The sequence below is a fragment of the Rousettus aegyptiacus genome, unplaced genomic scaffold, assembly GCF_014176215.1.
Source record: "Rousettus aegyptiacus isolate mRouAeg1 unplaced genomic scaffold, mRouAeg1.p scaffold_m13_p_15, whole genome shotgun sequence".
NCBI classification, from domain to species: Eukaryota; Metazoa; Chordata; class Mammalia; order Chiroptera; family Pteropodidae; genus Rousettus; species Rousettus aegyptiacus.
In genome coordinates this window covers 57,042,443-57,330,800 of record NW_023416290.1, presented here as the reverse complement: position 1 = coordinate 57,330,800, position 288,358 = coordinate 57,042,443, and the positions used below count along the sequence as shown (strand labels likewise).

The window sequence follows — 288,358 nt, the reverse complement described above, 5'->3', positions numbered from 1 at the left end:
GAACTTGGACCTGGCGTCAACGGCAGTCTCCTTTACGTTATCGCAGAGCTCACCCATTCCTTCTTCGATTCGTTTATTCATGTGATCACTTATGCAATTAATTAACTTTTAATGCCAAGCCTTATACTGAGCACCTTTATATATTTTTCAATTAATCATTGCAAAAGCCTTTAACGTCCTTATTAATGCCTCCGCTTTTGCAGAAGAAAACCCAAAAGCGGAGGCCTGGCAAGTTGAGACCACTCGTTTAAGGACACAAAGCGAGTGTGTCATAGAGTTAGGACTTTAACCTTGGTCTTTCTGACCCAGAGCCGATGCTTCGTGAGCATTCCACAGCGTTTGGGGGACATGTTGTCCTGTTTACTTTGTTTTGGTGATGCTGTTGTGCCTTAGCAAAAACGGTTTTTAAGTAAGTGCTTAGGTACAGTGCTCATTTTTCCAATTAGATGACTCAGAGTCACACAGACGTCGCCTGCTGATCAGCCTGGCAGAGTCAAGGACCTCTATCCTGACTTCAGATTTTGACCTTGCTGATTTTTTTCTTGTGATGCACGTTCCAAAAGAAAAGGCACTGTCAAACTCATGTCGCTTAGACACGCACGAAAGTATCACTTTTCCTTTGAAGGACGACTTCGTGGTGGCCAGGAGAGCAGCCAGCCGGAAGTGGGGTTCCGGACCCTGCCCGGTGGGTTACTGCATGTCCCCGGGCCCTGCCCCCGCTGACACCACAGCGTGATTGCTGTGGATGTCTTGGCCACCTCCAGGACACAGTCAGGAAGGGGGCGGACTCCCAGAATGACAGCCCGATTCCTTGTATGGGTCATCTCTGCAGTTCTTCTGAAACTTGCTTTTTTCGCTCAGTGTCATGTAATGTGACTCCTCCTTGTTGCTAGGTGTAGGGGCGATTTACTCTGTCTCACTGCTGCGTGGCATTCCAGCGTGAAGGGTCGCCGCGATTAACGCACCCATTTCGTAGTCGCATGTTCTGCTATTTCTTCACTCATTGATCCATTGATTTATTTAATAAATATTGATTAAGTGCCCATTCCGTACCGAGCACTGTTCTGGGCACTTGGGAAACAGCAGTCCGCAAATGGAGGGATGTCCTCGCGGAGCTGACATTCCAGAGTGAAAGGCAAACACAATAAATGTGAACGTGCCCTACGTCAGATGTGGAGGACAGCGAGGCAGGGCCAGGCGCCTAGGGAGTCCCGGGGTCGGAGCACGTCGGTGTCTTACGCAACATAGTCGGAGAATCTTCATCAATAAGGCGACCACTGTGCATAAATCCAAATCCGGTGACGTCTGAAAAAAATGTGTTACCAACCAGAATGCAAAAGCCTCAAGCAGGCAGGGTTTCGGAATGTGCTGGGCGTGGTAAGAGAGCTGGGGTACCTGGGTCGGGGTGCCTGGGGGACGGAGTAGGGAGTAAGCTCAGAAACGCGACAGGGAAGCTAAGTCACGTAAGGACCTTCTGAGCCACAATAACGATCTTTGCTTTTTTAGCAAGCGGGATGGGAAGGAAGTCTTGGGGGAAACTTGATTGGAAGGAGGGCGTGATGAAAATTACGGTTTAACACAATCACTCTGGTGGCTGTGTTGAGTGTGGACGTTAAAAGAGCTAGGGGTGAGCCGAGGAGCCTGGTTGGGAGTGTATTGCGGATCAGGTCCAGGGGTGATGGTGACTTATATCAGTGTAGTGAGAAGTCATCCAACTATATAATACAGTAGTATACCGATGTATCAGTGGGCTTGATTTTTCTGACCTCCCTGTGTCCATGCTGACACTGACTTTTGACTTGACATGTCATTTATGTTGGCCAATAAGGTAGCAACAAATTGAAGTAAATGGGAGATTGAAAAGGTGCTTATGTGTTTCTGCCGTCTCGTTACCATATCAGCATGCCTAGACCAGCCTGCTGGAGCTGGAGGACACCTGAGTCATTCAAGCCACAGCCACCAACGCTAGCCCCCAGTTGCAGAAGATTTCCTAGTGAGCTCGGCGCTTTTACAAGTGCCCACTGCTGCGTTTAATCCTCTCCACAGCCCTCTGTAGCGACAGGCGTTAAACGCTGTATGTTGACGGGCAGAAGGGAAAGCCTCTCTCCACACCTGACACTTCCTTCAGGTGGAGGCAGGTCCGCCTGTGTCACCCCGCTGCCTTTCCATTCCAGCGTCCCCGTCACTGTTCCCCTGGGAACGTCTAGAGACATGTTCTTGGCACATATGCAAAGAGAACCTTGAGCCCGCCTTGCTCATCATGCACCTTCTCTCCTTCCTGGGAGCCGGCTGCCAACAGGTGTTCGGAGGCCTCTGGTGCTCTTGGCCGTGCACAAAGCTCGGCAGTAGAGGTTAAGAGAAGGCAGCCTGATCCAAGGGTCTGGTGACCGTGGAAACGAGCCTGGCTCGCCCCAGGCTCTGGGTGAGAAGCCCGGGTGTCTGGCCTGTGAGCTGAGTGCTGTGGCCCTCCCGCTCGCACTGATGAGCGGTGAGTGGGTTATTCCCACACTCCCTGCCCAGCCTGGATTTCTTTTCCTCATTCCGTAGCTGGTTTGGAACTGAGAGCAGAGAGGCAAGGCTTTGTTTGCTGCCCCAGCTCCGACACTAGGCATAAGGGTGGCTCAGTAACTTTTGGGTCACATCTCCTATCTTTCAGAGAGGTAGGTCCAAGGAGCCCTATCAAGTCACACACCTCATCAGTGACAGTTGGGATTGGAGCTCTGATCTGTCTTCTGTGCCCCCGGGACTTAATGAATCAAGCAGTGAGCAGACACATGTGGAGTTCTTGGCTTATTGGAGCCCCGTCAGAGCTCACCGCCACAGCACACATGTCTTAAGGGATTTTTGGGGTACAGAGCCCTACCCCCTAAACCTCAGGGGTTGCCAACAAGGCAGTGGCATTTCCGGTTTGGGCTCCAACAAGTCAGGTCTGAAACGTAGCTCCTCCAGCATCTCTAGCCGAGAGCCATAATAGCTCCGGGCATCGCTAGCCACGGGCGAATCTGCTATCAATAATTCACGTAGCCGGAGGAGCTGAGTGTCTGCTGTTTTGCAGAAGCATCGCTCGTGCTGCGGCTGCCAGCGCGTCGCCCCTCTGCAATCTTGCTGAGGCAACGGCTTCTTTGTTGGGTGGGAAGCAGACAATCTACAGCGTTTTCTGTCCTGCAAGAAATAAGTAAAAATAAACACCCTCCATGGTCGATGACATCAGATCACACTGTAACATTATCTGAAGGTCAGAAAGTGGAGCCAAGTGTCAGACCCTGGGAGGAGAGATTGCTTTTCCGCTGCGACGTTGTCTGTGGGCTCCCCTGACGCCTGACACGCCCCTGAACGCTTGGTCGCTGTAGAGAAGATCACGGCTGTTAAGAAATTCTTCTCTCAACACTGGTTTTTGCTCTTTTTTTCTTCTTCCCTTTTATAACAGAAGAGATGAGAAATAGGACCCATTTCTGTATGAAACTAATCTTTTGGGTATTGGTTAAAATAGTAGCTTTCACTGCTACTGAGAAGTAGATTCTGAAATGTTTGATTAATATATACTTTTATTGGAAGATTGAAGTGAGACAAAGATTAGGGTTGCGATAATAGTCTTTTCTAGAATAATTAAAATAAAATGACAGTGTGTATATGTTTTTTGACTGTAGATCATGTAATGACACTTAATTCCTTTTAACCTGTAATGACCCTGAATTCTATAACATAAAGTACTAAAATCATGGTTCGCAGTGCCTTACATCATCTCAAATTTTTATTTTATTTTCACCACTCTGGGCAAAAAAACAAAAGTCTATTCTTGAGCAAATCTTCAGAATACAGCATATAAGACTTTTTCTTAAAAATCTGACTTCATGTAGCGTTCTAGACTCCTCTTGCTGAATGCGCCCCTCTCTCCCCGCCCCCCATCCTCATACTCATCCCTATTTGACATCCCCAGAGCAGGGAATGTGTCTGCAGCCAGATGGCGTCTGAGCTCTCAGGTGTCTCTTCACACACCTGGACTGGAACACCTGGGCCCCTCAGGCTTCTCTCTCTCTCTCTCTCTCTCATCTCCTTGCATGGTGGTCAAGCTATTTGGCCTTTCCTAACCTAGCTTCCAAAGTCATTTCTGCCACATTCTGTTAGCCTCTTGATGGAAGATGTTTTAGAGAATGACAAGTTTTAAAGCTACCATATATGGTTACCTCCTTACTGAATACCTTCTATGTCCCAATGCTACATCTAACCCTTTAAGGATCTTTTCTAATCCTAGACATCTCATTGCAAAGGCTGCCTACCCATTTTATAGAGGGAAATTGTGGTGCAGGGCAGTTAGATGACTTCACAGAGCTAGGAATTTGTGATTCCAGGACTCAAAGCCAGACCCTTGCCCAGACTCTGGCCTGTACCCCTCCAGGCTCACCGTGCCTAGCACGCTGTGAGCTCTCCATGCCCATCTATCTGGTCAGTGAATGAATGGACATTGGATTTCAAGTCTTTTAACCATTCTGTACTGCCTAACATACTTTAAATACCACAACCTTCTCTCCTGGGCTCTAGACCCTGTTTTTATACTTCCAAATACTGACCTGGGTCATTTATTCACAAAAGTGCATCTCCGGCGTGGATCTGTGTTAGACCTATTCTAGTCCAGGTGCTTTTCCAGGTACTAAGGAAGAGCAGTGGGCAAGCCCACGTGGTCCTATCATCATAGTTTGTGGCTGTAAAAAGTAAGACAGAATTTAAAGAAACAGTGATATCATAAATTGATGAATTATAGTTGTGGTAAATACCACAAAGGGAAATCTTGGGGGTGTGAACTCAATAGAATGGGTCTCTCCAGATAATTACACTATTACCAGGAGTTTCATTATTACTCAGAAAGAGAACCTGTTCTCCCCGACTAGCCTAAGTGGGTCACCTGTCCTGATGACACTGGATTTCAGTAAGATGAGGTTGACCGGACCCCTTGGGCACAAAGGTCAGCAGTACCGCTGACAGGGGTCTGCCCTGTGGTCATGTCATTGTTAGACTGGGATTGTAGTGTGCCGGCTAGCCAGCGTAATGGGTCATTGGCTAAAGCTCAGCCTCTCAACCCCTATGCTAGTGACACATGGGCAGGGCACCCTTGTTGTAAAGACTGCCCTGCACGTTGGAGGGTGCTTAGTGACCTCCCGGGTCTCTACACACTCTGTGCCAGCAGGACCACTCTCCAATTGTGACAATCAAAAGTGTCCCCAGGCATTGCCAAGCATCTCCTAGAGGACTAAACTGTTCAGGGTTGAAAACTACAACGTTGGAGGCCAGCAGACACCAGTGTGACCCCAAGGACTTTGGAAACCTTGAGAAAAGACTTGAGAAATGCTTACAAGATACATGTCATCGTGGTGGGCACCGATGGGGCCCTGACGAGCCAGGGGCTCTGCGTGCGTCTGCTTGTTCATCGATTCGTTAGATTCCTGGGGCACGGAGGACAGGTCCGGGCTCCAGTCTGTCTCCGTAGTCACTGGCGAGTTCCCCATCTTAGCAGTGAGGTCACGAGGAAGTCACGACCTTACTGGGCTCAGGGCAGCATCTATAAAACACGCATCTGTGAGCAAATTGAGCTCCTCGCCGGGGTATTTTAAGAACCGTGATGATGTTTGCTGACATGTAGTAGCGCTTATAATCGAGGCCCTGTTTTAAATGGTTTTACACATTAACTAACTGAATCCCACAGAAATTTCATAAGATACATATGGTTGTTTATCTCCACGTTATAGATAGGAAATCGAGAGAGTTTAACCCAATGATCTACGGTTTAAAGATCCATGTAGAGGAGACACTGTTTTTAGCTGCAGCAGGCACCATTTCTAGCTTATTCCAAATGGCCACTGCCCGCCTCACAGATGAAACCACAAGACTCACAAGAGGATTTTGGGAGATAAAATTAAAATGACACGTTATTAGGGAAGCTAACACAAACAGAACATGTTCTCTGTTCGTGGCTTCATCGAAGTGTTGGAAATCCAAGATGACAAAGCGTGAGCCTTGCCCTCGAGTGTCTCTGAGTTCCCGTAGGTCACTCCACGAGAGCCTCGTGCTCTCTCGACGACACTGCAAACGCCAACACAACGCAGGTCCCCGAGCCAACTTGGGAGAAGGAGTCGGAGGACACACCTCATCGCCCAGTGGCACAATGACTGCCCAGTCCCGAGGAAGGATTGGAAGCAAAGCAGTCTGGAGGTGAGCGGATCAGGACAGAGGCCGTCCCAGCGCCCGAGCGGGAGGAGGGAGCCTCAGTCAGGCACTGACCATGGGAGAACCGCGCAGAGGTCCTGACAACCTGTGCGATGTGGAGAGTTAAATATTTTTGAGTTTGTTTCCTCATCGACAAAACAGTGGTACGAGTGCTAACTTACCCAGATGCTATAAAGATTAAACAGGGCCAAATCAGATAATGTGTGTAACATGGGACAATAATGAATTCCTCAATCAATTCAGATATGATGACAATGACCGCAGAAAAAGGAGCTCAGAGTAGCTCTGGAAAACTGGTCGCTTTTCCTCGCCCAGGGCTCTCCTCTCCTTACCTCATAGCCCTGAGGATAATGTTTTTGCAAACACTGACCTAATAAAGATGCGCGGAAACCTCCTTTCACACACCGAAATAATGTTTTTGCAAGGCAAAAACAAAACCCGAAAAGGCAAAGCAATTCGCTTTTATGTTTTGCAAGTTCCGCTGGGGTTTCCTTCCCAAATGAAGATATTCTATTTCTATCCCAGGAAATCAAGATATTGAAAATAAGAAAGTTTCCCTTAAGATTCACTATTCAGTACCTCAGCAGTTTTTCCTTTTTATTTTCTCATTTCCCCATATATCATCTGACTTATAGTCACTCTCCTGTGTTCTTTTGCCAAGAATATGTTGAATACATTTAAAGAGGGAGGGAAAAATAACCCCTCAAACCGAAGACTCCACACCTCATAAACATTGTTCCTTCAGTTCATTCATTCAGCATAATAACCATTGTGCACCTACTATGTGCAGGGCATGTCCTTGGCACTGAGCAAACGGTCTATGTGCGCACGGAGCTCCCGCTCGAGTGGGGAAGAGGCACGAGAAAACAAATAAAATGCCATTTCAGCAAATCCTTAAACTAGTCATAAAATAGACACGGTCCAAAGGTGGGGGCCAATGAGAAGATCAGAAAAGGCTTGTGTGCGGTGGTGGCATTTCAACTTAAAGCTAGTGACAGCAGAAAGTGGGCCACGGGAAGGAAAAGCAGAGGACCCCGGGAAGAGGCTGCTGCAGGAATCCAGACACCTGAGGACGAGGTCCGGGGCCAGTGTGGAGCCATGAGAGTGAGGAGGAGAGGGCGGAGCTGGGTGTGTTAGGGACAGAGAGGAGTCACCGCCTTAGCCAAAAGAAGGAAAGTGAGGAATGAGAGAAAGACAAGATCCGGGATGATGCAGGGAGTCCGAGCGACCAGGGCCCGAAGCCACCACTGACGGAGGCGGGGAGGCTGTGAAGCGTGGCTGGACAGGCTGCGCCCTTTTGCGTCCACACGGACACCAGCTGAGTTACGAGCATGGCGGTGGGGTTAAAATGCACCGGGCATGGGACTGGGAACTGGGAAAACAGAGTCAGAAGTCGGGGTCCTGTCTTCAAGTGCCTCTCCATCGACAGGAGGCAGTGAAGCTACTCCAGCAGTGGTGTCCACGGCAGAAGTCCAGGGACACCTGGTCGGGTGGAATTGTTACAGGAGCAGATGCTTAAAAGAGTCTCCAAATTCACTGGACGCCCTTGTGGCCAATACCATAGGGCTACCGTGGTAGGTGAATTAATCAAAAGAATCAGTTAAAGAGAGGGTCATAAAATGGGGCATATGCACTTTAGACATTTTATGTTAATTTAAAACATAAAAAGGCACCTTCATTACCAAGGTTCAGATGGACGGCCAAGGTCTTGATTTGAAGATGGGTCCCTGACTGATTACAGCTACTTCTGGTCCTTTTTTTTTTTGCATAAATCACACTCGCATGCATGGTCTTTGATTTCCAGTTTGAGTTTCTTGAAAATAAAAACGTGAGACACTCAGAAAGCAGTGTGAATACAGACGTCTGTATTCTTGAACTTCTTCTATCCCCAGTCTTGTACCGATTTAACCATCATTTTGGAAACGGCGTACGTCCATCAGATCTCCCCGAAGCATGTGCATTTGATTTCGCGGAACGGCTCTCCTCCTCTTTGCACTCACATTTCATCCCTCACACCGTAGAAATACAATACGTACAACTGACACAAACGTAAGTGATTCGCAGGAAGTGTAAATCCTCCCTTCAGAAGCACAAGCGTGCAGGGCACTGAGAGTAGCTTCCCAGTTTGGAGCCGTCCGAAGCACATTCTCTCCATCATCAGTGTATTTTATTAAGAAGCGCTAGGTGCTGCTTAACCAGCAAATAATTGAGTAGAGCTCATTTGGGAGGCTACTTGAGAAAGAAAGGAAACATTGAAAAGGCTCTATAAGCAGCCTCCCCTTCTACCTGTAGTTCTAACTATACTTGGCCGCAGCCAAAGGAATCAGTTTTGAACAAATATATCATTGGGAACACATCTGCTATAAATTACTTGATTTTTCCTCTTTTGTTTCAAGGTAATATTAATAGTCAACATTTCTTGAGTGCCCTGACATTTTAGGCACTGTTCCGACCACCTCAGAGAACCCCACAGGGTGGGTGTGATTATTATGCCCATTTGACGGATGGAACAGTGAAGGGAAGGCACAGAACGGAAAAGCCCCAAGTCCCTGGTGGCATCGAGAGTTATTTCCTGTCTCCTTTTCCGTTTTCTTTGCCTTCACAGGCATAGCACTCTAGAGCAGTAGCTGGCAATTTTTTTTCTGTAAAGGGCCAGGTAGTAAACATTTTCAAATTTATGAACTGTACGGTTCCATCATAACTACTCATTTTTGGTAGTGCATAAAGAAAAGAGTTTGCGGTGTTCCAATAAAACTTTATTTATAAATAGATAGTGGACCAAATTGAGCCCTCGTGCCATAGCATGCTGGCCCCTGCCCTAAATGAAGAGAATAATTGACCCTTTCTTAAGCAAACTGCTTAGTCCTTGGTTAGATCATTCCCTGTCCTCCCTTCTGAAGGTTTAGCTCTTACCATGTTGGTCTATTGTTTATTATTGTTTTGTTTTGTTTTGTTTTGCATTAGTTAAGGTAAACCGCGAAATTCTATGGCCGTCAAAGTAAAACCTTCTCTCTTACTTGTATAAAGTCCAAAACGGCTGTCCTAGCTGAGGGCAAATCTCCTTTGATGGTATTTTGAGGACCCAGGTTCTTTCCATCTTGTGGCTCTATGTGGATTCTGAGGCCATCCCAGGAGCAGAGCAGGCTCTGGGATTGCACCTGGGAAGGCGAGGGCCGTGGAGAGCAGTCACAGCTTCAAAAGGGAACACCATCCCACAGCTAACGGAAGAGCACGGGCCAGCTCGCGCCCCTGCGCAGGAGCAGAATGTTCCGGCTGCAGCATAGAGAACACGTGATACGTAGCAGGAGACTGAAGCGCACCGTGTGTGGGCACGGACAGTATTCAGACATCAGGGTATAGATGCTGCTTACCATAGTCAACGATGGATAAATACCAAAGAATTCCGAACTCCGGTCCCAGAGTCTCTGTGTTCGGGGCATTGACCCAGGAGGCCGTATGAGAAGCGGACACGAAAGGGGACAGGAAGGAAGCAGGAGGCGCTGTAAGAGGTCACCGCAAATGGAGTGCACGTTGCAGTTACCTAAATAAGAAGGAGAGCGGGCGTGGTGTGACGGAGGAGAGAGAGAGTTGGCCTGGGACTCGAGGCTTGGCTCTGACAGCGGCCATAACCTCGCGCAAACCACCTCTCATCTCGGGGATCCACTGTTTTCATTTTCCGTGGCAGAAAGGCAGGGTGTAGGCAGACAGAAGCATCTTCCTCCAGCACTAACATTCAGTGGCTTGATGACAATTAAAAATAAATGAGGGGCCATTTAAAATCTCTGCCATCCAGAGAAAGAGTCTAATAACAAATGCAAGAAGACACAGAGTGAGTGGCCTGGAGGCTGCAAACGAGAAACTTCACATTGTCAGCTCCTCCCGGCCTGTGAGAGATTCAACAGCCTCAGAGCAAGAATGAATGTCCCCTTTAAGACACCTGTGGGGACCTCCATTTCCGCTGATAATAACGTCCATTCATTTATTCAACTCGCTTGCACTATTTTCTTCCTGTCGTCCGGAATCCATCAACTTATTCTGCCCTCTCCCAAGAATTGCTGATAGCCATTGATCGATCGCCTTGTTTACAGAGGCTCACGGTGCCCCAGCTTTAAAGTAAAATTAAAATGGAAAAAAAAAAAAATCCTGAAACAACCCTGTAGCAATCGAGAAATTAATCGTTGCTTTTCAAAGCGTACTGGAGGCTGAGATTAAAAAACATCACCCTCCCCCTACGCCCATCCCCAAAGGATTACAACATGTGGGGGTAGGGGCCTCTGCTCCCCACCTGAAAGTGATTCTGGACCATCAGGTGAAAGCTAACCTTTTTCCCATGGCTGCTCACAGAAACACTCCCCACGGCTCTCAGCCTCGACACTGATGAGTACCTGTAGGCTGTGCTTACACAAAACAGAGCCCTTTGGAAGCCATTTTGATAAACGATACTTCCCCTTCAGCGGCGGCCGGGCAGGCACAAAGATGTTATTCCTAAGTGCATCTAAATTGCCCAGCATGATTAAGGCGTCGTTTAAGCTCTCAGAACGTTTTGTCTCGTTCTGAAACAGGAGGCGCTGAAAACATAGGCCTTGTCCAGACACGTAAATAAAAGTGTGAGCATTTTTCTTATCAAATTCCCCTCAAACTCTGGTCCATACTCAAACACCTATATCTGTGTCTCTGCGCATCACACGTCTGTCTCCTGAGTCGTATCAGCCGTGAGAAGAATCCTGAGAGTGGGTGACAGTCACAGAAGGGCCGGGATGGGGCCACCACTCAGATTTGCTGAGATTTTGGGTTTCACCACCTACTTCAGTGGCTTCCTGTCTGGAAAAAAAAAATGCGTATTAGTTTCTTGCAGCCAAAAGTGTCAGGAGCAACTTGCATAGTAAAATGGGGGTGGGGAGGAAAAGAGGCAAAATCAATATTTTCGAATGGCGGGATTTGTTCTAACAGAGAAGCAGAGTGGTGGCCAGGGGCTAGGGATGGCGGAGGGGTGTGGGCAGATGCTGGTCGGGGGTACAAATGTGTAGAGAGAAGACGACTGAGTTCCCGAGAGCTCATATTCAGCGTGGTGACCACAGTTAGCAGCAGTGTACTATATTATCGAAATGAGCTACGAGAGTAAATCAGAAATGATCTCACCACAGAAAAACTTGCAATTATGTGAGAGGGTAGATGTGCTAACTCACTCTACGGTGGCGTCATTTGACAATGTACTCACGTGTACACCTTCGACTTACACAGTTACATCTCGATAAAGGGAAGAGGGAGAAAAAATGAAGGGAGAGAAGGAAGGGAGGGAGGGAGGAATAGAGGGAGGGACGGAGGGATGGACAGGCCCAGGAGAGAGCGAGAGAGAGAGAGAGCGAGAGAGAGAGAGAGAGAGATGCATCTGGAAGTAGCCCAGCAGCCTGGATTTTACCCGAGGACTAGCAAACCCAGTACATGACATGTGATTAACATCAAGGAAAACCAGATCCGATCGGGTTCTCCTCCTTTCTGGTCTCCTCACTGCCTTTCTGAGCCTGACCACTGGCCTTCAGCCTCCATCACGATGCGTGTGCTCCTTCGACCCTATTCCATGGAGCTAATTTTCTAGCTTTAAAGTCATTTTCTCCTTTTAAACTACATTTCTCATTCATCCATTGTATTTCAGCCATGCTCTCTGCGGAGAGATGGCTTGCCCGGTCTGTCACTATCTGGAAGGTTCTGTCCCGGATGTAGATCTTTGAGATGAGGATTTCCAGCTAATCTCTTGTAACCCCATAAGCAAGACTCAAAGAATGTCTAAAAGGACATGGCAAACATTGGGCCGATGTGGGATAAACTCTAGAATCAAGGCACATGGCGGCAGGAGGTATTTGAAACCTATCCGGTTTAACCTTGCCAACTGCTGGTTTTCGGTCTTCCATGTCAAGCAGGACAAAAGCAGGAATGAAGCTGGAACTGTGGCCTCTGTCTCGATCAGGCTCTTCTATGATCAAAAGTCTCCCCTCGGGCCCCGGAATGAATCACAGAGAGCATGGACCGATGACCCAGTTCTGACGCCCATTGGATCTGGGACTCTAAGCAAAGTTATTTAAATGGTCTACATTGCAATGTCCTCATTCCCGAAATGGAGAAAAAGTGCGAATTTTTGAAGTCCCAGCACATAGCACCTTGTTCTTCAAATGCCCATCCAGTTCTTGCCATTGTGACATTAAAGGAGGATGTGCCCCCCAAAATGCACATTTTATGAATTAGAAAAGTTTAGAGTAATTAGAAGAATCTGCTGGAATCCAGTTACCTTGAATTAGAGTCTGACTAGAACTCAGGATATCTAATATTAATGTCAGTTTTAATATTAATAATTATAATAGCAGATATTGAGTGTTGCACATTAAAATTAATCATATAGTTTAATTAATTTTAAATAAGTAATTCATTAAGTGTGTATAAAATCAAAGTATAAAAAGTACAACAGTGAGAAATTCCTCTCCCTTATCTCCTCCTTCCCAATAAGTAACCCACCTTAATATAGCCTCTTAAGTATCTTTCTGAACATTCTCTATGTATAAAAAAGTAAATGAAAGTATATATTCTTATTTTTTCTTCAGTTTACATAAGATATGCTGCAAACTTATTTTCTTAAACTTATTATATTTTAGAGACATTTCCATGTGGACATTTTTCACGTTCTCTTTTATAGCAACTCAGAATTTCATTACATGAAAGTATCATAATTAGTTTAACAAGTGTTCTATTAATGGGCATTTATGTGGTTCCTCATCTCATGTTATTATGAACAATGCTGTAATGAATAATCATACACGTAAATCATCTTACATATGAGCAATTAACACTCTTAACAGAAATAGAATTTCTGGAACAGAAAGCATATAAATTTATCATTTTGATAGATATCGCCCTTCACGTGAGCATCTACATTTCTACAGGTGGTTCATGAAAGGGTCTGTTTCGCCACAGTTTTGCCAAAGACTACATCCACTACTTTTTTCATCTTTGACAATACAATAGGTAGAAAGAGTAACTCAGTATATTTTTAGCTTTTGTATGTCTTTTTAAGAATCTAAACTCTCTATTCATATTGTTTGCATATAATGAACCAATAAAATGAGGTTTTGCTGGTCAGATCTGGGTCACCAATGACATATTTGTAAATGTCGTCCTATAGTGAACATTTAGTTCACTATAGAACGTTTACTCTCATTTCTTTGTCAGAATTAAAATAAAACAAACCATAATCCCCTTGCCTTAAGGAAATAGCTCTAGCATAGGACAAAAGATCCCCTGAAATGAGAACCACTCGAAATTGAGATTCTCAGGAAGGCATATGGCGGAGTGAGCAGAGTGCAGGCTTTGAAACCAAGCAGCCTGGAGTTCAGCTGCTGGCTCTGCCTGTTGTTAAGTATAAGAGGAGACCATGTACTCACCCGAAATCTCAGTATCCCCGTCAGTGCTTCGGCCACAGCACCCCCTCACGAGGAGGTGCCTGGTGTGTGGGGTAACTAGCAGGCGCTCGGTAGAGTAGTTGTCTTGGTGATGACGGTGATGACCGTACACTCCAAAACCCTGCAGCCACATTTTCACAATCTAAAACTTTTGGTAAAATGTAACAGGACAATTTAACCTGACCTGAGCCCATATAGTGACAGTGCCTAACTGTCTCATAACCATTACTCAGCCGGCTTGTGATGGCCAAAGGTTGGGGTCAAGAATATCACTGTTTTATGGCAGAGTGCCACCCCAGACCACTTGCAATGTGTGTGATATATAGTATACCCATTCATTATTTTGCAAATTAAAAAAAAATATATGTTATCTGCCTCCGAGGAGTTCAGGTAAATGGATTTGAACCTGTAGTTTTGCAACCAGATGCAGCAGAAATTATGAATAAAATGGAGATTAGGAAGTTTAGAACTTTGTAGCACATACTTGGGCGGGGGCAGGGCAGTATGCTAGAGTGGCACAAATTTCCTATTTCTAAAACGAATGCGTCGATAGTCAATGGACGATTTCCCATATTACTGTGGTCCTGCTCTCGAAGGCCGACCTGAGAATGTCGAAATTTGATGGAGGTGGGATGCAGGCCTCAATAGAGAGGATTTTAACCCAAGGAGGTCAACCAGTGACTTGGGACACAAACAAGCTTCACACGTCTTTGTGGAAGTTAGTAATTTTATCAAAGTCTTTTGACATGATCAGTCCACCCATGTGGCCGTTCCTTCTGGTCATTCATGATGATCTTATCCATCCAAATATTGGAATGGATTTGACCTTCGAAGGTTAGGAATCTGGGACTCGAGAGAGGACTCAACCCCGGAGACTGACGTCAAACCTTATCAGTGTCCAAAGACTCAGCAGGCAAGTTCTCTCGTTTCCCAGATGCACCGATAACCTGATTTGCAACATGAAAGAATATGACGGCCACACGGCAGCACTCAGGGAAGGCAAGTTCATGAAAACGAGACTATGCGCCAGGTGGCTCAGAAAGCAGGGAGCCTTCACTTGAGTCTGAACAACCTGTATGTCCAGGAGCAGGATTCGTTCGGGAGGTGGGCGGGGTGGGGGGGGCGGAGCATAATATTCACTTGGACGATGGGTAAACTCAGCATATCAGTTGAGCTTAAAATTTTCAAAGCTTCGCTATCATTCTTAGTTCCCAAAGGAAGGTCACCTTAGGACAGAGTGCTGACGTGAGAAATAGAGCAGAGGCACTGGACTCCAATCACGCCTTGCCTGCCTCACTTGTCCCGAGCCATCTGCCCCCAGCCAACAAACAAAGCAGGTGCCTCTCCTTCCACTGCTCAAAGCCGTGGGGCCTGACTGCGGTTTGGTTTTGCTCCTGGCCAGACCTCAGAGCGTCATGCAGCTAATAGTCTGGAGTTTAAAGTTCATGAGCGAAGCATGAGGGAACAGGATTAAGAGCCAGTGACTTCCTAAAAACTAAAAATGCTGAAACTTCCTTATCTGTAACTCCACGGTGCACGAGAATCACAGAGATGTTACAGGCTGTGGAAGTCCCACGCAAATCACTGGGTGCCCAACGGGTGCTAGAGCTGATTCTTGAGCAGATCGAGACAATATGAGCTTTGAAGTCAGATGTCTTCGGGCTCACGTCTCGACCAGTTGATTGGATTCGGAAGCCCAGAGTCCCTTTTCCCATCCTGCAGCGTAGTGAGCATCTAGTACAGGGATTATCAAACTTAGCTGAACGTTACAATTATCTAAAGAACTTCCAGAAGCCTTGACGCTCATTCTGTCATCTAATCAGGTTTGTCAGAGTGTCTGGGGGTAGGACTCCAGCGTCAGCATTTTTTAAAGCTCCCTGTGATTTTAAATATGCGAGTTATATTGAGAACTTCTGAGTTAGTGTCGTGAATTTGTTAGTTGCTGTCTTCTCGAACTCCTCACATCCCTTCCTTCTAATCCCTCTCTCTGAGGTCAAGTCACTGGGCCTCTCGCAGCCTCACATCATCATTTGTTAAGTAGGAATCATACTAATCATGCCACCTACGTTACTGGTTCGCTGTGAAACCAACCTGAATGGTCACCGTAGACAATACGCAGCTACGCGGATGTTAAGCTGTTATTAAACCGTACTTGGTGACGTCCTTCGGTCATCTGAAAGCTTAGAACCGAGATGGTGATGCTTTGAAGCAAATGATCCCCATTACCAGAAATAAGCACACGAATAAACTACTGCTCTTCGGACAAAGAAGGCTCCTGCTACCTTCACGGCAAGCCGTAGAAGGTTCTGGATATAAGTATGAACCTACGAAGAGCTCAGCGCTCACAGACTTTCTAATGAATCGAACAGCAACTGGGTTCTGGTTCTTTCTCCCCTAAAATGATTTATTTTCCCTGCCTCCCAGCAATTTCTGTGCCCAAAGAAACAAGGACAAGGGGAGGATCCGGACGCGAGGATGGCAGGCCCCCGTGTTAGGAGAAGCTGCAGGAACGTCATGCTCGCCCTTCGTCCTCCCTCTTGCTGGCTAATTGATTTAATGGGACACCCCGATGGATGTATTTCAGCTCCACGGGGCCCTGTCCAGCTGATTTATGTCACGCGAGGAGGAACTTACACTTTGTTCTTCCTGGTTTCTCTTGTAATTGCTCCTGGAGGGAGGGAAGGCGTGTGGTTTTAAGAGCGAGCACTCATTCCTCGGCGCCGTGATAGCTCATGCTCAGGACGTTTCAGTCCTTCTGTTTCAATAAGATCCCCATTTCTTAGAGAGATGGCATCTGGAGGGCATGCGTGGAAAAATGTCAGCAGAGAGAAGCCATTCGTGTGCCTTCTTTATTCCCGGCCTTTAAACTCGGCCAGGGTATAAGCCCAGATGGTGGAGAAGTACAAACTACCTCCCCGTCTGGTCCTCATCTGAGGGGCCCGCCTGTGCCAGGCCAGGTAGCCCCCTCCCAGGTCCTTCACAAGGCTGCCATGAAGCCTCCTGGGTCAAGCTCAGGGCTGCTCAGTCCCAGCATTGCTGACGTTTGGGGTCAGATGAGGCTGCGTTGGAGGGAGCTGCTCTGGGCACTGCAAAATCCTCAAAAGCACCTCTCGCGTCACTCACCGGATGCCAGGAGCAGCCCCCCCCTCAAAGGTGTGACAGCCGAAAACATCTCCAGCCTTTGCCAAATGTTTCCTGAGGCCAGGTCACCTCTTGTCCCAGCTGGGAATCACTCGTCTAGTTCACCAGGGAGCAGGGAGTCACCTTTGTCCCTGACTCCCGCCTCTCCCGACTGTCGCACTACAAATGCCCCCTTCTTTCTCAGACAGTGTTCCATCCTAAATACACGTGACAAAGACTGGCTATCATGATGTGTTTGAACACGTTCAGTGAATTGTAACACACAACAAAGGGGCAATGACAATTATGGTGGCAAAAATAGACAACCGTTGCAATGCGTTAGTGTTTTTAGGAGATTCGAGCAGCAGAGACGTTTCCGTGAGCCGTATGCGGATGTTTCACACACTTGGATTCAAGCAGGTGGCTATTCCGAACCATCAGTTTCAAAGGTGCGTCAGTCTTGCTTATGACAGCGTCAGAGGGCTTATTTGGGATGTAGTCAACCTGCCAGCAGCAGCATCGTGTGTGTGTGTGTGTGTGTGTGTGTGTGTGTGTGTGTGTATGTGTGTGTGGTGAGGCTGCGCGCTCTGGGTTTGGAGGCGGGTCGGAGATGTCTGTCGTGGGCGGTGTATTTGTCATGCGGTTGTCACGTTTATATCAAGTGCACGCACTCTGCCCCGGTCGTGTGCCCGTGAGTCGTGATGGGTACACACTTGTGTAGGATGTGTGTGTGTGCTCGCCAGTCCTTTGTTTGGAGCCTTTAACACTCAGTGTCTTTGTTGAGTTTACTCGAATTGAACGAAAACGAAAGCTCCCCTCGTCCCACATCATTCCAGGGCTCTTTCATGAATTACCGCTCAGGTTACCCCAAAGCCATTCTCTGCTGGCCCGCGGCCCCCTGCAGGCCCGTCCCTCCTCCCTGAAAAGCCTCGGCCAGCTGACCACACACACCGAGCTCATGGGGACCGTGCTGACAGGAATCACGTCCCCTCATTTTGCTCCGTAAGGAGCTTCCAGGTGGATGCGGTCCGTTAATGAGAAAAAGTAGATGATTTCTTTTCCGGTTGAATGACTTGGCCTGGTTTCCCGGTTTGTCGATGGTGTGGTGTAGGACGGCGTCTGCGGAGAACAGTCCAGAAGCGCTCGCTCGCTCGCTCGCCCGCGCCGGCCTCTGGCCGCGGTCTCCACGGCCCGCGCGGAGACCCTGCCCCTGCGCTCCGCACGTTTCCGGGCTCTTCCTGAGCGGTGCGTCCGCGGGGGGGCCCGAGGGCTCAGTGACAATCAAGACTTGCCCCTCTGCCGAAGCGTTCATCGTTCATCGTAAATTAGAGAGAAACACACAGTAGAGGGCCGACTTCGATGCGAGCGGGGTGCGTAGGCGACTGCCTCATCGTTTCGGGACAGAGGAGCGCAGTCGGGCGTGGAGGTGGGTGACAGTCAGCTCCACCGACCAGACACGCTGGGGGTTCGGGGGCAGCGGTGAGAGTGCGCCCCTTCCCGCGAGGCGGCTGTAGAGGCGGCTCAGGCCGCAGAGGGGAGCAGCCCCGAGCGTCACGCTGCAGGGGGCGAACGGTTCCGCGTGGCTCTGCCCGCATCCCGCCGCCTAAGGCAGACGCTGTCCCCATCCGGCGGGCCGCCGGGGCCCGGTGTGTCCGAGGGAGGCGGAAATGCCCCGCCGTCGTCTGCTTCTGTGGCTAACCCAGTTCAGATCTACGCCCCAGCACCTTGTTGGCCTTAGCGCTGGGGACGTTGAGGCGTCTGGCAGCGTTGGTGTCGGAGGCAGTCTGGGAGCGCGGCCTGAGAGTTCCGCCATGGCGGGAAGGTCGCGGCCGACCTTGGGCAGCGCAAACGTCCCGTGTGAAAACGTGTAGCGCGTGAAACGCTTCTCCGTGTCTTAATAATGGAGAAACAGCAGACCCCTCTGATGGGACACAACACACAATCACCGTAGAGACTCGCGATATCGGCAAGTTCTTCTGCCTTATCGTCTCACGTTCGGAGGAGGGAAAAGAGACAACCCTAAGGACGGCCCCGCAGGCGAGGACCACGTCACCGCGAGCCGTGAACACGCGGGACAGGCCCGCTTCCTCAGCGGGGACCGCATCCCCGAGGTTCTCAGTGTCCCCCGGGGCCTCGTCCGCCTCGGGGTGGAGGCGAGAGGCCAGCCTCGGCCCAGCGTTTCTGTGGCGCCTGCAGAGCAGAGGGTCTCAGATCCTAATGTGATGCGACCCACCTGGAGGGCCCCACCCAGCATCTCTGGCTCCTCACGCTGGAGCAGGCGCAGAAAGTCTGCACTTCTGACAAGTTCCCCAGTGATGCCCACGCTGCTCGTTGTGGGACAAACCGGGAGACCTGTTGCCTCACGGATTCTTAATCCCTTTAAGCCCCTCGGAATGTGAATAATGACATCTCAAAGTGAGATAATAAGTGAGGGGCTCAAATCCACGGTGGCAGAGGGAGATTTGACTTGGGGTGGTGAGCGCACAACGCAAGATACAGACGATGTGTTATTCAGTTGTACACTTGAAACCTAGATAATTTTATTAACCAATGTCACCCCAGTAAATTTAAATTTAAAACATTTTTAAAGCCTTATATGTAAATAGGCATTTGACTGTGTGACTTGAGGTTACACAGGCTGAATTCAGACAAGTCACATGACCCGCCTGGCTGCCCTAGCTCCCTTTGATCTAAGAAAATGGGCCCCAACATTTCTAAAGAAATTTCTATTGCTTGATTCTATATTCCATTTGGCCTAAAATTCATGAGGTGTATTCTAATAGTGAAAGTCATTTGGGGCCCACATAATAATTAGAAAGGTGAATTTCATTTGGCATAAGACACATTCAATCTGGGTGTCACCGACATATTTTGAGAATTATGAAAAATCTATATTTAGCTAGGTGGTTATTTCCGTCGAGGTTTATCACATATAATTAACACTTTCATTGTTTAATATTTGCGCTTTTCAAAGAGTCGTATTTGAGATTAAACTAACAGTATTTTTTCAATTATAAATCTCTAGAATGTGATGTAGACAGAGCTAATATATCGAAGGACTGAGGATAAGTCCTTTTTTCCTAAAATAAGAGAAATAATATGCAGATCAGTGATGACTGTGGTCAGATGGCTCTCGCTGGTCATTAATCATTAACTTGTAGAAATAGACGAATGAAGCTTATTATAAAAAAGACGACTGAGACTTATCCACAGCACCTGTCGCCAGGTGCCAGGGTCGGATTGCTGTGCTTTTCAAGCCAACTCGTTCACCTGGGATTTGGGTCCCTACATTTGGGCATTATCTGTAAAAGTTTCCAGGTTTGCTCCATTTGACACAACGATCCACTTCATCAAATTTGTTGAAAAACACACACTCCAAATGTGCAAGTATAAAAATACTGTGACCGTTGTTCGTAAGGACAACAACTAGACGTGACCGAAACGTTCTGCAGTAGGGGACCGGGAAAATTATAGTTCATTTCCACAGTGGAGAACCGTGAGCGCTTAGGATGGATCAGTCCGCGTCCTATGGAACAATCCGCGAGGTAGGACGGGAGACAGAGGCTTCAGACAAGTGAGAACAGCGTCCTACAAACTGCGTTTAGAGTGGGGTGTGTGAAATACCTACGCCCACACCCACATCTACACCTGCAGCTATACCTCAGCCTACACCTGCATCTGTATCTATACCAAACCTGTACCTACGTCTCATTTCACAGCTACATCCCGCCCGCATATGCATCTATATCTAAATGTACGATGGTCTCTCCATCCACACCTGCGTCTGTCTCTCACCTGCACCTGCATCTGCGCCCACAGCTACACATACGTTTGTGCCACCCCCATCTGTGTCCATGCCTACACCTGCATCTGTCGATCGCCTACATCTGTACTTATATCCGCAATCGCATCTAAACCGTGTGTCTGTCTCTACCCGTGTTCGTCTCTCTCCCACGTCTGCATGTGCACCTGCACCTGCACGTGCATCTGCCTCTCACCTGCATCCACACGTGTCTCTTCTCGTATTCGATTTAAAATCTCTGGAAAGATACTCAAGAAATTGCTAACGGCGTTCGACTTGGGTAGGAAACAGGAGTCTAGGATAAGACAAGGTAAGAGAGAGTAGAGTAGTCCATTCACTGTTTTATGCTGTTTAAAGAGTTGGCCAAATGGGTGTCTTGATATTTTGTTCTGTACACAAACACAAGCTCTGAAAGAGAGAGAATGAGACAGTCGTGTCACCTAGCGTGAGTCTGATGGACCCACGAGTCCTCTGCTGCGTTTTCTGCAGTGTCTGTGTTTGTCTTCACAGTGAACCCTGGGTTGGTCTTGACATCACATTTCTTTACGGAGTCTTGGGTTCCTAAAGACCTCTGTTCGGATTTTGCCTCTGCCATTTAAGTGTCTAGCCCTAGGCTCTTCTGACTGACTCTTTTTAAATTCCGTTTCATTAATCTCATTGGGCCCAATATGTCAAAGATGAGGAAAGCAGGGTGAAGGAAGTTAAGTGACTTCCCGACGTCACCCCATTGGACACTGGCGGACCTGAGGTTCGAGTCACGTCCACCTGGATCCAAGCCCTGTAATCTTTCCTGTTCACCACGGAGCCAGCTTCGGTGTGCCCTTCGAGCCATCTTGAAACTTACAGCTCGTCGTGACCTTGGGAATGTAGGATTAGGGGCATTCAAATGCACATCTTGCTCGTGTTGTTCGTGTGGTTTTAATTATGAAATGTTTTTCCTTCCTCACTGCCCTGTCCCATAAGCCTCGTATCAGTCGCTCTATCTCTCACTCTTTCTGGATTGGCTCTTCCTTCCCCCATCTCATGTGTGCGTTGTCAGACTCAGGTGCATACCTATGCATGTTTCTGCAATCCGGCAAGCTTCTTAAGCACTTGGCATAAATAAATCACCACCATATAATTCATTATGAATAGCGTCAACCCAGGGTACAACTCTGCTGCAAAAGAGGAAGCACGTTTTACAACTTCGAAGAGGCGGAATTGTTTCTCTCTCTCTCTTTCTCTCTCTCTCTCTCTCTCTGTCTCTCTCGAAAGAAATGTTAAAGTGTTCCGCATATCTGTATACATCCGCGTCGTAATTCTTTATGTTCTTCGACCCCTCGTCGCCAAGATGCCTCCACTCCGCTCTGTCACAGAGGGTGATTGATCTCAGTTCTCACTCTCCAGAGAAATGAGAGAGGATGAACCGCATGGTGCACATAGACATCCTGGGTGAGGACAGCTTTGCGGCCGGCGGGCGGGTCAGGATGCTGCTTCTCTTTTATGATCTTCTCCTGAAAATTATGGGGGAAATGACCAGCTGTTTTAGAAAGCACAGGATGATCATAGTAACCCATTTTTGTTGGCGCTTCCTACTGGGCCCTGAACTAGCTGCTTTTTTATGTGTTTTTCTTTTGTTTTTTGTTTTTTTTTTTAAATCCACTTCAGTCCTCAGACTCACTCTATGAGATATAACTTTGCTTCTCATTTTCTGAGGAAACTGACCTTCAAATGCCAAAGTCGCGTCTTCATTACCACACACAATGAAATGGCACAGTTGATATTCTTACACCCAAATCGGCTGACTGCACAAATTTGATCAGTGTTTGTCTCTGTATAACCCATCGTGTGGGGCGAAGCTGAATAAAATGAAAAGCGAAAGTGCGGGTTCAGATAAGGTGGCTTAGGAAACACTCGTGTCTGCGCGTCTTGCCTGGATTTGTGCCGTTACGTCATTATCTTCATGAAAATGTTCTGAATCGGCATCCTCCCCTCCATCAGCTCTTTTGAGGGAAATCTGAAAAGCTGGACAGATTCTCTTACAATTGAGTTGTATTAATATGCCTAATTAACATTAAGCGGCGTTTACTCAGTAGTCAGTGTTTGACCCTGGGAAATCTCACTTCTCCTGTGCTAGAAAATTTCAGTACTTGTTGAGAGTTTGACGCCATTTATGCTGCTTGACTCTGCAAGACTCCCTGACGTGTGGTGATTCCGATGGCTACGCCTCCCCCAGGAGCCCACTTAGTCCACATCAACCTGGTCCCAAGTCCTTCTTCTCGTCACCACCAATATCACCATCCTCTCCATCATGAGGCTTGCTCGGACCTCCGGCTCTTAACAAGTTACAGAATCCTTCCTCCCATTTGATCCTCACATGCACCCTGAGGGTGGGATGGAGTATTTATTGTCCTTCACCTGGAGTACTAACGTGAGGATTAAGAGGGACAAGGTGGCCACCCAAAGTCACACAGAGAATGGAAGAAGAACTCGGATTCCGTCTCAGGCCTTGAGATCTTCTCTCGGCTCATTTCCCCAGATCCCTGCTGCTCTCGGTCGCCATGCTTGTCAACGAACCCCCACCAGATGGCATGACCCCCTCGGGAGTCGGCAATGGCAGTTCATTCCTGTGACGTAGTTCCCAGCTTCCTCCATGATCTTTGCTTTTATCCCTAAAAAGTTTTCCACAAAGACTCCTTCAATTGCTGAATAAACTGACTTCCTAACTTGCTATTAATTACTCACAAGGCTTCTGGCCTATTACAGAGAATCAACACAAGGCGGAGTTTCTCCGTTAATTTATTTCCTTCCTTCATTCTGTATTCTGGTTGATGGACCCTCTTGGCATTATAAATCCAGAGCAAGTAATTAACAACCACACTCTGAACCCAATTTGCTTCCTTTTTTCTTTCCTAACTACCTCTGCCTCCTTTGATCTGGTTCATTTTCTTAATTACCTTATGTGCGTGTCAGATTTGTTTCCTTGGGTCCATGTAAATTTGGAAGGTTCAGAATTTCGAGAGAGCGAGGCTGACTTGACAGCAAAGGGGTGAAAGAGGTCACGGCCACTACATAACATAACAGCAGCATAAACTCCGAGAAAGAGGAATTCATAATAACTATGATGGCCACCGCTTACCACACAACCGCCGTGTGCCCGGATCCTCGCTCCTCATCCTCACCATCACCCTGCGTGGAAGGTGCCAGTACGATGCCCACTTCCGAGACGGGCACTTAGGCTCAGAGAGAGTGAGTGGTCTGCCCAGGATTCCACAGCTAGGAAGTCACGCGAACCTGTCTTCCACCCTAGAGAGACGTTCGAACAGAGACGGCCCAGAAGCTGCGTGGACAACTGCGCAGAATCAAGTGTCCCTTGAGGTGGGCGGGACTCGGACGTCAGCACACGCGGTCCTGACTGCAGGAAGGGCGAATCAGCTGACAGGCAGACAGAGAAACAGACACGGAGGAGGTGGGCTCTTCCCCGAGCCCATCCATCCTGCTGGACCAGTCTCTTGGTGCTGACCTCATGCAGGTGTTGGGGGTACGAGGACCAGAATCTGGGACCAAGAGAAACATTACCAGCGAGTAGTAGGGAATTTGTCAAGACTTCGGACAACTAAACAGGTGCAGAGTGAAAATTTTAGATCTGGAAAAATGGGGAAACCCTAGAATCCCAGGCAAGAGGCAGGCAATGTGGCAGGGTTCTGGGAAAGGTGTCCCGGTTCCCTTGGGGCAAGTTGGCCACCAGACTCACAGAAACAGGGATGCTCAAGCCTCCGTGCCACCATCTCACAGAGGGGCACCGTAGGACAGGGGCTACGATGACGGCCTTGGGGTCAGACAGCTCTGAGCCTAGTATTGATTCTGCTGCTGATTTCCTGTAGTGTGTGCTTAAGTGACTTAATGTGCCTGAGTCTCAGTTTTCTTATCTGTAAACTTAGAAGGACGGAATCAATCTCATGACAGGAGGCGAGCTATGATGAAGTAAGTTCATGTGCTCAGAGAGTAGAACATGATACCCGCCATGTATCTGCCCTACGGTCAGCACCTAACAGGAAATAATAAGGTGGTGTCTGCTTTGATCAGAACTCATTCTAAGATTGGAGGTAGTCGAACTGGTACTTGGTGGGCGTTGCATTTAGTCACTCGTATAGGTGATCATCGTATGCCCGACGTGGAGCTCAGGCTGAGGCGTGGTGCTTCCTTGTCTGTCTCCTCCATCACTTACTGCAACCGGGCTTGTACAAGGAGCTCACAAAATCACACGTTACTTGATTCACTTGGTAACTTACTTTTCTGCCTCCATTTAAGTGATTAAAAATTATTTACGTTAGAACATGTCTTATAAAAAGGATGGATCAACTTACAAAATTACGTATACCTCAGACTGTCCTTAACATTGATCGTCCCCAACAACATTTGGTAGTCCAGGGTCTGGACTCCGAAAAATTTATCCGTTCCTGCGAGAGAGACGTCAACCCCTGAACGTGTGCAGGGAGGGTTCGAACACGGTGGTCCAGGCTTGACTCATTAACCCAGCCGGCTAGAGCTGGAGTGACCTTGGCATTGACCTAGCCCCACACAGAGGCCCACAGCAGGTCTCCCGGGCCACGGAAGCGTGAATGCTGGAGTCAGGACCTTGGATCCCTCCTCTGTTTCTTGCGCCAGTCCTCTGTGGGTAATGTTTGAAAAATGGTAATTGAAATAAAGAAAAGAGGACGACAGTGCTAGAATAGACAAGGACGAGATTGAGGAGCCACGTCCCTACCCCTTGCGTGAGGAGCTTGCTGGAGCAGAGGTGGCGATGGAGCCAGGGCCGCCCCCTTCTCGGGCATGGACTTCTCCGAGAGGCGTAAGGCTGCGTATTCTGGTGCATCTGAGGTGGGTTTAGGATGAGCCCAGATAAACCTTGAGTGCTTCCCCTAGGTCTGCTTAGCCAAATACATAACGAAATATAACTGGGGCCTTTTCCTCTCTCCTGCATCCATGTTCTTTTCAATCTCCGGAGCCATGAAGATTCAGAAGGTGAGCATCAGCCTTTCCGTTTCTCCTCCTTGCTGAGGGTTGCTTCTCCTTGTTCATGTGACCAATAACTTCCCACTGAAGCGGATGGAAAATACAGCAGTCACCACAGGCTGAGTGCAAGGCGACAGACCTCATTTGTAATGTGTTATCCAGTACGCGGTCAAATCTCAACTGATCAGAAGGCTTGCGCAGGAGATGGTATTGAGCTCAAATTGCTCCATAAAGTGATTATTGATTACGTCTCTAATGGCACTGCAGCACATTGACTATGAATCCAATTAGAAGTAATTATACACTTTAAACTCATGTGTCCAATGGAAAGGGATGGAATTTGCAGAGGACTTCAGGAATTTTTGCATGATAACAGAATCTACCTAAAGAGAGGGGAGGTACCAAGCTTTGTGGAGGGGAGACTTATGCCACAGAGCTGTGCTGGCAGGAGTTGCTGCTGGAGTTTGTCATTACGGATGTCAGAATCCAGGAAACCTCAGGATATGGCAGGTGGCCAAGTCCAGCAGACTGACAGATGCCAGTCATAGCAATCGTCATCACAATCTCCGTAATAGCTATTATTTTATGAGATACCTTCTAAGTTCCAGACATTGCACTAAGCATTTTACAAAGAGCATCTGATTTAATTCTCTTGACCAAGGGTCAGAGCCAGTCTGCCCCTGTTTTGTAAATAAACTGATTAGAACACAGCCAAGGCCTTTTGTTATCATATTGTATATGACGGCTTTCATCACTTAGTCAGAATTTGAGTTTGTCCCAGCTCATTGTATTTAGGAGACTAGACTGAGAGAGCTGGGCTACCTGGTGTGCCCCTGCCTCTTATCCACAACTGCCTGCCAGACCCCACTTGTACCTGCTCCAGGTCGGAATTCTCAGCATACTGTGTGACAAGTGCCTTGATGATTATATTCTGACTGTATGTATCAGCCACAGGAAGTTAAAAGGTAAACAGTGTTTATAAACAGGAAATAATGGACAAAACTCAATTGCCCAACTACAAGGGGGTGCTTAAGTAAAATAAGTTATGTCCATTTGATGAATTAGTAAGCAACCAATCAAATGCATCATGGCAGTCTGATATTTATGACTTAATGATAAGGGAAAAGAGCAAAATATAGAAATGCATTTTTATAATTCAGCAGAGAACAGTGATTCAACCGTGATCCGGATGCTCTATCACGAACCACATTTACAAAGAGAAACAGATGTTCTCCACCTTCGAGGAGCTTCCAGTCTAGAGAGAAAAAGACCACGGAACAAAAATCACCCAAACTATAATAATTGAATTTTTAAAAAAAAGTAGAAAAGTGCAAGGAGCTTGGCTGTGGTTTGATCAGAAGAATTCGATTTAGATTGGGGCGAGAAACAATTCTTTGACCTGTTGGATGCGTTGGAATCATCAAACAATGCAGGGGGTTGGGGGGGAGTGTTCTAGACAGAAGACAAAGCAAGATGGAAATCTAGCATCGAGAGCAAACCCAGGGGACCTTGGAGAACCTGGAAGGACTTCAGAGTGGCAGGAAGCTGGTAAGGAGGATGTTGGCAGAGATGCGGTCAGAGAGGCGAGGCGTGCCCGACCATGCAAAGTGGTGCTTGCCACGCCTGTGAAGAATTCAGGATAGTGCCCTGGAAGCAGTTCGTGAAGAGTTCACGCCGTGCTCAGTGTGGCTACATTTACCTGTTAAGACGATGGCTCGTATTACCTGGGAAGATTGCATTGTAGGGGAGCAAAATAATCCCCCGAACATCATGCATAATACATGCAAGATACGAACGTGAGAAAGCTAAACTACTTTGATTTGTTTTGAGTTGCGTGTGCTTTTCTATTTTATATATTTGCAATTGTCCTCTTGTTTTCTATGCAATTATTAAAAATAATAATGTTTATTGTTAAAATAATAATTCAAACAATTATCCCCTGCCCAACAAAATATAAACAGGGCATGCGTGAGGTGACCATCTGGATTAGATAAATACAACCTAGCGACCCTCCTGCTGAGTGAGGCTCCCACCTCGCCAGCCAAGCCCCTTCCTCTGCCCCCGTGTGCTCCCTCCAGGCCGTGGCCCTTGTCCTGGGCCACGATCTCCTCTAGATTGTACCCAATGAACAGTTTCGCCATTGATTACAGGCTGCAGCTCACCTGGAGCCATTAATCAATTTCACCAGCTGTTTACAGCTTTATTTACTACAGAGGAAGCAAGGTAATCCCTGTAAACTCAATAGACCTAAATTAACTGCATGTTCAGGAGCCGGCTTAGGAAGAATTACTGCTCCGTGACTCAGGGGACAGAGAAGACGAACGACCACAGGGACTTGTGACAGAGGCCCTGTCTTGCGCGTCGGTGTCCGGGAGGGTCGCGTCGCAAAGGGCACTTGCTGGATCCGGTCTCTGTTCACTCGGTCATTCTGCACAGAGCCCGGGTAAAGCTCTTTCTTGTTCCGAGTCGACAGGACCTGCTGTGAACCAGGCGGCCTCCTCGCTCTCTCTCCGTCCCTCCACGCCTCTGCCACGGCTTGCCTTCCACTCCCTCCGTTCCAGAGGACACGTTCTTCCTGAGCGACGACAATGTTCTCCTTCTTCTTTCTTTTATTAATGATCACGATCATCCGTAACGTGTTTATATTTGCTTAACGAAACTATATTCAGTCCAGATTTACTGGGCGACACCTGAATGAATGCCTGGGAAGAAAGTAATATTGATTCTCCAGGAATGGTGCTGGGTGCTTTTACACCATTGGGTTTTGTTTTGTTTTGTTTTGTTTAATCTCCAGGAACAACACTGTAAGATAAATACTCGTGCTCTTGCTTTAAAGATAAGGAGACCCAGAATCCAAGAGATGAAGTACTTTGCCTCACATAACAAAAATGGCCAGTGGGCGGCCTCGCTGGGCTCTGACCGAGTTCCCAGCGCGTGTGGATTCTAGGGCAGCATGATGTCACGGCGTTTGGCGGTCGGCGCTGCAGGGTCCACTCGCTCCTCCAGAAGTCAAACGCGAGCCCTCGCTGCCTGCAGGACGGCTCCGCGTCCCGCCTGCTACTTCTCCCCGAGATGTGTAGCTGCCTCGCCTACCGGCAGATTCCTGAAACCCTCCAAAGCCCGCCTTACCTGTGCAACGTCCTGAAAATTTCCCATATCTCCTCCACCCTTTCCTGTGCTAAGAAGAGTCAAGGATCCCTGTCCCGCCCTGCCCAGGCTTAAACGGCTGCACCTATCACTGTCCAAATACCTCCAGGTCACCAGCAGGCAGTGAGGAGCCCGGCCCAGAATTACGTTCAGTCACTTTGCTGAAGTGCACTCACTACATTAAAGCAGGAGAGATGACTGTCCCTCGGGTGCCCTGGGGAGACAGACCTTCCACACACACACACACACAGCAACAAGACACACACACAAGCAAAAGGCTCGCACGGGGGAAGAGGGTTTTGTAAGGACAAAATTATTATCCTTTCCCGAGACGAACACTCCGTCTCTTCCAAAGTGTCATGACATCAGCAAAACAGCAGCAGAGGGTAATTTATCCCAAGTCCCCACGGTCTTTCCCCTCCCTCCCTCTGTGCTGACTTCTGTTCCTGGCAAGCTGACAGGAGCAGATGGGTTGCATAGCGCCCTCGGCTTCCTCCGAAGTCTGAGTCGGTGCAAACTCCGCTCACGGTGTGATGATCACACACTCTGGCTGTTCTGACACTCCTCCCACCCGAACTAAAAATGCTCCTCCTCTGTGGAGTCATCACGGCCCGCCGCCAGCCTCCGAGGCCGCAGACTCCCCGTGCAGGTGGATGTGCTCGGGCCCTGCTGTGTGCACTGATTCGCAGGGGCCAGGTAGCCCAGGTTTCCCCGGGTGCCAAAGCCCTTCACCGATGCCATCGAAGTTGTCTAGAGCCCAGGTGCATGGGACCCCTGGGAATTGCTCTCCGGTCACAGTTTGTAAACAATGGAAAATTGCTCTGATCCAGGCTGGACAGCAGATAGGAGCTGTGTTGTCAGAAGGCGTTGTGACTGGTACTCGCAGCTCCTAACACATCCTCTACGTTTCGGTGTTTGGGGGCTTGTGCCGCCCCAGTGCCTCTTCACTGTTACGCAAACGTGAGCCTCATGATGAGCAGGAAGGGAGAGGGGGTATTGCTCACCAGTTGTCGTGAAGACTAAAGACCACGAAGGCAGCTAGACCAGGGTTCAGCTCGGAGCACTGCTGTTTTCTAAGCACTTGATTGGAGAAGCTATTTAACCTCTTCGAAACTGTTTTCCCTCATCTGCGAAATGGACACATGGCATCTTCCTCGCTGAGCTGTCTTGATGATTGATGAGTGAGGTAAGGAACTTGAAGCACTTAACAAAGTTCCTTGCATGAAACAAGACCTCAATAAACAGCGTGACTCGTGGGGCTGCTGGAAGGATTTAGGATTTGGCACGTGGAGAGTGCTCAGCAGCAGCTGCTTCCTCTCGCTGGTCCCATAGTGATGCCCGGTGCCGGGGAGAAGGGTGGCTTTTCCAATAAGCATCTTCTAGGCAATTCAGCAATAGGTGTCAGGAGCCAGAAAAATTCCTAACCTTCAGCTTCATAGTAACATTGGAAGAAATCCGTCCTAGGGAAATGGCCCCCAAAAGAATACATACTACATGATGGAGGTGTGACTTAGGAGTGCAAAAATTCTGGAAGGAAAAGAACATCCAACAGAGAGAGAACAGTGCATAAAAGCTGTTGAGCACCTATCCGGGAGAATGACAGGAAGGCGTTAGAAACCATCTTACAAAGACACATCAGCAACATGAAAAAAATCACCACATTACGTTCCCAAGGTCGGGGTAAAGTTGTCCGGAATGTGGTCGCAGGGGCGTGAAATCGTCTAGGCATTTGGACAAGCCAGGAAATGAACCCACAAGAGCGAAAATCATCATTTCGGGGTGACAAAATGGAGGGCGATCTGAGGTCTCTTTTCCGTTCTCTCTCTTCTGTTGTTACGCTGCGTTTACCATGGAGACGGAGGAACAGGGAAGAGTACCCTCTGTTACTTAGCGAAAGCGGTCTGGCCTGTCACTCTCCTGCAAGAAGCTGGGCCTTCAGTGCCAGGGAAGGACAACAGTGACCCCAGCCCTCGCAGGACTGATAACACCTTTCGGAGACTCCTCTACACGAGGCGCGGCGACCCCCTACCCACCAGGGTCCTCCCTGAGGGCTGTTTTCCTCCCTGGAGTAATTATTCTGAACCGTGTCTGATCCCTTCGCCCTGGGCCACGGACACCGGGCGGGCGTCGCGGTCCTCTGGCCACAGCCAGGGGCCGCAGGACGTGGCTCCGGGCTCCAGCTGCCCCCACCGTCCTCACGCGGCCACGCCCGTTGCCCGCACACTTCCCTCTGCCCAGGACTCGCTTCCTGAGGCCTCTTCCTCCAATTCTCAGGAGCAGACTCCCCTGGAGCGCTCTCCCCAACAGCTCGGCGTGCCCCCCGCACCCCGGCACAAACACACACCACGCATACGCGTGCGAGCACACATGGCAGTTACCGGGGCTGGGGAACGCTTTCAGAAACGAGAAGCTACTTTTTTTTTCTCTTTGGCATTTTCTTGCCATGATTTCCTGTCTGTTGAGCCAGAAGCTCCCATGTCTTTGAGGATGTTTAGGGTTATTAGCACAATCAGGAGGAAATTAGCGTGATCACAGGCTTCTGCGGTGGGCCCGACGCCTTCCAGCGAGAGCCACGTGGCACCACACGCAGCGGGGTGGTCCCCAGACTGGGTGAAACCGTCCAAGTGTGAGACAGTACGGGCTTTAAAGTGCTGCCGTAACAAATTGCCGTAAGTTGCGTGCCTTAAGCAACGGCCATTTATCATCTCACAGTTGTCTGGGCCAGAAGTCTAGAGACGGCGAGGCTCAGCATAGTCCTCTGCTCGGGGTCTCACAAGGTCAAGGTGTCGGCGGCGTTGCCTTCTTTCCTAGAGGCTCTGGTGATCAGTCTACCCTCAACCTCACTCAGGTCATTGGCTAAATTCGGTTCCTGGCGGTGGCAGGGCCGAGGTTCCCGTCTTCTGTGTGGTCCCTTCAGCAGCGCTGGGACACGTCCTCCTCACACTCTGAGTCATTCCGACTTCTGCTGCTCTTATTACTGCAGCCAAAGAACGTTCTCTGCTTTTAAGGGCTCATTTGATTAAATTGGGTTCATCCAGCTAACACAAGACAGTCAATCTCCTGATTGTAAGGTCCATAACCTTAATTTCATCAGTAAAGTCCCTTTTGAGATGTAATGTACCATAGTCATAGGATCTGGGGATTAGGGCATGGACATTTTGGGGGTGGGGAGGGGATATTTGCTCAAGTCACACAGATCCCAGGCAAGTTTCTGTGGATTTAGAAAGAGTGGGCCAGGAGTTGAGAGTTTAAGCGATACTAACTCTATGGTTGATTTATCACATTGTAGTTTAAAGATATTTTCATGTAAAGTCACATGTCCAGTAACTCTCCTGGGATAAGTGTGTCTCCCCAGCCAGGCCATGAGACCCTCCTTCATTCTGGTTACCTCGGTGGCGGTAAGAGCATCTGGCTTGTCACAGTTGTGCAATAGAAATGTGATAAACATATAAATGAATAAAAAATTAAAAAGATGAACATGTAAGTGGGATCGACCACTCTCCGTCATTTCAGACAATTACCAGATGTTAGAGAGAGAGGTGCCATCTAGTCCAGTCATTCTCCGGCTTGAAATCTCTTATGCACCCCTGAGAGAAACAGGACAGGAGGAGTCAAACTTCGACACTTGGGGTTTTCACTTGAGACGGCTGATGCACGTCCAAATGCAGAGACCGAATTATAGGAAGAACTCGGTTCTTAGTTATTCAGACACACGGCTGAGATGGCACTTTTAGCTTTTTGTAAATCTTCATCTAAACAAACACATGAAGTTATAATTCTCGCAGACTACTCAACGACTCCAAGGACATGTTCCTAAACCCCCCTAGACCCACGACCACAGTATGGGAAGCACTTGGCTAGTTCAGCTCCGTCCACTTACTGAGCAACAGACCCTAAGAGTGAGTGACTTCCACAGTGTCACGCAGTTATTTAATGGCAGAGCAAATTCCAGAAGGAAGGCATTGGGACTCCTAGCGTAATGTTCTCGTTTAACATGCTGAGGGACCAGTAAGTTTTGGTTAATGGAGTATTGTCTGTGGCATCAAGTTAACAACTTATTGGAAGAGTAAACCAATAAACGAAGCCTTGCTGTCACCGTCTCCGGTTGGCTGGCCCTGGTCCCTGATACAGAAGAGAGGGACCAAGTGCCATCGCCAGCCGGGTGGTGTGCAGTCCCCGCTGGAGGTCATTACAGGTTTCGGGGGCAGAGGCTGCCATTTCGGTTTGCCTGAGGCATGGTGATTTTTCTCTGTTTGTGAGGGAAAAAATGAAGAGTAAGCAAAATTAGAACATTCTTTTATATCCAATACACTTAGAATCATTATGTCGATCAATGGAGGCCGAACACACTTCAGTCTCTGCTTTTATTGCATTTTCAGGGTTTGAATGATGCATAATGACATGGAATTGGGCTCGGAAAAACAAAATCCAGGGCAGAGATTAATTGGGCAAATGTTTTGTTGTTTGATAGAAAAAGCAGATAATTTGATTCCCAAGTTTCAGCAAGAATAAGGCACAACAATGAGGAGGAAATGGGAAGTCCCAGCATGCTTTCCCCTCTGTATTTTTACACAGCCCGCAGCTAAAAGCAGTAGGCTGATTACCGAAGTCAGCATATATTTTTGCATTATGTGTAAGAGCACAATGCTGTTTGGACCACATGGCATTAAGTGGAAGGGGAAAGGGCCGGCACACTCATCTCTCTCTTTGGGTGTTGCAGATTTCAGATACTGTGTGTGGACTTCCTGTGTTGCCCCCTTTGCTGAAAGGCATCAGGCCGAGTCATGGTGGCAAAGACTGTTGGTTCGCAAACCGGCCCCATACGCAGTTCGGGGAGAGACGGCGGAAAGGCAGGCCGCTCCAGGTCGGCAGGCGGAAGGTGTCACGAGCAAGGGAACTTATTTGTCTTGGGTGCCACAAGACGAGTAGGTCTCTGTGCTGCCGCCAGAGGCTTCCAGGTTGGGAGAGAGGCCTCCGGGGTCAGCCGGTGGTGAGGGCCTCCCACGCTCTCCCCCCTTAGCGTCCCTGTCTCCCCATCTCCTGCTGCTGCTGCCCATCGGCTGAGTCTAGTCTGAAATAAAGCAGCGAGGTCCAAGCAGTCCTTTGGGGCCGGCTCCTCAGGGCACGAGACAGGATGGTGGGGCAGGGAGGACCCGAAGGAGAACAGCCAGCACACAACTCACAGTTATGTCCAAACCAACTTTCCCAATTTTCCAAAAAGTAACCCAGTCGATGAAGTCCCTCAAATCCTTCATAGCCCGATTAATATGGCCACAGCCTGCGAAGCCCTACAGTTTCTCAACGCACTCAAATAAATATGCCCTTAAAGGGCCATGGCTTTGTTTTCTCTAAATGTGTTTTGAAAAAAATGCGAACATAGCAGAACAAATGGGAAGAGGTCGTCGTCCCTTGTACGCATTCCGAATCTGCGCTTTGGGACGATATAATAAAATAAAATCATGTAAAAGGACATTCCCAATAATTAACCTAATTAAGTCCCTTGACCCTAAGGAAGTCTGATGGCCGTTGTGGCGTCAAGAGTTGAACAAACTGCTTGTGAGCCCTGCCTGTCACTTAGGGACACGTGACCTTGGGCAAGTCATTTCACTTCCTCTCCATCTTGACCCCTCACCCGCTTGTAGCAATAATCAGTCGCTCTTTTGTATTCTGTTATGAATTGCAAATAAGAAAATGGATATGAATGCGCTTTAGAAATTGCAAAGTGTGTATGAGGATTTATTGATCATCGAAGGACAATCGAACTTCTTGTAACTGAATGGCAGGTTCTGAGAAGTCTCGAATCTGTGTGCCACGTATGTTTCGGGAGGGTGGGGAAGGCCATTGCAAACGTTACCCTGCAATGTTGCTTTAAAAATTATAAGGCGTATGCGTCATTACCTCAGTTTAGTGAAAACAATATTACGTTGCACACTTTCCTTCCCATAGTGCTTCACTGTTTTCATTTGGCTCTGCGAACAAGTCTGAGAGGTAGGCGGGGCACATTGTATTTTTCCCCACTTGACGGATCAGAAAACCCAAGGGACAGGTTGTTACTAGAACCCGGAATGTAGTGCCAGCACCCGAGGTCCTGAGTAAATTCGCTATGCGACATCGTCTACGAAGACTGGCGCGGAAACCGATCTACTCTAGAAGACACTTTCATGTCTTCCAGGGCGCAGAACTGTCTCAGTCCCTAAATCTGTCGCCTCCCAGGCCTCTAAGTTTGACCAGACCCATGCCCGCCCGACTGGACATGAGACTTTTAATGAGATTATCCGTAGACACGTGAAGCAAAGCTCCCAGCACAAGCACACAGTGACCATCAATGCCGTTCGAGTCTGAACTCTTGTTCCACCTAGAGATTCTGGGGCTCTTTCCCAGACGCCTTAGACTGAGGCTCCTGGAACATGGTGTGCATTTTATTTTATACCTATTTCCAAAGGCGTCACTGGCTTTAGCTCTCCGGTTCGTTAGGGGGATGCATATGGCATTCTCTCCTTTGCATGGATAGTCTTTGTTTATTCATCATCTCGTTTAATTTACAAAAACCTGATGTGCGCGTTATCATTTCCATCTTAAACCTATGAAAAATAAGCCTTCGAGGTGCGAGGTGACGCCGCTCAGTCGCTTTGTCCCCGCTCTGCTCGCCGAGTGCCCGCACCGTGCCAGCGCCGGGCGGTTCGGGTGAGCGCGACCTGCCTTTGTGGAGCTCGCGTTTCGGAGGTTCATCTTCTTGCCCATTACACACTGGAAGGCGGTAGACCTAGGATTCACATTCGCTCCTCTCCGGCCCCTAATCCCGTGCTTCTGACCATCGTGCCTTATGGCCGATTCTTCTCGGGGACCACACAGCACAAGGAGATGTCCCTTCCTGTGGAGACCCCACACACATTCAGCCGGGAAAGAAAAAAAATCTCCAGACTAGACTTGCAAGTGACCGCATGCCGAAGAGCTGCAGAAATCAGAAATGGTCACTGTCCCGAACATTAATATTTTATATGTTCTGGAAAGACTAGTTAGATTTACTGACCTACTTCCGTAGCTTTTTCCTGACTTTGGGGTGAAGGGAGAGACTCCAAATTTGTACGTACGTTAGCTTTTATTATTCGTTTGTTTGTTGTTTGTTTGTTTGTTTGTGTCGGACAAATTCTCTTCCTCTCCTCAGTCACTGGGAGGCAGCATGATCCTGCTGAAAGGGCGTCATTCTCCGTCCCATCCCGGCCCTGGGGAGGAGGACGGCGCTGATGAAGCCGGTGATGAAGGCGACGACGGTGACGCTACCGTTTATGTCCTTAATCAAATGTGACTTCCTCAAAGAGCCCTTCTCTAGGTACATCGCTCTGCAGTTTCTCGCCCAGTTTATTTGTCGGCGGTGATTATGATGACTCGACATTACGCTGTGCATGTGGTGTTGGTGTTGTTGTTGGTGTTGTTGTTGTTGTTGTTGATGACCTGTCTTCTACTGGGATACGAGCTTCGTGGAATCAAGGACTTTGTCTGTCGGTTACATCTACAATAACCCCATCTCCTGTTAGGTCACCTTCTGAGGTCCAGGGGTCAGGATTTCAGCGTACCTTCTTGGGGAACACAGCCCCGCCCATAACAGATGGGGGAGGCAGTAAGTGAGTTGAAGCTACCGCCATGGCTGCGGGCTAATGAGGGGTACGCACGGAACACGTAGGGCAAGCTACCAGCATCTACGGCTTCCCACCTGCAATGCTAAAGTCAGGGTTCGCCTGGCATGAAATCGCCTGATGGGTAGCAGGAAAACCAAGGCCAGCCCTGGAAGAGTATGACCCGCCGTCAAGGTCTTGGCCAGAAGTGGACATGTTTCTCCCGAGAGCTCATTCATATTGGGATTCGCTGTCTGATAGACAGCCAGGCCAGCAGACTCAGAGGTGGAGACCCGCCGTTTCTAAGAGACTCGGTCATTTCGGGGAACTGAACCTCCAGGTGGGAGGCGGCCACATCTGGATCTGCATGACACGCTGGAGGGTCCCCGGCTTTAGAGAACGTCACTCAGACATCCCCCTAATTAATCACTGTGCGTGGAAAGCCGGTGACCCAAATGCCGGTGTCTGTATCTCTACTCCCACCCGCAATATCTACATTAGAAGAACTTTCAACCCTTAGAAATTCTCTTCCCAGGAGGGTCCCGTTGCAGAGCAGATGTTTGCAAATCATTTAGCCTGTCGGTGATGAATTAGCTTTTAATGGCATTCTCATGTACTTGTTATAAATCATTAAGTATCCAACAGACTGCCTCCAATCTTCACAGACGCGGCTTGCTGCTCCTCAGGAGCAAGACTCCATGGTGACGGGGTGAGGTCGCTGCACCCCGTTGGGAGTGGTCACCCCCTGCTGGCCGTCTCACTGTCCTTGAGCTCTGCGTGCACCCCTGTTCTCATCTGCTCCCCTCCTCCGCTCCTCCCACCTCTTCCTCTCCCTCTCGAAGCTCCTCGCCTCCCCATCCCCCTCCTCACACCCCCCTCCCCCCTTTCCCGACCTCCCTCGCTGCTCATCTCTCCCCTCCACGCTTTTCCCTACTTCTCTTTTTACCATCCCAGTCTTTGCTCAGCATTAAAAATAAAAGCTGCTTTCTCTCGATAAGCTAAGGGAGAGGTCCACATGCTGACACAGGATGATTCTTAACACCACTAATAAATTCATGGTCAGCTCTTCCTGGAAGTGCAGGAAATGAGAGCCGGGTGGGGCAGGGAGAGAGCGCCAGCAGACCTGGAAACGAGAAACAGAGCCGTGGCTGGGAGCGCACGCACAGGTGCGAACCGATCAGCCGCCTTCGCCGTGCGCCATGCTCGGTGGAGGGAGCCCGCCTGCTCTCTGGGGACATGTGACTAAGGCTTTGAACCGGAGACATGCCACATACGCACCATGTGACTCTGAGAATTTGGGAAATTTAGAGCCTAGGTAATGTAAATAAAAGATCTAAAAGATCGTCATGCAGAGCAGTTTTCTAAGAACTAATATTTCTCATTTTAGAATCGACTCGGGGGTTAGGAAAGAGAAGAACATTTGAGACAAGTCAAATTCGAATAATGTTAAGAAACAAAATAAAAGACGCTTACTGAGCGAGATCCTGGATTCAAGGCAGGTTCTATGTATTCAGCACCATCATGGGCTCCTAATTCCACAAAAGCTGAAAAATAGATGAAGCTCTACTCTGGCACGGTCAAGTTAACCTAGTTTTACTCCAAGGCCATTGCTCTTGGCAAACGCTCCCGCCCACTCCTTTGCTGAGGAGGCGAAGAATGGACACTCGAGCACTTCAGACGCTCGTTTCCCCCTGACGAAATGCGTCTGCTCGTCGGCCTGCCTCTCTCTGGCCCTCTTTGTTACCAGACCCTGTCGGAATCGCTTTCACCTGCACCCGCAAGGCCGGTCCCTGCGCTTTGCCTTACCACCTGCCACATCCATCCCTCTCCTAGCTGGATCTTCCCTCTCTTTCTCCCTAGTTACGACTTCTCTCCTCAGCTTTAAGAAGTGCTCGAGCCTCTTTTGTCTTAAAAGAAACAAGCCCCCTCTGTCCCCCCTCCCCCTACACACCGAGTTCTTCTCACTCTCTGAACATCAGCTTCCTCATACGGCAAGGAGGTGATCGTATATAATTCATGGAGTTATTGTGAGGATCAGTTAGATAATATATTTATAAAGCTTAGCACAGTATTTACCGAGCACAGAGCAGACGTCCCTTGGATGTTGCCTTTCTCCCCATGTGCCTGGGCCCGGTGGCTGTTCTCTAGGGCGTTAAAACTGAACTAGAGATCCATATGGCCATTCAGGTATGTATCAGCTTATTGCAGGATTGAACAATACGCCGTTAAAACCAGACTGAGAGGGACAGAGAGTAAATGCTACAGGAGTGTAAAGAAAAACACAGCTTAAGCATAGAGGGACCTTAGAATTGGACGTGACAGATACACAGATTAGCGTAGAAGTGACGCACACACAGAGCTCAAAGTAAATTAAATCTTGATTTGCTCCCCAGAAAACATGGCCACCTTTCCTGACCAGAGTAGAAAGTGTTTCCGTTCAGTCAATCTCCATTCATTCTAGGGGGGCAGTGGGGAGGTGGATAATGTATTGAAACTTCCTTGTGGATAAAAATAACTGACACTCGTTGATCATTTCTGAAACGGTGTCATAGGAATTAAATAAAAGCACACCAACCCTGTGAGGTAGGCAATTTGATCCTTTCCACTTCACAAATGAAAAATGAAGAAATTAAGAGCTAATTGTCTTGCCTAAGAGACACAGCTGAGAAACTCTAACGCTGGCACATGCTGAGATGCCAGACTTCGAGACCCTCTGAACCCGCTACCCAGACATTTTATATGATCCAGATTATTTAGATGAATATGTATGTACGTATATACGTTGTACATATACGCATACACATATGTTGTTTAGGACGAGGCCTGGCACACAGGATATTTCCAATTCTTCCTCCTTCAGACACACGGAAGAATTGCCCTGCCCCAAACCCCTAGTTGGGGGTGGTCACATGACTGGGTTCAGCCAATGAAATGCGAGTGGAATTAGCGTGCGGGTTCCGGATGAGAGCTTTTGTGGCTGGCACCTCCCGTGGCATTCTGGCTTTCCGTGTCCCACGAAGACCAGAACAATCCAGACGACGGCGGCTCCATTTGCCTGGGCACTAGGGAGGTGTCAGCATGACTCTGAATCTGGGGTAGACCAGAAGCACGAGTGAGAGATAGACCTTTGCTGTTGGAAGCGCTGGGATGTCGGGGCCATTTACTATTGCGCCGTGACTGAGCCTTTCTTGGCCAATGCTGCTGCTGCTGCTGCTGCTGCTGCTGCTGCTGCTGCTGCTGCTGCTGCTGTTATTGTTGTTGTTACTAATCTGTCCTCACTAGCATTTGTAAGGAGAAAGCAGAAATGCCCCGGGTGAGCCTGCGGAGAGCTGCACGCATGGAGGTTCATTAGACAGACCGTGAGGTGTGAGTCAAATTCCCTTTATCCATAATCCACTTGGAGACCCCCAGTGGCCTCAAGTCAATGCCCAGCGGAGAAAGGAGAAGGGGCGTAAGCAAGGCCAAGACCGTTTAATCACACTCATTACTTTTTGAAATAAAAGTCGAGTTTATAGCACTGTAAAAGGCAGTACTCCCTTGTCTCACTCCTTAGGAGACAGGCCCGAATGTCATTCTTGGTTTATTTCTCTGGGGAATTAACTGCTTGGATTCCTTCAAAGTTTAATTAAATTGTCACATAACACATAAAGTAGCAAATAAAACAGGCTTTTCCTATGTCCTGGTGTTAATTTTATGTCATCAAAATTGTTTAGCTTGTTAGCTGCCTGAATCCGGCCGCCCTGGTTACCAATCACAGGTCCAGGTCCCGTGTGAGCGCTTCGTCTCCATTCAAACGCCAGCTCTGGCTGCACTCTTGTTAAATTTTGCATTCCCTTGGGCTCACAACTACTAATTTTTTATAGGTTCTTGGTCATTTTGGTTTAATGCTGTGCAGGTTTTGATAACAAGAAGATTTTTCAGGTTTGACCCAGGAGAAAGTGTCAACAAGTTCAAGTGTTTCTGGAAGGAGACCTGACAAATTATCAGCTCTAATCTGCTTGCTGTGTAGAAGAAAACACTGAGGTTCAGAGCAGTTACCCTAGCTGTCACGGTGACAGGATCGATCAATGCAAAGATGGCATTATAGCCCAGGAAAGCGGATTCTAAGGGGGATGCTCCTTCGAACATGTAGACAGAAGACATTGCGAGGCTCTCGTCACCTCCTGGGCGGCTGTTGATGCCATGATCTCTCTGGTGGCTTTGCTGAGTGTAGGCTCGCCGTTGGTGGAACTCTTGTCTTCCACTCTCTCCCCTTCCTCAAAGCTCGGTCTTCATAAGGAGAACGTGAAGACCCCCACTTCACTCCTGCGGGGAGCGGAGCTGGATGAGCACTTCAGGTCATCTGGCGCCACCCGCCCCCTACTCCTTTGTGGGAAAGGGAATGACCCATCTGACCGATGTGCCTCAGAGGCATGACACACACTTGACCCCACGAGCCAAGGACAGAGCCACTGCCCCGAGAAGCCAATGCAGACCTGGACGTCGGCCCACACCCCCCTCTGCTCCACCGGAGGAGATGAACAAGAGCGTGGCCTGTATGCCGAGGGCTGGACGCCCGTCCTCTTGGTAGGCCGTGCTTTCTCCACGTGTGCTCTGTCTCTGTGAGTCAGGGGGCAGTGTGAGGAGGGCTCGCTTGGACTCGTGCTCAAGCTGCCTTCTTGAGTGTAGTCTTATCCAGCAGCCCCAGACACTGGGGAATAATGGGAACCGATCGGGGCCAATGATAAGTGTCCAGAAGGTTTTGTTAACAGTCCAGAGATTCAGTTCTGTGCTCTCCTGCATGAAGCCTTCGCAAAGGCCTCTGCTAAGGTGGAAAATCCGTCCTTTTCAGAAGATGTTTTCAGCAACTTCTGAAATGATGGTGCTGGAAAGTAATATCAGACACAGAGTCCTCCCTACGTGTCGGACACTCTGCTAAGTACCTTCCGCGCATGCACTAATTTAAAATTCACAACCAATCTGCGGGGTGAATACCGTTATTCGATCAGGTGTTGTTTCTTAATTAAAACCCTTGAGTCTATGTCAACAGATAATGGGGAATGTTGTTCATTATTAGAAAGACAGCCATCTGAGAGCTGTGAGGAGAAACAGAGCTGACGTGGCTGGCAGAAGAGCAGCTGCTCTGGACAGGGACACCTCAGAGACATGGCTGTGGCTGTGAGAGTCGCCTGCCAGAGGCGGGGGGCAGGATCCTGCTGGGAGCAGCCGTGCTCTGCTATGAAGTGTCCGCAGGAAAAGCCAAGTTCATAAAAGTCAATTTCATCAGCGTCCTGCTAACCAGACCCAGTTACTGTGCCCCCAAGACTCGCTCAGCCTCATCCAGTCCCTGGGCGACTTCTTCACTGGAGAACCGCGACACTCCCTCACGTGAACCACTATCACACCGCCTCGGGCTGAAGGCCACCTCGAAAGAAGATGCAGCGTCTGAGTCAGGCCCATCCTGGTTCACGACAGCTCTGGCTTCTGTCGGTTCCAGATTCGATGCAGTACTGAGCCAGGCGCTGGCCTCGTGCACGGCCACTGTGCCCGAAACTGGGCAGCGTGGCTTCTGCAACTTGACATGAGGCTGCTACTGATCTGGGGAACCTTCTTCTCTATATACTCAGTAAAAAGAACCAAAAATAGTTTGCATTTACATGCAAGGACAGCCGTTGACCACGCCTACCTCAGGGTTATAACCTTCCAGCCGTCTGTTGAAAACGTTCTATAAAGACCTTGATCACCTTAGCATCTCTCCGGCATCGGATTGGTTCACTGTTATTGGCATCATGCTAGTGAGGCTGGATGAATAGAAGGTGGCAGGGTCTGTAGGTGGCCTCGCAAGTTACATGCAAGCCAAAAGAAGAGAGATGACTCTCATAATGAGTCACGCTGGACTGCCACACTGACAAATTAGTAGGGGCCCCGTGTTCTGGAGTACATCACAGCTTCTTCATCTGATGGAAAGACAAGTTTCTTCTAATTTTTAACTTTTATCACTAAAAAAAAGAAGCAAAGCATTTGGTGTTTTTTAAAAATATGTTTTAAATTTTTATTTTAAGGGCAGCATATGTGACCCTCCTGTAGCTTGTTGGCACACTGATCGAGTGATTCAAAGGCTCCTGCTTTTAGTCGGGGGCCGGAGTGAGTGAGGACTCTGTAGCGGGTTCAGAAATCAGTGTAACCTTCTCTGTCACTTTACGATGTGGCAGACCCCGTGGTGCCGAGGTCTCCGCGGCAGGGAGCGACGGCGTGGAGAGTCTGACGAGCCCCGTCAGGAAAGTCGCAGGCAGACTCCCAGCCTTCTGGAGCGATGCCGTCACCCTCCTGCAGGGAAATGCTCTCCATCTGAAAATCCAGCTCCTGACGGCGAGGCTGGGCACGCGAGCGTGAAATGCCAGGTGCTCCTGCCACTCGACCTGCCTGTTATGGGCTGGGTTTTGCCACGTGTGTGAGGTCGTAAGAGTGGGCAGGTGGACCGTGATTCCTGGCATGGCGGGTGGTGTATATTTGGAACCAGGCTGGAGCAGATCTAGAGGGTAGGAGAAAGCCTCACGGGAGATGCCCAGACACTCACGCCCTTTTCCACCCCACAGCCACCTAACAGGGAGGGAGGAGGGTGTCCCTGTGATCAGCTGACAGACGAGGAAATAACTTAGCTCTATTACAGCCTCACCTGGCGGTGGCCTTGAACACCCGCAGAGGAGAAACAGACGGGTAGATAAATGACCATAGATCTGCCTTATTTCCAGGGAGGGGAGGACACCGAGGCTGGACGCGCACTGACTTCTGGTTAGTGGTTAACGGCTTGGGCAATGGATCAGGACTTTGACTAGAGGGTGAGGGAAAGGGAAATATGTAGGCGAACGAATCACCAGAACCGGCTGCTAAGTAGGGGGTCGTTATATTTCAAATTAACTCACGAAGCTCGTCTGCCACGGCAGAGGCCCTAAACAAGCAAACGGGATAACTCGTCCTGCGCACGGCAGCCGGCCTCTCCCCTCAGCCACCCCAATGCTCGTGCGACGGGCTCGTGACCATATTGCTTATGGTGGCGCAGATGGGGTTTATGCATAAACCAAACAATATGGGTTTCTCTATCTAGGACGATAGCCACCGACACTGTTGGCTGCCCAGCCTGCCGGCAGAGACCGGCGCAGAGCCTCTCTATGGCGTCATTCCTCGGGGACATAAGCGAGCCCCTAAATGGGAGGTTGGCTGCATCAGACACCTTCCTCCCTGGAGGGAGGGCGTCACCCTCACTGGAACTTACACAAACTCCAGCCCTTAGCTTTCCTTTCCTGGCTCTAGTGCCTCCTCCAGCATCACCATCCCAGAACTTACAAAATTTCTGCCCCATGTTCCCTCACACAACATTGTCCCAGTCCAAGGGAGCCCTTTACTATAGAGAGGCAATGACAGGCCCATAGCCATAAGCTTCCCTGCCTGTGTGTCCCATCGCCCAGAAGCCGGTGGAAAGAAGCGTCACTTAAAAACCCAAAGGCACAGCTAAGACACCCACCTGCAAACAACAGCCTGTGGAGTCTGAACCCTGACTTCCAAGATTTGGCATACACATTGATTTAGAGCTGGCAAACCACCGACTGCCTGCCAAATCTGACCCAATGCCTACCATGTAAATAAAGTTTTATTGAAATACAGCCACGCGCATTTGTTTACGTGTTGTCTGTGGCTGCTCTCACAGTACAATGGCGGACGTGCGTAGCCGCAGCACAGACGGGAGAGCCCACAGAGTCTGAAGCATTTCCTCCTGGGGCCCTATTCAGCAAAAATCAAAATCAGCTTTGAGATCAGACAGATCTAGTTTTAATTCTTGGTTCTGACATGTGCTCAGCCTGGCCGAGCCACTTACCTTCTCTGAACCTCGGTCTCTTTATCTGAACAATAGGAACAATCATATCTACTTAATAGAGCCATTTTTTAAAAAGACAGCAAGGCCAGTATACCACTTAGCGCACGATAGGTAGTTGGTAAATGTCAGCTTTCCCGCTTTGGGTCTTAACTTCTAGATAGTGGGAGAGCCATCGACATCCTAAAACCAGACGTCTCTGGCTTCTTCTTTTTGTTCAAGTTCTAGACAGAGAGGCCGTATATCAGAAGGGACTGGAGGTGACTGCCAGGGACCATCCATTTTCAGAATGGCATCCGCATGGCAAGGGACCGACACGTCTGGCACCCAGGTGGCTCGTTTTCTCCCAGATGCCTGTCACCTCTCAGGGAGCTTATGTCACTCTTCAGAACGGTCTTGCCCGGAGATGGCTTCCGTGCGTGGCTTCTCGCTCTGCTCTTCTTTCGGCAGAAGACAAATGAGAAAATATAACTCACACCCTTTTTACACACTGCAGAAGCAGCTTGGTGTTTAATTTGGCAATCCTGCCCAATGGACCTCCCTTGAATCTTAGGATTGAGTTCTGTGAATAAATTGCCACTTCCAACCTTCTATGTGGGCTATTCTTTCCCATTGAATCCAGGAATATATCTACATAAGTATGAATATTAACATGCAAATGCATGGAAATGAGGCCCAAACGGGGCTAAATATAGGGTTGTAAAAGAAAATTAACTTGTATATGTGAGCATATAAAAATGCTCCGTGTGAAAAAGGCATTTACTTATTGTTCTCTACATTCATGAAATCTACTCGGAAGGAAATTGCCTACAACAAGAGAGATTTTAATTAAATGTTGGGAAGAACTACTTGATTTTCTCAGAGCAAGTAGGTAAACAAAATCCAGAATGGGTCACTGAAGAAAAGGGTGACATCTCTGTCCAGGCCATTTTTCCAGAACACGGAAAATGTTTAGGCATCAGAAAGCCTGGGGGCGTGAAGGAAGAAGAGATGTCTTTGATTCTCAAGACATCAAGGAAGAGCGAGGTCCAAACACATGGGCATCTCAAGCCTTTCCAGCAAGAGAGAGTGAGAATTCTGTTGGCTAGAGAGGTCTTTTGACAATTCGACTCTGTACTGTCTTTTTATTTGGAAATAAAGCCCCTTGCAGACTCCTGCTTTTATCTCATTGGGCGGAACTAAATTACACAGTAAACCAAACAGTGGTAAAGAATAGGAGATTTCCACATAGCTTGAGGTCGGTGAACTAAGGGCCAGGGTGGGACTTCTTTTCCTCAGGAGGATCACCCAAATGCTGCTCCTCAGGCTGACACGGGAACGTGGGTCTCCTCCGTCCTCACGGCAGTGACCACAGCATCGGCTCCAGCCACGTGAGCCTGACCACAAAAAAGCGCCAGCAAATCAACGGCTTCCCCTCGAAGGCAGTTCTCGCTGCGAGGAGGGCCGTCTTTGAGGCTCCTGTTTTCATGTACAAATGGGAATGGAATGTTAGTCCCGACGTGTTTTTCAGAGCCAAATGCTATCAGCAGACCTCTCTTCAGCTCGATGGGAAAACAATGATTTGGAACGTGGCTCTTGGCCTAAATTTTTCACAGAGGTTTGACTCCATTATGCGATTCTCGGGCTCCCTCACCATCCAAATGCAGCCCAGCCCGGTCCGGCCACCAGCTGTCCTTTCCAAATGGATCCGAGCTGCATCTCGACACCGGGGCAGCTGAAGTGGAGTGAAGAGCCAGAATCTGGAGTCAGGACGGGTTTCAAGGCCGAGCTCTGCTACTCGCAGCCTCTCTGAACTACCGTCATTCTACATAGAGACGGGGACCCCTCAGGGCAGGGACCGTGCTGTGATCACCCCGAGCTTCACTCCACACCAAATGCCAAGCGCACTGTTGGGACTCAGTAAATTTGTTCGTTCGTTCATTCATTCATTCATTCATCCATTCACTCCCTTGTCAAGTCCTATCTAGGAGGTGGAGCTAGAGTAGTGAATAAAGCAGCTATATCCCAGGTCCGCAGGGCGTACAGTCAAGCTAACAGCGATACAGACATGGACATAAGCAGTTAACAGCGGAGTAAGTAGTCTCCGTGGGGGCGGGGACCCGGCAGGAGCACACAGGAGGGAGAGTGGTTAAAAGTCCAAGAAATCCTCATTTACGAGGGGTGTGTAAGATGGCTCTGAAGCCCGAGTCGAAATTGGCCAGGTGGAGAGGGAGAGGAGAAGAGCCTCCCAGGGGGACGGAACAAAGACTCGAGAGCAAAAGAGAACTCGATGCCTTTGAAGAAGTCAAAGTAACTCGACATGACTAGAGTATAAAGCACGCGTGCGTCTCGGGCTGGGAGCAAGGGACGAGGAGAACCGGCATTAGGAGTGAGCACGGTGTGAGAGAGAGACCTCGCTCCGCCTGCTTCGCGGTGCAGAAGGGATGGAGAGCCCGGGTCTGAAGGGCACGGTCAGCCGGAAACCCCGGCTCACTTCCAGGTGTAGATCAGACACGTGAGGACCCACAGTCCTCATCCGGAAAGGGAGAAAATGCTCGTGTGCGGAAACCATTCCCATCCCCATCACTTGCAACTCTCGGCAAGTCATTTAATTGCTCTGTGCCTCAGTTTCCCCCCAGGATTGGTAAGAAGATGAAATAAGCTAATAAATGTAAAACACGATCTACGGCATATAATAAGCACTGTTGTTATTCCTAACTCAAATATATGATCAATTCGTTCAATTCCACTTCTTGGAGAAGAGATTAAAGCCATATTTCCTTTAATATTCGAATGAGAAGAACGCCCACCCCCATGACTATGGATCGGGAGAACATGATCAGTCTTTCTCCTGGGGTTTTCTTCCCCCAAAGTTTCCGTGACTCTCCACACATTGTTTATAGGCTCCGGGGATGTCTGGGGCAGGAATCTTTCTCCAGCCACCCGTGCCCTGAGCTGTCATTGCTCCAGATCCCAGAAAGCATCCCAGTTTGTCCTAATCTCGGACACGACCTTTTCCCTTAACATCCCCGCCCCCTCTCAGTATGGCGTGGGGAATAACAGAGCGGACCCCATGCTAGAAGAATAAAAAATCAAAGAGTGCCGTGCCTTGCTCCTGAGCCGAGTCCTGGGCCTCCCAGACTGCTCACTCGACCTCAGGGTTTCATTTCAGTCCGGCAGACTTCCCGGTGGAGGGGGCATCCAACCCTCACCAAGCTGAGATCCTAGGCTGCTCGCTCTTCAGACTGGACAGGCATTCCTTGGCACACAGTAGGAAGCTCCCCGCCCGCATCCAGCACACTTCGGACGTGCTCAATTGTGTTAAAAAAGAAACATCGGCAGTTATTAAGGCGAACTTATTTTAGCTTTCTCTAATCAATACATCCAAACAAAACCCTTCTTTCTACCCTCGAACTGGCTCGCCTTCATGCCTTTCCTATGCTTCATCCTAGCGACAAGTGACGTGACTGTGTCACCATTCCCGAGAGCGGAAGCCTCAGAGCCCTGTGTGGCAGCCGTCAGCAGGATGCCGGGCTTCTCCCTGTGCCCGTGCCGCATCGATCCTGACCCCTCCAGCCACTGTCGTTGGGGAGGGCAGTCGGCCTCGAGGCTGAGGCACAGTGACCGACCCGTGTGTTCCGAGCACACCCCGCAGTTCCCGCCTCCCAGCGTCCGTCCACGGAGCCCCTCTGCCCAGGTTTCATGCACGCACACCCTTTCAACGGGTCGAACAGCATCTCCTCCGGGAGCTCTCCCTAACGCGCCCGGCCGGAATGAAAGATCTCCTCCTGTGGCATTGCTCACAGCGGGCTGCTGGGCGCTCTGGTTAGCTCTCGCTTTATCTTCGGTTCCGTTATATACGGCGAGCTGTTTACATGTGTCCTCTAGCGAAGCTATGGGCTTGTGCGGAGCAGAATCCGTGCTTCATTCATCTCCTTGGCTCCCACGGCCCCACGTATAATGCATTGCGTCTGGGAGGCGATCAATAAACAGCTGCTAAATTGAATTGTTCTCACAGTCAATCCTTGCTTAAAGACAAGCTGAGGTTCATCCTTAGACAGTGTGCACAGAGGAATATGCCGTGTAGTACACGATCTTGTCCGCGGCACGTCGTAATCTCAGACTTCCTGCGCATGTCTCCGTGACTTCCTTTAGTCTCCCCCCACCCCACCATGAATCAGCCCCTCTGCAGGCTCCACTAATTCATACTCTCGAAATGTGCACAGCCGAGATTCTCTTGGTTCCATGCGTGGATTCTCTTCCTTGCTCTGCCCGTAACTATTCCCCACTTCGATGTTCTCTTGTTTTTGCAAGCCTCGCAGAGTTAGTTCCATTTCTTGCCCATTTCTTTTCCTTCTTGCGGCAGCCTCCTCTTGCTGAGGCCTGGGTTCGCGTCCCCTCTTCCTGTTCATTTTACGGCACACCCCCTCCTTCTTCTTCTCATATTTTCTACAAAACAAACTCCCCCCCCCCCAAAAAAAATTCCTTGCCATCTCCTTTTTCCCTGGAAGTAATCAGAGGAAGCACCATAAGCCTCATCAACGCCGTCGCCAGGGAGGAGATGATCCCTAGAAACGGCTGTCCGATTTCCACGTGGTCCAGTGGGACCAGTCAGACCTCTTCGCCGCCCTCCCCAGGATCTTGTGGTCCATGCCTCTCAACTCAAATTTCCCAAGGATCCTTGCTGACGAGTCTTAACACACAGATTCTGTTCACGATCAGCTAGCCCCAAATCCACCCGCTCACGCGCGAGGGTTTCGCCTTGGTCTGTACCCTCTGTCTAGACTCGCAGCCTACTTTCTACAAAATAGCTGAGTCTGTCACGTGTTCCTACAACGCCACCCTCATGAGTCGACCTTTATAACATTTTCTGAAACGCACCCGCATCCCCATTCCCATTTCGAATGCCTCGCCTGGATAAACACAGCGGCACCCCGCCTCCTTCAAGCCCTAACTCCTCTCCAATCCATGCTCGACAGCGATGGTCTCCAAATTAATCTGATTGTATTTGATTGCACTCCAACAGTGAAAAATCGTTCGCCATGCTCTCTCATCCTCATTCTGTCAATCGATCTACCTATCCATCCATCATCTGCCTATCTATCTATCACCTATTTATCTATGATGCATCATTACCATCACTTAATATTTCAAGGCAAAATGCACACTTAGATGAGGTTCATCATTAATGATTATGGATCTAAATTCAGATTCTGCTTACTCTCATTTAACAAAGTCACTCACATGCCCTTCCTGTATGTCAGGCAGGGGGCTGCTGCGTGGGGGAGGGGCTGAACTGGACCTGGTTGCTGACTCAGAGCTGGCGGATTAGGAAGACACATTCACATCTCTCCTACCTGCATCTTCCTTGGTGGGTTTATCAATGGACTAGATGTAGATGAGGACAGAGTCAGTGATCTTGAAGAGAGGTCAACAGGAACTTCCCAAACTGAAATGTAAAGAGAAAACCAGAAAGGAATCAGAACAGAACAAAACGTACAAGAACTCCGGGACAATGTAAAATAATGTAGCATATATGTGATTAGAATAATATAAGGGAAACAAAGAACAGAGCAGAAGAAATATTTAAAGCAATGCGGACAAGAACTTTCAGGGAGAAGGAAAATTATATAGGTTAGAAACTCAGATCCATGTGAGGAAGGGAAGAGTGTTGGGGAAAATTAACCATGCTCCCTCAGAAAAAGAATTGCATCCTTTTGATTAGTTGACCTGTTTCTATTTGTATTCAAGTATTATTATTTTTAAATTTCAGCCATTAAAAATTTTTAGAAATTTTTCTCTCTTGTTCTGTAGTACCTGTATATACTATCTTTGATTTTGCCTCAACCTGCAAAGCCTAAAATGTTTACTTTCTGGCTGTTTATATCAAATATTGGCCGACTCTTTGCCTGGAGCAAAGCCTCCCACCTGGTAGGTGTGTGGCAAATATTTGTTGAATGAATGAATGTGCGAATGATTGAATGAATGGAGATCTCATAGCAGGAGTGATGAGGACCTTATTTAACATGCCACAGGAAGGTGGCAGTGACCGAATCCTGGGATCTGTGCCCTAGTCAGGAGCTATGGGCAGCTCGCGGCCTCCATCATCACAGAAAACCAGTGCGCACAGTAGGTGGTCTCATCAGCACAGATGGCACTGATTATGCTCTAGGTGTCCAAACTAGGTCGATAAACCCCAAGGATTCTGTGCCATTTCCTATCCTGATCAGAAAAGAAGGAGTCTTGAATGGGGGGGGGGGGAAGAAATCATTCAGAGGAAATTCAAGAAAGAGAAACATACAGCAGTTCGTTTCTGGTGATCATTGCTGCAAGTCTGCGGGGCGAGCCCAGGCCGACTCCCTATGCAGAAGGACCTCACCGGACCCCCAGGGTGCCGAGGACGCCCCCTGCAGCGCCCGGCCCAGCCCTGTGTCCCGTTGCAGATATGATGTTACATTAAAAAGACCTGCCCACGGAGCCATCTTCTCTGTCAGAATATGATCCTCGAGTCAGAGGTGACACTTTACCCAGGGCCACAGCGAGACGTCCCCTCAAAGACGCGAGCAGGTCAGTAAAGAGTGAGTGTGTGATCATTAGAGTTAAAAGACCATCTTTGCAGTGGAAGAGGAAGTAAGTCCAAAATGCCGCCCTGATTAAGCAAGCCCGTAATTTTTCACAGAAACGCCGTGCGATGTGTCACGGTTCAGTGCGTGCAAGCCCCTCGTCATTCGAATGTGTGACAACTGCCGCGGCCTTCCATCCGGCTCATTCTCTGCCACGGACCGCTCTCCGGGGCTCTGCCACGACTTTCAAAAGCCAGGCTTCCGGGCGCCAAGGGCAAGAGGAGGACTGTCACAAAGCAAAAGTACAAGCGGATGATTATATGGAACATATCGAACGGCACTGATTATTAAAAAAAGAAAAAATGCATTCATAGCACCACGTGAACATTTTTCATCCATCGAATTATCAACGTCATTTTCAGCCCATGCTCACAGCTATTGACATCGGGGAAACTGAGCTCGGTCCCGCCAGAGCCGCAGTGCCCACGGTGGCCGGTTAGACAGGGGCGGTCTCGGTCTTACACTCAGGGAAACGAGGCTCCAAGAAGACAAAGCCTCTGAATTGTCCCCACGCCATACCCCCCCGCCCCGCCCATCTCAAATCCTCTTCACCCCTTCAGGCAATTTGCAGGTATCATCTCTTTCAGGAACACTTGTAGGATACAGCCTCTTGGTCCAGGCTTGGCACGCTCCGTGATCTGTGTGCCCCCCATCTCTGGACTGGCATGGGATTTTAGGGGTGTCCCTCCCCTAGTCGGCTGCGGTCATCGTGGAAGTATCGACCGCTCTCGTTACCCTCAGTGTGCTTCCTCTCCCCCGCACCGTCTTCCGCTCCCCCGTCCCGTGGGCTGGGCCCGCTCGGTGGATGTGTGCTAAGTTAAACACGGAGCGATGGGGAGCCTGACTCAAACCTCTGCCTTTCTGACCTCAAAACCCAGGTTCTTTCTAATGCGTACCGCGGCGCTGCTGAGTGAATCGATGGGCTTGGGAGTGCACCCTGCGGCACAGGCCGGCCAGGGCTCCTGCCCCGCTGCCTGGCGGGTTTGGTACACTCTGTCTGAAAAGAGCTTGCTTTGCCCTTCTCGGGTAGACGAAAAGCCAGCGATGGACAACACATTCTCAAGGGAATGGGCGTCCTCCCGGAAGCCACCGGGGCTTTCATTGCCAGGCACCTAGAGGTTCTTAAGACAGGCCTAACTCAACGTGACAGGCGCCTCCCCCTCCCCTGTCCCGACGCCGAGCCCAGGCTCCCCCGATGAACGAACTCTGAAATGGGCGATTCTTGAATATTTTCTACCCTCCAGACAATAAGCTGTTTTGTTTACTTGCTCTGCCACATTTAACCTCAAACCTCCACCGCAAGCTGGACTTTAGAATTCCTATTCTCCAGCTGAGGAAAGTGTGGTTCAGAAAATTACGGAAATTGGCTCGAAGTCACCGAGAGAGTAAGAGGCAGGGTCGGAGTTTAAACCGGGTCTGTCTGGCTCCCGGCCACAGTGCTATCGGCTGGCTTGTCCCTGCCTTTCTCTTCATGCTTTGTGATTCATTTCTACGAAGCCACCCCTGCATCTGCAGTGCCGATGTGCCGTGCACCCCACTCCTGAGTCCGGTCACCCACCCGGTCGTGCCGCTGGATGACAGTGACCTCTGCCCCTCGAAGCAGCGGGCCCCGCCACCCCCTCACCCCCACTTCCAGCTTCTCTGGGCCTCTTTTTTCTCCGGATTCAGCACAATCAAATTTTCCCATTATATTAGCCAGCTATAGGTCACCACCTCTCTCAAATTGAAAATTATTATAGATAGGCGGCAGACAACTTTATTTTTCTTCCTCTGTGTGTATACCTTTCGGAAAATAGAGGTGGTTTATTTCTCCGTCTTATTTCCTTGGGCAGCTGAGGTGGACAAGGGGATCCTCAGCTCTGACACCTGCGTGTCCTTCCAGGCAGCTTGGTTTTCTGCAATGCCTTGTATTAGTTGAGTCGAAAACTCCGAATGGAAGAAAATACTTGCCAGGCAGCAGGCATTTCACAGGAAGAAGGGAAGGGGCTCCCAGGCAGACGGGATGTTTATAATAAATTTAATTCGGTCCGGTGCATCTTCATTGGACATCTACCCTGCAGGAAGAGGCGGCGAGGGAAGGCAGTGAATGTTTGCTGAGCACCTGCTGTGTGGCAGGCGGTGCTAGGTGCTTCGCGGTTCTACCGTGAGATACTTTCCTTGTTATTAAAATGAGGGATGTGATATCACTCCAACATGGGGAGCAGGTAGGGACTTATCCGAAGCTAAGTTCATAGCAGATCGCGCATACCAGTTAGAGAAATCGGAAATTCCTTCCTCGGTCATGGAAGGCAGCCAGCCACCGTTAGCGGGCCCTCCAATGACACCGAGGTCCCCAAAGCTCCAGAGAGTGTGGGAGGCTCATCGGCAGCCTCCGGCCAGCAGCAATGGGGTCCGGAGAGTGCGGGTCTCGGCTCACTGGCCGTCCGGATCTGCCCTGCCCTTTGTCTCTGTCCTGAGGGGCACTCGGGCTCGCCGTTTATAATCTGAGCCACCGTGCGCACCGCCCTCGGACCTGGCCACACTTGGCTGGATCCCAGCTCTGCTCCCTGACCTGCTCCATCTCTGGCCCGGGTTTTGACGAAACGTCTGTGGACACGTGGAACGTAATGGCCACATTTTACACTCTGCCCGTGCCTCTGGGTGTGTTCCACACCCCCGCACACACTCTGAAGAAACCCATAAAGCGGGCGTCTGTGCTGTCGTCAGCCAGGAGGAGGGCTGGGGGCCCTGCTTCGCCACCGGCAGTTCCCACCGGCCTCGTGTCCGTCCCTCTCGTCCATCCGGTTGCCCTACGCCGGGTGTTACGCTGGGCGTCGGCTGTGTGAGCCGAGGGGTAACGGTGGGGCCGTAACCGCCCACAGGCCTGAAAGGATTCAGTGAAGAGTGATTATGGGAATCTGGAAAGAAGAGTCTTATGGAAAAGGCCGCCTTGGTCTTCCTTCCAAAGATACAACCGAGACGAGACCCTAGGGCAAGAGATCCCACTGTCATTCCTTCCGTGTCTCACCGGGGGGCCACTGGCTGAACCCAAGAAGTGTCACTGGACCTATGCAAGTCGGCTTCCCGGGGCAGCGAGCCCATCGCAGAGCAGACCCGGAGGCCCGTAGATGTCTCGCATACTCGCCCTCACCCGAATCGCGAAAAGCGTGAGCGTCCAGTATGACACCAAGGAAGAAGATGACGTCCTTGGGAACCGACTCGGCATAGACGCAGTGGCAGGAGGCATTCGAAGATGCTGAGTCACTTGGAGTCGCCACGTTCACCTGTTTTGAGCAACTCCCCGGGAACAAGGCGTGTTTCGCGCATCTTCCCGTCACCGGCACCTGGCTCCAAACCTAGAACGTAGCACATGCTCAGTAAATCGTAGGTGAACAAGAGGGAAGACCCAGTGTGGCTTCGAGTGAGTCGTATGACTTTTCAGGTCTGATTTTAGGTTTTTTTGGAATGAGCGTTTAGACTGGATGGCCTCGGAGTTCCACGAGAACACTGGTCATCCTTGTGTTCATGACTCCAAGGCTGTTTTATTCATCCTTGTCAATGAGCTTTGAAAGTGCCCTTTGGTTTTACTCAGGCCCTGGATATGCTGGCTGGCCACAAAGACTTCAACAAGCACTGGAGCCTTTGGGCAAAGTTAAACAAGAGAGCCCAGATCCTGAACCGACTGCCCACCCTCCCGGCTCAGTTGCTCATTCATGCCTTTGTTAATTCATGGCTCCCATCTGCCCCTCTGTAGCCTCCGCCGCCAAATTTCCAGCTATTCAGAAAGCCACAGCTGCCTCTGCTGTGTGAGCACAGTGATTCCCCGAGGAGCCAAGCATATGACATGAGAAAGAGACTTTCGCATTCATCTCATCTGGTGCTTTATTGCTTCATAAAACATCTTCTGTGCGCACACCTACCATATAGGAAGGAACCAGCATCTACGAAGCACCTGCTCCATCTCTTCTTTTAATCCCTTTTGAGCCCATCGATCATAAGTGACCCGCTCTGTAAGGAGAAGGGATACGCTTGGTCTAGGTGAGGCTCTGAGCTGGAGGGTCACTGTCATGTCTCTCAGCAAATGAGTGGCAGGACAGGGGCAAGTCCAGCCTTCCTGATCCCAATCAGGTGTTGTTTCTAGAAGTGTTCGTCCAATGACTGATCACTACATTCGGGTTTTGCACATCGGCTGTACCGGCGAGTGAGCTGGGCGTGCCTGCTCGAACCAAAGACAGCTCAGAACCCTCTGCCCCTGCTGCTTGTGGCTAACGAAGTCCACTGCGCATGCCAGAAAGTCAGAATAATACTGCTATTATTTTATTTTATTTTAATTAATAGTTTTAATAATAGTCGGGATCATATTCTGGCAGAGTTACCACGTGCCCGGCCCTGCACTAACTTTACCTAAATCAACTCCCTTCCATCTTACAGTGCCCCTCTGCCATGGGGATCAATATTATCCCTGCTTTATCAATGAGGAAACTGAGTCACTGAGAAATTAAATCGCTTGGTTGACATCTGACAGGCAGGAAGTGGGGAAGCTGAGATCCGACACAGGCCAACTCCAGAGCCACCTGCTTTACTGCGGGGAGTGTAGGGGGAGCTGTGCTGGTAGTATTTTACAGGGGAGGAAACTAAGGCTTGAAGGATGGAAGTCACTTGCTGGTCAACAGCATACTGTTCCCATGGCGAACGACCTGCAGAGCGGGCTCTTCCCCAGGTCCAGCATCCCGAGAATGTAGGTCCGTCTGGGTACTTTGGGGATTAAATGAGGTAGTGGACATGGAAGCACATGGTCAAGAATTAGTTCCTCAGCTACTGTTGGTTTCTTTACCTTGTTTTATTCCCTCATTTAATAAGTCAAGTTCCTTTTAGTAAGTGGTAGAGCCAGGGCTCAAACATGGTTTTTCCAAATCAGTCCTGCTGCTACTCCGAGATAGATAGATGAGATAGATAGATAGATAGATGATAGATAGATAGATAGATAGATAGATAGATAGATAGATAATAGATAAATAGATAGATGATAGATGATAGATATAGAGATATAGATATACCTGTCTACTGTTAAGACTTGGATAACTGCCTTCAGCTTTATAGAATGAGCTCATTAGCTTCTATACAAGATGAAATCTGGGTGGGGGGGTACATAGGATTCTGGAAGGCTTGGTCATATTACTTTTAGGAGTAAAGAAAATGAAAGCAAAAGCAATAAGTAAAACTAGTGAGTAGAAGTTCTGATACCAAAGGGGTTTTGCCACAATATCAGAAGTAGGAAATGAAGAGTAGTCTGCTTGGGCCGCCATAATGAAATATCATGGAGCAGGTGGCTTGGACAACAGAAATTTATTTCCTCACAGGTGTGGAGGCTGGAAGTTTAAGGCGAGGGTGCCAGTATGGTAAGAGGTCTCTTCCTGGCTCGCAGAGGGCCACCTTCTTGCTCTGTCCTCACATGATAGGGAAAGAAAGAGAGAGAAAGCTCTGGGTGTCTCCTCTTACAAGGGCACTAATCCCATCATGGGGGACCCAGCTGCATGACCTCATCTAACCCTACTTATCTCCCAAAACCATCACATGGGGAGTTAGGGCTTCAATATACGAATATGCGGGAAGCCAGCAATCTTCCAGAAAGAGACTCTCCATAAGCCTGGGTTCCAGAGGAAGACCCTGTGTAACAGAGACACCGGTGACTTACAACGTAGGAGTATTTTGGTGCTCAAACGCCACTGAAGCTTTGTGGTCATTTGTTTCTGCAGCATACACGAGACCATCCTGGCTAAAACACCACCCTCCTCCCTAACATCTACCCCGGACGAGCTTAATCCATGAGTGGATGGAAAACTCACCCTCTCTCTGGACAGGCAGATTTGAAATGGGAGAGAAGAGATGGAGTTTCTTTTCCTAGACTCACTAATCAATTTAATTACTTCTGCTTCAGTCTTTGGTTGTTGATTTCTTATTTGCCCTACACACTTGGGGAGAAGAGTAAAATGCCCTTCTTACTATGAAAACCTACTTAGTGGCCAAGAGAAAAAGGTAACCTACTTCCACACCGGTCTAGGCGGCACAAGAATGACGCAAAACTGTTACATAGCCACGCGCACTGGAAGTCTAGTGTTCCGATGTGGAACTCGGAGTTTGGAGTGTTCTACACACACGCTGCTCTTAACATTGGCTCCTCATGCTCCATTTTGGTTCACTGCTTGGTTGACTCTACGCATACGGGTACTCGAAGAATGGCCCCCGCCTAATGCAGACGGTGTTCCTCACGTAACCCTCTACCCTTCCAGCCCCGGTCGGCTCCTGACATGATTCGGTCCTCAGTACATTGTTGTTTATTGCGCCTTTGCAGCTTGAGGCTTGCCGCAGTCCCAGCCTCTGCTCTTTGTACTTCTCTGTGACAAGTCCCAGGTCCTAGGGAATGCCGACCAGAGCCCTGGGGCCAGCGCAGAGGGCCAGCCACACTTTTTGGTGGCGTCACCACACATCTCAGCCTCCACGGACTTCTCATCTTGCTCCCTGCTGGCCGGGGACGCCCCAGCCCACTGCCGCAGCCTCTCTGCCTAATCCCGCCCCCAGGGAGGGCATGTGGCTCTTTCTCGGTGCTAGCTGCACTCCTCCTGAGGCACAGAGGAGGGCAAACGACACACTGCGCACAGACGACAGGAAACAACGTGGAGCACGGATGACATAGAGCCTAATCGTAGACATCAGCCTGTGTTTTTTAGACCTGGATTTAAAAAATAGACACGTCAGGAAGGATCGTACGTCGCGTTTGTCCCAGCCTTCCAGCTTCCCACGCTGAGAAAAATCAGGCTGACAGGGTCTGTGGGATCTGGTCATGATCACACAATCACGAGTCACGTCTCTCTCAACGTCGCCCTGCACGTCGACGATTAATTATGTCACCGTACATCTCAGAAGTATTCTTATCTTATAAAGATGTGCGTAAGTATTTAAATTCATCTCAACAGTCAGCAGTCTCAACATCCCAGTTAGTAAATATGCCCCCCCTGTCAGATCATCCAGGAAGCCGAGAGAAGCCTCCATAATCACGTCGACCAATTCCTTATAGTATCTCTTCCCCTCCGACCCCCCCCCATGGATTCTGTTGACCCATTTCTCCAGAGAACCCAGACTAAGACAGTACCTCAGTTAACACTGCATGTGTAGACTGATCCCTGAGTCAGTGAGGTCATCATTAACTGATACCTCCTCTCCTCCATCCCTATGACCCCTGCCAGACCCTACATGTTCATTTTCTGTCCCCCGGATTGTTGACGCTCTCCGTGCTTCCTTTCCCACCCTTTTCTAACCCATCTTCCTTATTATGATAAAAGTAATTTGTCTAGACCACCATCTACCTAGCCTTTTTCTTCTTTTGAAAGCCCATGAATAATAATAATACAGCTACGCTAGGTGAAGAGCATTATTCTAAATGTTTTACCTAATTCAACGCACTAAGCTCTCCCAACAACACAATGAAGCAGATGCTTGCGTTATTCCCATTTTGCAGATGAGGAAATCAAGGCAGAGAGTCGTTAAGTAACGTGTCCAACACCCCACGGCAGTGGAACGAGGAGACGAGCCCAGCTGGCCCAGTGCCTGAGGCCGTGTCTTAACCCCTACACCACCATCGGGCTCACTCCCTTTGTCATCAGAAAAACACCTGTGGGCCTCAGCACGCAGGCCCCCATGACGTCACCTCAGGGCTGCCTGAGGCGGTGACATTGCACAGCTCCAAGTCACCACTGCCATGAGTGCGCCTTGCCAGCCTCCTGAATTCTCGTGACTCAGTGTTGGAAACATACGTCTTTCACGCTCCATCCTCACGAAGTGACTTAAAATTCCCAGACATGTCATCCAGATTCCAGCCTCGCGTCCTTTGCACAGAGGCGCCTGTCTCCGTGTGGAACGCCCTCCCCCCAGGCCACGCGGAAACCTCCTCTTCTGGGTCCCCCCACATCTTACCTCCTTTGCACCTCCTCCTCTGAGACCGCCACACACCAGGCATGGCCTCTCTGTGCCCACAGAGGTTCGAGCTCTCTCCATCACGGGACCGCCGACTCGCCTAGAGGGGTCTAGTTCGCACTCTGCCTCTCTTCAGCCTGTAGCTGTGCATAGAATTTCATAGAACCTTAATATATCCTAACTGAATCGACTAAATAAGTAACTAAATAAATGACTTCCTAGGGTCTGGTGAAGCAAAGTGAGTGCGAGAGATTCCAGAAGACTAACGAGCACCGCAGGGGCCAGGCCGACCAGTCCGTGCGTTTAGACACAGGGCAGCGTCCTCAGAAGGACTCCCGCTGATGAGGTAAAGCCCATCATGTCACCATTAGCGCTGGACTCTTTGAGCTTAAAGTCACGAGCGAGTCAGCAGGTCCCCTGAACGAGGTCATGCTGACGCTATAACCGGCCACCTGCGTGTCACGAGGAAAACCAGTGGAGCATCTCCCCCCCAGCAGGTCTGCGGCAGGGCTGGAGGGCGGGGAGACGGGCCCCCTGCGTCGCTGCCCTGGGCTCCTCAGGTAAAAAGCTGAAGTAAACGGCCTCAGCCCAGCGCTCAGCAACATTCGCAAAGACCTCCCTTCTCAGAGACACAGCCCCTCTCTGCATCCCCAGGCTGCCTAAATCATGCCAGCTGAGTCTCACCGTTTTTGTAGTGTGCGTGTGTGTGTGTGTGTGTGCGCGCGCGCCCGCGTAAGGTTGAGAAGACGGTGGAAAGAGCACCGATTTGGAGTCAGAGACCCCAACGCGAGCCCTGGCTCTGTCATTTCCAAGCCGTGCGTGTGTCCATGGCCAGTTGCTTTGACTCTCACGTATCACATTCTTCCTCCACATCGGGTCTCTGCTCAGGAGTTTACGTCTGGTTCCCTCAACGCTGCGAAGGAAGTGGTGCCGTCGCTATTGGACACATGATGAGACAGGGGCCTAAGGCCACCAAGGGACATGGCCAAGGCCAGAAGGCCAGCAAGCAGACAGATGAAACCCCCAGCACAGGGCAGCTCACTCTAACTCTCTGCTCTCCCCGTGCGCCCGTGAGCCTCAGTTTGCTCATCGATAAAACGATGGAGTTGGAACCATTGCCTTTCCAGCTCTCTCATTTCAGGACCTGATAGTCACTCATGACTGGGGCAGGTTTGAAATTACTTCAGAGAGCTCACGTCTGCCAAATCGTAGTCAAAGTGGCCACCTGGCTTGAGATCCAGTAAAATGAGACTGCATCCACGGCTCACCCCAGCTTCATGATGGCGATGGCACAATTCCCGGGGTTCCTGGAGCGCATGGGGGGCCCGCCCTGTGTCGCCCCGTCCCTCATGCTCCGTGCAGTAGAATGCCAGCCTTTCAGAACACATCTGCGCGTTCCTGTCTGCTGCCATCAAGACCTCTGCTCACACGGTGACTCCATCACCATGATTTATTTTAATTGAAAAGTCTACCAGTCACCTTTTGCCAAAGCATCTGGCCACGTCCTATTTGATCTCCTACCAGAAAACGCATTAGCTCGCGATGGTGGAACAGGCCAGCGGAGGGGAGGGGTGAGTTGTGAAAGGCCACTTGGCCTCGGAATGACGTTTAAGAAGAGCCTCAAATTTAGATTCTAAATTTTTTTCCAAATGATTTTCCAAAAAATCATCACATGGATTTTTATAGCAGCCTGAAAAGCAGTTATTTGTAATAATAAGTACAACCTGACATTTATCCTGCTTTTTGTATTTTTCTCCTTTTTAGGATCGCCTTAGTCCCTGAGATGACGGGCAACTTTTCTGCCCCGTGTCTTCAAACAAGTCGCTTAACATTTCTTCGCCTTGGTTTCCTCGCCAGCAAAGTTGAGATGATGCGACCTACCTCTCGTAAATATGTGTTAGCGTGTTTCTCTTTGTTCTTTTTCTTCATTTGTTTCTTTCTTTCTATACTTACTCTTTGCAAACTTGTTCAATGTTTGGTGAAGGCCGAGTGAAAAAGCATCAGAAAAGGCACTTTCCATTTACAAATTAAAAAGAACCAGACGAAATTGAGAGATTTCTATTGTTATTAGGGAAAGTGAAGGGAAAATACACGAGGAAAAAAAAAATAGGATTAAAAGTAGGCGGAGAGGAGGCAAGAAGAAAGGGAAGGAGAGAGGAGAAACAGGAGAGAATTATCTGTGTGCAAGGCAAAACGCTTTTATTTTTTTTTTCCAGATGGTCTTCATCTGATTCTCAAAAGAAAAAAAAAAACCATGATAAATGATTTCTCATCCTGATTTTACAGATGAGAAAAATCAGACACAAAGAATTTGCAAAGTTCGTCTCAGGTAACCGCCCTTGAGCAAAGTGGTTGGGGTCTAAATGTAGCCTTTCCCACGTCAGGGCCCAGGCCGTTTTCTCCACAGGTCGTAATGGAAATCCCGCTGGAGCATCTGCCCTGGTTTGACAAAGAGTTGCGTCCAGAGTTGCCCAGGGCACCAGGGGCTTATTAAGCTCTTGTAGGTGGGACCTGGCCAAAATGGGAGGTGCCGGAAAGAAACGCACCACATCCGTAATATTGCTAGGAAGCAGGAAGTAATACTGGCATGGTCGTGGCCGTTCCTTGAAGACCCAAAGGAAGAGAATTCCTTTCTGATAGGCCTTGAACTTAGAACCAGTCTCACTTCCACCCGGTGCGGGAATGCTGCCTACAACCTCGCAGACGAATGGGTTTCTCTTCCCGGCTTGGTTACTCCAGCCAATGCGGTGCTCACTGCCCGCCCAGCCGCGTCCTCTCCAGGAGTCCCCTTTGCTACATGGAATTGTGTAGCCAGTTCATTGAGGGTTGCTTCGTCCTCTGATCCTAATCTCTTTTGGACAAGAGCGACCTTAAGATACAGGTTCATGTCTCTTCTGAAGACTCCTATTCTGAAAAACGATTCTCTTATGACAGTTCCTCCCTAGACATGGCCGTCGCATGGCTGTTAAGCTAATATGCATCATCCACTCTGCCGTGGATACACAGCAAGCACCTTTGATATCTTGCTTGTCAGAGGACCTGTCTGTCAGACTCTCCTCCCTGTCTTTCTCCTTATAATTTTGATTGGGTTTTATTTCGAGTAATGAGGTAATACATATTAATTGCAGGCACCTTAGAAAATAATACAGATAAACAGATCATTATTAACATCTCATTCTGAACCAGACACTGTGCGACATGCACTTTAACGCATATTATCTCATTGAAAAATCACTACAGCTTTGCAAGGTCATCTTTATTCCCATTTTAGAAAACAGACTTGACGGATTTAAGTCATTTTCTCAAGGCCACACGCACAAAAAGAGAATTCAAACATGAGTAACTGCAATAGCACCCCCCCCCAAAAAAAACAATAAAAACCACCGATAACCTGAAGGAATCATGCTAGCATATTTTAATATATCTTTTATGTATTTATTCTACCCATAGACATCATAGGTTTTTTTTAATCAGATCGGGAAATACTGTGTGTTCTGGACAATGGTAGACACAGGGTACCACTCAGAGGACATACTGCCAACTTATTTAAACTTCCATTTGTCGATGGACAGTTAGGTCATTCTCTACTTGTCTGCTAACATGAATAATGCTGTGAAAAGCATCCATATAAGTAGATATTTGTGCAATCTGCAATTTCTTTCTCAAAATATACCCTTAGGAGTAAAATTCTCCTTTAAACGTGCCTGGAGCTGACTGTGATACTCCCAAAGGGATATTACTGCACGAAAGATAACAACTGTGCCCAGGAAATGCTTTCTCTTTTTGTCCAAATAATTCTGTGAAAGCAGAAGCCTTAATTGACTCATTATACCCGGTTTCCCAGGGCCTAGAACACACGGCACGTACTAGTCACTCAGTAAGTTTTGTGGAATGATTGATTGAATGAATGAATGACATGAATGCGCCTTTATCGAGCCTCCTTCAGGGGGAGGTTCTCGTATTCCCTAAGGTTCCTCGGAAACAAATTACTGTATTTATGAAACAGATGCAGCTAGGTTTACCCTAAAGCTTGACCCAAGAATGCTTCGCGTCTCCCTGTTCTCTGGTTTCCTGCCCCAGAGGTGGCCCTAGAACATGTGGGGATCCACAGGCCTCAGAGTAGAAGACCCGGAACACACATGTGCCCCGGCAGGTCCTGCATCGGCTGTGTGAGGGCTTCTCTGTGCGCGTGTGCAAGCGCGTGCACGCCTGGTGTGCATGTGTGTACAAACTTGAGCAAAGAAGTTGGTTGACTTCCATGGATGGCAGCTCCTCATCCCCACAGCTGGGTAGATTTGATGATCTCTGGGTAACATTCTCTAACTAACTTTGAGTTAATAAGAGGGCGAGTGATGTGTCTTTGAAGGTAGAATTTGGATAAAAAGTAAGAAAGGATTCTGTTACGTCTCCACTCAAGGGTAAAGGCTCAGCCAGTCGCTAATCCGATTCCTTTTTCTGTAGCATTTCACGGTTTATATACGACTCGTGCACACAGAAGTCATACAGTAACCTCATAAAACATACGTTATTATTTTCATTTTACGGATTAGGAAAGTAGAGTCTAAAATTCATTTTCTTAACTGGCTCAAGGTGACATAGGTAGTAAGTGGCAGAAAAACCTGGCACGGTGCCCATCTGACACCCACCCTGTGTCCTCCCCACGACACCCTGCTGCCGACGCCACGGCCTTTCTCCGCACTCCGCTGTACCCGCCTGGTGACACTCTCCCCCACCCCCCAACCCCCCACCCCCCACCCCGTATTTCTCTGAGGTCTCCACTTGCATATGGATGTATTCAGATCCACCGATCAGAGATCGCAGGCCGCCTTTCCAAGTGGCTGGCTCTTGCCATCTACTGTTAGGGACCATGCCCATGGAGAGGAAACAGACAGGCTTGGTGCTGAGTCTGTCACTGCCATGAGAATAAGAAACAACTATTCACTGGGGCCTGGCTTGAAAGCATCACATCTCAGATGCACTGTAGCCCACCTATCAAACAGAAGCACTTTTTTATTACCAGGAGCCTGAGCTATTTTCAAACCAGTGACCTTAATGGAAAAAGATACAGCTAAGTAGCTCATTAGCAAGCCTGTGAAGCCAGCCAGCCTGCCCCAACTGGCTCGTTCAAATGCGGACTCCTTTAGGGGGATGCAGAGGTGGGTACCGTCTCTGGCGATGAATCTAAGTTGTCTCATCTCTCTTTCCCAGGGGAAGCCCTGCGCATTCCAAGTAGGAAGCAGAGGTCCCCTTGCCCAGCCTTGGAATGAACCGAAGACAGCAGCTGGGACCTTGGCTTTCGGAGACATGGTGCTACTTAAAAGCAAGGGACACGTCCCTGATCACCTGCAGATTAGAAATGGCCAGTGACATTGAAGTTCTCGGGAAGGACCAGTCCTGGGTATGGCTGACATGGTGATCTGTGAGCAGAGCCTGGACGTGGGTGCACAGCGAGGAACCGGCAGGGAGACGAACCGTGCCGCGACTATCGGGAAGAAGTGAGTCGACAGGTGAGAAAGCGCATTTGCGCAAATCGCGTTCCCCAGTAAAGGCCGATGGGAAATAGGTCCATTTCAGGACATTTGTTCATTCACTCACTTATTAATGTATGCACCAAATAGTTACTGAGACACTGTTCTGGGTAATCAAAGTCTGTCACTGAGCGAAGTCGACAAAGGTCCCTGTCCTCAGGCAGGTGTCCTGGTGGGAGAAGACAGACAACAGACAACGAATCTAAGAAGGAAACCCGTTACATAGCATGCTACCATAGAGACAAGAGCTAAACCCCAAGGATGGGCCCGAACGCTAAGACGGGAGAGAAGGCGATTGGTAAGTGTGGCTATGGAAGATGACAATTCAGGAGGAGACCGGATGGGCCAGGGCGAGGCGTCGCAGAGGTGACGTGGGGCAGACAGGGGGAGCCGGTTGGTTCTGATGCCGCCCGACGCATTGCCTGATTCGGTTCATGATCGTCTCTTGCCCACCTTCCGTGTGCCACTATGCCAGGCACACGCGCTTATAAGAGATACCGAACCTCAAAGGAACTCACAGCCCAGAGAAGTGGTTCTGAATATTTATGACATCATCTGGAGAAGAAATTAAAATTCCGAGCCCCAGGATTCACTCTTGAAGGGTCTGTTTCTATAGCACCGTTAAAGCCATTCCACGAGCAGTCGCCGGGTTTGGGAGATGCTGCCCAGACATCACGTTCCAGCTGCACCGTGAAAGGGCGCTCTCGACAGATGCATAGAGGGGAAGAATCCGGGCCTGTCTGGGAGGCTGCGGTGGCTTCAGCAGAAGCTGTGCAGTCGTTGTCAGGGGAGGGTAGGAAGCGAGACTAGTGAGCGAGGTTAAAGCCAAATTTGGAAAAAGAAAAAAAAAATCTCGAATGTCCCGCAAAAGAGCCTGAACTTCCTTCTGAAGGCAAAGCGGCCGCCCGTTATTTTGAAATATCTGTATTGCACATTTGCTGTGCGCTGATCATTGTGATAGGAACCGAGGCTTCAACAATGGCAAAGACAAAGGTGGTTCTGTCCTCTTGGAATTTGCAGTGTAGGGGAAAAGGAGCCAACAGGCAAGTGCTTTGGGGCGAGTGTCTAGCACCGTCCCAGCCGGAACAGAGACTCTAAGCTTGCCACGCCGGTGACAGATGGAAGTCTCCCCTTCATGCCACCGCCGACCCTCGCGTGGTCCTGAGTCCTGTCTTCTGTTTCTGGGGAATTGCAAATGTCCCAGGGACCAGATCAGGCTGGGGACCGAGTGGAGAATAGACGAGTCTCACTGGTGTCCGGACGTTCTGCAGGCAGCATGCGGTGGCTGGCGACGGGGTCTTCTGCCTTGGTTCCCTTGCTGCTCCGTCTGTCTGGTACTGGTGATGGAGCCTCTGTCCACGGCCAGGAGCAGGAATACTCTTCACAGTGATGGATTTGGGCATCTCGCTGCCTTATGTTAGAAACAGCGCCTTTAAATCTTAATAGTCAAGTACACCAAACAAATGCAATCACAAAATGCCAAGAAGTAAAACCCATATAAATAAATGATCATTTTCCTTCTCACTGCTTCTCTGGAAGCTCATTATATCTGAACTCGCTAAACAAGATTTCACAGACCATATTTGTCTAGCTTGTAATTAAAGCGCTAGTTTTCCCCGGTCTGAAGTCAAGTATGGGGAAAAAAACTTCGGCAAATGGTTCTCAGAATGGCATTCTTTCTAAATTGGTTGTGAAATTTACATTGCAGCCTACTCCCCGTTAATGGAGTATGTGTTTTAAATTTGTGTTATTCTAACTTAATTAGCTGTTTGCTACTCAAAGGAAAAAAAAAAAAAAGGCGGGGGACGAGGAGTAATCCGGAAAGCAGGGGACGGAACTTGCACAGCGTCCATGCTCGATGGCTGTTTAATGATCACTTTGGAACCTTCGCAGCCAGACAACTCCAGCGCCTTGGAGGCTACCAGTCCTGGCTGTCCTCCCCTGGAGAAGCTGCCCCCAGGACAGTCTCTTGGATGTCTTAAAGGGAAGCAGGTGGTAAGAGCAAGAACTTTGTCTCAAATGCCGTTAAATGGTGAAATGGAATAAGACAAAAACTGCACTTAAACGAAGGTCCATCTGAGAGCGACAGGGCATCTAAGCGAACACAGAAGCAAGAGGCACGTGTATTTCTCCCCCAGAAAAAGAGGGATGGAGACCGGCAGTTTAGGGCAAGGAAGCTTCTTGAATCTGTCACGACCGCAGACACTTCTGTCTTGCCGCTCTGTCATCGCCACCACGCAACACCGACCTCAGAGTCCAAAATGATTGCTCGAGCACCAGCCATCACAGCTGCCAGCAGGAAGGAAAAGGGAGCATTTCTTCCAAATCATGAACAATGCATCTGCTTACATGCCATCGTCCAGAACAGGGTCATTTGGGTACACTGGGCTGCATAGATTTGGCTACATTTAGCTGATGGAAGAGGTTTACAAAATGAATAATAATAATAATAATAATAATAATAAAAAGGAGTATAAATCAATTTCTGCCGGGGACAGGGATGGGGGTAGAATTTCTTCACCTAAGAGAGCTCTTATCCTGGGGACGAGAGGGAAACTGGCTTGAGCACTTCCAGGCACAGAAAGCCGCTGTGCTTCGTGTCATGGAGTCTTCTAACCTCATTTCTGGTCCCCTCGTGGACAGAGGAGACGCACGAACACTGTTTGCACATCGTGAGCGAGAGATCTGGCCCCTTCCCCCTCTACATTCTCCGGCGAGAGCGTCCCTTGTCCAATTAGAAAGAATTTAAATCATTTGATATTTCAGATGAAACTTTCATATGTCTACTCACTTGAATCTGATTAGGAGACATGCCTGGTACAGCGATTCCTGGGCTGTCATCTTGACAGGCTGTGGGCAGGCGAGAGAGGAAGGGGTTACCGTTCGCGGTGAGACGCCATGGCGTTTGCCAGGAGGGAAGAGCCGGGCGTGCCAGACATCCGGCTTCTGGGAAGCCACCCAAAGACTGGCCGCCCGCTCGTCCCTGCTGGTCAGGAAACAGCCCCACTTTTTACAGGCGTTCCTTCTTTTCATTCTGACAGATTCATCAGTAAATACATACTCGAGAGAGAGAGGGGGAAAAAGCAACAGCCAAATGTCGAGTTTCATCCCAGATTCATAAGGTGAAGAAGGGGTGAATCAAGGTCAAGTGTGGCTTTGTTCAAAGACAGAAACCCCAGGGCCGCAGGGGTGTGGGATCAGGATCAGAAGCGAGGGTGGCAGTGCTGGGCGGCTCTCCAGAGAATCCTAAACAGTTGTCCCTTCCATGAAAACCGGTCCCCGCTGTGGTCTGGGAAATCCTAAGGAAGCTTGACTTTGCAGAGGGTATTGACTGTGGTTAAAAGGCACCAACGAGAAACTCAAGCCCAGGCCTGTGTCCCTAAGATCATAGATTAACATTAAAAACTAATCGGATAATGATGCATCTATGTCTCACACCTTTGTCCAACCCGCAGAGGGTGCAGCCCCGGGAGGGGACCCTAAGGTAGACTGTGTATTTTGAGCGATGAGGGTGTCAATGAAGGTTCGGCAGCTGTAACAAAAGCACCGTCTGGTGAGGGATGCTGACCATGGGGGCGGCTGTGCACGCAGGGCTGGGGGCTGTGCGGGAAATCTCGGTACCTGTCTCTCACTCTCTCTGCGAACCGAAAACTCTAAAAAATCAAGTGTTAAAAAACAAAAGCAAAGCAACTAGTCTGGTTCGTAGAAAACCCGGGGCTCCTCCAGAAGTAATTAGGAAGCTCCGCCCACAGGGAAAAACAAAACAAAAAACAAAACGAAACAAAAAACCTGGTCGTTTTTTTAACAGCCTCATAAAAAGCAAGCTGCCAAGACAGATCATGGGATCTAATGCATGTAAGAATTAAAGCCTCAAGAACTGGCAGTAAGAGTAACAACAATGAGAAAAAAAAAAACTGAAAGAAAAAGAGTATTAAATAATTGCATTAAAGAGATAAAGGAGATTAAACTATAAATATAAAAATAAATCAAAAATACAGTGTGATAACAAGCAAATTTGAAAATGTCCAAAATTAGGCTTTCACTAATAAACAAATAGTGAAGTTTAAGTAGAACAAATTTGGCTGAAATTAAGTATGGTTGGTGTAACTCTTAGTAAACTGGGAGATCTGATGGAATCATCATGCATGTAGGGGAAATAGAAACAGAAAGTCGGTAGCAGAGAGACGTAAAGGTAGAGTAAAGGTAGAGATTAGGAATATCCAACATACGTCTAAGAGGAACTCAAGTAACAGAGAGAATGAGATGAGCTCACGTCTGAGGAAACTCAGACAGGAAACGTTTCAGCACTGAGAAAAGACGAGTCTCCGTCTTGGTGAATGACAAGTTCTCAGAGATAATACAAAGAAATTCTAGTGTCATCATGAAAAAAAAAAAAAAAAAACAGATTAATTCCAGGAACAGCAAATAGACCGTCAGTAGACTTTTCAGCAGCAGCAGCAGGTGCCGTGAAACAAAGCTCTGAAAAAAATAGCTGTCAACCCGGAATCCCAGAGCCAGATATACCGCCATTCAAAAGTGAGGGAAAACATAAAGCCATGTTTGGATCCACTTTCGTAGGCTCTTACTCAAAAACGCTGCCTTAAAAAAATGCATTTCACAATGAAAGAAATTGAGGGCAGAAAGCAAGCGTGAAGGGCAGTAAGTACAGGCCAACAAATACAATTCGTAAATCAGTGGGTTTAAAATATCGTTTTGTGTTCGGCTACCACACGTCCTTCCCCGCTTTAGTGGGATGTATTCCAAATGCATCATTTATTTTAGGAGAGTATATGAATCTTGGTTTGAATTTGTTGACCTAGTTTTTTTACTTTTTTGTTTCAGGCAGGTTTGAAAAGCCCAGTGTCCTTTGCCAGATAAAGTAAATTTAAATAAGTGTTCATTGTAAGACTAAGAATTATGAAGATGATCATTTAGATTCGTTTGAAAACAGGGTAGAAGTTAACAGAGTTGATTGTATTGTGAGGGAGAATAAAAGTATTGATTAACTTTAGACTTTGGAAAAATGACTAATTCAATTGAACAGAACCATGAAATAATTATGTTATATAAGAAAACAAAAATAGATTTAGATAAAACTCAATCTTTCTAGAAGAAGAAGATAGAAAAAGAAGGAAATAACAATAAAAAGTTAAATATAAAATGCAAAATAAGATGTATAAATAAGTCCAAATAGCAGCCTAATCACAATAAATATTGGATTCTCTGGTTTGATTTTTTAAAAATATGGTGTTTACACTATTCATACCTAAGACGGGATTTCTCATTTCAACAGGTATTTTTTTATCCATCCACAAGTCACTGTGATACACCAATAAATAGAACATGTGAAGGCCTTATCTCTGTGGAATTTATATTTTAGTAGGGTGAAGTAATAGTGAACAAACCAACAAATAACATAATATCAAATATAGATAAGTCTGTAATGGGTTGAATAATGTCCCCCAAAAGTCATGGCCTCGCAGAACCTCTGAATATAACTTAATTTGGAAATAGGGTCTTTGCAGATATAATTAGTTAGCTTAATGTGAAGTCATACTGAATTAGGATGGGTCCTAAAAATTCCAATGACTGGTGGCCTATTTATAGGGAGAGGAGCTCACAGAGACACCCAGGGTAGATGGCCATGTGCAAGTGGAGGCAGAAGCTAAGCGACATGTCAACAAGCCAAGGAACGCAGCGGAGGACGGAACAAGGAAGCAACAAGGAGGGATTCTTGCTGAGAACCTTCAGAGGGAGCCTGGCCGTGATGACACCTTGATTTCAGATTTCCAGTCTCCAGAACTGTGAGAGAACACAGTTTTCGTCGTTTTAAGCCACTGCAAAGAAGAGATTTAACTCAAGTCGCAAAGCTTATAAACCAGAAGTCGTTGTGAAAACTAGATGTAATAATGCATATAAAGTACTTAGGAAAATGACCAGCACATAGCATGCATTTAATAATATCGGATATTAATATTATGGCAAAGTGAGTGAAGTTTGGCAGTTTGTAAGGTGTATACGGTATATGTAGTCGTGTCGGTTTAATCAAGTCCCAAAATAATATCAAAGAAGGAAAATTATGGAAGGATAAGCAAGGAACTGCTAATGAGGAAGATACTAGAGGTTTGATGAGGAAAGAACGATTGAATTGTATATCCTCCTGATAGTTTGAATTGTTAGCTCATACAAGTGTATTTTTATTAATAAAAAAAGCTATCATCTTCTTTATCCACTATAGATTAAGATCAGACTATAGATTCAGGTTTTAGCTCTAATGCTCCCAGTAAAAAAAAAAAAAAAAAAAGATGACACCTGAATTATGATTCAGCCTGGGGGAGGTTGTGACCTGAGAGAGAGGTCACACGATGATTAATCTTAAATCATTCATCACCGGCTCCTGTCTGCTCCCTCCAGCCTCGCACTGTATCCAGACATTAGGCAGGCAGGAACCCTGTCTTCCCAGTTCTCAGGCTCAAAATGAATTGGCCCACAGACCCATTTGACCTAAAAAAATGATTACACTGAACTTCTCTTTGCAAGTGGTCATTAAGTCTGAGTCCTTTGCGTGTGAAGGTTCATTGAATTACTTGTTACTACGCTTCAAGTATGAACTACTTCATCGTCTCAGTGAACTTTTATTTACTTTTTGTGTTCCATATTTTTTCTATTTTTAAGAGCTTTTTGGAGGCGTGATTGATCTACCTAGAACTGCGCTATTAATGGGCACATTCGATGAGTTTGAACATATGCACACACCTGTAACACCATCATCAACAGAGTGACAGACAGAGTGCCTGGAGTGAAAAACACCATATTGCGCAACTCAAATTGAAGAGGTTAAAGCATGAATCTCATGTTATGTGTTCTTATCTCCCCCTGCCCCCCAAAAAAGGACACAAGGAAAGTCTAGAGAGCATTGAACATGTAAATAAACGTTTTTATTGAATAGGAGATACTAACACTTACTGAACATTTTCTAACCTGCAAGGTTAAATCCTATGATGCTCTCGATTTATTAATATGGCGTGGAAGTTTAGGGACATGCATGGTCACAGGGTAAGCAGAGGCAGCGGGACCCACACCCCGTCTGACTGGCTTCCAAGGCCCACATCTCGACCTTACACAATGCTGCCACGATAAATGACAGCTAGTCCCGTCTTTAGCTAGTGACCATTTTTAGAGTCATTGAATTCTCTCGTATCTGTACAAAATGTGGAGCTGGACCCAGGCTGCCTCTGGCCAGGTTTTCTCCCTGGATCGTCTCGTCTACGCGCTGAGTTCACGTAACGGAGGGTCTTTATCCTGAGCTGAGACCACAGCTTATGTGCCCGCCTCCTTCTGCTGTATCCCTGAAACTCGGAAATCTCGCCCCGAGTTTCCACCGCGGTCTGAAGGCGGGAGAGGTCCCTTCTTCTGTTCCCACGCAGCCGCCCTCACGCTTGGCTCCGGGCCCAAATTGTATCATATTTCCTTTCCATTGGAGTTTCGCTTTATTTCTTCCCCTCTGCTGTGAGAGTGATTCCCTCCCAGAGCTATGGAGCTTGGGTGCCATATAAATTAAAATTTAATATGTGTTATTATGATCACCATTATTATCATTACTGTTATTAATAATGTTCTTTTTGGCAGCGTGCGGAAGCCATTCCAGCAGTGACGTTTGGCTCCCAGGATAATGGAGCTTTTTATGTACAGGCTCGTCGACTTGATGCCTGCTGCTTTCGCTGCAGAGAGAACACTTTTCCCAACATCGGGGGGGCCCATGGGGCTGGGGAACCACGCATCCTGCCTGCATTTTCCAGCATGAACCAGAGCTCTTTGGGCGACTGAGATGGGAAGGTTCTGCCGTGGTCTCCGACGGAACAATGCACCTGTGCAAGTGTATTCACTCACGCGTTCATCGAACAGACATTTGCTGGTTCCTTGCGGAACGTCGATTTTGTTCTTTTAAAAATAAGACATGGGGGAAGCGCTGTTGTAAATGCCAGGGCTGATGCGATGAGCACAACCAGCTGTGCTTCCTGTCATCGCGGAGCTAAGGGTCTTGCAAAAATGGGCTCGGACAAGTTCTGTGAGAGTCAGACTCGAGAGAGTGACGGAGGGGGGCAGCTTGCACGTGCCCCTGAGCAAGCGATGATCCGGCTGGAAGCGGAAGGACGAATAGGAATTTACTGATCCCAGGAAGAGAAGAGCCTTCCAGAGAGACAGGCTCCAGGCGTGTGAACGCAGAGCGGTCCCTCCGATCGCGTTAGAGGAGGCCGCGCCGGCAGAGGCATCTGCCGCCGGCTGCCGCCCACGAACTGACAGCAAAGAGATGCCCGGGAAGCGTATGTGGACACCCGTTGATTCTCCTGCGCTCCCACTATACGCAGTGGGGAGGTGAGACATGGCAGGTAGCGTGTGAAGGTCCACAGGGGAGAGAACGTATGACCGGTCTCGGAGAGCGGGGGAGCCCGTCTGCAGCGGACGGCTATCGGCCAGTTCCCCGAAGCAGGCAGAATTTGACGTGAAGATGACAACGCAGCTCCCGGTTCAAGGCTGGGCCTGGCGGGGTCGGCCCGGGTGGCACCACGGGCACTCAGCTTACGCGTCAGGCGGAGCACGTGTCTAGAGGCTTCAGGGCGCGAAGCCAGGCGGAGCAGTCAGAGACCAGCTTTTGGGGAGAATGTGACCCAGAAAGAGGCACATCATCCGGCCAAGTCGTGGTCCGGAGAGAGGCTCCCCGTGGCCGGGCAGAGGGCCGGAGCCCAGGACACCTGGGGACGGGAGCACGCGATGGGCTCTGCTCTCCCAGGCGGCGCTGACGTGGGCACCTGCATCCCCGGGTTTTCAACCCGATGTTACTTTATCACTCGTCTTACTTTTATTTATTTTCTTGTTTTTACCAAACACAACACACTCGGCCCAGAACAACTTGCCTTTTCCAGCCCTGAGGGTACGCAGCAGCTACAGAGGGGGAGGTCCCCGAGGTCCGATATGCAAATCGCTACATTTTTCCTGAGCCTGAGGGTTCTCAGAACCACAGCTCCCAGAGGTTAAATATCCCCCAGAAAGTAGCAGAATGGAAAATTACTTTTTTCTTTCAGTGTTTAACCTAATTTATGGAGAATGGATTCTCTTAAACATTTTAAATATTTTCTGATTCAGACTCACTGCTAAGTTACTTTGGAAGGTAAGTTCAAGATGGTTCATTCCTATTTTCTGGGTAACTGGGCGTCCATACTGGCACCCTGATCTCAGACTTCCAGCCCAGGTCTCTGGCCCCTTCTTAGAAGGGTGCGATTTCACAGAATGAACATAAAGTCTCCATCTTGATTTCAGAGATTTAATGGCATTGGCGCCCAGACTGGGGAGAGACAGCTGAGTCGCTGTTTGCATGCAAATGCTTTCACCGGAAATGCATTTGCGGGCTCTGTGATTCCGGAGGAAGTGATGGAGGCCACACCGATACAGAGCCCCGGGTCTCACCACTAGATACCCACCCGTCCCTTCCTCATTCATTCAGTTACTCGCTCACGGAATACCTCCTGTGTTCCAGGCACTGTTGTAGGCACCGGGGATGCGACAGTGAACAAAACAGTTGAAAATCCCTGCCTCGAGGAGCTTACACTGTAGCGAGGGCAGAACGGTAAACAAGTAAGTATTATACGTAATGTGTCAGATACTGATACACGTTACAGAGAAATATAAAACAGGAAAGGAAGTCGGAGAGTGCCGGAGGGTAATTCAAACAGCGAGGGCAGGGGTGGCCTCACCGGGAACGCGAGACTTGAGCAAAGACCTGAGGTAGGGGACGGTGTTCCTGGCTGAGCTAGCTTGGTCTCATTCTGTTGACGGCACCTCGTTCTGCTAGGTAGCCTCCATCCAACCTTACAAGCAAGGTCATGCTTTTCACCTGGACAGGTAGTGTGATGGAGAGACGAACTCAGAGCCTTTCCGTGAATTTCGGTTCTGCCTTCCCAGCTGACTAGCCACGTGATCCTCCAGATGCAGAAAATGAAGGAGGTGACAATGAGCGTGTGAGCTCGGAGCGCAAGGCTCTATGCGTCTTCTGCCCTTTCTCGTGAGCTCACCCCACTCCCCCTCAGATGCGTCTTCCCGGGTCCTGAAATGTAGGCAGAGACCAAGGGCACACTGAGTGTTCATTCGAGTTACTTCCCATCCCCCTGTAATCCAAGTCTGTTCCTGTTTTGGAGAAGGATGGCTGTGTGAGAAAAAAATGGGCACCATGAGGGGAACAGAGGTCATCGGGAGGTGCCACGCTTAGAAATTTAAAGAAAAAGAACTTGTTTATTCCAAGAGCAGACAGCTGTGCTCGTGAGTGGCTGTAAGCTTTGCTTTTCTTCTGGGAGCCCATTAGTCTCAGATTTACTGTGGGGAGAAGATGCACTGGCCCCAAATCGGCAAAGATAAGAGGCTTCCTGGCGAGAAATGAACCAAAAAAAAAACAGGACGCAATGAAGAGGGCCAGAGAAAGAAAAGGAGAAAATGCTGTCCTAGCAGCAGTAAATAAATCATTTGCTAAAAAGGATATTTGGCTAAATTGCCTCCCAGTGTCTATTCCCACTGGGCACTTTTGATCAGAAAATGCAAAGCATCATGAAAAGAGTTTAGAGATGGGGACTTCTACCCGGAGAACCTGGAGGGGTCGCAAAGGAGCAGCTGTGCCAAAGTGCTGGGGGCTCTGGTCGCCTTTACGGCTTAACCAGCTGTGTGAACTTGGGCTGGAACTCAACCCAGGAGTCTCCGTTTTATCGTCTGTAAGGCAGAGACAGCGGCCTCTGAGAAGCGTTGCAGGGTTAGATCATGGGATGGTAGGTGCCCTAATAATGCAGGTTTTCTTCGCCCTGTCTTCTGATGACATGTGAAAATCACAAGGTTTTGTGTGTATGTATTTGTCTGGGTTTTTGTTTGTTTGTTAGTTTGTTTTCTGACAGCATAGTCCACAATATTTTCAAAAGGACTGCAACCCGGAAACTCAGGACTCGGAGCCTGGGTTTACGAGACCTGAGTCTGAATTCCCCCTTTGAACCTGTGTCCACCTCCTCGGGTTGCCTGCCTCTCTCTCTCTCTCTCTCTCTCTCTGAATCTGTTTCCTAATCCATAAACTGGGGCAAGAGCCAGCTAAAAAGGTTGCTGTGACTTTTAAAATGCAGACATAAATTTGTTTTATAAACCAGAAAGCCCTTTACCAAGAAGCAGGGTACATGTATTCTGCGTCGTTTGATGGGATGGTGAGTCAGGTACAGCCAGGAGAGGCGAGGCAGGTGAGTCTCCAGGAAACGGGGTTCATTATAGAAACAGGGGAAAGGCACATCACGCAGGGCGGCTCAGGGAGGTGCCAGCGAGCTCAGGAGTCAGAGGAGATAAGTGAGGGGAAGCCTAGCTCACGCCCTTATTGAAGATTTCTCATAAAAGGGAAACCGGGGGAGGGTGAATATTTTAGGACTGGCTAGTTCAGAATACTTTTGGAGGGCTATAATCTATGCAAGTGGTCCCTAGATTCCTGAAATGAGAAGGGATAATTAAGAGGGATATTGCCTCCTGGGGTGTGGGGCTCAGAGGGATTAGGGAGGCTCTGGGATGCTCGGTTTCCATATCAAAGGCTCCTGCCTGAGCCCTTTGCTCTCTCTAAGAATTGAGGAGGCCCTCTGAGGGATAGTCTCTCCCTAGCAGAAATGTTAATTTAAGATGCCAAAACATCATTAAATATAGAAATTAAAAAGTGTGTGCATGCATGTGTGTGTGTGTGTGTGTGTGTGTGTGTGTGTGTCCGGGCTGTGTATAGTTTAGAAAGGACACTGGGAACACTTGTGACAGCTCTGTGATCTAGGTAAGAACATGAGTGTGCCCACTTGATAGGTACAGGTCAAACACAGCTGATTACAAAGAAAAGACAAAAATTGCAGGCGATCCATGTCGTCTACCTGGATTGTGGTGATCAGCGTCAAGAAGCTAAATGTTACGGCTGAAAATGCTCGACGTGGTAGACCCGAAACAGAAGAAAAGGAGAGGATTAAGTCATCTGTACCTCCAAAAATCGTGGATTCCATGATCTTGCCCACCCACCCACTCTCCATCCCCAAGACCGAAGATTAAGCCCTTCGTCCCGAACGACATCCAACATCCGGGTCACTCTCCGTTTGGTCCCTAGAGCCTGGTCCACACCTGCGCCATGCGGTGCCTGCGGCAAATGCGGGCTGGATGCGTGAACCACAGGCTGAACGTGGAAGCGACCCCAGCAGTGTGCTGGCCCCCACCACCCGTCTGTCAAGGGTCAACTCGGGGGTCGCAGAGCAGGCACTAGAGGACACCGCACAATCCTCGCTGGGCTACTGGGGGTGCTGAAAGCTGGTGGCATCTGGGGGTTCAGACGAAGCGCACACAAAAATTCCTTCGTTCTGTTCAAACATGGACTTTCTGGCTCGGCTTCTTCCCTTTTCGGCACTTGGATGTTAGAAGGCGTGTTGTTTACCCGGCGGAGGGCACAGAGTGCTTAAAAAAGGCTCCGCGCGCTTCTACTCACCATTGTCTCCCCGCCCGAGACTCTTCCGTTCTTCTTCCTTTTCTCCTCCTGCTGCCTTACAGCCCCGCCCCCACCGCCATCGGCTGGGTCCTCTTCCTGTCCTCGCCTTGACTCTCACTCTCTCTGTCGAGTGGGAACAATTGTGATTTTGTCTGTTGAGGATATTAGGGTTTTACAAGGATGAAATTAATAAATTTGTATAGCGAGGTTATCACAGTGTTTGGCACATAGAAAGAGCTCAAGAGAAAAGGTCTGTCATTATTCCCGCCCTCTTTAACCCTTACAACAACCTTCACAGATGAAAAGTGACTCACCTGCGGCCCGTGCGTAAAGTCTGGATGTGGATTCAGGCCTTTTGGTTCCGTGGTCCACATCGGGCCACCTTCCCAAGCTGCGAGAGGCGACAGCTGGGACCCGGAATTGCGTGTGGCCCCTGGGGAGACAGAAAAGTTGCTGAGAGGAGCCGGCCCCACCACGAAAGATGCAGTGAGACAAGGGAAGCTTATTTAAGCCTCAGAGCAGCCCCACGAGCTCAGAGCCGCCATGATGCTACTGGGAAGCCCGAGGCGCAGAGAAGACTGTGAAAGTTGGTCCGAGTCCCAAAGATTTTAGGTGACAGAAAAGCAGGCCGGACATGTCCGTTGATTTCCATGTTGTCACATTTCATCCCAAGAAGCTAATTCACAAAGGTGAAAGAACTTAATTGCAGGGGAAGGGAGTCTAGATATTGCCTGGTTTGGCTTCCACAGACATGCCCCTTCTAGGCCACGGCTGAAGAAACCGGTACCCAGGAGGGGGAGTAATCCACTCAAGGCATTGCAAGGCACACCTGGGCACAGAAGCCACCCAGAGTGGTTGTCGTGGGGTGCTGCCCAAGCCGCTTTCAGGACGTGGTTCCCGCCTGTCCCGTGTGGGCTGCTGGGCCCCCACAGCCGAGTCCTTTCTCCTTTGGCCGATGAAGGGAGCAGGAAGGACGGCGACCCCATACAGATGTCCCCCGGGCCGCTGTTCCCCAGGCTCCCGGCCGCCCGTCCTCTACCCCTGCCTCTCCCCACCCACCACAACATATTTCTGGAGACAGAGCAAGTTGTCTCAACACTGCAATAATTAAAGAGCAATCACCGAGAAAAAGCAAACAAATTAAACCCAAATGCACGTGGGATGCGGCACATTAGGAGCTTGTGTCTAGGTGGCAGACGGGAATTTGTTTTTAAAGTTACAAGAACGTGTTTTCCAACTCTCTTCTCTCAGTACCCGGAGGCCAGGGAAGGCTGCTTGCGCCCTCTCAGGGGAAGCCCCTTGGGACTGACGCTGGCTGCAGACGTCACATGATTCCACCAGTTTAATCGTGCCATGTGGCCAGGAGATCAAGACAAGTGCAAAAATGTCGCTGTGGCCTCGAGAAGCCGGACTCAGCTCAAGTACGTGGAGAGGCCGTGTTCCCACGGGAGGAAACCCAGAATTCAGTCGCAAAAGCTCTGAGCCGGAGCCTGACTGTCCTCCCGTCAAGACCTGTTTTCGTTTGGGGTTGTTTTTTCTTTTCTTTTCCCTCTCTTTTTTTTTTTTTTTTTTTTTTTGCACTAAACCCTTTCCTATACCTGACACTCTTGATGCTTGCCTAGTGAGAAACTGACAAAAAAGGTTCTAAACCATGATTTATAAATTTCACAAATTACCCATCATGGCAGGAGTAACCAAATGGACAATTATTTGTTAATAATAAAAATTGTGTTTCCTGTGGATGCTCTTTTCGGTCCTCTAAATGTGTGTCCAACTACCTCGAAAACTTGAAAGTGACCAGTAAAGGACAGCTATTCCAAGAGAAACCCTCTTGTTTGTGAAACTCGATCCTCCTCCATGACTCAAATATACGCACACATACATTACACATGTAAATACACGTACGCACATGCTTATATTTATGATGGACAATTCTAACTTTAAGCCAGAGGCAGTTTAAATATTGTCCTCCTTGCTTGACAGGTTAGGAGACTGAGGCCTGACAAAATTAAATTTCTAGCAATTCTCACAGGGGGTTGGCTACAGGACCCTGGCAGACTTCCAAATTTCCTGACACACAACCCATTTTTTTCCCCCGACTAGACAGTGGTGCTTAGATAAATTTTGGGAGCAGCAATTCATTCACTCCCGTTTAAAAAAGAGGAGAAAAAGCAGCGGTGGAAACCCGTCTTCTGAAACAGGGGACCAGGAGACACGACCCCTTTTGTGGCTAGACGTGCCAGAGGTTGAAGAAGGAACTGTCCTCCGTAATTCACACGCAGAAGTGGTGAAAAATTATCTGTTATTATCCATAGCAAAGAAAGTGATTTATAGCTGACCACGAATGCTTAATCATTAGGCCCAGTGACGCTGCTCATATTAACACGGCCAAAATAAATCACCCGTAAATCTGCGGCCCACTTCGGCACGGCGTTGGGAGGATAAATCAGCGGCCCTGGCGTGGCAGAGTCTGTCTGTGAAGCGGAATTTTCATCACGGGTGACCTCGCTTGGTGCCCTCACCCCGACACCCAGGCCAGGATGAGACTGTACGTCTCCTCACCAGAAATTCAAGTTCCACGGCAGTCCCAAACACATTAGCGACCCCTAAAAGCCCTCAGGTGGTCTTTCTGTTCATTCGCCAGTGGATAAATTCGCCGCTATGCGACAAGTCCAGTAAAACTCCATTCATCGAGACTGCCCAGGAAATGGCAGTCTGAGTTAGTGACAATTGCTATTTTCATGTGCAAATCCCGCAAATGTGTCGCCATGCTTCCCAGGACATGGGGCAATTGGGTGCCGATTAGTGGGATCGCTGTGTATTCTTGAAAGCAAAAGGAAAAAAATATTTTTACCTAAACACGATTTTCCCATAGTTTCTTAGCTCTGTTTTAATAAAAAGATGAGGTTTTTGTTTTTAATTAGCATAGCAATTCTTTGCAACTGGCACTACAAATAGTTTAGAAATTTAAAAAAAAAAAACTTTAAATGTTTTTCTGCCTCATTTGCCTCTAATTCTTTAGCTATGTATTCTGCTGAACGGTCTTCTGTGTCTTGATAAACTTTAGACCAGTCTCTGGCCAAACGAGTTCTTCCTCCACGAGAACACGCGAATGAGTGGATCACATAACACGTATTTCTTCTGTCTGCCTTTCTTCGCCCAGTTCTCACTAACTCTCTCATCATTGGATCAAGTCCTGTGCGCCCGGCCATAGCTGCTTCCTCTGAAGATTTGTTAGAACATCCGTTGTCTGTCCGTCCCAAAAGGTCCCCTCCTTTTCACCATACTTGTTCTAACGCAGCGTACTGGCAATTGTTCGTTGCCTTTTCTTCCAACATTTCTTCATCCGGACGTGTCCCACGCTGGAAGGCGGCAGGGAGAGGCCTCCACTCCTCAGGTCTTCCGTGTGCCCTCTACCTTTGTACACGTGGGTGACAGCCTTTCTGCTCAGAGTACGACGAGAGCCTCAGGAGACCACCCGGTCCCTTTCCCCACGATTGTGCAGCGCTCAGTGAACCAGCACGCACCGAGCCCGGGCACGGGGCCGAGGCCAGTGCACCAGGACACTCACGCCACGAAGCCACCTCTGAGCCAGGTAGTTCCACCTCTCGGATAATCGAGCGTTATGATAATGACCCGATAACTGAAGATGTCACAGCCAATACATGACTGAGTTGGGACTGACACCCCAGTCTGTCTAAATCTAAACTCCAAGGTCTTTCTTCAAGGAGAAAGAGACTTAACTTATGAGTGACCACCAGAAACTCGATCCTTATTGGGAATTTTTTTTGGGGAATACGTCATATGATCCCTGCTGCTGAGGAAGTAAAGGATGGAGAACACGGGTGTCCACAGGCCGAGGGGCCGACTAGAGTTAAGGACTCATAACCTGAGGCAGTGGGAGGAGGAGCCGCTGGCTGGCCTGGCCGGGAGGGGACCCGCAACAATGGCGGCTCTGGAGTAAGTCTCTGAAATCAGCTTCCTGTATGGTTAACTTCTGCCAAAACGAATGGAGATTTTGCTGAATCGTCTATAATCGTGATCAGTTCCTCTAAGTAAGAAGGAATGAGGAGACAAAATGGTGTGCGATAAAGAAAGAAAACAGTTTTTGTTTTCAAAATACGTATTAACTACTTTCTAGACTTTCAAGGCTCTTTGCACCGTCTCAGGAAGACTTTGAGATAATAATACCTATTCTGCGTAATGTTGGGTGCATTAAGAGAAAGAACTCATAGACAGTGTCTCCCTCTCTATCTGGCAAGGAGTTTATACGTAGTACAGGTGAGCAAATGATTCCTTCCTTCTCATTTCTTTGCATCTAAAGGATCATGTAAGAGTCAACAGATCCAGATTCAAGTCTTAGGTCTGGCAGGGGTAGCAACATATTATTGTGGAAAGACCTTGGGTTCCTAACTAGCTCTGTCACTTGGGACATGATCCTTATGAGGGGAAAAAAAAAAAAGTGGGAATAATAATTCCTACCATAAGGGTTTGTGCATATGGAGAGCCTAGGGAAATGCCTGGCAGAAAATTTCCTATCCTTTCGACTTGAACAAATGATGTTAACTGTGTTCATTTTTAGGACCTCAATTTTCTTACACTTCTTTGTTCTACAAATTATGGAGCACCTTCTGTGTGACAATGCTGGGGATACAGCCACAAACGGACGGAAAAGGTTCACGGCCTCATGAAAGTCATTCTAGTGGGAGAAGCCGTAAGAAGTAAGTTCATCGTCGAAATAATGCAGGATGGCGAGTCGAGCTGGGAAGAGGGGAAAAGGGACGATGTGGAAGAGAGGCCTCCGGCGGGGGTTAGAGCCTTCCGCTCCCAACTCTCTGTGACTGGCACAGTGCTCTCCACTTGAACTCGGACCCAGGCTCCTGCTGCTGGGCGGGTGCTCTTCCTGTGCGCCCTGGACTCAGAGGACAGCTTTCTGACCTGGACAGGGAGGGGCAGCAAGCTGCAACGTAGAGAGCTCCGGCTTTGGCGGCAGAAACCCCAGGTCTCACGTCGCTCTATTTTCTCTGTGCTGTAGGATGTGACGCTCACAGTCGCCCTTCTGAACCTCAGTTCTCTTGTCTGCCTGGCAAATAAACCCCGGGTTTGTTTACATCGATTTTATTGTATGGTCACCATTTATCGTCCATCAGTTAGCTAGCCAGAGAAGCGCGTCTCAAAGTTTGTGTCTAAGAATCCCCCAGGAATCTTGATAAAATACGGGTTCTGACTCAGCAGGTCTAGGGTGGGGTCTGAGATTCTGACTCAGCAGGTCTAGGGTGGGGTCTGAGATTCTGTTTCCTATGAGCCTTTGGATGATGCTAACCTGCTGCTCCTTAGACCAAACCTGGACTAACAAGGAGCCAGACTCGTCTCCATGCGTATTACTTAAATGAAGGGATGGTGGCACAGAGCCAAGGGCGGGGGAGGTGAGGACCAATCTCTTCCCACCCTCCAATCCAGCTGAGGACACAACTCCCTCTGGTTGGGGCGGGGGCGGCGGGGGGACAGACCAGTGCGGAGCAAAGCTGGTGGGAAACGCAGCCGAGGAGGAGACGTTCCTGAGGGACCGTGAGCAGGGAGGCTGAGCCCGAGCACGCAGGCGGCTCGGTCTCCCCACACGTGGGCACCGTCCGTGTGGCACCCGGGCGTCGCGTGGGCCCTGAGGCTCCCCTCCGGCGAGTGCGTTGGTGATGGCGGTGGCGTCGTCGGGATGGCGCAGGCAGCAGTGATGACGGTGCTGGTGGCGGTGCTGGCGACGATGGCAGTGAGGAGGGTAGCGGTGGGGGCGGGTGGGGGCGGTAAGGATGGTATTTATTCATAGCAGCAGCTAGAGAGGGAAAGCCTCTGAGCCTCCTTAAGCTCCCCGCCCAGCCAGAACGTCATTAATCACACCTCGCATCCTTAAAATGGGGATAACGAGCCCTAACTCCCGGGTATGTTTCGCGCGTTCTGAGAGCTCAAGTCTGTTCCAGAGCGTGGAGGGGTAAAAGGCTGCACGCGCACCACGGACACTCTGCGCTCATCTATCTCACTCATATTTGCCTAGAAACCAGTCGCGCCTGCCCGCAAGTCTTCAGAGCGGACTCTCCGACACTTGATTCTTCCAGAGGACCGTTCGGGGCCCTCGACTCGCACGGCCCCGGCCCCGGCCCCGGCCATGGCCTCCCCTTGTGTGACCACGTCGCTCATGGTTCAGAGCCTGTCACTCTTCTGAGTGGACAAAACGTCCAGTGAACAAGAGGTGTGAGGAATTAATTAATTATCAATACTCTAGAGCGGCCTTTCCAGAATGAGAGGCAAAAAATAAATAAAAATAAAAGCGGGGGGAGGAATTTTAAAAAAGAAAACACACGAGCTTATTTCAAACGGAACTTTTTCCCTCAAAAGCCCCCTTGACCAGTCCCCGGAAGGCCGTGAATGCCTCGGGGCGGAGCCGTGAGGACAGCGCTGGCCGGAGGCAGCTCCCAGGGGAGCGGGGCAGCCGTGAGCCCCTAAGGCTCCTGAGCTGTTTCTTTAGAGGCCCCGGTTGACAAACAGGCCGTCATCCTCTGAAGCGACAGCTCCCGCCTCAGCGCCCCTGAGGTTAAAGTCCGAGGAGGCTAGGCCTGCGGTGACCTGCAGGCCGATCCGCGGGGGACCGTCTCCCCCTCCCCAGTTATCTCCTCATTTATCCATCTAGACCCCAATAGTCTTGCCACAGCCTCGGTCCAGGGTGCTGAGCCAAACCTTCCGTCGAACTCAGAACTTTATAACTGCAGCCCCGCCCCGGCACCCGCCCTGTGGCCTAAGCTTGCTCACAGGTCTCAGTGAGAATCGGCCCACGCGCGTGGAGTGTCCGCATTTTGGGAGGGGGCAGGACAAGGTTAAGAGCTGGCCCGGGATTCCCTTCTACGCCTCCTCGCCCCCCGACCTGTTCATTACTTAACTTCGAGCAAGCCTCTCGGCTTCTTTGAGCATCATTTTTATCCTCTGGAAGTGGCGATGAGGTTGTTATTAAGGATAGTGAAGTAATGGATGTAAATGGCTCAACAAGGATCGTAGCACAGAATGCTAACCAATGTGTATCGTCTCCTGCGACAGGTTTCCACTTTCTTACGATGATGGCATCCTCCTCATCTCATAGATCGAGAGCAGACACCCAAGGCGAAGGTATGTTTTGTCATTGTTCCTGTTGTTGACTAAACAATGTCCCCTCATTGTGTGCATCAGTCGGCGGTACAACGGTGAGCCTTTATCCTCAGGCCCGCGGGTCAGCGGGCTGGTTGGGAATGCTCTGCCGTAAATGTGTTCATTCTGACATCCAGACCGAGAGGGCGGGGCCCACGGCCAAGAGCGTGTTCTTGTCACGGGGAGACTGGAAGCACAGGAAGGGGGGGTGGAAACTGGCAATGCTTCGCGCCGTCTGCGCTCGGAGCTCGGACGCGGTCCACCCACCCACATCCCGGGGCCCAGGTGAGTCACGAGGCCACGTGGATGCAAGCGCGAGGTCCTCAGGCAAACGACACAGGAAGGGGAGAAGAATCAGAAACAGTAATGCAATCATCCTGCCACCCACTTCGCCAGAAATTCCTTTTAAAGATAATTTGGGGGAATAATGTAAAGACTGGCGGTAATTTTACCTAAAAGCCCCATTGTGTAGACAAGGAATTGAAGGCCCGGAGAAGGCGCCAACTCACCCAGGGGTGCACAGTTGGCCTCCGAAGGCATGAGGTTGTTGAAAATCGTTCTACGAGGACCCTAAATCCATCTGTTCTGTGATCTAACTCATACTACAAATTTGCCACTGAAGCCCTATCTCCCTCACTTTTTTAAACAGGGCAGGGGGATCAAATATGTGAACAAATTATTTGAAATCTTGATTTTTAAAAAAAGCGAGAAACTGTTCAAATCGTGTTTACCGGTTTACATCATCTGGATCATCTTAAACGTATATCTTAAATGTGGAGAAGACTATATTTAATCAGCACTTAAAAATGAAGTGAAGCATGGGGAAATGCTCGTGGGGACCTCTGCGGGGGGAATGGGGGCAGAGTGAGGACAGCGGTGACCAGCAGAGATGGAACAGGCATTTTCCACCACCGTGACGGTTTGCAGGCATTTAATTACGGCTCTATTCTGCTGATTGCAATTAGAGTCCTTGCTCTGTCGGGGGCAGATCATGTCCGAAGCCTAATCTAGGTTAAGTACACACTGTCTCTAACAAGGAGTCGGAAGGAAGACGAGAACTGCGGACCCCACACTCTAAAGGTCAGGCCGGGTGAGGCTGCTGCGGTGTGAGATCGTGGAGGAGAAGGCGCCTCATCCAGGCGGCATCCCGCTCCGAGCGGAGCTCCCCCACTGGACGGAGGAAGAAACCGAGACCCGGAAAGGCTCAGTGACCCGAATCCAGGTCACTTGTGCTCAGCATTCATTCCTTCGTTGAACAAATACACATATTGGGATTCCTTGGTGCCAAGCAGTTCGGTCGTCCCTGGGACAGAAGGAGAGATGAGCCAGAAGTTCCTGCACGCAAAGGGCCGACGGCCTAAGGGGATAAAGGACAGACGGGTTTCACATACATATTATAGGTTATATATTATATATTATACACATATGTACATGCATGTATATATTACATATACATATATGCACAGTATTATATGATATCTATCACATATAATGCATATTATTGTTAATATATATTAATGTTCTTTCCGCTAAGGCAGGTAGGTAGATAAATGGATGGATAGATGGATAGATGGATAGATAGATAAATGATAGACACAGATGGACAGATGGAGAGATGATAGATGATAGATTGATCGATAGATGATAGATCAGTCGATCAAGGCAGGAAGGCTCGCCCAGCCCAGCCACGCATGCGCGTGCGGGCCCGGGGTCCCGCGCCTGGGCAGACCCATGTACGCCGGCGGGTGCTCAGCGAAAGGCATGTTCATGGCAGCGGTGCTCATAGCACCCCGAAATGAAAAACCGCCCAAATGTCCGTGACCCAAACATACGCAAGTAAACCGTAGCACGTCCGTGGAACGCGATGCAACACCAGGAGCGAAGAGGGCGACGTGCGCGAACCCCGCAGGCCGCCGAAGGGAAGGAGCCGGGTGCGCAGACGGGGCGGAAACCGCCTCCACGGCGAGGAGGCGGGACCACGGCCCGGGGGGTGGAGACGGCAGGAAGCGACGGCAAGAAAGGACGATGGGGTGTGGCTCCCCGATCCCGCCGTGCTGGCGACGGGCGAGTTCAGGCGAAGACGTGTGAACCTGCGCACTCGAGACGTGAGCTCCCCTGTGCAGGTAGCGCACATTACACCGGAGTTTTTCTTTTGAATCCAGCAAACTCATCCGTCCGCTCATCCCTTCCCCGTTCTCTTGTTTCGCTTTCTCTGTCCCGGCGTAGCCCTGGGACAGGATGCTCTGTCCCACAGCACCCCGGGGTAGCCGCGCCAGGACACGCTTTATTCCCGTGGCAAGTCAGCAGGCTCGTAAACATGTATCACCGCACGTGCGTGTGTCTGTTCCTCTGGCTCCTTTACCGTTCACTCCTTCAGCATAAAGACCAACATGCCCTGGGTCTTAAGATTCTGCTCCAAAGAAAGCCCATCACTTTCTGATTAGCTGCAATCCAGAATGAATTTTTTCAATGAATGGAAATGAGGCAAGCTTTTATGGGCCTATTACCCGAGGGCATGCGGTGGTATTTTTGTTCTCCATATTTGACCTTAAAAATGTTTTGTAGTTTGTCAAGGATATAATTTTCACCCAGTCAGGCTGCAGGGGCAGCTAATTAAGTGGTGTTTAATGACATTTGTTCCTTAAAGGAGGCCTGATTAAATGTACCATGTAATTTTTTTACCAAATCAAGCAATTCACCCAATTTTCAAATGTGCTTAATAAGCCAGACCCGAGTCATTACGGCCTGCCAGCTATGTGACGGATGGAGCTGGAGCCGGCAGGGCTCTCGGATGCAGAGAATGCCCCCCTCCAGGCCGAGCCCCACCTGGAACATTCTTCTCAACTCCCGCTCACCTGTGTCCATCTGCCTCAGTCTGAAATCCTGCTTTCTCCGTGGATTTTTTCCAGGTGAGCCCACATCAGCTCTCTCCCTTCTCCAAACTCCTGTAACGCCTACCGATGCCTCTTGTCTTTGACTATGTGCCCGCACCCCAAATCCTTTGCTCCCCTTTCATCCAAGTGCCTCTAATGTTTCTGATGAAATTACAACTAATGTGAGTTCGGAAATTATATTTTAATACGCCTTCTAGGCCTCAGAGCGATACCCAGTGCTAAGGACACAGAGCAGCTCAAATCTGAAGAGAGCAGGGCAACTAATTTAGCAGGAGATGCGGGTGTCGAGATCCTGCCACTTAGTGGCTGTGTGGCCTTGGGCAGTTAATTATTAATTTTCATCTCTAAGCCTGAGGTCCTTCAGCTATAAAAGAAAAAAGTACATATAATGCGTATATGTATTCTTTGTGTGATTCTAGTGGAAATTAAATAAGAAAATACAGTGGCTCTCAGACTCTGGGGTCATTTTTGAAAATGAAAAATTCTGGGCCACGTCCCCCTTCCAGAAGTTCTGACTAGCTCCAGAAGGACGCCCAGGAATCTGCAGGTCAGTGAGCATCTCTTTTCCCTACATGCAACGCTGGTACAGGTGTCTCAAGGTATCAGCCTCTGAGAAACACTGAGATGCAAAGTAATCACATTTACTATTATTATTATGAAGCTAAATGATGCTGAAGTTTAAAGTGGCCCAAATAAGTAGCTCTTCAACTCCCCACCCAGTTTAAGAACAAATTAAGAGACAAATAAGCAGTCAAATGGATAGAAGTCACAATATCACCTTCGTTTTTTAACAAAGGCTGATAAGGGACAACGTGTCGTGATCTGTAGGCGGGTGGACTTCGGTGAGGACAAGATGAGTTAATTTATGAAAGAGTCTTAGAAATAGCTCCAGTTTTATAATTAATTTGTAATCGAAAGAATAGTCTCAATTCTCCTGGGCTGTAGATTATTTCTTAGAGTTTTCTCTATCCATTTAAAATATTTTTTTTATATTTATAATTTATATAATGCATACTGGTTTACAATAAAATAGTCTTTGATCTAGATGGATGTAACTCATATAAAAGAATAACAAATTAGGAATCAGGGGAACCAGACTTTCATCCCAATTCTGTCTCTAACCAACCATGTGAATTCAGAGCAAATAGCTTAACCTGCCTAGCTGCATTTTCTTTAACTTTAAAATAGAGATAATGATGACAACTTGACTCTTTTGGATTAGAGTAAAGATAGATAGCTTAGTCATTTTTTTTCAGTACTTAACCCAATTGAAAAATGTGTTTATTCCTTAGTCAACTAGAGTGCCAAGATCATTCCACAGAGAAAGAATAGACTTTTCAACAAATGATGCCGAAACAAGTGGGTACCGACATGCAAAGAATAAAGGTGGGTTCTCACCTCACAACATATATATGAAAATTAACTCGGAATGGATCAAGGGTTTAAATATAATGCCTAAAACTATAAAAATCTTAGAAGAAAACATAGGCGTAAATCTTCATAATGTTAGATTAGATTAGGCAACGGTCTCTTTGATAGGACGCCAAAATCACAAGAGACCGAAGGAAAATTAGATAAATTACGCTTTATCAAAAGCTAGAACTTCCGTATGTCAAAATGTTGGTTATCACTCCTTTTTTGTGGCAAGGACATTGAAGGTCTTTTTTCATGCCCCGGTTGTGCGGCCGACGTTCTTGTACCCACTCCAGAGTCTGCTGACAGACATGCCCGGGCTCCGTCGGCGGGCGCCGCCCCTTCCCCTGGCTTGGCGTGGGGCCCTCGTGGCGAGGCCCAGGTGCTCAGCACGCCCACTTCTCGCTGATCCCACCCCATCCCGCTCAGCACCAGTGGGACGGGTTCCGAATGGTTTGGGTCTGAGGAGCTCGGCTGTCACTGGTCTCCTTTGAGGGGAGCGAGATGCCTGCAGGGGGCATTAATTCTGTCTTATTGCTCCCAGGACCAGGTGTGGGCCTCCAGGATGGATGAAGAGGCGTCCCCAGAGTCCAGGTGTGTTCGCCTGATTCTGGGACTCCGAGTTAGGAAGGTTCCTGGCCCACAGATGCAGGTACGAGCCACTTTCTTTCGTCTCGGAGTTACACATAGGAGACATATTGGTCTCCAAATGCCTTCTCCTCAGAAGGTTCCAGTTGGTTCAAAGCTCAGGTTGCCAGCAGCGGTTATTCACCAGGCCTTTCGGCACCCCGGAAGCCGGCTCTAAAGGGCAGGTGAGAAGGGCTTTCGCTGAGGCGCGGCTCAGAAGAGGTAGTGAGGAAATGAAAGGGTTGATTGCAGGGGACAGGTAGAGGGGAAGGGGGCATTTGAACTGAGGACTTTCACTAGCTGCGAGGGGCGCGAAGGGAACTCCAGGGGCGGGCTGCACTGGGAATAGTCCCAGGAGGCAGAAGAGGCCAGTGTCCCAGTTCGGCAGTCAGGCAGAGGGGCGAATCCCTCCTCCTCCTGCCTGTCGTAATATCCAGCCCCTCGGTGGGCTAGATGTGCCCACCACCTCGGGGAGCGCAGCCCACATCACCGAGTCCACGGATGCAAATGCTAATCTCTCCCAGAAATGTCTTGAGGGACAAACCCAGAGATAATGGCTAGCCAGATACCTGACCCCAGAGCCAAGTCAAGTTGACATAGGAAATTAACCGTCACTCTCTCCCAGTGGCTGATAGACACATCTCTTCAATCTCTGCCTCAATTTCCCTCTCTGTGCTGTGTCCATGTGCCCAGTCTCTCCTTGCCTTCCCCTTCTACGGACATATGTTGTTGGATTTAGATGATCCAACAAGATGATCTCATATTGAGGTCCCTAACTTAATGACCTCCACAAAGACCCTTTTACCAAATAAGGTCAAAGTCACTGTTACTAGAGACTTAAACTTGGACATGTCTTTGGGGGGCCCACTACGGAACGCACTTCACGAGACTGGAAACGCTCATTCGCGTGGGTCTATTTCGCCACATCCTAAAGGCATCCGCTAAACGGCCAACTACGCGATCACTCCAAGATCAGAGTGAGCTGAGGCTGAAACAGGGAGGGTGCTGGGAACTAGGGAGCCCACCCAAGGGACGCAATGGGCTGCTATGGGCACCAGCGAACTGCAGACCAACTACAGAACGGTGCCCGGGAGGCCAGTCAAGACACTAACCTTCAGCCCAGTTCTTGCTCACTGACAATTCATCCAATCCTCATAGTCTCATCGCTGCTATTTCAGAGAGTTGATCCTCAGAATGAATCTGACGTAAGATGATGTACCAACCAAGCTGTTGGAAGGAAGTGTGTCCAGTCTTAGTGTTTGAGACCAGAGAGGAAAATGTCGCCTTGGTCGTGAGGTGCCTTCGTCTTTATTCAGCCATTGATGTGTTAAAGGATGATGGACAAGCAGCCTAGTCTGTGAGGCCTGAAGAGGCCAGGGTGCCTCGGCCAGGTGTCTCCCTCAGGTGACCACTGCACAGTGGGCTCATCAACCGCAGGACTGCCGACATTTGGCTCCACATCATTCTTCATTCTGGGAAGGTACCCTGTGAATTTTAGGGTGTTTAGCGGCATCCCAGGAAGCCAGCAGCAAGCCCCACCCCCCACCCCATAGTTATGAAAACCAAAAATATCTCACACATTGCCAAATCTCCCCTAGGAACAAAAGTGCCCCGGTCAAGAACTAGTACTGTAGGGTTATAGGGTGGGGGTGGCCTACTGCACAAGCAGAACAGCTCGGTGCTGACCGCAGAAAAGCCCACTGGAGCAGGGTCCTGGGGGCCCAGGCTGTGTCGGGCAGGGGCAGGGAGCAGAAGGGAGGTCACAGGGGTCCTAAGAAGAGTCTGGAAGGGCCTTAAGGACGGGGGGTGGGAGGGGCAGGCTATTTACCAACTCATTCAGAAACCTGTGATATTTTAACAAACGAGTGCCCTAATATGAAAACCCACCGTTTTAAGCCTCTTTGCCTATAAATCCAGCACCTTTTCCCGCAAGAATTCAGAGCGAGCACTGATTTGGCAGCCAAGATGCTCTCACAGATGCTCCAGGGGTTAGGCCGACACTGTGGACATCCTTAGCGACGGACGCAATCAAACAAAACAGATCCCTGCACCGTTTCAAATACCAGGTCCGGTGCTAAGCCCATCTCTCCCTTTCCTCCTCATGTCCCCAAGCCACTTGATTTAAATACCCGGCGTTTGCATTAACCAGCCGGAATGATTGACATCTCAAAGTCTCCTTCCCTTTGTCACCCGTTACTAAATATACATTCTCTTCAGCAAAGTTTTCAGATGGAGTGCTCCTGACAGACAACACAGATTTCAACATTTACACAGAAGTTGTCTGTCAAAAAAAAAAAAAAGAAAGAAAGAAAGAAAGAAAAAGAAAAGAAAAAAAAAATGTCCTATTTTAGGTTGTCTCTTTGCTGAAACGCAGGAGAGAGAAGGAAGGAGAAACCTCTCCCCGCACAGAACAGCGGTTGAAGCCAGGATGCGCAGCCTCGCTGGAGAGGTTGCTAAGCAACCGCCTGGGCGGCATGTCGCGGGCGGAGACGGAAGGTAAAAAGGCGCCCAGGCCTGGGCACAGCAGGACTTGCAGAGACCCGCTCAGGAGGGGCGCCCCCTCCCCTGACAGCGAGGACCACAGGAGGGGTGATGGGGGCGAGTTGCCACCTCTGTGGCCCCGAAGCCAGCGAGAGGCGGCCCCAGCCGAGGCGCGGCCAGCTTGGCACGCGGCCGCCACGCCTCGTGCGCTGGACCGAGCTCAGGCTTGGCCGGCGCGCGAAGCTCGGCGTCGCCGCCCGTGTCGCGGGATCGCGGCTGTAGCTGCGTTGCAGAGCGGCGGTGAGAACCGTGCCCGGTTGCCCAGCTGTCCGCATCTGCCACCTTTCAGCGCCTGCCTCAGTACACCAAAGCTGCCGTTCACGCTCCTGTTCCCAGTGCGACCGAGCGCTCCAAGCTCAGGGGCCACGTGCTCCTCGCCGAGCACTGTCTGGCGTCTAGGACGCTGCCCGCGATAAACAGGGCCTCGCTAAATAACTCCTTCCTTAGCCGATCCGAATCAAGGCCCCTCGGTGCCTTATGAGACTAGTCTCACTCCATTTCTGTTTCTTGCCTCCTCGCCAATCGCCCTCAAACCTTCAACCCACCCTCCTCCCTCCCCCCACTCGACCAGCTCCATCTAATCAGCACGCACGTCCCTGTTCCCCAAGGAACAACGTTAACTTCTGGTGAACTCCTACTCAACCTCTGAAACCCGAGTCGAGCATGGCCTCCTCCCTGAAGGCCCTGCGTGAATTTAATTAGCTATCTGCAGGTGGAGAGGGTGGGAGAGGGGGAGGGAGAGGGAGAAGGGGCTGGGGAGGGGAGACAAAGGGGAGAGAGGGAGGGGGAAGAAGAGGGGAGGGAGAGAGACGGGGGAGCCACTCTTGTGTGGCCTCTGCTCTTCCAAGTGTTGGATATAACCGTTATGTAGCTTACCGAAGGTCACGCAGAGAATAAATAGTGGGCACGTCTACAGTAAAGCCCAATGCTCTCTGATCCCAAATGCTCTGCGTATCGCTCTAAATCATAAATTGCCTATGATGGAGTGCAAATCATTTCTTCATTAATTCAAATATGTAGTAATTTCCTGAGCTCTCACTTTGGCCTGGTGGCTGTGTGTGTGTGTGGGAGGGGTGCTGAAATAGTGTATATTTGTTTTCTCATTCGGTTCAGTCATTTATGACCATGCCGGTCACTGAGCGTGACCCCTGCCCTCACGCTGCTCACGTAGACACTGTCGCACTGGGCTGGACCGGACTGGTTCTCTCCGCACGTGCCGTGGTTTTATAGTCATACCTGGACACTCAGCACCTTAATGGAACCTCCTCTTACCGCTGCTGGCTTGGGGTTTGGACCACAGAAGACGGTTCATATCTTCTTTTTTGTAGAAATAGAGCCCTTGTGTGTTTCCTTATTCTAATTTACCGCGACGTGATTCTAGAGGCGGAGAGGCAATGTGCCCCGTGGGTACTCACCCCCGCCTCGTCTCCTGAGTCTCCCGAGTCGGCTCGCATAACCCTGGAACAGCCCCTTGAGGCAGCGAGCATCATTTATGTCTCCGTACAGGAGAAACCGAGCTCAGAGGGAAGAGACAGCTAGCCAGTCACTGCATCTACATTATCGTAGATGCATCTCCATAAAGCCACCACCTAGCACGATGCCAATACCGGAGACGGCGCTTTTCGCCAAATTCCAGACCCTCCCACGGCGGCACGCCACTTCGAACGGGCCTCGGAAGACGGTTCGGGATTCCACAGACACAGAAAAGGAAGAAGGGCGTGGCCGTGACGGGAGCGGCGAGGACAAAGGCGTGCAGGTGCCCCGCGTTCGGGGAACATGGACTGTCTGGCCACAGCAGACAGCGGCTGTGGACTTACACAGCAAACGAAGCTGGAGAGCTCTGGGCCCGGCCGCAAACTGCCGCCCCGAGAGTCGTTGGCGCCTCGCGGTTGCGCTCCCGCTGCCGACGTCCATCCACCGGCGGCATTCCGGCCCTTCCTCTGTCAAAGCCAGACCTCGTTTCCGGGGGCGGGCCCAGGGCAGCGGACTGATTCTGCAGAGTTCAGGAGCAGACCCTCGTCTGCGCCGACGGCGGGCACGCGCTCGTGTTCACCGCAGGTGCTCCCCCATGACCCCTTGACACACAGACACTATCGTAGATGCATCTCCATAAAGCCACCACCTAGCACGATGCTTACCCCAAGACAGGCGCTCACACGTGCTCTGGCAATCAGTAAGACCCTGAACCAACCGAGTTAAGCTGACCTCTTTTCCATCTGAATAACAACTCAGAACATTTAGGGGAGGCGCGAGTTTATTACCTGCGTAAGTAATTAGCACTTGGTACTCCAGTACTTATTTAAATGCCCTCTGGAAAGGCCTACCGTGGGAGAGGACAAAGTTTTACCGAGCCCCACGTGATTCGAAGTGTGTGTCTGAACTCGCCTCCTCCGGGATGGACAGCCCCCTCCCGGCGAGGGGGGGGGGGGCTGGCCTGCCAGGTTTGGGAGCTGAAGGAGTCTGAGCCACGGCTGCTAATTGGGCTCTTGTTAATCATAGTCATTCTTCATGCTAGGGAGTAGGATGAGGAGGCAGGGAAAGCGAGGGTTTTATTTTTAACAACTGCACTTTCTGTGAGAAGTGTGGCCCCCGCTTCCAGCAGCAAATGGAATTCGTGCCAAGGAGACGGGGTTGAGTTATTAAGTGCAAATAATTAGGCCCTTGGTTCCTGGAGTCGGGAAGAGGGGCGCTCCGCGCGGCGCGGGGTGGAGAAAGCACCATTCGCTGCGAGTTTTTCATCGTCTAAAATGATAATTAGTGAGAGATAATATGCCTCAGTAGCCAATTTCGCCTCTGATTATTTGCTTGAATATGGTAATTGTGTGGTTTTGTTTTGCTCTCTCTTCAACATGCTTCCTATAGTCCCAGTGATGGTTTAGGGGGCTGGGGACTCATTATTACCTCTGAAAGTAACCATGGAAATGCATAATTAGATGTTACTCGGGGTGGGGCGACCCGGGGTGCTGGGAGTCTCTGGTGCAGCGATGTCAGCCACAGGGACTGTCTGATGGTCCTCGCTGATCTGGCCACAAACGCGGGAGCCCGCCTCGCGGGGCATGAAGGAGCCCGCGTCCAGGCCGTAGGTGACCCCTCATCTGCTCCTGGCTCTGCGCCTTCTGTAAATGGCTTCACTCCTCTGGAAACAGGGGGAGGGGCCCCAGGTGACTTCGAATGCAGTGCCAAGCACTGGCATTTGTGCTGTTTTGGACTTCATTACACGCGGCAGATCCCTGCCAAATTTCTCCTCTCCACTAGAATGGTTGAACACACCAAAAAAATAGGAGAAGGGGGAGTTCTGTTTCTGTTAAATTGTAAATATCTGTTCTGCGCGGCGTGGGTACACAAGAAGGCTGAGGCGCAGCCATAGCCTCGTGCCATCGAACACAAAATACCAGTGATCCCGAATGGCTCTGAGTCCAGACAAGGATGAGGCTGTGTCACCTGTTTGGATGTCTGGGAAGACGCGCTCGGTCTGGAAAGGTGGAAATTAGGAAGTCACCTAAAGGTATGGCAAGGGGAGAGGTGGAGGACACAGACCGCCAGGGAGGACTTCGGTGCCCGGCCAACGCGGAGACAAGGACTGTCAGGTTTAGTGAGTTACCAGGAGACGCCGCCCGCGAGGGAGAGACGAGGGCTTGGTTTCAGAGGGTCCGCCCTTCAAGGTCAAGCCCAGAGTCCGGAGCGGGGCACCGACTGGGCGCCCTGCAGCCTGAGCGTGGCCCACGCCCCGACGTCGTCTCCCGCTTACCAGGCCCCTCCCTTCTCGCCCCTGCATTCCGTTTTGGTCACATAGAACTTCTTGGAATTTTAAAATGTCCTACACTTTCATCTCCTCTAAGAATTTGTCTATGTTCTTCCTTCTGTCCAGAATGTCTCTGTCTTCCCTAGATACCTAGATAACTAAGAATCGCCCTTTAAAACCAAATTAAAACATCATTTCCTCTGGGCAGCCTCCTAGTTTGGGTCAAATGCATGTCCTCAGTACCTCCGTCATATCAGACATTTGTCCCAGCATTGCACTTAACCTAGCATACAGTAGGTGCTCAATAAGGCCTGACCGATTAATGAATTAATAAAGTTTTCTCCATGACTTCCGGGGGATTCTACCTGTTCATTATGTTTATTGAGTTGGCGGAGTTAAGTTGAGAAGAATTAAGTCGGGATGATGTGGTTAAACTGAATGGTGTTGAGTTAGAACTAGATGAATTGGAGACAAAGAGAGAGAGGAATGTCCCCAGCCAGTGATCTAGGGTACAAAACACACAGAGCCCTGGCTCCTCGCCTTACATGACATCTCCGTCTCAACAGTCCTGTGGGTAGAAGACAGAAAAGTTCCAGAACTTTCATGCAAGGAGCAGAGCTGCTGCCCTGTGGAGTCACAATAGGGCCTGGAAGTCTTGCTCCTGACAAGAGGGGAGGAAGCTCTGCCCCACACGTTGCTTCAGGGAAAAGGAGTCCGCACGCTCGGCCTGCCCCTGGCCTTGTCTCTGTCCTCGCACAGGGTTGGCGCTGGCAGAATGATGCCAGGGGCTGGTCAAGAAGAGCTGGGATGGGGCTGGGATGGGAACCCGGGGCGGGGACTCCACAGGACGGTTCTTCCCGGACCGGTAGGAGTGAGAAATAGTCGTGTGCCGAGAAACGTCTAATCGTGTTCCAAGGCCCGTGCTTTTAACTGGTCACCTCGACTGCAGGGTGAGAAAAATGGACCCGAGAGTCAGCCAGACTTGGGTTCATCAAAAGGTTGCCAACTTTTCACTACTTATATTTCCCACGACAGGAAAAGAAATTTCCATTCTGCTCTCTGAGAGGGAAAAGCATCGGAGAAACAGTTCCTTCTAGGGTGGGGTGAGGCGGTGGGATTTCTCTGGTGGGTAAGTTTGGAAGAAGGATTTTTGGCGTATGAGGAGTAGCCCATTCTGGCCTCGAGCCACCCGGCCCCTCCTCCAGGTGGCCTACAGGCATGCGGCCTCCCCTGTAGGGCTACTCGATGGCCCTAAGGTAGGGGATACATTCAGCCGTGGGGGTTCGGGGCCGGGGCGGGGGGCGTCTCAGGACATCCACAGTGGCCACAGCCGAACCCGCGGTCTCCAATCAGCATTATGCGTGACGAAGCTGGCATTCGGAGTGCCGTCTCTCTGCCTCCCATTTCTCACTCCCCGATGGCTTTCAACGCCCGAAGGCAGGAGGAAGTCACACGCTGACCCCCTCCTCCCCAGCAGCTCTGTTGCCTTGGCCACCCGCACAGCCACCCAGGGCTCTGTTCGCTTGTCTGTGAAATGGGGACAGCACTGCCCGTCACCAGAGTGTCCTGGGATATAAGTGAAACGGCGCCCGAAAACCACAGCATCAAGGAGAATGTTAGTGCCTGTCCATCTTCACCTGAGGAAAGAATCCTGGGCATCACGTCCCGCGACGTCCTGGCTCTGTTCTCCTGCTTACTTCCCTTCCACTCCCTGGCTTAGGGCCCTTATTCTAATAAAAGAACCGCATTTCACTCAGTCGTCAGATGGACATTCACGCTGCTCTAAGGACGTTCTGCAAGGACGTTCCGGGCGCACCCCAAAGGCAACATGGAATAGAACCCGTCTCCTCCTTCCAACCGAACCCCCAGCCCATGCTTTCTCTCAGCCACCTCTGCACGAATCGCAGTCGTCCAGGCCACGTGAGCCACGAGCAAAGCCCCCAGGTCACCCCTCCTCGCCACTCCTTCTCTGGGCCACTTTTTCAGCGGTGCCATCCAGGACCATCCAAGGCCCCGCCCTCCTCCCTCCGTCTGTCGCGCACCGCGCAAAACTCTCCCGGACCCGCGATCGGCTTCCTCGCGAGGATGGCCCATCGCCTGTCGCCTGCCTTGCCAGGTGGCGCGTCTCCCGAGGTGGGACCAGTGCCGTCCGCGTCTCCCTGTCTGCGGTTTTTCCCCGGCCGGACCGCAGGCGCGGAGAGGCGCCGTAATCGTGTTCGTCAAGTTGCAAATGGATGGACGCGACCCCTGTTCCCTGTCGTCTCCCATTCAGAAACAACCTTATTCTGGTAGTAGCGGTGAAGACTTGCCAGAAAAGTGACATTAGACGTGATTAATGTTATGAAGTGAAAAACAACGTTGACCTGCTCACGGGTCGGCCCTGCTGCCGTGTTCCAGCAGCCGGCTGCCAAGGTCCTTAGATAAAGACTCAGGTGTATCTGTCCAGGTTAAGGTCAGTATGATAATAGCCAGAATCTCCAAACTATTTGCAGCAATCCCTCGAAGAACAAATCACCTCTGATCCTAAAAAGCAGCGTTTGGAAGAACTAATTCTCTGTCTCCAGCTCAACCATGGCTGTGAGTGATGCTTCCAGATTATTCAGTGCTTTCTGTCTGGGGGGGGGGGGGGGGGAGGAAGTGCATTCCCCTACCTGATCAAACTGTAAAATGGCTCTCCTGTCCGACACTTGCCCCGTGTGCCCTTCTGCGCAGAATTTCCCACCTCCAGCCCACGGAGGTCTTGTCGAGTGGCGAGAGTAAGACAAAGAATGTTGGGATGATTTTAAGAAAGGAAAAGAATTCTCGGTGCTTCTTACCGTGAACAGCGATGATGTGGCATCGGCCTGGAAAACGGAAGCGGGTCGGCACGCCGGCATGCTCCCCCGGCACCGCGCGCACTCCAGGTGGGGATTCGCCCTTCATTTGCCCGCCACGGCCTCGTTAGAGGAAGTGCCTCCCTCTTGGCAAAAACAGCTTCTTCCCAAGGGGCGCAGCTTCATCGCCACTCATTTCTGTGACTCCTAAGGGCACTCTTGTTTCCCCAGGACCACTGGCAAGTCCAGGTGAGGAAGCAGCTTGTGGCAGACGCTGTGGGTGACCCTCATATCGGCTCAGAAGCCACCTCTGCCCTCTGCTCTTCCTGAACACCTGCGACTGCCTCCACACAGGGAACCTGGGAGACCCTGAACGTGGCTCTCATCTAATGCTGCCCCTCCTTTGATAGTATTTCCTGGAATCATCCTTTTTAAGCAAACCACAAGCACTCAAATTCTGGTCACAGGGTCAGCGTCTGGGAGAGCCGAACAAAGACAAGAGCATGACCTGATGTGACAAGAGTCTCACTTCAGAGCTCCTCCCCAAGACCCCCCTTCGGATGGGCAAGGTCTCAGTCACCCGAGCTCTGGGTCAGCAGCACTATCCCGCAGACTCCGTCCAGGCATGGGACGGGTTCTCTCGCCTTTAGGTGCAGAGTTTGCAGCTGGAGAAGGGGACAATCTATTAAAAATTAATGTATGGAAACGCCAAATCCAGGTGAGGCATTCATAGTAACCAAAAGCATCAGCATCTCCTGGGAGCGAGGAGAGGATGGGTCGGCGACACCCCAAACTCAGTGCCCCACAGGCATCTCATTCCACAATGTTTCAGGAGCATCTTCTACATGCCCAAGGGTAGTGTCGGCTACATCCTGTCACATACGACATTCTTTCCGCAGGACGGTTCCCACTACCATCTTTTTTTACTATATATTTTTTAAATGGAAAGAAAAAAAGCAACGCTTTGCACTCTTCCAATGAAGTGCAGGCAATAAACTCTCTCCCTTGGATCAGGCGTGAAGAGTAGAGCTTGCACTTGGCCTCCCAAAGGACCATATGGTACTTGCCTTGGGAACCCAATGCCGTTGGCATAGAAACAACACCTCTCTAAAGTTCTGAAATGCTTTCCAGGCAGTAACATGAAAATATCACCCAGCAGCCCATAAAGGTGATTCAGAGTCAACACATCATCCTTACGGTGCCGGGGAGGGGGTAGAGAACATCTAGAAGATTCTAGGACAAAGCAAAGGGTGGAATGAAGATGGTCCTCAAGATGGTCTCCATCTGCCTCTTTGGGTGCTCGACCATGGCACACTTTCTCCACCACAGGGCGCTATGTCCCCACAGCTCGGATTCTCTTGCTGCTCCCCACACTAATCTACTAACCCTCTATTTATTCCTCACATCTCAACCCTATTGTCACTCTTTCAAGGATATTTTCTTAGACCAAATGCTACCCCTTCTTTACAGGGGTCTCTAACGCTCACGCGTTTATCTCACACCATGTATTGTAGCTGGTCACTTGCATCTACTCAGCGTGTCTTTGAGTTTTTTGAAAGTACAATGTGTGTTTCCCCTCACCGTCGAACCCCCAGCATCTGGTCTGGGGTCTGACCCATAACTGGCTCGGCAGCAATCACCGCCTGATCAACGCAAATGCTGCTGTTTTCACACACACCGGGGCGGACCACCGAGCCAGACCAGATGCATTCCCAGCTCCGGTCCTCAACGTGTACTTCGTAGAACACCAGCTCCAGGCTTTCCTGAATCTGGATTAAATAAGTCCAGAAATGCAGATTTTCACCAAATTGATCGGGTTTCTTGACTTCCCGGAGCACTTAAAATCCTAATAATGTGTGTGGGACTGTGAGGACAGGAACACGCTAAGAAAAAGGCCCTGGCTCGTCTCCCCGGGCTCCACCGGCCTCACGCGCTGGCCCCGTGTGCAAGCCCACGCCTCGCTACTGCGCACCTCAAAGCAGCCAGCGCGGGGGGGGAGGGGCAGGGAACACGTGTGCATCAGCGCTGAAGGGAATGAACGGTGGAAGACAGACAGCGTGGGAACCGACGCCGTCCGCGCTTTGTAAGCCGAAAGCTTCACGACTTCGGAGACTGCTTTAAGAAGAATACAGAGAGATCTTAACTTCGTGAATTTTACAAAAAATATATGGTTACGTGACTACGTAAGCAGAGATCTGCTTTGAAATCACACCCAAGCTGCTTAACCATCTTCGCGTTCCCTGGCAAGTCATTCCCACAAAAGTGTTCTCAGTGTGCTCAGGCTTGAGAGCTTCTTGAGGTAAGGACCTGGTGTTTCTTCTGATCTCTGTATCCACTGATCTCTTCTGTAACCATCATTTTTATCTGAGTGATATTCCGGTACACTGTAGGCACTCAATGGCTGATTGATGATGAAGAGGGAGGGAGGGAGGGAGGGAGGGAGGAAGGAAGGAAGGAAGGAAGGAAGGAAGGAAGGAAGGAAGGAAGGAATAGGAAGGAAAAGGAAAGGGAAGGGAAGAGAGGAAAGAGGGAGGAAGGGAGGGTGGAAAGAAGGGAGAGAAGGAAGGAAAGAAGGGAGGGAAGGAGGGAAGGAGGGAGGGAGGGAGGGAGGGAGGGAGGGAAGGAGGAAGGGCAGGTGGGCCAACTTAGTTTATTCTTCAAGCACCAGAATCCTTAGAGTTTCTCATCACATGAAGCTCACTTGACTGAAGCATGGAAGATTTATGAAGAATCTCTCTTTAAATTAAGCAAAGCACTGCATAAAGGTCAGGAGTAAGTCCCATTCTTCAAAACGCCACAATGTGCAAGAGAGACTCCAGCCTCTCTTCTTGAATCTGTCAAACCCACTCTTCCCCCTTCACCTTCAGTGACTCTTTAACTTCTTCAGGTTCCCGCTGTGTATTGGAAGCTGGGGAAGGTCCACACTGGGGACTCATACCAGAGCCTGAAGCAGTTCTACCTTGAATGTCAGTCACACCTGTGGATAATCCAACCCACAGGAGGCCTAGCAGGGAAAGGCTCCAGAGTGAGCAGCTCATGCGCTCAAGTCACCAAGTTGGCTCACTAAAGACACATCCCTAAGCCCCTCTCTGGACCAATTAAATCACACCGCCTGGCAGTGGGGCCCAGGCACAAGCGTGTTTTAAGAGCTCCTCATGGGCATGTAATGTGAGACCGGGTTGGAGAACTGCTGGACTAGAGAAATGGATGCTGCTTCCGTGATGTGCCCTTAATTCATTCTGGGAGCCTGGGCAGGCTTACTGCATTGTCTGGACCACGGTTTTCTCATCTGTGACCTGCGCGGGCTAGACAATATCCTATTTAGAAAGAAAATGGTCGAAGTTCCAGACTTGGTAAGGATGTGTTCTTTTTATATAATGAGAACTTTGGGAGTTAGGACAAAGGCAAGACACTTTGAAGAGTACAAAATGAAAGATGTGGTCTCTACTCTCAAGTAGTCTACAAATAGGTTTTAAATCCATTGATTACCTACAAGGGAAAGGTACAGAGATACTTTGTTGGATGATTGGATGCATGGACGGATGGATGGATGGATGGATGGATGGATGGATGGATGGATGGATGGATGGAAGGATAGATGGGTAGATGGGTGGGTGGATCGATGAATGGTTTTAAAGGGCCAAGAAAGTAGAGTTCCCGAGGAAGCCCTGAGCAGTGGACTGAAATCCATCAGGAGATCATAAGGGAAGAAGCATGGAAGCCTAGGGAACAGAGCACTCCCAGGAGGAGGCAACACTCCTGAACGCCAGGAAGAAGTCCAGTAAGGGCCCATTGCAATTAGCAAGAGAGGCAGTCTCGGAGACCATGGCAGGTGCCCGTCAGCGGAGTGGTGAGGGCTGAAGTCTGCATATCCCAGGTTTCACAGTGAGTGACAGGTAAAGGAGAGAGAAGAAAGGTTGACACGAACCCATAAGGGGAAGAGACATAACTAGAGGAAGTGTGGGCTCAACTAAACGATCAAGTTTACAGATGCAGTGATTTAAATATATTAAGAGGCTGAGGGGAAGAAGCCGGAGGAGGAAGAATGTGAAAATACAAGAGCGGCCCTTAATCGACAGAATAAAAACCTTCCGAGTGGGGAGAACATAGCCCTCTTCCCTTTCATCTGGACGTTGGGTCATCTTTGCTGTGGAACTAATTGACGGTTTCCTTTAGTCCCCAGCCTCTTCAGACGAGAGAGGCATTCCAGAGAATCGGGTATTATCTCTGAGTCTTTCAGAGCCAGTGTTTGTAACTTTTACTCATACAGTAGTCTCCATTGTTTCACAGAATCTGAGAATTAAAAAGTGTAACCAGGGTCTCTAACGATTTCGTTTTACTAGTGAGAAAACTACGATCCTAGACTTTTCTTCTATGAACCAAGGTGATAACAAATATTATAATAAATTAACGATGGAGATGAAAACAATGCCTAAGGCTTCTGAATTCCCGTTTAAAACCGTTCATTCACTGTACTGAGCGCATAAAACTCAGACAAAATTCCTGTCCTTATGGCTAATACAAGATGATGCTCCCTAAGCCAAACTCTTCCTACATATTTGTTTTATGTCTCTTCAAAAAATAATAAATAAGTAAAAGAATACATTTCCTGGGTGCCTTCCATGAAGATTAAAGTCAACTTTTACCTCATGGCAACAAGTTCTTCCAGCCTCTGTTTCCTTATTAAGTATCACATAGTAAAACTCATAATACCGGACAGCGACAGAGCAAAAGAGGGCACCAAGGTTCCTGAACCTTTACTCTGGTGGTCACGTGCTGCCCAGTTCCAGCTGTGCGACCTTCCCTCTAACACGCAATAAGTCTTATAATTATATGAAGAGCCAAAGGATTGATGAATTTTAATTTCCCGGCATATAGTAGACATCCAGTAAATATTGGTGGGAGGTTAGTTTGAACATTTCAGACACAAATAAAGAATATTCAAGCAAAAACAAATAATCGAAAAGAATTTCGAGTTGATGTGGCCCAGCCTTACGGAGGCTCCGAACCCAGGAAGACCCAGACCCGTCCAGGCCACGTGACCTGTCAGCAGCCTCACTGGACCTCAAATCGGGATCCTTCTGTTCCTGGCCTAGAGGTTTTGGTTGATGCCACATTGGATTGTACTGTGAAGGCTGGTCTAAGGAACCTAGGCTTTTGTCCTACAGACAATGAACCTATCTTTTCAAGATGACATGTGATAAATCGCCCATCAAGATCTGACACCAAATGTATGTCATAGTTGGCAAGGACCAGGACTGGGAGGAGACGCCCTGCCCTCCAGATGAGAGCCTCCATTTATCTAGTGAGCTCTATTTCTAAATACAATAAACCATGAAGACTTTGACTTCCAGCAGACATTGTAAAACAATCACAGAGTCTACGAAATGCCAGCAGGTGCACAAATTCAGTTCCACGTCCCTGCCCCGGTCCTGGGGGGATCCAGAGTCCCCAGAAGCACTTGGTATGCATTGAGCTGATCAGAAAACATCAGTGAAAACATATTTCATCTGTGGACATCATTTTTCTTCAGTGCACAATGACTTTCACTCTTGACCAAAAAAAAAAAAAAAAAGTACCCAAAATTAAAAGAAAAAAATGAAAAGCAAAGTTTTCATACCAAAGCTTTATTGATTTTTTTTCATTTACAAAAAAAAAAACAAAAACCAACCAGGCCTGTCTATTAAAAATAAAATGTCTAAAATCCTGAACTTACGTTGCACCAAGAACCCAAACTTGTTGCTGGCTTCAAGGAGAGCGTCTCACTTAGAACAAAAGCAGAAGAGGGCCCAGCCAGACCCAGGTCTCTAAACTTTGCTGTCCTGCTCTCTCCCCGCACTCCACAAAGTTTGGAGTTGAAACATCGCATGGGAAACATCAAAGGGCTTCCTAGGAAGCGCCGTGCTGTGGGCGAGAGCGAGTCAGTCAACAGACACGCGAGCGCCGGTCACGTCGCAGGCGCTGCCCCGGCAGAGGCAGCGGGGGGACCAGCCGGGGCCAAGCACGATATTCACCACGCGCTTCAGATTGCAACCTACCCGAAGCCAAGAGTTTTGGTCACAAGCGACAGAATTCTAAGACCAACTAGCAAGTTGCAATACAGAGAATTTATTGACTCACGCGACGGGCAATTCCTGGGACAAAGCTGCCGTCGGGCACAGCCATATATAAGGGTCCGAGTAGTGACAGGAGTGCTCTGTCTTCCTGTCACTTACGTTCATCTCTAGTTCCCTTTATTTTCTTACTGTGGTCAAGCTATTTCCGCATGGCAGGCAAAACAGCCACCAGTCCCAGGCCTCCTTGCTTACAACCCCTGACTCGAAAGAAAAAGACAGCTCCTCATCTATCAGCGACATGGCAGAGCCCGGGGGAGGTCTCTAACTGGCTGAGAATCACGGGGCTCTTCTAATCGCCTGAAAGTGGGCATCGCCAAACTTGCCCGGAGGGGGGACAGGCATACCCCAGACCAGGAGACACTTACTGACAGGTCGTCGCTGTATTTCTCACACACGCGTGCATACAAGCCAACATTAGGACCTAATTCCAGCATCCTCAAAATTAAATAGTCTAAGTGATAAAACAGGGAGCATTTTATTACCTGAAATCAGTTAAATCACAATTATGTTTATTATTCTGCCATCGAAGACAATTCACATTTGCATCAAATAAGAAATCAAGTAAAATATGAACTCTTAAAGAAATATGAATAAACATCAAATAAATACTATTCGATAAAATATGAGCAGTCTCATGGAGAAGGCTCTCACCTCCACAGCGTTGCCAGTCATGATGCCTTGGCTACTGTGAGCTTAGACGTCATGAAGTTTGCGTGGTATTGAGGGATCATGATGTCATGATATTTGTGCCCGACCCCCAAAGCACTTTGCTACTGTAGCCTCAGAAGACTGTATATCTTTAATGCCAAACGAACCTTCCTCTCATTAGTCAACATCTACGCAATTATCTGAAGTTCTAATAGGTATTTGTATATGTTAAACCAACACTTCTGAAGGCACGTTTGTATCCCATGGGGCGTATGTCCTTAAGATTATAAATGTTAAAGGGTGCAATGGCTGAAAGCATACCAGAACAGTCTCTTAGATAGTAATAATCTGAACAGGTGGACGGAATAATCTGAAATAGTGAGAATCTGAATAGTAAAGAGGAAGCGTTCCGCTTTTCCTAAAACCATGGCATCTCTGTTTAGATATTCCTACAAGGAAGGTCTGAGGCGTGCATTTGGAAGCTGACCAGAGGGAGGAGATGAGGAACGGCGAGGCAGGAAGGAGGGGAAGCTCCAGATGCTGCATGGCTGAGGCAGCTACCGCTGTGGCCACAGGAGGGTCAAGCCCCAGGGGGACCCACGAGGGTCGGGCACAATGCCCTCTGATTTGTCCCAACTACAGGAAGCTTGCATTTACCCACCACCCCTGCTCCCCCAAGGCATTCACTTTCTCACATCCTCGGGCACCGTCACACAGGCCGAGGGGTGTTAGGGGGCTTCGGGGGAAGCCGAGGGGCAAAAGCGGGGAAGTGGCATGAGGCCCCACCGCAGGACGTGGGACCCGCAGGGCGGCTGGCACGGTGTACCCAGGCTGCGCCGGAATCGAAGCTGGGGAAGAAAATGCGACAAGGAGATTTTTTTTTTTAAGTCTTTGCATGTATATTTTCCCAAACCTTATCAAACACAAAATGTTTGTCTGAAACACCTGTCAACATCACACGCAATTGGGAAAATCCTGTTAGGCAATTACATGGAAGGGGTACGGCGAGGGATTGACGCCTGAAAAAACGGAGACAGGACCCCCGAAAACCTGCTCCCCAAAAGGCAACAGCCCCAGCAAAAAATAAAAATAAAAGAGGAATTTTCAGAATTCTGGAACTTAATGCCATTTCTTCCCATAATCCAAAAAGCGTTTATTCAAGAAAAAAGAGCTGAGTCTCGGTAAGATAGAAAAGAACGTGAGCATACCGATGACTCTCTCCATATAAAATCCTAGGAAATGCGAACTCACGCGCGGCAACTGGAAGCGGGTCCGTGGATGGTGAGGAGGTGAGGGAAGAATTACAAAGGGACATGAAGACACCCTGGGGGGTGACGGGTGTGTTCACCCAGTTGGTGACAGTTCTGTAAGTTTATGCAAATAATAGAACATATAAGCTGTTAATACGTGCAGCTTATTTTATGCCAATTATGCCTCAACGGAGGTGTGAAGAAGAGAGAGAGGAGAGAGAGAGAGAATGGATCCCCATGTTCCTGAAAGCCTTTGGAGTTCCAAGTGGCATTTATAATCTATTTCCCAACATCTGTGAAGCAAACCATAGACACACGTCATTGCAGAATGCCAGCGTGGTCATTCTCTCATAGATACCGTTTTCTTCATAAAGTCAGAGTTCAAAGGGCATCTCCTATACTGACATATGTGGCTGGGTTGGCTTGCTGCTACCTCCTGATAATTAAAGTCCAGGGGCGAAGAACCCAGGTCAGAATCCCCCTCCAGAGCCCTTACTAACCCCGACTTCTCTTGCCCTTGGCCGCCCTTGACACATCAGCTTCATCGGCATCATCAGAGAGCCGGGCTCTGCTGGCCGCCTCGCCCCTCCGGGGGGATTCTCTGAGCTCTGCAGCTCCCGTCCCCCCAGTCCTGTGACACTCTTGACTGCCACGCTCACCATCGTGGATGCCCGCCATGTGTCCTCCAGCCCAACCCCAATGCCACCTGTGAGGTCTCGGACTCCATCTCCACCTCGGCCCGGCTCCAGACTCACACTCGGCCCCCGGGAGCTTCAGTGATACTCCTCAATTTCTCTTGAAAAGTGAGAATTGCCTTTCTTCAGGTCCCAGAGGCGAGAAACGAGGAAGTACTGCCTATGGCCGTCCGCTGGCGGACCTGAATGAGACCTACGGTTTCGTGCGCACAGAGTGGCTCCATTCGGCACATGTGTCCCCAAACCTGCGGTGAGCCAGGCCCTCGGGCTAGCTCTGGCCGGGATGGAAGGGTGAACGGGAGGCTCCCTGCCCTCAGGGTTGTGTAAAGCTGGCTCTGGAAAAAATGTGTCGCTAACTAATGGGGGACTAAAGAAGAGCTTTGACGGTCAAGAGCAAGTCCAGAATGCATTCCAGACTTCCGGTTCGAAGCAGCCGCTTCTCCAAAGCCTGCGGGAATGACAGTCGAGGAACGTGGTAAATGTAAACCTGTGATGACAAGAGAGGTGAGGGAGAGGGCAGCCGAGGAGAGGGGGCGACGAGATTCCGGACGACGCAGGCGAACACGCGGGGTGGCAATCGTCGGAGCAGGCGAGTTTAAGCAGGCCCGCCGCCGTGGGAGGCCTCGCAGGAGGCAAGGTGCTGAAAGGTTGCGCACTGTAAAATCTAGACCCTCCTTCTTGAGACGAGCCAGTTTTGCCCAGTCCAAGGGCGAGTTACTGCTCTGAGGACTGGTCCCAGCCAAGCACGACACTCATGCTCTCTGGTTTCCCAGCCTCCCTGGGGGCAGGGTCTGACGTCTGAACCTGAAGCAGGGGTCTCCTGAGGCCGGTCCGAGAACCCCTTTGCCTGCTCATTAAAGGACAATGTACATAGCTGGTCCGATCTCGGGTACATTTCAGGCAGATGCTTAGTGTACGTATCTCACTGGCTCTCACGGCCCTCGGTACCATTGCCTGCCCCTCACAGATGAGGAAGCGAGGCTCAGAGAGGTGACGAAGCTTGCGGAGGGCCGGCCGGCCGGCCAGTGGAGGACCGACACCCGCTCTGCTGGACGTCCAGTGCTCGTCCTTTCCCTGCCCCGCAGGCTGTCTGCAGTACCCTGCGTCGGAGAGCTGCGGCAGGGGCATAGGTCCAGACCGGGCACCCAGACCTGCTCTCTCCATGACACTGAGCAGCAGAGGGGCGGGGCCTCCTGGGTCACTGGCTCACTGATCGGGAAACCAGCCCGCAGCAGTACCAACCTCCAGGTAATGGGGAGGAGCAGAAACTGAATGAATTTCCACCCGATCCCCTAAATCATCCTGTTCCCCTCTCAGAAGATGTAGCGATCAGAGACGCGAGGCAGAGAGGAGCAGCGGGCTCGGAAAGGTCAATGGCCCTGAAGAGCACGGATCTTCCTCCGTTAATGCCCTAACTGTTCTCATCACTCGGTTTTCACTCAGTCGTCACCCTTAATCTCTGCCTGTCTCCTCTCCCAGGTCACAGCTGGTTAATACTCCCCACTAAGGCATAATGAACCTTTTTATGTCACTGTAATATTTAGTCTCTCTAAGACGTGATTAGCTCCCTCCGTAGTGCAATGCGGGAGTGAGAGACGGTGGAGAGGGGAGGCCGTCAGGCGGGTGTCATTACCGCGCCGAGCTGGAAGGGAATTAAGCCAGGTGGCAAAGTTCAGTGGTGATGAACTACCCCGCCAGCCCGGGGCTGATTGTCTGTGAAACTCAGGTCAAAAAAAGGAGAGGGCCGGGGTATTAAGGACTTCGGAAAGTCAGGATTTTCTAATTTTGTGAAAGTCTGCTTCCCAGACGAATATATCTTTTTTAATGTTCTAATGTACTAAGACTCTTTAAGGAGTAACTTCAGTCTATGTTCTTCTAAATTGGAGTCCCCATCTCGAATGGCTCATTTGGCAAAAATAAGTCGACGTCAACGAGCAGGGAACCGTTCGTAAGATGACACTGAAAAATGTAAAGTTCGTTCTTATGTTTTTGTGCAAAAAGCATGAGGATACATTAATCCTTTGTTTTTCTCATTCTTTTTTCTCAGAATAACTTATGCCATCCCACGCTCGTGAAAAAACGCGCAATATCTTTTAAGCGCCCAACACACCATGAAAACAAGGGTTGATGAGGCCAAGCTGAACATCCGCCAGAGTTATTCGTGGCTTTTACTCAAATTTGAAACCTTTAATCCAGACCTGTCACTTCGGTTTCTACCTGGGAGTTCGCTCTTGATTTTTGTCTCCTATTTTTTAATTCTGTCAATGACTTCGAACTTGAGATACCCCAGGAAAAAGGATGAGGGCAACATCTGACCTCCGTGTGAATGACGAGGAGCGTAAATGCCACAGGAATGGGGATCACGGCCACCGAGGGAAGTCAGTAAAGCATGTTTACAATTATCAAAATATAAATATCAGCTTCTGCTTTCCGTCGATTTGCCGAAATAATAATATTAATAATAATCATAGAAAGGTAATCATTGAGCACATGGTGCTAGTTAGATTTCGCCTGCACCAAGAGCCAGCACGCTGTCCAAATCTGGCCAATTTCACTTCTTAAATTTTTTTTTTTAATCCATCCGCTCTCCGTCTCCCTTTCTACTAGCAGAGCTGGGCTCCCCATCCGCTCTCACCTGGACTGTTTCTGGAGGAATCTCTGCAGGGGTGTCTCTGTCCCCACACTGGCCTCTGGTTTTCTCGATGGTGGCACTGCCCAGGCTCTTCACCGTGACATTCAAACCCTCCATGAGCCCCCTCCCCCACACTTCCTCTACCAAGCTGGGAGCTTTCTTCTCAGCTGTGTGTGCTCAGGCCTGCAGCCTGAGGGGCTGAAGGCGTGGCGTTTTATCTGGGGACAGTCTGGCCTGCTGGAGACACAGAACTTTGGGTTTCCTGACGATGTGGTTGGTCTCTGAGAAGCTGGAGAAAGGAATACGTTCGAAAATATGCAGTGAACTCAACTAGACTGTAGTATTTCACCGATTATTTTCTTCCTTTGTATATCCTAATGTAATAACTTACACGTAGTGGCATGTGTGCGTATATACAATAGATTTATTGAATTCTATTTGTTGATTTTAAATCATGCTGTCTTATTGAATAATTTCCCTGTTTTTATTCATTTCGGTTAATTGCCTTGAATTTTCCAGGCATGTAATCAGATTGTATTTAAAGAGCGACGATTTCACCTCCTTTTTTCAAGTGTTTGTACATATAATTTCTTCATCTCACGAACAGATTTGATGTAATGATGAATGCCCTTGCCTTTTTTTTTTTTTTTTTTTTCTGAATTTAGTAGGAATGTTTTTCTAGGGCTTCCTCATTTATCCTGAAAATTCCTTTGGGACAAAAGAGATATCATTTACCAAGTTAAGCAAATATACAAATTCCTATATTATTAAGGTTTTTTTTTTAATGCTAAGAATGGATATTCGGTTTTGCCTAATGCCTCTTCATGATCTATGAAGATTACCATAAGTTAATTTTCCTTAGATACATAAATGAGATGAATTAAACATAGTGCTTATAACAAAGCATTCTTGATTAGTGGAATAAATGCCACAGAGTCTTGCTGAGCTTTTTTTAATGTGCCGTTGAAGTGTGTGTTAAAATTTTATTTAGGATTTACTATTATATTGTTCTGTCGTGGTTCACTGCGGTTAAGCTCAGGCATGTCCTGTGTGATGCCATCGGGAGAGGGTTCTGGAAGCTTGCTCCTGGCTTCCTCTGGCTTCTCCCCATGTGCCTTTCCTCTTTGCTGATTTCGTTTTGTATCATTTTGCCATAATGAATTACCATGAGTGAGTGCTCTGAGGGTCTGGCTAAAGGAAGATTGGGTTGGGGATGCGTTTACTGGGGATTTGCTGGGATATATATTTATGTGATTTGCTTTCACTGTCATTTATAGTTATGTTATTGCTAGTCACCCTGGTACAGGAGTGACTTCCAGAAGTCTCCACTCACCCTATGTGTCAACTTTCCTTGCACGGTAACCTGAAGACGTAGAGTTTGATCCTGATAAAAATTTGTCCTCTAGTCCCTGGCACTAGATGTGTGCGGCTCATGGAAGAGAAGGTTTGAGATGTAGACAGCCAGCAGCCCAATGGTGGACAATCCCTGCAATCGTCAGCTGTGTACAGTTATACGTTGGGTCTCCTTGACGCCCCGTCAAAATGATTCTCTCTTGTCAGCTATATGCTCAGAATCTCAGCAAGTACAATCATAAATGTACTATACATATTTTTCTTTTGTGATGAGAATGGTACAAAATAGAATTGCTTAGAATCCCTGTATTCATAGAGGAGGCGCCAGGGTCAGAACACTAAGCAGCGAGTGAGCCCATGTGAGGAGCCGTGTGTCCCACGCATCCCGACATGTTGCATCGCGTCTAGCGTGGCCAACACGTCTTGTTCTGAGGAGGCCTGCTGGTGAAGGAGTACACGAGCTTACCCGAGACCCCGCAAAACAGCCCGAAGAAACAAGTGACCAGCTCCTACACATTCACCAGTAAGTCGGTGAATACGGTATGCGGTTGCTGGGGTCGCACTATTAAGTGGCTCAATACAAAGTAGTGGCAGTTTTTTTTTTTTTTAATATTAGAGTCGCTCTTGTGTATGCCTTAATTTCAGCTGAGTTTTATGCAGTCTAAGAATTATTCATGAAAACAAAATTCAGATTTGGTGGGAAGTATCTTAGTAGAAGCCAAGAAAAAAATTAAACGCACCAAGACGAGCAGAATCTTTGAGATGCCAGCAACTCTCTTACTGTATCACAACGGGAATTAAAAACCTGATGGTCAAAGTCATAAAGAGTCAGTAAAGAGTCCTGGTAGCTGAAAGTATAAAAATAAAAGGACGATTAAAGAGATAACATAGAATTGGAAAATCAGGACATTCCCACAGAGAAACCGAAATCAGAAGAGTGATGAAAATAAAGGCAAAGTAAGACACAGTGGGTACAAGTTTAAAAATGCATGATGGTCACCAGTATCTCCACTTAGCTGAATTTGTCAACTTCAGTAAGTTCTATGATCTTTCATGCTGGCCTGTTACAGTGAGCAGGCTTTTCGTTCTTATCTGTCTAAGCGAAAACAACTCTATTCCCAATATCATGATCACAATAGTGTGAAGAACCATATTGCAAATACAAAGAATAAAACAGAACATAGAGTGAATATAAAAGATGCTTCTGAAACAAGTGTTTGTTTGTTTTTTTTACATTAATAACCAACTGTCAAGATCGTAGGTGTCCCTTGTGATGTCCTATATATACGTGTCCTATATGGCTTGGTGATTTTTGGTTGTAAACTGTGTTCCATTAAGAAATACATCAAATAAACCAGCCACTAGATAATCACCCCATGATTGAAAGTTCCACATTGCATGCGACAAACATTGATCTGTGATGGATGGTGTGTGCTACTATTTTAGCAGAAAATCCTATGAGAAACTTGTAACTTTTTTGCCGACTGACAACTATCTGACTTTAACACAGTGAAACAAGTTTTGGACTATCGTAGCCTGTCCTTGAATGTCATTCAGTCAATTGTATGTAAAAAAAATTGCTATTATGAAGAACAAAGGCCTTCAGATGCTTTTAAAAAAACATTTAAATATGGCACAATTATGCGCCGTGAGCATCTCGATCCTTTAGTCCTATTGAAAAGCTGCCTTCACAATGCTGAGGTTGTTGACAGCTTTGGTAGTCTGCTACATTAAATGTTTTCTTGCCGGGCTTGAATTGCGGATGTTATTTTATATTCACATGCCAACTTAGATTTTTCTTTGGGGATTCTAAGGGTGATAAAATGGTCTGGGCCATTATAAAGCTATTCAAGCCTTGTACATGGGCACAAAAATATTTAAAGGACTGACATACATTTTTGAAGACTCGCAGAGAAATCTGAGCACAAAGAAAACCAAAAAATGCATTCAAAATTTGATAAAGCTTCAATACATCATTTCAAATGTAATTTGAAAAGATGTTTTGGAATGTTTCAAATAAAATAATAAATTACAGGCTCCTGAATTGGATGTTTATGAAAAGCTCATTCTTTTATCAACTTTAAATTTATCATTAAGGAGATGAAAGGAAATTCAATTAAAAGTCACAGGAAACAAAAGGAAAATATGAGTGGGAAAAAGCAGTAGAAATTAATCTGACATTTAGAAGCAAATTACAGCAAAAATAATGTTTAGATCACATTAAATGTGGTAATTCATTAGAAGAACGACTCTCAGAAATAGCGCACAGGCTCCTGGATTATTTGATATTTTGATCAATAAATCTAAAGGAGTGAATCATTCATATATATTGGGAAGATATGCAAATTTCTGGCTGATTTGAAAACAAAATGCTGACATCAGTGGGGATATATAAAACTCAAAATATATCACTCAAAGAGGAAATCATTGACAAGCTGGTTATTGAATGTCAGTAACTCAAAAATGATTTAATATTTAGTTGTTATGTAAGAAAAGTTAAAATGCTCTGAAAACCTACAGCTCGTATAAGGTAGAAATTGGATACAGTTTCCCCCCAAATTGATAACAATCCTAAAAATTTATAGGACATGACCATCAGTGGGTTAGGATTCTGAATGAATTTTTCTAAATTATCAGTAAAACTGTTTTAATCTGCCATGCTAGAAGAAGGACTGCATAAGCTTTCTATTGTCTGATCAACAATTATTATAAAACCGTTGTTTCGTGAAGAGGCCAGAAAAGAGAATGGACTCAAAATCTTAGGGAATACATGTTGTAGATGTGTGTCCAGAAGTTAACTTAAAAATATTAGGTTTTACCCTAGACCTTATTATTTTGGATTTTGTTGGATTTTGTAGATATTCAGCCTATATAATTTAACTGTTTTTTTTTTTATTCTAAGTAAATATTTATTTTTAACCTAATTTTCTGTTCACAATCTTCTGTTCTTTTTTTTTTTTTTTAAGAGCAGTAATAACATCTTATCCATAAAAACAACAGTTCAAGAGCTGAGGAGAGCACTAATGAAGACATGAATTTGGGGTAAAAACAGTCGAGCCATTATTTAAACTTCATTACATGACAAAAGGCCTCTCCGGACCATTGGCCCACTATTCATGACCTAGGCCAGCTTTGTTATTCCCTGGGCGGATGAAACAGTTTACATCTCTGAAAGTCCCTCCATCCTTCTATAAAATGTGCATAATACATCTTAGATTCATTACACAGTGGTTTTGATGAGCTATGTTGGGGATAATGAAATCGTGAATTATTACCATGAGATTAAAATGAGAACATCTATTCTGGTGCTTCTTAACCCGAAGTGTCCAGGTAATATCCGAGAGCTATTTTATTTTCCCCATTTCAAAATGTACACTGAATACCATTCTTGATACATCCTCATAGGCCATTAGTTAATTGGTGCAGTGTGTTGTAGCATTTGTGTGACATGTCTACATTGTTGAGGTCACATTATTTAGAGAAGGAATTTTAGGTCATCCTTTAGGGTCATCTATGTCCTTTTTTAATCTAGATAAGCTATCAGAGCTGGACATGCTTTTTATAATAAGAAATTGACTGCAGAATAAATTACTGGTCTAATGAATGTCCTTTCCAACTTATATTAACGCCTCTGGGGACAAAAGATAATGTGTCCACAGCTGAGGAGGATACACAAAGAAGCTGTCATAACTAGCCTCCCCATGGGCTCCAATGAAACATGCCTTCCAGCACACACACTCTCACAGATTTAAGAATCTCTGCCCCTTAAATCTGAGCTGGTCCTGTGACTTTAACTAATAGAATGAGAGGAAGCGAGAGACTACATGACTTCCGAGGCCGGGTCAGAGAAACCGCGGTCTCTTGGATCCTTCTTCCTCAGGGAAATCAGATTCCATGTAAGCAGTTTGATGACTTTATCACCACCATAATGTGAGGAAGCCCCAGCCAGCCAAGAGAAGCGCCGTGAAAGGAAAGGCCCCATCAGCCCCCAGGAATTCCGTACACCCCAGAAAGGCTAGACATGCGTGAGAATGGCCTTGTGGATGTCTAGCCCAGATGAGTCTACAAATGACTCCACCTCTAGCTGCAATCCACTTCAGCCATATGAAAGATTGAGAAAGAACCATCAGTTAAGACCCTGTTTATCCATAGAACCATGAGAGATATTAATAAATTATCATTTTAAGTCACTAATTTTTGGGGTGGCTTGTCACTCAGTATTAGATGTCTGAAACAGAGCTGTGTTGGATATTATAATTAAGAGGTAGACTGCCATGATAACTACTTATCTTTTTGTCCCGGAGCAGGTCCCATTCTGAGGGTCCGAGTTCTAGGACTTCAGTATACCTTTTGGGGGGTGAGGGCACAATTCAACTCATAACAGTAGCTATTTAGAATTTGGGGGCAAGAGTATAATTCCCATCTCCTTAAGTGGAGATGAAGCTAGAAAGATAAGTGTCTGATCCCAAAAGGCATTACACACTATGCTATGGACATTAGATTTCGTGGCGAGAGAAACACAGTATGGTTTTAAGTAGAAACGTCATATGATCAGACCTGGCTTTAGAATGGACGATCATGCCAGCAGCAAAAAATGGGATAATTCAAGATAGGAAAGAGGGAAGACAGGGAAGAGGCTATTTCAAAAGTCAAGGTGAGCCTCACACAGTACATAAAAATTAATTTGGCATGGTTTATGAATCTGAACGTAAAAAGTGACCCAATGAAGTTTCTAGAAGGAAACATAGGAGATTATGTTCATGACCTTTGGGTAGGCAAAGATTTCTAAAACATGTCACAAGAAGTAGTAGCTATAAAGAAAAGATTGATAAACTGGACTTCATTAAAATGAAAAACTTCTATTCATCAGAAGATATCATTAAGAGAGTGATAAAAAGTCTTGGAGTAGAAAGATATTTGTCTCACGTATATCTGAAAGAATGTTCATATCCAGGATATATGAATAAGTCCAACAAATCAAAGACTAATGACTCAGTTTCTTAAATGGACCAAACATACATGTACACACACATACACACACACAAGCGCGCACACACACACGCATATATCTAATGGCAATGACAAGTATTGGCGAAGAAAGGGAATAACCAGAAGTCTCCTAGATTGCTGGTGGGAGTGTAAGTTGGTTCAACCACTTTAGAGAATTATTTGGCAAAATCAACTTAAGCTAAACAATGATTATTGTATGACCTGGAAATTCTACTCCTAGTTTTGTCCCTTAGAAAAATGAAAACTTATTTTTACCAAAAGGGATCATTCATTCATTTGGTATAGGCTTATTGAGCACCCACTGTGTGCCAAGAGCACCTACTGTGTTCACGTTACAGTGATGGGCAAACGTGCTCATGGACTCCTGAGAGAAACATGCATTTAACGAGTCAGTCCCCACGCAGAAAACTACAGCCTGAGGATAGTGCTGTCTTAGTTCAATTTCCCCAAAGTGGACCTGATTGAGGACTTGGGTGTACAGATCGTATGAGGGCAGTGACCCCAGGAAACGGAAAGAGAGTGAGGCAGGGAAGAAAACGAGAAAAGAGCCACGCGGGGCATATAAAGCGATGTAATTAAGCCATTTCGGCTTACGAAAGGTTTCCTAGGAATGTTCCGCAGTTATGAGGGGAAATGTGTACAGCGAGATGACAGTGATAGAGGTGAGATGGGGGGGGGTCCCCCTGAAAGTCAGGGCTCATCCAGTAGGCTTCCAGTGGTCCTCCACGGTCCAGGTTCATGTCCACAGGTTTTTATCCATAAATATGTGAGCGCGACAGATACAAATGGCTTCGCATTTTGCTGACCCTCAAGTCCAGAGTAAATCATTTTCTTGCTTAACGATGGTCACAAGAGAAGTAAACTATAGAGGGTGAAATATAAAAATATATTTTTATACCCTACTGGCAGGTTGAAACTGAGGTAGAATGAAAGAAAATGCAACTCCTGTGTATAAAAAGCCAAAACAAATTAAAGTAATAAATCTGGAATGATGACAGAAGGGAACTTAATAAGACTTTCCAACAAAGGTCCATTTCGAACAAAGACACACGCACACACACACGCACGCACACACACGCACGCACACACACACGCACACACATCCCACCACCACCATCAGTGCTGCCCCAGAGGGCAGCGCACGCCGATGAAAAGCCGAGTCAGAATTAGGGCAGTTAGAATGTTGCTTTTGATCTGCCTGATTGTCTTATCGTGTCCAAGTCGTGGAATAATCCATGAGCCGATTTTCTGACCTGCGAAATGTAGATGATAACGACTGCTGGGTGACTGTACCGGACTGGAACAGAAGTTTGAAACCCCACTGGAAAGGAATGAATGCTCCTACCACAGCAAATGTCTTCGTCGGCATCATCGCCATTTTCGTCGGGATTGAAATCTGATAGCAGTGACAATGATAACATCGTGATAATTAATGCTTATTAACCAACTTCTCTAAGGGCTATAAAACCCCTTTTATGAGTGAAGATAACGAGGTTCGAAAACACCGCGACTCGTCAGGGCCAGAGCCACCACAGGCGGCGGTACCAGTTAGCACCGCCGAGCTCTAAGGATGCCATTTACGGCTGTCATCATCACGGTCTGTGACACTTTCTCAGCAGAGGGCAGTGAGAACTCTTGAGGGCCAGGCAGAAATTTCTTATTCTCAAAAAGGTACAGTACAAGGGGGCGGTCAGGAGTTAACTTTAATTCTCTCTTGACTCCAAAATGTAGGTTCTTTGCATGGATTTGAAATTTAAAAAAGAAATTGTGATCTTTTTCCAAAAGAAATGATGTGGAATCTTGATGACATAAAACGAATCGAAGCCTTCCTTGTCCCTCCCCGTCCTTCCTCACTGCACCCACCACCCCCAGCTGTCCCCAGGTGGGGGACAAGCTGTGCAGGGATCGAGGAGACAGGTCAGGGTCCTCCCTGCTCGGCCCCCCACCACAAATAGGGCAATGACAGACGCCAGCAACAGCTATTCAGGAGGGGCCTGGAGGACAGCGACGCACGGAAAGCCAGCCCAAAGGGTCACCAGTTGGTAATGACGGAGGGACGTGGGGCAGGTTGTGCCCTGGGCAAGCATTCGAGGGCTGAAACCGGCCCACGCCCCACCCACCAAGCCACGTACCGTGGTGGCGGCATGTGTCTGCCCAACGGCAAGGACACCGTTTGCTAATTCAGGAAAAGACGTCCTAGAGGCAGCTGGGCACCCGAGGGCCAGGGAGGGGACGCAGGAACAGGAGACGAGAGAGGCGTCCCTCGTTCATTCGACAAGCACAGCCTGGCCGTTGAAGGCTGGGCTCTGTGTCCGACTGGGACCAGACCCAGGCCCCGCCACCTGCTCACTGCATGGCCTTGGCAGCCGCTGACCTCTGTGACTCTGGTTCCTTCTCTGCAAAGTGAGGGCGACGTCAGCTCCCACCATGGGGGCCACTGTGAGGATTCGTGAGTTCGCAGGGCACCACACATCATGTTCGCCCTAACCGGCCACCACCGTAACAGAAGTATGCTGGTCCCAGGCCCCGATGATGAGCAAGACAGACCCTGGGAGGCCGGCTCGTAAACAGAGCTGGGCCTCAGCCGGCCACTGACCTGTGATGACAGTCCAGGAAACCAGGCCAGCCAGGCGCCAGGGCCACAGGACACAGCAGCCCAGGTGGATTCCCAAGGAAAACGCGCGGACGGCGGGGGCCGGGTTCGACTCCTGCGCTCTGCGAATTTGGAGGCAGAGTTGTGTCTTCCCAGAGAGGACAGAATGTGATCGTTGCTCACCATGGTCTGACCCCCGGCCCAGGCTCGTCTGCCCGTCTCCCCGCACCGTGCCCCGGCCCAAGTCCCGGGCCCCAGGGAGGCCCTGCTGCCCCCCATTCCCACCCTGCACACCTGTTCCCCTCCTGACGGCTTGCCCACCCCCATCTCTGTGCGGTTTTGGAAACAGAAACCAGCTCCAACCTGGTCCCACCTCATTCCGGTGGGTGAGCTCCGGCCCCCATGGGAAAGGCAAGCCCCCATCCCTCAGGTGGGGTGAGGCAGGCCCACCCTCACTTCCCAGGAAAAGGAGGTGCAGGGCTCGAGGCTGGAAGGTCTGGTTCCTCCTCCGCCTTGTGGGCCACTCGCCTCAGGCAAAGCCCTTAACCTCACCGTCCTCAGTTCCTTCACCTGAGAAGCAGCCTGGGTAACAATGGCTGCATCCTCGTGGGGTTGTCAGGATGGATAAATGAGAAAATGGGCTTAAAAACATTGGAACAATGCCAGGTCTACAGTTAATGCTTCATAAACACTATTGCCATGGTTACACATGTGATATCAACAATGCACCACAAACACTCCCCAAACTATTTTTTTCTTTCCTTGTTGTTTCAATAGTTCTACAAACTAATTCTGGGCTCCACAGTACAGTGGCCGCTGACCCGCATGCGGGGTCAGGAACATCTGGGCCTGCCTTTACCGTCCGAGTCGCAGCAGGGAACAAACTCGTAAACGACACTGTCCTGCGGCCGCTGTCTGTCAGCTGCTGCCTAACGGAGCCGCATAACAAGCACCCCCAACGCTGGGCCTGGCGGGGCTTGGCTCCAGGCTGCGGATGAGGTCCCAGGCTGCTCCGCACGTCTGCCACCCTCTTGGACCAGCAGTGGCCCCGGTCACGCTCAAGTCAACAGACAAGCCCACCCGTGCCAGCATGTTTTAAGCCTCCACTCGGGGCCCATTCACCAGCACCCGTGGGTTAAAGAAAGGAACATGGCCAAGGTCAAAGTCAAGGTACAGAGATGAACGCTCACTGCAGCCACTTAGAGCTCGGTGGGGGTGCGGATGCAGAATGAGGGGGAGCAAGGAACCGGGACCAACCTCCCACAGGAATCCAGACTTTAATGCATCCTGGACAGCATGGAGGTGAGAAGCGGAGGAGTAAAGGCCCAGGGAAGATCAGACTGGGCACACCACGATCAGAGGCAGGGGGGCCGGAAGCAGAAAGACCTCCTACAATAGCCCTTTAAGAGTCCCGCAGCCTGACCCCTGGGAGTGACAGAGGGACGGAGAGCTGGGGTGACTCTGAGCGACAGCTCACACTCCCTAGTGCTGCGAGCCACCCCAGGTGTTTTCCGACAAATGAAAATAAGCCCCCGAGGTCACTTGGTAACTTCGGTGTGACAGGTCAAGAGGGTGGAACACTTTTCCTAAGGCTCCATTATGGGGGCTCAGAAGACCACCAGGACGAGTTTTCACGTTCCCCCAGCGTGGATTCCCCGCACTGCACATGCAAATTAGTAGCCGCCATTCAAGAAGGCTTAATTATCTGGATGCACGAAAAGCGTGTCCGTTACTGAAACCAAGAGGTCGATAGCTCCGATCGACGTGGGCCCGTCAAGGCGCGGAGCTCCCCGCAGACCGGGCCAGGCCGCGCGCACAGCCCCCGGCGCCCGCGTCCTCTGAGAAGAGACCAGACGACGCTCTGACAGCCACAGTGTGGTCACCGACCAGGCTGCAAGCACAGCCATCAGGAGGATACAGAATTAGGTTAAGACTTTTCATTTGAGATGGCTGGAAAGTTTTTACTATTTCTCTGCTTAGAAAACATAACTTATTTTCAAATCGAGCCAACCCTGAGGGGTTTTCACTCTATCCTCCCCCGCGGCCCAGTCAGACACCAAAGAGCCTCAGCCGGGAGGAGGAGGGCGGGCTCCGCTCCTGGTGGCATTGCTCTGCTGGGTGACAACTGGACCTGGAGGCGTATCTGACATCCCCCGTGGTGGTTCTAAAGTGACTCAGACGTGGGGCGGCCAAGCCTGTCCGCCTGCCATCTCCTCCACCTCAGAAAGCGGCACCTGGCTGTGAGTGTCATCGACAAGGACAACGGTGCCCGACACATGGCAGCAGCTCAACGCAGAACGGCTGAGCGAGCGAAGGAACGGGCGATGCCAGAGAGGCGTACGGTCTCTCTGCGGCAACTTTCTCGGCTGTGGAGAGACGCAACTAACATATTTATTACCTCTGGGAGTTGTCTAAGGCGTGGCCCGAAATATGTGAGAACTCAGCGCAGGTGTGAAAGCCTGGCACACCTTGGGCCTAGACATCTGCGGGCACTGGGGAGTGTGGGGCCGGGGGTTCCCAGGGCAAAGGAGGAGCAGGGAATTGAGAGCGCCAGCACCTCTAATGCAGGTGTAGAACCAGCCCAGGATCCCGTGGAGAAAGAAATGAGGTGCTCTCCGGAAAAACATCCCCAGAGAAGTACTAAGTTGCCAGGCTGAACATGGGCAGCTAGCGATGCCAAAAAATAAGTCACTGCAGCTGGTAGCGGGTCATGAATCACTTAATGGCGGGATTTGACATGGAGGCTGCGGTTCCGGCCACAACATCCTCAATCCAGGTAGTAGGAAAGAAAATGGTGAAGGACACAGGCACTTCTAGAAGCCTGACCAATAGCTTCCACCTATATCTCATTGGCTGAACTCAGTCACATGGCCAGGCCTGCTGTAGGCGGGGTGAGAAACAGAATCTCTATCAGGTCATTGTTCCTCCTCTAACAAAATGAGAGTTTGATCATTTTGCTGAGAGAGAACGGGAGAAAAAAAATATGGGTAGGTGACCAGCAGACTCTGCCACAGGTGGCTTCTGCCCCAGGTAGCTGTTGACATCATGCCTCTGGTGGGTCAATGATGACCAGGATCTGAGTGGTAGACCAGAAGGAAGAAAGGAGTCCACACGGGCCCTCAGCGCCTGATGGTAAGAGAGGCTGTGTGTCTGAGCTGATCTGGGCCACTGAGGACTCTGGGAGCGTCTGAGCTCAGGCTGATGGAGGAAGCGAGACTCAGTGTGTGGCAGCTACATAGTGCTTGCTGACCCATCTTATTAGAAATGGGATTCAAGGGCTGGGGGCCAAGAGACAACATATAGGCCAAGAGGAGAGGGGTCTGGGAGGTCTGGGTCCCAAACAAGAAAGCTGGGTTCGGGCGCAATGCTCTAGCCTCACAGCTGGGGGACTTGCATCTTGTCGGGAGCCAGGAACGACACCGGCCCTCTGCCCAGCACAGGGTGAAGGAAGCGAGAGCCCTGTGGGCACGAGGCCAGGGTATGAGAGCAGCATGGCTTTGTACCCCATCATTTTATACAAAATGGAGTTCTTTTCATTTAAAGAAAATGTAATCTTTATTTTTGTTTTCTCAATTCTATTTTATTTTAATTTTTTTTTTAGGTGTGGTAACCCTTGGTTGACCTCACGGACTGCTTACAATCCCTTATTTTTTTATTTTTCACACCTACAGCACCTGGTCTTCCTAAGTGGTCTCCCATCCAAGTACTAACCAGGCCCGGCCCTGATTAGCTTTCAGGGGGGCGTGGCCATGAACTGTTTTCTCAATTTTAAAATACACTACTTATAAGCACTGATAAGCAACACAGCTAACACTAAACGGTGGTATTTTTAAGAAACCCAAAAACCAGCAACCTGTATGGACGTCAGTAAGACGGTTCCCTTTTCGCCTTGACGGTCACTGTGTCCTGCTGGCTCTCCCTCCTCCATGCCTTAGGGCTCAGGCCCCTCCCACATCCCTGCTGCCTGGCTCAGTCTGGCCCTTGTCTCTTGGGCACTGGGCCACCCCGATTGCCTTCCAACTGCTATCCCCGTCTCCCTCTTCCTCACCCTCCAGGGCATCCTCACCAACTGCCAGGAGTGACGGCTCTAAAACTGTGCTCCTGGGGCCAGCAGTGTTGGCCTTACCTGGGAGCTGGTCAGAAACGTAGAACCTCAGACCCACCTGGACCTACAGAGTCACCACCTGAATTTTCACATAATCCTCGGGATTCCCATGTATAACAAGGTGTGAGCAGCACGGTTCTAACTCGTACCCCAACCACGCCATCAAAGGGTGGATCCCAACACGGTCACATGACCCTGAAGGACCCGGCATTCCTCTCAGCACTGTCACCCACCTCTCCAAACTCATCTCCCAACACTTGCCCTAGAACACTCCACTCCGCACATGGGAAGCTTCTTACCACCCCCCAGGGGCCGCTATTCACATCTCCACATCTGGCCCTTTCTTTCATTCACCTGTCGTTAATTCATTCCTCCACCAAGATACACTGATGCCCCAGGCTCCATACAGGGGATCCGGGGGACTGGTCCCCATGGAGCTTAGAGTCTCCATGGGAAGACACTTGGAAGGAGAACAGGCTTTAAAATGTTCCTTGACGATATTTGCAATGGTTAATTATACTTATGCAAACGTCTTTACGGGGTAGCTCCAAGGGATGAGGGCACACTTGGGGGGCCTCACCCAGAAGACACCTCTAGGGGTAGAAAGACAAGCCAGGCAGAGGAAGAGTGTGTATGCAGCCATGATGGAAGCAGTCCGGAGCTCTCGGAATGAATGAAGCAGAGAAGAGTGGCCCCAGAAAGCTCTCTAGATGGCCCTACGTGGCCTCAGAGGCCACGGTAAGGAATTGGCCGATGGAGATTGAGTGCATGTAACTGAGTCCCTACCCTCAGTTTGCCCATCTTTGGGATGACCGAGCTGAGTTTCCTAAAACGCCTCTCCCCAGGAAAATGTCGTTATTCCGTGTTACTCACAGAGGAGGCTCCAAGTTCCTCGGGAGTAATCCCAGGTTTTCCTACAGTGACTACAAAATAGCAGCCATTGCTACCTGTCACTTGGGTGAAAATATGGCCATATGTATGAAATTGATTTACTGCCAGAGAAAGGGGCATTAATCCAGCTGCAAACGCTCTCTGCTGGGACACGAGGTGGTAAATTTCAGCTACCCGGCAGCAGCTTGGATTCAGCGTGAAATATGGCGCTTATGTTGTATGTGTATGTGTTTTAATAAAGGAAACTCTTTTTCAGATTCTTAATTGACAATCACATTTTCCCATCTAAAAACTATAGCAGATGATGATATCATAAAAACGTGAAGTAAAGAAATGCCTTTTTCCTGCCCTTATTGATACTTCAAAATATGGGCCTCACTGAGGGAGACTTTTTGTCTGTAATCAGGACATTCCCATGTTTTTGAGCATCAAAAGGAAATTAAACCAACCAGAATAATTTATTGAACATCTATTAAATGCAAGGTGGCTTTCTAAGAACAGCGAATAATAATATTACTGTCACCATCATTCGTCGAACGCCTACCACGTCTTGGGAACTTTCTATAGCTCTCGCCCATAAATTCTGAATTAGCCCCGAAAGGCTTGCTGTTATTATCCCCGTGTTTCTGTTGAACAATATGCTAAGAGGGGGTAAGTGTCTTGCCTGTGGTTGTGCAGGTAGATAATGAGCCAAATGTAAACCTAACCCCATATGTTCTTCGCTGTATCACATAAATTAGACACAGATTGCAAAGACTGACACACGCCCTCGTGCTCTAAAGTGGGGCGCTCCTTCTCTCCCCTCTGTTGGACCTGCACCCCACGATCTCCTACTTCCATGGGTTCTATGGAAATTTTGATAAGGCCCCCGACCCTTAGCTGCTCCCTTGATCCACTGGACCTTATGGCAAATCCTTCCCCAGAACAGTCCATTTCAGATGGCATTTTCCTGGTCCTGTTTGACAAGAGAAGGGTTTTCCCTAGTTAGCAGCTGTTTTCAGCCCGGTCTTGTTCGTTTCATAAATACTTATTGAGCACCTGCTGCATACCAGACAACTCCCTGGGCACTGGGGAGGCAGCGATGCTCCCCTGATACTCTATGAGGGGGGAGGAGGTGAGCAAAGACGAGAGAGGCGTGTTCTTCAGCCACACTCCGCCAGGCGATGGCCACACACACGTACGTCCCTCGGGAGCCCGTCCCGGAGGAGCGCGGAGGTGGGCGTGGCCAGCAAACGCCGGGCCGGGCGCCGCTCCCTGCACCCAGCAGCTGCCTGTCTGCCCCGCCCTCCCCACCAGAAGGCCCGCCTCCCACGGAGAGAGGCGGGGCCACGCGCCCCACATTCCCAGAATGCCCCGTGGCCGCGGCGTCACGTGATCCTATTCCAGCCAATGAGAGTGGAGGGGACGCACGCTGGGGACCGCGAGAAACTGTCGCGCTGGTGAGCAGCAGTGATGCTCTGTCCTCGCCGGTTTTCAGTGCCTGTTGTGTTTTGCGAGGAGGTCAGCCGCCCTGTGACCACGGAGGAGACCTCGTGACACTAAGGAGACAGAGGAGAATGAAAGAAACAACCTGGGCCCTTGGTGGCATCATTAGGTTGTCTCCTTGCCTATGACAGGAAGAGTGGAGGCTGTGACTACATGGGGAGGGAGGGGGAGGGAAAGGGGACAGGGGAGGACCGAGAACAGCAGACTTCAAGGCACAAATGGAAAATAGCCAAGCAAGACCGTTTCTCCCGGCGGAGAGGCGGAGAGCGCACGGGTTGATCAGAGTGGAGACTGTGGCCGCAGCCCGCCCGGCACCACCTGCTCGCAGCCCTTCCTCCTGTCCTGAGCCTTTTTTATTTTTTAAGCGTCCTCAGTGGGCCCCAGCCCAGACTGGGCGGGACGCTGAGTGGGGTCTGAAAACAGATCCCAGGCCCTGGATCCTGCCGTCGCCGCAACCCAGCATGTTCCCCCAGCTGCTGCTAGGATTTAAAAAGAAAAAAACAAAAACAAAACAAATAAAAAACTCCACCCCAACGTGCTCTCCTTTAGCACCGAGCCGAGCCGACGAGGATTGACTCAAGCAATCCATCACGAAGGAAATGAGGACGCCAAAGGAGGGAATTGAAAATGAAGCTGAGACTGACAAGAAAGTAGATGAAGTATGAAAAGCAGCTCTCTTTTTTATGCATTTATACATGAGAACATCAAAAATACCACATCTGAGGGAGGCTGCATTTCCATTTGCAGAAGTAACTGGGACTAAAAGTCAGGACGAAGGAGGCAATGGCGCCGCTCCTGGGCCACGCCCAGGCCTGCGGTTTTCTCCTGGCTTTCCCACCTCCCCATCCTCCGGGGACAGCCAGAGGGCTGCTTCCAGAACACCGGCCTGACGTACCCCTTTCAGGCGGAGAGATGGCCATTAGCTTTCCATCATCCCAGGGACCATGGCTTTTTTTTTTTCCACAGAGTTCTGAGCTCTCTGTGGCCTGACCTTGGGGTCCTGCGCTCCACTGCCTGTTCCTGGCTCTGCTCCATCGGTACTGACCCGCTTGCTTCTACCCTCCTTCCTGCCTCTGTGCCTTTATTGATTTATTGTCCTTCCAACAAGCATTTATTGAGTACCTTCTGTATATCTACCTGGCACAGGAGCAGGTAATATACAAAGAATCATATACCTGCCAGGATTTGAAGTGGCGCTGAGCCCAGGAGGGAAGACGAGTACATAAAGAGATCATTAAAAAGTGACGTGTGCAGGATGATTCCATGTTTCAAAGGGGCGCCCTGTGTGGCGTCAGAGCCTAGAGGGGCAAGGAGGGTACCCAAGCTTGGGGACCACCAGCATGAGACCAAACTGGATAAAGACGAAAGCTGCATGGAGGGGCGGCCTGATGGGAGAAGTATAAGCCTGAGCAGAAATAGCAGGGTATCTATTGGGTGGTGGGTTGAAATGGACAGGGAAGATCTCACAGTCAAGTGGATTGATCAAAAAAGTGTACCGAGGAGGACGGGAGCCTGCTTTCTCACTGTTGGAGGAGGACTTAGGAATAAAGAAAGAGCAAGAGCTAAAATAAACTCCCTGGTGTTGGATCAGAATTGGGTGTATCGGAATAAACTTATGGTTTTCAATGCAGACAGATAGATGTAGAAAGAAATATAGATATGAATGTCTGACAAGTACTTGGTAGCAGCTACACTCCATTACTATTGAGCACACTCTCACCCAGCTCTTGGCTTCTAGATACCATTCTCGTCTCAAAGAAATCAGGCCTTCTTGAGAAATGCCTGTTTACATATTTTGAATGTAACCTCCCTACAAAATACTTATCACTTGAACGGGAAGTGACAGCAGTGGAGAAGTTCGACATGCCCTCTTACTTGGATGTTCTAAGTGCTGGGACAAGTCGAAACCACAAGCACAGTGTCGTTTCTGCCATGTGCCTGCCAAAGGCGCCTGGACTGGCCCTAACCTTGAGAAAACCTCAGCCTAAGGGGAGGGATATTTACAAGGGAGCGGGCTTGATGTTTTCAAAGGTGCCCAGGCCATCAAAGTCAGCGAAAGATTCATATTTGGGTCCCCCGCCTGCCCCCTGGATCCCCCGCCTGCCCCCTGGGGCTGCTGGCACACCGTGGCCTGTCCGTCCTTCTCAATGGCGTGCACAGAACCCACAACTGTGGTTCTGTTCATGTCCAGTCCACCACCCCGGAGCCACTGACATACAGAATTTAATATTACTGTGAGTCACCTTGTCTCCCCTGATACAAGGTTACCAGGGGAACAAGGGAAATTAAGGAGACCAGCAAGGAACAGAATTACTGGGCTGAAAGACTTGATAATTGCCAAATGATGGAAGTTTGTGGATAGTTGGAACTATGGAGACTGGCTAATTGATCTTGACGAGGGTTAAGAAACATCACTACTTGTAGCAATAATTGCAGAGTTTGCTAGCCCTAGGAGGGAAAATCAAGATTCTGCTCCCAAGAAAGTGATGTATGTAGTTATATGGATCTATACATCTCATGTCCCCACCCCAAGCAGTGGTAGGACAACAAGCAGATACAGTGCAAGCCTGGGGGACAGGTTTGCGAGATGTCATCATGACACTGACTGGCCGTGTAGCCTTGGGCAAGTTCTTATTTTGTCTGAGCTCGTTTTGTCTTCTATAAAGTGGGTTTAACAATACAAACATCATAGGGCAGTGGAAGAGTGAAATCATGTATAAATCGATTATCACAGCGAGAGCTCGCTGAGGGCTGGCAACCGCCACGGAGGCTGCATTTTGCATACCTATCTTCTTTATAAGAGTGATGAGGAACAAAACCAGAGGTAAATGAATCCAGAGAGAAAAGCAAAACCAACTTAACTCAGTAAAATGAGAAGAACCATGAAAGAAGTCTCACTTCCTCCAGGAAGCCTTCCTAGGCTTCTCAGGGATGATCGTTGATCCCTCCCCTTGAGGATTGCTCCCACCCAACCAGTCTGGGTCAGACCACCCTGGACCAGGCTGATACCCTAGCACACAAGGGGCTCATTCCAGCATCACTCAGCTCTTGGCTGACTGTCCCTGTCCCGCGACCCTGTCCTCGGGCTTCCTCTTTGGACTAGTAGCAGATTTGGCTTCTTCGGGTCAGGCCTGTGGCTCGCTCTCTCTGTCTCTGTGTGTGTCTCTGTCTCTCTGTCTTTATGTCTCTGTCTCTGTCTCTCAGAGAACTCACCTCTGTTCCCTAGCTCTCAGAATCCCCCAGTCTGGGTCCCCTGGGTTCAAAGGCAGAACAGCAGGATTTATAATATTCTACACCCAGCCCCCACGCCTGCCTGGAATCAGCCCACCACCCCAGATACACCTCCAGGGCCTCCTCAGCCCCTGCTCCGTCTTTAAACTCCTATGTGCAACTCGCTGGTCCTCCACTCCCCTGCCCGTGGCGAGCTGTTGCAGAGGTTGGAGCCCAGCCAGCCTCTGCTCTCTCGAGGCCCAGATGAGCCTCTATCTGAGGCTGTCGTGGTCCCCCTGGTCCCAGTGCCCACTCCTGCCTGTGCCTACATAGCAGCAACCAGCGATCTTCAAAAGCATAAAGCGAACATGGCACTGCTTACCGCATTCTCACCACCACCAAGAAAAAAAATGCTGACTCTTCCCCGTGGCTCACGAGGCCCGCTGGGATGACAAGGCGCTGCCTGCCGCCGTGACCTCTCTCTGCCCCTCTTCTCGCTATTCCAGAGCCACAGTGCCAGCCTTCCGTTCCCGACCCCCCAAACTTAGTCTCCCCTTAGGGCCCTCTGCGGGGGGCTGACTTCTCACTGTTCAAGGGGAAGTGCGACTCGCATTACACTTCGCTGTCAGCCACGCAGCCCCTGCCACACGCGCGGCCCTCCGTCCTCTCTGACATCCGGGCAGATGGAGGTGATGGTGGGGGTGACTCATGCAGTCTCCCACTGGCAGAACCCCGCAAGGGGACACGGATTCCACGCCACCCCCCAAGTCTCTCTGGCTGGCGCCTACACAAGGCGTGATCCGTTCCCCACTGGGTCTCCAAATTCACAAGGCCCGAGGCAGCACTTTTTATTCTGTTCTTAGCTCCCTGAGGTCCTAGTATAAGAACAGGTCCAAATAGGCGTTGAACAGGGAGGAGATACTGAAGGGCAGCTTTGCCAAGGCCCCGAGGCACTCACGGAGGCTCAGTCACGTCCACCAATTATACGGTCTTGACATCTTACTCTCAAAGCCGCATCCCCAGACGAGTGCCCGCTGTGGGAACGACGGGCAGAGTGGACATTCCAAGGACAGGGGAGGGGTGGGGACCCCTGCGTGCCCAGGTCCAGCTCACAGGTCAACCGGCCATCACATATTCTCGAAAACCTCCTCCAGCAATTAGTTTGAATCATATGAAAATGTCAATATTAGGCCATTCTAATTCGTAAGTCCAGCAATTCTACATGGCTCTACCAGAAATTATGGTGGGAAGCCACATGTCCCAACATGAGCAATAAACCAATGCTAGAAATTCTTTCTATTCGTTACCAACATCTTTGCCCACGGCTCAAACCAAAAATCCTCCCCTGCTCCTCTAGGATTTTTTCTCCGTTTGTGCACTTGTAATTTTTTTCAAATAAAAGCACATGCACCCATGGATACTTGATTTAACATTGACTCTGTCAGTTCTTAGTTCCTTATATCCTACATGTGGCAACTAACAGAAATGGAAATTGAAAAGTGAGTTTGGAAATTCAAATCAAAGCTCAGCCAGAGAAAATAAGTCCCTAAATGTACCCCGGCTGTTTCTGCTGAGGTACCTTTTTCCTGACATTTACTGACAACCAGCATTCGAGGGGCTTCTCCCTGCCTGCGCCCATCCCCCGCCCCCACCGTCCGTCCATTTAATGCTGCTGCCTCGAAACCATCGCTGACACAGCAGGTGGAAACTCCACGGCGGCCACAGTCACTTTCCCGCAGAGGCGCTGACTACGACGGTCTCAGGGGACAGCTTTTCGACCACAGCCCTCAGCATGCCTGCATGGGGAGCCAGGAGACAGACCCTCATGGGTGTTCTTGGAGGGACAATCAAGATGTGAGCAACAGACAGAACAGGATGAGAATGGGGAGGCGCGGGGCAGGGCGGCGACCCCGCTAATCCTTTGGAGGGTGCCCTATCGTCTTCCGGTGCAGGGCTACGCACCCTTCCCCATGGGCTCAAGTGTCTGCACCAAACTCCAAAACCCTCCGAGACACAGCGCGCTCAGAACGGAAGGTGTGGAGCTCGTGGGGAGCGTCACACATCGCATGACCTGATGACCTGTTCTAGGTGCTACCTTCCTGCAGGGCGGGACGGGCCATAACGGGAGACTTTAAAAAAAGGCCCCATAGGTCACACCTCTACCGCTGGTCTTTCTAGGCCTGCAGAGATTCAAGTTGGCTTTTCTTTCTTCTTCTTTTTTTAATGACGACTTTCTTTCTACTTGGCCAAGTAAAATATTCAGCATGTCTCTGATGACATCGATGCCACCAAGCAGAAGATGGCAAGGGAACTGACTCCCAAATTCTTGACTAGACACTGACTATGCCCCAGTCGCTCTCCACAGATCCCCCAAGAAGCTCTGAGTAGAAGTTTTAAAAGTCAAAGCTACTGTTATTTTTGTTTTAGCTAAACGTATTATGATTTATTCATATACTTTGCCCAAATACATTACATCCACAAGAGAAAATGATGGTGTAATAGCTAAATATATCAACACAGGTGAATCTCACCTGAAAAATTTTGAGTGAAAGAAGTAAGTTACCAAAAAACACATCCAGTATTACTACATTTATGTAAACTTTTTAACTTGGTAAAATTAAGAAACACATTGTTTGGGGATATACAAATAAGTTATAAAGACCATAAAGTAAAGCAAGGCGATGATACACATACACACGCATGCGTATGCAGGACGATGGCTACCTCTGGGCAGGTGGTATGCAAATGCCAACCAGGATGGCCAAGGACGGGGCGGCAGCCAGGGGGCTTCCGAGGCCACCACGGCTGGGCGCAGGCCACCTCAGGCTGAATCTTGCGTCTTGCATCTCATGAATGTGCAGTGATGAGAATTTTCCTTAGCTCCTCGTAGGTTCTCACCTCTAAACCATGAAGGTATCAACTACTGTAGGGACTTGCTAACTCATGTGTAGAACTCATGCTAAGTACCACTTGAAAAACAGTAAGATTCAATAAATGGCGCCCATTGCCTTGTTATTGGTGCTGCCAGGCAGGACTGGTCCCTGGCTTGTCTATTCCCATAGCTCTGTTGTAACAAGACAGTTCTTTATTCACTCACTCACTCACTCACTCACTCATTCATTTATTCATTTATTGCACACATATCTCTTGAGTTTTCATATACATTGGCTCCTATGCAGTGGTGTGCTAGTAATCCAACTTTTAAAAACACTAAATTTACAGCATTTGCCAACTTAACATGGTATAAATTGGCCAATTTTAAGCTATCAACCTTTGAAACACTCACTGGCAAAACTGACCTGCGAGGCCATTATTATTACTCTATTTTTAAAGTGAAGAAATGGAAAAGATGGAGAGACTCGTCCAAAGCCACGCAGCCCGGAAGCGTGGAAGTCGAGATGCAGACCGCGGGAGCCTGACGTTAGGGTCTGTGCTCTTAGCTGCTGCCCCGTAGCATCTCCTGCGAACATCGAAAACTGGGCTCCTTCCACGCACATACGCCTCCTGAGTGACAGACACCACACTGGGGCTCTGCAGCCAGCACGTCATTGAACCGGTGCGGCCTTCGGGCTGCAAACGGCCCCCTGCGCAGTGCTGCCGGGAGGGTCGCCCCTCGCCACCACCGCCGGGTCACCCCACCTCAGAGGCCCTGCCCCGGGCGCTTCTGAAAGGAGCCACATTGCTGGATCAACTCTCCAGCCTCGCCTGTTCTTTCTAACTGGAAAAATACTGCGTGACATCAAGTCCATGTTCCTTAAAACGCACGGGGCTTTTCTCGAAGGCGTGTGGACGGCGAGGGTCGGGGCCTGAGCCCGGGGGAACAGCGCTGCGGGTTCACAGCCTGGAAACGCGGCCACAGAGAGCGCGGGGCCTCGCCCACCTGCCCTGCGCGGAGCACACGGCGGGCCCCTCAGCGAGTGGCGCCTGGGGCAGCTCTGGTGGCGGAGGCCTGTCGCCCACCCTGTCCCCCTCAGCGCCTGGCAACCCAGGGGGGTGGGACCAGGGGCATCGGTGGGGCGAGGGACCAGGGTGTGGGTCTGGGCTCCCCCACTGTGGACCGCGGGGTCCTCACAGGTGGAAAGGCGATGGCCTGAGCCCCGCCCGGACCTGCCGCCGCACAGCGGCCCGGATGAGCCCGGTCCTGCTGCGGTGCCGAGATCGAGGAACTCAGGCCGGGCCTCGCGTGGGAGCTGCATTTGCCTCAAAAAAATAATGAGCTCCCTGTCGTCAGGAGTGTGGGAGCAAAGGCAGAGCGTTAGTCAGTGCTGTTTTGGGGAGAGGGCTGGGACAGGGGTGGTATTCTTACAGTGAAGGTTGGAGGGGGCGGTCACCCCCAAGGGTGAGGGGCTATGGTCAAGGGTGGGTGACAGTCCCTGCAGCCTCGTGTGTCCTTGTGGTGGCCGAGATGGCCGACTGGCCTCCCAGCTCCAGGGAGCTCCTCGGCCGCTCCTCACTGGGGGCCCTTCGCCCTCTTCTTTGCTTCCCGATGGTCCCCGCCGTCCCCCTGAGCTGTGGGCCGAGTCCCACGGGAGCAGGAGCCACTCCGGCCGCACCAGGAGGAGCCCCGCTCAGGGCGGCTCCCCTCACCGACTGCCCACCCCGGTCTCCTTGGCCCCCTGCCCCAAACGCACGGGCGGCGTCTGCTCGTGCCTCAGTGGCACACGGAGCTGCGCCTTTGGTCTCGGCCCATTCTGCCAGCTCCCCAGTGATCAGCACCCAGGGCCACAGAGGAAGAGCCTTTGCCAGGTCCCAAAAGGCCCTCTCCAGTCCTTCCTGCGCCCATAGAGGGGCTCGCCCACGGCCTCTCACCAACCGAGGCACAAACAAGCTCAGACAAACGCCGCCACCTGCTCTCGCTAAAAGCCACACACCTTCCCCCGGCGGCCGACAACCAGCTACGCTGATGCTCTCAAGAGCCACTGTTAATTATTTTAACGAAGGAAAAAAAAAAAAAAAAGCACAAACTTGGACATGTAAACCATTACTACTCACACCGTCTTCGGGGCTCGTGCTCCCCACAGCTGGTTGCGACAGGGATGAGAACGGTCAGACCAGGCCCCTCACGTCCGCCGCGCAGTGGACAACGCCGTCACCTTCCCCCGTCGTCCGTGAAGAATGGGCTGCAGAGCGAGGCTGGGGGGGGGAGGGGAGAGGGATGACGGTCCCCATGCAGCACGTGTGACTAAACGCGTCCCCTCCTGGCACCCGGGAGCTAAATTAACAGCTCGGAGGCAGAGCGACTTCAGCTCGAGTGCCCGCACATTTGCTTTTTTGCTGCTTGTAAATGATCTTTATTTTGTGTGGGTTTTTCGGGGGGGGGGGGTGGGGGGGGCTTTTATATGTGTTTTAATAGTGTCCGACTCCTCCAATCCCTTCCGAGGAGTAAACAATGTAAATGGCGGACGGACGACCCCGTAAATAAGTAAAGGAGACGCCACCGTCTCCCCCACAGCAGTTTCTCATCGCTTTGTGGGTGTCCGTCGCCCAAGGCAAAGGCTCGTTAGGTGGGCTCCGACCACTCACCTGCAGGTACGAAGCGCCTACTGTGTGCCGGTGCCGGCGGGGCCTTGGGGGACACATAAGGCGGGAAGGTCCCCTCCTGGGAAGGCGGCTGGTTCCTGTCCCTGGGAAGGTGACCGCTGCCGTCCATGACAAACTCTCCCCTGAAGTGTGTGCACCTGGGAGTTATCCTTCACAGTGCCTCCTGGTGGGCCTTTTCAGGTGGAAAGATTGGAGGCGGCTGGGGACCCAGGATGCCCGCGTCTGCTCCACGAACCTCCTCCCCCAGCCCAAGGCCGAGGGACAGCGGTGAAGGCAGATGCAACCAATCCGGGGCTCCGGCCGCCCACCCCAGGACACGAGCCTCAGGAGCCGGACTGGGTCGGGTAGAATCTGAAAAGCATCGTTCACAAGCGACGCGAGGCCCATGTGAGCACTTCGCTCTTCTTCCTGACTGGTTTTCAAGTGAGTGGGGGACGGTGAGGAGGTGGCTGAGGGCCCCAGCGCCAGGCAGGCAGGGAACGGTAGAGACTGGGGCTTAAAGCCCTGACTCCCTTGTAGGCAGAGAAAGGCCGCCCCACCCTGTCTTTGGCCTTGACCCTGGGGGAAGAGAGAGTCTTACCTTCTAATGCCTTCCAGGCAATCATGAATTCCCAAGTGCAAAGCTGAGCTCTGAGAGATCTTCAGACTCAAAGCAGGGCGCCCAATGATGGACTCCTCCAGAAAGCCGGGGGGCTTCTCTCTGTGGTCACTCTGGGGAAAGGAGACCCTGTGGTCACCAAGCCTTAGAGTCACTGGGCCTCCTACAGGAAGGGGGCCCCGAGTCTGGCCGGTCCAGTGGTGGCCCAACCCTGTTCCCCCAGCCGGGTTGGCCAGGGCTGAGCGAAGGAGGGCATGGCCTGAGCCAGCACGGCTCAGATTTCACCAGGTGTTCACACAGGTAAGCTTTCCTTTGGAGTAAAGGTTACAAAATGGCTGATCTGTGTGCAATCCGCCGTGAAAGGTAGGAATTTCTTTCCCAGCCAGAGAGAGTTTCCGGCACCTGCCTGGACTCCCAGCTGGTCAGGGAGCTGACGGAAGACCCCCGTCTTGGCCAGCTCTGAGATTCTTACTGCATTTAAACAGATAAGGACATCATCATAATAATAACAATAACAATAATAATAATAATAATAATAATAATAATAAATGGACCCAGGTCGGGTATCGTCCAATGATAAGCATGTTTCAATCGCTCTCTCGCTGGAACCTCACACCGACCGTGAATTAAGTGCTGTTTACATCCTGCTTTACATCCTGAGGACACAGAAGTGACTAACCTGCCCACTAGCGACCTGGACAGACCGGAGGGGAAGCTGGGGTTTGCACCAGGGCGGTCCAGTTCCTTGCCCCCTTCATCGTGAGGGGCGTCCTTGTTCTCGGTACCAGGGCAGCTCGAGCAGGTGGGCAGAGCACTGTTCTGGGACCCCTGGGGGCCGGTCAGACCCCAGCCCGCCCGCCTCTGCTCACCTCTGCGCTCACCTATTAGGGGCCTGACAATCCGCTTCCCCTGAATCGGCAACACTCAGTACTTAGGGAGGAGGCGGAGGGGCAGGCAGAGGCAGGGGTGGAGGGCGCTCCACGCTGCCCTGTGCTCCGGGGCTGGGGGCAAGCCTGGTGGGTGGGGCCGGCCTCGGAGCCCCCGAGTGGGCTGCCTGTCACAGAAGCACCTCCTGCTGCCCCATGGAGACCCGCGAAGCGGGGAGAGGCTCCTCTGGCCACAGGGAGCCAAGGGGGCTTTTGGGTGGAGCTTCCCAGGCACTGGGTGGCAGGCTCTGGGGCTTTCTGGACTGGCCACTGTGGGCAAAGTGTTCCTCTGCATTTCTGGGAACATGGGCTGGGCCCTGGGCACCAGGCTGAGCCAGGAGGGCTGGGGAACGGGATCAGGAGAGAACCTCGGCCTGATGGGCGTAAGTAGGTCCTCGCTTCTCTCTCCTTCTTAAACACCCTTTAGGTGACTTATCACACAGCCTAGGGCGTGAGGGACGGGGAAGGAATACGGTAGGACTATTGCTAGAGCCCCAGGCTGCCTCCAGGACACCACCTGATCCGCCTCCCACAGGGCAGCTAGCTCCTGCTAAAACGTGGGCCTCTTGATGCCACTTCCCCGCCTAAACCCCCGGCGCCCCCCGCTGCCCACAGTTCCAGCTGCTCGGCGAGGCAGAGGAGCACGCGCTCCTGGACTTCCCCACGGGGCCTTTCCCACCCCCCTCCTCCCGCTCTGCAGATCTGCTCGAATCCCCCGCCCCTGTCCGCTGCTCCCCATCATGCTCTGCTCCTGCTGCCCTTGGCCTGGATTTTCCTTCCTTCTTCCCGTGGCCAACGCTCCTCAAGCTGCAAGATGAAGCTCAGGTGTCGCCTCTTCCAGGAAGGCTCCCTGGTCTCACCTGCCTGCCTTCTGCCCCCGACACTCCTTCCTGCCCTTGCCCCCAGGCTGCGGGATGCTCCTGCGTGTTCTCCCTGAAGCATGTATCTTGTGGACACTTGAGCCTTGCAATTACCCTCAGTCTCTTTTTGCCTTGACTGCTGGGATGCTCACGGGCCCATTTTGAGACTCGCGGGACACATGGGCTGCCCGATCTCAGCTTCCTCTGGCTGCATTTCGAGTCCTCAGCCCCACTTTCTGCTCCCCACACTTCCTCCTCTTTTCCTTTTATCTTTCTGCGTATCATGCACTCGTGGCAAGAATCCGTCCCCGAACCCTTTTATGCGGAATAAGACAAAGCACGGAAATGAGTAAATAGAAATGATAAAAAATCTACCAACTTTTATGAATCCAATTACCTAATAGAAGCGATGTATTTCTCTGAGAGGCAGTAAGATGGAGTGTCTCCTTTCAGAGGACGTAAAACGTTGCTGGCATTTGAGAGAAGTGAAAAATAAATCGCTCTGGTTTCTTCTTACCTCCCACCTCCTGCTGAGTTTTCTCTTAAGTAACCTTAGAAATCTATCAGAAAATTGAAAGTTAGGTTGCGTCATTCACCGAAAGCCTCCCAGCCCATTAGCAGAACCAGAAAATTCAAGGCGGGTCGACCTCACCCCCAAAGCGGGCGTTCTCGATCACACTCGGGGGCCCGCTCGGTTGTCTTAGGTGGATTCATTTCCCACGCTGCCGGGACAAATTGCCGCACACTCAGCGGCTTAACGCATCACACATCTCTCGTCTGAAAGTTCTGTAGGATAGACGTTCAGTCCCAGTCGCACTGGGCCGAAGTCAAGGTGCCGGCAGAGCTACGAGGCTCTCTGAAGGGTCCAGGGCGGAGTCCCCTTCCTGCCTTCTCTGGGGGCTGCGTTCCCTGGCTCGCCGCCCCCTCCTCCCCCTCCAGGGCACCCCGCCGTCCGCCCTCACGCCTCCGCTCTCCGACGTCCACCCTATCGCTTCCTCCTCTACTAGGATTCTTGTGGCGACGGGGCGCCCCCCTGAACAGCACAGGATAACCCCCGACCCCGAGGCCCTCAACTTAGTCACACCTACAAAGCCTCTTTTGCCGTGTAGGGTCACGTGCTCACAGGTTCTGGGGATCAGGGCGTGGGAAGGCGACAATGTAGCAACGCACAAGACTGTTCTGGAAATTCCAAGACTAGGAAACAGGCCGCGTGGGCTCCCAGCAGGGGGACCGTGAACACACCCTGCTGGGGCCACGGCGAATTACAATCGTAGTGACAATACACGGGATAATAATACCGTCCGCAGGGGTCATGACCTCTAGGCTCCATGACAGCACGGAGAGGCACGGAAACCGGGGTTCCTCTCCGGCGGTGCCTTCCCGATTCACCTCGCGTGCGACAGGGCGCTCGGGCATAACACTCCCGCGTTCACTGGTTCACGGCTGAGAGGGAGAAATCACTTTGGGATCTGGACTGTGTCGAACCTTGACTTCCTGCAGTGAGCTGCAGCCGGGCATGGGTCTCGAGTGTGCACAACGGAGACCAGACTTTGTGTTTTTAGGTTTATATTGAAGCAGAAGAGATCTGAGGGGGCCGCCTTTATTAAGTAATACACAAACAATTAGTTTTTTTTTTTTAAATTAGGAGACAACATAAGACGGATTTTCTCTCTTTTCACGGATTTTCCAAATTAAAAAGCAAACCATTTCTAGAAAACATTACACGGAACACAAAATAGTGCAAAAAAAAAAATTAAGATGATTTTCAAATTCCCAAGTGAATTCCTTTACTGACTAGGCACGTTGGTGAGTTGAGTATTCTTAAGCGGTCCATACTTAGAGAAAAGTTCCTGAAAGAGAGGAAAACGAAATATATTTGTCCACACCGAGAAACTAATATTTAAGCTCCGTTGGGATGGCAGGATTTAAGGCAGAGGAAGTAGACAAGAAGACGTTTAACAGGAATGAGGATATTTATCAAAGGCAATGCACAAGAGAATGATAGAAATTCAGAACATAATCTCCGAGTTCGATGAGACGGATGAACGGTTCGGGCAGCGTGGCGGCCATCGGAACCGCACCCATTCTGACGCTGGCGGGTCCGGCTTCGGGGTGGCAGGCCTCATTGCGCGTGGAGCTGGCACGGGCCCCGCGTGCTCGCCCTCTAAGATTCCACTTTCACATCTATTTTTAAAAAATTTTTATTCGCGAGCACCGAACAATGTCGTTTGATGTGCTATTTACCATAAACCTGTTTTTTCAAAATCCGAGTGGCCGTCATAAAGGAAAAAAAAACCAAACCAACCAAAACGACACCCGATCGCGACGCAGCGGTGACCCAGCCGCGCGTGCTGGAGCCCAGCCGCCCGCGCACGCATCCCCGCGGCGCCTGGAGCCACGCGGCGCGTCCCCCGCCCATGGCCCGCGTCCCGGCCACCCGGCCTCGCTGGCGGCTCCCTGCCTCCCTCCCTCACGCCGCAGCGGCCGCTTCCGTGTCCCAGGCCCACGCCGCCGCCTCCTGCCCCCCCAGCCGCGCCGCCTGCCGCAGCCGACGCTCTTCTCCTCCTCGCGTCTAGATTCCGACTTCGCTCTCAAACCCCGGTCGGGTGTCCTCTCCTCGGTGACGCCCTCCCCTCCGGGCCCTTCCTCGTCGGGACTTGTGTCACTCACTGCACAGCCAGGCCCGTGAGCCTCAGTGGGCCCTGCGCGGAGCGTCCGTGTGCCGGGGCGAGCCAGACGCAAACCGTTATTTTAAAGGCAAATAAATACCTTGAACAGGGAAACACCTGCTAGAGGATCCGCTGACGAGGGTGTTTTGCTCAGTCGAGGGCTACTTCTCGGATGCACTGACGACCAAGTGCCTTGGGTGTGATGAACCCGTCCCCACCCTGGAGGAGCTTCCTGGGGACAGAGGCCCAGCTGCACCCGCTGGGTCTCGTTTCCTCAGGGGCAGAGCCCGCTCCCCTCCAGGACAGTCCTTAGCACAAAGCTGGCGCGGCGGGCCGGCCCTCAGACCACCGCTGCCGACGCTGAGAGGTTCCGGGTGAGAGGACCCGGCGCGCATCCGAGACGGGCCACGGGACTGCACCCGGCAGCCATCCCCGTGAGTCACCGCCGGGCGCCCAGGAGGTGTCTTCACTGGACCCGACACACCTGCGTTGCCTCGTGCATTTGTTCGGGGACCCGGCCTAAATGTCCCGGCCCCTGTGCTGTGTATTAAAGACATTTAAACCCGCTTTGAGTAGCTGAGCTCACTGCGTGGCCGTGAGGGCTCACAGTTGCAGGGTCACGAATGCACACAGCATTTAGGGTCCAAGCTCCCTTCAGAGAAGCATATTAAGATACACTATTACCTCTATGGGGGAAAACATAGTAAGATCTACTAAAAATGCATTGAGTCCGTAAATCTACTTTACGGATTTATTCCATACTTTACACAAACGTGTACAATGACAGAGGCGAAGTCCTGTGCTTTCTGGCACCGTCTTTAATGTGTGCAAAACACTGGAAGCTGACTACGTGCCTGTCAACGGTTGTTTAAATTATGGTTCATTCATATAAATATTATTCGGCCAATAAAAAGGTAGACTTATAGTGAAAATAAGCAATGAATTCTAAGATATATACTAAAGTGACACGAGGGAGTGGAAAACAGTGTACTGTTTATGTAAAAAGTAGTAATAATTAGAACAAAAAATAAATAGTAATGGTAATAATTAATAATGAGTCTGTGTTCTGCCGATGCACAAGGCTACCCTGGGAAAAACACACATAAAACCAATACAAACAGCTGCTCTTGGGCGTCTGGGGGCAGGCGTGGGAACTGAGACCCACTTTTCGTTATGTTCTTTTGGGAAGTTTGGCTTTTGTACCAAGCACGCGTATTACCTATCGAATAAAGGAGATATTTAGGTTTTCCAGCCTCACATTTGTTACTGAAAAAGCCAGTGGTTACGGAAGTTAAGCACCTTATTTTCGCTGAGAAACCAAACTAAGAGTGAACGGCGGTCAGTGCCAGTATGTTAGGAGCGACGGGCTCGTTTGCTCGCTTGTCCGCACACTCACGCACTCACGGTCACCTGCTACACCTGCACTCTGCTGGGAGCCGAACGGACAAGTCTTTCGGGAACCCGAAGTCTTGCGATTGATGAGAAAGACAAGTCCATCGACAAGGAGGGCACTCAGCCCCAAGATGCCACTGCGGCCCCGCTCACCACACGGGGGTGTCATTTATTTGTTCCCCTCCTTGTTTTCGGGGCGTTAAGTGGCACATGTGGAGATGTGAGTCAGGCGTGGGTCCTCTTCGGAGGGAAGACTGACTTTCTTTTGAGCCAATAAAGTCAGTGGAGCCCTACCCCGCTCTCCGAGCTCCCATCATTTACGCTCACCTCCGACTGCACACTCCCATCGCACTGGCTGGGCATATGACAGGGGACCTGCGTTCAGGATGTTTAAGACCTGGTGGCAGTTGGTGGGGCCGAGAGTAACCAGCCAATCATGGGACACCATGCTGCAGAGTTCACTGAGCGACCGGAGCAAGGACATGGAAGCAACCGAAGTGTCCTGCGATGGCTGACTGGATGAAGAAGGCGCGGCGCAGGAATACCGTGGAGCATCACGCGGCCGTAAGAAGGGACGAAATACTGGCGTGTGCGACAACGTGGACGGGGCTTGAGGCAATCGTGCTGAGTGGACTAAGTCGGGCAGGAGGAGGTGAGAACCGTATGACTTCACTCACGCGTGGGGCGTAGAACCGGAGGCAACAAGCAAACGTGACAAACAGAGCCTCACGGACACGGACCGTGCATCGGTGGCTGCCATAGGGTGGGGGGAGGGTGTGGTGGGCGGTAGATGGGGCAGAAGGGGGCAAATATTTGGTGACAGAGAACATCTAACTTTGGGTGGTGAACACGCAGTGTAATATACATGAGATATACTGCTGAACTGTACGGTGGGCACATACTTTTGTTAATCGATGTCGCCCCAATAATTTTTAAAATAAATAAATAAATTAAACAAATGTCTAACCAAGGTACCGTATACCCGAAACTAATACACAATAAATTAAAAAACAAACAAAAAGGAGAGCTCATATTAAATGTCACACTCCCTAACTGTGCGAGAAAACAAAAACAAAAACAAAAACAAAACCCGAAAGTAACGAATGAACAAGATAAACCCAAACTCACAGATACAGGCAGCAGTTTAGTGGCCACCGTGGGGAAAGACGGGACAGGGGCAGATGAGAGCAAAGGGGCCGAATCTGCGGTGACGGAAGACTTGGCTTCGGGTGGTGAACACAGTGCTATGGTCAGACGATGTATTATTGAACCGTACACGTGAAACTCATGTAATTTTATTAACCAATGTCATTGCAATAAATGTAATTTTAAAAACCCAAGAAACAAAAACAATGAACTTATTTTGGTCTATTAGAGTGAAGAGAACTATTTTTGTTTTTGTTTTTGTTTTTATAAAGGCAGTTTAAATGTTCCCGGCTAATTTGGGCAGTAATGGGAAAAGGAAAAGCTCGTACTTCTCACTCGTACTAAACACGTGTCTTCCGTGTCATGCCACTGTGCGGGGCGCGGGTACAAATGCTTTAAAACCATAAGGTCGGTGTCAGGGCCTATGTGGTGTCTCTGACGGCAAAGAGAAAACAAAACAAAAAACAAGACTATCTGAGAAGTGAGGCTGAATGGATGAAATCTTTCACTCGTAAGTACCTAGATTTTTAAAAAATTTATAAAATGATTTTATAAAACACGTTTTATAACATTTATAAAAGTAACGATTTATTTTGCAAATTTCAAAAAAAAAAAAGGATAGAAAAATCACCCACACAAGTCATACTTCCACAAGCCTAAGACAATTATTGTAAAAAATTTCCAGCATATCTGTGCAATTTCTAGCCTATGACTACATAGAGTATATAGTCATTTTTTAAAAAAATAAAATTGGGATGGTACACGGTAGGTTTGGTAAGCTGCTCTTTTATTTAACAATTTAGAAAACTTTTTCATGTTCTTGACTAGACTGTTAGATTCTTATTGAAGAAAGGCATCGAGTATTTAAAGGCTGTGATGACCTGAGCCTCCCATCTGCAGAGCTTAAGCAAAGCGTGTGGGGTCTGACTTGTTTACATTCAGGAAGCTTCTTTTCTGACAGGCGGCATTTAGTTTGCCATAATCACTAGCGCTGATAAGAGGAACCAGCGCAGGACGTTTTCCAGGCGACTGCGGATGCTTGTGACATGGTCTTCGTCCCCCGGGACACAGCGAAGCAGCCGGAACAGAGGTAGCTTACCTGTGCTCTTTCTGGGGGTGCTGTCGGCTCCTTCAACTTTCCGAGATGGCTGACGTCTCCTAATAAAAGAAAAGACCTTTTTACTCAAACCAAAGGAAATCCTCAATAAATAAAAATTAAACATTTTACATAACCTACGATTAAAAAAAAAAAACTTAAGCCAAATGATTAAAGAATAACTTTATTAAATATTTGTCAGTTTTAAGAAGCGCCCTTAATGACTAACCAAATAATGTATTACAAACAACTAGTTATGAGGTTTTACATTTGTTTAATAGGGAAGAATTGGCCCCAATTAAACTGACTAAACTAAGGCTTTTTTAGATGACTAAAACAAATTAAACTTTTTTAAAATGAGAATTTAGGTGCTCTTGAAAGCTCTCTAAAATGGATAATGAAACGCGCTAAGTTGTAATCTCCCTGGTTTTATTAGTTATATTAAGATAAATTAAGTGAGATTAAAATCTTATTTGATTTATTTACCTTTGGAAATGAAGACCGTTTAAGGCTTACAGATCCTCAGCCTTGGCGAATGCGACCTCAATTAGTCAAGTCAGAATGTCTTTAAAAGCTTTGTGCTCATTGCTTCCAGCAGGGAGCGAGGTGTTCATTAAGGTACCAAAATTCTCATAAAAAATCCAAAGTTGCACTAGTGAAGAAACGCTCAACAAGGTGAAAACTGATCACATCTTTTTTCAGAAAATCAGTAGTTATTTTAAAGCCAAGTTTTTGAACAAGATTTGGTTCTGCGTAGTTTTAATGTGCCACGAAGCAGCCTTGATACCATTTGGACTCTTTAAACAGCATTTAAATCTACGGTGAGTAAATCATGGTACATTTAATTTTAAACCATTTTTAAAATAAGCTGTACAATGTTTAGTGTGACCCTTTTATGACAGGCGTTGTTAAATGAATTCTTTCCCTGTTTACAGCTATTTATGAAGGCCTTTTTAAATAAGAGAAACATGAAATTGTTAGCTCACACACACAAGATTTCTTTCAAAAGTTTATTTAGTATCAAGCAAGAGGAAACTTTGCTTAACACTACAGAACATTTCAAGACTTGAGTTACAAAAGAATACCACATTATTTGCACTTGTAACTAGCTTCCCTTTTTACGCATATTGGCAAGAGAAAAAAAAAAAAAAAACTAGCATATGGCCGAAAGATAAAATAACTAAATTCTATGGAAACCTTTAAAATGAAAGGTGAGGCTTATGTTAAAGGATGGATTAACAAATTTAGTAAACCTATTTTTTTTCTTTTTTTGTTTAACACTAGTTAATCAAAGTTATTTTTTTTTTCCTGTCAATGACCTATTTTGTCATATACAGACTGGAGATAACAAAATTTTACATGTCTCTTCTTTTTTTTTTTTTTTTTTTCTGCCCAGGTTGATTTTCAACAAAGTAGTTTAAAGTTCCATCCATTCAGATTTTAAACATTTTGATTTATTTAAAAAGGGATTGTTCATAGAAAAAAATTACTTTGAACAGTATACAGGACTGGTGGAGATTGGCTATTCACAACAGCAGTCAGTACAGTCAGTATCGGCCATATGGCTGGTCTCTGTAGACGCCCTTCGCTGTCCTCGCAGAAGGTGCTTTGTGTCTTGAGTTGATCCACTCTTCCTGCCCTGAAATTGGCAAAGTGAATGACAGTTATATCGTCGCCCCGGACCCCACTGGTGCCGCGTCTCAGAATCTAACTTAGCCCTGAACCGACGGCAGACGTCGCCCTGAAGATACGCATAGCCCTGAGGTACCGAAAAAAATTTAAAAATTCGAAACATCACAAGGACACTGGGAGATGGGAGAGGGTCGTCTCACTGGCAAGGCCTGTCGGCCTGGGAAGGAAAACAATGTTTGTGTCTTGAAGGGCAACCCACTTCGTGAGGACTTTCCTTTAGGCCATTCACGCACCGGAAGCCCGCAAGCTCGAGGGGCACGTGGAACCGCCTTTCGCTAAACGTGAAGACATTTATGAAGGGGAAAGAGGAGGGGAGAAGGGTCGCCTAGATGTCTTCTAACCGTAAAAAAAAAAAAAAAAAAAAAAAAGCAAACAAACAAAAAAAACAAAACAACCAAAAACAGAACAAAACAAAAAACATAGAAAACACAGGTAAAAAGAAAGGAGAGCAAAACGGGAACAGGCAGATGGGGGGAGCCGCCCCGCGTGGCCCTTCCCAGGGCCTTTCCCAGAAGAATGAATGACTCGGCCACCTCAACGCGCTCTGCGAATACGACATAAACTTAATGAATGAAATAAACTTAACGCCACAGCGTCACCTCGCACTCACGACACCAAATCCCCGCCGGAGAACGGCATCGACAACCAGGGGCCTTCTGCCCTCGTTACCCAGGTTCGACCTGAGGACTTCCAAGTGACTGGAGGCCCTTGACAACGAGCAGGTTACGCCACTGCTGTGACATACCGCGGTCTGAAGGTCACGCGTCCCCAGAGACCAATTTACAGAAGCTGCAGAGGGAAAGTGCTCAAAATGGCCCCTTCTTGTGACACAAACATGCCGTCAACGCCATTCCCCCCAAGCTAACTTGCACCAATTTAAGTGCACAGCATTCAACAAAGCAACATGTTTCTCTCAAGTGTTCGCTTTGAATACCAACAAAAAAAAAAAAAAAGAAAAAGTCCAAGGTGCAGTCATCACGGCTTGGGGCAGGTAATATAATAATAAAGTACGCTTCAAAAGGAACGCTGGAAAATGGTTTGTTTGTTTGTTTTTTTTTCAGGTCTGTTCAGAAAAATGCCATGTCTCCGTTCACCAGAAGCCTGATTCCCTCGACTGTCCTTCCCAGGTTTCATCGGGAGTGCTTCGCGATTGACAGAAGCTTCCACCTGTCCCCTGATCTCCTCGTCCCACGGCAAAGGAGCGTCTTGCCATCATTATGCCGCTGCCATGGACTCTTTTAATTAAACCTGTCATCCTTCTGCAGGTGGAGACTTTGGACGCGAATCCCCCACCGCCTCCCTGTAAGCCCGAGGGCTTCGCGTCTCCCCCCTGCTCTGTGCTCACGTGACCTTTACACACTGACTCCCACCGTCATGTTTTTGGAGCACTTGAGACTGGTGATGGAGCGAAACATAAAGTCGGGGGCGAGAGAATCGCTCTGGAGCTGGGGTCTCAGATGCTTCATTTTCCTTTACTGTCAGGAAGCAAAGACTTCAGAAAGACCCGGGCCATCAAGTGGCCGCGGTTTGGCCAAACTGGTCTATGAAAGAGACGATCAGCATATAGCAATCCACCCAAACAGGAAATCTAAGTTCATTGTCTGAATTCCTGCAATTTTCTGCAAGTCTTTAGCCCTCTTTAAATATGAAACTTAAATCTTAAAGGAGCTTCTGAAAAAGGCCAGATAGGCACAGATGAGCTGCTGTCTTTACGACGCGCCCCCCGCTAAGAGACAGGTGTTCCTACGAGCACCTCGCCTGTCCGCTCGCGGCTCGCGCCGGCCACTCACTCACCGTAGGAATCATACGTCTCTTCGCTGAGGCCATGTCCGTAGTCATAGTAGTCAGCGCCACTGCATTGAATGAGACAAAGCACACAGAGGACAAAGGTGAGAACGCGGGACAAAATGACGTGGCTGCGACTTCGGATCACATTCACGGGAGCGCCCTAAGACAGAGGCGACTAGGAACCGCGAGAAACTCCCGCTGGGCTGACAACGCCGAGGGGCCTGGGGCTTCAGGGCGGGCAAAGGGCCCCTTCCCGGCCCCCCGGCTTTGATACGTGATACATGTGCTGACGCCTCGGCCTCAGCAACTGGCCGGTCGACACAGAGAAGGTGCCGAGTGTGCACGGGGGGTCACGACGACGGCCCCGGTCCCGGAAGAACGGAGTCTGCGGGGGACGATGACCGCGCCGTGCGCCAAGTTGGGGGGCGGGGCTGGTGTGCGGCGCCCTGGGGGTGCGGGAGGAGGAGCGGGCAAGGCCACGCTTCCCCGTGCCCGCTCCGACCAGAAAGCGCCTAACCGTGGCCGCTTCGCTTGACCGGACAGTGACGGCGAGCGCCGAGGGGAACGTCTCGTGTCCCCGGGCGGGGGGGGGGAGGGGGTGGCCTAACGGCCCGGCCGGGACCGAGGGCCGCACGTGCCTGCCCCCTGCGGCCAGCCCTGCACCCCGCGGTCGGAGCACGGCGTCAGGGGCTCGGTGCGCATGGCCAGGTGGAGGTTCCCACACTCCGCATCCTCCCCACGCCGGGCACCGGGGCCCGTCACCGCGGCTGGCTGCGTTGAATCAGGCATAAGGTTTTGAAGGAACAAATTTATGGGGAATCTAGATGACTGAACCAGGGAAAAAGTAAGCAATCAGTGTGCGACGCGATGCTGAGTATCCGAGGAAGACCGTCCACTCAGCCCCTCGGGCTCCCGTCCCTCCCTCTGCCTTATTTTGTAGGGAAATCTTGGTCACCGTTTTACAGGTCATCTTGGATTGTCATGGGAATACGCCCTATCATTGCTGCGGGCAGTCGAGTCAGAAGTTCCAGTCGAAAAGGGCAACGATCCAGCTCGGCGGCTTCGGGAGTCGCAAGGGGAACCGGGAGACCCGCGCGGTGAGGGCCCCCGGGAGCCAGCGCCTCAGCCCCCGACGCAGGAACTGGCCTACCCGCTTCACAGACAAGGACACTGCGCATCGGAAAGACTAGGACACCGCCTGAGACCTCGCGGAGAGTGGGGTGCGGGGACACAGTCGTGGGCTCGGCCCGCAGCCGGCTCTCCTCCCGCAGTTCCTTCTCGGGTGAATGACACCGGAGCAGTCACACGCCGATGGCCGAGCACAGAACGGCCGGCCCCCTGAGAGGTAAGCTGCACACCTGCCCCTGCGGTGGCCGGAAGCCTCTCCTCCCGAGCAGCCCCCGCTCCGGCTCCAGCCCGAAGGCCACCTCCCGGACGCCGTCTGCGGGGGCTGGGCCCGTCCCCGCAACTCGCTCGGGCCTCGGGTCCTCCCTGCCCTCCCGCTGGCCCAATTCTCTCTCAAGACATAATATACATTCATGGCGAGGAGCAAAGCAGAGGGACTGGCTGAAAAAGGAGCAGAGGAATTTTCATATTTAAAACGAAAAAAACGATCCAGCAAAAATGAACAATAACAAAAAAAAAAACAATTTGACTTTTGTAGCTTTAAATATGAGAACTGCTATTACAGCGGACTGTTTTTCTCATCTTGAGGACAGACACTTCGAAACAAGCCTTTAGGTGAAACATCAGGGCCAAATGTTGGTCACGACATCGGAGCCTAAGCCTGGGCGTCGCGGTGCGGGGCAGCCCTGGGGAGTGGTCCTGCCAGCGAGGCCAGCGTTTCATCCGCGAAGCCACCGGCCGGACCGGACCAGACGCTCAGACCCGGGCGGCGCTCGCGTCCCCGAAGCCCGACGCCCCGCATCTTCACGCTTTGTCGAAAATACATTGGCCAATGTGTTTTTCTTAGAAACTCAGCACTAAATTAGGTGAACCTCAGTCTCCTTTTCAAAGGTCCAAAAGTTATGCCGTGACGGCTGCTCAGACAAATTAAACCTGATGGTCCCGAGAACTGTATCTGCTGCACAGAGAACACGAGAAGAACTGCTTCGGACACGGAAAAGAATTTCCTTCACTGAGACGGGTCCTCACTGTTTAACTTAAAACCATCAATGGCAGGCACTGCCGCTGATCGGCAGGAGAGCCGAACGTCGCCTGCTGACCAGGCCGACTGCCCTTTATCAGGGGAGCTGAGCAGTAATGAGCATCGGCGGAGAGGGGGCGTTTGTCTGTGAAGCGCTCTAACACGCTCGGCACAGAAACGGCGGGGTGAAGAAGGTTCTCCCGGGGACAGAAAGATGAGAGGGAGCGTAATTTGGTCCAGCCGCGGTCTGGTGATAAGACAATCTTGGTTCTGACAAGTGAAAACTTTAAAGTGACATTTTCTATCATTTCACCCAGTTTCTGATGATTTGTTGCAAGACTGTCATCAAGCCGGGCGGCTGGTAGCAGCTGAGCCCCAAGCTCGTCCCCGTCAGGCCCGTCTGAACCGCTCTCCCGGCGTCCCCTGCCCGCACCTCGACTGCCTGCTAGGCGGAGACGTGTCCCGCTTTCCGAGGATGAGCTAAAACCCCAGCACACAGCAGGGGCTCAGCACGTATCTATTAAATACAGTAACTGGATAAATTACAAAAAAAAATTATTGGAAAACTATGTGCCAAGGCGACTGAGTCAAGACAAAGTGTTATTCATGCGTGAAGGTGAACATGAGGCTGTTCGTCCCCTCGCCCCCCCCCCCACTAAATTCTGCAGGTGCATGACAGGACTCGAAGACACTTAGTATTTTTTGAACGTTGGATACACTTAAAAAATAATTAAACAAGGTACTAAGCCCAAGTGTGGTCATGTACGCAGCAAACGCTCTGAAAAACGGATACAGAAATAAACCAAGTGTCATCTGTGCTCTCAAGAACCTAGCCAAGACGAACACGTTAATCGCAACGGAATGGGCAGTAAGGACGAGTACAGGGGTCCGAGGCGCCTTGGGGTCGCTCCTAACTTGGTTGGGAGGCGAGAGGGAGGCGAGGAGGGGGAGGCTGTTCAGTGGAGGTGACATGAGCAGCCGGGGTGGGGGACTGGCCGAGGAGGAAAGAGAATCCTCGCGCGACGGTCGGACTGAAACGCGGCTCGTGAGCTCCGCAGGGAGACACCTAGCGCGCCTAGCAGTCACCGGGCACGTCTAGCCCAGACAGACAGACAGACGGACATAAAGATGTGGTATGTGAGTGTATGTTTCTCATTTAAATTCATGATGACTTGATAAATTAGGTGTGATTCCTTCTCCTTTACAGACGAGAAAATGGACGCTCTGACAGGTTAGCTAACTACCCAAGGATGGACGTGAGCAAGTGAGGACCGAGGCTGGAAGTCAAGCCTGCCTGTCCGATGCCACCACGGCGGTGTTTCCTGCACATGAAGCTGCCTCCTCCTTACCTGCGACTCTGTCCTTTCAACCAGAGTCGTACAAGTCCGTTCGCGCTCGGCACGAGCTTCCTCCTTACCTGTCGTCATGTTCACATCCGTTTGGCCACTTGGTACGCCCTTCGGATGTGAACAATAACTCATGTTTTTCTTCGACTTCTGAGTTTTTCTTCTTCTTCGTAAAAGCTCTCTCTCCTCCCCTTAAATTCTCTTTGTTTTCCATTCTGGTAACCCCCTTAGGTTGCATTTGACGTCTGGGCTCTATCTTCCATGTCTCTACATTTTTCTCCCATACTTGATAGCTCTTCATCCTTTGGTGCTATTTAGCAAACTACATGGCCATTTACTGACTTTTTAATTCCCAGCTCCTCAGGCGGTTGGGGCTTTATGGCTTCACGGATGTGACATCTTCTTATCTGTATGAAAAATTACTTGTTTTACAATCACCTTCTAGTCTTTGAGCTGTTTTCTCTCCAGTTGTTAGTTTCACACTTTGTTGAGCCTGTTTCTTAAATCCTTAGTAAATCGTGGGTGTGTGTTCATTTTTGAGTTTGAGATCCTCAGTCTGCTGGTCCCCTTGTTTAAAATAGCTTTTTTTTTTCCCCTGGTGGTTGGGGAAAAGGGACAGACTATAACACTGGGCGGGGGACCAACTAATGGGTCTCTTATTCTTGTCCTCCTCCCCCCGCAGCAGGGTGGTGCTGTCTGAGGATGGCTCCACGTGACTACAGCTTTAACCTGGGAACAAATCCCGCTGAGCGCTACTGGGTTAGAGGCTGGAGCCGCCAGCTGTTCCAAAGGCGGCGCTCCGGGCAGTTATGAAGTGTCCCCCAAGCCTCTCCCCGCGTCTGCTTCACCGTCGGCACGGGGGCCGAGTCCACCCTAAGCCACCCCGTCTCCCCGGACAGCGCCCTCCTCCTGCATGGGCTTCTGTTCGACTTTGCTTTTTCATCGATCTGGTTTCATTTGCTTCCTCTTTCTCAGGAATCTTTTAAAACTTTTTGCTGTAACATCATGGGATTTTAAGAAGGGGCATGACTGAAGCAGATAGATGTTCTCAGCCCAGCCTCTTGATTCAATCTTCCTTTCTTTTTTTTAAAAAAAATCTTTTTAAGTTTACAATGTATAATCTTTTAATTTTCAAAACCCCTGTCTGAAGTAGATACATTGTTTGATTTTACAGGTAAGAAAAATGAGGCCAGGAGATGAGAATTACGTCTAATTCATACTTGTCTCTACAGAATTTATTCCTAGCATACAGTAGCATTCTAAAGACAAAGAAAAAAGAAAGACCGATATGAATGCTTTGTTCATGTCTCAATGAACCGTCTGTAATAACAAGGCTTAGTTGCAACGGCTGTGACAACTTTTTTGGGTGGGAGGTCTAGTGACTCCCTTTAGTTCATTTAATAATTTCTGTGCTGTTTGAATTTAAGATAAAAAGGACTGACATTTTTCCTGATTACTTTGGCCCATTCCTATAAGAAAAATCTTATCTGTAATCGTTATGATAAAAAAGAATATTTTAGCAAACGTTCAATACATTTTTATTATATGACAGGAAAAATTAAGGACTGAACCCCCATAACCCCGATAACAGCTCTATACTGGCTTTCTACCCAGGACCCTTTAATCCTTGCATAACCATTCAAACTTTTTTGTAGATAAAGCAGAATAAATGAAAAGTAATATTTAAAATTAAATGCTAGGAAGACTCTTGTTTTCCCATGATCACAGATAACTAAAAGATGAACTCCTTCACTGTAACTGGCTAAAAAAAATTCAGTCTGCTTTCAATAAGTCTTACATATCGAATAGTGAGTGCTCCCACGACATTTCATAACATTTAATTTCCCCGGGAAGATGCTGAATGGTAAGTTCCAGAATCCAACTGGACGAGCTGGGCGGCAGAAGCGTGAGACGCAGGGTCACACGCCGCGCTCTGCTGCCCTTCCGGCCCGCCTCTGACGCCCGTGCATCAGGGCTCCCACTGGGAGCCACTCCGCCAGCTGGGGGTGACTGTCATCTCTTCTGTGGGGAGAGGGCGGAAGCCTCGTTCATGTCCATCTTCTGTGTTCTGCTGAGTGGGCTCGGACCAAATACGTGGCTGTTAATCATCTCTTTATCCTCTTGGCCCGAGAATGCCACAGGTAAACAGGGCAGCTCGGCTGTGTGGGGCCCGGGCCCAGCCCTGAGCGGGCACCCAGAGCACCCACCACGGGGCGGGCACACGCACAGGACGGCCCTGCCCGCCAGGAGCCCGCAGCGCGAACTGCCATCTGTCTGACGTGAAGGCCACACCAGGTAGGTGCACGCTGCTTCAGGTGACTCGCCTCGTTCTCCTCTCCTGCTGGATCCCCCTGTAGCCCTCCCTCCCCCTGAGCATGAAGACACCTGCCTCTCCAAAGTGGCCCAGAGCCGTGGTTCCCAGCGTGGCCTGGGAGACCCCACCGGGCATCCACCAAGTCCGGCTGCTTTCACGGGAATAAGACGGCATTCGCCTCTCTCACTGCGCTGACATTTACACCCAACGTGGTGGGGAAAACGATTAGAGCCTTAGCCAGAATCCAGGCGGTGGCGCCCACCTGTCCTAGTGGGTGTTTTTTAATTATTCATTCATTCATTTATTTTTCAAGGTAGTTTCCGTTTAAAATGCCCTGCAGTTAGCATTCATATGATGGCTAGGTGGAGGGCCAGGGGAGGGAGGGAGCAATTGAGGGGACCGTTTTATGAACTAGACAGATATCTAACCAATGCACTGTGTTCTTGAAACGAATTTAAATACGTTTTTTAAAATGTCCTTGACGATGTAGTAAAAATTACTCACTTTAATGAATCTTAACTATGAAGTGCACACCTTTAAACGATCTCGTGCGATGAAGTGAGACTCGTGCTCACGACAGACACCCCCGGGGCAGGCGCCGGGCACAACCGTGGCCGCGGCGAGCCCGGCTGGCTGCCTCTGTCACAGAGCGCCATTTCCACTTGAAAAGATGAACAGCAGGCACACTCGATTGTTTAGACTTAGATAGCTGGCAGCTGTTTTCTTAAAAATGAATGAGATGTGCCTGTCACTCGAAGAAAGACAAGTGACAGTTCGTGACCGATGACCAATCCAAGCTTTCAGGTGCAAACCAGAATCCTGGCACACTGGTAGTTGCCACAATAAACTGACGGCGAGCCAGTACAGACTGCTCCGTTGCGGCTGGCGGTGATAATAATGAATTTGATGTTTTTAAATATTACATGATAAAATGTGTCACAGCATGGTGAAAATACGCCTCATTCGGCGAACCACTATTTTTCAAATGGCCCAGGTATGATGTTACAAAACCCATCAAGTGTCAGACAGTCCAAAGTATTTTAGCATAAAAGAGTATGAAAAAGTTTACTAATACGATTTCAAATCTCCACTGCAGCTGACCTTTAAGAAACTACGACCTTCCAAGTTCTGGTTTGGTATCAAAGAGGAATATTCACAATTACGTGAAAGGCTATAGAGATGTTTTTCCCTTTCTCAGTTACACATTTGTCATTCCAAGTACTTCAACCAGAACAACTTATAACATCAGACTGAATGCAGAAACAGATATGACTCCAGCTAGCTTCTGGGAAGCCAGACATTAAAGAGATCTGCAAGAAACATAAGGCCGTGCCACAATTCTTACGAAAAATTTTTCTGAAAATAGCAATTTTCTATAAAAACAATTTTTTTTATGTTAACATGCAATGGGTTGATTGCTGTTACATATTTCGTGATTAATAAATATTTTTAAACATATTTTCATTGTGAATACGGGAAGCATTAACATATATCGACAAGGCACGCTAATGGACTTTGTGGCCCTCACTCATTTTTTGAGGGTGGAAAAAGGAATCAGGAGACCAAGAACTTTATCGGCGGATCTCTAGTTTTCTGACGCAGAGATATCCAACTCTGCTTATTTTAACAGAAAACACCTCAGCCGTGCTACTGCTTCCCATCAGAAAGGTTGCTTCCGAGGCTGCAGATGGGTCTACACAGTTAAGAAAATAGGTTTTCGATTAGATTCCAAGAAACAAGAATCGAAAGAAGAGTTCTGTGTCCGAGAGACGCTCTCTAGTTCACTCTGCGCCTTTACTCTTCCCGACACACCTGAGTCGCTCGTGCGAAGCCTCAGAGGCTCAGCAATGCTCGCCGGAGCTGTGATGTCTGCGCGGCACTGGCCTCTCTTCACATGCCCCCACTTTCATTTTAAGCGGGTTTCTCATCGTATCATACTCAGTTTGGAAGAAAGCACAGAATTAATAGTTAAGAATGAGGCTTTGACATCAAACAAACATATTATCGGAATCTAGGCTCTCGCATCTACTCTGTGCAAGCTTAGGCAAAGTTAATGCAATTTTCTATAAAATAGCGTTTAAAATAAATCACGAGATTGCTGTGAAGTTAAAATAAGATAATGTGTTATGCACATACATTAAGCTCTTACTCAAAGACAGCTGTTATCAATGTTATTAAAGCAGGAGTTCTTTCTAAATAAGGAATATTTTCCCCAGAGTGCTTAATTTGATGCTATCCAGCCTAATTTTTGCTTAGCAAGAGTGAGGAACTCAACCTCTCGTGAAGCGAGTCTAACCTAGTTTCCTTCTATCTGCACAGTACTCTGCAGTTTCCCAATTTCATTTAACTTTTAGGAAGGTGAATGCTATTTTGCCCACTCACGTTATTAGTAAAACCCGAGGTTTCATACGCTTTGCTGTGGGCCTGCTCACAGTCACGTAACACATGACAGAGCTGGGTTCAAGAGGAGACCCGTCTCTTGACTCAAGCTTCAGTATTTGTACTGTGGCTGTTAATTTCAACATCAAATTAATTTCTCAGATGCGTTAACATCAGAAAGAAAGATTTCTTGTGAAGGAACACAAGGAAACGGATCCATTTTTTCGAACTTATTTTTCCGACACAAGATAATTTAAAAATTTTGTCAATTATCTCTATCATCACCAGATAGCCCAAGAGACTTTAATGAAAATTCTCTGCATAGAGCATAAAAACTATGTATTAGAGCGCGATGGGATGTGACTGGGGTTGCAGGTGAAGTCCACAGAGAAGGAAAAGGACCCCCAGGTGAGGAGGAGGCTGGGAAGCCCGCTGAGAAGTGATTCTGAAAAGATGAAATATGAACCTACACATTTCAAAAAACGCAAAAAGATTCTGGAACCAAGAACAAAATGAAGGTTGGGCTCAGCACCGATTTCTCTGTATCCCCTCCAGTGAAACCGGGTGCGACCACACTGCGTGCCGAGGCGTGCCGCCTTCTGCGCCGGGGACCTCGGCTCTTCCAGTGGCATCCGAAATGGTCTATCGACGTTTACGAGCAGCTCGCAGTGTTTCCTGAGGGCGTTTGTTCGTGGGGTGTGTTTGTGGGACCCCGAACTTGCTTTTGCAGCTGATCCTTCCATCTGCCATTCTGAGGACTCTTTGGGGGGAGATTTCTGAGAGATACATTTGGTAGCTGGATTTCAAAGCCACTATCTGTTACTCTTTCAGGAAATCTGATTGCGACGCGCAGTGTTCGCGCACGTGAAATATTATGCACGTGAGTACGGAAAGAACCTCGTCTGGCTTTTTGTGGGACTGTCAGCAACCACGTAAGGAGTGTTAGGCTGGCACACAGTTTTCAGCGTTTTTGGAAAATCTGGTAGCATACTACCTTGCATCGAATTGCGCAGTCTCGTTCTTCAAATACGCAGAGTTAAAATAAATTAAACTATACTACCCTTAGCAACTGCAAATAAATTCAAATTCAATCGCAAGAAATCTAGATAGCAATACGTTCTTTGTTTTAAAATTAGTGATGTGAAGTAAAATTCTACCTCTCCATATGTATTCAATAAATATTGAGCATTTTCTATACTTCGGGTACTGTAACAGGCACAGGAGACTATGACGGTGAAGAAATTTAAAGAAGACGACACACCGATTGGAGAATTACTTCACTATAAAATCGCAGTTGCGGTGGGAAATTGCTTGGTATTATGAGAGCAAATAATCATAGCACATTAACAAACCATTCTGGCTGCAGTGTGGGCAAGGGACAGGACGAGGTCACAGGTGGAGGGGACGAGGTCACAGGTGGAGGGGACGAGGTCACAAGTGGAGGTGGGGCGGGCAGCAGGTGGGCTCCTCCTAGTCCAGAAGCAAGATGACAGCGGGGACCAGCACGGTGGCAGCAGGTGTGGAGAGCACCCTGGTCTCCGAGGACCAAAAAGCCTGACGCGCCCCTGAGCCTGGCACTTGGTCCCCCCACTGTGGCTTCTGCTGATCTTTCTCCATTTCTCAGGCGTCCTTCACTTTTTTCTGATAGAATGAGTTTTCTATCAGGTGTCATTTCCCTGCAGCCTAAATCTTTTAGTATTTCTGGTAGTGTAGGTCTGCTGGATACGAGCCGTCAGCTTTTCATTTTTTGTTTTTGTTTTTTCTGAAACCTCTTTATTTCCATATTACTCTTTGAAGGATATTTTTAACATATAAAATCCTAGGCTGGCAGGTGTTTTCTTCATCCCTTTGCGGACACGGTTCCATGTTTCCGGCCCTTGCTGCTCCTGATCAGAGGTCAATCATCTTTCTTACTATTTTCCCTCTGTATGTAACATGTCTTTTTCCTTCGGTTGCCCTCAAGATTTTCCTTTTCTTTCTTCCTTTTTTTAAATTTTATTTTTAGCAATTTACATATGTTATAACCCGGCATGTTTTTATTTACAATTATCTTGCTTGGGGTTCTCTGAGACTTGCGGATCTGCGCGATGATGCTTTTCGTTATTTTTGGAAAATGGTCACCGTTATTCGTTCAAGCACTTCTGGCCCACATTTCCTCTCTTCTCATTCTGGGACTCTAATGGTAGGTTGTTTTTTACATTGTCTCGCCGATCCTCAGACGCAATGTTCCTTTTACTCCCTGTCTCCTTTTCTCTATCATTCGGTGCATGTTTGGGTCATTTCAATCCACTAATTAAGGCCGCTGAAATGACTATTCGTCTCTAATATTTTTTAGTTCTAGCATTTTCACTTGGCTCTTTTTTTTTAGTTTCCATCTGCTGAATTCCTATTTGTTCATTCGTGTTGTCTACCTTTTGTACAATATCCTTTAACCTAGGTACCAGATACATTTTTAAGACCCTGTTTGACAATCCTAATCTCTGTGCCTCTCTGTTCCTTTTGGCTGTCTATTCTCTTGGCTCTGGGTCACATTTTCTTATCTCGTAATTTTTTGTTGAATGCTAGATGTTTATGGAAAAGAACAGAGAGAATAAGATAAACAAGACATATATATGCACAAAACATATCTCTTCTTGTTTCAGGCTGTTAGTGACCGTATTAGTTTTCTATTTATGCTGTGACAATGTCTTACAAACTTTGCAATTTAAACAACGCAGATTTTTATGTCCTACTTTTGTGTAAGAGAAGTCTCGCTGGGTTAAAACTGAGGTACCGGCAGGTCCGTGTTCCTTTTCGGAGGCTTTGGGGGGAATCCGTTTCCTTGTCCTCTCCGGGTTCTGGGGGTGCCCGCATTCTTTGGCTATTGCTCTCCTCCCCCTATCGCCAAAGCCAGCAACGCTGCACCTTTCTGTGCCTTTCATCGCTACGCGGCCCTCTGACTGCCTCCCGTGTGGTTTTATTTTCCATCGCCCTTGTGATTACAATGGACCCAGCCAGATATTCTAGGATAATCTCCCCATATCAAGGTTCTTTACGGAACCGTATCTGCGAAGTCCCTTCTGCCACGTGAGGGAACGAACGTATCCGCAGGGTCTGCAGATTAGGACCTGGGTATTTTCGAGAGCCATTATTTTTCCTGCTAAAGAGACTTACCGGCCAGGACGTCGCTAGTGTGTGTAGGAAACAGCCTTCCCCTGTTACCTTCATAGTTTTATGTTTCATCCTACTGGGGTTGATTTTAGATAGGAAGGAGTTATTGCAACCTACTCTCGAAAAGCTAAAACATTCTCTTCCAAGATGTCCAAAAATATTTTCTTCCAAAGAGAAAAATCTTAACTTTTCTGCTAGAAAAATTTGAAATTATAAATTCAAATGGAAGGAAATTATAACTTTTAGGATGCTAGAATACACAAGACCACCATCAGAGGGCTTCCGCACAGACCACTGCTCGCACAGACATCGCGAGTCAGACTCCACCCCATCCTTCAAATCTCAAATCACCTTCTCGGTGAAGCTGAACATGGCTGCTGTATTTAATCACGACTGTCACTAGTTTAAGCTCTAGGAGTGCTGGTATCTTTATCCTTTTTGGTCATCAGTACTTTTCAAGCACCTTATTCAAGTTCCTGGCATACAGTAGACACTCAATACTTTTCTGAACGAATCGATGGGAGACATTAACAAAAATGCTGATAATTTACTTCTATGGGAAACAAACGTTTGCACAGCGACCGTCTGCCGCGAGGCACTGTGCAAAGTGCCCCATGCACAATCCTTACTGACCGACAAGAGCGGCTCTCAACCTTGGCTGCTCGCCCAAATTATCCGTAGCATTTAAACATTTTCAGATAGCTGGGCTACGCCGAGACCCAGATGCAAAGTAAGAAACAGGAGACAGACGTGGGCACCTACTTTTTTCCTTTTGAAGGCTGTGTACGCGACACTTCTGGGCGGCCAGAACCGAGGGCCACGGCCACCGTCACGTTAGACTTTCACTGGCACCTGACTTCTTGCCACGTTGCCAATACGGAAACTTTCACAGCAGATACGGACTTCTTAAACGTTATCGATTTAACTGAAAAATGCAGACAGATCACTTTTCTGATCCGTCCTGTACTACTAGGTATTGGAAGTATACGATGATGGGAAAAGGGGCCCCAAGCATTGAGGGGCTCTCTGTACGAAAAGGAGACAGATCCTCAATAGTCCGATAAGTCATACCGGAGAACAAGGACAGTGTTCTGAAACACAGAAGATTGGCTTAGTACTTAGTAGAACACGGGGGGAGGGGGAGGGGAGGGTCGAGGATCAGGGGAGCCTGTTGGGTGCGATAACCCGAGTCAAGTAACTGAAGTGCTGAGGCAAGCGACCGGGCATGGACTAAACTGAAGAGAAAAGCAAAGTCTCCAAGTTGCATCATTTTGGAAAAGTCTAAACAACCGCACGTCAATTTTTATAGAGATACGCCAAATAACCGCGATGCCTTTCTCAAAAGTATCACGTGAAGACAATAACTGAAGGGGCCATGAGGAATTTGACGAAATTACATTTGCTCATTTATGCTTTGAGAGCTATTCCGTGTGTAACTGAGCGAGTTATCAATGAACTGCTCTGGACAACTCAACATGAGCGTCTTGTGTGAGTGGCTGACCTGACATGAGGCTAGAGAGAAAAATCAAGGCCACACCAAGAGAGGCCTTGCGAACATGATGGCTCCTGACAGACACAACGTTCTGTATTAGTCCTTTTAACTCATTCTATTCAAAACTTATTTTTTAGCGCTAGCGGTATTGTTATACTTGGTAGGATTTCATACTGCCCAGGCTGAATACCGCGCCCCTCCAGAAACCCTTTTGTCTTTTAAAATTTGCTTTTCCTCCCTCTGTAGTCACGTCTTCCTTGGTCACAAACTGGAAATAACCCAAGGGGCCTTCGCCACCCCGGAGAAGCACTGGAATTGTATAACATGGTATGTAACCACAATTCTGAATCTAAGACACTTAGCCCCAGAGCTGTTAGAACAAGGAACTTTAGTGAATGCTAATGATAGAGTTTACAACGTGCCAGGCACTGTTCGAAGTGCTGCCGATGTCTTAACTTGTTTAATTTTATAACAGCCCTAATAGGTAGGTGGTTGCTGAGGCCGTCACCCCCATTTTACAGATGAGGACCCCAACATGCGGGTTAAATGACTCGACCACAGTTGCTGTCTCAGCAAATGGCAGAGTTGTGACCGGCTCCAGGCAGTGTGGCTCAATCGAGGGAGACGCCCTTCGCCCTCACTAACCAAGTCACGACTTGGCCCTGACCGAGCCACTGTTTTATCTGTGTTACTTTGGTCAGGTTGATACGCACTGTTTTGTTTTTTTGGGTTTTCTTTTTCCATATCCAAAATGTCTTATCTCTTTCTCCGAACTTGCCAGAAACTGCCTGTTCTTTTTATATTTACACTGTCAAACGCTCATTATATAATAAGTTGGGGCACTTATTGTACAAATATTGGGTCAGAAGTTACAAATACTTTTAAGGCTCTTGATGTACACTCGTAAACTACTTTTCAAAAGGAACATATTCCTTCACAATGACAGACATGAAAAAATACAGTCTACACCATGTCTGAGTTACCCAAGCATCTGAAACTGGGAGTCCCGTAAACGAAGTTTGACCGGATTCTGAGAAATTCACGCAAACTGACATGACTGTAAACCACCCCTCGCAAGCAACTTCCAGCTCTGACCACAAGTCCAGGCTTCCAAACATTTTACGATTTTATAAATGATCGAAATTCAAGGAGACCTTCGATAACTTTTTATGTCACGAATGGGGAATCAACATGGCACGCATCATTTTATTCGGATCATTCGCTTGTTGGGACTTTACTAAGAGCCTCCCTCGGAAAAGACTAGAAGAAGTTTCTGGAGGCCATACTCGGGTCCCAACGAGCGACGCCAAGAGGTCCTGGCAGAGGACCAAGTTGCTGGGCTTCGCATGCCGGCTCCGGCACGTCCTCTCCACGGACCTCAGGAAAGGTCCGCCATACCCGTGCCTCGATGTCTTCCTCATCCATAAAATGGGACAATAATAGTAACCTCCCTTTATGAGGCTGTAAAATGCTTAGAACAGCACGCGGCACCAAGGACCATGACCTTGGTACGTTTACTGAACTTCTATGTGTAACTTACACCTGCTATCTCGTACAAGCACAATCGCACAAGTATTACTATCATCGTTTTACGGATGAGAAAAGGATCAAAGAAGTTAAACTAAGTTGGCCAAAATCACACAGCCGAGAAAGCGATGGAGCTGGGATTCGAACCCAGGTCTGTGAGGTTTTACAGCCCAGGGTCTCGTCACTGAATCATGCCACCCGATTTTAAAAGTTGGGAATTATACAGACGTGGCATCGTTTTCTTTCATTAAAAAGAACGCAGGATGTGTTAAGAAAATTCTTCTATAAATAAAAAAATACATTTTAAGAATTTATGAACCATGAGGGGGGAAAAAAAATAAAAACCCCACGAGCGATTCATGGAGCGGAAGCTTTATCTAACAGACCTTGCCCAAGTCCATGTGAGGGTTTAAAATCGGGAGTTTGAGAGCCAACATCCCTACTTTTTGTTGGAAATCCCGTCACATAACGCGCGTTTGCGTAACGAGCCGCTTCCCCGGGTCTGCCCGCTCTGCACGGCATCTGTCACGGCTACGAGTGGCCGATCACGAGCCTCGCCGGCGTCTTCGCGGCGCCATTAAGCAGATGGCAGCGCTAAATCCAAATGATGTAGTACATCTCCCTGGAGGGCTTTGTTTCCACACAGGGCCATTATTCTACAACTCCTCCGCGATAAATCTCGTGTCTGCTCAAGAACATCAGAGAGTGTGAGCCGACGGTGGCAACTGGGTCGCCGCCCCCGGGGCGGCCTTTGCTTCGCCTGGCTCCCGCACACCTGAGCCGGTCACGCAGGAAGATGCCGCGCGCCCAGCGCACAAGCGCCGGCATTCTCTCCACGTGCGGGGACAGATAGATAGATAGATTGATGGATTTGTTTGTTTGTTTGTTTGTAATATTTGCTTTCGAGTTAAAGAGAAGCGGGTATGAGCCCCGGCTTACTTACCAGCCACGTGACTTTGGCCAAGCTCACAACTCTGAGCATCGGTTTCCTTTTCTGTAAAATTAAGGACTGCCAATCTCACGGAGGTTCTCGGCCATTAAGGGAAAGGACAGGCACGGCAGCACCTAACGCAGCAGCTAGTGCTCGGCCCAAGGACCCAGGAGGTATTTCATTCCTTCCAAGTGTAGTAACTCAATGAAACCTACTTTGTTTTTTCCTTTCTTTTTCATCAGTTTAATGCTAAGACATTTCCTGGTGATGATATAAAACTTATCAGCTAATTTTCGATGTAGTCGAGGGATCGAGTTTAGTGGAAGGGCTTTGTAGCTCGGGGTGAAGCCCAATCGCGGCTCTCGGATTCACGGGGTCGCACTTTAATTTCGGCCACGAAACGCAACGGCTGATTCGTTAGCCAGTGGGACAAACACTGAGCATGGCGCATGCCAAACGTCAGCCCTTCGTGGGCCATTTCCAAGACTCTGCCACCCAGGTCACCCCCTTCCTGTCAGTGACTTAATACTACTCTGCAACCTGACGTTATCAGTGACTTAATACTACTCTGCAACCCGACATTAACTGAAAATAAACGTATCGTAACTGAATTACAGCAACAATATTCACACGATCACAAGCTTGGTGTGCAAACTGCATTTTTACAGTAACTTTAAAATCTAAGCATCGCAACTGTGAAGCCTGCCCGCCCTGGCACCGCCTGCAATCACGCTGCGAAACGCCCGCGGCAGGCGTGCGGCTCTGAAAAACGCGGCGGCCACTGGAAGGAAGCGACCGACATCGACAGTGCCACTGAGCGCGGGTGTCCGGCCACTTGCTGACCCTGGCCATGTCTGTTTTCTCAAGAGGGAAAGGGGGATGATCCATCCTCTAAGGCTAGAGTCAAGATCGGAGGGGCCGTGCGTGTGTGTGTGTGCGTGTGTGTGTGTGGACGGGTGTGCGCGTACGCCCCCACATGCGCCCACGCGCGGCGGCAGGGGCTCGAGGTCGGACGCCGATCCCCATCGGCGATGCTTTTGCCAGCCTCGCCGCAGCCCTGGGCCGTTCCTTCCTTTCCCCTTCGAGCCTGCAGCTTCTCCGTGGTGCTACAGTCCCCACTTCTTTAATTTTTAACTGTGAGGTCCTTGACAGAGAGCACATTTACAGGTTCGCGGGATACTTTGGGTTGGTATCTCTGTTTTTTGCTCCATGCTTACATAACGCCGCGTGAGAAGCGCGTGCTTGCCAGCGGCTTCGTTTGTGCTAAGCGGTGCCCTCAGTAGCTGTGCGGCGAGTAGCTAAAAACTAGGTAAACGTCTACTTGACAAAAAATTTACAGGCATGGTTAATAAACTCTGAATCCAGCCCAAACTTTTACTGCTTCTTAAAGTCCCAAACAGCCACTGCCAACACAACACAGTAGCAGTATCTGAAAGACAGTTTTACTGGTGTTTAAGTGGTTACGTCTTAAACAACAGGTGATCGTTTCCAAAGTGAACATTCCAAATGATTCTCAGACCTCGAGAAGACATTGTGGGATATGAAATGCCAAAGCTGCCAATAGGGAGACTGTCACACTGGAGGGACAGGCCCCGCGGCAATATTAATTTTTGTCTCGTTTTCCTTGGAACTGGCATTCGAAGACACACCGAGAGACCGCGTAGCCTCTGACAGCTTCCGTTACTCTGCCTAGCGAGACAAAGGGGCTTAGGAGTTTTGTCACAAAAAAAACAAACCAATGATTTTATATGTTTTAAAAAAATTCCCTAGCTGGATAATGGTTTTTAAAGTCAGACAAAAGCAGAGGCTCAAGTGCTTTTTCGGGGGTGTATTCTTGAGAAAGTGGCTAAAATCACCATCTTCGACTTCCGCACGTGAAAACCGTAGAGTGTGGAGTCATTACGAAAATTCGAGCTAATACATGTAAAAGACACAGATAGCGGGACACTAGACTTAACGGATTCCGCCCAATTGGCAGCTGTTCTTTCCAATTCCTTTTTCAGTCGTTTTAAGTGTTTTCATGAAAATCATAGTGATTTTGGAGAACGGAATGAAAGGTGCGCTTAGAAGTACAGTCAAACCACAGAGTGATACAGGAAATTAGCATGTCGATACCAAACCCGCCCAGAAACTCGGTATTTCTACCCTGTGGTCATCCCCTTACGCTCGGAGGGGTGAGGGTTACAGCACATTCTGAAATCCTTTTTGTTCTCCTTTCTATTTCTATATGATGGCTATGGGAATCAAACATTTCTTCGGGGAAGTTAAAACTATTCAGAAACACAGACCAAATATCATATTTTAAATAAAAATTATATCTACGGTGCAAGCACGACAATTTGATATACAGATGCATTGTGAAGTAACTGTTACGGTCAAGCTCATTTGCATATCTTCCCACAGAGTTAGGTTTTCGCGTGATGAGAGCACCTGAAATCTACTCTCTTGGCAAATTTCTAGAATCCAACACAGGATTATATTAACCACACTCATCACACTGTAAATTGGGATCATTACGACGATCATGAAGAAGACAGCAAACAAAAATTCATTCCATTTAGTTCAGAATGAAATGAATATGTTTACAGAGGATTTCCAGAAGTCACAACTGATTTCTGTGGAGGCTCGAGTCACGCCAGGGAGGGGCAGGTCCGTCAGGATAGGGGCCATTTATCACTTGCTCTTTCTTATTCGTGAGAGCTAGTCAGGAGCTGCATGTCCTTAGGAACTAATCGATAACTGTTTGAGCCAATGTGTAGTAAGTTCAAGTCCAATACTGTAAAGAACAGGCCACGCTTCTCTGCACGGCGACTGTGTTTACAGCCTGTTACTCGTTAAACGTGTGACGTTAGACACACAATGCTGTTTCACACTACAATGTCGGCACCGTCGAGGTCACTACAGGGGTCACTGGGGGTGTCTGTCGCTGAACCTTACCAAGCTCTCCCTGCTCTGCGGGCCCTCTCGTCTGGACTCCAATTTCCACACGAGACATTTGAAAATCGAGGGGAAACGATTCGAATTTTGTAAAACCTCCTGAGAGGAACTGTTGTCTCTGCAACTATACTTTCATGAAATGCTTACGGTGTCTGAAATTTAATAGCCAACCCTGAAAGGAACCCTTCCGCGGGGCAGAGGGGGCTCACCCAGTGGCCGGCCGTCCCACCCCGCTGGCTCGTGCTTTCAAGGGGGCTCTGCAATTCCCAGTTTATGGCAGATGTCTATACTGAGCAGGCCTGTGGGGAGAACCCGTCCGCAAGGCGCCCCCGCTCCCTGTGACCACCCCGTGAGAGGCGCGGAGTGACTCGGAGCCGCAGGGCGAGGGGGGACCCGGGCTGTGACCCCCTCACAGGAGTCCTTTCACTTCGTTCTCTCTCAGAGAGGACCTCGGGGACCGCACGCCCCGCTCCGCCTGGTTCACCCCCGCCGCCGGCTTCCCTGTTTCTTGCCACCTTCAGGTCGGGCCGGTGTCGGCCAGCCCAGGACGTGCCAACGCGCCCCCAGGGAGGAACACGATGCACGAAGCTCTCACTAAAAAGCCCAGCTGGGAGTCAAACTCTGAAGACTACTTATGGGTTACGTTTCATAAGAAAAAACAAATCGGTATGAGCAAAAAAGAAAATACATTTTTATATCACTGTGAACCTCAGCATTAAACGAATCAGAGTACCTATCCGTTCAAGGCTTGCCTGGCTCTGTCTGAGTTAAGCAGCGAGTTTACGCCTCATCGTAGCCCATACTGTTTACGTATGTCTATCTTTGTCCTCCGCTTAGCATTTTAAACATAAAGCAAGAGGTTCCCAGGCTTCTAGGAAAACATTCTGAACAGAATAGACACTGATTTCACATATCAATAAACATGGAGGTGTGTTATCGGAAGAGGTAACTATACGCCTCTGTTTTGCCTGTGATAACACTTATTTCTGGGTAAACGCTTATTTAGAAAATGAATGGGAACGAACTCCTTCTTCGCAAACGGGACTGCGATGTGGCTAGAACACAGGAGGCCTGACTGCTGGCGAAGAGCAGAAACGGTTCCCAGACGCCAAGGAGCAAAACTTTTGGCGCGTCTGCCCCCGGGCGCCGACTACGCAGGGCGCTTCACACCCCTGCCGTGGCGCTGGGCCTCGGGACCGCGTAACCAGGGACCGGGCAGACGTCGTCCCCCTCGGGACCTACCGGACACTCAGAGTGCTGGAGGACATACGATGTCCGTTTTTTATGCCCTCAGCTTCATTGCTTAGACGCGACGGTGCGTTTGGGAGGAGTCGCGCGTGCTCGCTGGTGGGACGGCGTTTCTCCAATGAAAGCAAACACGCCGCAGCGCAGGCCACGGCCAGTCACCCTCCCCCGCTGACCGTCGCCGCCCTCGCCCCGGAGCGCGCGGGCAGGGGAGGGCGCACGTGCCCGCCGCGGGGCTGGTCACGAGACGGGCCCTTACCTCTGGGCTGGGGCGCCGTAGCTGTTATCGTAGGAGTCGTAACTCTGCTCATCATAAGCAGTGCTGTAGCCATCGTCGTAGTCCTGGAATACAACAGAAGTACGGACACGTTCAGAGAAGTTTCTCGGAAGGAGCATTCGGCGTTGAGTGAATCTTTATTACGTCGGCTGGCATTTAACGGTAAATCTAATTACGGTGTGAAGGAAAATATAAGAGTGACATCGGCACAAACGACGGAGTAAGAACCTCCAAAGGCGAAAGGCAAAGAGAAACGAGCAAAAACTGTCGGAATTAACATTTTTTCATCGTTGGAAATCTAACCAAAGGCTTGCCGAGATCTAAGGAGCATTTTTCCAATGGCGGAATCTTGGCATGAACAGTGAGCTTGGCGATGTTCCCATCTGTCCCAGCCCCCCCCCCTCACTCCCCGCTCTGTAGGAACCATGAAAGCCGATCACCACGATCGCCACGGAAACCAGCAGGCTAGAGGCCCCTGGAGGGGGCAGCACAGGGCGGAGCTTTATCAGAACCCCATTCCCAGAGGGATGCCTTCATTGACCTGACTTGGAGCTCAACCTGCGTAAGACCCCTTTTCCCTACGGGTATTCGAAGAAACAATCAAAGGCAATTATTTAAGATTTCTGCTGCCTGAGGTGGTGGAGAAAAACCATGGCGACCAACAGGCTTGCAAGAAAAAGTGGGGGCGTGAGCTGGCCGCGTGGGCTTTGAACATCTCTGACAGATCCTTGGAACTCTAAAGGACTGTGTGCTCACACAGTGCCAAGTACGTGCCCAGGAGACCTATCGCGGCCCTGAGCCCTCTCCTCGTGCTGACCTTGAGTTCCAGGATAAGAGGGAAGGTCAAGGCTAAGGTAGATTTAGTTGTGAGCTGACGTGCTCCAGCGGGCGCCCACGGGCTCTGGGCGAAGACAAGGGGCTAGGTTTCCAGGCATTCGATAAAACCCCTGTCCAGCCGTTAGCTGATCACTAATGGGGCAAAGCTCAGACACTTCGCTTTAGTTTGAAAAGTCGCTAAGTCAAAATGAAAACAAAACGAAATCCCGGGGAAGGAGAAGAATTTGATTTTCACAGTTGACGCATTAAATGTCCAGTTTTAAACAAACAAAAAAAATTATGTGACATGCAAAGAAACATGAAGGTGTGATCGCTACATCAGGAAAAGAGTAACCAAGAGCAGCGGTCTCCGAGGACGCTGCGGCACTGGACGTTGGGGCAAAACGTTTAAATCGGTGTGTCTAAAGAACTCCCGAAAAGTATGAGAACAATGCCTCACCCAACAGAGAATATTAATAAAGATATAGACGATAACTCTCAAAAAATCCAAAGAAATTCTAGAATTGCGAAATAGGACAACTCGATTCTAAAATTCACCTGTGAGTCTGAATAGCAGATACAACTAGACAGAAAAAAGAATCAGTGGCTGTGGAAATAAATCACTTGAGCTTATCCAGTATGAGGAAGACGGGGGAAAAGAGAATGCAGAAAATTAACAGGGTCTCAGAGTCCTGTGGGCCACCAGCAAACACGGAAATAGGATGAGATGACCAGGCGGGGAGAGAAAGGGGCAGCCAGCTTATCTGGAGGACTAATGGCTAAAAACTTCCAAATTTGATGAAAAACATCAATCTACACAACCAAGAAGTTCCACAAATTCCAAGTGGGATAAACTCAAAGAGACTCGTACCTATATACATCGTCTTCAAAACAGAGAAAAATCAGCGAGAGAGAAGCCACTTATCCGACGGCGGCCGTGCCTGTGGAGCCCGTGTCCCCTGCTCCGCCACCCCACCTCCCCCTCATACGCGCCCCTTCCCTCCACTCTCACTGTGACTGCGTTGGAGCCGTTCAGAAGGTCCCCGCCGGACGAGCACGAGGCCGTGGCTCATGCCCCCGGGGCTCCCTTGGCGAAGTCTCCCTCCGGAGCTGCCTGCTAAGCAAGCCTCTCACAGGCCTGCCCGCGGCGAGTCGCCTGGAGACCGAGGCCTCGTGCTGCGACTCCTCCGACGTCGCCTTCCGGGCCTTTCACCAGCGGACCTCCGGCTCGTTCACCAGCCCCAACCTCGCCCTTCCACGATGACTGAAACCCTGCAGCCACGGTCCTCTGCCTCCTTCCCGCCCCCCCGGTCGGCCAGGTCCCAAGGGTTAGGGCCAGGCCTTGCTCTCTCGGACACCCAATGCCTGGCGCACGGGAGGCATGTGGCAGCGTCTGCTGAACGGATGAACGGATGGATGCATGAAGGAAAGAACTAATCAAAGAACAAGTGCCAGGAAACAGGGCAATAGCTTCTTCAAGATGAATAGCCCACATCAGTGGCTACTGTCGAATAAAACGCAACATTAAAATATTGTAAATTTTGATGATGAGACTTCACCTGAATTCTTCTGTCCAGCGTTCCCTGTCCATCTTACGTTCCCTGCCCTCAGCCAGAAATGTATTTCCCTTTAAGAGTCTGTGTTCTGTTTCTGAAAGTCAGAGCAACGTCATTAAAAAACAGTGAACACACACGGGTGAGAAATAAGTGTACGTTAACACACGTTCTTGCCTCAATAAAAAGGGCTTGCCTATGCGTCGAGCTACACCTCCGAGTTTTCATCTTTGCCAAAGAAGATGTCTAAACAGAGCCTGGCTGCCGGGGAGACCTGGACCTGCAGCGGACGCCAGAGCTTCGTTTCGGCGCGAGAAACTGTTCTAACGCAGGTGGAGTCTGCATTTCCCATTCCCGACCTGCAAACTCCAGCCGACACGGGGCCAAACGCTAGAGAAATCTTGCTTTGAAAAGAAGAGATTTTCTGGGATAAAGGAAACAGCATGACCTAGTTAATGCTATTTCTGTCACAAGTAAAATCAAGCATAACATTTAAGCTGGGGAAAACCATTTCAAACAGACAGAAGAATTTACAAAAGACAGTGATTTTAAAAACGCTTCAGGTTTGAGTCCTTTGGGGGAAAAAAAAAAAACAATTACTCCACGTAAGGCCTCACTTTAATTAGGGTGCTATCTGGTCATTTCAGACTGTAACAAGTTTTCATATACAATACAGCGTTAAAAGCTTATTTTGAGTTTATGAAAGAAAGATTAGCTAAAAACGAGGTTTCGAGAAATTCATTTTTGCTGGGGTTCGGAGTAACAATAACCTTGTCGAGTGTCACCAATGACCACAAACAGATCTCATGACCAAGCTGCTTCATAATTAACGACAAAATCACAGGCTTCCCAATAATTCCAAATAAGAATCTTTCTCATAATCACTTAAAGACCATCATTACTTCGACCAGCAAATGACACCCCCAGGCGTTCGCTGGCGGCTGTGAGGCGCGCACCTGGGTCTGCGGTCTGACGCCTGCATTCAGCCCCCGGCACGGCCTCGTGGGAGCTGCGTGGCGTTGCGGACATTGCCTGACCCCCCTGAACCTCGATTCTAGAAGCTGCCAGTGGACATCACAATCCACACCCTGGCTGCTTTTCCCAGGGCTTGTGGGAGGAGTGAGCTAGAGGTATATTTATGAAAGCTGCCTGCCTGGCACAGCTCTCGCCCATAAATAAAATGAGAGGCGGTTTCGTTTTATTTAAACATCTACCCCTTTAACACCCTCGTGCTCGTAGGCCAGAGAAACATCGGCACGGTCCGGGGCCGGGTATTTGTCTTTTGCAGAATGTGATAAATTCCTCAAATTGTCTAAACGGCGATGTCTGCATTTCCAGGGCTTGTGAAAACCAGGATGAACCACTGTGGTTTTCAGATAAAGAAACGGCTGACCACGGTTTAGCTACGATTCTGTCCACACTCAGACACAGCTTTCTAAAACGCAGCTCTGTCAATTATTCATAGAACGCGTCCTCTTCTCGCGGTTTGTTTCTGAGATGGAATTAGATTTGTTTGGATCTGACAAGGTGTTCAAAATATTGTAAAGGGAAAGAAAACAGCAAAGACATTAGCCCAGAAGCCCCACAACCAAGGGGCGGAAGGACTGCAGAACAGAGGATTAAAGGAAATGGAATTCGCCCAGAAACCCCACAAAGACGGAGAACGGGGACTAACTCAGCTCTTCCGAAGCCCACGTCGCGTACGTCATGCTAAACATGTTATGTCGGGTTTTCCATTTCCCCGGGGCACAGGCGCAGCTGAACGCCTACTACGTGCCAGGCAGCGTTCTAAGCGCTGGCGACATAGTACTGAGGAAGCGAAGCCGGACATCTCTGTCCTCACGGGGCCGACATGCCGGCGAGGGGGCAGGAGGACACGAGCAACATGACACGGCCGGGGCAAGGGGGCGGCTCGAGGTCTCGGGGCGGCCGGGGTCACGTCCGGCTCCCCCCCCCCTCCTCCTCCGCCCGCGTCCGACCTATCGGCACCACTTCGGTCCTTTCTCATGTCTTTCGGGGCTGGAATGTCCACGTTTTCCGTATTTTCCAGCGCTTCGCGGGAACGTCCGTCTCGTCCGTTACTTCCTCGGTCACGACGAGCTGGCTTGTGCTGAAGCTGGCGTCGCTGTCTGCATCCACAGTGGTTCGTGTCTGCTGCTTGCTTCGTTTCCTCGCACGGGGCCCGCTGGCGCGCCTGCCCCTTTTGATCAGGCACTTGCAATTCTAGATGTAAAGGTACAGAAACGATTTGAGGCCCAAGCTTTCACCTTTCTCCAGGGAGAATTTCTATTTGCTTGTGATCTTTTTTTTTTTTTAATTATTTTTTTTAATCAAACACAAAATAAGCCATAGAAAGGTATAAACCCTAAGTGCACAACTCGGCAAATTTTCGCCAGCTAAGCAGGGCTCTGTCACCGGAACCCCGATCAGGCAATGGGACATCATCCACGACCCCCGCGGCTCGCCCCGCGCAGTCCTCAGCTCCCACATCCTGCCAGAGGGACCCACGAGCCCGGATTCGGCATCGTGAGTAGAGCGCCCATCCTCCTGAGCCTTCCAGAAACGGGGTCACAGTAGCGACGACTTCATGCTGGTTCCTTTCACTCGTCGTGACGCTGCGATCCGTCCACCTTGCCGTACGTAGCAACGGCTGGTCCCTGGTCACTGCTTCAAAACGCTGGCCCACGTGACCACGCTCCGACGCATCTGCCCGGGGCCCGTGCCTCCTCCCGGCCGTGGTGTGCACTCCCGCCGCGGTCTTCCCGTGCAGCCGTGCGTGTGCCCCGCCGGGTGTCCCCAGCAGCGGGGTCCCTGGACGCAGAAGAGGCCGGTGTCCGGCTTTAAGGGACAGCAGCAGACATTTTCTCTAAAGCAGTTGTACCAATGGACCTTCCCATGGCAGCAGGTGAGCCTTCCTATCGAAACCCCTTTTAGATAACGTTTGAAATTAGATGTGTAACTTTAATCATTCTGGTGGGTGTGAATAGCACTGGACATGATGCTTTTCGTGCACGAATATCTGAAATACAGATACTTATTAAGAAGAGTCTGCTCTGAACACGGTAAACCGAAGAATTCAGACTTCTAAGCCAACTATGAAAATACTTACCTATCACTTTTCAGGTGTCGGGCACCATTTTTAAAACATTCTCCACATGGTCATCTCTCTAAACTCCATAACGACCCCACGTGATAAGCACTAATACTTCTGTTTCGGTTCCGGATTAGGAACTGAAGCAAAGAGCAGTTAAGCAACTCGCCTAAGGTCACACAGCCATTAAAGGCGCAGCACAGATGTGAAACCAGTCGGTCTGGCTCCCGACTTTGCCTGGCACCATTGTGACAGGTCGCTTGTCCCTATAAAACTGCGGGTCAGGCCCCGTGATGCCGTAAGCAGATGGCCAGCGGGCCTTCCACCTGTATCAAGTGAGGATGACAAGTGTGTTCTTTCCTAGACTCTGACCACCTTGAAGGCAAGGACTGAGTTCTACGAATGCTGATTAAACGCTCGAGGAAAAGGAAAAAACTGAGATGGCGGGTTCTTGCAGGAAATTCAAGGTGAGAGGAGTAACCCGGCGATTCTGCGGGTCCCCGGCCCTCACCCCCCCGCCCCTGCCTCAGGCTCACCCACCTGAGGAAGACGCAACGTGCCCCACACTGGCTCCAACTCAGCCGCTACTGCTCGGCTGCCTTGCAATGGCGAGTCTCCCTAGCAAGGCAAAGTCTGCTTTCTGGGCCTTAGCGACACGACTTCAGACCTCCACTCCCTTAACAAGCCACCTTTTTGGGGGTTATTTTGTTTAAAGAAAGGAGAAGGGGTCAAATATATGAAGATGGACGATGATATGACTTGGGGTAGTGAGCGCACAATGCAATATAGAGATTATAGATTATTGAATTGTACACTTGGAACCTATCTCATTTTATTAACCAATGCTACCAAAAAATTAATTAAAAAAATAAAACTTAAAATAACCTTCCATATTCATAAATTTAAAATCTAAAATTATTTCAAGTTTTACATTTCTAAAATAGGTCAATCTTTCAGGCATTTAGAAAACAGATCAACTTGTGAAGCTCCTGACAGAAATTTCAAGTAAATTGCATATGACTCTTATTCTTGCTTCTGGATGTAAAAAAAATTACAGAACCTTCATCTTTTTATCTAAAATAAAAAGGTGTCCCTAGGCTTTTCAAGTCACATTTAAAATGCGTTTTCACAAATAACCTTTTTCACAATCTGTACTCTGTTTTAATTTAATTTCTCACTATGGAAAACAGGATAATTGAAGCAGTTTAGAGATTAGTTAACTGTCAAAAATCGATGCTGGTAGTTGCTGCAGTGGGACTTTCTGCCGTCGGTACAACCCTCATCTGCACGAAAGCCCCAAACCAGTCAGATAATTAAAACTTCACCAGAGGGCCACTCAACACACCCACACTCAGACTAGGACCCCCTAGACACAATGCACCTAATAACACACACGGCCTGGGGACTTGGGGGGCGGGGAGAATGGAGCACCCAGAGAAAACCCACCTGGACGTGGGGAGAATGTGCAAATTTTGCACAGTGGTCCCAGCCAGAGGCATTTTTTTCCCTCATAAACATTATAATAAAATGACCTTGAACAAAAAGATGTTATTTGAGGACCTGCTATCACTGAAAAAGCTTTCGTATTCTGATGAATCTGGATGACTTCATCTAGAAAGCCCTAACATACTTATGTAGAAAGGTGATTAAGCCATCAGCTCAGGCTCAAAAGCTCAGGATGATTATACAGCATTAAGATACCAAGGGACATTAGTGAATAGTAAACACTTCTATGGATAGATGGCTGATGTAGTCATAAGCAAACGAATTAGAAAATAATGTGACTAGAATTTCTAAGGCAATTTTAGTTTACATATCTTGAATAGTAACTCTGCATTTTAAAAACCTCATGTTTTAAAACATTTTTCAAAACTTGTTTTATTTTATTTTATATTTTTTTAGGCGAGGCAATCTTGATTGACCTCACAGATTGCAAGGACCTTGTCAGCTTACAATCTCTTATTTTTTATTTTTTACACCTACAGCACCTGGTCTTCCTAGGTGGTCTCCCATCCAAGTACCAACCAGGCCCAACCCTGCTTAGCTTCTGAGATCAGATGGGATCGGGCTTGTTCAGGGTGGCGTGGCCATAGACTTGTCTTAGACTTCGAAAGATTCACACTCACTCATTTTAGCTTGTTTCCTCGCATTAAAATGTTTATTTATTCTGTGACTTTCCTTTTAATATCAAGGTTTGTACTTGATCAAAAATACAGTTTCTTATTAGAAGAATGATACCAGAGTGATAGTGGAAACTGAGCGTATTTCGGAAAACACTCATGACAGAATTTTCACGTTGGGACAGACATCGAGGCAGCACGTGATCACCCACCAGCCTGCTCGGGAAAGACCATCACCTCTAGCCTGCTAACTTAGAAACTAAGGCCCCAAAAGGGTACATAATTTACACAGAAAGGACTAGATGGCGACATTGACAAGAAGTGGAATTAGGAGCCAAATACGACCCCTCTCAGAAAATGGTCATCTTACTAAATTGCACACTTTATAGCTCACTAAATGGCCCATGATATGTGTGCCGAAAGTGGCTTGAGATACTCAGTATTGCTTCACTGAGTGTGTTTGACCGTGCACGTGACACAGGGAAGGACAGAATGGGCTAGGCTTTCCTCCACGTGTTAATTTAGTATTTCCAAAATGCCAGGCCCTGTGTTAGGCTCTGGGGAAACAAGGATTAAACATAAACAGATAAGATGACAAAGACCCAGTTCCCGCCCTAAAGGAATCCACAGGCTGCTGGGGACAAAGGCGAGTCCACAGACACAGGCAGGGGCCAAGAGCCGCGAAGACGCCGGCGGCCACGCGTGTTCCGGATCGGGACGGCGTCACGATTCGAGAGTACAACAGTCCGAAGAGCTGTCAGGGGCAGGAGGAGGAGGACGAGGCCTGGGGAGAAGCAACGGCGCACGCAGGGGCACTCGGGGCCCGCGCCCTGGTTCGCCCCAGGCCCCGTGATGGGGTGCGAGGGGGTCCCGCGGGGACACAGAGGGATCCGAGGCTGAGCTGTCAGTCAGACAGGACGGTCGCCAAGGCCTTTCAAGGCCACCTGGAAGAATCTCGGCTTCATCCCGGAGAGCCCAAGGGCCTTCTAGAAGTCCACGCTAAGTTCTCGTGTTCCGGGGCTCGGGGTCGGTGGGGGAGGAAGAGCGTCATCAGACACCGATACCGGAAAGTCCACCGGAGCCGCCCTGAAGGGCACGTCATCTAAGGGCAGGAACCGGGGCTGGGGGACACGAAAAGCGGGAGGGGGGAGGCGGGCAACCAAGTGGCCACGGCAACCGTCCGTCTGCCTGTCTGTCCGTCCGTCCGTCCACGCGCCATCTCGACAACCGGCATACATGGAATGGCTACTGTATGGTACGTGGAAGGGGTAAAAGAGCAGACGCAGACTGCAAGCTAGCGAGGGAGGCCAGACACGAAAACCGACACGCACGCACGCGCACACACGTGCACACACGCGCACACGCGCACACAGCTGCAGACTGCCACGTGCAGGTGCCATGAGCACGGGGGCTCGCGCGAGGAGGCTGGCCAGGCTTTCTCCTTAGGAGGACGAGCCTCACGACGGACGCGGTGACGATGTCGTCCACCTGGAGACGCAACTGTCACCTGTGGAGAAGGCGGAAGACGGGGTCGCAGGGGATGAAGACGGCGAGCCGGCGGGACCCCGGGAGCCGGGCTACGTGGTGGCGCCAGGCACCGCGACCGGGGCTCTGGGGAGGGCGAGGCCCCCCGTGTCGGCCTGTCCCTCGGCCCTCGCGGGGCCCACGTGGGAGAGACGAGAGGGCTCAGACAGAGACTTCTACTAGCTCTGAACATGTAGATTTCAGGCGAAGTGACGAAAATGGACAAGACTTTGGTGAATAAAACTGCCTTGCAGAGGGTCTGGGGACCATGCACCTACCTATTCAGAATGTGTGGGTGTTCCGTACGAGAGTGGAAAGCAATTTATCAAATGCAGTTTCACTTCTGAAATTCATATGCAAATTGGGCTCTGGCAGGAAGCATCAAACTTATCTTTTTGTGCAATTACACCAACATTCTGAATTGTTAAAAGTGCTCTCACTGACTGTATTCCGGGGAGCACTAATTAATTTGTCAGTTATTTAATTATTTGTTCATAAAGTAATGAATCAATGTCATTTTGGAGAGAGGTACTTCTTGTTCTCAAAAAAGAGATGAGAAGTCACTGTAATTATGTCTAATTTTACTAAGTTAAAAACAGAGCAGAAGGTCCCAATTTATACTCAAATGGTTGAAAACACATCACTATCTGTTTTCTTCTTTTTTGGAAAAATGCTAATTATGCGGAATTGCTTTGTTTGCTTAGAGCAGTTCTTAAAAGACAAGTATTCACAGAAAGAAGGCCTTGGTCTCACCAATGGCTAGCCCATTCTACTCAAATGGCTACCGTGTGTGCCCGATGTACTTTATAGTAATAATCTTCTCAGAATCAAAAGGATTCATTTGCTAACAGATGTTCTTCTCAATGACACACACTCAGGGAATATTTTGTGACAGTGACTCTGATGAAGAACAGTTGGTTCAGATGACATTACAAATGATCAAATACCTTCACTACCCACCTTGAGAAAAATCAGACAAATTTCAAGAGACGCATTTTGACAAGGAAATACCTTCCAATTATCAGGCTTTCTCACTTGGGCTAATAAAGCACATTCTTAGAACGGGTATACTATAACTATTTACTAAAAATAATTTGAAGATATACCACTTATTTTTTATTGGGTCTAAAACTATATTGGGATACTTCCATTTTTATACACACAATCTGAAGAACCTTGAGTACTTTAAGGACTGAAATACATACTTTCTCAAAAAAAGCAGTTATGGCAGGATTTGAAAGAATAAGATTCATCCCATTTTTTTGTTTTGTTTAAATAAGCAACAGATACGATTTCATCTTTTACTCTGGAAATAATGGCCTCGGTTACTAAATGTTAAGGGAAAGCTAAAAGGAAAAGTAAATTGGATTGGATATCTATAACCAAACAACTTCTACAGAAATACATCCTTTATCACTACGAGCGTATTTCGGGATCTTTAAAAATTACATTTCTGAGTTCCAAAGGAATGATGAGCCTTTTTAAAATGCCGAGATGCTCTGAAATCCTTAAATAGTAAAAACGCCATTTAAATTTTTTGCCAGTAAATGAAATAATAGTGGCGCTCTGTTTATTACAGTGTCGCAATCTTCACCTCATCTCATTCTCCCTAACGGTCCTCCATTTCCACTTGCCCGCTTACGGCGGCTGGAAAGCCGAGAGCTGCGGGGTGCCGAGGGCCGCAGGGGCCGTTAGCGGCACGCGCTGTCGCGGTCTCACGCGCTTCTGCTGAGGGCGAGAGCTGCCGCGTTTCCTCCAAAGACGAGGCGATTCCATCGTCCTGGCCGGCAGAGCCCTGCGCTCTCCTTGTTTTCGTTTTAATAAAACACTGGTTCGCGAAAGAACGCGGGCCTTGAAATGTGACTCTCCCTTCTGCTGCCTCTTGACACTGACTTTCGTGGCCCTCTGTCCTCATTTATGCAACGGGATCGCGATGCCTCGCGGAGCGGCCGTTGAGGACGTGACGTAACGGGCGGGACGGAGCCCCGGGGAGAGGCCGCGTCCTTCCCCAACTGTATGGCAAGATGGTGAAACCGCATTATGAGGTCCGTTACATGGAACTCACTGGGCTCCCAGTATGCGCTCTGTGCCGAGCACCGAGGGATAAACGCTGTCTTTCCTATCTTTCCAGAAGCACGGTCTAGACAAGGGAGACACCTGTGATGTCTCTGTAGGTCGGCCCTGACCGCCTAAGCCCAGAAGGACATACGGAAGAGAGCCGGAGGAAGACAGACAGACGAGCACTCCAGGCAGAGAAAGGTCTGGAAGCCTGAGAGGGCACAGCATGATCGGAGAATCATGAAAGGTTCACTACGTCCACGAGGAAGACTTTGATCTTCCCAGCGGCCGCAGATGAAGCTGAGAGGCCGTCCGCGGCCCAGGGGAGATTTCTGGAACCGTCCAGAGACGGTGCAAAGAGGGGCCGAGCGCCTAGCGCGAGACCTGACTGAGGTCAAACACGAAAAGCGGCCGGTTCTCGCCTTTCGGCCGAACACGGCTTCCCTGTCCGCGACGGCAGCTCTCCTTCCCATACTTCAATCACTACCACGGAACATCCATCCACTGCTGACGCTCTTCCTGTGCGGGAAGCTGAAGAGTTACGGGAGGAATCCCAGGCGATCTGCATTCCTGTTAAAGAGTTCCTCTCCCCCTCCACCCGCCCCCGCCCCCGCCCAGTGTTCAGGGTTCTCCTTCCCTTCTCTTACGTTAAGTCGGTCTACGAACCATGTCGACGAACTATACTGAATGGTGAAATGAAAAGCTGATTTGCATTAATTTGAAAAACCGTGCACTTTTGTTTTCCTCACTAAAAAGATTTTCCACTAAGAATCCATATTCAGCAGCAGAGCTTAAGTGGAAACACTTCAGGGCAAAAACAGCTTGGTACATGCAGGCAATTATTTTTTAAATGATTGGATTACTAAGAGGCGACCTGGAGAGGACTATGAAAGAATGTTACATTAAGATCCTATAAGACCTTGACAAAACGTCTCCTTGATCTCAGTCTTGAACCTCCCACCATCCGAACTCATCTTCCACATCTTCGATTTAAGCCATTCAGTGGAAGAGATTATTTCTTTTCTGTTTTCCACAGCTCTGGCACCAAGTGCTTACAAGTGATACACGCTGCTGCACTCGGACCCGAAGGCCGGTGGCCGAGGCCACTCGCTGCCACACCCCACCGTACATCTGGACCGCGTCGATCACAGCACCGGAGCTGACGCCCGACCCCTTCACTTACGTAATCTCCGTAGGCCTCCTGCGACGGGGGTGGCGGTGGAGGCCTGTACCCCGCTGGGGGGACCCCTCTTGCTCTGGGGGTGAGAAGGCCTCTTGCCCGACTCGCTGGCCCTCTCGTGGAAAGGACTCCCCTGGAGGTCGGCGTCCCGCGTGGCACCCCAACGCCAACTGGCCGGGCCGTGGCTCCTCCCCTTCCCCTGCGAGCAAGGGCGGAGGTCAGATTAGCAATGTCTGTCATGTGCTCTAACGTTCCGTCGTTCACATGCATTCACACCTCGGAAAAACCAATGTTCCATACTTCCGTAAAAAGAAATAAGGGAACCATGTGCAAAGTAAAAACGAAAGCAAGAGAAGAAACAGGTGTCCACCAGAAAGAAGTCAAGTCATCGAGGCAACACGTCCAGCTGCCGTAAACACGGTTACATCCAAGAAGCTCCGAGACCAGTTCCTGGCTAGGACGCGGGGCCGGAAGCTATGGTGTCGTGTCGGGTCCCACCCAACTTTCGCCCCGACATTACGAGGCGGGCCTTATTCAGCTTGTCCATGAACAAGGCACCTGAGGCCCAGACGGATCTGAAAACTGTCTGGGAACACGGCGAAGCCGCCCAGCAAAGCCAGGGACCAGTATGTAAGCGGTCACTCCAAGAGGGGTTAAAATGTACTTTACCAAACAAATCTACTATGCAGTCATCTAAAATACCACCTTTAAGTTAGACAAAGAAAATATTTTCCATTCGTGTATTTCTAACGTAAAATATGAGACTTGAAGGCAGGGGGAAGGGAGGCGGCAGCTGTAAGAACGGCTGAACTCAGGCAAACACTGGAGGAAACGTGCCAGGGCTCTGGAGAAACCCCAGTGCACAGAGGACCCCCGAGCCCCCGCCCGCGGACGCCGCGCTCCACACCAGGAGGGCTACAGCCCGCGACGCGCTGCCCACGCATGGACGGTCTCCCTCTTCTCGACGTGAGTCGGGACACACGGTGACAAACTCGACTTCCAAAACAACAGAGAGAATTAACGAAGCGAAAGCTGATTCTCTGAAAATATCCATAGCACCGATAAGCCTCTGGGCAGGCTAAACAAGAAACAAAAAATCAGATGGAAATGGGGTCATCACTACCGAGGTCGGGGACATGAAGGGTGATGGAGAGAGAGAAAGAACAACTCCGGCCCACAAACTTGTGAACTTAGACGAACCGACCTAATCCTCGGAAACAAACGACCGGATCTCACATGAGGAGAGTTACGTTATCCAAAAAAAGACTTGTCTATTAAAGAAATGAAATTAGTAATTTATACTCCTCCAAAAAAGAAAGCTCCTGGCCCAGATGGCTTCACAGGTGAATCTTGTCAAACACCAAAGGAAGAAATTATATCAGATCCCTACAACCTTGTCTAGAAAGTGAAACCAGGGGACACTTCCTGACTCACTTTGCGAGGCTGACCACTGGAAGAGCCTCCTCAAAATTACTTCTACGACACTAGTCCAGGCTGGGACTGGCCTGGGCCAGCCAGGGAGGACAGTTTGGCCTTGAGCCCTGATGGGACCTGTCTTAGGAGTTTCCTCTCAACATTTTTTTTTTTTTTCTGAGACTCCATCTGGGAGCCACAACTGGCCTAGGGTTGAGGGGGACAGGGCGGCCTGTGGAGGGTGGCATGGGGCTGGCGTGGCCGCTCTCTGGCCTCCCTAGGAGGAGATGTATTATTATTATTCTAGGCCATAAAATTCGGTACAGTAAACGTGGTTGTCCAGACCAAGGACACTGGTGTCAGATCTGAATTCGAATCCTGACTGTACCCACCAGCTTAACTTCTGCCTTCCTGTTGTTCCAAGTGATCAAGAGTCTGAACATTCCGGCCAGTTTCCTCAGCTGTGGCTTGGGGTGTAGAACTCGTTTCTCCCTGTCGTTGCGAGGGGAAGACGACACAGGACATACAGAGTGTTTCGCTCTCCCTATTCAATGCAGATCAACGATTTACACAAGCTTCGATCTGCCTGAACTCTACCGACAGACACTGTAATTTCTACAGCGTCGTTCATCTTTTTATCCCCAGTATAATATATCTAGAAATTTTTCGATGGGATTAGAGGAAAAAACGTAGCTTCCACTTGCGGCGCATCTAACTCCTGTGTGATATTTCAGTTCGTGTGTGGATAGTCAAACTAACTTAGGCTCCTTCTTCCTTCTCTAATACCCCAGGACTATATGGGGCCACAAAACATTCAGCATGTCTTTTGAATATACAAACTTCCGTCTTCCACCAAATTGAGAAATGTTAAGTCTATACATTCAGGGAGCTCACAGTTCTTTCCATGGTCACCCACACTGTTAGACTGTGTGCCCGCTGGGTGCATGGAATCTCACTAAGTTCTCTGCTACAGATTTCCAGACAAGTCATTGGTACACGCGGCTCCAGGTGCCCATCTATCGAAGATGCTTTGAAGATCCACGTTTAAGTGTGTGAAATTCCGCGGGAATGGTGGTAAGCAGCGGGGCGGGCGTGGCTTTGAATGCGACTCTGGCGAGAGGAGGGCGTGACGGGGAGTGGCATGCTACCCTAGAAGTCCCGTGGCACCGCGAAGCATTCGCTCGACGCTACGAACGGGGCTCGGGAGAGAGCTGAGCGGAGGGGCTGATAACCCGGGGCTGCGGGCCGCAGAAGGACCCGGTAGCTGAGCTTGATCACGACAACCAACGGGGGTTGATTTCCTTATTTTCACCCTGCGAAACGGATTCAGGTTGATAGAATCAGGGTGGAACCCCGCTCAGAATCAGGGTGTGGAAGAGCAGAAAGACGTGACTGAGCCTCGCAACCGGATGGATGAGTGCGGCCGTAACGGTTCTTTCTGTTTGCATTTTCTCGGCAGGGTGACCACGGTTTCTGGTTTTGACACTCAGACATAAAAAATAATCTAGAAAAGGTTTTGTAGCGGACAGCTAAATTTGTGGAACAAGGGCTTTAAAGGACTGAATTCAATACATTAATGAGGAACTAATCACTTAGTTGATAAATGAGAGGTTTTAAGATGTAGGGGGAAAAGCACGTGCCTTGGGTCCCCACACAGCCACGCTCAACTCGAACTCTGTCACGCGGCTGCTTGGCCTGGGCTTCCCCATCTGTGAAACGGGGCTGATGGCAAGCGCCACTTGCAGGGTACCTGTGCGAGGTTCCCTCACGGGACGCAGAGTGCCAGGCCTGGAGCGGGCGCTCGTCGGCAGGCACTCTCCCGCAGACCTCGCCCGGGCCGCCGTCCTGACGCCGCCCTGTGGCTGCTGACCGAAGGTCGAGGGTAGAGCGGGCAGGAGAGGTGACTCACGTCCCTCTTCGCCTCAGTGCTTGGCAGCGCCACGTTTATGTGCAATGTCTACGTGTCCGGTGACGCGGTCCGGCAGAGGAAGGGTAAACGTGAACCACGCTGTTTGGCTCTCATCTCTCAATTTTACACGAGGCGAAAGAAGAGGGTGAAGAGACGTGCTCGGTGGCAGTGGCCCTGAGGGCTCCGGCGAGCCGGCTCCGGGGTCACGCGCGGGGGGACCTGGGCCTGGGGAGGGGCGGGCAGGCGGGTGCCCGCGGGGCGGAGCATCGGGGCCCCTGCCGGCCACCAGTGGCGTCACAGTGAGAAAAGCTGTCTCGGGCTCGGGGTGAGGCCCACGCCTGAGGAACGACAACTAGAGGGGTCACTTACCTCCCCTAGAGAATCCGTAACGCGTCTGACAACGTTTCTTTGTGTCTGTGAGCGTTTTTCAGAGAGTAAAGCTTAATCGTCCTGAGTTCTTCTTTTTGTCGTTTTTGTTTTGTTTTGTTTTGTTTTTGCCAAGGCTAGATGGAAGGGAAAGGCGAAGGCGGCCTGTAGTTATAATTCCTCAGGGGCGCGGACGGAGACTGCGACTCCTCCGTGGATGGCCCCGGCAGCCCCGACTCTGAGCGCCCGTCGGGATCACGAGAGGCGGGTCCGGGGGCGGCAACACCCCGCCGTGTTCGGGCGCACCCTCACCTCCCTCCCGGGGCCTGGTTTGGGGGCGCGTCTGAGTCACGAGGCGGGGGCACTGAGATGCTGAGTCTCCCGCACGCGCTCAGGCGGCTGGCCGGCTGCTGGGGGCTTCGATCCAGACGGCACAGACCTGCTATGACAGCTCTCGGCCACCTTCTTTTTCCTGTGATCCATCCAATCTTCAATGTAATTTTATAAAAATACTGTTTTTTTAAACAGAGCAACTGTGGACTATGCATGAGACAGATCGGAGGCAATGTGTTCTTCTCTCTAACAACTTACGAAGTGGTGATTAGTAGAACTGCTGGCAAGGTAACCGTGTGAGAAAGCACGACCTCTTCTAAAGCGCGGGAAACATACTGACCTTTTTTTCCATCCAGACAGAGAGCTTATCCCTCGCTTTGAACCCTGTCCTTGACTTCCAGCTCTAGCTGATGGCATGTTTTCATCTTTTCATTTGAAAACAATAGCACAAATCTTTACCCCCTATCGGCCCTATTTCTGCCTTGGGGACAATGAGGCACGTGACTTCTCCCCCTCTGAAGCCACACATTTTTCTCTTCCTGTCTCCGGGTCATCACCTCCAGTACGGGGTCCGAGAGCACCTGCACAGGGAGGAACGAGATGCCAAGGGCTGAGGGAGAAACTCAGGGCGGCCTCGTGGCAGGGAAAAAAAAAAGGCAGAGAAACTCGTTTCCAAGGCAAGTCCGCCAATGCCCTGGCCGGGACGTGGGGCGGGCGTGCCGAGTACGGACGTCCAGGCTTCCGTGACGACACGTGGTGTAGACTCAGAACCGGAAGGGGGAGGGGAGGGGAGGGCAGGGGAGGGCAGGGTGACCGCCCCGACCGACCACGTGGTTGCCTGTCCTGAGAAGGCGCATCCCGGAGGGAACCAAACAATTCAAGTAACGTCCTCCTAAGGTGTTTTCAATGGAAAGTTTGTCTCATGGAAGAAATATATTAACGTTTTTCCTATCTATGCCCTTTCCTCAAAAAAAAAGGATCTTTAAATGAAATACCTATGGCCCAGATACTAACTCGCTCTTCGGTTTTCCTGATAACATTTCTCATAGCCTCCAACGCTAGGAGGAAAACTATATCGTTTCAGTCATTAAAACAACCTTCGGCGTCTACGCCCTCGTCCGGGATCCATCTTAAGGGGAACAGGCCCCACGTGAAAGTCGAGGTGGATGAGGGAATGAGGGGGACAGTGTCCCATGCGGTCCCGCGGTTTGCGACGTCGCGCAGCGCCCCCCAGGCAAAGCGGCTGTGCCTGCTCTTTGTTGGTCACAGCAAAGGCCGAAACACCAGGGGCACGAAGGCGTGACACCCTTGATCGCAGTGCGGCACGGGCTGACGTGGGACCAGAGACGGTCACCTCCGCTGGCAGTTCGTGAAGCGTCCAGAGGACGCTGCTGATGATGGGGGTCCCACGAAAGTCTCCACGGTGCCACGGCGATGCCGTGAGTTTGCGGCCGCCCCAGCACGGTGACGCGTAGCTCGGGAAGTGCAGCCATGAGCGCTGATAACACCGGGGGCGGCAGTCCAAGGAGAGCAGGGTGAGAGGGGCAGGCGGATGTCTGAAGGGGCCGCAGCTAAAAACGTCCCCGGTTCGAAGGAAGCTAATAAAGGCCTCGAGTGACGAGGCCAGCCCAACGTCCTAGGTTAAAACGAAGCCACCACATCCAACACCCAAGACTGAGTGAGGAACGCGTCTTTACAGATTAGAAAGGCAGAGGACGTTTGCTTTGTTCGCTTTTTCTTGCTGCGGTGTCTGGCATCAAGTTCAGGGAGATGAGACCACCTGCGACGTGGGAGAAAGGGCCAGAGCGAAGGCCGGCGGGCGAGCAGCCCAGAGGGTTCACACGGTCTAGCCTGGACCAGGGCAGCAGGCGACGTGGGGCCGAAGACCCGCAGAGAAAACCAGGAAACAAGCCAAAAGTGCGTTGCCTGGAGCGACCGAGTCTCCATCCGCGCTGCTTCCCTGATCTCCCCACCCCCCACCCCCCACCCCCCACCCCCCACCCCACCCCCCACCTCACCCCCGCATGTGCTGGAGCCTGTGGGAGGGGTCGGGGGCCATGGATCCCCGGCGATGCCGCCTGGACAGGCTGGGAGGACAGGAACGCCCTCATCTCCTCAACCCTAACACAGTCCCAGGTTCCCTCCTTTGAAACCGCCATGAAAAGGTTTTATTAAAGCAGTTACGACTTCCCACCGCAGGGCTGCGTTTTAGACCCTTCGCATCTCTTGGCAGAAAGGTATTCTGAAGTGGTGCGTGGAGAATGTTCGTGAGGATTCCGGGAGTAACCGGTTCCACGGTGAAGTTCCAAGGTGGTGACCCCCTTGTGACCATTCCCACACGGCTAAGTCAGCCGTGGGACAGACAACAACCACATTGACAGAAAACACAGTGAGTGGTCAACGCCCGACCGGGACGAGCCGAAGGGATTCGCTGTCTTCAGGGACTGACTCGGCAACTCTTGACCGAGTGGGCACCACACGCCGGGTACTAGGGACCCTGGGGACCTGTCCATGACCTCCGCGGGTCGAAGTGATAATGAGGAGACACCGAGGAAAATGTGAACAAACAACAGAGGTAGATCTAGTTTGATAAATGCTATTGGTACCGAAGACAGGGTGTCGTGGACCGGGTCTGGGCCGGGAGACGGATGCTTTAAACAAGACCACGATCGCAAGTCCCCACGTGCGTTGAGAATGCAGTGCCGAGGGGGGTGGCGGCGAGGCGGCCGGGAGACCACGCCTTCCGGGGCGAGGGACTCGGGAAGGGAAGGAGCTGGACTCGTTCAGGGTCACAAAGGCTCCAGGCCAGTCCGGCTGGGGTGCCCGAGATGGCAAGGCAGAAGGCCGGATGGGGGTAGCCAGGCGACGGGCCTGCGTGTCCGGGAGTATAGGTTTTCTCCTGCCCTCAGAGGATGCACGGAAGGATTTCGAGCACGGAGGAAAGAACACCTAACTCAATTTTAAAAGAGGATTAAGATTGTAAATGAAAACGGGGGGAGTGGTGGGCATTAGATTAGAAAGGACGGGAGGAAGGACGGAAGACAGACACTGAGCCGCCCGCCCGCCCGCCCGCGGAGCGCGCGCGCGCGCGGGGACCGCGGCCACGGCGCCCGAGGACGATGACGCGCCCACCTGGTGACGGCCGGGGCGGGCGCCCCTCGCGCGCGCAGGGCGGTCTTCCCGCGGGCCACCGGCGCGTCCGCGTTCTCCGAGCCGCCGTTCAAGTACGTCAACTCCTGGAGCTGCGCCTGCCGGATCTCGTCGTTGTAGTCCTGCGGGGCAGACGGCAGAGTGGGTGACGGAGCTCGGGCAGGGAACGACACAGAGGCGGCCAGGACGAGAGGCACGCGATGTTTAATCGATCAAAAAAAAATTTAAAAAAGGTGAGGGAAATAGTCGAAGTCGTAAAACGAGATCTGCGTTTGTTCCAACGAAAATGTATCGCTGTATTGTCATAAAAGGGGGGAGGAAAAAACAGACCGTTTTTCCCCAAGACTAAAATTTTCTACAGCCAGCCCTAACTCCCTCCCCCAGGTGTGATTTCCAAGTCAAACATTCATACTAAAATTAAAATGCCACGTAACAGGTATGTGGGCATCGCTATTCCCAGCCAGTTCAGCCAGTCGTCATCGAGCATCTACGATGTGCCACATGACAGGAGACCGGGAGGAGCGGGCACGGTCCCTCCGGCCACGGGACTTAGAGCCAGGGGAGGAGGAAGACACACGCGGATTCACTGAAATCAGGACCCGGGACACATGGTTTCTGGGCATCTCCATCGGTCACCGCACGAGAGCAGCGCTCGGCGCCCAAACGGAATACCTCGTCCCGTCCTTGAAAACGTGCTCCTCTTTGCCTTCTTTTACTGTCCCAAGGTCCGACTGAGAAACTTCAGGCGTTACCCTCTGACTCCTCCCCTGTCCTTGATTTCCCCAGCGCCACTCAATCATCAGCAAGAAGTGTGTGTAATAAATAAAAGTGTGATCTGTTTCACATAAAAGGAGGACATAGGTCTAAATATTCAAAAAGGAATGTCACCTGACTCAGCTGTGGGGAGTAAGAGGCCGGGTCTCCACAGGAAGCATCATGCGAGCACAGGTGAGAACTCGCTGGCCAGAGGAGGGCTGGCAGAGTGTTCCAGACAGAGACCAAGAGAACGATAACACATCCAGGGAACAGGAAGTAGTGCTACCTGGTTGGATTTTAAAAGCGACTGGGGGCTTAAAAGTGGAGGGGAAACCCGAGGCCAAATCATGCAAAGCCTTAAGTCGTTTTAAGTATTACCTGCAATGTCTAAAACTGAAGGTACTTACAAAAGCATTTCATCGCTTTAAAGGGGTGAGTTGTGTATTTAGGGCTGTGTTTTGGAAAGATCATCCCAGCATTAATGTACCTGGATAACAAAGACTGACAAAACGCTACACCCTGAAACACAAAAGCTTCTCAGTACACCCAGAACGTCCTCCAGGCCAGACCGGGTGCTGAGCCACAGCACAAGCCTCGCAATCAAAGTCCATTCTCTGACCATAATGGAATAAATTAGAAATCCATTAAAGAAGGAAATCCGGGAAGTTCACACATATGCAGAAATGAAAGAACATAATCAAAATAACCATTGGGTCACAATGGAAATCCACAAGGAAAATAAGAAAATATCCTGAGATAAACGAACATGAAAACACAACACACCGATATTTCTAGGATGCATGTAAGGCAGTGCTTAGAAAAAAATATATAGCTTTAAATGCCTGTATCTAAAAAAATGAAGGATTTCAAATAAATAACCTAAACTTTCACCTTCAGAAAAGAAAATATAAAGCCAAAGGAAAAAAAAAATACAAATTAAACCAGAAATAAGTTAAATAGAGAACAGAAAATAGAGAAAAATCAATAAAACCAAAAATTTAGATCAACAAAACTGACAAAGCTTATAGTTTTTGCACCATCATAAAGTCAAAAAATTCTAAGTTGAAACATCGTAAGCCAGGGACCATCTGTACTAAAAACCAGTGCACTGTATACTTGATACAGGGAAATTTTTATGGTGTGTAATTTATAGCTCAATAGAGGTATTAAAGGACAAAAATTACGCTGGAGGCAGAAATACAGACGAAAGCTCTGAATTCCACTATGTGCTTAAGACGGTGTAGAGTAGGAAGAGGCAGGAAAGATGAAGAAATGTAGGTGTGGAGCTATTTCTAATGCTTAGTTTCAGTAGAAATGGCAACACACTGGAAAAAGGGGGTAGACGAGCAAAGCCCAGACTGCCGGTTGGCTTCTGAAAGATAAGGATCGGTAACAGAGGGTAGAGTGACGCAATCAGTTTGCCCGTCGCACAAAACAACTTGAAACATCCTATAACCATCACTCGTAGGGGTTGGAGGTTTAGAAGTTAAAGATATGAGCCACGAAGTGTCACTTGGGCCCTGTGCATTGCAGAGAGGGGCCTGTGATCAAGGCTGGCCCTGGGCAGGCTCTCGGGAGAAAACCCCTGAGCCCGGGGGGTCCCGCCTGCTGTGCGAGGCTCTGTATGCCTGAGCTCCACGGCACGCTGTACCGTTCGGCCAGGTGAGTCTATGCTAGCATTGTGATCGGGGGGACCATTTGTTTCGGCTTGCCAAGTGGGGTGGTGGTGCTGGGCACCGGTGGCTGAGGTCAGGTGCACGGGCGCCGTATGCCCGTGTGACCGATCCCCTGAAAAGACCCTCACCACTGAGGCCCAGGTGAGCTGTCACACGCAGATGCCGGGAGAGCCAAACGTGTCCTCGTGCGACTCCCCGGGAAGGGGCACCGGGAAGCCTGGGCCCGCCCGGTTCCTCCCGGATTTCGCTCACGCTCCTTTTCTCTTTGCTGATTCTGATTTGTGCCCTTCTGTCGAGATAAACCATAATTGTAGAGTGCAACAGGTTTTCTGAGTCCCGCGAGTCCTTCTAGAGAATTCCTGAGCCTGACGGTGGTTGCTGGGAACGCCCGGGCAAGACTTCACTTGCAGACAAAGGCCAGCAGTAAGCAGGGCCGGCCGGGGCACAGAGCAGGCTCAGGACAGACGGAGCTGTGAACATCGGCATGACGTGGCGGGCATGAGGCCGGCCACAAGGCGTGCCAGGCCTGCGAGGGGCGAGCAGGTGACCGCATCCCGAAAGCCACGGGGAGTCAGTGTGGCATTCGCGTTCGGCCGAGCTGCCAAGTGGTAACCCCATGGGACGTGCTCCCAAGAAGGGCGCTCCTGACTTCAAGAACAGCAGTTTTGTTAAAAGCGGGGTGCATCTGGGCTCCATTTCTGTGGGATCGACAGTGAATGTGAGTAAATCACAGACACAGAAAAGGCAGGCAGCGACTTCTGGTCACAGGGCTCCCGAGAGGAAGCGGGAAGGACCGGCTGGAGGGAGAGACGGGCGGCAGAAGACACAGAAGGACATCTGAGTGTGAATAAAGGACTTAGAAGAGGGGACTTTCTGAATTTAGAAAAAAATAAAATCTCTGTAGTAAATCCATTTTTAAAATACACTCTCTTCTTTTCAAAAGTGAATGCGAAAACTGATTTGAAGCTTGTAGAAGAAGACATTGTAAATAAGAAAAAATATGACTACCAATCAAAAACAAAGCAGGAGGAAGGGAATTAGGGCACTGTGATTAGCAGGGAAGGCTAAGGATTAGGGGTCCAGGTTGTACTGTAAACATGGCCTCTTTCTCTGATTTATTTAGGGCATTGCGACCTCAGAAGAGTCATCTGGATCTATCGTTATTTCAACCTATCTAAAATAAACTTAGAAATATGTTCTCTACCATTTTACCTGAAACGTGTGAAGATTAATAAATTATTTGTAAAGCACACTCTAAATAAAACGTGCTACATAAATGCTAAATATTTGCCCTGCTGGCAAGTGTCAGGAGGCGTGACACGGGACTGTGTGTGGATAAAAACAGATTTGTGCAAGAAGAACTTCACTGGGGCCCTTTTCAGAAATAAGCGGGGGCGCTAAGAAGTTTGCCGGACAACGATGAATTCGTGAAGTGACTTTGGCGTCACAAAAATGTTTAGGACTTGGAGCCCCACGACTTGGACAAGGGACTGTGCTCTTCGACATGCTTAGCCACGTGACCTCAGCAGTATTATTTCACCTTTTTAAAAACTGTCACCTCACATATGGAGAAGGAATAATGCCAAGGACTTCACAGGCGCACTGTGAGGTCGTCTTGCAATGACGTACATGAAGCCCCTTAGCAAAGTGCCACGCAGACAACAATCGAGGATTAAAATAAAGGAAGAACTCAAAGGTACAAATTAATGATCGTGAAAAACTGCACTAACAGGAATGAGAAACTTTTTGATTTCTTCCAAAGCATGTCCCATCCGGGCATACGCTTCCGCTGGAGGAGCGAAAACTTCGATGAGAACGTGGAGGTCATCGTTCAGGTGGAAGTACTTGGCTTCTCCACTTTTCCTCAACTCTTCTTCCTGCACAAAGAAAAGCCATGGTTAAGAGGGTGTCATTGTACAAAGAAAAAGAAAAAGGAAATAAACGCTACCCAGAGCCCGTCTACAACCACGCCACCCTGAACCAGCCCGATCCCATCTGATCTCAGAAGCTGAGCAGGGTCAGGCTTGGTTAGTACTTGGATGGGAGACCACCTAGAAGACCAGCTGCTGTAGGCATAAAAACAAAACAAAACAAAACAACAAAACAAAACAAACAAACAAAAAACAAAACAAAACACAACACTAGCCAGAGCCATTTGGCACACGGTTGTTGCAGGAGAGTCACTCAACAGAAAGTACCACCTCGTTAAGTCTCCAGCCTGGCAGTCTGGCCACCCGGCCTCTGCCCCTCGCCCTGGCCCCCCTGCCTTCCGGGGTCCCCCTCATTCAACGCCCTTGGGCACTGCACCAACCTCCTTCGTGATTCTCCAGCTGCCCAAGCAACCGCGCTCACCTCTGCACTGGTCACCTGTGTGGCTGTGATGCCATTATGAAATATTTACCACTGTCTATACCAGGCAGCTAAGGGGCTTTATTTACTACTTGGTGATTTCCCTCGCTGAAGGTGATCGCCATGGAGCGGAAACCATGCCTGTCTCGCTTGGTGCTGCTCTCTGTCTAGAAAAATGCGTGGCATGTAGCAGATGCCCACCGCATATCTACTGAATGAATGCCTAAACAGTATTTATTCATTCACTTTTAAGTCCATTTGCTTATTCATACATGATTCGAAAAGCATTTCTCGAGGCCAGGCACTATATTCTATGTGAGGATGAAACAGTGAATAAGATAAATGAGAGATTTTGTTATGCAATTTTACATAATTATGATTAACATTTTTTACACTTTTTTGTTGCTGTTTATACAATGAAACTCAGGGGGAAACTGGGAGATTTGAAAAAAAAAAAAAACGGATAATTAAGGGACTACTGATTTTGCTCCATTATCTTTTCGTAGCTAGCCTCCATCAGGATGGCGATCACAGAATCTGGGTTTCGGAATAGTCTTTGTTTCCAACATTAAAATCAGACAGACAGATTCAGATCAGTAGGAATGTACATCTAAAACGATGTCCAGTAGGTAGAACACCTTGCCAGAATCCCCCCAAAAACCTATCCCAAGAGAGAGAGAGAGGAGGACCCAGGAACTCCCGGTGACATTATTGTTTAATTCCGCCATTAGCTGGGAGGCCAAAAAGGCACACACACCCTCGACTTCACTCTTTAGCTGTGACTTCTATGACGTAACTAATCCGAATTCTTACAAAGAGATATCAGAATGAAAAGGACACAGGATTCAGAGTCAGACACACCTGAATCTTCGCTAGGCTGGTCACAGGTGAGTGTAGGCAGGTTATATGTAATCAGACGTCTAATTTGCAAAATCACTTTGGTGTTCATTAATGTAGGGTCATTGAAAAGACAAAAGGTCCAGCTTTACATAGAAGCCAAGCAAAATAGAGTGTTTATACTGCTAGGTATGTTGCCTTACACTTGGTAGGCACTCGATAAATGCTGGTTTCCTTCACATTTGTGGAAAGTTAGAAATTGAAAGAAAACAAGAAAACTCTGAAGAAAGAACAGATATAAGCTACCATAATATCCTATATATAGCTGCTCTGAAATTTTTCGTGAGTATAGGAAGTACTACCCTTTTACACCAACAATAGACTATTTATTGTTCTAATTAGAACATTTTCAATCATTCGGTCTGATACTCTGCCTTTTGGAGCTGAAGCTTTAGACACTGCATTCTGTGCACAGTAGTTCGTCTCTGAAAGCATGAGCTGCTAAAATAACCACTCCTTACTCTTTTTCTGATACATACCAAAATACTAATTTTAATGAGATTATAACTGTCGATTCACAGTCAAGCCATTTCATTTCTGCCACAGACTTAAGACGGTACGGGGGCTGGGGAGGTTCTCTTAGCATAATCACAGCCCACTGAGTGAGCAGTTCTTGCCAGACTGTTTCATGGTTAATGAGAGGAGGCAATGTGGTGTCTGGGGAGGAACCCAGACTCCGATGTTCTTGCATCCAAATCCTGAATCCAATCTACACTGTGCCACTCCGAGCGGGTTACTTGCTCCTCATTCTGAAGGGGTGATTTTAAATGGTGATAAGAGTGCAGTATCTACTGCTCATAGGGCTGTTGTAGTAATAAAGCAGTTATTATAACAGTAATTAAGAGTGATTAGTAATAAAGGAATTGTGATAATAAAGGAGTTTTGTGTCTAAAGACAAGAAGTTTTTAGAATATGTCTAGCACATAATAAGCACTCAATAAATGATGAACAGTGACTATTATTACGATAATGATAATTATTATTACCCAACTCTAATATTAATTAGTCTATTAGTCTATAACACAGATGGCATGGGCAGAACACCCTACATGCCATGTGTCGCAGAGGGCTCGAAAGACCACAGCGTCACAGCGATCGTTACGCTACGTAACCAGCTAGCACATGTCAGTAATTTGTACCATAATTTCATCAATGTAGCAAACACGAGAAGAAAATGAATTATGTCCCCATTAGAATTTAAATAGTGAACACTTTGAAAATCTAAAAGAATGAGATTTTAATACGAAGTAACGGAATCTCTCTAGAAATAAACATGTTATTAAACAAAGAATGTCTGTCGACTAAATGAAACTAGCGAAGAGGATCCCGGGAACTCAGTATCCAAGAGCTCAGGCAGCGAGGATCTGATCCCGCTATGGCAGATGGGACACCAGCGAGAGGAGGGCTCAGGGAGTCAAAGATGGAAGGACGCCGGGTCCTCGCCCAGGGGCAGCGGGCTCAGTGGACCGTAAGCCCCCGGGGAATGCTTTGCGCCCGTTTCCGGCTGTCCTGATGGGCTATAAATGATCCATCGGTTGCAGAATCCCATATCGATTCTCTGTCTGATGAGGTCAGGGACACAGAAAAGAGAGGTCAGGGAGTGGGTGGGTGGGGAGCGGGCTGGGGAGGAGGCCCAGGTGTGTAAGAGTGAGCGCCGCGGGCAACGCAGAGCAGGCATCCAGTGACCAGCTAGCCGAGGGGACCGATTACGGCAGACACCAAAGCACCTCGACATACCCAGCCTCGGCAACAAAGGGCCCGTGGTGACGGGGAGAGGGGCTGTGCGTGGCCTCACAACGGACGGCCCTCGAAACGGACGACTGGCTGTCCCCACAGCCGTGTGTTGCCACGCTGGCAGTGGAGAACTGCCTCCGGCCCTCGAAACAACGACATGATCCAGAAGGACCACTGAGCCCCGACAGCGAGCCGATAATAATCAGTTCCTTTTCTTCATTCGGACAATGAGTCTTGGGCATTTAATCCAGATAAAGACTTGGGTCCCCCACTCCCCTCTTCCTGTAACGCTATGTGTGGGCGCTGCCTGGTCACCGCCACTAAATGCCACGAGACCCCGCTTCTGGCCAAGGAACCCCATCAACGACAAGCAAAGTGGCTCCACGTCGGCGGGTTTCCCTGGTCACGTCAGGGACCCATTTGCGATGGCCTCATGGAGACTTAACTGAGATACTGGTGAGGGTCAGGGCGCTCGCTCATAAGACACATGATTACTGACCAACTGACCGATACGGGGTTTCATTTCCTCCTCCCCCCAGAACAGACGAGACAGGGGGCCACTCAACGTCCTTAGGGACAGAAACACTTAGGGAGTAGTTAACCTAACCCGGCTGAGAATCAGACTCATTTCACGTACCTACTGAAAGTTTAGCTTAACGCGCCACCCTAAACAGGTGGGGGCCTGGGAATATGTATTTCTAAACAACATCCCACATGAGTCTGACACAGAGCCACGTTTTAAGCAAATAATACAATGAGCCTCCCTGATTAACCCAGATAATACGCTCGGGTTCTCTGAATCTCAGTTTTCTTACAGGTAAAATTTTAAGTGTGTACACACACACGTGTGTATGTTTATTCTCCATCGTTTTTCCAGGGGTAACATGGATTAACGCAAGGACACTTCTCACACAGCGCCTGAGTCACAGTGGCTGTTTGAGAAACGAAAGATAGCTCTTTTATTATGAAAGCTATTATTTACATGAACTTCTTGTGAGGAGGCCGGATTTTACCTAAATAACTTTCTCGTCTGACACACTCATTGCTCAACATTTCACGGTCAGTGACCACTGAATGTAGATTTGGTTCCTAGTGATATAAATCTTTTAACAGTGAAAGAACAGCAAAGTGATAACAGAGAACAACTAAGTGATAGCACACTAGGAAACATGGAAATTTCGTTCGGAATTGGTCTATTTAAGAAAGTGACCAATAAAAATAAGTCAGTAATTTTTGCTTATTAAAAAAGGAAGCAGTTAATGTGAACACATCCAAGTAGAATAACTATGTGTGAGCCATTATTAAAACGTTTAAAATCAGTTTTAACGTGATAAAATACATGGGATGTTGAATGAAGGGCGAAAAGGGCAAACAAAATATATACTTTATAAATTCAACTACGTGAAACACAGGCCTAGAGAAAGACCCCGAAGAACTATTCTAGAATGGTAACGGTGAAGGTGAGATTGACCGCAGGCAACCTTCATCTCTCTTCATGAGAATTTCAACGTCAATGAAATCTGCAAGGTACCGAGCTGCTTCTAGAATCAAAACCAGAGGTACTGTTTTATTTTATAAATGATGATAACAATTACAGATGCAGGTTTAAGATACTACATATTCTGACGCATTGGCCAGAATGACTCAATTTGCTAAGCGGCATCATCAATGCATCTCCTTATATAATATATTTTCACATAATCCCACCTGAGACTCTAGTCAGCTTTCACGTAACGTGTACTGGTACGACAGGCGATCTATGATCTATACAACGACCAAAAACGCAGCCACTGTCTATGACGAACATTACCTTTGCCTTGTCCCTCATGGACCCCTTCCCAAGGATGGACATTTTTGTCAAGGTTTCTTCTTGTAAACGCTTCAGAGAATTGCCACGTGGACCCAAAAGCTTCCCCACGAAGTTGAACTGGGAAAAACAAACAAACCGAATTTGTAACATTCGCATCTGAAAGTAATTTCTTGATCTTCAATGTTAGGAAACACTGGATTAATCGATATACATCACTGATAAATGACAAATATTTAATGAATCCTATTGTTTCCCCAAACCACATAAAACAGGGCTAAAAATCGTGAAATTAAAAGAAGACTCAATATATTTCTCTGTACCGGTCACTTTGGGGACGGCTGTCCAGCCCTGGGCAGCGACTGAGCCGCAAGCTAAGCGGGCACACACACTCTCCAGCAAGGCCCCCCGCGTCCCAGGGACCAGCCTCGGGGTGGACCAGCCTCGGGCCTCATTGTCCCACGTGCCGCCTCTACCCACTGCCCTCACTTCCCCACACCCCGCTGGCCTCGGTCGCCGCTCCCCAAAAGAGCCCCTGGCTGTCCGCCTGCCGAGACACCGCGCAATCGCAAGCTCAGCGCCTCCGGCCCATGACTAGAGCTACTCGCTGTCCCTGCTCTCGCAATAACCCCTTCGAATAAGGTCTCGCTCACTTAAGTCGCAATTTGTTCTTTATTTGATAACTGTATTTGCAAGACAGAGAGCAAGAACTTGATACCTTTTAATTTTCATTTTTGTTAATCATTTCGTCTGTGCAGAGATTTGCACAGAAGGTGAAGGTGTTATTTGTAAGATCATTAATTATCACTCCCGTGCCAATTATTATATTACAAATATTACAACTGTAAATAGAAAACTTTCAAATGATTATGAAGACAGTAAACCCGCACAAAATAAGAACATTTGAGTTTCACTGCATAATGTATAAGATCTGATAATTATGTCCTTTGTTGGTAAAGCCAAGTGCCTTTCTGAACTAGCTGTAATTGATCTAAACTATATTTGTGTCATGACACTGTTCCTTGGGGAACAATTACAGTTAAGCTGTCATTTCATAAACAACTAAGCATCCAGAACATGTCACTGTCTCCATTAAAAAGCTTCTCTTAATTGGATGCTCACCAAAGAGTTGATTAGTCTCACAAAGAGCTGTCTTACTAACCTCTGACTCACACCGAAACTGAACTTGTACCCTCTGCCACCACGTGATTCTTTCGGAGCGCCTCAGACCAGCCAACGGCACCGCCGTCCACGCTGGGACTCGGTGCTTGGGCAGAGAGGGCATCTAATAAATGTTCGATGCATTAGTTACGTCTTAACGGTTTTGCCCCCTGAGCTCTCTTAGACCTGTCTATTTTTCCATAGCCCCAGCACAACTAGCCAAGTCCGAGCTGCCCTCATCGCTCACCTCGCCCACCGCACCTGCCTTCCGCTGGCAGCGACCCTCCTGCTCACCATGACAAACGTGCTCGGAGGGGCACGGTCTCCTCCTCGACTACCACACCACTGTTTAATGTCCTTTTCATATTAGCTATTTTTCTTGAAATGCCCTTTACAATTTCATAGACAAAATCGAATCCTAGGATAAACCTCACACCTGCTAAACGTAATTCCCTTTGGCCCGTTATGGCTCCTCCTGGTTCTCATCGCCCCCACCCCCCGCCACAAACCCTAAAACCGCCGCCTGCAGCCGGCGGCCGCATGGTTGCGACACGGTCACACAGCCCCGCCCGACTTGGCCATTAGAAACTCGGGGGCTGTGTAATTAAGCTCGGATACGGCCAAGTCATCTATGGTGCATCGCAAACTAACTCCAAACTTCAGCTGAACAATAACCATTTATTTGCTCACAATTCAGCGACCTGAACACACACTGCGTGTCCCTGAAGCTGGTGGTGGCTGCCAGCCGGGGACCCAAGTTCTTGCTGGTTTCACCGATCGCCCTGCACCTGGATGCTGGGCTTCCACGTGCCCTGGTGGCCTCAGGGTGGCAGGGGTTTCGCACGGCTTCCGAGATCAGAAAAGCAGAAACCGTCACTCCTCCTCGAAGCTTGGGCCCGGCATCTTGCCAGCTCGGCTGCCTGGGTCCGTGAGCTGTGGGGTCAGGACGGACTGGGGCAGAGGGGAGGGCGCCCTACAGGGCGGGGGCGGACCAGCAGGTGGTCCCGGGGAGAGCACACTATGACACGCCTCCTCCAGGCACAACCGACAAGCGGCTGTTCCTCAAACGTCAAGTTTTAATAGCCTCAAACATCGCGGTCGTTTCTAGTCCTGGCTACCTGCCTACTGTAGCTTCTTTCCCCTCAGGGGGTGTCAGTAGGATTGGTTAGGGATCTGAGCGTAGAGACGCTGGCTCATCCAGCCGTGCATCCCAGCAACAGCCGAAAACGGCACCTAGCTTCTAACAGGTAGGCAATGTTCCATGCGCTGAAAAGTGAGGGATGAATGCCGACCAAAATTAACGACCAAAACACAGCACTCAGCATCCAAGATGATAATTAAGACAAAGCCTAGGACACACCACACGGGCACAGAAGAGAGCAGATCTCCGATCTCTAGGTCCTAACTGGCCGACAGCATCTTCTAACTGAGCGCCTCATAAAATCTAAATGTTTGTTAAAAAGGCTTACAAAGACATCTGAGGAAGACTGTCAAATGATGGGGTTCTGTATTAGATAAACAATGAAAATTTATTGCTGCAGAGATGGGGCTGGAAAGGGATGTGAGAAACAAGAGAGATGATAAAAGAACTTTTTAAAACACATCCGGATACGGTCTAAATCACACAGCTTAAATTCAGAGCTAAGACACTGAGAAAGGAAGGGGGCCGAGCGCAGCAGGGCCCCGAGGGCCTCCCACGGTGACATCAAACGTCACCATCCCCTGAGGGTTATGACCACCGCAGTTCCAGGACCTTAAATTAGCGAGCAAGAAATCATCCCCACACGCCGGCCCTCGCTCACGCCATGTGTACACACACACACACACACACACACAAATGTGTGCATATGCGTGCGTACATTTGTTTTAAAATCCTGTACCTGTCCAATCGTTGGTTAATATTTCAGCATTTACTTGGGGGGAAGAAATTCACCATTAACACCACCAGGTGTAGAGGAACAGTTCTCGTCACATCCGACCGGTCACGGTCACCTCTGACTTGTTAGGAGGCTGAGCCTGTGCTGGGCAGAGGACACAGGGCGGCTCCGTCATGTTCTTGCTTGGTCGACTGTACCTTTAGCAGAGTTTCAGTTCACAGCTTCTTTAGCAGAAATCTTTGCCCATTTAAAGAAAGGGAAGTTTGAAAGCAGGTAACGTAATCTGTGAATCCATGAATCCACAAGCAGGCATGTCCCACAGCTCCGAGCCTCAATATACTGAGAACAAAAGGGTCGTTAAAACCTGCAGCTGGCCCTCCCCTTTCCTCCAGGGCACCCTCCCCACGTGCCACATCCGGGCAGCCCTTGATGAGGCATGCGACAGCGCTGACGTTAATCCACGCACTAAAAATTAGTGACGTTTACTTTTTTGAACAGGAACAATGGCCGTGGGGCCAGATTGCTGGGATCCGAATGCCTGTGACTTAGTAACTACAAAACCCTCAAGCTACTTGACTTCTCGGTTCTTCGGGTTTTCAAATGCGTGAGCAGGAGATAACAGGCCCCCTCCTCAAGTCGCACAGGTTAAATGTGGTAATATACACACGGCGTTCAGAACGGTGCCCGACACAGAGAAGAGCACACGCCCCATGGGTACATTCAAACAGAAGTTCTAGTGTGTTTTCCTGGCCTCCGAATGCGCGGTAGTGCAAACACTCCTCTTTGGAGAGTGACCCCCCAGCATTTGCTTTCGAGACTAGAAATTAACTGTCAAGGAACACTTTATAATCTCCATACTCGTCCGATTCCCAAGGACCAGAATGCAGAGGTCTGTCAGACCCTTCTTTACTGAAAGGAGAGACCAGATCAAACTTTTATTAGCTATATGGACGAGGCTCCAATAATTTCACCACTAACAGTGATTAGTTAAACGAATCCACATTTTAGTTGTCATTCAGAATACTGATGGCATCCGAATTAAACCAATGTCATAAGTGCCAAACTCCAAACAGTGTTAAGGCTGACACCAAACTTCCTCAGAAAGAAAAAACTTGTTTCCTGGTTAATGACCGAATCAATCTTTGAGTTACAGACAATACCCTTCCCGATTCTGACAATCGCCTCTAAAAATAACAATCACTTTTACAAGGGAAGCTGAACGTCCCAGGAATAAAAGTCATTCCAAAAAAAATCATTTAAATCAATCGTTCTTAAATTTTAAAAGCACTTAACGAAAAACACGAGATCTTCTATAATGCAGAAGACCTTCTCCTCTATATTCTAATGTTTGTTTATCTCTGTCATAAACCCTTCAGAGCTTCTGACAGGCTGTCTAAAATTCGAATGCCCAGATGTGGCACGAGCGACTCTCCAGACGCATTCTCGTCACTCGATAAACGCTACAATCCACCATTCCCCTTAAGTATATCACCCCCCACCCCAACCTCTGCTTGTTTGAGTCCTGAACTTGTTCTTAAGGACCAGATGTAACTCCACACTTGATTCTTTCCTCAGAAATAACCCCCCTCACACCCTGAGCACCACACGGAGCCCTTCCACGTCTTGTGTTAATCTAATCATCAGTCACTCTGTATGATTTCGTGAAATCCACTGTTTCTCCTGCTGGATTATAAACCCCTCAAGAGTACTTAAGACCCAGATTTTATTCATCATTTTCCTACATAAAGGCTTCTCGATAAATACTTGTGGAACTGAAGTTTATTTTACTCCGAATCAAATGGCACTACTCAACATAGTTTTTATTGATTTTCTTTATTGATTTTCATAGTTTTATAGAAATTATTGCGACATATTAAAACTACAGATAAAAGACCATCATTTAAATTTATTAAGTCGCCAGCCACAAATCACTAAGTGTCGTTAGCAGTGGCGGGATTATCTGGTGTTGCTCCATTGATTGTAATTTAATGTAATACCTACTTCTAAATGGGAAACAGACCAATTTATTGAGATATTAGCAACTCAAAAAATCAATGAGGTGTACGGTTACTTCTCTAGGAGACGATACGGACAAAATAAATATACGCAGGCATGCGGAATTAATAAACAATCTAAAATGATCTATCTTATGTACTTTCTATCTATTTGCTCAAGGTTGACTTATATTCTGGAGGAGCGGGGTGGGCCGGATGGCCAAACGAACAACGCAGGCAACATGGCCCATGAATCGTTATTCCAGAAAATCCTGGGCAGCAACGGTCTGGCTGCAGGTGCGGAGAACGGGGTGGAGGGCCTGAAACGGAGGGCGGGAACGCGATCCGGATGAGAGGCTCCTACAGTGGACTGGAGCGGGTGAGGAAGGACAGTCGCCTACGTGAAGGGGTGGCCGTGGAGAGAGGGACGGAGATACGGAGATGGATAACGGCGTAGGAACAGGAGGAATGAGACGTGTGAGTCATGGTGCGTGCAGACGAGAGGGGAGGAGGCGGAGGAGGGAGAGGCCAACGGACGCCCTGGCTTCAGGCGTGGGCACGCGGGCGCTCGCGCGGTCATTCACTGGCATTAGGGACCCGGGAACAGGCCCGGTCGGCCAAGAACAGGAGGGAGGCGGCGCTCACTCAGGGACATGCCAGAGCCGGGACGTCTGCGGGGCGGCCGAGTGCAGGAGCCTGGCAGGCGGGGCGGGCGTGAGTCCCCGACTTCCTTCCCCTCTGTAAATGCGCTTCGCAGCATCGCCGTACGTCACGTGGCCCTCGTTCGGCGTAATTATGTGTCGGTTACTCGATTAGATAAAAGTTCGGAGTCTGGTCCACGGTATGAATTTCTGCCATTTTATTCCACCAGGCCCAGAGTCCTAGAAGAGCGGGAGGACGTTTCCTACACCCGGTACCAGTGTGGGCACGCGGTGTTCAGCTGATCCGCCTGGGGGATCCTCAGGGGGCCCAGAGCCAAAGTGATCCGTCCGGTAAACTGCGTGACCCCCAGGCCGGCAGGACGCTGCAAGGCGCTAAAGCCGCTGGGACCTTTCGGCTCGGCAGCGCCAGAGAGCAAGCAGGGACGTGGTGGACGGTCCCTGCGGAACATTCATCGCAGACTTTAACCTCCGAAATGTACTGCGTTGTGACCACAGTGCATACAGAGAAGCTTTCCTAGTCTTTTGAAAGTAGTGAGGCCGTGGGGAGCCTAAATATAACCAAATTCTGTAACTACTCATTTGGGTAAGTAAAATAGTAGTAGTCATAATGACACCCCGCCAAAACAACACGTGTAATTCTTTCAGGAACCCCTCAATAAACGTCTGGCTGCTTTAAGAACCCATTTAACAAATCGAAGTTCACGTGCTCCTTTGCGGGTCGACGAAGATGTTTTTAAGAGAATAGGGGAGCAGTCACAGCCTAGGATCTGAAATCCCGTCACGGTATTTTCGAATGCTGTCGTATTTGCAAACGCCAAGCAAAACACCTTTCACGACACAGGGACTGGGTGTCACAGGATCCCTGAGAAGCCCTCAGCACAGAATCAGAGCGGCTTCAGAAGATGTGACCCCCTCACCCCCACGAAGGGAGAGGATGGACAGGGGAGGGGACCGCGCACTGACAGAAAAGGGCCTCAGTGGCCGATACGCTGTCCAGAGGATCCGCTGCCCTGAGTGGCCTTCGCACTTCATCACGGGGTCTCGTGATTAAGGGAATCGCGGAAGGACATCCCCAGGGACTTAGGATAAACAAATGTGTCGTTCAGTGATGATTCTTAGCATCGGGCTCCCCTGACATCAACAAGCTTCAAAATCCTTACTAGCCATCCATATTAATCCTGGCAAGGGCACTTAGTTTTAAAAAAGCTAATGGACATCATCACTTTATATCTAAGGTAAACTATCAACTGAACACACAAATACAAATTATTTTCACAGAAATCCTCCGGGGAAAAAATATTACATGCCTCTGAGATTCAATTAGGAATCCCAGATAAGGCACCTTACAACACACTAATATGACTGTCAAATATTTACTAAAGAAATTTTTAAATCCATGATTTCTATGAAGGAGGGTTCCACCTAGCAGTAAAGTCATGGGTTTTGAACGCTCTGCAACACACTACAAAGGAAAAATGCAAGCCAGCCTAAGACTTCTGTGAGGCATCAAATACATAAAATTTAAAATCTGTACATAACAGGAAAACCTTTACTATAAGAAACCATGTTGTTTAATATAAAATTACTAAAATAGTATGTACACATTAGAATGCTTAGACTAAATAAATGAATCTAATTTAAACCTGTAGAATTTAACAACACAATAAGTCTTAAAAAACATAACCACAGAACAAAGGTATCTCAAAAATTAACCACTTCAGGCACCTTTTTTGTCCAAAATGGAAGTCTTTTTTATCCTAATTATAAAAGTTACAGCAAATTATTAAAACATTAAAAGTACAGAAACATGTAAAATAGAAAAAAGCACATACTCCTACCCTCCCCAAAATAACTGCTGTTAAGATTCTAGTTTTTGTTTTGTTTTGTTTTGTTTTGTTTTGCTTCCCAAATGATTGTCTAACCAGGATCCTATCTATTCTGCACCTTGCTTTTTCTGGTTTTATTTAAGAATATAATAGGGACATTTACCAAAGCAGTAGAGCATGTACGTGCAATGACACAGACCAACTTTATTTACTTTCATATTACGACTCACTTTTTAAGGATGCCTAAGTATGCTTTCACTCTGGCACGAGTTTGCACGTGGCATTCCCTCTCCTGAAATAGTTCCCCATTGTCAAACACACAGAGAAGCCAACCACATCCTCCAAAACAGCTCAAACACTTCCTACTCCGACTTCATGGCCCTCATGGCCAACCCTATCCCACGCCCTCGTTAACACTTCATTTACAAACCCTCATAAAAACCTGCACATCTTGAAATGAACCGGTCTGGCCAAACAGAATGGCTTGTGAAGTCTCAGAGGCCCTCCGCCCTCGTCCTGTGCCCCTCTGCCACGGTCACCTCGATCTCGCCCTGTCTTACTTCTGACCTCAGGGAGGCCTTCTCTGAGAGTCAACATTTTCCTTCTCTTGTCTTCTAAAGCACCTTAACATTGAACTTCTCACACTGTAATCTAAAGATTGACCTCATCATCTGCAGGCCCCACAAAACCGAGAGCTTCTTAGGAGAAAACCACTTGTGTTAATCACTTCTCTCTTCCCAGCCCAACGCCTGCCTCAGAGAAGATCCACGATAAATGAGAGGCATACGAACGGATGTGTGGATTCAGTGATGGGTGAACCAGCAAACGCTAGGGTAAATATGCGGTCTAAACCACAAGGTCCTCAGAGACAGGGCACCTTGTTCCAATGTTGAGTGGCATTTATATTAACTCTCTTTTATCTACTCACTGCTCAGGACCAAGGAATACTATGGAGAACAATTTTTACAGCTTAAAATCATTTTTAATAAAATCCTAAAACAGTGTTTACTTTGAGTTTCACACTTTACAAGCTCAGACATAGGACTCGAGAGAAGGAATATGCGTTAAGTTTGAATATTAAGAAGTACGTTCAGTGGTGTGCCATTGACAAAGTGTTGAAGATAGTTCATTAAAGGAAGAGCAATCATTCAATTAATGGACATCACTCTATTGGATGGAGGTTCACAAACAGCCTTTCTCTCTCGCCCCAGAAGCTAAAAGTGTCCGTCAGCATCGGCTCCACGCCGAGCTGTCCTCTGCCCACTGCCATTCCAGAGGGCCAGGTGCTGCCAGCCTCTTCCGGCTCAGCCTATTAACTGACGCCGGCTGACCTGCAAGCCTTTTCTTAGAACTGATGGACATACTGTATCAGCCTTTTATATGAGGCTGGCTTGAAACGTGCAGGCTCAATTATTCTAAGTAGAAATATCCTTTTTCAGCATTCTGAAAGCAATAGATTTCTAAGGAGCTTACTTCAGACACTATAAGTACTTGAAATGGACTCTGTTCTCTGTTAGACACAAATTATAATCTGTCTTCCTCTACTCTCATTAAAGTTGACATTGAAAAACAATATTTGAGATTTTATTTCATATACTTTATTCATATACTTACTTATGCACAACAGGCTATTAATTATAGATTAATCGTCTACTAGATTATGAACTATATGAAGACGGTGTCTGTTTGTCTTCCTCTATTGTATATTGAGCATAAAGAGTATATTGAGCCTAGTAATCAATGCATAAAGGTTTCCATAAGCCATGCTTTGTTTAGTCATGAGTCTACGAAATGCTCAAATGTAGTTTTTTTTTTCCTATTTACTAAAAATGTATATCCTACTACTGCAAGTATGGCTGAGTAAGCTCCTAACAGGCTGACCATCTACAGATGGCAACTATGAACTCTTAAACTCTGAACAAAATATAAAAACCAATTATCTGGAGCCTGTGGAGAATGATCAAAAGGCAAGGAGATTCTGGAAGGGAATCAAGACTTGGAAGAAGGGAATGGCCTGGGAGAAGTTATTGATTTTAGAGTTTTTAGCCTGAGTAGCAGTTTGAGGCAGCCATAGTGCTGAAATGTGAGGAAGGGTAGACTAGAAAATATAAGAGTTGAAAAGCCCCCAAATTTTGTAGATAAATTCTGCCAAAATCTCTGGCTGACCTCCAAATCACATCTGCCAAAAAATAAATGCAAAAGTCAAACTAAGAACTGAATCGAGACCTGCACTCCAACCCCACAGACCAGGTCTGTGGTCTGGATGCATTCCTCAGAGAAACAGAATGGAGTCCAGAGCCTGCACAATATAATACTCGCAATGTCCAGCATACGACCTGAAATTACCCTACACATGAAAAACTGGAACGATGTGATTCGTTATCAAGATAAAGGATTATCGAGTCAGGTCAAATCTAAGGTATCTAAGATTTTAGAATCAGATAGAAACTTAAAGCATCTATTTTAGCTTTGCTCAATGACATAAAATAATACCTGTGAGTAATAAAAAAAAAAAAATAGAAAAATACCAGCGGGGAAAAAATATTTTTTCACATACATATATTTATAAATAAATCAAATATTAATTCTGCAACAGATCATTACAATACCTGATATAAAATTTTATCTGATGGGCTTAACAGAAAATAAAGATAACATAAGAAAGAACCCATAAGTTTAAGAGACAGCAGTAGAAACTATCCAATCTGAAGAATAAGAGGGAAAACAAAACTAACCACTAATAACAAAAGTGATCAGAGCCACCGAAGCCTTTTTGGGAAAATTAAAAGGCTGAACATATGTGTAACCGAAGTTTCAAAAGATGGGGAGAGAAAATGTCAAAAAAAACCCAAAAGTATTTGAGGAAGGAATGGCTGACACATGATGACAAACCCCTTGTGTAAAACACACAAAAAAATTTTTCACAAAAGATGAAATAGAAAATCTGATTAGTGATATATCAATTAAACACACTAAACTCATCACCAAACTCTAAGCCCAGACAGCTTCACTGGTGAATTCTAACAAATACTGAGGAAGAAACGGCACCAAACTGACATGCATTCTTTGAAAAATAAAACAGGAAAGAAACGCTGGCCATTCACTGTATAAAACTAGCATGTAACACCACACCAAAAATCTGACAAAGATATTACATTAAAAAAATTACAGGTCAGTATCACTCTTCAACACAGATGCATCCAAATCCAAAAATATATTAAAAGGCTAATGCGTCATTACCAAGAAGGGCTTTAATGCAGGAATGCAAAGTTGGCTTAATTTAGACAAATCGATCAACAAAACTCACAATTACATTAACAGTTTCAGGGAGTAACATCCTGTGTTTACTTTGACAGATGCAGAAACAGCCTTTAATTAAAATCCACCACTTGAGTCAGGATCAAATCTGCAAAACTGAAACAGAAGGGAACTTCCTCCACCTCACGAAAAGCATCTCCAAAGAAACCGCCGGCCCTCACCTGTCTTAAAGGAAAACAAGGAATGCTCTTTGCATCAGCTGGTAGTCAAGGGTTGCACGAGAGACTAACCAATACAATAATCCACGCTAAAGAAATAAAAAGCATGCAAATTGGAAAGGAAGGAGTAAACTGTTTATGCAGATGATATGATTATGTACACAGCACATCCTAAAGAAATATAAATCAACTTGCTAGAACTAACAATTAAATTTAGCAAGGTTAAATTTAGCAAGAATACTAGATCACTGTACCAAATTTTTTATTAAAAGAAAAGTCAGAAAACATTTAAATTATTCATTTTATGACAGTGTCAAAAATAACACATTTAGGAATAAGGTTAACAAAAGACAAAAGTTCAAAAAGCTTTACCCTGAAATGTTTGAAATACTGCTGATAGAAATTCAACAATCTAAATTGAAAATATATACCATGTTCAAGGAAGGGAAGATTCAATATGGTTAAGATGTCAAATCTCCCTAAATTGATCAAAATAGTCTATGCAACTGCAATCATAATCCCTGCAGAATGTTTTAAGAAAATTAATAATTCTTAAATTTATATGGAACTGCACAGGACCTATATCCAAAAAAATATTCTGAGAAAGACCAAGTTGAAGGGGCCACATGAACTAACTTCGTCTTATTATAAAAAGCTACAGCAATGAAGGCAGTATGGTACCGGAATAAAGATCCGTAAGTAGATCAATGAAATGATACAGGAAGTGCAGAAACAGACCCTCACTTGCAGAGTCATCTGCTTTTCATCAAAGGTGCCAGCACGACCAGTGGGAAGAAAATACCTTTCGAACAATGGTACTGGAAGAACAATATTTTCATACGGAGAAAAATGAGTTTTGACATTCACGCCATACACAAAAATTAATTTGAAATGCATCACAGACCTAAAAGTAAAAAGCTACAAATGATAAAAGCATTTAGAGGAAGCACAGACTACCTGTGTGTTTTAAAGAGGACTCTAACATTTCCTTGAAGGTGGCAAAGATTTTCATTGGTAAAGGTAATAATCATCTTTAAAAAACCCTGATACACTAGACTTCATCAAAATTAAAAACTTCTGATTCTTACAGACTCTATTTAAAAAACAGTAGGCAAGCCACGGACCAAGCTAAATAAATATTCACAAAACATTTACCTAACAAAAGTTTTGTGTACAGGAGACATTAAAATAAAAGCTTTTACAATTCAATGATAAGAAGACACACAGCCCATTTACAAATACGCAAAAATCTAAAAAGACACTCGAGGACAGATGATAAATGAATGGCCAATAAGTACATGAAAAAGTACACAAAATCATTAATCATTAGGAAAATGCAAATCAACACCGCAAGGAAACACCAACGAATTAGCAGGAAGGCTAAAAGTAAGAGGACGGACAACAAAAATGCTAACTGAGACGTGGAGCGGCCTCGACTTGCATGTACGAAAATGTTCACGGCATTTTAATGTATAAGAACCCAAAACTGAAACCTGTGCAGGCAAATGGATAAACTGGGGTATATTCAGGGAATGGACAATTGAAAGAAATGAACTGTTGATATATACAAAAGAATGTATGAATCATGGACATGGACACTCAAAAGAAAAAAAAAAGAAAGAAAGAAAAACAAGATAAAAGAGTCTCAATTCAGACCAAATCTAAGATGACCAAGATGTTAGAATTACATACAAACTCTAAAGCAGCTTTTGTAATTGTGTTCGATGACACAAAACAACACACGTAATAAATGAAAAATAAAACTTCTTCCAGAATAGGCAATTAGAATAAATACCATGTTGAAAGATTATGTGCTAAACCGTGTGCTAAGCATTTACCGTAGATAATCTTATTCGATTTTTCATGCAGCCTCATCTTACAAGAGGAAAGAACGGACTGTCCAAAGTCACTTCGCTAGTTTGACTCATTGCACAACTAAAGTCAGACAGAAAAGACCAAGCCCCTAGATATGTTTTAATTAACTTTAAAAATCTGTGTTTGGGGATGTGGGGGGAGGGGCTGTGCGAAGGAAAAGCATCTCAAGAACACATCGAAGGAAATATACAATCACTCGTCTGCCGGACCTGCAAGGCCCGCCTCGTGGTCTTACCTTAGGGAACTGTTTTACGGGAATTAACACTTTCTGTCCCAGCTTCATGTTCTTGTTAATCACCACATCAATGTACTTTTCTTCATCCTTTCCTTCTCCTTTTTGAAACTTTTCTATTTCTGTGGAGGAAAAAAAGATAACCGTGACGTGCAGGGCTTGGAACTCCGGAGGCCGCGAGCTGTCGTTAGCACTACCGCGGCACGACACCACACACAGAAATGCGGACTAGATGGCCACCGTTTGTTCAAAGTGATGGTGTAGTTCCCATTTTATCAATAATTCTTCCCCAGTACAGTGGGGAAAAAATGCATATTCCGTGGTCCTACAAAGTCGAATCTCAACGGCCTGTGCTGATGGAGGGAAATGGACTAACTAACAAATGCAGATGTAAAGAAGTAAGTTCCGCGGGGCCTTCTGGAACCCTGGAGAAAGGCTGAGGGACCGACGAGCAGAGGAAGGCCAGCTGGGACTCAGGCCCGCGCGGCTCTCCGGGGCGCGTCCCACCAGGGACCGATCCCAGAGGGCCCTCCGGCAGCCGACCGCCCCGGCGGGTCGTCCGTCCTCCCCGGCGGGTCGTCCGTCCTCACGGGTGACGCGGCCCGCCCCAGGCGCGCGTCTTCGCCAACGCTCTTCTCTCCGCCCGAGGTGTTCTTTGGATGATTTCGGTTCCCCACATCCATCCCCAAGACCCGAGCGCGTTAAATGCCACACGCCGCGTGCGGCTGTTCCTCTCCCGGGCAGGGTGGCCGGGCGGCGGGCGTGGCAGAGTCCGCCACTCCCAGCCCGACGCTCAGCGAGCATTCGATGCACAGCCCTTCCAGAACCTTCTGCAGTGCACAGTGTTCATGTCCCCAGCCCGATTCGTACACTGCAATCTTGACCCCCAATGTGATGGCATCGGGCGGACAGGGCTTGAGGGAGGTGAGCAGATCATGAAGCTGGAGTCCCCATGAACGAGATGACTGTCCTTATAAACGAGCCGCCGGAGAGCATCTTCGCCTGCCCTGCCGCGTGGGGACCCGGGGGGAAGACCGACCGCACCTGCGAACCAGGAAGTGCCCTCGCCTGCCACCGCATTCGCCGGGGTGTCGATCTTGGACTTCCCGGCCCCAGAACCGCGAGAAATGCCCCTCTGTCATTTATAGGCCAGGGTCCCCGACCGCCAGGTCCGCGGCCTGGTAGGAACTGGGCTGCACAGCAGGAGGTGAGCGGCGAGCGGCTCCCCAGCGCCAGCACCACCGCCTCAGCTCCGCCTCAGATCATCGGGCACTGGATTCTCACGAGAGCGCCGGTCCCTGGTGCCAAACAGGTCGCTATAATAAGCCACCCGGTTTGTAGTATTGTATTACAGCAGCCCAAGTGGACTGTTCTCTCAGCAGAACATAAATCTCCCGTAGGGTAACATCTGTTTCTTCATTCGACAGACACCTCCAAAGCACCTACTATGTGCAAATTCCAGCTCTTGGAAAATACCGGCGTACCGTTTCCTCACATCACTGCCTACAGCACCCGCTGTACAAGAAAGAGGTACTTCAGCAGATGCTTGAAGGACTGACTGCTGAACGACCGCATTCACGGACTGACCCCTCCAGACTGCAACCCGGACACCTGAGTCCTCAGGAGACGCGTGAACGAAGGAAATGGAGTCGCTATGGTCAAGCTGGTGAATCACCAAAGCCAGCGCAACTGAGGCACGAGGAACGATTCCGTCCCTGGTTTCAATCACGGCCTTGGTGCCCTCCAGCTATAAAATTCCAAACTGGTCAAATCTTTTCTTTCTTTCTTTTTTTTTTTTTTTTTTTTTTTTTTTTTTTTTTTTTTTAGGTGAAGCAACCCTTGGTTAACCTCACAGATTGCAAGGACCTTGTCAGCTTTCAATTCCTTATTTTTTAAAATTTTGTACAGCTATAGCACCCAGTCTTCCTAGTCTGGTCTCCCATCCAAGTACTAACCAGGCTAGACCCCGCTTAGCTTCCGAGATCAGACAGGATCGGGCACATTCAGGGTGGCGGGGCCGTAGACGAAACTTTTATTTCTTTAGGCACTGTTCAACTGACAATTCTGTATTTTCTACTTGAAAGAGGCTTATAAGTAGTTTGATGTCTCCATGAATTCCAACCAAATACAACGCAAAAAAACAAAAATAAAAAGTGGGGGTTGGAGGAACACCGTGCAAGACGATCTGTAACGTCTTCCCGCAGCCTTCTAGAGCTGGTGCGGTCTCCGTGGGAGTTTCCTGTTCCACAGCCCCTGCCCCCACCACCTGAGCTCTCCGAGGGGAGAGAAGTCACCTGACACCACCAAGGTGGACATGATCTTTCGGCTGATTGCAGCCAACGAAAGCCAGCCTTAGGGAAAACCAATCGGGTTTTCAAGGTCGAACAGAGGGACTCCGGCTCAGTAAGCCCCAGGTTACACTTGTTAGCAGCCGAATGCACCAACGCCATCCCCCAGCTCGGGACTAATGAGTAAACGCAGGATTCGGTTTGCGATAACGTAGGGGATTAAAAGGCTGTGTTTCCAAACCGCGGACACCAATTTTCTGTTAACCCAGAAATCTAGTGTCAGTTATAATGTCTTTTTTGGCTTTTGTTTTGCCTTTTCATTTTTTTTTTTTTTGTCTTGGCCCAGAACAGAGCTTCCTAAGTAATGGCCACTCACATTTTTAGCCTACCAAATATATTAAAATCCACTAACCCTCTTTGGACTTAAATGAGTTAAATTCCCAATGTAAAAAATTCTAATGTGCTAAAATTCTCTCACAGAATCCAGGACATCCAGATTGATATTTTTCCTTTGTCCCAGATGCTCCATTTCCACAAAATTTACCCACGTGGATAGACACGAAGTATTACGGACAAAGTTATCCATTTACAGTAGTGTCTTTAATAGCAAAACCCCAGAAACGCCTGAGCGTCCACCAAGAGGGGCCTGGTTTCCCGGGCTCGGGCAGCCCGCAGAGGAGAGGACAGGACACACAGCTACCTTGTGAGGTCGAGAAACCGTCTGTGTTCTGACAGGAAGTCATCCCCGGCACACACACGACGTACAACGATACACGAACATGTGTTCCTGTTCACTTGCACGGGCACAGGGGGCGTCTCCCTGGTTAGACAGAGGAACCGTGTCACAGCGGTTATCCCACTGCCACGGGGTGCGTGGGGTGGACGTGAACAGGAAGAGAGGGCTCTCGCTGTCTCTCTCCATTGTTTTAAGTTTTTGAAACAGGTGACTATTTTACTCATTTAAATTTATACGAAATGCAATTTTTAAACAGTTGTTTTTAGATTTTTTTAAAACAAACTGAAACAGAACAAAATGAAAAATTGTAGAGATGGCTGTGCTTAGATTTCGCACCTTGGCTGGAAATCCAAGCTGCACTCTCTCTCTCATCATTCATTGTAAGTTCTTCATTAAAGTATTCTTTCACCGAAACTGTGACTGGGAATTTACCTGGACTGCTTACTACCTCACTTGAAGCAAAAGACGTGTTCCTAAAAATTCCAGGTAAAATCGTTTATTTTGAGAATGCGGTACCTTAAACGCAGTGGGGTGTCTTAGGTTGGGGGAGACCGGCATCTGTGCAAAACACGGGCTGAGCTGTGACAGGCGCTAGGTGAGGGGGGTCCGTGGCATATAAATGGGCGAGTTTCACATAACGTCCACAGAGCCGCAGGAAGCTTTGGAATTTGGGAAATGATCCAAAAAGCTAACAGATGTGTGCTGAATTCTTAAAGCATAAGGAATGACGTTTGCCAGGCGAAGGACTGAGGGAGTCTTCAGCGGAGTACGGCGAGCCCGTGTGACACCCCGCGCGTTGGTTAGACTGCTCGGCTGCTGTTGGGGTTTATCTCAGGGCCTGTGCGTGAAGGCGTGGCGAGCCTAGAACAGCAGCAGGGAAGAACGGCGTATCGCCCCGGGGTCAGTGAGGGAGGGAGGTGGTCCCACCTCCAGACGGGAGGATGGAGGCGGCGCAGGAATGAGAGAGAGGCTGCAGGGCCAGGACGGGCGTGTGGAGTCACAGGGGGAAGCCGCCGAGCGGGACGGAGCCAAAGACAACCACGCTCTGACCTCGTCTCCCCGCTGCTGACCTCCTGCAGGTGACCTCCACTGGGGAAGCACTGACGGCCGGAAGCCAGAGGGTGGGAGTGTCTGCCGGTGGGGTCCCCGTGCCACCCCCATCAGCCTCCTGGGGACGCAGCAGAGTGGAGAGCGGCCGGGAAGAGGAGCTGGTCCGACAGGAGGCAGCTCTCCAGCCCCATGCCTCTGGCACGCCGCAGGGTCCTAGACAACGTTTCTGACGCCTTCTTGACGTCTGAGAATTTCCCTCTGAGCTTATCACACAGCAAAATGCTGAAAAGCAATGGGCACTGTGTTAGAGACTGCTCATTATTGCTTTGTTGACAATGGTTCACCAAGCAGAGGGATGTGTGTTTGATTTACTTAGAGTCTCTCTTTATTCTCATAAATGTACGGTGGTGCGCCCCCGTTTTGCAGGAGGAGATCCTGACGACCGAACAGCAGAAGCTGGCCAGTGGTTAGACAGTTCCTAAGTGGCAGGGGCAGGATTCACACTCGGGTATGTGTAACATCAAAGCCCGTCCTGTTAGCTGTTTAAAGCTATTTGATAAAAACGTGTGGAAGGGTTAGAAAAGTAGAACTAAATAATGCACATTGGCCGGCACGACCCGGTGCCGGCGTGGACGGGGACTGGTAAATGACGCCCCCTTTCCCCAGCCCCTGAACTCTTCGCAAACTCATCAACGGACAGGGCTCGGCTTGGATCTAACGAAACGAGAAGACCTCATCAGAATGACAGTACCTGCATGCTCAATATTCAGAAATCTATTCCAAAATAATACAACGGCCCACTCGGAGGATTTAAATTGATCTTAAAAGAGATACGAATAGTGTTCACAGCCATTGCAAATTCTATTTGACAGATTACTGAAATGGTACTGTGGCTGCTGGTCTGAAAAGAAATTTTTTTTAACCTCCAACATGACAAATGTTTTCACTAAGGAATTATTTTATTTAAGCAATCCAAATCTAACTGAACACCTATTAGATCCAAATCCGAGCCAAACACACTGAAACCTGCCCAGACTAGATTGATTCATACAGCTCACCATCTTGCAAATAATATTCCATAAACAGAAATAAATAGCTGGGCAGGGCAGGGATGCATATCACTGTCTAATAAGCACGAATAAGCTCATCATAAATGCATATAAATATACCATCCAGGGAGCAGGGAACAACAGCCGAGACTCTAAACATTAAGAATGTTTGGAAATGAACTACTTTTATAAAGGCAGAACAAATATCTGTGCACAAAACACCCTTCAATTTACATACAAAACATAAGAAAAAGAGGCCAGGAGTTCTAGCAGTCCTGAGCAGCCCAATCTCGTGGTCATTCGAAATAACTCAGGATTATTCTTTCTAACTCAAGGCATTTGTCCAATGAAGATCTGGTAAACCCAAAGGCTAAAGAGAGAGAACAGTGCTCCAGGTTCAAGTTCAGAAGGACTCAAGTCAAGATGAGAGTAACAACTAAAGACTGAAAAAAACAAAACCTAATTTTTAGTCGTACCTGCCCAAGGGTTAACCACGCTTCTCACTTTTGATTGCAAACATCATTAAGCATACAGGAGAAGACCGGCTTTCTTAAACAATTATCAGGCTCCAGAGGTCACCAATTAGGACCCTGCAAGGATCTGAATTAAAAAAGTTTTATGATTAGGTAAAGTAATGATCCAAGACAGAGATTAGTTTTGTTCGGACGGCACTCATTACGAAACCCATTTCCTTTGTGTGAAGATTCGATGTCTTTCCCATTTACCCTGCTGGCATCGTTACACGTCGAGATAGAAATATGATTGTGCTAACGATGTTCTACAACAGCCATACAGCACGGGCCTTTTGCTCTACTGACACTACCCACGAATATTTTCCACCAGTTAGATATACAGTAGTACAGACTCGACAGGTATGACCGACCATTCGAAATGAATTCGAAGCAGGATATAATCAAGCTATGGCTATACAATACATAGCACGGGGTGAGAGTAATCAAAGGAAGATAATCTTGAAGCCATTAAGTCGTATTTTTCATATGATGATTATGTACAGGGTCACTTTTGTAAAAAGAATCTAAAAATAAATAGCATGAGCAAGGACCACGACTGGATCCCAAAGAACACGCCTACTCTGATGCTGTTTCAAAGCAGTAGCAACGAAACCGTAAGAGATGCCAGAATAAGAAACATGGCTAAAAAATGTGCAGTTTAAGGTTAGTACAAAACATACACAAAGCCTAAAACTCCCATGTTTTCCTCATAACTCAATGTTCTTCTAAGCTACCTGAAAACTGCCAAATAGGCATAAAAAAAAAAAAAAACTTTTTAAAAACAAAATATAATTACAAGAGAAACATGTTTTTTCACTTAAGATTTAATCATCATGATAGAAAACAATCTGCATACACTTCAATAGTCATAGCCTTGGAGGACAAGAAATATCTCAACCTGAATACATACGATTATTGAAAATGAGGACAACTTCCCAGGTCTATTTAAAGCCAGGGAGAGTCATCTGAGCAGGTCCTGCTCGGGTCCCCTTTCACACACTCCTTCTCCTCAAGAGTCAGGTGCTCTCTCTTCACAGCAGACATTCCCACTGGGGCTCTTCTTACAGACATTTGTCACGTTGGGCATAGATCTTCACATTCTAGATCAAGACGTACATTAAAACCATCGAGGGATCTTATATAAAAAAAGGACCCACACTAAGGCTGGTCAATAGCATTTGTTTGCTTTCACTTGTTCCTTCAACCATAAAGGATGCAGTTAATCGATTATGCACTCCAGTGGATTCCACTTGTCAGATCCACTGATGGCTGGCTGATCTACTTACTCTAAGGCTGAGAACGCAGATTACCTGTTGCTTCAGGGAGCCGCGCCACCTGGGCAAGGGAGACAGACTCAAAGCATCAGCACGGAGCCTCGCTTTGACTAGCACCAACAGTGAGTGCCTTCGGTTGACATCCGTGTGTCTCCCAGTCTCTTGTCCTAAACACGGGAGGTGGGATCATTTGTTGGTCAATACTACAGACGAGGAACCTGCTGAGACTGGAAGGGTGACCTGGAACCTGGAGAAGGGCCCCCTTGGACCAGTTTCCAGAACGCTCCAATTTTTATAGCAACAACGGTTGTTGGCCCACCAAAGGGCCTCAACACAGACAGACACAGAGTCCAGCTTAAGTATCGTTATTTCATGGGAGGGTGGAAGTGGGGGAAGATGATTAGGGAAAAAAAAAAAAAAGTTATCTAAAAAGGTTCTGTAAGGGAAAAAATATGGAAAGAAGTTAAAAGGCACAGTCTAAAAAAACCAGCTGAGGTAACTGAAAATTCGTATCCTAATGGATGAATGTTAAGGAGGGAATAAAACTTCTATGCAAATATTTTTGTATGTCACGTGAAAGAGGGATTCGATTTTGTCAGGGGAGATTTCAGGTCCGTCCCGCAGAGCGCTGTCCAGCACACACGGGACCCGCCGGGCAGCAGCAGCACAGAGAGGCCCTGCGTGCAGAAAGCCACGCTGCTCTTGGCCACATTCCCGGTCCCCAGCTCTGCACTATGAATGCAACGGTGACACCTGAGGGACTTTCAGGAATACCGGGGTTTGAGTTCACCGAACTGGAGGTCGCCTCCCTCCACTTCCACCGACAGACCATCCGTGCCGGTCACGAAGCGATGGCCCCCCAGCCCCACGCACACCCCTCCGGCCCCCTCTAAAAGCTGGGCAGGGGTTCTGCAAGCCGTCGCTCTCCTCCGCCAGTGGCTCCCTAACGGGCCCGCAGCGGGGCGCACGGGGGGCTGAGGCGGCTTGCTCCTCCCCGCTCTGCTCCCGGGTCCCCGCTCTGTTCCCCCAGCATGCCGCCGGGGATTCCACATTCCAGCGGTGACAGTGATTTCTCCGCAGGACCCCCGGCCCCCTGAGCTCCCGCTTCTCTCGTAGCCAGAAAACGAGGGGTTGTGGCAGGGCCACCGTCGGCAAGCTGGGACAGCGCCCAGCGGGGGGTCGGAGGCTCCCAGCCCCTCCCGTCCTAACTCAGCCCGGGCTACCGGGGGACTCGGGTTTCTTACTCGCCCTTCCGAAACCCAGGTTCATAACCTGTGAAATGGGCGCAGGAGAGAGCCGGGCGCGCCCTGCGGCCGTGTCCCGCGGCTTCCGTTCTGACTGATGACTCAGCGTCTGTCCGCTGCGACCGGCGCCAAGGCAAAACCACTTTAACAAACGAGCCCCAGAAAGGCTGTACAGGAATAAAAAACTCAACCGAGAAAGCCTGGCCGCGGGGCGTGACGTACGGCGCGGGGAACACACGTTGCGGAAAGGGTGGCGCCGCGTGGGCCTGGCCTTCTCGGGAGGACTTCGCAAGCCGCATAAATGTTGAATCGCCACGCCGCACGCGCGGAGCGAATGCAATACTGCATGTCGGCGGGAATCGAAAAATAAAAAGTTATTTGTTCTCTTTTTTAAAGAGTGGCTTTTGAGACTCTCCACAGGCCCTAGGAACTTCCTACACCAGAAGATTGAGGCGATATTAAAAGGTTCAATAATTCATGAAAAGTGTGCAAGACACTGGTACAAATGCCAATGAAAAGACCCACATGTTCTGTGTTCGATCTCAGGCCAGAGGCTGAAGGCAGAAAAGAGTGAGAATTGCTACCCAATTACTGCCAGGAGCACCCCAAAATGTCTTCCTGTGACCACAAAGTCATTTTACTCTGAGACTAAGAATAAGATGTTACAGAAAATTCTGTTACACACACACAAAAAATTCCCTACACTACAACTTTTCTAAAAGATGGGAAGCAAAGGATTGATGAGCTACATTTTTTGACGACTGGTAAAACAGATAAAAATCTTACTGAAGGATGGGTAAAAATGTATGATTCCCCATTCATTTCCCCCTAACCCTTCCAGCTCAAAGCTGTTGGATTTATTCCTCTTTCCTTCAGATGCATTCAGATCTCGTAAACATTCTTCGTATCTTTTAAGTTTCTTGCTCAATAGCTACATTCGATTTTTCTGGAAATAACTTTTACAATTCGTAGAATGATATGTTCAAAGAAAAAAAAAAAAACTCTGCTGGAAGCAAGTACCATGTCGAGCTTGATGCTTTACGTGGCCCTTTGAAAGTCTTAACGGCATCACACATTTCTAGGCTCACGTATGTTCCAAGCCTTACATTCTAAGAAAGAAAACGTTACAAAATAAAGGAAAACGGGCTCGGAATTCACCCAGTACTGTTTTTGTGTTTGTGTGTTTTGTAAATTAAGTGTCTGTCAGGCCATAAACCATACGGGGTGCAGTTTAGCGAGAGGAGGAGCCGGGAGTTGGCATTTATTGAGTGCCTACTGAATAAGCCCACGGACACATCCTGGGCACGTTTAAATATGCTCCGTCTCAATTATGGTTTGCGGGAGGGAGGCAAACACAAGAGGGTCCTTTCTTGCCTTTCAAGCTAAGAAGCGTAACAGGACCCGAACCCACATCTGATTAAAGGCCCATGTTTTTGGCTACGGCAACCATATTCCATTCTTCGGTGAGAATCCTTCATCCAAGTGTGATATACTTAAAATCAGCGTCCCTTAGTTCCTGGTTAATCATTTACTCATCTTTCAAAAGTAGTCACTCCATGCCACTCTGTAGTATTGACCATAATTGTGTACATCTGGCTTAATCATGGCTCAGTTTTAACACCCAGAATGGTGCCTCGCGTGTGACAAAAAAGTCTTAAGCGATCCTAAGACTGGAGTTCCCTGCTGGGTTTTGCCATGAACTTGAGAAGTGACCTTGACCAGCTCCAAGTCTTCCGGTTGGTGTGTTCCATTTCTTCCAGGAACTGTCTCCTGAGCTCTCTACTTCTTCCCACCCCTGCTGCGGCCTACAAGTTAGGCACTAACTTGTCCTCCCAGAAGAGGCTGGGGTGACTTCCGCTTCCTTTCCCGACGATTCCTCTTCAGACCGGCCTTTCTTCCTGCCCCCGTCAAAACCTACGTCTAGAATCTTCCATCGACCCATGACTCCCTCAGTCCTTCTGACAAATTCAGGTTTCGCTGGTGACTCAGGGTCCCTTCCTATTCTCTGGGAACAAGGGGCTGTGAGTGACATAGTGTGCGGTGGTCTCACCCACACTGTAAGTGTTTCACCATTACTTTCTTTTCATCTAATCTTTTATCAAAATAGAAAAAAAAAAAGAAGATTATAACCAATCTACTACCAGATCCTCAACAATAAACTTTTCTCCTGCTGGCCACTGTATCACTTTTGACTGAACTGTTCTCTCTTCTTCAAGTCCTTTGTCCGTGTTTTTAGGGCTAAGTCTGACCTGCCTTAGCAGCTGCAGTAATTTTCTTCAGTTAAGTAAAGAATCATTAAATATGAAAGCATGATTTTCTGTTAAAAAAAAAAAAAATCCTGACGGTAATTGTAGGCATTTCATAGTAGTTTAAACCACAGAACTAACAAAGGTAAACTTTATTTTAAATGTTAACGAATATTCCCTGTTTCATCTTAACTTTGTGGCAGTGTAAGGCGGGGCAGGACCTCTGGCATGGGGACAGACTAGATAGAGGGAAACTCCTTAAAAATATTTTTCTCTGCCATAATATGAAGTCTCCTTGATAAAATAAAAACGCAGAGTCGATCTCTTCCCCTGGATAAAAACTCAGGAAGAGAAAGTAAGAGAAATGAGTTTAAGACACTTGGAAGTGTTTCCAGAGTAAATCTTCATAATTTCTTAAAATGCAATGAAAGTAAAAACTAACATGTGTAGATACAGGGCCATAACAAAAATATGACCTGTGCCTATATAATGTGTCTAAGATTTCATATCTTCGAAAAGAGGAAATTATAATGAAGACAAAGTTACAGATAACGGTTGCAATTTCCATTTCATATAAAGAGAAGCATACTAGAGCATTTCGGGTTTTGACAGCATTGAGGTGGCTCAGTAGAATGAATGATTTAAAAATAGGAAGAAGTAGATTTAAATTCCATTTCTTTTTAAAAAAAATTAATTAATTAGTTAACTGTAATTAGTTTCAAGCATACAGTGCATGGGTTAGACATTTATATAGTTTATAAAACAAGGCCTTCCCGCGAGATATCGCCCTTGATTGTCAGAGCGAGGGAGAACAGTCAGAGAGCTAGGCGACTTGATCTGAGGCACAGCGGATAATCGGCACGTCACCGGGGTTTTAAGCCGGGATTGGCTGGGCAGGGTCGCCCGACGGCTTCCACTCAGGAAGCGTTTACGAAGCGTCGCCACGCAGAGGAACGGTCCGCACGCCGAGCGCGCGGGAGCGTCCAGGCCCGTCCCCCTCCCGCTGAGCTGTCCCGGGGTGCGGCACGCGGGCGCTGCCCACGCTTCGGGCAGCAGCGGACGCCCCGCTCCCTGTGGGGTCGCCCGTGACCAGCAGCGGCCCAGCCTCAGGCTCGCCACCCCTGACTTCCTCTAACCTCTAGATGCCGGATCAAAATAGTAGGACAGGTAAGGCACAATTTTTTTAAGTGTTTTTCCTAATAAGCCCCCAACTTCCTCCCTGCCAGGCTGCAGGAGCTGTTCGCAATAAGAATATTTTCACAGTTCAACAACTGAACAACACATGATCCTTCCTACAAGCCATTATGCATACATAATAAAGCGGATTACTCAATAATTTGGCAACAATAAAAAAATCTAAAAATTCACTTCCCCTTAGTTCTGTTTTTTTAGATCAAAATGGCAATAACCTCTCCTTAGCGAAAGCATCATCAGTATTGGCAATCAAACATACGTAACTATGTAATAAATACGCAACTTTACACGAAATTATATTTTCATAAAAACACATTTATAAATGACATATAAATATATGTGTGACAAGTTCCAATGATGTTAAAACAATCCTCTAAGCCCAGCACTAAGAATTATAAGGATTCTCCCAGTCACTCGCGGGGCGATGTCCAGTTTCCGTCGATCAGTACAGCTCCCCAGACGGAGTCCCGGGAAGACGATGCCTCTGTCTCGTTCCCTCTCCTTCCCTCGCGTGAATTCCTCACCCTTCCAGAACCGCCGTGGCCCGTCGGGGTTCGCCGACTCGGTGGTATGTGCTGTTCCCTTTCTCTCTACTCCCGTTCGATCGCGTTTAAGCTCCAAGCCCAGTCCCAGCTGCACCATTCCCGCGAGGTCGGTGTTCTGCGCATTCCTGTGAGTTCCGCCCTGCCGGCATGTGGCCGCACGTGACAGTGACAAGGCAGATGACGCTTTGTTTTCCTTGTGTCTTTCTCACATCTATGTGCATCTCGAAAGCAGAGTGTCATCTCGATCGCCCTCCCCTGCCCTCCCCTCCCCAGCTCTGCCACGGTCTCTAGTATAACAGGTAGTTAATGAATTCACTCATTCTACAAACATTTGACACCCGCTATCTGCTAGGAAATCAACACCGAGCAGGAGACACGACACACATGTCCCCTTGAACCTTAAATGTTAACGTTAAACGTATTAACCACACCAACAGATGGTGTCAAATGATAAACAAACTGAGACATTGCACGTAAATATTGAAGTGATTTTAAGCGCTGAGAAAAATTAAAGAGGAAGAATAAAGGAAGAAAACTTTTTACGTAGGTCTAAAGGTTCAAGGTAAAAATATCAGAAGAGAAAAAATCATATATCCAAACAGATTAGCTTAAGCTGCCCTCTTCTAGAAAAAGAGAGGAAATAAAAAAAGTCTAATTGCGTTCCTTTCACCAGAGATGCTTTTGAAAACAAGACTTGTGTGCAGTATGATTCATGTTTGATCAGATCTGATAATAGTATTTCTGCAAATCAATTTCTGTCACAATTGAGCACCCCAATTCATAATAAATACACACCATATAAGAATGGGTTTTGCTACATAGGTAAACATCGTCATTATTATCCAAATTGTGTTCACACACTGAAAACATCTGGGAGACAAAACCCAAGACAAACGCATCTAAACGTGCACAGATTACAAAAAAATAACTATTAACACTCCTTCCTAGTGGTGCTCAGAAAGTCATTCAATTCCATGAGCGAGACCTGGGTTTAAATGTGTTTCTGACACTTAACTGCCACCACCCTATGCAAGTTACTTAACCTCTTTTAGAAAGCAGAGATAACATCCACCCCACCTGCTGGCAAGCCTCTAATTTCTGGGAGAAGTCTAAACCGCCTCCCATTCCCCCTCCACCCACAAACAGGAGCTCATACACAGGGGGAAATGGACTTCCTGTAGACAAAAGGAGGCCACCACCCGTTAAATATCCATTCACCCCAAAAGCCCACTGAGCATTTTCTACATACCAAGCACTGCTTTGACTGCTGGGTGCCCGGAGACAGTAATACAAAGACCCTGCCCTCGCCGAGCTTACTTCTGCCGAAGGGACGATGATTTTAGAGAGAAAAAACAAAGGGTCATAAATGACACCGGAGAGGTACGTGGGTCCGCCACCCGCTGTCGCACTGACCTCTGCTTTGCGTTGCTCCTCAGACCGCGAAGTCAGCATGCTGACTGGCCCGGGATGACCTCGGGACTGTACCGCCACCCTCGGAAAGCTAAGTGCAAAGCAAAATGGGGTGCAAGGGCCACTCTTCCCCGGAACGCTGCTCTCCCCTCTCTGGGCCCAGGGTCCAGGCCTACCTGGCTGCTCAGCACAGGTCGAGAACAAGGACACCAGGTAGGATCCAGGAGCCAAGGCCTTTGGTGGTAATAACAGGACCCGCGCCTAGTGTATCTTTGCAAGCCATACATTTTGAGGGCGTAGGCAAAGAAAAAAATTTTAGAAACCAGGGATGCCAATCAATCCCGAGTACCTCAGAGTGCTAGTAAGAATCTCGAAAGAAGTAACAAGTGAGAATCTTCAGTAAAAACACTGAAAGTGATGTGCAAATGGCATGACGACATCATCACCAACATGTAAAGCATCACCTCACCGCCACGACCACCAGCATCATCATCACCACCACCAGCATCATCACCATCACCATCATCACCATCATCATCACCACCATCATCATCATCACCAGCACCAGCATCACCACCATCATCACCACCACGACCACCAGCATCATCATCACCAGCATCACCAGCATCATCACCATCATCATCACCATCACCACCACCAGCATCATCATCATCATCATCACCAGCACCAGCATCACCACCATCACCATCATCATCATTATCATCACCACCATCATCATCACCAGCATCATCACCATCATCATCACCATCACCACCACCACCACCACCACCAGCATCATCATCATCATCATCACCAGCACCAGCATCACCACCATCATCACCACCACGACCACCAGCATCATCACCATCATCATCATCATCATCACCATCACCATCATCACCATCATCATCATCACCAGCACCACCACCAGCATCATCATCTTCATCATCACCATCATCATCATCACCAGCACCACCACCAGCATCACCATGTTCACCATCATTATCTTCACTGTCATTTAGTTATATTTACGCTTGATTATATCAATGAAGAATCACTGATATTCTAGAAATTAACTTCACCAAAAAAATATGAAGCTGCCATTGGAAACCTTACAAAAAAACTTAATTTCCTGCAGTAAGCAAAGCAAGAGCTTAGATGAGAACGTGGCTCTGACCACTAAGCAAGTAACCCGACAGAAAGGAAATCCTTATCATCTCCATGCAAACTAGCCATCGCATTATCTGATGGGACGCCAGGTGCCCCATCCCCCTCGGTCACACCACAGTCCTCCCTAAGCCTCTGCTCTCCTGGCTAAAACGCCCCCGTGCACCCCGCAGACGGCTGGCGAACTCTCCCTGCCCTTCGAGGTCCAGGCGAAAAGCGCCGCCCCTGTGGCCTCCCGTCCCCTCCCGGCTCATCGTCTTCTCGCCAGCGGCCTCGGCGCTTTCGGTGTCCGGGCATCAGACGTCTTTCGTCGAAGGCGTACGGCACGCCGGTCCCTGCGGCCGGTGCCGGGGACCCGGCAGCGAGCGGACGGCATGCTGCCCACGTGGCCGTGCATCCCAGTGGGGGGAGACGGGTGATGAACGGGTCATTCGCCAGACGGCCAAGGAGCCCTGGAAGAAAGCTGACCTGGACCTGGGAGGGTGCGTTTGTGCCCAGCATTTACCACGCTGTCCACCTCCTAGACTTCAGTTCCTCACGTCAGGGACTGTTTCTTATTCGTCTTCACTACCTGCCCCCCCACACCCCCCGGCAATTAGCACAGCACCTGACAAATCCAAATAGTAAAACAGTAGTAGTAGTAGTAGTAGTAATAGTAATCATCATCTTCATCATCATCTTAGCAGCTTAACATTAATCAAACGACTCCCTACCAGGTAATAAATGCTTTACCTACGTTAGCATATTTAATCTTTGCGACAATCTTTTGAGACAGTGCTTTTACTGTGTTGGACATTTTACCTCGACTGAGGAAATGTAGGTAGGGAGGGTGTGAAGGACTGGCCCCAGGGCACGGGCTGGCGTGGAGGTGTGGCCGGAGGGGTTTGAGGTGTGGCGGGAGGGGGTTTAAATCCAAGCATCTGACTCCGGAAGCCTCAGCCTCGATCACTATCCAAATGCTGGACATTCACAGCCTTCTTACATCGCAAGAGACCGGAACGGGCGTTTGTGCGTGACAGTCTGTGTGAAAACCTCCTGTGTGGTCTAGGAGCCGAGTCCCGACAGCCCCGGACAGGCCGGGAGGACGAGCGGATCTGGGCTGGACCCCGTCACACCCAGGTCTCCTGGGCCTGGGCGGGGGAGGGAAACTCAGGTCTGGGGGGACAGCAGGGGCATGTCGGGGATCCGGGCAGGCGGCGGAGCCAGGCGCCTGAACAGGCCGCCTTCGTGGCGAGGGGCACTGATGGAGAAAAAGCCCAGCCACGCCAAGTCAGAGAACCAAGCTGATGCTTACACTTCATACTATTTAGCTCCGACGACTAATTAGCTTCCAAAAGTCCACAGTACAGAAAATGTCCCTCCGCCCGCCCCCCACAGCCACCATGATGACCAGGTCTCAGCCGCAGCCTGACAGCAATGCCAAGGCCGTGCAGGCGACTGTGAACCACGGCATGTGCGCGGCGGCCGCGCACCAGGGGCGGAGGCTCCGGGCATCCACGGCCTCCCGTACCACGCTGCAGCCCGGCAGGGCTCCACGGCCACGCCAGGCGCCACGCACAGGTCCCGTGTCCTGGGATGACAGACAGCTCCTGGGCGGGGCCGCCGTGCCCTGTGCGCTGGGCTTCACCACGGCGCTTACCACTTGCACCGTGAATGTCTTTCAATTTGGCGCCTCCCACCGAGCTGAAAACTTCCAGCGGGAACAGAGAACTGGCCGGCTCGGTGTCCCAGCACTCGGCCAGCCTGCGGACGGGATCCTTGCTGGATGGACTGAACATCCCCCAGCCTGCAGGGAAGGCTGGAGAAACACGCACACTCCCGGGCTTTGCCCATGGCCTTTCCCCCGAAGTCCGGACAGCGATTTCCACAAAGGATCTCGAAGTCTGAAGGCTGCCCAGCAGATTTCGCTATTCCTGTGCCATGCCACTGACGCCCCAAGCCTGAAAACGGGGGCTCTCTGCTCTGCATCCTTCATCGGAAGTGATCTGGTTCTCTAACGAAGGCCAGTGAGCCACGAATCCACAGACGGCTTTCTAAGTAAAAGCCCCAGTAAGCACCTCAGGTGCGCGAACTTTGTGCCTGGTCCTCTGCGCTGGGCTCCGGGGGAAGAAGCGAAGTGGCCCGTTCGCCTCAAGAACCTTGGAGCGAGAGGCAACTAACCTTCCGAGAGCCTGCCACCTCCAAGCACCGCAGAGTCTCTCGCAAGCACCGCACAGACCAAGAAACCGAAGCGCGTACCACCCAGGTAAAGGGCCGGAAGAAAGTGCGAGACAGAACAGAATCCACTACTAGGTTACGTGGCTTTCTTTTCTTGTCCCTTGGTATTCGGAGTCATGGCGGACCATGTAAATACAGGGCAGGGGATGGGGGAGGGGGTCCCCGTTTGCTCGGAATCGAGGGCACACCAAGCGATGGGCAGGTCCCTAAAAAGGAGAGAAATTCCTTCCTCCACGAGCCTCCGGGAGTCAGAGACAGACGGGCGGACATGGAAATGCCATTTCCTTTCGACGGCACTGTTCACTCTTAACAAAACGAAAGCCGTAAAACTCAGTCACCGAACCGGAACCTCGCGCGGCCCCGCAGGGCGCGGGCGGGGGAAGGCGGCCGCGGGCCGGCCTCCTCGTCACCGCAGCAAGCCGCCGCACGCGCCCTGGACGCCCTGCCAAGACGCGCGTGGAAGCCGCTGTTCCGGCTCCTAGAGAGAGGGCCGAGCGACGTTCGGAGCTGTTCTCACCGCCAGACGGCCTGCCCACAGCAGAAAAACCGCTCCTCGACGGCGAGTTCACAGCTGAGGGCAGATTTTTGGAATTTAAGAAGAAGAAGAAAAAAAAAGGCAAGCGGTAATTAGAAGTCTGAGCTGCTTCAGAGTCGTGAGATGCCGCGGGTCTTTGTCTCCTGCCGGCAGCTGTGATCGCTCTGGAGCCTGGCCCGTCTCAGTGCCCATGACCTTGATCGCAGTCAGTGATCCCGCCAACAGGTGGGCCTTCCTAATGACGTTCGCCCTCCGACAACGGGCTCACTCCCCCCACAAAAACCCGCTTCTCACTGCTGGGAGGAAGTCCTATTTTTGAATAAACCAGAGCAAGAAATCACATTGAGAAGACTGTGAAAAAACAAACCTATTCTGAGACAATAAAAGGAGTATAATTTTGAGATTTTTCACCCAATCGATTGGAGCTGGAGTTCTGCCTTTCAGCGAAGACCACGCTAACTGGAGTCAAGCGGGGCATGTGATGCTTCTGCCTTGAGACAAAAAAAAAAAAAAAAAGGTAACCATTTTATCAGGACACGAAAAACAGTCTCAGGAGTTTCACGAAATTCTTTCTCTCTCGGTATTGCTTTGTACATTGTGCAAATGTTTTTAAAAGACTCATCTTGCAAACAAGGACCTCGACAGATCGACAAGCCACAAGAAATCAATATTTGAAAGCTCCACAGAAGAGAAATGCATGGTCTGCAACAGAAACAGCTAACAGTGATCATTAATTCACTCGGCCACATAACTGTGATTGTGTCCTACCGTGGGCGGCATGGGTAAGCAGAGGTCAGGCCTGGTCCCTGCTCTCCAGCGGCTCAGAGCTAGGAAGGGGCAGGCAGAGGAAAGGGGCTCCCAATGGCCAAATCTGGGGCAATTCAAGCATCGATTTACATGATGACAGTAAAGGATGACAAGCATTCGAATTAAAGAAGAATCTCTGAACTTATACAGGTAGATAATGATGGAAGGAAGGAGGGAGGAAGAAGGAAGAAAAATGACCATGATTCTGCTTAGCAGAATGTCAACCATTGAATTAGATGGAATGACCGAGTTAGAAAATTACCATTTTACAACATCGCAGTAATAATGAATCCAGGTAAGAAACATTAACGGGGACTAAAATTTGTGCAGGAGAGAGTAATGAGGTACAGAGTATTTACCTAGTTGCACAATACCTCCCTCTCCCCCAAAAAAGAGCTCATTAATTACAAAAGGAAAATGGTAACTTTACAGTGAAAAGAACCATCACTCCCCTTAACTAAGTAATCAAACTTCACGACACCAGAAACGGGGTAAAGTGACGCTGAGGCCATGCGCCTCCTGACAGCGTCACCTCGGTGGACTTCTTGCCAAGAGGGCAAAACACGAGTCTGTCTGAGGGAAACCTCGGGCGGCCCAAAGTGAGAGGCGGTCCATGAAAGCCGGGCCCGCATGCCATTCGAACAGGCACGTCAGGAAAGGCCAAGGAAGACGGGCACTCCTCCGTTCTAAGAGACTAAAGGTACTGACGGCCAAGTGCAAGGTGTGGTCTTGAACTGGATCCTGCAGAAGACAAGACTGGGAACAACAGGTAAGATTAGCATGTGGACTGTGGATTAGGTAACAGCTAGAAAACCACCAGTAATTCTCTGATTTGACCATGGTTATCTGTGACTACAGTTATCTAAGAGAAGACCCTTATTCTTAGAGAACACTGGCCAAGGCACTTAAGTATTTCCAGAGTGAGGAGAGAGAGAGACACACCTCACTTCCAAAGGAGTCACAAAAATACCTGCATACACAGAGAGAAAGGTAAAGCAAATACGAGAAAATGGTAACAATTGGTGAATCCAGACAAATTAATACGCGGGGGCTTTTAGTACTGTTCTTTTAGCTCTTCTATAAGTTTAAAGATTTTCCAAATAAGCATTTTAATGCCAGAAAGAAGAAATAAAAGTCTTAAAATGAGAGGGGGCAGGAAAGGGGACAACAGATAAAGAACTACACTATACCACGACAAGCAGGAAGATGCAGTTGATATGGAGCTATACAGCAGATGGGAATTAATAATCTGGAGGAGTCAGAAGTCAGAGATCCTGCCGACGTCCCTTCCCTGCCTGCAAGGATTTCTGCATCCGGCGAATTCCTCTTTGGGGGGAAAAAAAAAAACTCAAGAAAGCCCGTCCTGGCCCTGAGAGAAGCCAGGTCATTCTCTGAGCCCCAGCCCTGAACACAACGTTTACATTGCTCCCTCCACATGTTTATCTCCCTCACTGGACTGCAAATTCCTTGCTAAAAAATGACGATGATGATGATAATGATGATGATGGTGATGATGATGATGATGATGATGATGATGGTGGTGGTGGTGGTGGTGGTGATGGTGGTGGTGATGATGGTGATGGTGGTGGTGGTCATGATGGTCATAATTATGATGGTGACGGTGGTGATGGTGATGATGGTGATGATGATGATGGTGATGATGGTGATGGTGATGGTGATGGTAATGATGGTCATGATGGTCATGATTATGATGGTGACAGTGGTGATGATGGTGGCAGTGATGCTCATGATGATGGTGGCGTTGATGATGATGGTGATGGTCGTGATGGCCATGATGGTCATGATGGTCATGATGGTCATAATTATGATGGTGATGGTGGTGATGGTGATGATGGTGATGGTGATGGTCATGATGGTCATGATGGTCATGATTATGATGGTGACGGTGGTGATGGTGATGATGGTGATGGTGATGATGGTGATGGTGATGATGGTGGTGGTGGTGATGGTGGTCATGATGGTCATGATTATGATGGTGACGGTGGTGATGGTGATGATGATGATGATGATGATGGTGATGGTGATGGTCATGATGGTCATGATGGTCGTGATTATGATGGTGATGATGTCGGTGATGACGACGGGGACGATGATGATCAGGAAGGCGGTGGCATCTATTTACTGTGCACTTATTACATGCCAGGCACCTCACGAAATAACTCTTCGCACGTATCTCATTTAAATTCCACAAAAACTCCAAAAGGGCTTTCTTTTTGTTTTTAACATTTCGTGGACATGGAAACTGAGGCTGAGAGGGACTCAACATCTCCAAGGTCGAAACACGAAGAAGTGGCGGAGCTGGGATGGGAACTCAGGCTCATCCGACATGAAACTGTGCCTCTAACGGCTTTCTCTTTCACCACCAGCCAAGCTAATTTCCGTATCGTTTTTAGATCACTGTGGCTTGCACGTGTTAGGTAAACGAAAGGTGAGAGGAATTTTTGAAGTATTTTGCTGTTTCTATTCACTGAGGATACCCAAACCTCAAACAAGAGACGGAGGAGGCACAAGGTGACAGAAAAGGCCAGCCCTAAAAAAAATTACCAGCTGATAATACACTGCACTGGTAGATAACCAAGAGCTGGTGTGTAAAATTTAGATGTAAAAGATAACACGAGAAAGAGAAACATAAATGTGTAATGATCTCATATTAGATACAACAAACATATTCTATATGTTAGAAATGTATACTAAAACTAAACAAATATAAATCACTGTCCTTTCACCGTGACGACAGCCTAGGGGGCAGGCATTACGGCCATGTACAGACAGACGAGGGGCAGGCTCAGAGAACTATCTGGCCCAGAACACACAGTCCGATTTAGCAGTGCAGATCCTCAACAAATATTAATTCGATAAATTAATAACATGAGAGAAACCTCAATATAAATTTCTAGAGTCCTGTCAACTCAATTTAGTATTCGTTCCTGCTAAAATTACCAAAACTGGAATCATGGCTCTGTCCAAAATTTTCCCCATGTTGTGTACCTGGTCCTGATCAAGTCCCTTGACCTACTCCAGGCAGGAGACAACATTAGGCAGGGGAAAGCAGGAATTTCCACACCGGCTTTGGTTACTATTGTTTGCTTCCTTACGTAAATCAAAGAATCTGACTTACACACACCAACGCAAATAACTGCCAGGACTACAATTTTCCCCAACAAAATAAACAGATCGCAACAGCCAGTGTATAAACCAGAGTGCCCTAACGCTTTCCTTGAAAAAAGTTTTTCAATTCAATGCTTTCGGAATATTTTTTCTGTAGGGCACAGTAAGCCCTATACTGTAAGTTAGCTGCATGACCCTGAACAAGGTATATATCCCTCTAAACTCCATCTCTACCTGTACAATGAGAACTGCAAACCCCTTCACAGGGCAGTCACCGGGATTAAAGGATGCAGTGTGTGAAGAAGAGGAAGAAGCTAGCAACAGTGCCTGGCACACCTCGGACACGCAAGAAATGGTGGCTGCAAGACAAAAACGAGTCACGATTTTCTGCACATACTCATTAGAGGGAATGCCTCGAAAAATGTCAGAAACATGAAGATTACTATCAGTACGTGAAAATCAAAAGCAATGCAAGCTTGCTGACCGATCGAGACCAACATGGGTTCAGGAGTAGCTACCAGCTACAAGCGTGGACAAAGGGGGTGACCTAGCTGCGTGGGGCGCCATCTAGTGGAGGAAGAGCAGAGTGCAAACGGCGCAAACAGGAAAATCGATGAATAAAGAAAAACTATGGGAAGAAACACTGCCCCGTCTCCTCTCCGTTGTAAATCCTCCACGAGAGCGTGAACCAAGTGACCCCCACGTGTAAGGTTCACACCAAAAGAGAGATCAAAAGGGTCCCTTCGCAAACTCACGCTCTGTGCCACGTCGAGAGAGGGTGTCAACAATATGCCGGGACCATGCGTTCACGTCCTTAAAATAACGGCAGGAGCTGACTGGTGAAAAATTATGGAAATGTAAAAAATTATGGAAATGTACAGCTTACCCGTGCAGAGTGAGCGATCTCGTGCTCGTGCGGAGAGGCTGCTGAACGTCCAGACGTATTTTCAGACGTGCAGCCATAAAACTGTTTATGGAAGCTTGGTTTGTTAATTGAAGCTTCAGGTGGTGCATCTTGAATAGCATAATAAAAATCCATCAGAGCCGCTGCTAATTCTGTACGTGATATTAATAAGTGCGGCTTCCCAAAGAATGAGTTTCTCCTTCAGTACTTTCAGGACTGGAGAACCAACATCATTCTAATAACATAAAATTACCCTGAGAAATGAAACTCGATGATTTATGTATTATTATTATACACTTTATGTCTGGAAAGCGACACAAATACACACACACATCTGTCTCAGGACATTCTGTAAAAAGAGCAGGAAGTGTTTATTAAGCACCTAATGTTTACATAAATATGGTGTGTCAGGCTCTGTACTTACATGTCTGAAACAACCCTACAATGGAAGTATAAGGCCCCCAATTTTACAGGAGAAACTGAGGCTCCGACAAATGAACCTGTACAGGGTTACAGCCTCCTCTAATCGCATGGCCCTTTCTGGCACCAGCTCGTGTGAATGCCATCCGCCAGTCTTTCCATGCTGCCAGCAGTCACCAGGTCCCTACCCCATCCTGTCACACCCCGGTCTACACCCCTCCGTGTGGCATGCGGTCTGACCTGCTCACGGGTCACCTGTCTCATACCAGGCAATGACTTTTAAGAGCTTCCTACTGAGAACGTCTCACGGAAGTCAAATGCGCAAACCCAGCCACGGGGAAGGCTTCTGACGCTACCTGCTGCTCCCAGGGGAAGTGCGCGGCGTCCTGGGGTTGGGCGCATGAGAACCTGAACCCCGGTTTGCCTCTCACCAGCTGTCTGGCTACGCAAGTTAGACCTCCCTGCCCTTCGTTTTCTCGTCTATAAAATAAGGTAAAATGATTATTCTTTTAAGACTATTAGAAGAATTAAATGAAATAATGAACCTGAACCATGTAACCCAGAAAAAGGTCTTGATAAACGGTAACTACCGTTATCAGCAATTGCTCGACACATCTGTGGGAACTGGTTTTTGTATGTTCTTAGCACTCTTTTTTTCTTTTCTGAGCCTAGTTTTAGAAATTAAGAATTACTAAACACACCATAAACTGACTACAAATTCCTGATATCATACTACCAGCCGATCGTTTATGATCACTAGAGCATTAAATACGAAGAGCTCTGAACCTCTAAGACACTCCTTCAAGAGAGACAGACTTTTATCAGCAATGTGACTTCTTTCCATGCGACAAGTTCTCCAGTTTTCTCCTCGACCACTGAAATATCCGTATTTAAAAATCCTGACCGTGACTGCTTCCTCGGGACTGAAAAGTATCGCTGGAAAGCACAGGAAAAAGTGAGCTTGCCTTTCTAGAAAAAAAAATGCATTTCCCGTAACCTCTTTGAAAAGTGCACGCCACCAACCCAAATTCCTAACCGGCTTCTGCGCTAATGGAACTTGTACCCAAAACCAAACAGCGATGTCGCGCTCTGTCCTGTTAGCTCTTAGCTCTTTGCTTAGCGTAGACTTGGTTTAAAACTTCCGCCTGACCACTTACGGCCGCGCGCCCTGACTGGGCGAGCGACTTCACCCTCCTGAGCCTCAGATGTCACTTGGGAGAACGGAAAAGCAGGCGGGCAGGGCTCGCAAGCCCCGAAGCTGCCAGATCAGGCTGCGGGATTGGAGGGAATGCGGAGGAAGCCCTGGCGCAGAAGAGGCCCGGAACTCGGCAGCTTCTAACATAATCATCAGCCCCCACTGCTAGGGAGCGCTCTACTTTTATTTTTCCGGTTTCAAAAAAAAAAAAAAGTAAACCATTCTATCTTCACACAGTAGGAACCATGACAACAAGCAAAGGGGTCTTGGGGTCGCCTGGTTGCTGCTGGCATCTGGCCTGCAGTCACGGCTGCCCCTCCGGCTGCGGGGGGTCTCAGGGCACCTGAGATAGGTGAACACCTCTGTCAGGTAAGACGGCTCATCTGGCCCGTCACAAGGGCCTCCGAGCGTCAGGCGTCAGGCTGTGATCTGTCATGAGAGATCTCATTAGGAGTTTAGGGTAGGAGAGCTCATTGTATTAGAGTACACTGGCTTAAATAAGTTCCTCAAGGGAAAAAAAAAAAAAAAAAAAACGAAATAAGCATGTGATTTGAAGCAGATCTGACACCATGCCACTGTCCCCCAGAGAAGGACCCCTCCCGCCGGGGACGTCCCCTGCCCGGGCGAGGCCGCCTCTCGCTGAGCACCTGAGCACGAGTTCCTTTGTATTTACAGAGCAGTTAGAGACTCTAATACCGTAGGAGGCGAAGCTCTCTCTTGACTGAACTCCAAATACACCGATTCTGCCTTGGCGATAATGAAAACATGACGCTGAGAGGAAGGCTGGCGCTGAGGACGGGCCCTGGGAAGGGCCCTGCGCCAACGATCACGTGGGGTGCCGAAGACGCGGACACGTGGGAGACAAGGCCCTGCCCCCCCCCCACTCCCCCACCCCAGGAAACGCACTCTCTCCCAGGGACGGGAGGCCCAGGGGGCACGGGGTGATGAGCGTCGCCCCTTCGAAGCGAGACAGAGAGTGGGCACGCCGACCCCCCAGAGGGAGGCGAGCAGTCAGAGGAGACGTGTGAAGGACTGAGCATAACACCGAACGCGAGGTCACTTCTCTTTCGACTCCGGCACAGCTGGAGAGAGAGCCCACGGCACGTGGGGGCCCGGGTTTCGTCCTCGTCCCGTCATTAAGCAGCTGCCCTATCAGACTTTGACCCTTTATAGCTACAGGGGTCGGGGCGGTTTGATGGAAGAACAGTGGGCTTGAACCTTCGCCGAGATGTTTTATGCGTATGTCGCCTTGGGTGAGTCACTTCAGCTGTTGGCATCTCGGTTCCTACAACTGAGAAACTGGGCTAATAACCTCTATGTTTCTGGGTTGTCTCCAGTACCACTGACGTCAGGGACAATCCCAGCACAGAGAAGTGACTCAGAAACGTCCCTAGGCCGGAAGGAGTTAAATCTAAACCATCAAATCGTTAACTATTTCAAAAGGATAGTGAAAGGGTAATAAGACGTCCCATAGGAAAGAAAACCTCATCTATAAAGTGAAAACTCACTCACACTCACACTCACACTCACACTCACGGAGGAATGCCAGACTTTCGCCAGGGCAGGGACCACGCTGTCCCCTCTCTACCTGATGACCCAGCGCCAGCTCACGGTGGGGTCTCCGTGAACTCGCTGCCAGCGTCCGGACCCCGGAACGCTCACTCCCAAACGCCGGGTCGCTCTGAATCCCGCTCGGAAAGCGTGAGTCATCACGCCCACTCTCCCCAAACAAAAACGGGTAACTCTGAGACCCACAATTAAAAACTACGCGGCCGCGTCTCCTCTAGACGTGAAGGGGCCTCACTGAAACGCAGTTCTGCCGTCTTTCCGCTCATGTCCGACAACATTCGAGCACATCAAAAGTACTTTCCTAAAGGGGTCGCCGGAAGTAAAAGCAGAAGCCAGGGGGTTCTGCTGAGCGGAGACGCACGCGGGGCAGGCGAGGGCCCTCACTTTATACCTTTTTATCCCACATACATCCTGAGTGATGCTACGAGTCCAGACATTAGCGAAATTGATGTAATATGAACATTTATTTTAAAATACCAACAAGGAACTTTATCAATCTGGAAACAGATCTTTCCCTTATAATCTTGTTCACTGCTAAATATAACTTGGCAGTGAACCAGCCACCAATCCATATATTATATCAGATAATTAAAAATACAGGGTTATGTAATCTTATTTAATGGTTACTTGGCTTGTACTGAAAACCATCCACAGCAATACCAGAGTGCTGGATTAAATGATAATGTGTAAGACGTTTTCTGAAGATGGTTTTTCGTAGGAGTCAGCATATCCCCCACTAGCAAATATAACATAAAACATGGAACGGTACTTTCATTTCCAATTAACCTCCTTGGCAAGAGACTGCAATGTCAATTCCCTCCATAGTCACTTAAGGGGGAGAGGGTAGGGGGACGGGGTATCAAAGCCTATTTTTTTATTTGGTTTTATATCGTGTAAACATTACCCATTACTTTTGGTAAAGAAACAAAAGTATTCCCTATTTCAGGGGTGGAGGGATGAAAAACCAGTTATCCTAAGAAAATAAAAATAAAAGTCAGCAACTAATGCCCATCATAAAACACAAGCCTGGAAAAAGTGTAAAAGCCAACCTGGATTAATTACCATAGGAGTCTCTATCTTGGCATCATGCTAGCTCAAGTTCTTAAAGATTATTAGGGGAAAAAAAAGTAATTCGGCTAGGAAGTTGGTCAACGTTAACAAATACTTAATTTTTTAATAGTGACACCACCTCATTTATAAACTGTTTCATTACCATAATGTGTTAATTACTAAAGTAATACGGCTTTAATTCAAACGTGCCTCATGGCCTGCGCACTAAAATCCCATCGGATAAAGCTCCTTGAATGTCTGTTTCTTCAAAGAAGACCACTAGACAAATACAGAAAGAAACTTTTTTAGAAAACCAAGTCAACAAGAAGCGAGCATATTAATCTTATCGGTTTCTGCAGGGTTTTTAATCAGCATGTGCAGAGCGTTTCGTCCCATCTTTATGGGAGGCATAAGTAGCAAGAACAACGGCCTTAAGAGACAGGAGACCTGAGGTCAGAGGGCATCTGTGCCAGCTGCCTGCAAGCGCGAGTAGCTGGGTCCGCAGCTCCCCCCCCCCCCCAGAGAAACAGACACGGCGGGGTCAGCCTCACCAGGGCGCACGTGTGAGGATGGAGCTGGACTGCGTGTACCTGTTCTGCCTTGGGAACCTCCAAATACTATGCAAACATTAACGCAGAGCTAGCATGTGGAGACGTTAACCATAAAATACATCTCTTACATGCCACTCCACAGTAAAATGAAGGTTTGCATTGCAGACCCATCACCACTGGACAAGCTAGCGCCGGAATACCAATCCCCAATCCCAGTATTGCGATTCAGAATAACCTCCGGGAAGAAAAAAAAAAAAAAACAGTTTTCTTTACAGGGAAATAGTCAACAAACAATATAGCTAAGATGAATAGGCTTTCCTCTAGCCAATAGCAACATGGTTATCAGATTGAAAATCAAAGCTTCCTAATAACCATTCCAATTCAGATTTAAGACACTTTTAGAAATGCACTTATAATTTTGGAGTTACATAACAGCATAATTAATATTTTAAATGCCAGGGCTTTGCATCCTGAATATCAGCCTATGACTTAAGGGAAGAACGTTTTAGTGTGAAGTAGTCTAAATTAACAGTAATGAGAGCATATGAGCCGCTTCCCCCCTTCACGTGACTGTTCAATATGAGAGATGCACTTCTTACAAGAATTATGTTTCGACGGAAAAGTAAAGTAATCGGGTTTAACATCAAAAAAAGAAGGAAAAAAAACACACAGAATGGCAACATTGTCCAATATCTGTTTCAAGTAACTGGAAGCCATTAACACTAGTAAAAACATAGTAACCAAAAGAACTTTGTATTAGCAACACAACACTATGGCAACATGACACACGCACAAAAAAATCATTCTGACTTTTAAAATAACTCCTTAAACTTTTAGTTACACTGTTTCCTTAACTGAGAACAATAAACTTTGATTCAGCTTCTCCATTAAGAAAAATTCACTTGATTCTACAGTCTGGAATACTTCTAATGCCGCTGATCTCACACAATGTACTAAGACGTTTCTTTCACAGAGATGTCAGCCCAGCAGGCGACAAACGATGTATGTAAATCACAAAGAGCAAGGAGTACAAACCTAACTGTGGAACTGTTCTGTTCAGTCGAGCATGGGAATAAAATTTAAGGACGCATGCCCATGACTCTTTCACAAGTCCATTTTTTTTTTTAAGAAATCAAAATGAGCCGAAATTAAAATAAAACCGGAAAGCTCTGTAAAATGATTCCTCTCCAACAATTCAAATGCCATGATTAAATTCTCGGAGACAGTGAGTCTCTCCGGCACCATCACCATCGGTCGACATACACTCGACTCTGAGGAACCCGGTGCAATCGGCAAATGCCGGAGGTGGCTGTTTTAAAGTATAGATATCTACATACAAATAGAACATGTCTGCCTCATCTTTCACTTTCAACAATGAAACCGCCAGGACCGGCGTGGAGACCAGCAGACCCGATTGATCCCGGGAACCACAGGCTGTCGGGAACGCCAGATCTGACCGGCCGATGGTTCTGCCGTCACCCAGGGGGGGAGCAGACCGGTGGCTCCCGAGCCCATCTTGATCTGAAACACGCCATCCGGACACAGGCTGAGTGGAGGACGGCTCCTGAGCAGGCAGGCTCCGTTTACCTTCCATCCCAGAAGGTTACTCGGGAAGCTGGAGGAGGAAGGAGCCAGGGACTGCGGTCCTGGGGAGGCGCGCCTCCATGCGCCCCTGTTCCCCTGCGTCCTGTCCTTCCAGGGCTGGTCACACCCTGGGCTGGCTGGAGTTCTGCTAAAATGGCTTGGGCAGAGGACTTCTTGGCCAGGGTTCTGAACGCCGAAGCAGCCACCAATGAGGGTGGCCCACTCCCTCTTCCCAAGAAGGGGCTCTGGTGCCACCTCTTCTCTGCTGGGGACCCCTCCCAGAGCGAGCCTGCAAGGCTGGCAGGACTTGCTCACCCCCGGGGAGGGCAGACCGCCCCGCCAGGGCCGCGAGAGCCTGGGCATGGGGGGAAATACAGGGGCGGGAGAGAGGACTGGGCTCTGCCACCAGGACGGCAGGGTCCCCCGCTAAGGTGCTTGGGGTCTGTCCCCAAAACCTCCTCCAGGGTCCCCAAACTTCACTAACAATCCAAGCACCTGTTTCCTTCACCTCTTCTGCATGTGGTCCACTCAAATCCTTCTACTCTCCTCCAGTTCCTCAGACAAACCAGAAACGCGACCTCCTGGAGCCCCCCACCCTTTCCTCTCCAAAGAGATAATGCAACCCCCGGACCCCACAAAGTCCCCACATGATCGCTGTCCCCCACCCAGAAGTTTCCCTTGGGTATTCGGGTCCCCGAGGACTGCCTTCAAGTCCCATCCGAACGCCCCAGCCTCCTCCTTCCTTCTCAAGTCTCCCAAATTCGCATCTCGGGCTTTCCCCCCAGGGGTCCTCCATTCTCCCAGGTCGCCACCCAAACGCCGCCAGATCGCTGCCTGGGCCCCTCCCAGGGGTCTGTTTCCAGCCAGCCCCCCAGTTCCGCCTGCCAAGCCCCCAGCATTCCTACGCGGGCCCTACCCTCCCGGTCCCGAGCCCCCCGCCACTCCCCAGGCCCCCAACGGCCACGGGCGACAGTTGGCAGCCGGGGCGCGCGCCCTCACCTTGGTTCACCAGCCGCAGAGCGTGCGTGAAGGAGGGGTCCAGGGAGTCCTTCTCCGCCATCAGCTCCGGCAGGTACTTCTCCTCCATGCTCGCCGGCCGCCCGGGCCCGGGACGCGGACTCGCGGCGCGCGGGCAGCGGCGGCCCCGCAACCCCCGACCGCGCCCGCGCCCCAGCGGCGCGCGACGCGGGCCGGACGCCGAGGCCGAGCCAAGCCCGGCGGTCGGCCCGGCGGCGGCGGCCCGGGGCGGGAACCGACCGCGCAGCCCCGGCCCCCCGGGGGTGGCCGCCCGCCGAGCGCCCCGGACGCGGCCCCCGCGCTCCCGCGCCGGGCGCAGAGGCAGCAGCGGCGGGCGCGGGCCGGCGCGAGCAGGCGGGCCCTCGGGCGCACGGGCGGCGCGCTCCGCCAGCCCCAGGCAGCCCCGCAGCCGGCCGCCGGCGCCCCGCTCCGCCGCGCCCCGCACATCCGCGCGCCGCCCCGCGCGCCCCGCCCCGCCCGCCCGGCCCGCCCGCCGCGCCTGCGCGCTGAGCCCCTCCCGCTCCCCGCGCGCCCCTCCCCTCGCCCCGCGCCTCGCCGCCTCCCTCGTGGGGCCTCCCCGCGCCGCGCCGCGGGGCCGCGGGGAGGGGGCGTCGGGTTCGCCCCCCGCCCGATCGCGCTCCCCGCCCGCCCTGGGGGCGCTGCGGGCGCCCCGCGATGCGGCTGCGGCGTCGCCAGACGCAGACCGAGAAACTGAGGCCCAGAGAAGTCGAGCGGCTGGTCCAAGGTCACCCAGCGAGCGACCCCGGCGGGGGGGGCCGTGCAGTCCACCCCCCGGGCAGGGGCCCGGCCGGGAGCCAGGACAGGCAGGGACCCGGCTCGCCCCGCGCTCAGCGGACGGGCCGCCGGGCGGGCCGCCCCCTGGCCGAGGCGCCGAGGACTCGCCCAACTTAGTTAGCTTTGCTGTCACCTCCTGTTTACGAGGAAATAGCGCGGGCGCGCGTCCTGCCGGGGCGCCGGGCGCCGAGCGCCAACCGCGGACCCTCGGGGCGAGGTCGGTTACATAAAAGCGCGCGCGTCCTTCAGTGCGTCTTTGTCATCCCGACTTGCCACCGGGTTGTCATTCTCTTCGCCCGTAAACCAGCCGTGGAGGGCGCGGAGGAGGGGGCCGATGCCATCCCTTCGCAGGGACAGTCCCCTTGACACACGTGGGTGCCGATGCCCGTCCCTCTCCGCCCCCTCCCCCAACCCTCCCCACCGCCGGTTTCGTCTCAACTGCCCTCAAGCAGGCCAAGGCCTCCACGTGTGTCCGCCCCCCCCCCCCCCCGCCAAGCCCCCGCATCACATCCTGGCCGCAATGTCACCTTCCCTCGACAGCCTTCCACGACCCGCCCCTCCCGCGCAAAGCTGGTCCCTGCTCTGCGCCCCCCAGCACTGGGCAGCCTCACTCACAGAAAGCCGAGACTCCGTTTCCTTCAGCCCGTGGTCCGCTTGCAGGCAGGGCTAGGCTTTGGTTCTGGCACATCCGGCCAGGCGTGAGGGCACCAGAAACATGGGTGGAAAGAATAAGCCGGTGGCATGTCACCCCTCTAGCCAGCTGCCTGGGCCCAGTCTTCCTCCTGGTCCACCACCCTGTATGCAGGAGGCAAATAAAACTCTACGACCAGAGATGCCCAGAGGGGAACCAAGGAGCTCCGAGCTGCGCTGTGTCCCGCCTCCCAGCCCCTAACTGAACCCCCCACCCCTGCATCTGGGGCAGGTCACCTTTCTGCACCTCAGTTTCTCCATCTCTAAAGTGGAGATGGTGACAGAACCTATTTCACGAGAGCCATGAAGATGGGACAGACGTCAGCTCGGCATGAAATCCGCGCCCGCGGCGCGCCATTAACGCTCGGTGGCCTTTGTTGGGCTTTGCCCCCTGCTCCCCCGAGTATCCCAAACCTCCTCCTCAGCTGTAGCTCCCAGGGCACTTAGCAGACCACACCCCGTGGAGTCCTCGCTGCTGCACAGCCTGCTCTGCCCCAGCAGACTGAGAGGAGGGCCCAGGACGACAGGGCTGTTTCTGACCGGGGCGGAGGGTGGGGCTGAGGACAGCAGTGGGGTCCCAGCTCCTCCCCACCTCCCCGTGTGACCTCAGCTCACTGACCGGTCTGAGCGTCCAGGACTTCTCCACACCCGGGCTGTGCCGGCAGCCCCGGGGGGCAGGTAGAGGGCTCCCTGGGAAGAGTTTCCTCCAGTGACATCGGAACAGAATGCACAGGCCTCCGGCTTACACCCCCGACTCACAGGACTTACATTCTGGGACTCGAGCCGCTGAGAGCCGCTCGGAAAGCGGGGGGGAGAGAGAAGGAGAGCGTCCGGGCCGTGGACGAGCCGCAGGCGAGGAGGTGGGGACCGGGCGCCCCGCTGTCTGCTCTCCTCTCCCCCGTCGCAGTGACGGTGCACACCTGCGTGACGGCCGTTTTCAGTGAAGCGTTTACTGGGTGCCGGGCACGGGGCCAGGGGCTTCGTGTCACTGGTTCAGTCCTCTCCGTGGCCTGCGGGGGAGACACTGGCCCTCGCCCGTTTCCGGCCAGGACACCCACCGAGGCCCGGAGCGGTTGGACCCTTTGCTTAAGTCCCAGGGCTGTCGGTCAGCGACCCCAGCCCCACGCACTCCGAAGCCTCCTCTCCCTGCTGCCGGGCCTGCCCTCGCGGGGAGCCGCCTGGGACGCCCGCGACAGGCTCTGTCCCTCCTGCATCTGAACCGTTGGCAGAGACACCCCGCCGGCAGCTGGGGAGGAGGGCCCTGCGCCGGGAAGCGGACAGACGGCCACGGCGCTGCGTCTTCTGCTCTCGCCCGCCTTCTCCCCGAACCGTCCGAGAGGGCAGGTGCCCAGCACCGTCAGTGCTCGTGGGGGGAAGGAGGGGGTCCTCCAGGGAGGAAGGAGACGAAGGTCTCTGTGGGAAGCTCAGGAAGTCGTCCCCGCCCACTAGCCTGGCTGCACCGTGGGCTGGGGGGGCACCTCCACACCTTCCTGAAGACTCTGCTGGTTGTCAGGAGGCGGCCGTCCTGCAGTCACCAACCCTCGGGGCCCTTTGAAGATGAGCAGATCACGTCTGGGAAAGGGGGTCATGTTTCTGCAAGCAGCTGCCCACAGTGCTCCAACCCGGCTGTCCTGACTGCCAGGCCAGGGGCTCACACCAGTGCTCACCAAGCAGATGCCACGTGTGGCTTCTCCAGAGCCACTCCACCCCGGAGCAACGGGGCCGCTTACTCCGTGTGCACAGTCTGCATCGCCCGGGACGGGAGGCCCTGGGCTGTGATGAGAAACGGGCCGTCCTTTCTCCTCAGGTCCACAGGTCAGGGCTTCAACTCTCAGCCCAGGGACAGAGGGAACGTCCCAAACCAGCCTCGCCCGGTGGCGCCTGCTCTCTTGGGAACCTCAGTGTGCCCCCCCCCGACCCCCAGCAAGTCCCTCCAGCCCCGGCCACGCACCACCGCTGTCTGTCATATCCCCCACCTGTCTCCCTCTCACACCCCGCCCCACCCCCGACGAGAGGACAGACAGGTCCCCGGCCTTCATGACACCAACAGCAGCAGGTCAGGCCCTAGTGCGTCAGCTCGGTGTCCTCGGGGGACACACAGGCGAGGAGGGGCGTGCGTCTCCGGGGCAGTTGTCACGTTTGGGCAGGGCCGCTGCTCGCACTACGAGCTTCCTGCTCCTGTTCCTTCCTGGGCCCCACGCCATCTCCCCCGACCCCGCAGGACCCTGGGTGGCGAGGTCCAAAGCTGACCGGACCCAGGGCCGGAGACCCCAGACGGCCTGGCTCTCCGCGCCTGGGCACGGGGAGAGGAACACGCCCACCGCCTGGGGCCCCGCTCGGGCCACGCGGAGGGACGCAGGAGCCCGTCTGGGGGCCCAGCGGCCGCGCGTAAAGCCTTCGACTCCCGCTGCCGTCTGTTGCACGAGCGCCGTTTGCGCTCCTTTTTCACACTAAGCACATCGGTTCCAGGCACCTGCGGACCCCTCCACCTCCGTGATGGCCCCAGAGCCTGCGCGCCTCCACAGCCCCGGCGCCCGGCCAGGCGGCCGGTCCTCAGCAAGCCCTCGCCGCTCGCTCAAGCCCATTTCTCCCCTAACGGCCCCGCTCCTCGGGTGCCCGAGACAAATGAGTTTGTCATGTAAGACAAGCACCGAGAGATGGCACGGCCGCACCTGGAAATCAGTCATTCACGTGTCATGGAGGGAAAAAGGCACCGAGAAGGGTCGCTCTGACCGCCGCTGAGGCGGGAAGTGCATTCTCCAACCTCGCGTGTGGCCGGAAAGGCTGGCGGAGGACAGGGAGACCTGCGCCAAAGCGGGGGGCCCCCGGCGAGGACGAGTCTTCCTGCGAGCGGTCCTCTTCCGTTTTACTCAGCCGGTCCCCCCAAACCCCCCGCATTCGACGTACAGAGGGGAGGAACCACACACGGCTAGCTCACAAGTCACTAGTTTTTTTGTGAAGAAACTGTTGCTCAGGACACTTAAGCGACCCCGAGGGAGTAACTGGACAACTGTGAGCGTGTGCACACGCACACACCCTTACCTAAGAACGGATGGAAGCAGAGCTTTCTGGCCTGTCGCTCACGTACCTGGAGGCCCGCGGCCCGTCTCTGTCTCTGTGGACCCTCCTCCTGCCACGTGGCGGGTGGAAGCTCAGGCCCTCAAGCCAACTCTTCCTCCAAGACAGGAGCCATCCCGGTACCGGCAGCTAATAAAACCACAGATATGGCACACACGCACCCCCTCGTGGCCAAGTGTGGAAGCGCACGTGCCCAAAAGTTCCCGCTGAACCAGACAGCCACTTGGGTTGTACCTGGTCGCCACCAAAGGGGAACTTCAAAAAGGATGTCGACTCCTTCCCAGCACAGAGGGCCGTGCAGTACGGTCTTAGGTGAGAGGGGGTGAAAAGGCAGAAGGTGAAGAAGGGGGGAGGGTGGAGAAAGGAAGGAAAATGTGAGAGAGGGAGGGAAAAAACAGAAGTAAAGAGAAGGAAGAGAAAGAAACAGGGTATGGAGTAGGAAGAGAGCCAGAGCAATGAGGACAGGCTGGGTGGGGAGGGTGCAGGGAGGAGGCTGTTCCTCTATGCCGAGGCTTTCCTCGTGTCAAAGATAAACACTCAGGAAAACAGTAATTGAAAATAATAAGAATGGACATGCCCAGGGCGAGCTGGCCACGCTGTAGCAGCCAGGTGGGAACAGATGGGCCAGGGAGGAGAGGGGCCGGGGACTCCGACCCTGCCTGACTTGATAACCCTTTCCCAACCTAAATCTTCCTCAGACTCTCTTTGTGAGCGGCCGTCCGTCCTCTGCTCCCCAGACGGAAAGGTGGCATGCGACGCTGGCCGCCCGAGGACTCGCTGTATTTCAACAACGCGTCAGTTATCACGACCTCTGGTGCTCTGTAAGACGCTGTGATTTGAAAGGCGCCGTTGAAATATAAAACATTATGGCCACGGCAGTAAAGAGATCCATGTTCATCTCCTCGCCCACTCATTCCTGTCGGTATGCATGGAGACCACACAAAACAATTCTGGCCGCGTTAGCAGCATACTTTACGATAAAACTGCACATGTCGGAGTTTGGCAAAGTGATCACACACAAAATATTTCTGGAAGGATCAAGTTACCCTTGGTGTCCGAACAGCTACCCAGGGGGCGATGGCATTTTTAGAGTCCGCCGCAGAAGTAAACACATCCAGGTCACATATAAAAATGCCACCTTGTGTCTTTTCCGGAGTTAAACAATGAAGAGATGATCTTAACAAAAATGGTAGGGGAAGAACGGACATAAAGTTGATGTTGTTTACTTCTGTTATAAAAAGAGATTTCTCTTCTCCAAACAAAACAGACTGTTGCTGGTAATCTGTCTGTGGTCTGTAAGTGTCTGTGCGGGTTTCGATCTCTGGGTCCTGGCTCACTTCTCACACTCTCAGCACTACCCTGTCTGGATTTATACCAGAGGGACATATAACACCTCAGAATCCCTTGCTTGCGGTTGATGGGGGCAGAGGCAGGGCACCAGGTACGCTCAGGTGATCTGGATTGACTGGATCCAGCCTCAGAGGGCACCTGGTTCGTGGGGGAAGTTCCAGCTTGCTCTGTCAAATCTTATCCTGTGAATCAATTCTCTCCCAGTCACTCGAGCCACATTTGCCAATAACAGGTCTGTGACACAGCGGCAACTTCGACGCACAAAGCACAGCGATCGGCACACAGCCCTGCGTGACGAGTTCCCCTCGGGCATGCGGCGGTCACAGCACCAGCTGAGGCGCCGATCGCGGCGGTGGGCCTGCCCCTCTTCTCTCTGGGTGCGTCGTCCAAAAGCAGCCTCTTCTGGAGTCTCTTTCCCCACTGACAGAAGGAGGGCAGTATCACCCCCCAAACAGGACCTTCAAGATCCCCACGAGACGTGTGGACGTGAAGCGCTCAGCACAGAGCTTGGCACTCGGTGGGCACAGAACAGCTGGACCACCCACGGAGCACCCAGAAACACGTGAGCCACACGTGGAACTTTGAATTGTCTAGTAGCCACATTAACAAGGCGAAAAGAGACAGACAGGCAAAGTTTATTTTAATAAGATGTTTACTTAACCCTGTACATACAGAATAGTATGTCAACATGTAATCAATGATTTTAAAATATTAATAAGAGCTTTTGCCCTCCTGATTTTTTATACTGAGTCTTTGAATGCCAGTGTGTGTGTTTTATACCTACACAGGACATCTCAAAATATGTGCAAAAGTTTCAATGGTTAAAGAAAAATGTGGTCCTAGCAAAACTATAAAACTACAAAGTTTAATCTAATGAGAAAATGTTTTGCGCTGCTTCTATTTTTTGATTTAAATCAATTATTTCAAATTAAAGAACACTAAACATGGTTCTTCACTAATGCTAGCCCCGATTCAAACGCTCACGAGCCACACGTGTTAGGGCAGTGCAATGTCAGAAGAGATTCAGAGACACGGAATTAAAAAATCCCATCTGTCAATGGTTAACCGGATAGCTATCTCCTGGTCTTAGCCCACGGGAAGCCCCAAACAGGCTGCCGGGGGGAACCCGTGCCTGTGGCCGCAGGCAGAGAACGCGGCTCCTGCCTATCCGAGGTGTCTCACGGAAGGAGCCAGGGAACTAGACACCTCGCCCTCAGCCTTCCACCCTCACCTCCGTGGGCCACGTCCCTACGAAGCCAGACATTGGAGAAGCCCAGCCGATGGAATGGTCAACCCCAGGGGAGACGGTGGTGTGGAGCGGAGTGGGGGCTGGGTCCAGAGGGCGCCGGGAAACGCACAGACGGCTGTGCGCAGGGCCGGGTGAAGGGTCTCCCCGCGAACGTCCAGCGGGCGGGCTGGATCTGCCCTCGGCTGCTTCTCGCGTCTGCGGTGGAGGGGGGGGGGGGCGTGTCTGCCACCCTCGCTCGGTCGCCGTGCACCTGGCCTCTGGCCGAGCGTCCGGAGGCAGAGAGGCATCGTGGTGGCCCTCGGGATCCCACGCCGCGCGCCTCCCCGTCGCCAGCCGGTGACCCTCCCGCGCCCAGCTTTCCCATCGGCGTCACAGGAGCCGCGCCTCGCCGCCTGGCCGGGAGCGCAAGGTGCAATGCCGCGAGCGTCCTATGCCTTCGCTGCTCCGTGGAGGCCGGAGACGCAGCGGCTGAGAGCACAGGCTCTGGGACGGAAAGTTCGGGTTCAGACCCCAGCTCTGCCATGTGAAGCCGCCAGCCGCAGACGGTGCGCCCGGCTCCCCGCCGGCCGACGCCCAGCTTCAGCCCTGCGCGCGGGGAGCGCAGGGCCGATCAGCACCAGCGGCGTGGACAGCGCCCTCCCCGGACCCCGCGCGCAGAGGGCGGCAGGGCCCGCCTCGCCCCCTCAGACTGGCCACAGCAGAGGCCAGAGGCGAGTGTGGGGCATCGGAGCAGGAACAAGCCTCATGGCGGGGCTTACGGGTGGCGGTGACCCCGTTTCCCTGGGGAAAGGAAAACCAGCATGGAAGCCGCCGCCCCGCTCTTGTGCCCAAGAAACGCCTGGGCTTAGTTCGCGGATAGGGCGGCTCAGCACAGGGGTTAAGATCCTTTCTAAGGAGCCAGCTTCTCTCCCGCCGTGTGACCTTGAGCTAGTTACCTAACAGCTCTGCACCTCAGTTCCCTCGCTTGTAAAAATGGGATCACATGGTAGCACCTCCATCGCTGATTGCTATGAAGATGAATTAGTTAATATTTGAAAGTTCTTAGAACAGGGCCAGGCACCTAGTAGGTGCTTTACATAAGCTTCTTGAATAAATAGAATAACCTCAGTTCTATAAACGATTTCCTTAGCGCTGGTCTGAGACGTGGCTCTCCCTTGAGAGCTGAGCGCATATCAAAAGAAAATGCTTAAGTCAGCAAAATCAACTGGTCCGATCACTGACACATGTCACTGAGCTCTGCTGTTTAGCGTTCTACAGCCTGAGAACAGTTTGATTATTATTTTTTTTTTATCTTTTAGACAAAACCCCACCAGTCATTCCTGATCACCAACAACATTCGCAGACTGGAAATGAAATTCTTACTCCTTCTATTACTAGCTCAGATGTAAGACTCAGTCCAGCCATTTCACCTTTCTTCGAGCCTCTATTTTCTCATCCATGAAATTGGGATAATAATTTCTACATCAAATAACCCTTCGGGCTCTCAGTAAATGGTAAAATTTCCTTCTACCTTTTGTCTTTGAAAGTCTATGAAGACGGAAGAAGTCTGGGAGGTAACCAGTCTGGAAGACCGAATTTCAGAGATGGCGTCAGTTAATTAGGCGTTAACAAATTTGAAGGCAAGTGTGACGCCGGGTTTGTCTTTTTTGTGTGTTTTTAACCGAGTATAAGGCACAGTGATGCTTCTTGCCCGTGCTAACCAGAAGAAGGCTCGGTTGTTCCACTTTGAATGGAGAAGGGCTGATGCCTCGGAAGCCTCGCGGGAAGAACACAGAGTTCGGAACACAGCTTTTCAACTCCGAGATGTGTGACTTAGCAAGTGACTTAACTTTTTTTTTTAAGCATTAAAGGGTTTTTAAAGAGTCAAGACCACTGACTTTTCTTAGCCTTAGTTTCAATTGTAAATAGCTACCTTTCAGAAACATTGAGGTCGATTAATTAACATATGTACATGAATTGCCTGGCACACCACAGGCTTAGTAAATGGTGACCGTTTAAGTTCATATCCCCCTTGAAATAAAATTAAGCTTCTCGTCAAATCACATAGACTTATGAAGTGGATAAAGAAAAAAAAATCCACAGAAATTGCTTCTTTCGCTCGTGCTTTATTTTCTAGATTTCCTGAAATATAGGGAAGGGATACAATATCATGCTCCAAAGAAATAATGTCACTTCTGCTGAGTTTTAATGACATGAGGGCAATTAACTTCAAGTGAAGTCCAAGCCGATGCTCAGTGCTGGAGGAGCTGCTTCTAAAGGGGTCTTTAAAATTCGCCGAGACTCTGAGGCTGTGTGGATGGCGGTTGTTGTTAGTCACGGAACAGTTTCTCCACGATGTCGAGTTCACTTTCAAACGGGCCCCTCGCGTCGGCCTAAGAGCCCTTATAACCAACGGAGCTCTGATTAAAGGACGAGTGCGGTCTTGCTTTGCATGCGCATCTCGGTCTCTCATAACATAGTTGGCTGTCTCTTCTAAACAGCTTTAAATTTCCCCTGCTTGCCCCCGCCGCCCAGGTCTTATCCCTGCAGGGTTCTAGGGTTCTCTCTCTCTCTCTCTCTCTCTCTCTCTCTCTCTCTCTCTCTCTCTCTCTCTCGACACACGGCCTCTCTGTCACTCCGGACCCAGAGGCCGCTGTCCTCCCTTTTGGCCCACGGTGGTTCCGGCAGAATTCCCACTGGTTCCCCTCCTAAATATCTCAACCGCCCCCCCCCCCACTTCTCTCTCCCTCCTCTGTCCTCTCCAGTCGTCTCTCTCTCGTTCACTGTCTGCACTGCCCCCCGACTCATCGCCGGCAGCATAGGCCTCTCCCCTTTCCCCCTTGCTAGAAACCCGGCCGTGGTCTCCACGGCCACCAGCCCAGGCGAAGGCCGAAAGCCTTCTCTCACCCGACAAGCCCACTTTGATTCGGCCCTGCCCGCTCTGCCATTCTCTGCCCCTCGCAGCCAAACTCATCTTCGGGTTTGGAGACATGGACCACGAATGCGTTGAATGGTCGCTCCACAACCTACAAGGGCCCCCTTTGCTCGTAGCATCGAAGTCTAACATTCTTCTGACTCCTCTATCATTTCCTCTCCCCTCTTCACAGTCAGAGCCCATGGGTGGCCTCTCTCCCGGGGGGTGGAAGAGGAAGTTTAAGTTCTGTTCCCTCCACCAGAACTGCGTGGTGGCGAAATGGGACAGTGAACTAGGACACTGACCTTCCACGACCTCGATCCATCGGCCAATCACACACACGCGCACACACGCACACGCACACTCACACACACACACATTCACTCACACTCGCACACTGCTCCCTGAACATAGCACCCAAGCCAGTGCCCGGATGGCCAATCGATACGTCGGGACGGTCAGAGATACTGCAGCTCGGCGCGCACAGGAAACATCCCATCCACAGACCAGAACTACAGCGTGTTTTTTCCTCGGTGTTCCTTGACTCGGCATTTAGTGAGGATGCGATTCCGCCTCGGTTACTGCCTCCGACTTGGGTGCAGGGGCTCTGCCCTCAGAGAGCCTGGAGTCCAGCAGGGGAGGTGGACGTGCTGCTTACCAGCTTTATGACCTTGAGTGAGATACTTAACCTCCTTGGGTCCCGGTTCTGTTGTCTGTAAAACGAAAACACTGACGTCACCTCCACAGCGTTGTTAATGAAATAAAATGGCATGTGTCACTTGCAAAGTGCTGACTTTGTAAGACGGACGTGAGATAATGAGACGATACGAGAAGGGCGCTTAAATAGTGTCAGGGTACTACGTCTCCAAGAAATGATGGCTTCGTGTTATGAGTGCGTGAAGAGAGGAATGTGGGGTTGCGGATCGTGGCCGGTCCTCTGAGGGTAGACGGTCCAGCGCTGTGATGAAGACTGGCTCGGGGGACTCGCCTGGTGGAGTGGCCAGGGACAGTGCTGAGACGGGAAGGAGTCAGTCGTCAGAGCCGGGGCCTGGCATGGAGCAGAAGCTGTGCGACACGGCCCTGGTCCAGACACCGTCTCTGTGGCTCGCCGAGTCCCCAGGGGGGCCATGTCGCCGCTCTGAGGCTCAGTGTTTTCATCTGCAAAGTGAAAATTACAGCGTCCAGAATGAAGAGAATGGAGGTAAGAGCCACGGAGACACCTTCCACGTGGCGGATTTCAAGTAACAGAACTGACGTAACTCGCCAGGCGGGGAGACTCACCCGGAGGCGACATTTAATCGGAACCAGGCTGCCTCTGTTCCCCTAATGCTCGGCGCCTCCGAAATGAGTAACCTCCTCGGGGTCGTTCACATCACCAGTGAGTCGGGCGTCTGGGCTGTGCCAACACGACTCCAGGGCCGGGCCCTTCGCACGCCACCCTCAGCCACATCCAGAACCGACCGGCACGCAGTCCGGAAGCCCCTCTTGCCAGGGGTGACAGACCTACTCTTCCAGGGGCTGGAACCGCGCCTCCCCGTCTTCCTTCTTTCCTTCTCCCCGTCCTTCCTCCTCTTCGTCTTTTTTCCCTTCATCTCCTCCTGCGCACAGTTCCGGGGACGTGCTAAATCGGCAGGTCTGACAACACTGGGCCAGAGGCGAGGGAAACCGAGGAGGGAAAAAGAGACTCCGGCGATTCTGACCCGAGCGACCCAGGCCACGTCTTCGCAGCCGGAAGGACTGTCTGAATGATCGCGGAATGAGACAGCACTTTTCTTCGGGAAGCCGTGTTTTCCGAAATAAGAATTAGGAGGACGCGGTTTTGAGAAGGAAGCTGAGGAGTCGCGAAGGGGCCGACGTGGCGGAATTGGTAGAACTGGGTTGGGGGGAAATCGTTGAAATTAGATTTCTGTGCGGAGTCCACCGAAGGATGTCATCATTCCTGTTTCACAGATTTAGACACTGAGGCCAAGTTCATTCAGCTTTGAGCCACTGAAGGCGCTGAACTAACTGGTGTGCCCTTTCCTCCCGAGAATCGTCACCGTACACGGTCTTGCCGGGCCCGCCGGAAGCCCTCTGTGGTCTTCACCGCTGATCACGCGAGCTTCGGTCTGCATGTGGCCATGACTTCTTTCCATCGCATTTCGGAACCCATCCCACGCTCTGAACGCTCCTGTCAGAGTTCGCCTCTTCATAACCAGCCGTCTGTGTACTTGACCCTGGCCCCTGCTCTGTGAGCTGCGCGATGCCTTATCTGTCTCACAGTTGTGCTCTAGGATCCGAGACAGACGCGTTCTCCTGCACTTACTCTGCATTCTAAATAAGGGCTCACAGTTCCTGTCCCCTGCCCCCTCCCTCCCGGGGGCACGCCCCTCCTGGACCTGCCCGGAGCACAGGGCTCCCTCGTGGTGTGGCAGCCGGCTCTGTGCTCACCCGCCTCCCCATCTCTCTGGGCCCTGTCTTCCTGGAAGCCAGAGGCCTTAGGTGCTCTGTAAACGTTAGCGGGGCAGCTGAACAAATGACCCATCTCTGTTGCGGCCATGAGTTTGTGGCAAGTCTTTCCATGTAATCGGTTAAAAATATACATTTTCACATGTGCTACATATGCCGTCTGCACACATTTCATGTCCGGCGCATTTATACCGGGCTGACTGGTTCCAAGATGTGGTCGTTTCGCATACATAAGAAAAGGAAGACTGGTTATGGAGAACCAGTTTCAGCATTTACGGGAAAATGCCTAGAGCTATCATTAGGAGAATTATCTAGCTATAGTAACTAGAGAATTTTTGAGGAGGTGGAGGAGGGGAGGGCTTCACAAAACAAGGCATTCTTTTCCTGTACTCACGAGATGCATCAGGTTTCTGGGTTTCAGCAGCTAAGAGTGTGAAAAAGAGTGTTAAATTACTTAATAGTTTGTTACTTATCAGGTCTAAAAAGCCAATTATGTTTAAAAAAAAATCCGCATCCATTTCAATAAAATTGAAATCTATGTGAGTCAAAAAAGCTTCTGTGTGGGTTTCTTTTTTTTTTTTCTTTAATTCCTAATATCTGGTCTGCAGGAAACGCGGGTTTCGTCTCCACCTCCATGAGGAACAGCACACGTTTCCGTGATTTGTTCACTTATCCGTTCAGCGTATCGGCGAGCGCCACATGCCGGGCACGGGGAGCGGCAGGGAGGCGGCTGCGGCCTCACGGGGTTCTGGTCTCTGCTTCTCCTCTGGGGAAGACGCGTGTTAAACAAACACGTCCAGGCACCAACCCCGAGATTGCAAATGGTGATGACGCGCTTCGAAGGAGGGGAAGGAGGGACGGCGGGCCACCCGTCCGATCAGGAGGTCAGGAACGCGGCAGGTGAGTCCTGAGTCCTCGTTTGACAGGTGGGGAGGTGGAGTCCCCAGGGTCCGAGGCTGTTATTGAAGGCCGGGGACAGAGGTGCGGCGGGACTTTGGGCCCCTCTTTCCAAAGCCCGAGCTTTCTCCACTAGCTCGACACACACGGGGCACCAGCCCCCCTGCTAACCCGGCTCACCTTTACACACGTGGAAGGGGCCGTTATCGCTGAGGCCTCCCTAACACTCGAAGATCTTATCTGATTAAGTCCACTCAAATAGACGCCCTTTGAATATGTTTTTTCCTGATTCCATTAGGAATCACTGACGAAAACCAATCATAGCAATTCCATTGGGGGAATTCTTTTCATCCCCACCCCCTCTTTTTTTAAATGTTTTCTCATAATGTCTAAAAAACACTTTCTTCTTGCGTAACATAACTTAACTCTGAAAAAGAACTGCATGCTAACATGTACAGACACGAAATGATTGAAAATCCACGAGGGTGAAATTTGGGGCAAGGAGAAACATAGCCAGATAATCCGGGCTCGTTTTAATAGCCATGTAATCAGAACCTATATGCAAAAGACACTTTCTGAAATAGTCTAAAATAATCTATATTTCATTAGATGGTAGTGTCAATAGAACAAAGTCTTGTCACAGAATATATTCTCTGCAATCTGCAATTAATTAAGCAAAGGGACAAATTGTATTTAAAGATCCATTGAAAGGATATCAACACCATTATTTTTCTAATAGAAAGTGCTTTTCCCATAATGCACCTGACTCCTCTTTTTCCCCCTCCATAGTACTTGACTGCAAAGAAATTCTTAAAATAGGCAGAGTCCTCATCACAGAATGTTAGTTATCTCTGGAATGTGTCTCAAGTCCCCAAATACCATCATCTTTCACTAACTGCTCTCCGAGATGTCATTCTTTCTGGCTACGGCTTTGTTTTAAATTGAACAGAAATTCCTCGGTAGAGGTAGCTCACATTTTTCTTCCTTCCTCTCTTCTCCTCTTCCTTCTGCCCCTTCATCCTTCCGTCCCTGTCTCCCTCCCAGCCCGAATATCAAAAGACTTCAACATTTCTGGTTGAGGTGAGAGTAGGGGGCCTGCGGTCCCCTTGGGGCCCTCGCTTGTCCGTCTCTCCTCAGAGACAGCATTTCTAGGCTCAGGGTGACTCCGGGATTCCCACTGCCCAGTGCATGAGCAGCGTCTGACGCCCGCTGATTGTCCAAATAATAAAGCTACCTGAAGTGAATTCCATCTAGACCTGCCGACCGAGAATCATGGAATTTGCATCTGCTTCTACTGTGCTCTGCCGGCTGACGAGGAAATATTAACTCAAGTGTGAACAAGGCTTTTCTTTCCATGGTGAGATGAGAAGTTGGGGAGACACGGGTTCAAATCCCGACTCTGGTTCAGAGAAGTGGCGGGACCCCGGGAAAATTATCCAACTCTCATGACCTCGGGTTCTTCATCTTAAAATAGGGATAACGCCATTTCTCTGGATTGCTGAGAGGGTCGAAGATAAAATCATAATCAGCTTTCCTATAGGGTCCGACCCACAATAAGTGTCCCATGCATGTTTGCGCCTGGGAAGAGTATTGTCACCTCTACCACGCGGAGCACAGAGTGTGAGCAGTGACTTCGGGCTTGGCATTGAGCTCTGTCACGTCTGCCAGACAAACAAAACTCCACCAGCCTTATTTGTTAGGCATCTGCTCTCCCGGCACAGGTTTGCTGCTATGTGGCATACAAGGAAAAAATAAAAAATAAAAATAAAACAGGACTCTAACGCTCAAGGAAGTAACGATTATGTCTGGATGGATCGCTTGCTCCATCTTGTTACTTGGTAACGAACTGCGCCAACTACAAACTGCCCCGGATGCCAGTGGAAAGGATGTAAACAGTTTACTCCGACAGCCTGCCTTCCCTGCCTGCGGCATTAGAGGAGCCATAAGAACAACGGCTGCCTTGTCTCCATGGCCCACGGCCACACCGGGAAGGCCAAGAAACTCGCCAGCTAGCTTCCCACATTCTTTCGGGTTGGAAGTCCACCATTTTGAGGTGCGTCTTTGTGTGGAATATTGGCTTAATGAGGAATCAAAGCTTTCCGTTACGTTTTTAAACGCATACTAAAAACAAAGTGAGTGAGTGAGCATGTAGCGTACCTCGTTCCGGCCTTTCCTCTTTAATCATCGCATCCACAGCTACTTCACGCCCTGCGTACCCACTCGGCGAACGAGAACCGTGTCAGGTACCACGGCAGACGCTGGCCAAACGACGGCCGACCCACGCGCCGGACCTGTAAGATCGTCGTCATGGTTCCCGCTGCATCCATGAGGAAACTAAGCGAAAGGAGCTGAAATCGTGTTCGTGCCATTAGTTAGCAACAGAGGCTGGGCGCGATCCAGAACGGCACTCGCGTAAATGACAACCGTCATGTTAACACGGAGACCAGGAGAGTCGCTGTCCAAAACTTCAGCTCCTGTGGCTTTTCTCACTTCGTTTTGATGACGGGTCCTTTTTCTCCGCCGCACGGGCCGAAAACCTTCTCTCCTTATACTCTACACCCAATCCATAAGAGAACCACGTTGCCTTTCCCCCCAAAACCAACGCAGAACTGACCGCATCGCATGACCTTCTCTGGCTTCTCAGCGAGTCGGCGCCCCGGAGAGCATGCTCACCTCCACAGCTGGGGGGAGCCTTTGCAAGCGGGCTACCTCCCTTGGCTCCCGCCTCTCTGGGAGCCAAGGCCAAGGTCCCAACAAGGCCCACGAGGCCCTGCCAGACCCGGGCCTCCATTCCCCCCCCCGGCCCTCCGGCCTCCCGCCCCACGGCCCGCTCACCGCAGCCCGGCCGGTCCGCTGTCTGTAGGCTCCCGTCACTGGCACGCCCACGAGGAACTTCCAGCCTGTCTGCCTCGTGCCTGTCACACCCAGAGCTCGCTTCTCCCGTTTTGCGGCTGAGTGCCTTCCCGCTCCCTCTCGGCCAGGCCAGCGTTTTGCAGCTGCTGTGCTCTCGGTTGCATTCCTGCGCCTGCCATGTCGCGCATGCCCAGTAAACGTGTGTTGCCTGCAGGAACGAAGGTCGGTGTGGGCTGCTGGTCAACGGCCTCGCGACGCTACTACGGCCAAGGAGCACAGGAGCATCCAGGTCCTGGTCCAGACCGCGGCCGCCTTTCCCAGTGAGACCCGTAAGGAAGATACGTGCACAAGAAACAGGGCGAGGCACACAGAAGTGTAACAGCTTCTTGCCGGCCGGCCTGGGCTCCAACCCTAGGGCGCACTCTGGTACGCCGGGCTAGGCCCGGTGGCCTCAGGCAGGCACCGAGGGGGTCTCTACCACCCCCAAACCACATTTCCAATCTTTTCACCCTTTATGGAAAGGCAAGCAGTTTCCTGTGTGACCAAACACTACCTCAGCATCATGTGAAATAGCTGTTGAATATTCCATCCCAAGGGGTCAGCAGCTTCCTGGCGGGCAGGTGAGGGCTCCTCACTGGGTGACAGCAGGTGCGCCCTTGCCTCGTCTCCCGACAGCCCTGTGCAAAGGCTGCAGTCAGGATGATTCACCTGGCATTCTTGCCACTTTGGGTCTGAGGAACGGAGCCGCCTGGACTTAGCAGAAATCGCACAGGCCAGGCCGCGTTTCCACAGGCCGCGAAGGAGCAGAACGTGGCTAATGGCTCTCGCAGGGCCGGGTGACGAAGCTGGGACTTCTGGGTTACGTGAAGAGAGAAGCCTGTGCTGACACCCCGTCCTGGACCCTCGCGGTGAGGAAAAGAACAAGGCGCGGTCTCAGGGCGGTGCAGATTGCTTGCATAATGCCAGAGAATGGGAGAAATCTGCACGTGGCTCAGGGACAGTGCGGGAGGGGTGGTCCAGGGTCGGGGGGGAGGGGAAAGGCAGAGGGGCCTCCTCGTCACCCCTCACTGGTTACCCGCTTCTCAACACAGACGCTGGGCCACATTCGTCTGTATTTTCAGTATCTATTAGAGCGCCGGCCAGCATCAAGGAACTAGAATGTTCGCTGAATGAACACATTAATGGGATGGGTTTGCATATAAAACACGATATGTTGCTTAAAAATTCAATCCGTGCTCAGCTTTGCAGAGGCACATCTGTTTGAATAGCGGGCTCTTTTAATTATATGCAGCTTTTCCTGTGTGGCGCTTATGAAGTGGACTGTGGCGGCAGCATAATTAAACTAATCAGAGTAGAAAGCTAAATAGGATTATCCGAGGTAGACTCTGACCCCCAATTATGTGATATAGTTACCACTGTTCGGGACAGATTAAGAGGCGGCATGGGCCAGCGCGACAACCGAGCCCGGCCCTGGCTCCGCCTCTCGCTCCCTCTGCGGACTGGCGCAAGAATCAAATCCTTCACTTGTTATGTGAGAAAAGACGCAGCATCCACCTCCTCGGACGTGAGGCCCGTGAGTGGGGCGTTCAGCGGGGTTACTCTGACGTCGGGTGATGCTTTTCTCGAGTCCAGATCCTCAGTCGCTGTGAACCTGAGGTGACGTCAGGCGAGTTGCTTTAAGAATCAGCTCCCAGCGCAGAATCCAAGTACCGCGAGGAACGGGAGACTCGACCGTGCCTGGCTTTCATCCACACCCCGCGACACTGCGTTCATCCAGGTTCAACATGAAGTCTGATCTCACCTCGGCCCATCGTTCCGCTGAGTCCGGCCGTAATCTGTTTTCAGATTTGCTGAAGTTTTCTTTCCGATTCTATCAGCAATCATTTCAAACGAAGACGGCACCCGGCAATTGGGTTACCGGATCGTTGACTCTCGTATCCCGGTGGAACGGCAAACAGCAAATGCGATTTTTGCCAGTTACTTGTCAACTACTCCACGTCACCATGGGGAGAAGCGGCTTTGGCTGAGAGAGGGACGAGGGGGAAAGGATCCGAATTCAGGATGAGGAAATCGGATTCCAGTTCTTGCTACAGGCACTGCTCTGTGTCTGTAGGGCCAGACCTGAGATTTTTATAAATCGGCCCTGTTTCCATGACACATACTCACCTTGACCGAACTTCCCACCACAAATAAGAATGATGCCCGTGGTCGCACTAAATGCCGATCCTTCATGACAACATTTTAGCATGTCTTACCCTCCAAATGAATCTCCAAGGAAAATAAGTCAGGAGGAGGGTGTGGACCTCAGGGCCGGAGAGAACCAGATGGAGTTCTTACTCCAGCATGAAGGTATCGTCTATCTGAAGACAGAAATTATAAGACGTCCTGGCAAACTCACTGTGAGATGAAAAGAGACCGTAATCTAGAGGAAAGGCCGAGTCATCTCTCTTTTACGAAAGCAGCTCGTCTAGTCATCTACTTGGCAAGTAATGTTTTTGCCAGGTCCTAGGTGGGGTAGTGTGTATTATTAATCTCAATTATTTGCTTTTTCCCCGTAAGAAGATTGATTATATGTCCTCACTATTGTCTGGATGTTTGACCGTGAAAACACATGGGACAGACCCAAATTCGATCTGTAGCACTGAATAAATCCCTGTCAACTCGCTGAGGTTTGGCTGATGGTGGGGGGGGGGGGGTGGGGGGAGGAGCCTGTTTGTTAACACAGCAAACGCTGACTGATACGCTATGTGCTTAGGGTAAAAGACTGAACAAGGCAAACACTGTTTCCTGCCTCACAGAAGTTACAATTTGGGGTGGGGGGGACTCAGCTATTAGACACGTAGTCATAATAAATGGTTCAGGAATTTATGATGAATAAGTGGGGGGGGGGGTTTATAGGAGGAGATCTCACCCCATGACGGGGTCAGCGGCCGCAGGCGAGGCTACGGGCCTGGGCAGTTTCTCGACTTGTCCTAGAGTGGAGGCGAAATAATTTCCTCTCAAAGATGCCCAGATCCTAGTCCCCCAGAATCTGCGACCACATGGGTCGTACGGCAAGGGGGAACTAAGATCGCAGATAGGATTAAGATTGCTCATCGGCATGCCTTAAAATAAGGAAATCACCCTGGGTTGTCCGGTGGGCCCCGAGCAGTCACAGAGGTCCCTTAGAGAGGAAGCGGCGGGGCCCAGCGTGACTGTCACAGGGAGACCGGCGGGTGCTGGGACGGTTTTGAAGACCACAGAAGCCACTCCCAGCCAAGGGGTGCGGCAGCCCGTGGAGCTGCAAAGGCGAGGAACGGGATTCTCCCCTCGAGCCCCCGGAAGGCAGGCCGCCCCCCCAACGCCCTGCCTTTAGCCCAGTGAGACCCGTTTCAGGCTCCTGACCTCCAGCCTGTAAGGTCATACGTCCGCACTGCATTAAGCCACTCCGTTTGTGGCGGTGTGTTCGGCAGCCATCGGAAACTCAGACCCGGCTTCTCCGTCTCCAGAGCCCCCAGGTGCTGAGGAGTCACTTCCTGGCCCCGCAGCACCTCGCCTTCATCGCCCTTTGGAGAGGTCGCATGTGGACACTCCAGCCAACAGTCCAGTTGAACACCAGCCTTCCAGCTACGCCAGACATGAGAGGGACCCTTCAGAACAGCCACCCCGTGACCTCCGTCACAGCCACGTGGGAGAGAGGAATCCCTCAGCTGAATCCTGCTCGAACTCCTGAGCCACGAAATTATCAGCTATGATAGAATGAGAGCTGGTTTAAGGACTCGGTTTTGGAGAGTTTGTTACACAGCAGTGGATAGCTGCAGCGTAGGGGCAGGGATGGATCTGTTTTCGGACCCGGAGACGGTTGGGGAGAGAGAATCAAGAATTTTCTCGTAAACCTGTTCAGCTTGAGTTCGCGTCGTCAAAGGCGGCTGGAGAGGTGAGCGTGAGCTGGAGGGAGGCCCCAGGAGCCGTGGCGCCCGCGGTGGACCATTCCAGGTGGCCCCGGGCGGCGGGCGAGGTGCCGCGTCCACGTTGTGCAGAACACGCGGAGGTCTCGTCGGCCCGTTCGTTCGTTTAGGGGTCCCGCCTGGGCCAGGGATGTGACACCCCTGAGCCTCCCTCTCCTCATTTAGCAAACAGACAGTGTAGCCAGTGCCCAGGCAGTCGCCAGCCCCTTTGCTGGTGACCTTCCTGCTAAGACTAAGGAAACAGAAACCAAGCCCCAATAAGAGATGAAACCCGCATCCCCCAGGGTGATCTTAAGGAAGTAGAAACGATGGTTATTTCTACTATGATTTTCTGCAGCAATACCTCGAAATGAACAATGTCCTAAAGTAAAATGTAATTTCTAAATAAATTTTAAAATATCCAGATCTTGGGGGAGTTCGCCACCCCCCACCTCCTGTCTTCCATAAACAATCAAAGACCCCAGGTTGTTTATTCATTAATTTATTGATTTTTTAACCCCACACACCGGGGAATAAAATCCTTTTCTTCTTTTTCACTCCTGAATCCATTCACGCCCTGTCCCTGCTGAACGCCACGTCCGGTTAATTGTTCATTATCTCAGCCAAGGAAGGCTTGGCAAGGAGAGAGAAACACCTCGTCGGCATTCGCCTCAAAATCCTCTCCGACCCTCCACTCCAGAGCTGCCTTTATTAGCCCGACAGCTCCGTCGCCCACTTCCCGGAAACCCGGCCGCCCCACGCTTCATCGCATGCGGCCACCTAGGCTCTGTAACGTTTCCTAGGCTTGTGACAGTCGGAGAGGTGAGGCAGGAGCAGCGTGCCACTTGGGCGACAGGCGAGCCTTTCTTTCTTTTCTTCCTTCCTTCCTTCCTTCCTTCCTTCCTTCCTTCCTTCCTTCCTTCCTTTCTTTCGCTCATGACCCAGTGTGGGGCAGGCCGAGTGAGCGAGGGGCTCCCATTTATGGAGCACGAGGGGTGTTAGGCGCCGCCCCAGGCGCTCCTCAGACATCTCGTCCACCCCAGTGACAAGCCTGGCAAGCGGGAGTCTATTAGAACAGCCTCCGCCCACTTCGGGAGTGCACAAGCCTCGGGATCTCGGTGGCTTCACACAAGCAAAGTGTGTGGCTCGTGAGAATCCTGGCTGGATTGCAAAATGGACGCATCCCAGCGTCCTCTTTCTCTTGGCTGTAGCTAGGTCTCCCCTACTACGCCCAACATCAAATTCGTCTTGCTGCCTCTAGAATTGTTTCCTCCATATTCATGGTCGAGAGCACACGCGACACTTGCAATTCTCCTATTAACGAAACTTTTACCCTATTTCTTGGAAAATAAGATAATGGCCTCATGATGGCAAAGGGAGGCAGCCCCTTCCTGCCCAGATGCAGATGACAAAGCGTCCTACACTGCGAAGGGAGGTGAAGAATATCACACTGGAATTCCTTTCTTATTATCACCTAGGAGAGAAAAGAAGTCTTACTCCCCTTAAACAAGCTGTTTCGAGAACAATAAAAATACTGATTTCATTCATGACATTCGAAGGGGGTGAGAAAGAAACGCTTGAAACCCAAATATGGGGTTTAGTACGTCTGGTAAAACTTTTATTATTAGCTATAAACAATCGGGTTTAATGAAGCAATACAGGCATCTGCTCACGAAAAGTATAAGCGATTATTAAAATAGCAGACAAAACAGTCCTCCTCACGGGAGGCTTAATGGAACGAAAACAGTAATTGCGATGCCAAAAACATTGTTAAGTGTTAAAACTGACACCTGGAAAATGAAACACTTCGCTTAATTTTTGATAACAGTGCACGTCGAGACATGACGGGGCTGGCATTTCGATGACGCGGAACTCTGTTTTCCGGCTCGCGCACATTCCGCACCTGCACACTCGGCTTTGCAGGAAGACTTCCCAGCGTTCGGCCCGGCCCCGGCTGACCGCGAAGTGCCGGGGTCCAGGCCGCAGAGCCTGTCTTCCCGCACGGCCCCCAGACTCACGAGTCTGGTGGCGGCGTGGCTTTTCCTGTTTCATGCAAGTCTAAAACTGAGATCTGGAAAACCAATCCAAAAACATCGTCTCTCTCCCCGCAGGAGAATCTACACGCCTCTGGAGAGAAAGTACGACTCGGGACCCACAGAGAGCGGTGGCACCAGGTACCCGCGGCACTCACGTGACATCTGACGCCGGAGAAGCGAAATGTTAAGTGGGACCATTTCACGGTTTGGCCGATGTTTTGGGACGATCCAAACATTACCTAGAAATGGTTTATGATTTCTGCTCCAACACACGCCCGGTAATAGATGCGGTTTCTACAAACAAAAGGCAACCCGCGCACTCCAGCAGGTCGGAGGCCCGAACAGGCCCTCCGCTCGGAGAGCTGAGTCAGCGCCGCGGGAACAAAGTGGCCTGTCCTTTCAAGAAAAGTCCCTCTCCAGAAACGCTGTAATTTCCCAGGCACAAAGGAGCCTTTTTCCGAGCACGTAAAAGCGCCAGTGTGTTCAGTGTGACCTCCGCTTTCATTCCGTCAAGGTTGTCTCTGATTACAACAGAAGACGGATGAAGGGGACGCCGTTCAAAAGAGAAAAAAAAAAGTTTCGTCTTGGGTCACTTGCAAAAATGTTCCAGAACATTTCTCCCAGGTCTGCCTGAAACAAACAAACAAAAGAAACAAAAAACAAAAAACAAAAAACAAAACCTGCCTGGGATATACTTTCGGGTGCTCTGGTTGCTTGGTGGACGCTGACCCACGTGGGCGAGCGCTGGGCTGCGACCCCGACTTTCTCCCAGAAAACCAGGGGGCAGAACAGGACCCTCAGCGGACACGGCGTCCACACGGTCTCTGCGTCTCTCGGTCCTTTGGTCACTTAAGCCTGAGCTGGCCCATGGTTCAAACGCCATAGGAGCCGAGGCGCCCTGTGAAGGCACATTTTTTTCGTGTGTTTGCTGGAGACGAAAAGCCAGGGTGGGGCAGAGTCCGGCAGAGCTGGGCGCTGACACCTGGCCCTGCCGCTCACGGGCGCTCACGAGCCTTCGACGTCACGCGTATTCCTTTGGGCTAATTAGCTCCCTGGGCCTCCGTCTCATCGCCTGCCACGCAGGGCTGTCGGGAGTTAAATAAGGCGATGTGTGCCACTCTCCGGGCGCAGTGCCCGGGACACAGTAAGTGCTCAGGGAATGTCAGGGGTGGCTCTTGTTCGCACTGGCAGTACTTTTAAGGGGGAGAGAAAGCCTTGGGTGCTCTCGCCTCCCCAAGAAACGTGGGCAGGACGGCGACCTAGTGTTAGAGAAACGGCGTGAACGTGGGACTTAGACCTGCATCCTGGTCCCAGTTCGGAGACCTTCGCTGCATTCCTTTATCTTCCGGTCATCCGGTTTCCCAGGTATCGAAATGGAGACGCTGCCGTCTCCGGCTAGTGCCTGGCCTATACGATGGCCTGTGAATGTTTACAAGTGCGGGGAGGAGGTAACAGATACAAAGCAACACACGTACCTATCGCCCAGATCTTAGTTGCTGATCTCATTCTCCAATGAAAGAAACCAAGGTTCCTTGGAGAAACAGACAATTCTAAGTCAGGAGCACGAAATACACTAGAAGAGCCTCGTAATGTGAGAAAGCCAGGAAGTGCTTAAAAAAAAAAAAGTCGCAGTGATGGAGAAGATGCTATCAAAGGGACACAGGAGCCAACGAAGGAACGGCCAGATGCAGAGGACTCGCGCGAAGAAGGTGAAGCATCATTGGCTTATACTCCAAGTAAAAAGCAAATACTCACACGTGGGTCCTGACATAAATAAACAAGTGAAGAGAACAGGCAATTCTTCAATGCACAAGCATTTCAGATAATCTGCGTGGGCGCTCTGCCCCCCGGAAAGCAGAGTGTAGCCCCCCACTCCTTAATGGTGGGCTGTGCGGAGTGACTTTCTTCTTAAAAGGCACAATAGGAAAGGGGAAAGGGAAGGGTAACTTCTCGGTGGAGAAACCTGACTAACGCCGTCTCAGCTAGGTGACCAAGGTCAATGTCAACGGCGACGCCTCATGTTGATAGTATGCGGTCTTGATATAATACAACGAAAATAGCACTCTTCCTCTGTGGGCTTCCGATCTAAAAATTATGACCCTGTCTCATCGTAAGAAAAATATCAAATTCCAGTTAAAAGGCGTTCTACAAAATACCTGAGCACTACTCATCAAAACTGTCATGGTCATCAAAAACGGGAACCTGTCACAGCTCGGAGGAGCTTAAGGACACAGGAGGACTAAGTTAGTGTGGTACCCTGCGTGGGATCTTAGAAGAGGAAAAGCCGCCAGGTAAAAGCTAAAGAAACATAAAATGGTATGTGCTTTAGTTAATGATAATGTCACAAAACCACTTTGACTGGAACAGCGTACTATACTAATATGATTATTAGCAGCAGGGGAAATCAGATGTGGGTATATAGGAATTCTCTATTTCATCACAACTGCTCTATCACTCCAAAACAGTTCTGAATTTAAAAGTTTACTTAAAAAGTGAAAAAAAATTGCTTAACATTTGACCGGTTACGCAATAAAATTACTGGAATAAAAGATCATGAATATTTTTTATCAACATCCAGAATATATCAAGAACTTTTATAAAAAAAATTATTAAGAAAGCTGAAAAGGACAATGGACAAATAGGCAGGGGGTTGGGGGGAGGGAGGAGGTAGATGAGGTAAAAGGGCCCAAATACGTGGTGACAGAAAGAAATCTAACCATAGTAGGTGAACACGCAACGTAAACATACATGTGCCTTACTGTCAAAATGTACAGCTGAAACTTTTGGGATTTCATTGACCAATGTCATCATAAAAAATAAATTAATTAAAGAAATCCTTTTAAAAAAGAAAAGAAAAAGAAAAATGGGCAAAATCACAGGGGAGAAGAAAACATGGTCGATAAACACATGAAGAAATACCCAACTTCGTCCATTGATAAAGAAATTCAAATATAAAAATAAGCTAACGTTTTTTACCTCCCAGTTTGGCAAAGATTGAAGACTGATATCCTAGGCTGGGGAGATGTTTGGAGATACGAACTTTCACACGTAGTTGATGGGAGATGAACTGGTAAAGGCTTTTTAAAAGGAAGTTTGACAATAGCTATCAAAATTTAAAATCTACACTTGGCCTAAGAGTTCCACACGTCACTGAAAAATCCGAAATAAATATTCATTCTTGGTCACAAACATGTTAATTCTAGGAGATTAACTGGAAATTTATTTTTAACATTGACAAGTGGAAACAACCTAAAGGCCCATTAAAAGGGAAGAGGCCAAATAATTCTCAGGAAGTCCAAGAAAAACTCTCCACCCATCCAAAAAGAGTCAGGCACTGCACGGGATTAGTGCTAAGTCGGTCGCATAAGCTCACAAGTCAAAATAGGAAAAACAAGCCCAGCCTCTGCTGACTCACACGCGTGTGTGAGGTTCAGATAAACTGATGAATGGGCGCATGTGCCCACTGGAAGCAAAACATCCTAGAAACACATACTGGGAACCAACTGTCAAACTGGCGACAGTGATGATAATGTCGAGATAACGCCATTGGGGTCCTTCCTCCGGACTCCGGGGTCACCTGCTGCGGGAGGGCCCTGGGGAGCGGCTCTCTGAGGCTCACTTGGCACCTCGTCTCTCCCGCAAAGTCGAATGTTAATGCGCCCGGCTCCTTTGTGCTCCTTGACAATAGAAGTCCTTGTCTTTCAGCGGTGGCCTTGCTTGCTGTCATCAGAAAGGGACATGTGGGGACGTGTCACATTACTCCAAGTGACAGGCTGGAGGTGTGTCCCTCCCCTCGCTGGCCTTGTGTTGCTTTCTGGTGAGCCCAGCTCGAAACATGAGCTCCGGGCCTTGCCCCAGGCCTCCCCCTCCCCCATCACTTGGCCCTGGGATGTGATAAGAATGCCGGACAAATGTCCACCCCATCAGGGGCATTCGGGCTGTGGCAAAGCCCCAGGAGGACAGCACAGGGCAGGGCGCGCGGAGCCCGCCTCTCTCTCTTCCCTCCACGTGAGCACACGTCAAGAAGACAGCCGCCCGCAGGCCAAGGAGAACACGCTCGCCACACGCCGACTCTGCTGCCGGTTTGGCCTGGGACTTTGCAGCCCCTGGAACTGCGAGAAATAACTGTCCGCTGCCTAAGCCGCCCAGTCTGTGGTGTTTCTGCTCCAGTGGCTCAGACGGACTAATAGTGATTAACACGCAGACAACGGCAAGCGCCGGTGAGGGCGCGGAGAACCGGAACCCTCGCACGTGGCCGGTGGGACCGGAAACGGCACGGCAGTTCTTCGAACGCTTAAGCACAGAGTTAGCGCATGACCCGGCAACCGCCCTCTTATTTACACGATCGAAGGACCTGAAAACGTGCATGAGAATGTCCATCGTTTGTAATGACCCCAAAGCGGAAACGACTCGGTCAGTGGATGGAGACACAAACGTGGTATGTCCATACAGAGAAATTCTATCCAGCCATAGAAAGGAATGAAGTAACGGGGCTATGCAGATAAACCTTGGGTTATGCCAACTAAAAGCCGGACACGAAAGGCTGCGTATTTCATGATTCCATTTGTACACAGTGTCCAGAACGGGCAGATACACACAGCTCTTAAGTGGATTAGTGACTGTCAGGGGCTGGAGAGAGGGACAAAGTGGGACCGACTGCTGACAGGAGGGACCGAGTTTCCTTAGGAATGCTGGAAATGTTCCAGAATTAAAGAGTGGTGATGGCTGCACGATTCTGTGAATACGCTAAAGACCGCTGAATTGTATGTGCGCTTTAAAAGGACGAACTGCAAGGCCTGTAAACTACATATTAGTAATGGTAATTATAATAATAGTAAAAGATCACGTAGGACAGAGGTTCCCCGAGTCTTGGTTTGGTAAGCTTCCAACGTTTCACCAGCCGCACCTGCTCGCCCAGGAGTTGTCTGTGGCGGTGTGGAGTGTTTGTGGCGGAGGGCACACGGCTCACAAAGCCTGAAATAGCTCCTGCCCGGCCTCTCACAGCACAGGCCCGCCAGCTCCTGCGCTGCCCGGCTGCGTTGCATTCATTCATTCCTTCATTCATTCATCCGTTCATCCATTCGTGGAACACCTGCTGGTTGAAATCTTATTATGAAACGTGCCAGGGGCCCGGTGGGGGAGCTCAGGCTCCAGCGCCCCCTTCAGAGAGCTCTTGGTTCCTGCTAGGTAGGTGGTCGTCCACGACAGTAATGAGCAGAGTGGGCGGCTGCAGGAAGTCCCCAAGGGGACCCCTGGCCTGGGCCGGGTGGGGCGGGCTCTGTGAGTGACGGGCGGCCCCTGAGAATAGGGCGCAGAACAACCTCTCCCCCTTGGTCAGGTTCTGGACTGAGGAGTTCAAAAGCCGATAGGTCTCCCCGCCACCCACTTTCGCCTCTGCCGCTGACGACGCCCAAAGTCCCTCCGTCTCCTCTCGCGCTAATAAACTTCATCCGTGCCGAACAGCAGGAAACGCGGAGAGGAAGGGAGAAGGGGGAGAAAACCATATTTAATATTTAATTTCCTATCTCCTGGATTTTGTATCTTATTATGAGATTTTTAATTAAAAGCTCATCTCAGATTCAATTTCTCTATTACAGGGAGTCCGGGGAGAAGGGAAGGGTGCGCGGAGATGCGGGTCGCGCTAACGCTCCCCTTGCAGCGCGGTCGGCGACGGCTCGGGCAGCACCGACCTTTCTGGGGTCGGGGCCTTTCCCGGGGGGAGGGTCGACCCGCTTGCTCAGTCTCCCCAGGGACTGGCCCCGTGCTGAGGGCCGTGCGGCCATTCCTGGCCCCTCCGGCCCAGCTCAGTCAGCCGTCCCTTCCCGCCCCTCCCACGCCACCTGGCCGGGGCGCTGAGCACGCCTCAGGGTCCCTCCCGTCGGTCCTGGTCTAAGGTCTGCCTGGAGAGGCCTCTCCCCGTTTCCAGGCCCGCTCCTTACAGGAAAGCGAGCTCCTTCCCAGCGGCCCCGGCCCCGCCCCCGCCCCCGCCCCGCGTAGGGTCTTCCCCCCACCCCAGACCAATCCCATCGGAACATAATCGTCCGGAAGCCACGCCAGGCACTCGGCCGCGAGCGCCGTTCTGGGGTTGTCTGTCCCTCTCTGTTTCCCCACGTGTGGGACACACGCTCTGTCATGGGGTGACTGCACGTTCTCCTAGAGCCGGAGGTGGTGGCCAGGATCACATGTCATTTCTGAATCTTCAGGGTCTTAGTTCCTGACAAATGAGAAAATGATCGCACAGACACCCCTGTACGTGCCCGTCATAGAACACATGAAAATCTTCAATTCTAAGGTGCAGACAGAAAGCAGAAACCGTTATCTAGGAAACACGAGTGGCAAACACGCAGCCCGGCCCGTGATGCAAGCGCCTTCTCGTGAAGAGTCAGCGGCTAGAATCCGAGCGGCTTAAATTCCCAGTTAGAGAAGAAGGCCCTGCGCCGGGGGCCATGCACAGGTCCGGGCAGCGGGAAGGAGGGCGAGTTGAAGGGCAGCGCCCCCCCCACCCCCCGAAAGGTGGCGTGTTCCAATGGCAATTCGGTGGCCCACCTACTGCAGCACAGAGAATCTCTCAGATCTTTGAAAGGAGAGATTTCAAAGACCTTGGAATGATGATCTAGTCAAAGATCCGTAAGTAGGCGTCTGTCCTCTCTACCTTTGCGCCATAGTCTCTGCAACGCAGGGCTTCCTCCTCAGCCGGCCCAGGGGTGGGCGCTCAGCTCTGGGAGTGGGCGAGGCACGAGGAGGCTGGGTCCCCCTCACCCTGCCCCCACCCTGCCTCTGTCAGTTCAGGGGCTGCAACAGAACCCCACAGGCCAGGGCCCCCAGCAGCACATGCTTATTTCTCTTCTGGCCTGGGGGCCGGAAGTCCGAGACCAGGGCAGCCGCATGGTCAGGCTCCTGCTGAACGCCCTCTTCCTGGTTTACAGGTGGCCGCCTGCTTGCTGTGTCCCCACATACGGGGGGGGCGGGGAGAGGGCACTGGTTGGTCTCTGTCACCCCTTATAAGAGCACCAATCCCATCACATACACTTAATTACCTCCCAAAGACCCCACTGCACTGGGGATGAGGGCTTCAGCATATGGCTTTTGGGGGGTCACAAACATTCAGCTCGTAGCACCCCGTACTCAATATCGCTCAGGGGTTACTGCTTCCTCCCTCCCTCTCTCTCTCTGTCTCTTTCTCTGCTCCCCTCCATCCCCATCCTCTCTGTGTGCGTGAAAGAGAGAGCAAACTGAATATAAATTTCATCAAGCATCCAGATGTTTTCAGAAATCTGTCATCACATACTTGATTGAAAGACATTTTTACCCAACACCTGGTTTCTGTTGCTGCACCAACTCGGGGCGAGACGAACCAGCTATGAGGACTGGAAGGGGGCCTTTCGGTTCTAACCTTTCGAGCCAGTTCGAGGTCACTTGCTGCGCAGAGTGCGTCAGACCCCTTTGTGCCCTGGCTCACGGCCTCTCCCCCTCGTCTCTGGTCCCGGCCCCGGCGGGGTGGGCGGAGCCAGGTGGCCCCAGGCGGCGGTGGCGCCCGATGGCACCAGCACCCTCCCACTGGTGCCTCTCACGTCACACTCACGCCGCGCCTCATTCTCGTGCCCCCGGATGCCCCGATGCTGGTGACGTCACTGGGAGTGCCCACACGCACGAGATGCGGGGCTGTTACCGCCCCAGGGGCAGCCCCGCAGGAGGGAGGCGCAGGTGCCCACGGCAGCGAGTCCAGTCATTCACCTAAGCTGGGCGCTTCCTCAGATGAGGAAGTCAAAGCCTCTAAAAAATTAACTAGTGACCTAGTTCTATTAGTACAAGTGCCGGGATTCACACTCAGGACCCTCCTGTGAGTACAGCGCTCTTCCCTGTGTATCTGCAGCAGAGACCACGGACGGCCGACCTGAACCCTTGTCGCGGCCCCTCGCCAAGCCTGTGCGGACGCCAGGCCCGGCACTTGCTGGAGGCTGTCGCCTGAACCCCATGAGCACCGTGTTGAACCATGTTAAAGATTAAGTACAAAGACAGGAAGAAATCTGCAAACCTAGGACGCGGAGGATCGGGGACTCAAACTCAAGTCCGTCTGTCTCCAGAATCTCTCCTTTTCTACTTTTTCATCTAGAAAGTCTTTTTCTTGTTTAGTTTACTAATAGTTTGATCATTGCTGATTTTTCTCCTACTGTAGACAATAGTTTCATCATCTAACCCATTTTTACATTTCTGTGTTTATAATAATAATAATGTGTTAACTAAATGCCAAATACTTTGCTTTGTGTTTTCCTGAATTATCCTTTTTGACTCCTATGGCAATTCTAAGAAACAAATGCTATGACTGGACAACTTTTACAGATGAAAAAAAGAGGAAGTTCAGAGCATTTAAGTCACTTGCCCAAGGTCACCTCTGAGTCTGGCCAAACATATCTCTTCGTCCACTATGCTCTCCTGCACCCCTTCGGAAGCTCTTCACCTTGGAAGGAACCCCGAAAGCGAAGTCTCCGGGACAGGAGCTGAGGAGCAGACCCAGGCGCATGGCCGCCCTGCCGAGGTCTAAGGACACAGCTACGACGTACCCATTTGTGTGGGATAAACTGCTTTCTAGGTCACTGTTTTGCTGTCCCTGGTGCCCGCGGGAGCTCTGCCTTCATCCCTGTCCCTTTCCCCGAGTCCCATTCTTTGGGGCCACCCCAGCGGAGCGAGCTCTGGAGGGCACTTGGCACACTGCATTACGTAGACAGTCGCAGCTGGAGGTGACGTTATTGGAAGAGAAACGTAGTTTCTGGATAGAGCATTTTTTTTTTTTAATCGTTGTTCAGAGAGAATTACAAAGTTGTGAAAATAAGACAGCTGGTAATTTCACCTTGGTGACAAGTGCTCGGGCGTGATCGATGGCTGAAGCTCTGGCCCCAGCGCGCACGTGTGCCAACGCCACACCTTCTGCTACCGTCCATACATCTTGATTATATCACAGCATCGTCACTAAACCTGGAGAGTAACCAGCAGGCACAAGGCTCAGTGAGGGGAGCGAGCTCAAGGAGATAACCTGGGTGGATGTAAGCGCATCAGGCAGATGTCTCAAGAAAGGAATTCCCTAACGGGCCCAGCACAACTGGAAGACACAACATGGTCCGGGGACTCCCCACCCCCGCCCCGGAGGCCTCGGAAGACCCACGAGCGGGTGGAACCGCATGGCTCAGGACTGCAAGGTGCCGGCTCGGCCCCCAAGCGCCTCCCGCTCACCCCGGCTCTCGCTCCTTCAAGCTCCCCACGCTTGCCTCTGTGCTGGGCCTGGGGGAAAAATGGGGAGAAACCACCATTTTGCTACTAGGAAGAGAAAGACTCAGAAGCAAAGACCAACCCCAACTCTATCACGGGGGTGCGATCGAGGTGCCGGTAGAGAAACCAGAGAGGCCGGGCGTTGGTGACGAGGTTTGCGCCCTGAAGCATGACCACAATGACCAAGGGGAGAGGGCTGGGAGGCGTCCCAGGCTGAGGGGCCGGTGGGCACGAGCTCGGAAAACGCTCGTGTCTTGGAACGTCTGGGGACGTGGCACTGAGGAGGCGGAGGCAGGGAGTCAGGACCGCGGGCACGGGGGCTGGGACGCACGCCAAGGGATGTGAGCTGTGTCAGACGGGCCTGCTTTTTTTAACCTTCTGCCTTTAATGTTGCCGAAAATCGCAAGATACATTATGTATTGTCACCAAAATGGAAGAAAGAGCGCGAAGCGTTTTTGTTTTCAGACCTTGTTTTGAGGACCATCGCGGAGGCCACCGAGGGTTCGGGGCAGAAACGGGAGTGTGAGCCGGGGTTTCCAAGCTGGGCTGGAGGAAGTGCCCGCCTCAGCTGCCCGGCCCACGACGCCTGGTGCCCGTGTACCACAACCCGAATGCTGGTGGCCCTCCAACACTCACACGCTGAAACCTCGTGCGGCGGTGGCTGGGTCAGGAGGGCGGAGCCCTCACCAGTGGGATTAGCGCCTTTACAACAGGGACCCCGCGGAGCCCCCGGGCCCTTCTGCCAAGTGAGGACACAGTGGGAGGATGGCCATCTGTGAGCCAGGAGGCAGACCCTCCCTCCCCGGACACCGGACCTGCGGCAGCCGTGACCCTGGCCTTCTCGGCCTCCGGAACTGGGAGACATAAACGCTTCCGGTTTACGGCCACCCCGTGTGTAGTATCTTTGCTACCGCAGCCTGAACAGACTAAGACATGAGGGTGACGCGAGTCCAGAGGGGGGGGACGAGGAGAGGCTGGATGGCGAGGCTGAGGGGGAGAGAGCGCCTCAGTGGGCGCCAGCGGTTAACGCCTTTCGGAAACGCTTTAGAAGCTCCACTTAAATGGGGTTTTACACAGAGCTCATCCGGCCTTAGAAGGGCCGGCGGGTACTGGACAAATCATGGTGAGAAAACAAAGCTGTCAGCTGACCCAAGTTGCAGGGGAAAGCGTGCTTCCCGTCCCGAGGCCCAGACCGCAAGCGGCTCTGTGGGCCCTGGCCTCTGTTTCTTCTCTCCCAGGAGGAAGCCGATCACTAGAAGATGAATTATTCTCCGCGGATACTGGTGCACTCGGATGACGCTCATTGCAGCAGGAACTCTGTAGCGTGTGTGTGTGTGTGTACGTGTGTGTGTGTGTGCGTGTGTATGCGTGTGCGTGTGCAACAGCACACTCCGGGATGGCGTTGCCCATGGTCTAGTCGGGGAGACAAACATGCCAGTGGAAGCAGTGCTGGGAACACACATCGAACCCAAGCAGGATCCTGCAGGCCAGAGACGAACACGACTCCCGCGTCCGTGCTCAGGAAACCGCACTCCTGTCGCGAATCGGTCACGTCTGACTCCGGGGGCAGTCGGTGGCGGGAAGCGGCGGTGTCGTCAAGTGAAGTCATTGATAGGAACCCAATGGCAAGGGACCTCCAGGCTCGATGACGACTAAGCATGCTGTGGGGCCCCAGAGCCGGGCTTCACTTGCCAGGCCTGTCACGACGAAACGCCGCAGGCCGGGCGGTCAAGCGGCAGGAATGCGTTTCCTCGCAGTTCTGGGGGCCGGCCGTGTAAGGTCAAGATGCTGGCAAGCGTGGTTCCCCCCGAGGCCTCGCTCCTTGGCTTAGGGATGGCTGCCTTCTTCCTTGGTCCTCACGCGATCTCTCCTCCGTGTGCCTCTGCGTCCCAAACTCTTCTCATAAAGACACCAGACGGCGGATCCAGGGCCACCCAGTGACCTCGTTTGCCTTTAATTACCTTTGAAGATGCTAACTCGAAACGCGGTCACATTCTGCGGTACTAGAGGTAAGACTCGGCACATGAACTTGGGGGGACACGGCGCAGGCTCGTGAAGGAGCCACAGCACGTGCGTGATGAAGCGGAGAAGGAGCGTGTGACAGCGGGGTCCCTGCGCCGACTGGACTAGGATCAGGACGTCGGTGAGAAGACGAGCAGAGCGAACGTACGAGCCTCACTGCACAGGGGCACGACTCGGGGTGTCCTGATTCACGGCGGTCCGCGCCGCGGGCCTGCTGTCCTGCGTCCTCAGCCCAGCACCCCACACCTGGGACCCGGGGGACCGGCCGTGGGAGGACGCTCTGCTCCAGAGGCGGCAGGACCCCCACCCGACCTTGGACAGTCTCGTCTCATCTTTTCTTTTCGTTACTGTCATAAGACACCTGTGATTTCACCGTCACCGTGGCCGGTCACACCGCCCACCTTGACGATGGATGCAGACCCCGCCAAGCCACCTGAGGTCGCGGGAATGCCTTCGCCAGCTGACTTGTCTTCCTTACTGAGTGAATGTGAAAGGAACTGGAAAGTAGGCTTGTTCTCCTGATGCGCTTCTTCAAGTCATGTCTCCCCGGGGCTTTACGGTCCTATTTCGGGACTCCTTTTCTTCCTCCATCTCTTCCTTTCTTCCAGAACCTACTATGTCCAGGCGTTGAGGTTAGCAATCTGCTAGCATTTGCAGCCTCTTCCCCAGAACACTACTCGGCTTCTCCTCTGAGCATCCTTTGATACAGAGCGATGGAGGTGCTCACCTTCCTGAAACTCCTAGCCAGTGACTCTCGTTCTGCCACCTGAGAAGTTAAATTCCGGGCTGCTACCGCACACCCTCCCTGCAGAGCGGGAAGTAAAATTTCGTATTCTGCTGACATCTCTGTGCGGATCCTTCCAAGGCCCCTTGTCCCTTCCTTTTCCTCCCCTGCCAACCTTTCTTCCATCTTTCTATCAGTTCTTCCTCAAATATTTATTTACTAAGCAGGGTTTGTACAAGAAATTCACTCTGCAATGCCAAATAACGCTGCGTTAAACCAGAGGCCCCTGAGGGCGGAGCCACATCTGGCTCATTCGCCCCTGTGTCCCCAGTGCCTGACCCGGGAAGGGGCTGGGCCAGTGCTTGTTAATGGGGGACAGAAACGAGGACAGCCCAGCAATCTCTGTCCCCAAGGAGCTTACGATCCAGTGAGGAAACGGTGTGGGAACAGATGTTTCTAGTCAGTGTGGCGGGTCTTCCAGTGAGGTGGGGATGAGGGGCGGCAGAGCTCCGTGGCTCGGACGCCGGAACTGCCTGGGGTCAGAAAGGCTTTGCGGACGAGATGACGGATGACGAAAGGTCTGCCAGAGGGAAAAGCGGGGTTTCGGCAACAGCGGCATGTGTTCAAAGGCACAGAGACTCGGGGCGACGTCAAACAACGGAAGAACCGAGGCGTCACGTCAACGAGCCCGTCCCACGCCGGGCACATTCCCCGGCTTCGGGCATCAGGTGCCGCAGGGTCCCTGGCGACACTGGAGGTTTTTGATTCTGCAAGCAGGGGAGGATCACCGAGCCGTGGTCCTGCCTGGGCTTTGAGCTGTTAATGACTTGTTATTTGTGACTCTTCCATTATGAAAGGCATGGCCAGCCACACGGTGACTGAGTGGTGCATTTCATAAAGGAGCTAGCGAAAAAATAATTACAGGTTCCCGAGACTGCTTGGTGGTTATCCTCGAAAAATCGAATCATTCCCATGAATTACTCGGTAATGTAACTTTTCTTTTTTAATTTCACGATAATATCCCAATTTACTAGTCATAAAACTCCTGACATGCCTTCGGTCTCAGCAGGGTGGATATTTTAAGCAGTTTTGACAACATAATTACGGTTATTAGGGGGATATTTATTTCCCATCAACTAAATAATAACACCTTGTCCTGAGAATCTAGGATGCTTGGAAGAATCTCCAAGTGCTTTACCAACACTGTTACCTTGCAGGAGGGGGAGCTCAGGTGACCCCAGCTTGAGGAGCTCACATCCCAGGTGGTTAAAGGAGATGTTGGTCCAGGTGTGCCACTCAGCGGGGGTGTGTGGGGGGGTAAGTTTCTATCACCTTCGCCTCACCAACGGGCCGGAAGACAGGGGTGAGGCCCCAGGATCAGAGACCCTCAGGGCATGAGATTCTGCTTCCACTAAGGCCAAGAATTTGGGCTCCTACTATTTCGGGGAGACCAGTTACTAGAACCTGAGTCCAATAATAACAGCCGGGTAAGTCCCAGTTGGCCCGAGACCTGAGGTTGGCGCAGAAATTCATGCCCGACGTGTTAGTTTGGCAGTAAAACAAACAAACAAAATAACTCCTACTTAAAATGCATAGCGTCATTAGCAATTAAGGTAACATTAAATAAAAGCAACTTCTAATTTACCACTGCGCATCCACTGAATAAACAGCAACACACAAATATTGTCGGGGTGGAAAAAAAACACCAGTTTCGCATTGCTTGATTTTTCTGGAGATATGCAATATGCGACCAGATTCATAAAACTATTTTCTTTGATATGTAAATTACTTCAGATTGCTTCACATGAAGTTAAATAAACGGAGGTCCGAGTGCACTGCCTGGCACTTAGTAGGCCATCAGGGAAACTATGTTTTCCTTCCTTTGGATGACGCCTTTGCTCACTGCTCCTAGAGAGGCACGGCTCACATCTGCAACTCTCTCATCCTCACTCCGGAAGGCTCAGACGCTTCGTTTTCATTCCATTCGGCAGGAACTTGTTCTCCCACGCGCGGAAGAGGGGGCTTTTCTGTGGAAATGGATCGGTTTCCACCCGGGAACTGTTGCGTCTGCTGCCCTTTCCATAACCTCTGCTGTCGATTAACTACGCTCATCGTCCTCCATTTTGCTTTCTATTGGGTAGTTGGCATTTTTCTTATTAATTTGTAAAAATTCTTTCTCTAGTAACCTTTTCTGTCAAGGGAGTTGCAGGTGTTTCCCCCGAATCTGTCATTTGTCCTGACTTTGTTTCTGTCCTGTCAGGTCACCCACCATTCCCCAGCCCCACTCAGAGCAGGAAAGGCGGAGGTAGGAAACCGTCTCGGCACACGTGGCTGTGAGCAGACTCGGTCACCACTTTGTGGACGCAGAAGTGGCCGAGGAAATGGTACACGCCGTGGTGAATGGCTTAACCGGTTGGCCAGAGGCCTAAAGGAAACGGGGTTGGAAGACTGGAGAAGAGGGCGTCTAGGGAAGGGTTAGGTAGACGGACCTACAGAAGCGGATACGGACAGCGCTGGTCCTGATGGCCTTGTCGCCGTCACTCCCATTAAACCTCTTGGGCAATTTTTTTTTTTTTTTTTTACCTCCCCAAACTACAACTTTGGCTGTCAGGGACTAGTGGTCTTGGTTTCCGAGAGAAGAATGTCCCTCCCAGGAAACACATGGAGGGTTCCGCTGAGCCTAGAGCCTGAAGCTGTGATCGCTCCCCGTTAGGTGGGCGCTGCATGCGCGCGGGTGGACCAGAAGGCACAAGGAGAGTCGGCATGCTTGCAGCAGTAAATGAACGGCACGCGAGCTGAGCATGCTGCTCATAATGGCGCAGAGAGGCTCGGTGTTTTCACCGGGATGCTTCCCGGTGCTTCCAAGCCCATTCGTAACGTGAACAGGCAGTTCACGTTACCGTGGCGTGGCGGGGCGTTGCAAGCAGGGACTCGGATACCTCAGCGACGAAGTTCCGAGTTAACCCGCAGGGCAAGCAGCTTACGCCAGGTGTGCTGGCCCAGGCCGATTCATGCAGTCACGGCTGAACTGCACAGGTAGGAGACGAGCAGTATGCAGAACGCCTCCTCGCACAGTCAGTGACAGAACGAAGCGGACTTAACGTGTGACAAGAGTGGATCTGGACGGAGCGAAAGGTGGGCTGCAGCGGGAGCCCGGCTCATCTCCCCTGAGGTCAGAGGTCCTCTGAAGCTCTGGGCAAATTGCATCCATGCGAAACCTTCCACCTCTAGCATCTGCACCTCTCCCTGAGAGCTCTCTTGCTACAGGAGCTTGCTAGGGTCCAGCTGACTGTAAGTGGCAGGGAGTTAATGACCCCCAGAAGCAGCCACCACGTAATGATTGGCAGCAGGCAGTAAAGCGAGCTGTGCGGTCTCAGAGGGTCTTCAGTCGGCCGAGCCCCAGGAGTCAGCAGCAGTAACCAACTCGACTGCGTACTCGTTATTATTACCTTCTCCCTGTTACACTCCATCACTGTGCTTCCCGGGGTCTTCGTCCACATAAACCGTATGTACCGAACCCTTGTCCTAGGGTATGTTTTGGGGAGATCCCAGCTCAGACACTTAGCCAATGGGCAAGAGAGACTAGATCTCCTTCTATACATGTGAGAGGCATTTTTTCAAGCTCGTTTATGATGTAGAAAGAAAAACAACTTGATTACATTTTGGATGCCACCAGATTCCAAACCACAGTGAGTACGGGGGAAGCTAAAAAGAACAAAGAATGTGAGGTTTTGGAAGCAAATGAGATGAGATTTAATATAGATAAATGTAGTATAATGCACCTGGGGAAAGTCATAATCAGCATTAATCTCAAGTAGGAACTGTAATTTGTGAAACGATTATGCCATCAAAACCTGGGGATAATAATGTATAATAAATTTTGAGTCGAGAAATGTGCTGCTTATTGGAAAAATGAAGTCCGCCATCTTGCAGGGTGTCGACGGAACGTGATTGGACATGATCATGTCATCCCAGGACCTTCCTGAGACAGAGACGTCAGAGGGGGGTGGGTCAGTGTAGAGTGGAGCCAAAGACGTGGGGATCCACTGAGTCTGTGGGGGGAGGTCTGGGCTCCTGGGGTGGAGATCCAAACCTGTGGAGGTAGCTCCCCAGAAGACGGGGCGTGGTGATCCAGACCGGGGGTCGCCAGCAGGCTCTGAGCCAGGTGGGGGTCAGGGCAGCAGATACATGGCACCGGTGATGACGACCTTGAATCTGAGGTGCCTCTGACTTCACGTTGGGGGATCTGCTCCCTGAGAGTCAGAGTGGGAATGAATCCCAGACAGGCGCTGACCTCCCTCCCCCGGGTCTTCAGAGTCTGCGGTGCAGGCGCCTCGAGTCAGGGCGCCAGCAGACAGGACAGGGCCAGGAGCGGGCCACTCCACAGACCGCCGCACGTCAGCTGAGATTCTACTTGGCTACAAGTGAGAGCTGGATGCAGTGGCTTATCTCAGTATAAACCTTGCTTTTTCCACGAAACGCAATGTCTGGAGGTTGCCTATTGCTGGCCTTGGGGAGGAGACAGGGTGCCAGATGCTTATTTCTCTTTCTTTACATGAAAACGGTGCACGCTGAGTAGAAGGGATTACGTGAACAAATGCATAGAAATGTGTACTAGAATGATATGTGTAGCGATCACTTTGAACCCCCTACCCGCTGTGCACGCCCCTTTCTTCCTTGATCATCAAAGCCCAGTTTTGTCGGGACGCGCGTGGAATGTTGTAGTCAGGTGGGCTGCATGCGGTGAGGTCATTGCCTGGGACTGAGAAAGGGCAGCTTTTTTTTGCCGGTAAAAACCTATGAAATGCAGAAACGATGACTCCGAGACCGTTTCTCGAGCAGCAGGCTTCTTCAGGAGGAGTGAGTGATGCTGGGGTCGGAACGAGGGCTCGGGGGGTCGGGGGAAGAATGTGCCGCGTCAGGGCTGCTCCCTTCTTTCCTCTCTTTCTCCCTCTCTCCCCCCCCAACGCTCACGAGCCCCTACTCGGCGCTGGTTGAAAGTACCAAGTTCTTGCTCTTCTTGGGGCTTACCACCTAGTAGCTGAATTCAAATTACAACTATATAAAACAAAATACAACGATTTCAGATAATCGCCACGAAGAAAGCGGAACAGGGAAAAACGAACACGCAAAGCCTTGCTGTTATGTTGAGTCCTGGCCCTGCCCCTCACCAGACACGTGCCCTTTGCCTCTTTGCATTCACGGAATAAGAAAAAACACACATCTTCACGGGCGGCTGTGGTGATTAAAAACGATAATGCACATGTTGTCAAGTGCGGCGCCTGGCAAGTAGGAGGCACTACGTCAAATGTCGTCATTTGTGACCCTCATGCAAATCGGCTTATCTACGAGATGAGCTCGGCGGTCCTGAGATCCACCTGTGGAAGGGTGGTGCCCACACGGTGGACTCGGCTGTGCAGACGGGCAGGAAGTGGTCGCGACGCCCCCCCTCTTCCCCTGTGAGTGTCGGAGCCTTGACTTCACGCGAGGGTACAAAAGGTTAAGGAGTCAGACGCTTGCGTAAAAACTCTCCTTCTTTTGCTTATTTCTTTCCCCAGAACACTTCTGTCGCATTCCTCTATTTCTCTTGTGTACATCTTTTCAAAGTCCTGGCTAAGAATCCAGACCACCTGGTCTATAAAAGCTGAGCAGAACCAGCTCTTGAAAAGCAAGAGCTGTTTCCAGAAAATATGAGATGATCGGAAATATCTGGGAACTCGTGATGAGGCGTGGATTACCCCTGAAATCTGAAAGACGAGAGCTGGGGAAAGGCGTCGAGAGCCACGAGCACCCAGACTCCTCCCGTCGCCCAGCTTCTGACAGCGGAACTTGAAGTCACGTGCTTACTCTCCTTAGTCTCTGAAATTATGAAACGTACTCAAAAGTACAGAGAACGCTAAACAAAAACTCTGCCTCCAGACATTTTCTTCCTAAATCATTAAGGAGGAAAAGAAATATAACACAAAACAGAAGCCCTCCCGTTCCATTCTCCTTCCCTCCCGAAGTGATCACATCTTTCCAAACCACGTTTTTTAGGTTTTGACTATGCATATTGATAAACGAGGAACCTCCGCACAGTTCGGTCCTGCAAATATTTATCGAGTGCCTGCTATGAACAACTCACTGTGCTTCTATCAAGTTAAATGCGTCCCCTTCGAGAGCTAATTAGCGCAGCGATCCGAGAAAGGGACAGATGTGTCACGGCCCACGTCTCTCTCCTGAGGAGCCCCAAACTTGGGTCCCCAGCCAGAGCGACCCCAACGCCCCACGAACCGAGCCGCAGGAGAGGCCCCGGACAGCTGCCTTCTGTCCGCGGCAGCTGGCCACATCCTCGCCTGGGGTCCCCCCATGCGCCATCCTGCCCCCTCTGCGCGTCGTCGGGCGAGCTCCTGCCCTTGACTTCATCGCATTTGGACATGAAGAAAACAGACGGCATTGTGGTTGCCGACTACCCGCAGCACGTTCTTCCGATAAGCGGTTCTCATTATGGGCTCGTCAGGTGAGTCTGGAAACAAGTGGTGGCTCCATTCTGGCGACTGTCGGGTCTGCTCAATGAAAATGCACGGGGAGAAAAACCCTAAATAGAGGAAAACCGCCAAGAGCTGTCCAGAGACCAGGAGGAGGAGCACTGCCAGGCGACGCGTTCGGACGCCCGGGCCGACCGGCCCAGCCTGCGCCAGGCGCGTTTCGTCTCGGGCCAGGGCGGAGGGGCCCCAGCCCCGGGCGGCGGCAGAGCAGAGCTGCCCGCCGGCCTCGGGCCTCCGTCCGCTTGCACGGGCCCTGCCCCAGCCTCTGTGCCTGCGGCGATTCCTCTCGCCTTTGTCATTCCCCAGGGAATGAGGCTGAGAAGAGGAGGCGAAGAACTGTGTTCACGTGGACCGTCCGACTCCTGGCGGGAGTTCGATGGAGGGCGGCTCTTGGCGTTATTGCTTTAATCCAGGGCCAGATCGCACCACATAAACCATAAATCACCAGGGAGCCAGAACCGTGAGGACGCACTGTGGCCTGGGGGCGATCGCGGTGAGGGACACGTGGAAGTGGGGGCTGCAGTCGAGACACTGAAGAATATTTTTTTAAGCATAAAATGAATAAATCGACACCACAGAAACCGTGGAGGCGCCGAGGAGCCGGAGCAGAACGTCCGATGAGGCCCCGCCCCCCACGGGCACAGCCTCGTGCTACTGGAACCCCAGAGCTGGGGCCTCCACGTGCCACTGGCTTCCACGAGGCCCGGAGCAGCACCACGGTCACGTGCTGCTCAGTTCACTTGCTCTTTCTTGTGAGACATTTCGGTTCTTTCGTGTTACTAATTATTATAAATAGCATCATGACGAACAGCTCCATGTCTATCACTGTTTTTGTTGTTGTTGTTGTTGTTTATTTGTTTTTTGGAGTAAGTCCTCAATTTGCATTTCCAGGGCATGGAATGGCAGGGCCAAAGGATAAGTACGGCCAACTTGTTTTACAAAAGGCTCATGCTGTTTCGCAATGTCGCCATCGAGCCATCACCATACTCCACTTATCATGAATTAACAAGTTAAAATGGTTTCTGAATCTACCGTTAATTCTTTTGGCAACAGCTTTATTGAGATGTAATTCAAATTCTGTACAATGCGGTCATCGAAGTGTACAACTCGGTGATGTTTAGAATGCTCACAGAATTGGACAACTATCACCAACACCAATTTCGGAACATTTTCATCACCCTCAAAAGAAAGTCTCTGCGCCTGAGCTGTCACCTCCCCCTCCAGCCCTCGGCAGCCGCTCACCTGCTCTCTGTTACGTAGAGTCATCCATCCATTCTGGAGATTTGACATAAACGGAGCTATATACGCGGTCGTTGTGGATGGCTTCTTTACTTCAGCATGACGTATTCGGAGCTCAGCCCTGCGAAGCGTGGATAAGGGTTCCATTCTTCGTCGTGATCCGGTAATATCCCACCGCGTGGACGCACCACTCTGCTCTTCCACTCACCAGGCCACGCGCACGTGGGTTCTCTCCGCCTCTCGACTCTCACGAGTGATGCCGTCCGAATGTCTGTGTGCAAGTTTACGTGCGGGCACGTGTGTTCACGTCTCCTGGGTAGAACTAGGGGAAAGTGCTGGTAAGATGGTCGCCCTGCTCCCGTCTCCGGGGAACTGCCAGGCTGTTCTCCGCAGTGGCCGCGCCGTCTGCCCTTCTCTCCAGCAGTGCGTGAGGGTTCTGCTTCCCCCACATCCTGCGACACTTGGTATTATCTGACTCTCTGGCTCTAGCCATCCTACTGGGTGCGAAGTGCTTCTGGTTTGCATATTGCCGATGACCGATGATGACCGATGATGCTTTTCACGTGCGTTTTGATCATTCGTATGTCTTTGGAGAAACGTCTATAAAGGTCCTTTCCGCGTTTTTAATGGGGTTGTCTTTTTATTAGTGAATTGGCTGTGGTCAGTGAATGGATTTTGATGGCGGGATGGCAGTGACGATATCTTAGGCAACACCAAGACCTAAGAAGAAGGGGCCAGAGTGGGCATTATAAAAAAATAATCTTTCAATGATTCCTTTATCTGAAAAAATTCTTTGAGCATATTTCCTGTTCCAACGACTCTGTTATGACACAGAAGAGTGCGCATGGCAGAAATGGCCTCTGTCTTCACAAAACAGACGGCGCAGAGGGCTGAGAGAGATTCGTGAGGCAAATAATAAGTGTCTATGAACGGGGAGATACGCCCCCCTGGAAACGAACAGGACGCGGAGCGGGGCAACCCCGCAGAGGGCTCTCGCTTTGGAAGCGATTCGGGCTGGGTGTGAGGCATTCTCGGGGAGACCTGGCGGTGAAGTGAGGAGATGGATTGGTGGGACAGGGACTGGAAAGAGGCCAAGCCAGTGAGCGAGCGCGAGCCCTGTCCCAGCAAGGAGACGGCGGCTCGCCCAACAAGGGGGCTCTGGGGGGAGCGTAGGGCGGGGCTGTCCACATCAGCGACACCTTCTCGCCCTTCGGTCGGGGATCGAGGGCGACCCCCGGGACGCTATCCCCGGCACTGCCAGCTCCCCTTGCATCCAGGCAAAGTGGCTTCTGAGCCTGAGGGCAGCTCGTCGGCGAAGTGACTCAGGTGCTGGCTGTGGGAGCGAAACCAAACCCCCGAAGCCAATGTGCAAGCGGCGGACGTGAGCACCGCGCACGGAGTGTCTGCTGCACACGGGCTCCGCACGGGGGGCGACATTCGAAGGTGGAGACAGCTGCCAGGCGGAGGAGTCAGGACCGGCGACGGCCACCAGGCGGAAAGGGCTCGGAGCTCTCCAGACACTGAAAGGGCCGTGAACGTGGCAGGCGGGGAAGGAGCCTCGGGGCAGCCGGCGGGACAGCTCGGGGAGGGCAGCGGCAGAGCGCGAGCAGGGGCGCCCCGACCCGCGTCCCTCCCACCCCGACCCGGGAGCTTCCTGTGCCGCCCGCGGCTCTCTCTCGGAGCAGAAGAGCTTCTCAAGTGCACGATGCGCCCGAACAGACTCAGTTATAAATACAGGGACAGATACCATAGCAACGGGGGAAGCGAAAGGAAACACATCATCTTGCAAAGGGCAGAACCCACACTAAATCTCCCGGGGGGCGGCTCCTTCCTCTTCCCGGCGCCTGCCCACACAGACGGCCCGGGCCTCGCACGCAGCAGGCCTGCCGCTCGCACGCGGCGGTTCTGAGACAGAGTTGGCACGGATCTATTTGTGTGCTCAAGGGTTCTGTTACATAAAGCGGGCCTCCGGCATTGAATCTGAGGGTACACATTAGATTCTAGATGGACACATCATATGTCTGCAAAGTGCTAAGGTGCACGGATAGAGGTTCTGTGGCAGAGCCTCCCCACCGAGGACGGCAAGGACCACACCGCAGATCCCACGCGTCTGTCTGCAACGAGACCCTGGCACTCTTCTGCTAGACCCACTGGGCCTAGCCCTCTCCCCGCTGACTCAGGGCGGTTCACTGCTCCTTCTCCCCAGAGAGTGTGGTGAGAGTGAGGCCGTGTGACTCCTATGGGTGAGTTAGAGGAAGGCAGGGAGCCCCCGCCAGTTCCTCTGGGGACCCTGGCTCTACGGGAGGCCAGCCCTATATATAAAGTCCCATTTTCCTGAGGCCACCACGCAGGAGGGACCACGTATGGGGCTTCGATCACGAGCCTCGGCCGAGTCCGGCCTTCCGGCCACACGCGGCAAGGTGCCCGACGCACGAGTGAGCTATTTCGGATGTTGCACCCAGCACGCCCGCCAGTCGAGTGTCAGGAAGGACCCCGGGTGGGGCCACAGAGAACAAAGCGTCGGCCGAGCCCTTGCCCAGACTTGGGACCCGCTGGATTTGTGAGGCGAAATAAAATGGTTATTGTCGAAACCACTGAGCTCGAGGTCGTTCCTTGCACCTCACTAGACACCTGGGACAGGGACCGACACACGCGTCGAAGCCGCCGCCACGTGCCCAGCGCCCGGCACGAGCCGCGCCCTCTGCTTGTTCCTGGCCTTCGTCACCCCATTTCGCTGTCAGGATCGGGTGTTCCCCAAACCTCCCCAGACTAGTAAGTGGGGCAACGGGCGGGGAAGCAGAGAGGATTCAGGAAGAGTATGAAACCTCTCTGACCTGCACGCCCGGACTGTGCTCAAACCGCGGGGCTCCTTTGTCCTGCCGCGTTCTGCCAGAGAGGCGCCCGCACGCTCGCCCCGAAGCGGTGGTCCACCTGCCCGAGAGAGCGAGAGGACGGGGAAAGCTCGGGAAGAGCGGTCATGCAGGACAGGGTTCGAAGTCCAGCGCCCCGAGCCGGGGAGCTCGAGCGGGGTCGCTTCGGCATGACGATGGGGGCAGGACAGGAGTGGGAGAGGAAGTCTAGACCGACGGCTCGAATCTCTGCGACGGCGGAGGACGCGCGTCCGATGGCCAGAACGGGCCCCCCGGCGGGTTTACTGGACTCGCGTAAAGAATCTCTGCTGTATAGATGAGAAATCGGAGATCTGAGGAGGTAAAGAAAGTTGGCCGAGGTTACCTAGTGTCTGGGCTAGGACTTGGACCCTTGTCTCCTGACTCGCAAGCCTTCACTCATCAGTAACGGGAGAGATCTTTCGAGCGACTGGGCAAAGCCCGCATGACTCTTCCACGTCATTCCATCACAGGGAGCTGCAGGCCAAAAACAACGCCCCGTAACTGACATGTAGGTCAGCTCCCTCCCCCGACCTTGAGTGTTCTCGAAGAGCACACGCATGCACACACAAATACCCCCTGCGCTGGGAGGAGGTGTGAAGCCTTCTGGCAGAAGCCAGAAGGGAATAAACAGATCTACGACATAAAACATCATCAGTAATGGGAAAACAAATTGGAAGCTGGATTGAAGAAGAACAAAATCTTAGAACAGAAAGCAGAACTGCTTGAAGAAAATGTCATAAAAACAGCATCCGCCCACTGCTGGCGGCTTCCGCTCCCCCCGTCAGCTCCGGCCAGCTGGCACCTCCCTCGGCTCCACCTGCCACAGCGCCAAGGCCCTGCCTGAGACTCTGTCAGATTCTCCACTGAGTCCTTGAGCCCCGTGCCCGGGAGACTGCAGGTCCTCGGCACGGCCCTGTCCCTGGTGTTCGTGCGACTGACCCTCCTTGTCATTCATGTCTTAGGCTTACATATCATCTCCTCTGAGGGGGTAGCACTGCCTGTCCAGAAACATTCCGTGGCGTTGCGTTCTACAGGGGTTTTTGGAGGGGGCGGCAGAAAAGAAGTGGGAACCCCCACGAGCCAACACGACCCCCCACCACGGGCAATTTTCCATTATGGGCACCGTTGCTGCAGTGGTACGAACGGGGGATCACAAAGCGTTGCTAAGTGCCTCCTTACGGGAGCCGCTGCTCAGATGGTGCCCTGGCACCATCTCGGAGCTGCGTGAACATGAGATCATGAGTGTCGACGGCTTCATGTCGAGCCGGAGGGAGAGGCTCCGTGAGGCCGGCTCCCACTGCGTGCTCCTTTCTGGACCAGTGTTGAAAGGGGTAGACCAGATGTTTGACAGGACGTCATCAGGCCATCATGATGCACTCACGAGCAAGACCACGTTTAATGTAAAGAGAAGTAAGGGTCACCTCCTGTGCTGAGTGAACACAGGCACACACACACACACACAGAATCAATGACACAGGGCTGGGGACAGGGGAGACCTGGTCTACAGCCACTCAGACGCAAAGGATTTGAAAAAATTTTAAATCACAGAGGTGGGGAAAATGTTTTACAAATATTTCACCAATGAACATCTCTACCAGCTTCAGGACTTTTGACCTAGTAATCCATTGCTAGAACATTCTGATAAGTAAATAATAGACTTTACTGGATAAAGAAGCTGTGGTACATATATACAATGGAATATTACTCAGCCATAAGAAGGGATGAAATACTGCCATTTGGGACAACATGGATGGACCTTGGAGATAATCGTGCTGAGCAAAACAAGCCAGAAAGAAAAGGTTGAAAATCACATGATATCACTTATATGAGGGATATAAACCTAAAATCAACAAATGATCAGAACAAACAAACAGAGATTCATGGACATGGACAATAGACTAGTGGTTACCAGAAGGCGGGGAGGAGGAGGTGGTAGATGGGGTAAAAGGGATCAAATATGTGGTGACAGAAATAAATTTAACTATGGGCGGCGAACACACAATGTAATATGTATATATGCTTTACTGCTAAACTGTACATCTGAAATTTACTGGATTTTGTTAACCAATGTCACCATAATAAAAATAAATAAATAAAAATATTTATTTATTAAATGTGTATCAAAGTGTTAAATAAGTGCATCAATAAAGTAGTGAAAAGAAAAATAATCTTAATTTCTAATAATACAAATACTCGGTGGAATATTATGTGTTCATTAAACGTCCTATTTGGAAGTATTTAATGACAGAGAATAATCCTTCCATTTTACAACTGCTGTCTTTCTAACTCAAGTTCTGCCTCTGATGTTTTAGGTTTCATGGAAAAACCATGGGGAAAATTAGGGCGGAAATCACATGAGCGAGTCAATCACTTTCTCCGTCTCTGCACGAGGTCAACCCCCGCACCCCCCGGAAGTGCCCTAGTGTCTCTGAAGGAGGTAAGGCGAGGGGAGGGTACCTGGGGGTAAATGGAGTCTTGGATCAAGCCTCAGCTACCTGGGTAGGACATCACCTGTCTCATATAGACATTGGACCAGCCATGCCACTTGCGTGGTCAGTGACCCGCCCCCCCCCCCCCGCCCCCCAGGAAAAAAGACGCTCTCAGGCATTACTGCCTGAATATCCATGCCTCAAGTCTCCACCACACACAAATCAATGAAGCCGCTCTCAGTGTTCCAGATGCCAGCATCTGCAGCTTGCAGATCGCATCAAGACGGCGCTGCACCTACGACTCCCGCTACATCTGTCAGCACCAGCGCAAACCGGTCCTCCGCCGTCTCCTCCTGGTCTCTCCTGTGGTCATCGGCTCGCCTCCTCGTGGGAAAGGGGTTCGAGACGACGGACGCTGGCTGCAGCCCCTGCTTCGATCCCCAGGCACGTGAGGCAAACGGAGTTTGAGGAGGAGGCATGGAGCCCCTCGTGGCAAAGCGTCGATGACTTCCTGGAGCACGGTTAATTACAGAATCCCAGGAACGCGCTTATGGTCACAAGGCTTAGGATATTTTTAGAGTAAAAGAGAGAGCTCTTCTGAGGGATGGTCAAGAGCAGAGGCTCGGGCAGGCTGGATCCTGTTTGAACCTATGCACTAGCACGCATCGACCATGTATCCTTAGATGAGAACTTGACCAACTGCTCCTCAGATTTTTTTTTTTAAGTGTCATGTGAATAATAACAGGGTCGATCTCCTAGTGCCACTGACAAAGATAAAGAAAGTTGTGCAAACAAATGTTTACCTGCCTGACTAGTCAGTGCTTAAGCAGGAGCCACTGGATTAGTACAGAGGAAACTGCAGGGCCTTTAAAACCAACTCGGCTTGGGTTCAAATCCTTATTCTGTTTATTAGTTTTGTTTCCGTGTGTGCAATCTACGGAATCTCCTGAACTGTGGTTCGCTCGCCAATGAAATGGAGATAAAAAACAAACCGTCTCTTCTTCAAGGAAAACCACGCTCCTGCCTCATTTTTCTGTCCTTCTCCTCTATCACACGTACGCGTCTTGTGCCCCATTCTCTCAGAGCCCCGTATAACTGGTGAAAACTAAGCGCTCGTTAACTTCTTACTCACGCATACCGTAAACACTTACTGCATACCTGCCACGTGCCAGGCATTGCGCTCAGTGCTGGAGAGAAAAGATGGAGGCACGGTCCCTTTCCTGTCTGGCCTGACAGCTGTGCGAACCAAAAGGCACAGGGCTAGAAGGGTGGCCATGCCGAGCAGGGCACCAGGAGGCAGGGGAGGCACAGGGCTTTACCCTGGGCACAATGGGAAGCCACTGAACAGTCTTGCAGAAAGGAGTGACATTCCAGACACGTTCCAGATGCATTTCTCTGCCGCCGTGAGGAGAATGGGCATCACTACGAGCTGGTGATCAATTTCTTATAGGGAAAAAAAGCGAAAAGAAGCCACGGATAAGGGCCAAGTTTTGAGGAATAACAGGATGGTGAATGACAGTGACCTTCTCTGAGCTTTGACACATCCGACGAAGCTCGAGTTCCATTCGGGTGTGAGTGTGAGTGAGTCGACAGGAGAGAGACGGAGGAGTCTCCGCGAGCGTGGATGGACTGACGAGAGGAGACGGGCAGAAAGAACCAGGAACCGCAGAGAGGTGGAGATGGGATGCTGACTCGTGAACGCCCCCGGGAAGAACCTGGAACTCGCGGCCTCTGACTTGTCCCGTGGTCTCCTCCATTACGGTAGCATCCTTGCAAGGTCCAGTCGCGCTCTGGTCCCCGACCTTGATGGCCGTGGGGGGAGGAGACAGGAGCACGTGCAAAGAGTGTGCACCGGTGAGGACCGTCGTTTCCGCACAGGGCCAGGGGACGAGGCCCAGAGATTCACGCCCCTTTTTCAAGGCGCAGCAGCTGTTACTGCGCCTCCAGGGCCCCCATTTGGGGCTCTGACACCCCAGTCGAGGGAGACTTCCTCCCTCTTCTGCTATGGATTTCGGGTTTGGGGACAGGACTTAGGGGAGAAACAGCTTGCAAGACCTACATAGGCAAGCGACACCAGACTGAAGGTCTGGGAAGAGAGTTCTTGAGAAAAGTTTGCATCTTGGCTCCACTTCCTGCTTTTCCAGCATGACTCAGTTTGGGTGAGAAACGAGCGTTTTGGCTGTTCCTCAAGAACAGAGCCTGTTGTTGATGAGGACTTGGGACGGCATGCTCTCCTCTCCAAAGGCCCGCTGTCCTCTCCTCCCAAATCTGTCCGCTCTGGCTCAGGAAGGAACACTAAGCCTGACACGTATGTGTCAGATACGCAGTGCTGTCTGCGAGAGCCCAGCCATCTGCGGGAGGCCGGATGTGCCAACGCGTCACCGGGCAGGGACATCCACTTCACAGCCTCCCCCGCGTACGAGCTGGAAGTGTACTTTTCTGTGACGAAGCTTTCTTGGGATTTGTGACCAAGGTAACCATATCTGCAAAGTTGGGGTTAAGAATTCCCGTTTCACAAATTAGTCCATTTGTGTGGCTACTGCACGTTGATGGAGGATAATGCGGACAGCTCAGGGGCAAGAAGGACATGCGGAAGGCGAGGCTTTCCCCCTGAGAGTTTTAAAACTAATCACGTCTGCTGCTGCCCTCTGAGATGCTGGTACAATGTGCATAGAGATCACCTGGGCATCTCATTGAAATAAGTATTCTGATACGGGAGGCTGGGGTTGGCCTGAGGGTCTTCATTTCTTTTAAGCTCCTGGGTGGTGCTGATGCGGCTGGTCTAAGACCACATGTCGAGTAGCAAAACCCTAGATGAGAATATCCTTCAACTCGGAATACGGCCTCCTTCTTTGTCTGCTCAGAGAACAAATTCAGGACCTCCTGGATCTCAAAGACCTTCTTAGCTACTTAGGCCACTTCCTTGCCCCCGCGGTGGAAGCGACCACTCCTTTCCAGGTGCCCCGACTCAGACTGGCACAGCTCTTGGTCTCCTCGCCTCCCAGGCCCTGACCCCTTGGCATCCAGATGAGTTCCAGCTTCCTTCTCTGTCTCCTGCGCAGCTGGGGCTCGTAACCACGTGCCGACTGGGTGGCTGTGACTCACCTGCTCTCCTTACTCTGCTTCCCTCCCCTTTATAACCGTCACGGTTATTCATTTATCGCCTGTTTCCTCCCATTAGAATGTAAGTTCCAACAGGAAAGGGATTTTTTATCTTGTTGTTCGCTGCTCTGTTCCCAGCAGCCTGACACACTGTGCATGCATAGTAAGCACCTGCTGAATGAATAAATGAGTGAGTGTGAAACGAGGCACCATGCCCAGTGCAAGGCAATGACTGACCACGGCTGGTCAGACGCTCGTTATTTATTGAGCTGGGAGAGATAGGTAATGTAGTGTGAGTGGGAAATCAGGCAATGCTGAGGATTCAGCCCACCTGTTATGTTGAGAGCCATACACACAGTGGCTGGCACATAGTAGGTACTCAATACACCTTAAACAATAACTCTTGTGGTCTTATTAGAAGTTTTCTCTGCTTCAATATAAGTCATCAATGCTTCTATAAACCTTAAGCTTAATACACATACATCACTACACTGACCCACCGTTCATCCATCCATCCATCCACCATCCATCAATCTATCCATCCATTTTGTATAGTTTGGTAAATGTTCAACAATAACATTATTTTAATTAAGCAGAGGAGTTCACTGACGTTCCTTTTTCAGTTGTTAGACACAACAAATGCATTAAAAAAAAAAAATACCTCTCTCTTCACTGAGTGTAAAATACAAGTTCTAAGATCAATCAGAAAAACCTGCTTTAAAGGTCAAGGACACAGAAACAATCACACTGTTGTCTGCCTTTTCCCACTGGCCTTAGCTTGGACATCCACATCCTTGTTCATTATGAGTCAGAGTCCATCAGAAACGAAATGCCTTGCTCACGGCACAATTCACCTTGGAGTTTTCCTAGACAGAGTGGGAGGGGTGGGTATTAGGAGGAAAAGAGGACTCACTCCCCAGGCTGACCCGACGTGGGGCCCCGTGGGGAGATGCTACTCACTAGACGGTTCTGCAGAGACCCGCC

General features: G+C 49.9%; 1 protein-coding gene, 1 long non-coding RNA gene and 1 pseudogene across 6 annotated transcripts; all 3 read right to left on the bottom strand.

The window, feature by feature from the left end:
• Positions 1-85,399: 85,399 nt before the first annotated feature.
• On the bottom strand, positions 85,400-134,614 carry LOC107511322. The gene is made up of 3 exons (XR_001597047.2): positions 133,505-134,614; positions 132,976-133,114; positions 85,400-90,382 (listed from the first exon to the last, which is right to left on the bottom strand). It is a non-coding gene; the product is annotated as an uncharacterized LOC107511322 (long non-coding RNA).
• Positions 134,615-140,476: 5,862 nt separating this feature from the next.
• On the bottom strand, positions 140,477-237,069 carry KHDRBS3 (KH RNA binding domain containing, signal transduction associated 3). Of its 5 annotated transcripts, none has more exons than XR_004954679.1 (10): positions 236,944-237,068; positions 207,272-207,390; positions 194,169-194,285; positions 189,109-189,255; positions 184,929-185,068; positions 177,779-177,974; positions 165,416-165,498; positions 145,696-145,754; positions 143,700-143,848; positions 140,477-142,271 (listed from the first exon to the last, which is right to left on the bottom strand). XR_004954679.1 is itself a non-coding variant. In XM_036233054.1 (10 exons), the coding sequence occupies exons 1-9, from the start codon at positions 237,029-237,031 to the stop codon at positions 143,757-143,759; spliced, it is 1,041 nt and encodes a 346-aa protein (XP_036088947.1). In that variant the 5' UTR covers positions 237,032-237,069; the 3' UTR covers positions 140,477-142,271; positions 143,712-143,756. The 5 variants fall into 5 exon arrangements, 4 of the variants coding, with proteins under 4 accessions (XP_036088947.1, XP_016001112.2, XP_036088948.1 ...); XM_036233054.1 differs by having other exon boundaries at positions 143,712-143,848; positions 236,944-237,069; XM_016145626.2 differs by lacking the exon at positions 140,477-142,271 and having other exon boundaries at positions 143,206-143,848.
• Positions 172,870-172,988, bottom strand: LOC118612279 (annotated as a pseudogene).
• Positions 237,070-288,358: the final 51,289 nt, after the last annotated feature.

Bases quoted from the DNA above. Each gene is read 5' to 3' on its own strand.
- KHDRBS3 (XM_036233054.1), bottom strand. From the start codon at position 237,031: ATGGAGGAGAAGTACCTGCCGGAGCTGATGGCGGAGAAGGACTCCCTG. The intron at 177,975-184,928 runs GTGGGCGCGTCA...CCTTGCTCGCAG, and splicing joins CCCGCCCCGGCCGTCACCAG to GGGAAGGGGAGGAGCCACGG. The intron at 143,849-145,695 runs GTGAGTGAGTGG...TGCCAATTTCAG, and splicing joins AGAGACGTATGATTCCTACG to GGCAGGAAGAGTGGATCAAC.